This window comes from Nyctibius grandis, chromosome 1 (genome assembly GCF_013368605.1).
Source record: "Nyctibius grandis isolate bNycGra1 chromosome 1, bNycGra1.pri, whole genome shotgun sequence".
In the NCBI taxonomy this organism is placed as follows: domain Eukaryota; kingdom Metazoa; phylum Chordata; class Aves; order Nyctibiiformes; family Nyctibiidae; genus Nyctibius; species Nyctibius grandis.
Window position 1 is genome coordinate 1610206 of NC_090658.1, and position 241564 is coordinate 1851769.

General features: G+C 41.0%; 5 protein-coding genes across 17 annotated transcripts; 3 read left to right on the forward strand and 2 right to left on the reverse strand.

The window, feature by feature from the left end:
* The first annotated feature begins 7952 nt into the window (after positions 1-7952).
* Positions 7953-120819, forward strand: EML6 (EMAP like 6). Of its 6 annotated transcripts, none has more exons than XM_068402347.1 (44): positions 7953-8149; positions 39573-39732; positions 45672-45770; positions 47793-47861; positions 50573-50758; positions 52653-52788; positions 56622-56823; positions 61357-61494; positions 63559-63815; positions 64186-64398; positions 65317-65484; positions 66121-66227; positions 69286-69404; positions 70063-70249; positions 70917-71022; positions 74176-74269; positions 77610-77710; positions 79562-79764; positions 81191-81302; positions 82036-82163; positions 83540-83681; positions 84874-85026; positions 85298-85429; positions 87176-87264; positions 87860-88036; positions 88147-88348; positions 88578-88704; positions 96572-96586; positions 97818-97826; positions 99421-99499; positions 100296-100425; positions 101611-101713; positions 102041-102057; positions 103389-103562; positions 104270-104478; positions 106021-106178; positions 106867-106981; positions 108212-108400; positions 109086-109258; positions 109795-109957; positions 110647-110750; positions 111663-111816; positions 112132-112232; positions 120795-120819. In XM_068402347.1, exons 1-44 carry the CDS (start codon positions 7953-7955, stop codon positions 120817-120819), a joined length of 5922 nt encoding a protein of 1973 aa, XP_068258448.1. The 6 variants fall into 6 exon arrangements, with proteins under 6 accessions (XP_068258448.1, XP_068258456.1, XP_068258439.1 ...); XM_068402355.1 differs by lacking the exon at positions 102041-102057 and adding an exon at positions 102974-102994 and having other exon boundaries at positions 101611-101709; XM_068402338.1 differs by lacking the exon at positions 97818-97826.
* A 2336-nt stretch (positions 120820-123155) lies between these two features.
* On the reverse strand, positions 123156-164654 carry RTN4 (reticulon 4). Of its 4 annotated transcripts, XM_068416109.1 has the most exons (9): positions 164108-164654; positions 150311-150367; positions 147021-149474; positions 133582-133789; positions 131446-131584; positions 126677-126746; positions 125959-126005; positions 124672-124730; positions 123156-124228 (listed from the first exon to the last, which is right to left on the reverse strand). In XM_068416109.1, exons 1-9 carry the CDS (start codon positions 164565-164567, stop codon positions 124186-124188), a joined length of 3537 nt encoding a protein of 1178 aa, XP_068272210.1. In that variant the 5' UTR covers positions 164568-164654; the 3' UTR covers positions 123156-124185. The 4 variants fall into 4 exon arrangements, with proteins under 4 accessions (XP_068272210.1, XP_068272186.1, XP_068272194.1 ...); XM_068416085.1 differs by lacking the exons at positions 147021-149474; positions 150311-150367 and having other exon boundaries at positions 164108-164642; XM_068416093.1 differs by lacking the exons at positions 147021-149474; positions 150311-150367; positions 164108-164654 and adding an exon at positions 140975-141142.
* Positions 164655-218065: 53411 nt separating this feature from the next.
* On the forward strand, positions 218066-220138 carry RPS27A (ribosomal protein S27a). The gene is made up of 6 exons (XM_068400841.1): positions 218066-218163; positions 218238-218299; positions 218651-218705; positions 218850-218935; positions 219523-219654; positions 219954-220138. The coding sequence occupies exons 2-6, from the start codon at positions 218252-218254 to the stop codon at positions 220101-220103; spliced, it is 471 nt and encodes a 156-aa protein (XP_068256942.1). The 5' UTR covers positions 218066-218163; positions 218238-218251; the 3' UTR covers positions 220104-220138.
* MTIF2 (mitochondrial translational initiation factor 2) lies at positions 220125-234613 on the reverse strand. 5 transcript variants are annotated; one of them, XM_068400791.1, is made up of 15 exons: positions 234410-234613; positions 233634-233727; positions 230411-230639; positions 229810-229915; positions 228955-229126; positions 228705-228865; positions 227416-227592; positions 226744-226883; positions 225558-225682; positions 224583-224787; positions 223463-223715; positions 222624-222764; positions 221732-221896; positions 221389-221529; positions 220125-220987 (listed from the first exon to the last, which is right to left on the reverse strand). In XM_068400791.1, the coding sequence occupies exons 3-15, from the start codon at positions 230630-230632 to the stop codon at positions 220818-220820; spliced, it is 2178 nt and encodes a 725-aa protein (XP_068256892.1). In that variant the 5' UTR covers positions 230633-230639; positions 233634-233727; positions 234410-234613; the 3' UTR covers positions 220125-220817. The 5 variants fall into 5 exon arrangements, with proteins under 5 accessions (XP_068256892.1, XP_068256901.1, XP_068256910.1 ...); XM_068400800.1 differs by lacking the exons at positions 233634-233727; positions 234410-234613 and adding an exon at positions 232067-232124; XM_068400809.1 differs by lacking the exons at positions 233634-233727; positions 234410-234613 and adding an exon at positions 231983-232005.
* An 83-nt stretch (positions 234614-234696) lies between these two features.
* On the forward strand, positions 234697-236319 carry LOC137663512 (prolyl-tRNA synthetase associated domain-containing protein 1-like). The gene is made up of 2 exons (XM_068400829.1): positions 234697-234803; positions 235794-236319. The coding sequence occupies exons 1-2, from the start codon at positions 234717-234719 to the stop codon at positions 236229-236231; spliced, it is 525 nt and encodes a 174-aa protein (XP_068256930.1). The 5' UTR covers positions 234697-234716; the 3' UTR covers positions 236232-236319.
* The last annotated feature ends 5245 nt before the right edge of the window (positions 236320-241564 follow it).

Sequence of the window (241564 nt, forward strand, 5' to 3'; positions counted from 1 at the left end):
CATGTGACCAATAGAGTGTCTTAATTCTTTTCATGGAGTATACTGTGTTTTCTGGGTTTTTCTTGTTGCTGAAGTTTTGGGTTATTAAACAACTGAATATTCATGCACATGAGTTTTTACTCCTGTAATATTACATTGTTCCTGTCAAATTATTAGTAAAATGTAGGATAACACTAGTCTTGAAAATGTAAAATTTAATACAACATAAAAAGCGGAGGTTTAACATTAGAAGAGAATATGAAACAGTTGTTTTAGTTGATTAAAGTACATAAAAATGTTGATGCCTGACCATTTTTGTCACTTCAATTAAGCTATTACGATTAGTAGTTTAACAGATTGATCTTGACTGCCTGTTGTGTGTAATCCTGTAGGATTGAACATGCCTTCAGAATTGTTTTGCTTGTTTTGTCCTTGCCTCTTACTGCAAGTTGTTCTTGAATAAGAATCCTTTCTGCTTAGGAACCGATTTCGAGTTGCTGAGGAACAAGAGTGAATTCTAGTAAGCCTTGCCTGTGGACCATAAGGGTGCAGTGTCCGTGCAGAGAGAATTTGGTGGGTCAGGAAGAGCCTCCTCGGACAAAGCCAGGTCAGAAAAGTCAGGTTAGTGTGCTGGTTTCAGAAAGGAGGAGGAATGGGGGAAATCTCTCTTGGTTGTGTGAAGGGACTGCTGGAAAGTGTCGGAAGAAGACAGACCCAAGTATGTAGGGTGGAAATGGGACTGGAATTGGAGCAGTGATATTCCTTCGGTTACCCCGCTGAAGAATGAGGATTTCTAGTACAGTTTAACACCATATTGCACTTCCCTTTGTTAGTGGGTTTTGTAAGCTAACCTATATTTAAGTTGTTTGTTTCCTCTAGAGATACATTGCAAAAGTAATATAGAAGTTGAACCTTAAAATTTTCAAAGAAAATTAATTAAAGCCAACCACTTTTCAGCTACGTTGCTATCATGGTATGAAGAAGAGAAATCATCTGTAGTCAGGTCGGTCTGCCTGCCTTTTTTCCTCTTGGTGGAGCCTCGTGTTGCATTTTGAGCTGAGGAGGAAGCAGAGAGCTGCCCCTGAAGGGCCCCTGCCGTATCCTGACAAACTGAGTTAAGTGTGATGAGAGAAAAAGCACAGAGCTCATTAGCCAGAGGAATTAAGCATGTGTTGGGTGGGAGAGTTTTCTTTTAGATCGGTGCAAATAATCTGTTAATCCATCTGCTCTGCCTAAAGAATATGTTCTATTGGAGGGTTGTACTCTCCATGGGGAAGATGAATGGTGAAGTAAGAGAAATGTATGGATTAACCTCTGTTCCTGTGAAACACCGTTTGAGATGCTTTTTCACTTCACCATGCGCTTTTTTTTTTTATGATTGAGTTCATAGAGAATGGACTTTAAATGTGGAGGGTCTTTAATAATATACTTTTGTAATAAATACCTTGCAGGTATGATAGTTTTGCTTTTTTTTTTTTGGTGGATATTTTGGTTTTTTCTACCTTGACTAATCACAGGTGACCGAATAAATGCAGAAACTTAAATCACAGTGAGTTGGAACAAACATTAGTCCTTTTCATTAAAAAAAAAAAGCCTCAGAAAATCAGGCTTTGCTAAATGACTGACAATGTTAAGAATTAAATTACTGGAAAAAGCAGAATTCAGCTCTCTGACACTACAGCTCTACCTGTGGGCTAAACAGTCAAGGCCACATCCTGACAACAGGAGGAACGGAGGAACAGGAGCTGTCACCCAGCAGAAGTGGAAGAAGAATATGGCTTGCTTTTCTGTGTCCTGCTTTCAAGAAGATGTGCTTTGAGGCCAAGCAGAACAAGACTTGGGTAAGAAAGCGCTGTGTTCTCACAGCATCAGGAGCCAGTATTCAGCACCTGAGACTCTGTTTTATTCCTTTCTGCTGAAGGTAATTTATCCCATTGTCAAGCAGTTTTCTCTAGCTTTGTGACAGCAATTCAAGGAGTACTCTGGTTCTGGTGCATTATTGGGTTTTGTTTCAAAGGATTTTAAACAAGATTGAAGTGGAAATAAGGCGAGGCATAAAACAAACCCACAATGCAGTACTGTAAACGCTGCAGTACACGGGGCGAATGGTGAGAATAAAAAGAAATATATCACAACATACAGCAATTAAATGCAAAAAGCGTGAGAGTTAAGAGACGTTGCTTCTAATTCAGCGCGTATCCTTTGTTGCTCTGCATTCTGACAGCAGCCTGGCGGGGCGGGGATGCCTTATGACACGTGCTGATGCTGTCGAAGCAGATGTAGATGAGTTGCGTGTGCCGTCACCTGCCACGTGAGTCACTCCGTGTGGCCGAGGCAGCCGAGTGGCTTCGGTAGGGCCACGTGGGCACAGCTGCAGTGTGTCATAATGCAGCATATGCAGCGCGAGCACGGAGCGGCCGAGCCTGTGCTTCCCAGGCATCACACCCGCAGAGTCCCAGAACAGAGCATCAGGAGACCTAAAATGGTCTACTTTGCAATAAAATACTGATTTATGTAAAGTATGAAAGGAAGGATTTTGTGCATCACTGTATATTTCATAATGAATCCTCCCTTGCTTCTTAAGCTCAGCATCCTGGTTAGCCTGGTGAACATCAGATCTACAATGCAGTTTAATTACTCATAATCGTTCTGTGTTTGAAGTATCATTTACTTTTAATTTTAATTAATTTCACATAATAATCATTAATCAAAACACGAGATGTTGGGGTGGTTCATTATGTTATAGCAGTATAAATTACCTGGGCCTGCCATGAATTTTGTTACTAGTTTCTCATTAATGCTCTTAGACACGCAGCAAAACAAATGTATTATGGCTGGTCAGAAGGACTTTCTCTCCAGGCTAGGATTTGAAAGAATGTGGTATGTCTGATCTTTCAGAAAGGGGCTTGCTTTGCATTTGAGGATGGAAAAGGCTCAGTTTTTTCTTTTCTTTTTTTTTCCCCTGACATTATTTCTGGCCAGATCCTAGCATTTCATCAATGCAAATCAGTATTTCTGCCCACAAGGAATAAGAGCTTAGAGCCAATTCCCCTGTTATTATTTTGTAGTTAAATTGTGAAATCACTGAGAGGCATCAGTGGGGTTGGATTAATGTAATGCCAGGCAACAAACAAACAGAACTAGATCACAGTTCCAGCTTCTGATCCTTCCCCCCAAGTTCTTACAGATTTTATATAATTTAAAAAATTATTTACAGCTCAAATAAGAGGTACCAGTTTTGAAATACAAATTAATATGCCATCTGTGTGCACTTGCTGTACATTCATCCATAAATATATGAGTTATAAATGGTATTTTGTGTAGCAAAGATCTAGGACATAACACAGATGTTTCTGGGAGGGAAAATCTCAGTGTTCATTGTTAATCACAGCTCTTAGATATGTACAGAGTGGGCAGGATGTATCACAGAGGACTGGAGTTCATTTGAGATGTGGTGCTTTTTGGCATACTCTATACAAGGCATGCTTTAAAACAAACAAGCAAACAAAACAACAAACCACAAAAAAAAAAAAAAAATCCCTCAAAAACCCCAGCAGCAGTAAATGGTCCCTTTGGCAGAGAAGGTGTGTGATAACTGTCATTCAGGTACTGCTCATACAAGAGGCTGTAGTAGTTTGGCTGTAGTAGTTCTAAACCAAAAGCAGTAGTAAATGTCATGGGGTATATGTTCTAGGTTAGGCTAACGGGCTCCTTGCCACAATGAGGAAGAAAAATAGTGGTGGTGCTGTTGGAAAGTTTTATGGATCTTTTCATTATGTTCCTAAATATGTTTCAAAGTATTTATTTTTACAAGAGTTATGTTAAATTGGATATACGTTCAGACTACTCTTTGAACATAAATGCCCTTTTACTGAGGTTCACACTCTATCGCTCCCTCCTATTTGTAATACTGAGGACTCCAGAAATCCCTGTGTGTTTTTCACAGCTGCCAATCCTAAAATAAAGCTTATGTTATTAGGCCTCTATCTCAAGAATTACATTCAGTTAGATTTATAGCCAGGATTAACACTGAAAAGAAAACATGAGAGCAGCAGTGATATTTATGTTGTACTGACGATGAACAGTAGGTTGCAGTATTGAGGAGCCTTTGTAGCAACATGACAGCTCCTAATAGGAAAGTAATAATGCCTTTTTTTTTTTTAATAGAAAAAAAAAAAAGACACAAAAAACTTACTATGAAAGGTAATTCAATCACTAAAAAAAAATTTCAAAAAATCCTTGAGAGTACAGATTGTGGGAAAATAAGTGAAATTGGACTTGTAGTTCCACATGTTTAAGGTTTTTCTTTAAGGTTTTTTGGGGTGCTGGTTCATGTCTAGTGTACTTCATTGCTACAATAACGAGAATGATTAATAACAAATCATTTTTTCTAAAACTTCACGCAGGTTTCCAGCACAAGTGAATTTGTGCACCAGTGAGTAGTGCAACACAGAGCTGCTTTAAAGCTATTCTTGCATCTGCCCTTTTGAGGCCACATAAAGCTTATGAATACACAAGAATGTGAGAGGTTCTATCAAGTTTTTCTTCTAGGAGAAAAAGCTCCTGCCTACATGTAGATCACTGTGGCAGCATCATTAGCCGGGACCACCTAAGTCCGTTATGTGACCTGACAGAGAGAGGTGAGCAGATCAAAAGTCAATAAAATGCTAGGTGAATAGGGTGAATAATTACCCACATGCTGGGTAACTAAAACACTACCGTAGCATACCTGATGGACAATGCCATGGTGACAAAATACTGCATTTATGTCAAGACTCTGTTATCTTGAATGAATGCCTGAAGTGCAAATATTATTTCCTAATTACAATGTAGCTTAGAGATAATGTATCACCTTATTATTAATGGTGTTGATCCTAGAAATCTTTCAGGACAAGCTTTATTGGACAGAAACTTGTGCTCAATATTAAACATTTTGCTCATAAATATTAACTTGTTTATTCAGCGGCATCACATGGTTCTTCCAAGGATAAATTTTGTAACAAGAAAATATAAGAAAATGAAGTATCTTAAACCCTTAAGAGTTTCTTCATGGTAAAAGTTAAATACATTTTCATTATTTTAAACACATTTTCTAAACAGCTGCCTAAAACGAGATGGGAGAGAGAGCTGATTTAGCAATTACATATTACTGAAATTTTCAAAGTCCCTAAGTTTGTTTATCTAAATGAGTGGGAGATAGTCACAAAGGCAAAAAATACTTGAAATATTTTAAATAGCTTTTAAAAGCATTCAAAGTACATGCAGAACTGACTTTTAATGCTGTTATTTACTCATGTTAAAGTCTTTGCAGCTGCGTTCCTCAAGGACCTCTGGAAGAGAAGACATTTTTTTACAGGTGTATCATATGTTCTGTCCTGAACACCTGGCGTGTTACCAAAGGGAAATTAATTCAAGATAAAGGGCTTGTCCTGACAGGTTTTAAACCGCAGAGATCAGGGCACAGGTGTAAATATATTTGCTGTTTTGTATGTTAAGTCATCATTCCTTTTGAACAGAGCGTTTGTAGTAATGGATTGCGTGCTTGGCAACAGCAAACCATCACTTTTATGGCTGTATATGTTCGGATAAAAGATGTGTCTTTTGGTGCGTGACTGGTAATAAGATTTGCCAGGCGATCTGCTGGATAAACAGTCGGACGCGGTCCGGGACTGACTGTGAAGAAAGGATGGGCTGATGTTGTTGTATCTTGATTTTTCTAAATTACTGAGACTTTTTGGATGCAACTGTGAGCAGGAAAAGCAGAAAGACGGTTTTTATTGTGTGAATGTGCATAGGGCTTGTGCGGGAAGGCCTGGGGCGAGCTTGGGGGGGGTTTCAGCTCGCTGAGGGAAGCGCGCGCACGGGGGGGAGACATCCGAGGGGGCAAAAGGGCGGGAAGAGCCGCGGGCGGCCCGGGGGCGGTGCGCGCCAGCCCGGCTCGCGCCGCCGTCACCGCAGCAACCGCGCGCCGCCGGCGGGGCACCCTGGGAGCTGTAGTCGCGCGCCGCCCGCCGCCTCCCGAGCGCGCGGCGGGCGCGGCCCGCCAGAACCCGCATCCCCGTCAGGCGCCGCGGCCACCGCCCACAGCCGCTCTCCACAGGCGCTGAGGGGGCTCCCGCCTCGCCCCCGCGCTGCGCTGAGGGCAGCGCCGTCCCGCCGCGTCGCCGCCCGCCTCCGCCGCTCGCCGCCGGTGCGCACGGGGAAGGGGCGGCTGTCGCCGGGTGGCGGGGGAACCGCTGCTTCAGCCGAGCCTCCGCTGCCCCCTCAGACCCTCCCCTCGCTGAGGGCGGGGACGTGCCTCCGCCCCTCGCTGAGGGGGGGGGACGTGCCTCCGCCCCTCGCACACGCCCAGGGTGCCGTCCGCCGGCGGCGCCGGGCGGGGGCAGCGGGCAGTGCCCGGCCCTGAGGTGCCGGGGGCAGGGCCGCCCTCTGCGGGGCCCGCCCGGCTCGCCCGCCCCGCCGGGGAGGTGGCTCCGGCGGCTGTCGAGCCCGGCTGCGGGGCAGCGCCAGGCTGATCGCGATAGGGACTGCCGGCCTGGGGGCCGTGAGCGGTGATACTCCCTCTGGAGACTGTTGCTCCGGGTGCGATGCCAGGTTTTACTCTAAGGTTGGCTTCAAGCGTGGAGCGTAATTCATTAAGGGCGGGTTGTATCGTTTGCGGGTTGTGTTGCCTGTGTCCCGGGGACGCCGGGGAGTATTGCCGGCGCCGTAAGCGTTTATATAAGCCGGTATCAATGCGCTGCACTTCAGTTTGGGCAGACAGTGAGTGTGAGGCGTGTTGTGTGGAGAGAGGAAAAGGGGTTAGCCTTGTAGTGGGCAGTTTATCCTTCCCTTCCATCTGACACTGTCCTCTATGAATGAGTCTTTGGTTTTGCTCCTCTGATTTTAGCTTTCTCTTCCCTGCGGTTGTGGCCGACTTTCTGGAGGGCTGGGTTTGGTCTCTTGTTGAGTGATACTATAAAGTGGTGGACGTCTTATCACAAACAACATGCAGCAACCACGCTCAGCTGATGATGACAATATAAATCTTGCCTTAGAAAAAGCAGAAGACAAGCAAAGAAATGTGTTCCTTGGGAATATCATTCCAAAGGATGACAGTAGATAAAAACACAACCCCCCCACACACACACTTCATGGCAAACTGGAATGTTTAGCGACTGAAAAATGGGAACATAAAATTGTTTTAATTAAATACTTGCTGTAGACTCCAAAAGGAGGGAGCTTTGGGTTGCTGGCGGGGATAAGGAAAGATGGGGTAATATTGCCATATTTATGCTGGATGTTGTATGCGAATCCTCTCTTTTGGTGGTATCTCATAGGAAGACTCAGGGCATTGGATCCTGCTGAAAAGGTTTAAAAGACCCAAGACCACTCAGAACTGCCACAGCACAGACCCAGTGCTCCCCCCCCCACCAAAGTAGTGCCTTTGCATTTTAAATACACGTGCATTCTGCAATTGAAAAATAGGGGTTTTGTTTTTTCTGCCTTTCAGTTTTGACCCAAAGACAGAGCTCTTACGAAGAAGAGCACCCAGGAAGCTTTTTGCAGGAAGCCAAGACGGTGCAATACGGGAGATGCAGCAGGGAGCCTTTGGCAGGTGGTGGTGACGCACAGAAGTTACTTTGCCTTCGGAAAAAAAAAAAAAAGCCCCTTCTGCTGCTGATGTAGGTGTGTTTTTGTGATCTCCCTTCTCCCCCAAGAAGTTGCCTGGGTCGCGCAGCGGCGGGGAAGCGGCAGCTGCTCGTCCTGGGTAGCGGCAGCAGCAGATTATGGTGGCAGCGCAGCGGTAAGAGCGGCGGCAGCAGACCTGAGCCGCGAATGCGTTTTGCGTTTAAGATCGTCGCTCGAAAGTGCCACCTGAAGCTTCGGCAGCTGGGCAGGGACCGCTAACGTTTTAAAGGGGGAAGGAGTTAAGGGAAGGAGGGGCAGCGCTCGGTTCTGTGTGTGCTTGTGGGGAGAGGGGATTGGTTATCATGGCGGATCGGACAGCTCCTAGATGCCAGCTCCGTCTGGAGTGGGTTTACGGGTACAGGGGTCACCAGTGCCGCAACAACCTGTACTACACGGCGGGCAAAGAGGTGGTTTACTTCGTGGCTGGAGTCGGCGTGGTCTATAACACCAGAGAGCACAGCCAGAAATTCTTCCTCGGGCACAACGATGATATTATCAGGTAAGGGGGCTGACTTTTCTGGTGGGGGGGTGGGGTGGGGTTTAAAGGGAAGGGAGGAGAATATAGGGCTGGTGGAATACCCCCTCCTCGCTTCTCACAGCTCAGCATGTACCTGTCGTTCTAAAGCAGCTTAGATTTGTTACCAGCAGTCTAGGGGAAAGCTGGGTTTCTAGATGCTGTTGATTATTATTATTTTTGTAGCAAAGCTTCAGAATGTTGCTATAATAAGAGAGAAGGTAAGTTTTTCTATTGCGCTGCAGCAAAAGCAAAGCACTTCTTTTCAGTACAGAAATGCACTAGGAAGATCTTAGTGTTGCAAAATCATGGATCCAGCACCTTAATCTTTCCAGTGCTGGGACCCCAGCTCACCGATTCGGATGTCTTAGAGAAGGCAGGTGTAGCTTTCAGCGAATCCCTGTACAAGAGTGCCATAAATCTGGCACGTAGGTTAAACTAATCTTTTCTTTTGTATCATCTGTAAAATTTCACTCAAAATCAAGTTTAGCTTTTGTACTCCAGCCAAAAAATGCCAAGTGGGCTGGTGCAAGATGGCTACAGAAGCACAGGTCTTGCTCCTGGTCTGACCAATATTTTTGTCTCGTTCTTTAAAATACTATCGAAGAAGTGGGCTTAGTCTTACAGAAATATTAATTTTACTGCATCTCACAAAATAACACAATAAAAATGTGGTTACTGACTTCAAGGTAGCCTTTTAAAAAAATCTGTCCAAAATACAGAAATTTACATCAGTAAAACAGAAAATTGATGTTGTCTCTACTACTTTATGATAGAAATCTGAACCTAGAATATCCTTATGAAGGCTGTTGCATGGTAATGACACTCCTTTGAGCAGAGCTAACTGCTGCCCTCCCTCTTCACCTAATTCAGCATGAATGAAGCATTTTCTTGATGATGTGAAACCAGAATAGCCCCAGGTGACTCATGGTGCAGTAGTACTGTGGAAACATCTGCTGAAGTCAGAGTTTTGACACTCAGTAGCAGAATCACATCATCGTCTCATAATCATTCTGGAGCCGGGTTTACAGAAAACCATCTGCTTTTCCCAGTGAGAGCTTCTGGCTGCTGTGTATCCTGCTGTGTATCTTCTCCTCCCCTTTACAATGTATTAAAGCAGTAGCATTCCATGAAATATGGTGGGTGTGCATAAAAGTTTATTCTAGTTTCAAAGGTATTATCAGTTCCAAAGGGCTGTTGTAGACACTTGGCTGTCAGATCCTGCCGAGAAGAATGAGTATTTTAGATGCATCTGCACTATCATGAAATTAAAATTTTCCTTGTTGTATGGACATAAGTTTTGATACTCTATGGAATATGAAGTGTAATCCATGCAGAGAGCTGTATATTTCTGAGTTTATGTTTGAATTCTCATTAAATGTAAGAAATATAATTTGTCAAGACACAACTACCTATCGAGATTGTGTTTGGGTTTTGGTTGGACAGTCATGCTTTGGTTCTCTTTTTTTTTCTTCTTCTTTTTTTTTTTCCAATATTCCATCAGCTGAAGAAAAAATGCCTCGATTATTATACTTGACAAAACCTCCCTCCCCAAACCAATTGTATTGTACAACTTTCATGCCTTTTATTTTAAGACATCTCATATGAGGAGACTGCTTTTGGCAGTGTGACATTTGGAATGTACAATGGGAACAGAAAGAATGTGAGTGTCTGGTATTTGCACTTTGATGCTGCCTCCGCCTGTTCTGCTCTTTAAAGAAAACGAGCAGCCACCTGTTCAAGCTAGCAGGTGTTTGGAGGGACTTGCTCTATGTCCAACTAATGCTTTAGAAACATGAGTTTTGTTTCTTATCTTCAACAAGATCAGAATTCTGTAGGACGACTATATTTTCAACAAAGGATGAAACATTCGGGTCCAGAAAACATGAGCAGGACCCAAATAACAGTTAATTTCTGCTTTTAGTGGCCAAGAAAAGTTGCTGTCACGTGGGGTTTAAGGCAGTAGAGAATCTCCAAAATGCTGCAGAATATTCTATTGTTTGCACCTGGTGGTGGTTGCTGCCTTTGCTCTTTATGCACTTTGCCATCCTTATTGATGTAATATCTCATCATTGTAAGTACTTTTAAGTAGATGGTTCCTTGTGTGGTTATCACTGATATGGCTAATAAATGCAGGAATTTAATTTCTTACATTTTAGGCTTCACAGCTACCATCCAATTGAGGTGAATGGGATGAAGGTACTTACCCAATTTTTCTGGTTTTATTGGTATTTACTTGCCTGAGACCAGCTTCTAAACAGCAGTGCATACGTTTGCAGTCCAACAGGTTGTAATTTCTACAGAGGTTTGAAAAATGATTTAAAAAAATAAAACTTGCAGATTTTGGAAAATCGTGAAAGTGGATATTTGTCCTTGGTGAAAAGGTCACATGTTGAAAAGTGTATGTTTAATGTGTTTTCACGAGTTTAATAGTCCTGCCTCTTGCTTTGTGTCAAGATAATGCAGCTGGACATAATTTAGTTTGGGCTAAAGTAGACTGGACTCTATTGGATTAATGGAGAAATGCCATTTTTGCCAAGATTCATATTTGCAAATGAAGTTCTGTTTGTATAAGGAACTAAGGTACTGCACTCAGCTAATAAGGTAGATGTTCAGAGCATGAACAAGTGAGCTCTGAAGTGTTGTGTCTTCTGTGCAAAGCCACTGCAAGGTGCTGTGCTTCCTAGCTCTTCCTCTTAAATTCATGATGAGGTGAGGTCCTGAACTACCTGATTTAACTTTGAAGTGAGCCCTGCTTTGTGGAAGGGTTGGACTGGGTGACCTCCTGAGCTCTCCTTCTTACCTAAAGTACTCTGGGATTTTTTTTTATTACTTCCAGTCTTACAACAGAGTTCTTCTTGCGTGTTATTTAATTGTGGAATAGTTAATACTATTGATTAATATGTGCTGTCATTATAAAATTATTGCAACGTTCTAATGTAGAAAGTGTCATGTAGACATATCGTTACACATGTGACTGATTTTCATTGAATTCAGTCATTTGTGTTTTGCAGGATTAGGTTCCAGAAGCTGTACTATTAACATATGGGAATTGTTTTCCTCCTTGAGTAATTTAAAAGTGGCCTTTTGCAGCAGCTCATTGTAGTGGCTGTTAGTTAACGCATTAATGGGAATCTTGCGATTCGCGCAGCGTCACCGCCTTCAATGAAATTCCTACAAGTGTAGGATTTATGTTTAGTGTAACCACTTGCAAGACTGGAGCATTAGTTTTGACAGTAATTGAACACTTTCAAAGGAACAGAAGGGGGTTGTACTTTTGTACTGTGCATTACTTGTATAACAGCAAGCAATTAGATCACTCCTCTTTTTTCTCTTGATGAAATGTTGAATGGAGGCAGTTCTGTCCTATAATTTTTCTGCAATTTGTGCGCGTGAAAGCCAAAAAATCTTGCCACAGAAAACAGTAACAATAAAAGCATAAGCAGTTGAGATACTTCTCATTATAATTTAAAATACAATTGATTTTATTTGTTGTTACATAATTCATTTGTAAACAGAGGTTCTTAACTCTGGGAAATTTTTCTGGTGGTGTAGTAATAAAGTTGTTGTTTCCCTGTTCTTGTATTTCCAAGAATTTCTGCAGTATTGAACAGTTTTCCTGAATGTCAAAACTTCCTGAGCGAACACCTTTGACATCATATTGAAGACTTCACCTGCACTTTTTGTACCCCCCCCGTTTTCTGTGTTATCTGATGTGTTGTAGTATTCTGCATTTACAAAAGCACATTTTGCATTCCAGTTGCCTTCAAGCAAGGCACTTGTGAGGCAGAGTGTCACTAGAGACTGCTCCCTTCCTCAGGTCTCTCTGCAGCGTTTGCTGCCTGGGCACGGTACCTGGAAAGCCAGCCTGTTGTCTATGGATACCACAGCATGTTGTTTACGTAAGGCTGCTTACAATGTACTAGCAATGTCGGATTTATCAGAATATTGCTGTAAGTATGCTGGTGTGTGTGTTCCACTGTGCTGACAGATTGAGATTAAAAATGCGTGTGTGCCAGTGGTGATGAGATTTACTGGGCTGCGAGTGACTGGAGGCCTGGTTTGGTCTTTAGAGTGATAGTTTCAGGAGACAGGGTGTGTACTGGAACATGACTGCACGTTTTCTTTTCTGGGAAAAAAAGAAATGTGATGCTTGAAACAATGTCATATGTTCTTGACTGTAGTAAATATTATTTTGGAGTAAGTAAATTGGTGGCAGAGGTATGCAAATCAAACTCTCAGAGTTCAAATAGCTAACTTGTACTTTAATATTTTTATATAAAATTATGTATTATAATAATATTTCTGTTTATAGGGTGGTGCTTAAGTGAAGGGATCTAAAATACTTTAGATTTATGTTTAGTTGCCACCATTTGGATGGTAAGTGACAGCACACGTTTGCTATAGAATGAGGTTCAAGTTACTGTGGTTGTTTCTTATCACAAGTGCATGGGAGACTTTACTGTCTGTAGCTTGTGCTAAACCTTGACTTTAGTCCCAGAAGGTGCACGTGCAGGACTGCTAAAATGTAGTGACCTAAAAGAGAGCAAAGTAGCAATGAAGCCATCCGATATTTTCAATGACAGAAACTCCAGACCTGTTTCTTGTGTGAACGCTGTGCCAAGTTCCTGTGCAAAGCCGTTAAAACTTGAAAGACACGGCTTTGGAACAGCAAGGGTGAGGCAGAATCTGAGATCCATGTTTACTAATGTACTTTGGGAAATGTTTTGAGACAGTAGGTTGTTAAAGGAGTTTTTTATTAAAGAAATTAATCCCCCATAAAAACTCATTTAATGAGCTTATTGCTTCTTTTGCTCTCAATCTCAAAAAAAAGGGGGAAAATGCCATTTATTTCATGAAGTTGTGGTGGCCACTCTTTTTGCTCAGCTTGATTGCTGTGCTGCATTTAGCTTTTAAGTCTTTACCAGAGCATGAGTTGATATAAACCTTTGTTTCTTAAATATCTATATTAATGCATTAGACATTGGAATACATAGTTAGGGTACCTTTTTGAACGTGATTTTAAAAATACAGAGATCAGTTAAAAATGCAGAGAAACTCAGTAGCCGTTTGTAGCAATACATCTATGAGAACGGCTGTCATTTCACTACAGTATTTAAACAGACCATCCTGCATACAGCCCAGTGGTATGTCAGATATGGTAGTAGAAGAATAAATAAGATTTATTGCTTGTCCAGTCACAGCTCAGTTGCTTGTTTGGACAAGTGAAAAGGTGTTTATTATTAAAAACCATAAGTGGAGTTTTGAGCGTTTAAATCATCAGATTGATTTAACTCATTTTCAAAATGGAAAAGAAATAAACATTTCCAACAAAATAGGAAGCACTTGTATTCCTCTGTAGAAAATGTCTGGATCTTTATTATGGTTTTATCTTTTCACAGCTGAAAAAAAAAGACAAGTGTCTAAGTCTATATCAGCTAGTATATTACATTTTGTATTGGATTTGTGTGAAGCAACTCATTATCACACAGAACTGAGTATCCAGCTTATTAAAAATGAAGGTGTTGGAATGCATTAGTCTTATATTGGAATTTTGCAGTTAGATCTCTCTGTCGCATTGTTTTACCTTTCTTTTCCCCACTGCTTACAGTATCTTAAATTTAAAAAAATTAAACTAAGCTTATTTTTTTTTTTTACATTTTTTCTGCATTAATTCTCTGCAACTCTTTTACTTGTTTTATTTTCTTTCAATTTGATTTAAGATGGCTAGGAATCATCAGGTAGTGGTGTGTAATCGCTGTTTAACAAGACGAAAACTCATGGAAAATGCTTGGATATGAGTAACCCTAATTCAAATTATCTTTTTAATTAAAAGGATGAGACAGTTTTATATTACTCTTTCCTACTATAAAACTTCCTGCTAAAGTATACAAATCCTAATTTTTACAGAAGTTTATAAACTGCGTCTCGTAGGACAGCAGAGAGAACCTCCATGAACTATTGTTCCTGTCCTTCTTACTGACTAAATGGATGTCACATAGATTTATCCAGGCACTTTCCAGATAGTTATTTTCTTTCTTCTAAGTCTTGATTAGGTTTTTGGAGGAAGAATCACATCTTTCTTTTAACACTTAATGGAAAAATAATGTGTATTTCAGCAATTAGTATTAAAAATTCATACTTTTGCCCATGATAACTTGCTGATAGCTGGGTATCTCAAGAAAGAGTTGTGTCTGGTAGGGGCTACAAATGTCCTTCCAACATTTTCACCACACGAACTGGCAGCTGAGACTTTTCAGACAGGAAGGTGTAAGCTGGTGTAGTCCGTGCTTTGGCCTTTTCCCCAAGGACACAAAGCCTGCACTTCCCTTGGTGAAAATGCAAGAGAGAGTGTTTTATTTTGTACTGTATGGCAGAAGAAAGCTCCTTTGCCATAGGATCTATTTAGGAATAGAAACAGGATTTTCAGTGTGAGGAAGACTGATTGTTGTTTTGTTGTTTTTTTTTTCTTAAATAAATTCTTGGCTGAGAAGGAACTGCAGCAATATTTGTAACAATACTTGTGATGTATCTCTGTAGAAGGACAAACTGCTGGAACAGTTTTCAGGTCACTTGCCTGCTGCTCAGTTTTTTAGGAACCTTGGTAAACAGCAAAAATGCCTACTTTTTTCACCAGTTAAAGACTCTTCTTTGGAACAGCAGCTTGTTTTTCATGAGATGCGTTTCTACCCCAGGAACATTTAGCTGTCTGGAGGTTGTGTCTAACAGACGTGTTGAATTTAAATTCTTTAGAGGTGGTATTTATAACGGACTTGGAGTGAGACCTCCAAAGCTTTAGGTAGGCCTGAACTTAAGGCCAAGTGTAGACCGTATGTTTGTGTCTGTCTTGAAGACTGACGTGATGAACCAACTGGAGAGATCTCTAAAGGAAACGTCATTCAACCCTACTGCATCTTCAGCGACGTTGGATGTGTCCAGGGAAGAACATCACAGTGCTTTTGTCTGGGGTCATTGGTATTGCAGGGAAAGGGTTATATGCATTCTGCAAATATCCTGGAAATACAAATTATTGGTTTAGTTTTCACATCATTTCTGCCTTACATTCTAAACAAAATTGTGCAGGTTGTTAAGGACAACTTAATAATGATGCGTTACTCAAACGAAACAAAGAGGTGGTGTTATTTGTGTGACTTTGCATAGTGCTGATGTTCTGGGGTGTACATTTGCTTGTGCAACCTCTTGAGCTTTTTGCACTTGCCAGACACGACTAACAGCCTAGAGAATCGACTCAACAGTCAGAGATGGGTTTGTTGAGTCCAAATTTCGATGTGTGTTGTGTTGCTCTACGCATTTGTATTTCAGAATTATCGCTGAGGTATTTTGCGTGTAGTAATGTGGTTTTAATATAAAATACATCGAGTTTCTTTAAACAGTCTGAACAGTATAATGAACTTCGGTACACTATGTCTTATTGATATAATTTCTGTTGATGCTGGCATTGAAATCTGTTCTTTTGTGACAGATGGATTGGAATACACTGAAACTACAGTAGTAAAAATAGGATATGAAATAAACTATACTCTGAGAGAGATAGCAACCCCTTTACTTTGGTTGCCTAACACTCCTTGTTACAAAAGATTTCACTGAAATTTTATCGGGAATTTTGAATGCCTTCATTATTTTTAGCAGACCTGAATGTTCAAGGGATAATCCTACATGAAAGTTGGGTGGGCATTTACACAAAATTCTGCTTCCTCGTCCTCAGAAATTGTCTTCCATAGGCAGGGATAAAAATTGCAAGTGTCATTTACTCTTATTCTGTCTTTAGTAGTAACTTATTGCTTGCAAATATTAATTACAAAATAAGGGTATTTGTAACAGTACAGGCAAGATGAGCTGAACTTCTGAAGAATTCAGGATACGGTGTGATATTTCCCTATTTTCTTTTTTTATTTTTTACAAATAAATGTTGTTTATTGTAGAAATGATTAAGTTAACTGCAGTAAAAAAAGACAATAAAATACACCTTCGGTTTATTACAGCTCTACTTGCAATTAAGGTTAGAGCATCTTTTCCTTTCACCCTGACTAGTCAGACCATACTTGTTCTTCTGTGTATTTTAAAACATATTTAACAAAAGGTTAGTCACAGATAGCTTCTGTCTGACCAGAAAACATAAGTTAAATGTAGATTTCCCTAATTTTTTCTTTCATATCTCTAGCTTTTGAACATTATTCGTAAGGTACCTAAAGGAACTTTTGGCTTAGTTCTCCAAATGCTGGAATCTCTGATTAGTTAAAAGTTGAGCTGTCTCTTCAGCCTTCTGTCTGGCAGAATATGAGAAGGATGATTACGTATATGTGACAAGTTACGCTGATAGGACCAACTCTTTGGCCCTGTTTACAGTGGTGTTGAATGTGTAACAGTATGGCTGCACTTAAACAAGATTTTAGCAGTAGGTCTGTGGCAGATTCCTGATTCCTCTAGGATTCTGAGTTTACTTTCTCATCTGTTTAGAAATTACTTATTATTTTAAATGCTTATTGAAATGCTGTTCAGTGAAACTGCACTTTCTATTAGCAGCTGTAAGACAAGTTTGTAATATGCAATTATGCTCCTGGTCCAAGGTCTTATGCACACACAATGATTACTGCATATGGCTGGCTCCACTGCTTCTAGAGGTTTGCATTGTTTTTTTAAATATGTGGCAACAGGAGGAGGCCACAAATGTCCAAAAGGGTATTATATTGAGTCATTACGAAAGCTGTCTTTTGCTGAAAGAGCTATTTTAAAATTTTTGCTTGTCAGGCTGCAAAAGTTTGTTTGTTTATACGTGGGAATTAGATGTAACCATCTCAGTTTGACGAGCTGCCTTTGGGATGGGCAGTTCTGTGCTGTGTTCCTTGTAAGACTGTTTATAATGCAATCCCTCCTGCCCAAGAGGTGAATAATGTAAGTGCCTTTTGCCAGAGAGTTCTCTTTGCTGTTTGGTGAATTGGGTAAACAAGTAATAATTCATTAAATATATATTTTTTAAAATGCACAACAAAGAACTTTGTTACCTAGTAATAGGTACACATGCTACTTAAGTGGTATGTTTTCACAACAGATTTTATCAGAACTTGTTCAGGTAATGCTGTTTCAGGGAACCTGCCAGATGCATCTGCTTGAATATAGCCCCCTGGAAGAAACAGAAGTGGGTTGTGAACTAAAGTTTAACATAGACATGACATTTATTGTGGTGGAAAGGTTACTTATCCAAAAGCTTGCTCAGAGCCTTCCTGGATATTTTTAGAAGATTAAGATTATTGGAAATGAGCTCAGGATATGAAAATTTTTGCTCTTTGAGACTTGAGAAGATTTTTGGGTGTTTCATGTTGTTAAATAATGGTGTTAAAGAAATGTCACTATGCTTTTTTTCTTTTATGCATGACACTTTCTCTCTATTAAGTTTCCCGTACTGCTTCATTTAATGAATTGTTTTCTATACCACATGTCATGCTATGCAGAATTTAATTAAAACTGGGAGAGGGAAATATGGCTTTTGGATATGGGTCTCTTTGCATATAGAATTATGTATGTAAATTACATCACAGATCTCAAATGAAAATAAATATTTCAAATTAATTTCAAATGAAAATTTGGCATTCATATTGTGACAGAAAATCTTAAGAAAGAATCATGGTGTATAAGATACATGTATTTATTATTGGTGGTGGTAAATCATTACTTTGAATCCAGCTAAAAGAGTGAAAGCTTTTACATTTCTGCTATAAAATGTATTTTGAGAAATAGATGAAAAAAGGTAGTTTAGTTTAATCCTCGCTATATAACTATAGCCGTTGAATGTAGATGACTAGATTAATCCATGCAATTATCCTTCATAGCCTCTAGTTTGAAGTTATACAATGGATCCGTGAAAGTACTTTATTCCTTGGTAAGGTAGATTTCAGTAGGTCTTTAAAACTTACATACACCTTTCTAAGCTAAGGATAGTAATCCTAAATTCGTTTAGCTAATTAGGTTTTTTTATTACCATACATGCTAATATTTCTGGTTGAGTGAAATTACCAACTCAGAAATAGAAATAAGATGAGAAAACGTTCAGGGATCTCCATCAAAAATCCCTGTAAAGTGAAGGACAAAATTAAGACAGTAATTAAGCATCTGTGAGCACACACATACACAGAGAGTAAATATTGTTTTAAGAAAAACTGAGGTGTTAAAGAGTTTTGATATGATGAACTCCAGATACTGACAGTTTAACGAAATTTGCATTTAATTAAATTCCTCAAATTCTATCTAAAGATAGAATGGGATCAAAACATGATGTTTTCCGTTTTTTTTGCTGAGAGCAAAATGTATTGGGCTGTATCTGGAATTTTACCCAGTCAATTAAAAGGGAGATTTTAATTATTGGAAGGAGTAGTTGCATTCTGTTTAATTAAGCAGCAAATTTATATCCCTGTTGACTTTATATCACAAGTTTATGTCACTACTATACAGTTTTTGGACTATTCTGATATTTCTATAGCTTATAGATTGCAAGCTACTTAGCTGCTCTTGTGCAGTGCTGCTTAAATTATATTTTAGCTGAAGATGAACTGCTAATGAAATCACTGTCACTACTAAAATGTTTCTCTTATGACTAATGTCCTAGTCTGTATAGTGACCTAAAATGACTTACTGCCTTTTAAAAATTCTTCTTTTATCCTTTTAAATTATCCTTATATCCTTTTTAAAATTACATTTCATAAATGTAGGTCCTCCCTGGCAGAACACTAATAGTTTTCTCAAAAAAGGTTAGGTTTATACTGAAGAATTAGGTATGATATGTCCTTTTATAACAGGCATCTAGCATGGATGCGGTTTCATTCTCAAAAGTCCTTCATGGAGAGAGGATATTTTGCTCAGGAAACCTGTAAGAGAATAGAAAAGCAAGTAGATATCTGAACTGTATACAAGGACACGTGAGATCTACTTTAAAAGCTTGTGTTTTTTAAAGCTCTGAAACTAATTAATATTTTAAATCAATAAAGCAGAGGCCTGTTTCTTTACGTCCCTGCACACAATTAGGTCCATTGCTATTCCACACTCCTGGCTGTCTGCCCTCATATGGTTAAATCTGGGAGTCTGCTAACCAAACTGAATGCAGTTGATCAGCTCATTTTATTGAAACAGCACTCCCTTGATCTTAAACTGGGTTTATGCTCAAATGTTCTGTGCAGTTTTAGCCTCCAAGTGCCGTATGAGCTATTAGCCAGACCCACTTTCTCTGTGTAAGGGGAGAGGGCAATGCTTTGTCTAGTGAGGCAGCAGTAAATGGAAAAGACGGTATGAAGAGGAAGATATATGTTATTCTTCGGATGAACCTGGCAGTTGTGGTATGAAGCCTGCTTTCTCTCCTACTCTGATGTAGAAGGAAAAAACCCCTGTAACATCCATGATACCGTAAGCTAGAGAAAAACCAGAGTATTAGAAAAAGACAAGCAGTAAACCAGATTATAACTGCCTGGAACGACATGCTGCCAGGCAGTTACATAATTGCGTGAAACTCTTCAGTCTCCACTGCAGCACTGAACCGAAAACACGGCACAAAGGTCTCCGGTGAGACCTGCTCTCTGGGGTTTCACAGAAAGCACAACTCCAGGTTCAGAATCTCTGCTTTGACTAGTTTGCTAAGAAGTCAAGAGAAAAAGAGAAATAATAATAGGCCAGAGAATGAGTCATAGTGCTTACATAAAAACATTAAAAGTCATAATTCCATGTTTGTTTATATAACTGCTGGTATTAGTCTCACCAAAAAAAAGTTTAAAAGGCATTCTTTGGATAACTGTAATCTCTCTCAAATACAGCATTTCATGGATTTTGGTAGTGTAATAACTTTACACCACCTGCTCTTTCGTATTTGTGTCTGTGGCTGGCTGCACATCCAATAAAACACAGGTAAAATTAATAACTATATGGATAATTAATAACTGTATACTGCATGAGAAGATACATGTGTTATGAATAATCAAAGGGTGCTACATTATGACAGTGCTTAGTGCAGCCGGTTCTACTGAAGAAAAAATAAGCTGAAGAGGTTTCTGAGTATCTCTTCAAAATGTGTGAGCAGTCATTCACCAGAACATGAAGATTAATGAACACTTCCAATGACACTCGCGTTCCTCAGCAATTTAATAGTGAAACTTTTATCTGCTGTTGCTCATGTAAAATATCAATTTAACTGCATGGCATTACTTCTTATTTGAAACTTACTGTATTTACATTTTATAACAATTCATTTTTAAGCAACTATAAAGCAATCTTGTCAACATTGCTTAACTCAAGGTAAGTTAATATCGAGTCAGGTTGTGCACTTAGCCTGTGGGCTTTGAACAGCATGGCAAGGGTTTACATGGTTTCTTTCAGTTATCTGGTGTAGGTGCTGCTTGAGAAACTACAGTCAGGAGCTTAAGTTAATTCAGTTGCCTGCCTAGAAACAGTTCTCCTTTGACAATTCAAACCTCTTCTAAGCTGGTTGCCTGAAATAACCTTAAGTAGAGCTACTGGAAGATTTCACTTCATGCGTTTTTTCCTATCCATTTTGTAGCCAGCACAGAAGAGAAGATATCTGATTCAAAGCACATGCTAAATTTCCAAACTCCATCTTCATTCTTTGCTATTTCTCTTATCTTTCTGCAGTTACCACAGACATAATTTGCTTTTCAGCTATCACGATGGCTCTGTGGGCACTACCTTATGTGCTAACATATGAATTGCTCTGTTAACACAGATGCATCATTTAAAAAGTTTGGAAGTAAATTAATCTTCAACATCTAAAATTTCTAGAAAATAATTGGACTTCCAGGGCTTATTTGTATGCTGTGATTAATCATGGCATGATGTTAAGGGAACTAAGATGTACAACTTCAAGTGTAAATTACTAACACGAGAAATCTAAAAATCTTTACACTTTTCCGAAATCTTTACAATTTACTAACGTAACTGTGCTGAAACTTTTAATCACAAATTTCTGTGATTCAGTGGACGTTGAACCTAGCTCTGAATTGCGTGATTTTGATACTGATGATGAAGCTCATCTCTTTAAACCATCAGCATGAGATGTCATTCAAATTAGACACTGTCAGTGAGGAACGTAACAATTGGAAGAGACGCCCAGAGTCCTGGTGTATGTCAGGACTCCTGGTTTAACTGTCTACGTGCTACTTTGCTCTTCATGTGTTTGCTAGCAGTGACAGCACTGACTCTATCTGCATGTGGCCTCCGCTGTTCTGGAAGTAGACTGGTTAGACCGAGTTCAAAACAAGTCTTCAAGCTGTATAAATGGGAGTACTAGGTTTGGGGTGAGAATATATTAAATCTGAATACATAGTATTTTTCTCTGAGAGTTGGCATCATGTGAGATATAATAGGATTTTTCTGTAAGAGAGCTGAGAGCAGTGTAAATTCAAATATAATTTTACAGTTATATTTCAGTAACGGTTAGACCTGGTGATGGGTCATAAGATAATTTAAATTAGGAATAAACATGGTGTTGTGTTTTTCAACAGAGGCAGATTAAATCAAGCATGAATACACTGCTGTTGAATGCGACAGCTCTTTAGAATGCACTGTTTCTTGCTGTATTAAATAGTTCTTTGATGGAATTATTCTGAATGTGCTCTGTACACCGTGGATTGCATTTCACATTTTCCCTGCGGTATCCGTTATTTTTCATTTTCAATCTATGGGACTCCCTCCTGCCTAGAGCTAAATGTTCTTCTACCTTGTCGTTTAGTTTGGTATGAATTACTTTATACATGATGACAGTTAAGTGCACTGCACAAATTTTTCTCTGCCTTCATCCTCCCTGTCGGATATAACTATTTAATCAGCCTAACCCTCTCGAAACTGAGCATTTTTGGCAGCTGTCACAGGTTGCTACCAGTTGAGCTATAGTTTCTGTGTGCTGATCCACCTCAGCCTTTTGTCAGAATTGTGTTCTGGTTTTTATATGATTTCTTAATATATATGCACACGCATAAAAATATATATTTTTTATATATATATAATTGTGTAGAATTATATAATGCATAAGTATATAAAATATAATATATATATTTGGCTTTCAAATGAATTGTTGACTAAATGTTTTACATAAATGTTCAGTACTAAAAAAAGCCCCACACCTCTATTCCATGTTACAGCATCTTGTGTACTTTGGATTTATGGATCATTGAGCTGATCACAGCCACAGTCTGTGCAATTGTGAGTTATCTCTAGGTAAACAGGAATATGTCTCCCCCAGTAAGACGTATGTTCATACAGCAACAAATTTGGGAACGAGCCTCCCTTCAGCTTTCCAAAAAGTCTGTTTCACCATAATTTCAGATCAATAGTATTAGAACTCTTGACAATGAAATGTTATTGATTGTAACCACCCCTGGATTGCTCCTTTAACTTCTGGACACTTTCTCTTCTGCCCTGGTGGTAGTAGTAATGAGTGATGCTGTCCTTCATTCAGCTTATGAATGTACTGGACTTAAACCTGAAATTGCTAAGCAGTTGAAACTAGAGGTGCTTGATATTGGCAAATCTGAGGTTTTCCTGAGTTGTGACAGAATTTTAGGCTCCTGGGAAATGTTACCAGTAAAAAAACCCAAGCTCTTGGATTGTGACAGGATGGGCCTTTTTGGCATTGGTGTGTGGTATAAATTTTTTTTTGAGAAAAAGCAATAGTCACCAAAAAAATGTGATAGTCACAACCATGATTTGTTCTTTGTGGTTTGGTCTACTGCCTTTATAACAACATGTCCTAATCTAGTTCATCGGTAATAGCATACTACCAATAAATCACAAACAGAAGAGCCTTCACTGTATTTCAACATAAATTTGAGGCATGAGCTTAAGCCCTTACATTCTGCTCAGAAGATCATGGGGATTTCTAGCTCCCGTTTCTCTCTGAAGACAGATCATGGCATTTCACATGTCTTCTGTGCTGATTATTCCTTTGGGAATGTTAGCACTCTTTCTAACATGTCTTATTTCCGTTGTTCCTCTGGCTTCCTCCAGTCAGCTACAACTAGTTTCTCGTTACCTTTGGCATCCACCAGCCCAAATGGAACAGCTTCGATGGAACTAAAAGTGCGTTTGTCGCTCTCCTATTTTGTTCTTGGGTTGCTCACTGGTGTGGGACTTCCCAGAAGACTTGATTGTTCATACAACGTGCCAACATATTTTACCTATCTTATGTTGAAAATTTTAGCATATGTCTTTGATCAGCTGTTTCAGAAACCAGTAAAAAAACCCTGAGGTATTTAGTTCATAGAAAAAGTTGGCAGCATATCGTAAGTTTTGAACATCATTTTGTTGTTAGACATTTAATCTTTATTTTTCTTAATTAGAATCTTCATTATATTTTGAAGTATACTTCTCTTGATTTACTAATTTTTCATTTTTTCTCATATTTATTATACTACTTACTTTGTTGTAAAAAGAAAGCTCAGCTGACACAGAGAATAAAAACGAGTGCTCCTGGCTAGCCTTTAGGGCAATGACTTCATAGTTCTCAATCAAACTCCCACGCAGCTGCAACAATCTGCTTTGACTGGTGACCCCATAGTTGCCTCCCTGCAGGCTGGCTGAAGGTCTCTCTACACTAACACAGAGACATTCTTTGACTAATATGTGGAAAGTTTCCTTGCTGTCTTATATTCTCTTAATTCTCTTCAGCTTGCATCTTTTTTTTTTGTTGTTCTCTTTTCACTCTTCTGCATTAATCTAAATATTTGTGTTATAGTTCCTTCCAGTCAACATAAGATGATACCCCTTGGGTAAAACAACAATTTGGTATGAATCTGCAGTGTTTCACCAAATCAGTGAGAGTTGGATGCTGATTTACACAGCTAAGAGTATTTATTTCTCTAAAATGAGGTTCAGCTGATTGTAACTTTTCAACATGAGGAGTACTGTGGGGCCAAGGGACAACTGACTTTGTTACTTCTAAATAAAACAGTGAAGGCATTTGGTTCTCCAGCCTTGAGAACAAATAGCATGGTACAACTTGCATCCACACACTTGCCTGGTTTTCTTCCTCAAAAGAGAGTGACAGCATCCAGATCACAGGAAACGTCCGTGCCATGTTTTGTCTTCCAGACCTTGTCCAGGCCGTTGCATGGGAAAGAACTAAATACCATGGGCCAAAGCTGCTGCTCTTTCAGTAGCGTAGGTGATAGTGGGTCAGTGGTGAGTCCGTGTTGGAGTGGTTTATTTGCTGGTATAGACATATCTGTTAACAGCTGAGGGCTTGGCAATTAAATATCCAACTCTAAATAACAAAAGTCAATCAGGAAATTGCTAACAAATGTATCTGAGAATTGGAAGACCCTCTCTTGTTGGAATGCCAGGGTGATAGCAGATTCATATCAGGCCACAGTACTAGAGATCCTGGAGGTACGATGAGCCGTGGTGGATACAGGGCTGACAATCAGCCACTCCAAAACTCGGTCACTCGTAGAAGCTCTCAGGATCATGCTATGCGTCTCAATATTTTCACATTGTAGGAGTGGGTAAAATAAAGCCTATCAGAGTGTAATAATTTCCCTTTCTCTTCTACTCTGCTCTCATATGAACTTAATACAAATATGAGTATCTCTGAAAATAATTTCCTGTGCAAGTTGTTTGCGTGCAGTACTGTTATGCAGATTTCCAGGAAAGCTGGCTTTCCCAGAAGAGTGTGGCAGAAGCTATTGGCATTAATCTCTCCCACACTTCGGTGGCTGAACTGTTTTGTCCAAACTATCTAGACTAGTATAAAACAGAAAGAAATAATGGAACATCTTCCCTATTTGTTAATATTTTAATTTTCTATACGTGTCCATAGTCTCTTGCAGTTTCAGTATATGTTGCTTATATTTAGTTGTGCATCAGAAACTAGTGAAATGTTTACCTTGTTCATCAGTAGAAGCGTTTCTCCTGAAGAAGGGACTTTGTTTCTTTGGAGGATTGTTTCCAAAATACTCAATTGCAACATATGAAACAAGTTATTTCCACCTGGCTGGGAGGAACTGTGACTCAAATGTGTGTATTATCTGTAAAGTGATTAAATAAAAACATAAAAAGGATCCTCTTCCTAAACCTACTATATAGATATGAAGGTGGTTTTAAAATGAGGAATCATTGGAAGAATGTATGGCAATCTTCAGGTTTTTTTTTGTTTGTTTAACATTGTTGAACTGCACCTGAAGGGATATTTAGCTTTATTCTTAATGCCTATAAAATTACTGAATATATAGGTATATTCTGTTGTGGTCGTATGTAGTTTAAAAAAATGTAAAAAAACAGGTCCAGTGAGCCACATTTTCAGCCAAGTAAGATAACATGAATATTATTAAACTTAAATGCAATCATTTCAGTCATCTTCCAACTAAATATATAAAGACATGATTACCTAATGCGATGTAAAAAAACCCACTTTTTTTTAAGGTGTGTTCCAGTCAGGTTATGGAGCTCATTTCCAAAGTAAAAATGCAAACAATTCTAAATATATTTATGACTTCATAATCAGAGCATAAAAGCTGAAGTATATAATTTTACTATTTTAATATTTAAATCATGAATACGGAGTAAAGCTTTGGCTTTCAATTTCTTTTAATTCTGAGATGATTTCAGATCTTTTTTTACTTATTCCAGCTGCCTGCATAATACAAAAATAAAAGCAAATTTATGCAAAATACATTGCACAAATTAACATATATTAAAATTCTAGTTGTTTCTCAACTAGTCTGTTATTTTTGCAAGAGAGAGAAGAAGAATGTGGATAATGTGTCACACATCAGTCAGATGTATTAATCTTTTGCTTTCAGAAATACAAACGTAATCAGAAAATACTGATGGCTGTATTTTTGGCTGAGCTGCGAGTGTATTAGTACTGCAGACTATAATGTTCCTGGAGATATTTTAAACTAGCTAGCTGAGGTACCACTGGCACAGAACTCAAAAAGGGCAAAATTATCCTCAGTTTTATTATTCCTTTTATGGCAAATCTGGGAATTCCTCCAATGCACCGTTACTTAAAATACGTCTGCTTCCCATTTGATCTGTTTGCCTATGCTGAGAGCACCACACAAGATACGAATACCCACATCAGCTCAGAAGCTGTTCCGTAACACAAAATTTTAAAAGCTGTACCCTGAGTGTGCTGTGTATATGGTATATCCCACAGACCCTGTAGGTGCAGTAATTTGAATTAGGTGGATTTATATTCAAATCTTAAATTACATTTTAATATGCACTTAAAACATGATGTTTGTGTAAACAACTATTGGGAAAACAGCATTTTGATTTATTTCACTTCTAGCAGTTGTATTTGCTGTCATATTCTTCTGTTCTGAAGCTAATGAATGAAATCTGTATCTAGTTCTTCTGGGGTTGCAGCCAAAGCTTGGATCATACTAAATAAGACAACTTTGTGGTATATCCTTCTCTTTTATGGAATTTCACATTTCTGACTGCAGTGCCCAACCATACATTGGCTTGCTTCTTGAGCAGGTGCACTGGGCACTCTCATCCTGTTCTTTGGCTTGTTCGGGTGAAGTATATGAGTGTCTACGTGACGTAGGAGTTGACAGAATTTTAGCTGTCATTAAGGTAGACAGCTTGAACCTCCTTGAACTTTCTTATCTATCGTTCCTATGTTAGCCGTACTAATTTATGATGCCTCCCTTTGTAGGACAGAGACATTTGGGAGAGGTAGGTCCTGCTGTCATCTGCAGCAGAGGAGCGGGTGAATCTCAGTGGCAGAGCAGAGACAAGTCTGATGCACCTACATGTTCTCTTTTATACAGTACCCAGGGTACATCATGGGCTTTCTTAGCTGTAGACCCTATACCAGCTTGCATGTGCATACTCTTTATGTTGCATATACATTATTATACATATATATAGTCTTCATGTGCTTTCAGTGGTTATCACAAAGATTAAAGGAAGTCCATGTATTCTTCCTAAATATCATTAAAATACTATGTTGGTATTAACTCCTGATTTATGGAGTTATAATCTCAAGAATAAGATTTTGTATCGTAGAAGTCTAAGAAGTAATTTGATTTTCTAGTCCTGATGAACTAGTTTCTCACCTGAAAGCACTACTCATGCCCACATTAGCCAGAAAAAAATACATTTTTAGAGCTTATACAGTCTTCTGTGAGATTCCAAAAGGCAAAAGCAAAGGAAGATTTTACTTTGGCTTGTGTAGTTAGTATTAACATTTACATTTGAAGCTGCTTCTTTCTTTTACTTGGTTAGACAGTGGGTTGATGGAATAATATAATTGACTTTCTAATGGACTTTCTAACTCTTCAGGCAGTCTGCTTTTGTACGGACCACCGCACTAGGGTGAACTTGATGTACTGAGTAACTAAAAAAGCCATTTACTTTTTTTCCTCCTTGGTTTCTTTCTTATTTTTTCTTTTTTTTTTTCAAGAAAGCAGAAGAATTACTTACATAACATGGCAGTAAATGACTTAGAGGAAATATTCAATATCGCAGGAAAATAGTAAGGGTTAAAAAGAAATTAAAAGTGGAACAATTAAAACATTTTTTGAGTCGCTATACAAAGTTTATTTTAATATTAAGCATCATAGAATTATTCTAACACATAAAAATGATCAGTGAACCAGGAAAGACATTAAAAAAAAAAACCTTTTCATGATTAGAATTTCTATATGCAGTTAAGTTCTAAAAATGACCACAGTGAATTTCTGTCTTTCACCAAACGTAGGTGAGAGAAACTTGTTTAATTCACATAGTTTTGGGGTTTTACGCCTCTATGATAAAGGATAATGTTTTAATATTCTTTTAGTGATTTCAGTAAAGAAAAACTCAGCAATATTGGTATGTGTTGAATGAAGGAAGACTTTTAAGAGCTTTCAGTGTGTTTATCTAGTTCTTACAGTATTTTTAGTAGTTTTAATAGGAAATGTAGGTGTCTGATGTTAGCCAGTATCCTAAAATATAACTGGCAGAAAAACTTGGCAGAGGTTTACTCTTAAATAAATCTGGGAAAATGACAGTTTATTGAAATACTTTGAGTTATGGTTCTCAACTGGACAAAGGCCACAGATTATATGGCCTAGATGTGGCCACCATTTGCCTACAGTTTGTGAAGAAATAACTTTAGATTTCCTCTCACAGATATGGTTGGTATCTGCCCTTGTTTGTAGTGGGTATATTTATGTGTACTGCCCTCAGGAGGAAAGGGTGCTTCCTTTGTTACTGTGGTGAAGAGGGAAACACTAAGCTAGCTGTACATATGTTTTGTTACGTTTTACATAGGCTTTTGCAGTCCTTTAACCTTCACAGTGCCTCTGTGTGAATAACAGCTAGAAGGAGGTGAGAGAAATCCTTAGCTAGCAAACTTCCATCTAGCAGTAATGTGGAGCTGGAGAAATTCTGAGTTCACTTTCAAGTCAGCCAGCGACGGAGCAGTCGTAGCTGAAGCCCTGGTGCCTGCCTGGGGGTCTTCAAAGGATTCCCCTAGCAAATAGATATGTCTGGATGGTGGTTTTCTCAGACACGCGAGAGGGCCATATTTAGGCATATTTTCACAAGTGGAGCAAAATACATACTATCCTTCAGCTTGAGCAACTGAGGTTTGGAAACATTTTAAATAACTACAGGCAGTGCCATGAGCCGGACTTCCATTATTGTGTCCTTTGATTACTTTTGATTAATAAGGATTTTATTTCAGTATAAGGCTTCAAAATTAGCTTCCTTTTCCTAGACATCTGAAAACCTCCACTTGGCAAAGCGAACACCTTAACTACACAAGATGTTAGTGTGCTGCCTGTGTCTTAGACACTAGAGATTCCACTGGGAAAAAGCCCTTGACTGTAGAATGAATTCTGTGATATCAAATTGATGTGGACCTGAATTTTAGCTTTTCCTGAGAAAAAACAGCTCTGTCCTGTGAGGATTTTCTGTTGTCCAGTACCTGTTAAGCACACATTTTTCTCATGTGAGTCTTTCACCTCTTTAACCTGCTGAACTTAGAAAAAACAGAAGTCACAAATAGCGCTGGACAATTAAAATACCTGCACCTGGACTTGCCAGCATTGTCTGTTTGTAACAGACGTGGATCAGCTGGCAGAGGGAGGGGAAAACAGTTGTGTGTTAGATGCAGAATTTGGTTTCTTTGGTGTTTTACTGATCACCTTTCTGGATTTTGTGGAGAGTATTATATGTTATTGGTGAACCAGTTTGTTGGTTTTATCATGATGCTGTATAACATCCTCAGAAGTATAGCAGAAAATGGTGAAATCAAGGCACTTTTTAAAATCCATAATTATTTTCTGGTTTGGGTTTAAAAAATAATGATACTTAGCTGCTTTTTGTTTAATAATAGGCTATAGCTGGGTGACATGCATTTTGTATATGGCAGCTAGAATAGGCTCTGGGAAACTAGGTAAATTGTGTAATGTAAGAAGTTCAGCATTTAAGTACTGCTAGATGTGCTCTAGCAGCGTCTTGTCACAGGAATTGGGAACTGAGGTACAGAATCTTTGTATAATCTATCCCATACAAAAGAGACGCTTGGTACTTGTAATCTCCAGGTTATGTCAGACAATACAAAGCAACTTAACATCTGACATATTTATTTTTGTAAGAGCACTTCTCAAAAAATAAAATTGTTTCACGGATTATTGTATAGAAACTTCTGGGTTTTTAATTGCTAGAAAAAGGGCAAATGGATTTATAATATGTATTTGTTAAAAGCAATCTTTGAACTTTTAGGATTAGTGTTTGTATTTGTGCTCTACACAATCAGTTGGTGAAACAGAAATTCAGAAACCTGGCAAGAGTGCTCATAAAACTGATATTTGTGACCTTACCACTGATGCACTGTAACTAGAAATTTAGAATATAGACACATTTTAGTGTTACATATGGTTTCTATGTACTCTAGAGTGTTTTCTGCTCCAATGTAATCTTTGTTATTATTCACTTCAGCATCCCAAACAAGGATTTCTATACAATCATACAAGAATTGTTTTTCTGATTCTGCTATTTTTTGACCTCTAAAATACAGGGATAGATAGTTTCTCTGAGAACCAAAGAGAACATGAGCTTTCCACTGACTACTACAAAATGGCATTAACAATTCTGTCCTCTTTGCAGAGCAAGGTGTCTCAGTTCAGGCAAAGCAGAAATACAACTCAGAATTACAAGAGCGTAGCTGATCTCAGACACTTAATCGTGCTGACTTAGAAGTTTGACAAAATTTTATTGCTGCCTGGCAGAAGTCCTAAAAGTAGACTATATCCGTGTAAGTAGCCAGTGCTTCACTGTCTTGCATGTCTTCTGCTACAGCATGGTCAACAAGAATAACTGCTTTTTGCAGCAGTTGGCTGATGTAGGTACTTCCAGTTCAGATGTACTGTGCAAGATTCTGCCCTTCATCATACCCAGAGGTCTGTTACCTTATGGAGGTGTAACTGGCCACAGAACATGGACTGTTGTCATTCAGAAAGTAAAAAGTAAACTTACATCTAATCCCTTCTGCACCACAGGAAAATTCTTTTATCTCCCTCAGTGTGATCTGGTGATTATCCAATGTACAATACTGTGCTCTTGAAAAGGAACAAGATTGCTGCTCTTGGCCTCGCATTTCTGTGAGATAACGAGAAATGTCAGCTGGCAGCGTTCAAAGGAGGAAAAAGCATCCTTCGTAGCACTGAAAACTCCCCATAGTCTAGGGCATATAAAAATTAATGTTTTTCTTCAGCCACATTTAGCATTGCCACATTTATCATTTCTGTAGACTTTCTGTGTTAAAAAAAGAGAGCCATCATCTGCTTCTGACCGACCAAATGCAGCTCGGCATGCATTTGTTTGATATATTACTGAATCGAGCTCTTACTCTTCCCTACTTGTTTCCATTAAAGTGCTTACACCAAAATGTTGCGTGACAGGATTATCATGAGAAGAATGCGTGAGTAGGATGCAGCTCTAACGCTATGCATTGATCGCACTTGAAGTAAGAACAGTTTCCCTAGGCTTAAAGTCCTTGTTTCTGCTAATCAGTTGAAGGCAAACCTCTGCAAACAATATTATTATGCTACTGTGAAATTTTTGACAAGAGCCTATGAGTTTTGTTAGATCATACAGCTTGTCATAGATGTGAATATACCCAGGGATTAGATGAAATCTCTTAAACTACAAATTAAAGTGGGAGAAAAGTGATCCAGAAAAGTTATGACAGTGGCTGTTTTTTTTTTCCTTATTCTCTACAATATTTCCTATTTCTCCTTGACTGTTCTTCTCTGGGCTTTTTGGTTATTTTTATCACACCTTCTATATTTTATTAATTTTGTAGCTCCCTCTTGATTCCTCTTTTTGTTAGTTACATCTACTGTCCTATCTCCAAGATTTTCTTCCCGTTTCCTCTCTCCTTTTTCTCAGGTGTTTCTGCAAATGTTTTGACTTGAATTGTGTCTTGAGTGATCTGCATAGTTATATTCACTGATGACTGTTAGCTGTATGAAGAGTAGAGTAAATCCAGGAAATCCCAAAGCAGTTAATTACTGAATCAGCCTTGGGAAAGAATACCTTCAGCTGTGCTGTCAGCCATAGGACCCATCTGCAGCAACAGTAGTACAACTTGATTGACATCATCATGCTGTGGGCAATTAATTAATGCACAGATATTTGCTGTTCATTGTGCCCACAAGTTTTAGAGCTGTTGCCTTGATCTTTGCTTGACTTACGATCACATCTCTGCATTTGGGAGAAAAGGCACAGCTACATTCAGTCCATTTTTAGTTGTTTCAGCCCTGGAGTGTGATGAAATCAGAAAAATAAGCAGTTTGATTACCAGCAGTGATGCGCAGCTGGTGTCATCTGTTTTGACTGCACTTTGAATGTGGTATTTCCACAGAGTCAGACTGAAATAGGGTGAACAGAGGAGATAAAGGAGGCTACAACATGTGACGGTGGCTGCAATTTCTTAACTTACAGATTTTTATCTGGTGTGTAAATTGTATTTTCAATCAGAGTGCTCAGACTGGCCTTAAAATTCTTTATACCAGATGAAGATGAAAGTTTTGCTAGTTTCTATTGAGCAGTACTAGACTTACAGCAGTGTAGAATTAGTTTTCCATGTATTGAAAAATCATTGAGTTGAATATGCTCCATGGCACAACCACAAATTCCATGTTCTGCGAGGCTGCTTATGCAGCCTTATGGGCCTGATCTGTCAAGACTTCTAATAAGCACTGAGCATCCCAACAAACTTTGTTGAAATGTGGTGGAATAACTCCATAGGCTTGAATAACGAACACTGGCACAGAGAGCAGGTCAGCAGTGATTTCCCAAGCACAAAAAGGAGTCATTTTAGAGTGACAGGAATGGTTATAACTTTGCATGCTTCTGCCACCGTGTCTGCCTTAAAATCTGTGTCAAAATGCCCCTTGCATTCCCAGGACACTTCAAGTATACTTTAGCATAACAACAGCTATTAATGTGTGTGCTTCAAAGACCTGTATTAAGCCCAGCTGAGCTGCGCGTTCACTTCATAAATGATTAAACTTAGACTCAGTTTGTGGCCAAGCCTAACACAGTGCCAAGCTTAACACAGTGATTTTCGATCACAGTCTGCATTGACTTCATTCAGAACTGTAGGTGTTTACTTCCTCTGCCAACCAGATGGTAGCTCTCTGAGGCAGGCCACCAAATTCAGAAATTGCTGCTGAGAAAGTTAGCCTGCAATGACTTGTTCTAGGTAGGAAGCCAGTGAAGAACGATGAATAAGTGCTAGAACTTCTAACTGTATCACTCTTCTTCCTACACAGGGAATATGGAAGGGGAAAGTAAGCAGTAGGAGAGTTAGTAAGAACTTAGACCTAAAAAATGCCTTGTTTGCCAGATAATCTTAAAAACGTATTTCTATACACATGTGCTATGAATAAGCAAGATATTACTGTATAAAAATCAAGCCAGTAAATTAAAATTTTGTCATTGCCCTTACCCAGTGGTGTTTCACTCAACATTCATATTTTTACTTTCTCAGGCCAAGTATGTTGTGTACTTGAGTTGTTTGCAATAAGCGGGTGGCAATATTTTGTACATTTAAAAGTATTATTACATCTCTATGTTCACGTGTGTAGAAAGTAATTCAGTTGTATGTGTGTGCATTAATTGTATTATACATGCATACACATGCACACACATGGAGTCTGCGTGTATCACAGCTACTAGATCTCTGTTGCCTCTGTTCTCCCAGCGAGACTCGTTTCATATGCCTGCAGTGCACTCCCACTGCCTCCGTCACCTGCGCTGTGGTCCGTGCCAAATAAAATTGGTTATCGTGGGGTGTGATCTGCCTGCCAGCTCTTTACTGCATGTGGGGGGGTCACAGGCTTGCACTGGGAGAGCAAAAGGTTGGGAGCTGTGAGCAGCAATCTCCTTGATTATTAAGAGTCTGATTTTCCTTATTTTGCTGATAATATTGGTCTGTCTGTACAGTGAGTTATAGTCTTCCCTTTTGACCCTACAACTGAGGAAAGAAACTCATTTTGTTGTGTGAAATGAGGAATTCCTGAAAGGGCGTTTGTGTTCTTCGCTGACATGTGAAGACAGCTTTGTCCTTAGCGCTGTGTGAGCAGTAAAATACAGCTGAAAAGATCCCTGGTCTTCAGACATGCCTGCTGGCCTCTCAGGGTTTTGAAAGTGTCACTTCTTTCCGCACCGAGAACTAACAGTGTGGAGCAGAAGGAGGCAACCAAGAAGAAAATACCTACTGGCACGTAATGGCCTATTTCAGGGCGGGCTTGGAGCTTCTTGGGAATATTTTTTCTTCAGAGAGATTTTTGCTACAGAGAAAAAGTCTTAAGAAAAAACGTAGTGGTGTTATTTATCTGTCCGTCATTCAAGCATAGCACAGTCAGTGCCCTGAGTACTTCACAGCAAGTTTGACCTAAATTCTGAGGAAAGACCCGCTATGTTCTCTGTTCTGCTAAGCTGTAGGGTTTGTAGCAGATTTTGAGCAAGAAAGCACTAATTCTTTCACTTATTTCTGAAGAGAATTAATCATAGACAGTATCTGCATTGCTGTGGAATCTGGTTTCAAATTTACCTCACGTTTCTCCCCAAATCTTCATTATCATTTTATAGCATTGTGTTACATAAAACTGCATAGTTCTGTAAAGGTATGTCTAAGCATGAAAGTTATTCCAAATTTAAAACAGGATGGATTTGAAGTAGAGAATAATTTATCAGTGTCTCTCTAGAGCTATTTTAGAATAGCATCAGATTTGCACACTGCTTTAAGGTGCACAACAGCCCTAGCACTGAGAATGATTGCATTGTCAAGAGATGGATGACACGTCTAACCATCTTTCAAAAAGCAATTCTTGTTTGTCAGGTGGGGCGTTCTGGAAACTAGTTTTAGTTTGTATGAAAAGTGTATCTACTTGATTCATTTTAATCAAAGAATAGTTAATAGGATGGTTATAAAAAGATTCAATTTAATATGGCATTCATAAATAGAAAATATATCTTGAAAAATTATACACTCAAAACGATAACAGCAAATGTTCAGCCTTTGGCTGCTGCAGTGCAAAAGTGTTTTGACTACCTGATAAATAGGATAGTGCAGTGAAGTGCTTAAAAGACCCAGAACAGAGAGTTTTAAACTTCTGTGTCTTATCTGATACACTCATTTCAAGATCTCCATGAACCTGTCAATTCCTTGTGTATGTATGAAAGATAACAGGAGTTGCTTGCTTTATGCAGCATCAAGGAGCAATTATCTAATGCAAGTAAACTGCTGTGAGCCAAAACGCATTTTTACGTTGATTACTTTAGACTTTCTTGATGTATTTCAGTATTTGGAATCATAGAAAAGTCTGGTTTGGAAGGGGCCTCTGGAGATCATCCAGTCCAACTTTCTCGTGAGAGCACAGCCTTAGATTAGGTTATCTGGGGTCCTGTCAAGCCAAGTAAGTGGTGATCATTTCCAACGCGGGGGATTCTACCACTTCTCTAAGCAACCTATCCCAGTGTTTTATTCTTCTCATGGTGAAGAATGTTTTTCTTGTATCCAGACAGAATTTCCCATGAAGCAACTTGTGCCTCCTGCCTTTTGTCCTCTCACCATGTATCCTTGTGAAAAGAGTACCTGCACCTTCTCTATAGCTGCCTTTGACGTTCTGGAAGACTCTCATTAAACCCACCCTGAGCCTTCTGTTCCCTCCTTGAAACTGCTCTTCCTTACCTTGAACAATTTAATACTCAATTCAACTACTTGAAGTAGTTTGCATTCCATATCTAAACTTTTTTACTTATTTCCATCTCGGTTTTAAACTTGAGATCTATATTATATACGTATAAGTGTATGGAACCCGTGACGGAAAACCCAAAAAATATGTCTACAGTGTCTACAAGAAACAAATGCTTTCAGTCCCTTGAAATTCTAACGTGGTTATAAAAGAAAAAGAAAATCTTGGAGCGGGATATTATTGCAACAGAAATTGTGGAGGTGGTAAGAGTTTACCATCTGGCAAGGCCCCCAGACCAGATGGATCCACTAATGACTTTTATAAAGCGTTTCATCAGACCCTGCCGGAACACATGCCTGGCATCTTTAATTATCCTAAATTAACAGGGTTCCAGCCTTGGATGCTGGATTCCGAATTGTTGATCTTGGAAGGGAAGGAAAAGGAAATGTTCCCTGAAATCTCCTCTTCCTAACAGACCTTTTTATTAATAAGGTGTAATGTTAAAATATTACCTAAAGTTTATCAGTTTATCTTAAATAGATTGTTTGCTTAAAAGAAGTGCCTATCGGGGCACTTTTAATAAAGACATTTTTTGCAAGCACATCAGAGTGCTTTTGGAATTCACAGTTAGTTTTATGCATACACAAAAGCATTCAGCTGCTCAGAGGAGCAGGCTGCCAGGAATCCCCTTGCTTGCTTTGCCTTCCCTGGAAGGAAGGGAGCGTGCACTTCCAGAGCAGTTGATCTCTGCCTCTTACCCTACATGTGCATCTGCTCCTGTTACTGTTCCCCCAGGGAGAAGGTTGAGACGTGTGGGGAAGGGACTGCCACTACCAGCAACAGTACCAGCAGCGATTGACACTACTTTTACCCTTTCTGTTTCCACCCCAACTCTTTAGCAAGAGAGCATCCACTTCCTTTGCCCACAAACCTGGAAAGCAGGGAGAAATTTTCTTGTGAAATTTCTTCTGCCAGCACACTTAGATCTTGTGGGACTACACCCTGGTCAGGGAGGGCACTGCGTGTGCCGTGGCTGCCCTTGGTTTCCTGCTCATCTTTCCTCATGGAGCAACCCTGCTCTCACTGCTCACTGGTAGTAATGCCTTTGCTAGTGTAATTTGTGTAGTGTGCTTATGGGAAAAGCATGGGAACTATGTGAGTTACATTTGAGAGAAATGCTCATGATTTTAAGTCTTGGTTTTATTTTTCCCACTTTATTTATTTTTCTTATTGTTACTAAGCACTGGAACAGTTACGTATTGTCAGTACTGAGAACAGGTCTGCAAACGGACATACGCTGATAAGAGTGTGCAGACTCTGGTGGCTGAGCAGAGCAGGGGAGTAGGGGCTTGGGGAGGTACAGTTGTGTGGCAGGGGTGCGGGAGTGAAGAAATTAATGACGTGCTCAGAGACGTTCAGTCTTCAGTGGTCCAGCCACTCGCTTTAGTCGAACAGCTCTGACATACACGAATGGATCTCAAACAGGTATCTGCCCACCTGGTGCCTGGGACTAGCAGAAAATTGTCTGGTTGCATAATAAAGGCTTTTTTGTTTCTAGACGCTCTTCCTGGTGGAAAGAATAGGAAATAATTCCCTAATAATATTTTTCTATACCATAAATTGCTGTTGTTTGCCTAATCTATTCTAATCATATTTTCATATTGCACTGATTATCACAATATTTCAGTATTTTCCAGTGGCGCAAATAGTGATGTGGTATCTTTATAAATGCTTTACCTATAGGATAAGATCTTTGCTTAGAAAGGTTGAAGAAATGCACCTAACAGTTCAGAACACAAGCAATGAAGTTTATACTTGTTTTAACAGGCAGGGAAGGGCCCAGAACCTGTGCCAGCAGCAAATCTTACAGTCTCAAGAAGTGACCCGTACAGCAGATATATTGTATAGGTGCACATACATTTTTTATATTTTAATACACAACAAACATGTAAATCACACAGGTATAAGTCACCAAGATTTGTTCTTGAAATTGGACTCCATCCCCTTACTCCATAACCCACTGTTCTGTCTGCCAAAAATAAACACTTGGTTATCTAACAGCCAGACTGAGCGTAGGCAGTCACGGAGCGTTGTAAAGGCTGGTAGCGGGAGATGGATGTCCTTAGCGGGTCTGAAAAATCAGACTGCTTATTTAGGTGCCAAAAATTGATATTAGTTCCTAATTTTAGTTCCCCCACTAGTTGACTTCATGCGTCAAAAAGGGTAAAACAAATAACAGACACGTTCAGTACAGACGTATTTGTGTTGTAGGAAATGTGTTCTTGTTCTTAACCTTGTATCCAGGAATGGAAATACAAAATGTGAAATAGGAAGTTCTAGTATGTGAAAACTGAACTGTACAAAACAGTGGTAGATGTAATTAAGCTGCAGTTCTGTTCTAGCAGTGAGATAGGTGAGCCCAATTAATCTTTTCCATCTGGTTCTTATCATTGAAGAAAAGTATTCTGACTTAATTGTAGGTATCACAGCTTAAGTCTGGTGGAGTCATCCTTTATTCCCCCGTAGGATTAGAACTGAGGTGAACTCGTTGACACCCAGTATAATGTAGGATCCAAGCCTGTGCAGGAAAGGAGGAATGAGCAAGTGCAGGAGCAGATAAGACAGTTTTCCTGGGTATTGTGCTAAAATGGTTCTTTTTGCATGAATTGTTCTTTAAGATGAAAAAATTGAATACACATGTTTGTGAAACTTCCTTAAGGTTTTTGATGAATTCTTCTTAATAATTATTATTATCTACTCCTGGGATAAAAGTAGTATTCAGCTTCCCTAAGCCATCTGTTGAAAATCAATTTATTAATAGAAGATTTTTCCTTATTCATCTGTAGCTCACGTACTCAGACAGCGCTCAAATTTGTTTCCTGGATAACAGTGTAAAACTGTCTTTATATTCATATCACCTTAGGGAGGGTTTTTTATTATTAACATTCCCAAGCTAGATTTGCAAAGCAGATCCTCTGGGTTTTGTCAAAGAGAATACCTCAAGAGTTGAAGAGAGGCTTGACAATAGTGCAGAATAATTGCAACGAGCAGCTTCTGGTGCTGTGTCATGCTGACAGCCTGCATCCCTCTTGTTAATGTCAGGTGGACTTTGCTAAATGGCAGCCTTTTGTCTTCTGTGTCACAATGAAAATCTGTTATGTGTGAGGAGGAAAATATATATTGTTTTTTTTAAATTATGCTACTGCTTGGTTCCAGAAAATGTTTGACATTTAAGAGGAATGCTCCCAACACAACCAAATGGAAGTAAATATTAGTGTTCACACTTGGGCAGGGGTGAGAGAGCAGGACACTGCGGGCTGCCTGGTGGAGATTTTCATATCTGAAGGATTGTGAACAGAAATATAGTTTGGTTCTGCTAATAGAGCCTGCGTTACAATGCACCTCACAGTAATGTATCTCTGTACAAATACTACAGAGAATAAAGAAGTTGAGCATTTAATATGTTTAATAAATGTATAAGAGTTGGTCAAAGCAAGTCTTGTAAATGCTAGGGGAGTTAATCACTGAAAACGAGGAAACAGTTCTTGTGCAAAGTACTGTTTCTAACTGGCTGTTAGAGAAAATGAGGTAAACTAATAAAGGTACAGGAAATTTTACCTCTCCTTAGGCAGCAGTAACTAAAAGTAGATCTTAAAATATATATGTTATTGTTCTTCAAACAAATTACTTCTCTGTCCCTTTTGAGGTTACTATCTTTAAATATGTAAAGATGAGAGGATTTCTTGAATGTATTTTTCGTAGTGAGAAATAACCATTATTCAGCCACTGGTCCATATTTCAGAATATTTGAGCTGATACGTAAAAGAGGAATAAATTGTAGAAAGTCATCCACTGACTTTATAAAGCTATGAAAGATTAAGATAAAAGCCTGGGTGTTCATTCAGCTGATCAATGGGAAGTATTCAAAAATTCACTGATTATGTTTTCCTTAAATTTTCTAGTTGAAATATTATTACATAATAATTTGTATTCTGTCTCAGTGAAACATATTATTTTAAGTAAATAATGGGATAGGCTGAGTTTTGGTATGATCATTCCAATAAATCAAAAAGAGCTGAAGTTTTTGAGAACTAGAAAAACTAAGTAATTTTTAAATTTAATTTTTTACATTTTATCCTATTTTACTGATTCAGAAAGTGTGTTATAACTTCAACTGTGTTCTGTTTCAGCCTTGCGGTTCACCCGGATAAAACTTTAGTAGCTACAGGGCAGGTGGGGAAGGACCCTTACATTTGCATCTGGGATTCCTACCGTGTACAGACTGTGTCTGTTCTTAAGGATGCACATACACATGGAGTTGCCTGCTTAGCTTTTGATTCAGATGGCCAGGTTTGTATATCTTCTTTCTCTCTGTTTTGAATTCAGTTTGATTTGTGATTCTAGAAGGTATGCACATTGAAGTATTTTATGTTTAGGTAGCTATATGGCTGTAGTACTGAAACTCCTCTTACAATTAAATTTTTAATGCAAGGACTGCAAATACCGCTCTTTGAAAGAAGGTGTTTTTGAGATGAAAATCACAACCTAGCATTCAAGTCAAGTAGAGTCTCTGGATGTTGGACAAATATCCATAGAAGAAATGGCCCTCTGTGGCTCAAATGTAATAGCTTCACCACGTACTTGTCACCTCATGTTCAAAGAGATCAGTTCCTGGCAAAGTGCTCACAATCCTGCAGCTTTTTTGGCAGTGGAACTCCTGTAATCTCACTGCTAGGAGAGTCTCATTGGCTGGGGTGCACAGTCGATTTAATTGAATAATGGGGTTAGGACACAGAGTGTGTGGCTTTGTACAATGTGATTAGATTATATGATTATGCGATATTTTGAGACAAAATTTAAAATGTAAGTAAATGGTGGGCTATTCACAGCTAAACACATCGGTGGGGTTTTTTTTTTCCCCTGGAGGTGGACTATTAAAAGCATTCAGTTGTGAATGAAGTAGTAGGAAAATAGATCTACAATTCACATAAACCTGAGAAATATTTCACATTCATAGTTTTATAAATATCTATCTGTGCAATTTTGTGATTATTGATGTCCAAATGAGTTTTCTGGTGTAACACTGTGGTCGTACTTTATAGCTGGTTGCTAAAATATTTTTAGGAATGCTTGGGTTAGCTGATACCTGGATTCTTGCACAGATCCTTACTGGGTTTTGTATTAGCTTGTGTACCTCAGAATTGCATCCCAAGAGGGCAGAACTGTCTTTAGATGTTTTTCTTAAAATCATGTACTCGATGGTTGGCTGTCTGTTGAGAAGTGCTTTATTATCATATGCCTAGCTGCTCTTCCACTGACTACACAGTACTTTTATTACTCTTTCTGAGGTCAGAACTAGCCATACAATGCATAAAATGCATTCTCACATGAAACAAAAGTACTTTTATTGTGCATTATCTTGTGTATATTCAGTTTAAAGATTAGTCTGAAATGAAGGAGACCAATATGAGCAATTGCCTTTAGCATGTTTAAAGAGCATCAGGTAACCTGAATTACTAATCAGCACTATGGATTATATTTCCCCATTAGAAACTGGAACTAGCTTTCTATTTTAAGCCTAATTTTCAACCACGTTCCTCCAGTTTTCTTAAAGTAAAGCCATTTCCGCTGAAATCTCCTGTGCCAATGCTAATTAAAGAAAAAGGTGTTCCTGGGAATTGTGGAATAAAAAAATCAGATGAGAAAAGCCTCAAATCAACAGAACAAAATTTCTAATGCTATAATATTTTTAGGCTATTGTTCATTCAGAAATACTTGTTCTTAATTTTTTTTCTCATTTTAAACTTCATAACACTGGTGGATAAACTTCTTTTCAAAACGTATTTAAGCACCTGATGAGAATAAAGACTCACTAAAGAAAGAGCCCAGTCAGTACGAGTAAAAGGTGGAGGCTCTTCTGAAAATCCTGCTGGGTGCCTTGCTGTAATTAAAAACTGAACTTACTGCTGTGTTGACCTTGCAGAACAGTAATGTTCTGTTTCTAGAGGTGCTGGAGAAGTTGCAGTTTATTCTGGAAATAAAAATTTGCACAGAACGCTGTTATATCTGGAGAAAGACCAATGCTGGAAAACATAAATATGGATAATGTATTGGTTTTTTGCTGTTCTTTCTGACTTTGCAGAAGAAGCTGCTGTGCTGAGCCAAAACTAAAGGGCATGGTAGAAAGACTGAGTATTTGGAATTCAGAGCTGCTGGCAGTTCCAGTTTATTTAGTCAGCACACCCAAGGGAGCTGGCATCTTGCGACAGGACAAAACAGACTTCGCATACATTGCTTGCACCTTTCATTCTTTTATATTGAGTGTCCGTTAATATCCAAGAAAGATTTTTAATTTAGCCCCAAATCACAAATAAATTCAATAATCATGTGAGGAATAGATACCATAAGAAATGTATTCTTTTCTCTGCTAACTCTGCCAGCTGTCCACTTTGAGTCAAGGTAGACTGAGGAAAAGCCCAGATAATTCTGCTTCTCTACCTGAGCTGGATCCCCCTAAAGTCAGCCTGGCTTCCTCCCGCTCCGCTGTGCTGGCTCCAAGGGTAGGTGCCGTGTTGAGTGCTGCACAGCTCCAGGATGTGGCTTTAGCTTGGGTCTCAGCATAGTGACACTGTGCATCTGCATTTTAGCCAAGTTAATTAGCTCTTCTTGTACCAGAAACTCTGGGGTGTCTGTTTCAGGCATTCAGATGAATTAGTTCTGAAATACTACTCGCTGCTGGACTTGAGCTGGCACTGCAGAGAGGCAGCTTAGTTGTCCCTGCAGTGCTTCCCTGGCATAATTTCCCACAAACAATGGGAAATGGAGAGTAAACAGGATTTGTTGTCTTTTATAATATATGGAGAAGATCAACATGCAGCCTAAATCAGGGGATAGCTTATATGCTTCCTTTATTTTATGTACCTTTGATACGGCTTTAAACTTGGAGACAAATATATTTTGAGTAAACTTCCTAGTTTTTACATTATCTGTCATTAATACTGTATTTTAGAAGTACTGATGGGAGCTGAATGTCTTGCAGAGCTGTTGCTATTTAAAAATACATACTTTAGTTTGTGCTTTTTCTATATGACCAAGAGATGACATTTGGTGTGAGGAAAGCTGCACTTTGTTCAAATGTTTAATGAAGAGATGTCAGTTTACCTATAATTAAAAAGGTCTTTTGTTGAATCAGGAATTACCTGCAGTTTCTCCTTAAAAGTTCTAACATCTGCCCTTTACAGAATTACCTACAAAGCTAAAGTCTTTTATATTGAAGTATTTCACCAATACTATACAGTTCAATTTCTGTTCTGAGTTAGTTTAGATGGGACCCTTTTTGTGTGCTTTCTAAAAATAAATTTTTTTTAAAAAAGGAGTGAGGAGGGCACTGCCATAATACATACATACATTTCTAAATTTAGCATTAGGTAGCAGTAGGCTTCTTTAGCCAGATCTACTAAATCTGTGTAGATTTAAAAATAACTGTTTAATTATGTGCATAAACTACTTGGCAGATATTTTCTTCTGGTAGTTCTGTGAATCCTCTGAACAGAATTCTGTGGAATTCTCTTCCAGTGGGAGGGCTAAAAGTGTACGTGTTTCAACCAAAAAGGAAATTCAGCATTTGTCACTTTTCTGCCAGCAGGAAACCTTCCTCAGCAGACCTATGTTAGAAGAAAATATAAAATATTTCTTAATTCCCCCATGTACTTTCACTGTCTATCTACCCCACTAACGGTAATTCCCTGACTGCTAGTTACAGTTCAGGTCTGATGTTGTTCACATCATGAATCTAAAAGATACTGTCAGTACTGCCGTGGTTTCCATGGTGAAGAGAACAGTATAAAAGAGGTAAGAAAAGGTTGGAATCAGTGAAGGTTCCATGAAAAATATCTTGTGCTTTGATCAGTACCTCCAAATCCCTGGGTAGATGTAGATTGCTCAAGGGCAAATAAAACTACTAGTCCTTTCTCAAAAGAAATATCTTTAAGTTGGTAACTGGCAGGAGCATGTTTGTTCTTTCCCATATTTGATTTTCCTTCATTACCATGCGTCTAGTAATCAAGTATGTGGTCCGAGGTTAAATGCAGATACTCAGTACACATCTGAGATAAAGCCCATATTTCTTTTGTCACATCAGGCTATAGAACCCCAAATTTTGAACCTACCTTTATCTACCGTTTCAAAGACTCACATATGGAGAGTCTTCAAACAGATTTTGATGTTATGTATCCAGTCGTCTGACTACTTGATGCCTTGCAAGGTCCTGCAGTAGATTCTCACACAGGTTGGTTTAACAAGATCTCAGGTATTTTTATTTTAGCGAAAGACAATTATAAAAGTAGACTGGACTCAGAGGAACTTGTGGTATTAGTCTGTAAGTAGGTTTTATGGGTTTTTGGTTTGTTTGGGTTTGTTTTTTTTCATTAATACCATATTGCGTAGTACCTTTGCTGGCAGGATACTGTTTGGGTTATGCATTATTCGGTAGGCAGAGTTCAGGTATTGCATTAGGCATAATGTATGTTGTCAGCTCCCATGAAACCAAAGTTTAAGAAGAGAGATAAAATAAAGGAACTGTAACTATTAAGAAGACAGTGAAGGGTGCACATGTACCTACTGCTTTTAAACCAGAGGCTTTTGATAGTGGCTCGCTTAAGAAGGAAGATGTACGCTATGTTTTTATGCTGATAAATGGCATGAAAAGGCCATTTATCCAGAGTACCTTGTCTCTGAATGATTTTGCTGCAGAATGAAAACTGGAGCCTTCTGTTTCTTTATGAATAATGATTTCTTCTCTCAGTTGTACAGTAGTTGATAGCCTTACTGCAATTAATATTTTTTCTCATATAGCATTTTAGAGGAATCTCTGGTAATTACGCTTGTTTTCTTTCCTGACTCAGACCTTTTGTATTATCATAGACGTCTCCAGACTTTAAACAATTTGCCTGTTGAAAATTTGAGCCAAAAAATAGTGGGCATTTGGTTGAAAGAAATTCAATTGAAGAGATTAAGTTTGCAAGTCATCTTCTTGAAGCAAATCTTCAAGGAAAAGATCTGGTCAATGTAATCTCTGAAACATCTGTCCATTTGGATGGTTCATCTGCTGATCTTTGAGGCCAAAAGAAAGGTTTTATTTATTGCATGTTCTTGAAGTGCAGCTTTGCTATAAGGGAGCAAAATGTTTAGCAGCTTCAACTGGACTGTTAATTCCTTACAATAGGAAGTTGTTAGGATGATGAGAAGAGCAAGGGTCAGGCAGTATGGACACAACAGATGACGTCTGTTTTTAAGAAGTCAGGTTACTGAGCTACAAGATTGTTTCCCATTAAAATAGTCTCTCATCTTCCCATGGTGCAAGTTACTTGGGCATATTCCTTTTCCTAATAGCTGTTGGACACATCCATTATATATCCCTACCCAACACATGCTGGTGTCACGTCCATTATAAATGGTTGCAGTGCATTTGGCACGTGCTTGGTCTTTGCACTGGTACAGATCACGACACCCAGTTCTACCATCTCTGATCTGCACTCAAAGATCTCTCACCTAGCAGGAAGCTCTGATGGAGATCATGTAAAGTGGACGTAATTAGCACAGTCATTGGAAGGGAAAAACCTCCACAGTAACTGTTGATTGTCTGGTTATGTTGCAGATATATGCAGTCTACCTTCTCCCGTCCAGGTTTTCTTTCCATTTTATTTCATTCTTTTTCTCTCTTGCATTGTTGAGATTTAAAAGTATTTAAATTATTAGATATTTTGTGATTAATCAATCATTTTAATTAATAATTTTAGTTAATTTGGAGTTAATAATTTTAGTTATTTTAATTGGTGATTTTATATACTAAGCTATGTAAAAGGCAATTATTAAAAGTATATCCAATTCTGATTCCAAAGCTCAACAAAATCAGCCGAATGAACAAAATTGTATTTGGAAATAGGGAAAGCTTTTATTTCCTATTCACTTTTCTTATCAGGTTAGTAAATCAAAATGCTAGTATGGTGTGCACCTGAAACAAGGACCTCAAATATTTCATGATAAGAATTGTACCTGAGACTTTGGTAACCTGAAATTAATAACCTGGCTTTTTAGGAAAGATTAGACATTTCACTGCTTTCTGCAGTGAGTAGATGATAAGTGTGAGTATCTTGATGGTGCCTTTGCAATGTAGTTAAAACACAAGTCACACGTGGGAAAATCCATTTGTACACAGAATAATCTGAACTACAGTAAAGTGATTTTTGGGTTGATTTTCTATTAACTGGATTACTATTGTTTTTCCGTAGCGTTTAGCTTCAGTGGGACTGGATGCCAAAAATACAGTGTGTATTTGGGACTGGAAGAGAGGAAAACTACTGGCAACAGCTACAGGCCATTCAGACAGGGTAATTGTATGAAGGGTTTACTGAATTTTGTCTGGGAGTTGTAAAAGTGTTTTAAAAATAACTTCTGTTTATATTAGGTTAATGCAAAAATAATTTTGATCATTCTACCTGGCATTTAAAATACTGAACAAGGTATTTATTTCTTCTCCTTATGGCAGACACAGCACAAAGCACTGTGTTAGTAAATGAGGCACATGATGAATTCTTGAGCTGACTGTCTAGCAAGCCTAGGGAGGAAATACTTCGTAGCTGCACACTGATTAGGATGATTTATAGCTCTTTATGTGAGATGTGAAATGCTAGCTCAGTGGACAAAGGTAACATTCTTTCTGAATGTGTCAAAAAGACAGTTTATCCTGAGGGAAAGTTTAATTATCTCCCTTTCATTTTTGCTTAAGACAGTTACCTGTAGAAGAAACATAATTAGGATAAATGTTCCTTTCATATCTATTAACTTCAGGTAAAGGATCATAACTTCAGTAAACATGAGAACTGAACAAGTTTGAGTTTAGAATATTATTCAAGATTAGGAAATTTTTAAACAGGTTTAGCATGAGCAAAATACCTCACCAACATATATAAGCACAAGGATGCACATTAAAATAAATTATAGACACATTCTGACAACTTTTCTCTTATCCATACTATGATATTATAACATGTTAGAATGTTATAATATTGAGGTATTATAATGTTTTACTACACGTGATGGAGTATTTGTCTATGCAAAGCAGCAGACTAAACCCTTCCTTACACCTTGTGTGTACATACAATCTACCTGCATCTTGTCTGTCATCTGAATACATCTGGTACTTCATTTTTACTTACAATGCTCCCAACACAACAGAATCTTAGTCCTTATTCGAATTTCTCTTTCAGAACTGATTCACTACCCAGTTATGTCAGTGGAAGTTTTGCTACTGACCTCAGTAGGTACAAGATCAGGTTCTGAATTAGCAGAAGACTCCAGGACAGGCAAGAAGTACTAAAATCTTAGTCTCAGTATACTTTCCCAACCAGAAAAAGGAGATTTTGCACTGAAAAGGGAGTGGGAAAGAATGCATATCTAATTAGGCTACAAATTCTGATGCCTGAATGTGCAGGAGTCATGAAGCATTTCTGAAGGTGAAATATGTTGTGTGTTCTAACAACATTTAAATAAAATAGTACTTGAACTACTGTAAACCCTGATGTTTATAAAGAAGATAAATATTTTGTAGGAGGGCAGTGCTTCCTCATGTATAAAGTGAGTGATGGGTAAGCTTAGGATAATATAGTCCTGTAATTGAAATTCTCTTGTGATTTATACTTAACAACTGAAGAGCTAACAGCAGCAACAAGTCCCGTTGTCTTTCTCTACAGACATACATTTCCTGAAGTAACTAATGAATATGAACTTTTTATTTCCAAACTTTATACAACATTTTTCATTTGGTATACTACCCCATAGTATAGAATGCACTGTAAGTTTGTGCTGGTAAGCTATATAGGATCTGATACTTCATTTTTTGATGCATGCTGTTATAAATGCAAATGTAACATTAATCAAAATTAAGAATTCAATTTTAACTCTGTAGATTAGGTCAGATGAATGATATTCACCCGTTTTGTCACTGGAGTCTTTTGGTAATCAGGTTAAATTAGATTGTACCTTTTACATAAAATAATTAATGAAGGTAAATGTACCAATCTTTCATCCCTAAACCTGGGGAACATTAGCTTACACCATAATTCCCATTTTATATGAGACAGTAAATATTTTTTATTCAAAATATCTTGGAGCTGAAATAGGTTGGTAGTACGAAGGCAGGAATGAGGTGTGTTGACAGAACTACGTGAGGAAGCCTGCCTATTTGCCTTAATCTCTGTTTACAGAGAGTTCCAAATTTACCTAAATAGTATTCTTTCGTTTTTAGTAATATGTTACAACAGAAATGACGCCTAAAAATTGGTAAAAGCAAACTGAGCCTAGATGCAATTACCATATAATTTAAAATATCAGCTTACTGTATTTCTTAACAGATATTCGATATTTCCTGGGATCAATATCAACCAAATAGAATCGTCAGCTGTGGAGTAAAACACATAAAGGTAAATAGCTTTTATTGTTTACTTGTTAAAATGTAAATAAATGTCATGAAAGAAATTTGTCATCTTATATGATGAGGGCTTTAAATATAGGAGATTTTATATTTTTCTTTCTTTAACCTGTGAACATTTTATCAAAACTTTGTGTTTGAAGCCAGTTTAGAGATTCAGCCATGACTGAGGTACAGATCCACTTAACAAGCAAAGCAGGAAGATCATTTGGTGTAATTTTCATCATTATATGCTTGTAATTTTGGGGTTCTCTGCCCTCTCCATTCCACCTAAATTGTCTCAAATTTGTCTTAGCCCTTAGTGATTTCTCTCATCAAGCATCACAAAGGGTCACTGAACAGGTATAGAGGAACGAAGTTAAAAGTATGAGTTGAATGAACTGCTATTTGGCATATCATGCTGCCAGCATTTGTAGGAATACCACAGAGAAGGTATGCAAGACCTGCAGAGATGAACAGATGAAAACTCTAGTGCCCCGCTATTTGCTCCCTCTAAGTCACCTTTTCTGGAGGTGATTTAAATATGAACCTAGATATATACTATAAGTTTAGGATAAAACATTCTCGTGCCTGTGAAAAGCTTAGAAAGAAATTCTTCTCTTTGCCAATATTCCCTGCAGGTTTCTATTTTTCTCCTGTCTCATCAAAAGCATTCCTGACAGATGGCAATTATTTCACATGACTGGGGTGAGAAGAGCTTTAACTAGTAGTTTAGGAAACCAGTTAATATCTCCAGTTCTGGTTACTGAGAAGCTTGTGCCCTTAAAACCACCACTGCTTTCAAACCGTGGGTGGTTTTGGCAGCAGTGATACCATCTGCTGTATTCTGCAAGCTGTTTTCCGAAACCTGTCTTTGTTTGGCACCTGTATTCTGTTTAAAATGGCCATAATTACCCTGAACATGCACAATACCAGGCAAAGGAAATACATATAGATAGAGGCATGCCAAAAAAAAAAAAAAGAGGAAAAAAAAGTGTAGAGGGGGAATGATTAGATGTTCTCCTCCAGTGATGCTCAAACAGCAGTCTGTGTACTTGCCGTTCATTATAAGGCTGTGGGAATGTGATAATTACTTTAACTTGCAATGAAGGAAAAGAACAGCTCTGAAGTAATCGTATCACTGTGAGAATTGGGACTAATACTTGGGAATAGTGCCACTTATTCCTCAGCATTTCAGTTCTGTTGGCTCGTTTGGCTGAGCGATATTAGAAGCTGTGGTAAAGCCTAGGAGCCAAGGAATCTCGGACTGAGCTCAGGATTCTCCTGCCACCCATTTCCTGACACTGCTACTTGCTCTCTTGCTCTTCTACAGCCAACCAGAAGTGAGGAGAAGATATGTTTTACTCACAGAATGAAAGCCCTAGGGCAAGTATTTCCACTGCCTTCTCATAAATTGGCTTATGTTAAGAGGAAAAGGGAAAATTTAATTGGATTAGAAACAGAGAAGGATCTGAAATAAAAATCCTTGATCCAAGGATTTTCTGGAATTCAGCTTTTTAGGAATTTTTTAGGAGTAAGTACAAAGAGAAAGACCCAAAAATTCAGCTTACAGCCATGAAAAGATGTAGGCATATCAAGTCGGAATGAGAGAGATGTTATGCATCTATGTCAGACACTTCAATATTCCTGTCCAGTCTCTGGAAGTCTCTTTCCAGTGTGCAATGGACTGCAGAGCATAGATGCCTCAACTAATAAAGGCCTGAGCTGGCAAGTCCATTCAGGACTGTGCTACACCACACAGATTTACTGTTCTGTTTCTGCATGTGTCCAGAACACCCTAGTGCTGGCAGGCCTGGATATTTCAGCACTTCTCTTACACATCTAGTTGAAATTCTCTTTACTCTGCCTTCCCTAGAAGGTCTGATCGTTGAGGGGGAGCTGAGAGCACTTAACTATCCTCTCTACTTGATAAAATTATGTTTATTATTAAAAAAAAAGCACTCTTAACTGATTCAAAAAGAAATAGTGTGATATTTCTAACCACCACTAAAGACACCCTTTTAAGACAAACTTTGCATTCTCTTCACCCTTTTCCCCAGTCAGTCCTACATTCTTTTTTTGCAGAATGTTACTGTGTCTATGTAAAAGCCAAGCAAGTCACCATTCCACACTCAGAGAACCTATTACTCTCGTAGTCAGAGTGTTGTTTCACATACAAGCATTTGCAGTCTCCATCCAACAGATGGTTTCTCAGTAAATATGACTATATTTGAGGGACATATCTCTTTCAGTGCACTGGAAAAAGGCAGAAATGTCTACTCCAGGCACATAAGTTTTTTAAGATCAAGAATTTTATTACTTCAGAACTGTAGGTGTGTTTTAAGTTTTGCAGACAAGAAAAATGGGATGTTCCTGTCTTTAAAAATGTGCATTCACATTGACAGATATCACCCAGCAAAACATGGTGAAAGATAGTAAGATAATGACAAGGGGTAGTGTAGCAATAGTGGATCAGAATTGTGCCTCACTTTCTCCAACATTTTGATCATTTTGTTTCGGTTTTGGACTTACTGCATTTGCCTGGGGGTTTCCCTGGTAAGTGGGCAGTTTTTGGAGTAGTGGCATTCTGATAGGACTACAGGAGTCATTTAAGTGTCTGTCCAGACATTGTTCTGTGAGGAAGCACATCTGTGAGATCTGCACATAATATGAAACAACAAACTCTGCAGAAATTTTTCCTAATATACCATTTACATTTCACAGTTTTGGACGTTGTGTGGAAATGCCCTGACAGCAAAGAGAGGAATATTTGGTAAAACAGGAGATCTCCAAACTATCCTTTGTTTGGCATGTGCAAAAGAAGATATCACGTACTCTGGTGCTTTAAACGGAGACATCTATGTCTGGAAAGGGCTAAACTTAGTCCGCACAATTCAAGGAGCACATAGTGTAAGTTGTGGTTTTGATGTCAATTTCTGAAATGAACTGTTCACTGACTTGAAAAACTTCTTGAAGGCTTATCCACAGAGATTTTCTTCTGTTTCGGGTCAGAAGAGTGTCTAAGACTGTTCATCAATTAAGAACTTATATGTTATCTTATACTTTGTTTACATGTTAGCTGCTGAACGGGTATTGACAGAACTGCTGATAATTATAGCATTGATTTAACCAAGCAAACTAAAGCTACAGTGAAGTTTCTAAATCTAAAGTTTCACAGATTGAGTAGCTTCAGTTATGATCAGTTTACTTAAAAATAGTTGGTTACCAAATGATCTTATTTTAAATAGAATTTTACAGCTAAAATTCCCAACACTGAGGACTGACTTCTGGTGAAAGCTCCAACGTGGAGTAAACCTGTTTAATCTGTGGATTGCATTCCAACCATATTCCAAAGGCAGTTTACTCCAATTGGCTTCATAACAACAATGCCTAATTTGGAGCACTTATAATTACAGAGAGAAAGGGGAACGTATAGGAGTGTGTTAGACTTCTGGCCACTCTAATATAATAAATTTACATCTCTGTTGTCGCTGCAGTAAAGGCACAGTGGGATTTTCATGTCTTGTTTCAAATGTATTTGAGAACTACTCCTGTTTTGAATATGATTGTGGCTAATGGCATTCTAGCATGGTTTTTTTGGACAAAAGGAAACAAGAATATTTTCCTTAGAAGAGTGATATGAAATCTAACAGTTGTCACTATAGTTCTCTTCTAGAACCTTTCTAGAAGGATGACTGCAAACCTAACAGTTTTTTTTGACCTCCCCAAATTAGTTATGTTGGCAGTGCATCAAGATTCACAGTAGCTCTTCAAATGAGATCTAAGTGTTCAGGAGGGTAGTTGTTATTTATAGAAGTAATCCCGAATTTATGAAAGCAGTCAGACTGAAGTCGGTGGGACATCCTACCTGCAGAACTGCTGCGTAATTGCCAGGTCGTGGTTATGTGCAACTGCAATGACATGGCAATATAATAAACCCTTGTAGTGTATTTGCAGAATTTTGTTTGCAGAATTTTATTTAGATTCATTAGGATGGTTAAATACAATCTCTTTCTATATAATGTGTTCTGTTTCATCCTTATAAATTATGGGGCTTGCCATAATTATGCATTCTTTTGCCCAATTTCTAATCTCTATGTAATTAATTATTAGAAATATTCATTTATTAAGACATTGAACAAGACCACTTTGAAAACAGAGGTCTTTTCTTCATTCTGTTAATTTCCATGCAGTTCAGTTTGTCTCTTAACTGAGAGGTTTTCCTAATAAAATACTGAATCAGCAGGCATTCCATGAGCTATTCCAATGCAGTACAGCACAGCCATCAATAATGAGGCATTTTTGAAAATGAAGAAGAAATTCAAACTGTAATAAAAACTTGTCTTACAACAAAGAGAATGAATTGACACTCTTTCAGTTCCTGTCAGATTCCAAATGATGTCTGAACTGAATTCATGAAAGAATGTCTCAATCATCTCCACACCTGTAAGAATATCTGTATTGCTTGTTTGCTTGTTTTTGTTTCTTCTGGGTAACTATTTATTTTAAGTGTTCCATTATTTATTTAATAGTCCTTATAATAATATTAACTAAACCAAATCTAAAGTTCTGCAAATAAACTATATCACTGCTGTTTGTACCAAAATTTCTACATAAATCACTGAAGTGGGAGCACTTGAAATAAAAGAATCCCCCTGTGTTTGCTGGTTTGCTTTCTGGATGGACAACATTTTGCTACCTAGCAGTTTCTAGCCTTGAACAAGAGTCTGTTCAAAAATATTTGCTTTGTGTGTTTAAATCGATTGTAAAGAACTTTAAAACTTGTTGTACTGTTGGTTAACAGGCTGGAATTTTTAGTATGTATGCTTGTGAGGAAGGTTTTGCCACTGGAGGGAGAGATGGTTGCATTCGGTTATGGGACACTGATTTCAAACCAATTACTAAAATTGATCTCAGGGAGACTGAACAAGGATACAAAGGTAATGAGCTATTACTTTAATGGTTTTTCACACATCTAGATAATGGATTATGGCACAATTTAATTTGAAGCATAAATGTCTCTGCATACTACTGTTGTTTTTACTTAATGACTGTATTTACTTTTGAGAGCTGTATTCCCGTTGTTCTCTGACAATGGTGTAGCCTGAAGAGTTTTCCATGTTTTACAGAGGGATACTTAGAGCTGCTGCTCCCCACCATGCAAATACAAGAAGTAAAAACTAATGAAACACAAAAGGATAGGAGAATGAAGTTAGCCAATCTTTAACTTAATTAATTGCAATTCATTTCATTAATTGAGATTCTGGAACCCGACATTCAAAGATGCTGAGCCTCTGAGCACTCCATTAGGTTCATTTGGAATGGTGGCACTTGGCATATTTAATAGAATGTTATTAAATTCTTGACCATCATATTTGTTGAATCTAATCATGCCTCCTATGAGCTTAGTCATCACTTTATTTTATGATTAGACTCTCAGAGCACTTATAATCTCCATAGATCATAATGCACGCTTTATCAAGATCTTAGTCTTCTGGGAATTTTACACCTACATTTGGATTGAGAGTATAGCGGTCTGTTTGCTGGTTTGAAGCAGGCTTTATACACTTCTGGCAGCCAACTTTGTAATGGTTAGTGTTAATTTCCTCTGCTTCTTAGCTTATGTTTTTAGACCTAGTTTTCATATTAAAATTACCATTGGAATAGTCAAGAGGCCACTAAGAAGGATAACATTTTCTTTCTCAATATTTATGAAATGTGTTGGTTTGCAATATCTAGGCTCATCCAACAAGCAAACTGCCAACAGCCTTAGGTGAATGCTGCTCCACCACTTTGCCTCACTGTAGTGTAAACTCATGGAATTTAGCCCTCAAAAAGTTGTCAAATGCACCCAACCAGTAGTCCCTTTGCTCTGTAGTTCTGGCTTTGTGTAGTTTTTTTGCAGCCAGAATCATAATGTGTAACATTCATTTCTAGAAAACAAGAGCAGTACCTTATGACCATTTACAGCAGTTTTGATCAATTTAGCAACACTTTCCAAAAACTGTGGAGAAATAAGCCTGTACGTGTGGGTGAGACAGTTCACTCTGGCTAACACTAGTCTTGCAGACAGTCTCTTCCTAATAAAAGTCAGAATAACATCTATGAAGGGCGACACAGAGAAAGCAGTGCTCACACATGAAACGTGCATCTTCAGCCTCCTTGGTTCTTTGTGAAGTGATTCTGGGAGGGAGCTTTATCCCACACGTTTGTGAGACCAGAGCAGAAACAATTTTTTTGCTTACTGCTGCCTGGGATGTGTCCACAGTCAATCCAAAATAGGCTCCATCTGACTTCAGTTACATTTTTTGACTGTCGTTATCTTCTGTGGAAAATTATTACTTCAAAGTTATAACTTACATTACAGAGCTGTAATGTATTAATAAATTCTAGCTATCCTTCTACAGGTTGCCTAAAAAGAGATGTTGATCTTGATGGAAGTAAAATCAAGGAAGGGTTTATTGAAGGTGAATTCTCATTAGACATGCTATGGGGTGATTCTAACTTGGTGCCATTATTTCTGCCATCTCTTAAATGCTACGGGAGACAGAATATATAGATGAGAGCAGCTGAGTAGAACCAGGCACCATAATGGCAGCTATATGGCTGAGAGACAGCCAATGCAGGTTTTTGCTATCTTCTTACTTGGCAAAAGTAGTAAAAAATTTCATTTGCAGAAAGTAAATTGAGTTGCCATTTAGACTTGTATGTAAATAATAACAATTTTTTTAAAATGGATAAATTACCTGATTTCTAAAAACTAAAACTAGAACACTGTCCAAATCTTGTCTTCAAAACATTTAAATCCATCAGGTTTATATTTGCTTGTCAAAATAAAAACATTGCCTGCTTTAATGGCAAGAAACTGACTTAAGCAAGTCTGCAAAATTTTATCAAAGCTTAGTCAAAGGTGGCATGCCCATGAGCATAATCATTAAGACTAAATAAAAAGACATCATGGTGCATCTGTGAAAAGTGCAGTGGGACTGCTGGCTATAAAAAATTAGGACCTTGGGGATGACTGCGGGTTGTAAAATCCAAGCACACACTTATACCCTGGCACCATCATTTAAAAAAAAAATTCTCTTTTCCCTGTTTCAGGGTTTCTTTTCTCTCTGTGTTCTTTCAATGTGATACAACTGTTGCCTGTGATGTTCCTGTTATGCCTCTGTCCTTTTCTGCTGTTTCTGTCTGATGTGTCACCCACTGATGATCGCTTCCATTTAGTGCTTGCTGCTAACAGCCCGTGGGAATTTTGTTTCATTTTCAGTTATGCCAATGGCACTGATTAGGCTAAGCACATGTGTAACTTCAGGCAATGGTGGTAGCCTTAACTGCTTACCTGTGACCTTCTGTCCCTCCTTCCCAATTACTTTTTTTCCAAAGCAGTTTGCAAAGGCATCACCCTTCAAACTTAAAACTTCTTCCTAGGGTTCCACGAAGACTTCCCCCTGACCCCGTATGTACTCATTCATCAGTCATCCTGTACTTGAAGTGTACTAAACACTTTTTAAATAAGGTGCATCACCAGTAACAATCTGAACATAGGCTTGGCTTTTATATTTGAATATAAAAAAATATTAGTAAAAAAAATCTGGTAATACATAGTCTTTCTTTACACACAGTACATCACAGAAAACATTACCTTTCCTACATCAAAAGATGTACCTTGTATTCTAAAACTTAACAGGAGTCATTTTTGTGCTTAACATCTAAACTTCATTCCTTGCGTGGCCTTTGGTGTATATCAAGAAGATGTAAGTCGTAACTTCAGTATAAATTTAGCTAAGTCACAAAATGACATTATCAAAATTAAAAGGTACTGGAAATGGACAAGACAATAAACGAAGATTAATTTGCCCTTCTCAAGAGAGGGCACAAAATGCCTACAATATGTTTTACTTATGTGACCACTAGTTAATTGCATTGTGTATTTGGTTCCAAAAGATGTTAAAATGATGACGTGCTTGACCTTGGCTACATGACAAATGGATTTTTTATTCATTCACATCTCACAGCATCTAGACCATTATCCAAACTTTAATTTTCATATACTGGAACAGAAAAAACAAATGCTGCAGGCAGTCAAACAGAGAATGCTATCAAGTTGCCCAGCCTGCTAAGAGGGTATTTTTAAGCTTGTGGTTAGTAAAATTCCAGCTGCAAAGTTAGGATCAGATTTGTGGACTAAGATCAAGATCTCTAAAAGTTATGCAAAGCAAGATTCTGTTGGTTTGGGGTTTTTTGGAGAGTTCTTTTTTTTTTTTTTTTCTTTAATAATCAGTTGAGACTAAAGTGGAGAAGTGTGATAACATGAGCACAAACCATTTAAATTCACCATTAAAATTTTATTCAACAATTTATTTAAATGTGCAAAACAGTAAAGTACTGAAAAAAGGAATAAAACCAGCTTCAGTCAAGGAACCTCACCTCATCTAAAACTGAGGTCTTTAAATCACGTGAAATTGAGTTGGTTTTTAAAGTAAATTACCACAGTGTACACAAAGCATAAGAACTTGATCCCTTGAGAAACTGGCAGCAGAACTCAGACACTCAGCATTTTCCCGGGACTGAGCCTTCTCTTTTTCCATCAAATGGAGACAATTTAACAGAACTGGTTTGAGGTTTTAATCAGCTGTGATGTATTATAAGACTTCAGTGTCAAAACATAACAGTTGTTATAAATTAACTCTTGAAGTCTTAATGATGTTCAGTGTACTATCACTTTGTCTCGTCATTGCCATTAATCTCAGATTATTCTGTCCCCTGTCAGGTTTGTCCATCCGAAGTGTCTGTTGGAAAGCGGACAGACTTTTAGCAGGGACACAGGACAGTGAAATATTTGAGGTGCTAGTAAGAGAGAGAGATAAACCCATGCTGATTATGCAGGGTCATTGTGAAGGGGAGCTCTGGGCCCTGGCGGTCCATCCAAAGAAGCCTTTAGCAGTCACAGGCAGTGACGATCGATCTGTACGGTAAGGCTAGATCTTATTTATCTATTCATTCATGTACACATTAATTTGTAATTTATTTATTTTCTGGCCTTGTGTTAAGACTGCATTGAGACAACATTTTTTTCCCCATGTTTTTCTTAGCAGCTTGACTTTTTCTCTTCAGCCCTCGTGTTTGGGGTCTACACATCATGTAAAAGTAATCAGAACTTGTGTTCAAAACATGCTGGATTTATGTGGATTTATGTGGATTTATGTACTCTGCTTCAAGTACTAATTCATTACTGTTCTGAACAGCAGGTGTAGATATCTAAATGGAGAAAGGTCACCTCATACTTCTCTTTCTGTTAATAATATGCACCAAACCTCAAACCTAAATACCTTTGACCAGTGTTTTACACAGCAGGTGTTTGTCTCAGCCTTGAGTGTTTAGAAAAATCTGCTCTAAACTCAATTCAGTTAAAATGCCAGAAAATGAGACTAATGAAAATGCACTGGTGTACCCCAACGAAGAAGATCTTTCAGATGTTTAATTGTAGCGCTTGTGCCTCAAGCCTTTGTAGCAGAGATTTGAAGTTTTGTACATGTATTTGTGGAAGTTGTCACAAAGTCAAGGATGTTTCTTTTCCTGTCCCTGCTAAAATTTGGCAAATTGATAAGCTTCTGAAAAAACCTAAGCATTTTTGATATGCTTAGTAAGACTTTACTATAAAGTTTGGAGGCTAAGCTAAGATTCTCGCTGTAGTGGATGTACTCCCATGCCTACACAGCTGTTGTGTGTCATCTCAACTGGGCATAGACACTGCCCATTACAAGTAGTTATTTACCTGTGATTAAAGAGATGGAGATTTTCCTGACTGCCCAAGCTGCCCATGGGGACCAGAAAGATTTTTGGGAGACCTGGCAGTCTCCTGAGTCTTTCCTCAATTTGTGGTTCTGCCCTTGCGCCCTGCCCCTTGCCCAACAGCGCATACAATGGGTTCACGACAGCTTGGTTTCCCAAGCTCTGATTCCCCTAATGTCCTCCTTAGCAGTTTCTTCTGACCCTGCTATCCTAATTTCTAACCCCTGCATCAGGTTTTTCTCCAACCCTATGCCACGTGGATGATGACTGCTTTTCATCTTATATAGGTAATTTGATTGCATATATTCAAATCAACCCCGGGTGGTTACCAAACAGTTTTTCAGTTTTTATAGACTACTAGTCAACATATTTCAGAAACATACATGTGGATTTTACCATTTGGCCATATTTCAATGGGAAAAATCAATCTCCTACCATACATACAGCTGCTAATTTATGCTCCTTCAGATTCCTCATTATGATTCACCTCTGCCTTGAAGCTTGCTGGCAGTTGGAATTTCTTTTTTCCCTTTCCTTTTTATCTTTTCCCTCGTACTGGTTTCCTATTCCTGCCATCACTCCTCTCTTTCTAACAATAATTAAAATCCAAAGTGTGAAACTAAGAAAACTGCCAGTTGTTCACTACAGTCATGTTCTCTCTCTGTTTCCTACACGTTAGTATTATTTCTTTGGTTTATAAAACGCATGGGTAGTCTCTTCTGCTTGGGTTTCTCTGCACAGTTTTGTAGACAGGCACAAATTCACACTGCCTGCATTCTGGTAGGATGGAAACCAGTTCTGAAACAAGAGCTGCAAAGCTGGGATTAGCTAATAGGCCGTGCTAAGACTTTGGATGTATTATCTTGGACCCATCTCTTGGTTAGTGTGGGGATTCAGCTCCGGCGTGGGGCTGGATAACGTACTGCTGACTCGGCGTGCTTGGAACAAGCTGGTGCCCCTCTATGAAAGACTGTGCAAGCATGCCCTTTGTGCACATAAACCCTTAATTGGTGCTGCTCTCATGATTATTGTTACATTACTGATGCCTTTGAACATTGCCATTCTCTAAAATGTGTGTTTGTTAGCATTACAGGTATGTTACTGCACTACGTCACACGTGCGTTTAGCTGTTTAGGCACTAGAGAATGTGGGATTTGAATTCTACTTCAGATAGTGCTATTTTTTTATATACTAATGCTTCATGTGAAGGAATTCCAGTGAAATATATAAATATTTTCATTAAGATAAAAAAGTACACAAAAGGATTTTCTTATCATTTTTTTCAATAATAAAATTACATAGACAGGAATGTTTCTATATTGCTGTTCATTGTGTGATTTTTCTTAGTATTTGGTTATCACATTATTTTGAAAAGAGCGGCTATATAATATAAATCTAAATTGCTTCACAAATAAAAGTATTTAGTGGGCCAGATTATATTCTCATGTCTAAGTGAGCTGTCAGTTGTGTATACAAATGTATTGCAATACAGGTGCGCAAAATGCCTTTTTTTTCCTGTTATAAAATTAAAAAGCTCATCTTTGGAATTCCCTTTCCATTAAATGGAAAAGTTTTTCTTTTTTTTTTTAAGAAAATTGAATTATTCTGCTTTCACTGCCATGTGTTGCAATTACGCTTCTAGTGTATTGGACAAAGCGATTCGTGTGGAAGCAATGTTTTGGAGGCAAATCTTATCCTGGCATTTCCTTTGAAATCTTTCCAGATCCTTTCTGGTTCTTTTCTAATTGTACTGAGCTTGTAGCTTCTCCCTAGCAGGGCTGCTAAGACTCTTGCATCTGATCCTACTTCAGTTTTGTCTTTGAAAACAGTTTTAACATCCCACGTCCTTTTTTTTTCACCAGGAAACCATACTTGCCATTTTTTTACAGAGAAGCTTTTTCAAGTTCTTTCCCATCCTTGAATTCTCAGCCTGAGGGGAAACCAGCATCCTTCAGGGTTGTTGATTCTAGACTGACCCTGATCACATTAACCTGACAAGGCCCAAAAGGTTTCCGATTGAAAAGAAATGCTCAGGTCATAGGTTACCATCCTTCCTCAATGCAGGCAGTTAAATTCTATAATCCTTTTACTACATTTCTCAGACTCTATCTTTTATTTTTTCTCCTGTTACTCTTACTTCAGGGCTGTATCTAAATGTTGTTGCTTGGGGTGCTCAGAAACTTCCTTCTTTTCAGGCTATATTCATGTCCTGTTTATGCTGTTTCTTCTAGTGCCAACATGGTCCTTCAACATAACTTTTTCTTCTTTTTTGATGTTTATCCTACTGATTTATTTTTGGAAGCAATACCTTCCCAGCCCTTGTTTCACTCAGGTATAAAAGTTAAACACTTTTGGTCTTCTTTAACGTGATACAGTCTTCATTCCCTTAATCATCCTAATAATCCCTCACTGCATCTGTTCCTGTTTTTATTCCAGTTTCTTGAGATAATTTGTAAAGATCGTGCCAGATGAGGTCACTATGTGTTGTGTGCTGTTGTTTTTGTGTACCTCCTGGAACAGCACCCAGGATATATTTTAGGCTCAAATTTCTTTTTTCCTGTCTGCAGCTCACCCACGGATCATAGTCATTCTATTATTGAAAAATAGTGTGAGCTCTTACCCCATTTTGCTGGTTCCACACGTGTTTCAAGCGTACAGCATAGTGCTAGACATGAGGCTCTGCAAGTATGGGCTTTGGTTAAATTACATTCCATGTCTATTTGTTTCATCATCAAGAAACCTCTGTTTCTTCCAATATGATACATCCACCTCTGGGGTCACAGTGCCTCCCAGCTTGCTGTCCATAGCAGGTCCCATTAGCATTCTCATCTGTTGTGCCAACATTTTTAGTGAAAATATTAAATGTTACTATTCCAAAGCTTGTACCTAGAAATCTTAGTAGTATCTTCCATCCAGCCAAATTGTTTCTTTCTGTAAAGCTTGCTATAAAACTTCATCCAGTATCACGTTACAGTTCTGGTACAAATTGTCATTTTCTGGAGTTTAGCAAATAATCACATATGCTACTATTCAAATATTTTACTGAATATTTTCTAAATCTTTTACAAATGCATTAGATCTATGACACTGTCCTTAAAATATAGATAGTTGGGTGTTGCTGACTGAATTTTTCTACCCCAAGAGGTCTTTTATGCATGTTCTTCTATACTTATTCTTTATCTTTTTTTTCTAAGTCTTGCATACTACTGAGATCTGATTAACCAGCTTGTAGTGATTTGGGAAACTCCCTCCGTTCCTTCTTGAAAACATAGGTACATTATTTGCTTTTCTTCATCTCATGGCATAATTTATTAATTGATTCTTTTATATAAGATGATGTAAATGAACGGATCAGCATGCAGTTTTGTCTACTAATTCATTCAGGGTTATGACAAGAAAATTTTCCCCATGGTTGGAATGTTTATGCTTCTGAATATTGCTTTCACTTCAGTGAAAATTTCAGTCTGATCTGCATTGACCCCCTCTGTCTTCAGAAACTGCTTTTTCTTAATTATTCATCTAGGGAAATTCTGTTTTATCAGTTAAGTGAAGTCCAGAGATAACACTAAATGATGATGTAATTTAGCTTCACCCTGTTTTCTCTTCTGCTATCACAGACACGTGAAGGTGTCTGAAAGCTTCATTTGATATTATTTGCTAAGACATTTCAGTCAAGAAAAATCTCCTCCTGCTTTCAATTCCCTTTGATGCAGGTTATGGAGCCTTGCTGACCACGCCTTGATAGCACGCTGTAATATGGAAGAAGCAGTGCGGAGCGTGTCTTTCAGTCCTGATGGATCACAGTTAGCCCTTGGCATGAAGGATGGCTCCTTCATTGTCCTTCGAGTACGGTGAGAAAATCTTACAGTAGTTTCTCACATTATTAGTTTTTTTTTCCCCGAGCAACTCAAGACCATACTGTAAAGTCTTTTATTCCTATAAAAATAAAAAATCATTGCGTATTTTGTCAGAAACAAAGAGTAAAAACTGAGCATATGCTTCCATAATATTACTTGGTGTTTTAAAAGGTGGTAGTTTGGCAATTATGCTTTATTTAATTCAAAGTATTAGCTCCTAGTAATAATGTTGATAAAATTTAAGATTTTCAAGTTCGGCTTTTTTCCTTTCTTTATTCTGAAATTATACAGATATTTTGTGAATGTGCATAGCAGAGATAACATAGTTTTGAGAGAGGCTCCTTGATCATATGCTTCACTTCCTGCCGTATGCAAGAATGGATACTATACAAAATAATCAGTGATTGAAAGATGTTTTTAAGCATTTGCAAGATACATGTGAATTCTACTTTTCGTATTAGATGACAAGCCTTTTTTTTAATGAATGCGTCAACAGATCTTCTGAGAGGGTAACAAATCTGCAGCCCGTGACCCAGGAAAAGTGGACGATGGCAATGTGTTTTATTGTCATTTTTTTGAATCATGTACTCGGTGACATGAATCTTTGTTCTCCTTTTTCTTGGCCATGAAGGATCTGGATCTATGGAATAATCCAGAGAATTAGCTGCTCTTCTCAGTAGCTATATTTACCACTATGGAATAGTTGTAGTACCAGTTTTCAGTAAAAAGGCAGAGCTAAGAATATTTTTTTCAAAACACTTTTTGAAGGAAAAAATTACTATGAATTTTCCCAACAAAATTTCTACTGTTACTGACATTTTGGAGTTTCACCATTTTAAGAGAAATTTCTAACAAAATTATTCTGTTAGGTTTTTTAAGATCCTGATCATCTGTAATATTAACCTTTCCCTTCATATAGGTACCTTGCAGAAACGTCTGCCTTCAGTTACAGATGATTCTCCTTTCAGGACTCTGCTTTCAACAGTACTATGTATCAACATTTTAAAGATATATTAACAAAATGTGTTGGTTTTTAAATAAATTTGAGTATTTTCATAAATTTGATGCTACTAGCGGTAATTAATTAAAATAGGAATCAGGAAAAATATTTTAAAAGCTTAAAATGGAGTAACAGAAGCATGACACCTGCAGAAGCCTCTTCCTCACAAAATTTCCTTACAGCCCAAATGTATAATCTGGTATGGATTGTCTTTGTAAATACAAAATTAATGGCACTGAGACTTGGCTCATTGTTCAGTCAACTCAGGGGAAGATTTCTTTTTAATTTAGTTTTGATTCTTTCCTCATAGCCAAAGAATTTGGCGAAACCTACTTGCAAAAATTTTCTCTGCATTAACTGGCATTGCAATTTTTGGTTCCTGACTGGGTAGGAAAGGGGTTTATATCAAATGTAATTTGCATAGGGAAGAATTCAGTATTTTTTTGAAAACTAGACTGTATAGCTGTCTTGATTTTTTTCCAAAGGCACATGCAAGGTATTGTCACTTCTGTTTTTTCCACTGGTGGGTGATGGTGGTGGTGGTACTGGAACCCCCAAAGCTGTAGCTAACAGGTCATGGTATATGGGATTAACCATCTCTAGCTTCACCAGTCTAATTGTTAGCCTTTAGTCTAAGCTGTTTGCCTGTCTCCCCAAGAGTCAACGTGGAGAAATGGGTATCTCCCAAAGGCCATTTCAACATGGGCTTGTGAGAGCCAGGGTGGGCGCTCTTTAGATTGAACACTTTTTCCATTGTCTGTGTGAAAAAAAGAAGTCTGGTCTAGTTTAGACTAGACAGCTAAATATTTTACAGCTAAAATTAGGTGAATAGAATCAAGAGTATCATTGACAGGTAAAGTTGTTTCTAATTCTTGCTTTAAAAGTATACTTACAACCAATGAAAGCAATAGGAACTTCTCCAAAAAAGGATTTTTTTGTGAAATGTGCTTTTTGTTGTACAAATTATTCACTACACCTATCTTCATATTTGTCTTAAATATTTGTGGGTTGCATGTTCACAAGTTTACAGCTCACATTTTCACCATTGGTTCTTGCAGAGACATGACAGAGATAGTTCACATTAAAGACCGGAAAGAAGTAATCCATGAAATGAAATTCTCACCAGACGGCTCTTACCTTGCTGTGGGTTCTAACGATGGCCCAGTGGATGTCTACGCGGTTGCTCAGCGGTACAAAAAAATAGGAGAATGCAACAAATCTTCTAGTTTTATAACTCATATCGACTGGTCTGTGGATAGTAAATTCTTGCAAACCAATGATGGTGCGGGAGAGAGACTGTTCTACAAGATGCCGTGTAAGTCTGCAAGTCGCTCGTGTTATGAACAAGTAAACTACAGTGTTGATCTGAAGAGAACGACAAAAATATGATATAAATAGTACATCTGCAAGCTGAGTTTCTTGACTGGATCTTAGATATTTAAGATCTCCACTTTTGTGTGTTTTTAGCATGTTTATGTGCAGCTGCATTAGAACTTGTAAGATGAGTGATGTCAAATACCACAAACATGAGATTATACTAATTTAAAGTAAAATTGTGAATCTTTATAATTTATTGAGGCTAAAAGACTAATCCCAAGAAGAATACATAGATAAATGTGATGAAAAGAAATGGAGTTTACTGAAAAACAAATGATTAAACAGATTATTCACTTACATATTTTCAGCTGGGAAGCATCTAACTAGCAAAGATGAGATCAAAGGGATTCACTGGGCCTCATGGACCTGCGTGGTAGGATCTGAAGTGAGTGGAATTTGGCCAAAATATACAAATGTTACAGACGTCAACTCCGTGGATGGAAATTACAACAGCTCAGTGCTAGTGACTGGAGATGATTTTGGGCTGGTTAAATTATTCAGATTTCCATGCCTAAAGAAAGGTAAGAGTATGTTGTATTTCTGAAGAATGCAATATTTACTTTGATGCCATATCAGTATATTTTCTAGTGGTGGCTTTTGATTCGTGTATAATACAGATTAGTGTGTGCACAATTCATATAAGTATTAATGGACATAAAGATGAGACTTTAACCCTCTATGTGTCCAGTGATTTTCTGCCAATGTATCTGTACTTGCTTTTAGAACTGTTGAGAATATATAGTTTAATATGCTTATTCTGCTATTACATTTTCGGAAACTAATTCAGCAAGACTTTGCATCACATCAAAATTATATCAACACCAGCTGCACTACTATAATTCGTTCAAATTTATGCCAGTAACATAAATTTTGGAATTTCCAGCAGAGTTTCGCTGTCTGTGAGCGTGTGTGAGCGTAGCTCTGTGTGAGCTATTTCCTTCATACCTGTAGTAGGCTTTTAACCCAGCTTGTTTCCTCAGTATTTGCACTGTACCATGCATAAAGCCAACAAAACTAAATAAAACATTTTGACTTTCCACAAACTTCAGTGTTTTAATTTGATATTGTATCAATATATTTTCTGATAGTGAAGTTGAACTTGTGTGTACAGTGCAATACACAATACATGTGTGTAATTCACATGAGCAGTAATGGCCATAAATGTGAAAATTAAACCCTGTGTGTATCTGGTACTTCCTGCCAAGATTTAAGTGCTTTCAGAAAATGGAAGTGAACTGATTGTTCATATTATTTTATGTGATTTATTTTTATTTTATAATTGCTATTAGTATCAGAATATCAAGAGGCATGTAAGTATTTTTTTGTTTTCAGTTTTCATAAGTGTTTAAACTGTGTTTCTATTAAAAGCCTAACTTTATTAATTACAATGTTAATTTTTTTCTTCTTACATACTAACAGTTCTACTTTTGTTTTTTTAGGAGCTAAATTTAGAAAATACATTGGCCACTCAGCACATGTAACCAATGTCCGTTGGTCCCATGATTTTCAGTGGGTTTTAAGTACAGGAGGTGCTGATCACTCTGTTTTTCAGTGGCGATTTATTCCAGAAGGGATAACAAATGGCATCCTTGAAACATCTCCACAAGGTAAAAATGATCTCTTCTTAACTATTTATTAAATAAAATCAACAGAGAATGCAGCGCTGTTGGAAAAGCTTTTATTGAATTATCAGAAAATATTTTAATTATAATTCCCTGGAATATACATTACTGTATATACATTAACATGTATATACATATATATGTTTGGGATATTTTACTTGTCATAGGCAACCATTTGTTTCAGGCAAGGTACATTAAAAACTCTTCTGCAGTCTGCTGTATTGTATGTTTAGGAATACATGAGTAGTATTTGTCAAAGCATGTGAAAAAAGACTTTTAGTGGGAGTCTACTAGATCAAATTAAATTTTCAAAATTAGCCATCTAACTTGCATTCAGAAGTCTGACTACACACGTTGAATTGTTTAATTTTCTTTCCAATGCAAATTCACGTGTACTAGTAACTATTCCCCATCCCTCCGCCACCCTCTTGCCCCAGGCATTGAAACAGGAGGAAAAGAAACGAAGCCTGCCACGTTCAGTCATCCCACATGATTTTTACAAGCTGCTTAAGCTTCCAAAGTTGTTGAATACTGCTTTGCCTGTGGTCTAAATTATATAAAACCATCACATACTATTTTCTTGTGATTAGATGTATTATATATTGATTTTTTTTTATGCAGAGGGTGGTGTTGATTCCTACAGTGAAGAATCAGATTCAGATTTATCTGATGTGCCAGAGTTAGATTCTGACATTGAGCAGGAAGCTCAGATCAACTATGATCGCCAGGTGAGTAAAAATTAACACACCTGCCAATTACCTGACAATGTATTGTGACTATTTAGTAAAGATAAGCAAAAGAAGTTTGCAGCTAATTCATCAGACTACTCTAGGAAGATTCTTTTGACAGTATTCAGCTGATTATGCAACGAATATACATAAAAACAGAGTTTACTTTAGCTGGAGGTGAGAATTTAAAAGGGTTTGGAGAAAAAGCGTTGGTGTATCTACCATTGTATGTTAGAATAAAGAATATATCTTTAAAAGCATGAATTTAAACAGGAGAGCTCATTGCCATTACCGTTCTCATGATAGCTGTTAGAGAAGACTTTTCAGTCCTGTCAAATTTAGGATCAGAATTTGTAGAATACAGCTCATGGAACTTTTGTACGACTTCTGCATATTCAAAGCAGAATACTCTTAATGAGTGTGAAGCCTGTATAATACATTTATTTGTGACAGATTATTTTTTATTGCTGAGGACAACAATGTCTAAGAATTAAGTTTGTCCTAGTTTATGTGAACCAAGTAAAATTGATCTCTAATAATCACTTAATATACCTATTTTTTTTCTGTTTTCAGTACAACTATGTTCTGAGATAAATTAAGATAGGTTGCCTCCATGCAAGAACAAAAAAATCAAATAAGTATTGTTTACTGCATTGATTTTTTTCCAGGAATGGCAGTATGCCATTCCCCTCTCTAACCTGATCTTTCAGTGTTGATTTATGCTTTGTCACAGTGGGCTTGCCTGGTGATCAGGACTGCTGCCTGAACTTGGTTACAGTCACCCAATCTGCTGTGCTCATGTCACTCGGGCATTGTGGGCCTGCACCCCTCTCTGCGAGGGCACTCTCTTGGCTGGCCTTGTTATCATGCTCAGCTCTTAGCTCCTCTTTGTTTACAAAGCAGTTTTACCTTGTTGCTCCCTGACGTGAGGTTTCACCCAACCTGCATCACGACGATTTGCACCCACACTACTATATTAGAAAACATTATTCAAGTCACAAAGTTACATGAAGTTTAGAAAATGCCATAATAAAACATAGTTTTGCCCTTTTTAGGTGCATAGATTATGATTATGCATTTCTGCAGGACTTCTGCTTCATTTGGTGTGGGGGATATTTAGTTCTTACCTAACAAGAAACTATTCAATCCTTTGTCATTCATCAGGCCATTCCATGGCCACCTTTATTGCACATTGCTCGAACATGTCTCTGAAGACAGAATTATTTTCCTTGTGGTTCTTTCCATTCCACTCACGATACTGAGTGCTTTGCAAACACTGATCTTTATAACAGTCTGATGTGGAAAGGTGCTGTTATCCTTGTTTTGAAGGAAAGGAAACATTAACATCAAATTCTGCTGTCTTTCTCTTCTATTGAAAAACACGTGGGACGTGGTTTTTAGGAGCTGTTGTCATTGTGAATAGAATATTACTTGTCATCCTGTCCTGTTACCTTATCAGTTGCAATGGTGAAAGATCAGAACTTCCTCAGACCAGAACCGGGGTCTTGTACTAAGCATGGAAAATACACAATAAGCTTGGTTCAGGTTGGTTTGGGTGATTTAATGGCTGCTGTGGACCTGCTTTCTAGAGTGTGGAAGGATTACCTCTAATGTTCCATGCTGTAGCCAAGGGCTATCCTTTGCCATTTCACCTCACTTCCTACATTCTGCAATAAATTACGTGGGTCCTTGTGACAACAGCTTATTTTACCTCTTTATTACAGAGCTGGATAGTGTTTGCCAAATGAAACAGAGGTTTTGTCACATTTTCTCCCTCCTCTCTCTTTTACTCCAAGTCTTACTGGAGTGACTGTCCCATCCTCTTCTCCTCCCTCCCCTGATTTTCCATCTGTATTCAAATCAGACAGCATCCTCCTCCACACTGTATATGTGTCAAAAAGGACGTCTGCATTTAAAAACTAAAAGGGAAAAACCAGTAGTAGACAGTTGAACAGCAATATTCCAGGCAGGTTAATGCATGAAACAGCTAGAAGCAACTTCCCCAGGAAGTGTGAGACAACCCCAAGCATAAGCTGCACTTTACATTTTGTGAAAGGAAATAATTTACAAAAGCACATGGAAACAAAATCATTAATATTATTTTGGGAATTGGGTTTGGTTTTTTTTTAACATTATGGAGGAAGCAGTATAGAGGATTCTAGGTTTTGAGATGCATTAGAAAATGATGATCCTGTATTCTGTTTCCTTGGTAGCATTCACTGAGGAGCAAGAGTAAATGCATGAGAACACTCAGGATAAAGTACAATCCGTATGAGTGACAGCCACAATATGTTAAGAGTCTGTTTGCCTGCCATTTCAAAAGCTCAGCTCGTTACGTGAACACCTTTCTTGTAAAAATCCAGTATTCCATCTTCGCAGTCAGGTAGATTTCTGTGGGAATGGCAATTGCATTGTCCTTTTGCAAAATCCAAGAAATATAGGCACAGAAAACAAACAATAAAGCTGTATTTCAGCATTCCAATGGGTTTTGTTTGGTGCCCCAGCTTTGAAAATGCTTCAAACATCTTTAGCAGCTCCACAGAGTTTCAGCATTTCTGAAAGAGTTAAATGTATAGTATTTTGTGTCTTTAATGTATTTATAGAGCTGTCATTCTACTTTGGGATTCTGGATACATTGGCAAATCACTTAAGTGCTGTTGCTTAGTGTGTATTTCACCATAAGCCCTAGGTAGATTTAATTCATCATGTGCAGCTTTGAGTATGTACACTGAAGCACACAGGAAGTTAAAAGACACTTAAAGAGTTCCAGTCAATATTTAAATTCCTTTTTGCCAAGTGACACTGGAATCTTCTAGAAAAAATACCCTCTGCTGCTACTCCACACTAATGCTCTGAGCCACTCACGTGTCAGGAGACTTCATTGTCTGGAGAACGTTATTATCTGAAGTTCTGCAGGGGGCAATAGTGACTTACTCTGTGTTGTAACTACTGAACATCACATTAACGTATATTAAATTTAATACTTAAAGTCACTTTCATATATACAAATATTTAGAAAACAGGAGATGTACGATTAACTTGAACGATTATTCCTCAGGTTTACAAAGAAGACCTACCTCAGCTGAAACAGCAAAGTAAAGAGAAAAACCATTCTGTGCCCTTCCTTAAAAGAGAGCGAGCGCCTGAGGACAGCTTAAAGTTGCAGTTTATACATGGGTAGAGTAATATTAGATAACACTTGTTTTTTCTAGTTGTTAAAACGTCCTAGCAATGTTAATCGTTTCATGTCAGAGCACTTAGCAAAGAATTTTTCGGTGCTTACCCACAATTAATTTGTTTGTCATTATTGCTGGAATATCAGACATAGATTTTCTTTTCTTTCAGTTGTGTTTGTAAGGAACAAGAGAAGGTTATAATGCTGTAGCCATGTAATAAATAATACATCAGCATTGCATTTTATAAAATTACATTTTAAACTAGCTGTTCACTACACCTTATGTTTCCTGGAGCAAAGGTTCTCTGTTAAGTTGATCGTGATAACCATGACTTGTAAAAATGCCTGATAGATTTCTGCTTGAATCCAATGCCCTGTAAAACTTATGTGGACACAATTCTGTGTGAATTATATATTCTTTTTGTGAAATCAGTACTAATTTAGGAGTTAGGTGCAAAGTAAACCATGAGAAGATTCGTGAATGCCTGCTCTTGGTGGGACTATTCTCTCTCTGCCTGTGTGCTGTGATGTGTTTGAGCTAACGTTCATGCCGCAGCTGTACTCTTTTCAAGTTAATGCACAAATTATTTGCATAATTTGTTACACAAATTACCAGAGTGGTTTTGAAACAGAAGGTAACTTGGTTTGTATTTACTTCAGTTACAGAGGCTATGACTGTCGAAATAACTTGTTCTACACACAAACCGGAGAAGTGGTGTATCACATTGCTGCTGTAGCCGTTGTGTATAACAGGCAACAACACACTCAGAGGCTGTATCTTGGGCACGATGATGACATCCTCAGCCTAAGCATTCACCCAGTGAAAGACTATGTTGCTACTGGGCAGGTGGGTACTTAGAAGTGATGATCTTGGCAAAACATGGAAATAAATTCCCTTTATAATATGTAATTAGGAAAAACATGGTTCTCTTTGTCCTTCAGTAGCGCTTCCTCCTGAATATGGATAAGCTGTATATTTTTTCCTATATCCCTGCCAAACTGCTTGGGAGTTCTGGACTGGTAACTATTGGAGTTGATTATTAAATCATTCCTATATAACAGAAAAGCTGCCAATCTTACGCTGTGGCCTTGCAAAAATCTTATATTCACTTTGAACCTCTGCTTTCATCTGTAAAATGCAGGAGCTGTATTTTATCTACATCCTAGGAGGCTTTGGGGTTTCATTAGTCAGTCTCAATATTGTAGTACTTTACTCAGATAAAGGGTGTTTTGTGTTGGGCACTCTACTGGTATCTGGTACTGAACATGATAGATTCAGTACATTCATATATCATGATAAATTATATCATTAAAATGATACTGAATACTGATGTTTTAGAGACTATCTACTGATATTTCTCTAAAAGAGAAAATAGGTCTTGAAAAAGATAAAATATGGCAAGTGGAAAAGTAGTTACCTCTGGAGTGTTTTGAAGATATGATAGTGCTAGTTACTGATATTGACGTGCTTTGAACTTCTGTGAGCAGATATTCTGATTAACCCTCTGATTTAGGTTGGAAGAGATGCTGCTATCCATGTTTGGGACACACAGACACTGAAATGTTTATCATTGCTCAAAGGCCAGCATCAAAGAGGAGTGTGTGCACTGGATTTTTCAGGTAAGCCACAACCTACATTTATCTAAATGATTAATTAAAAAGCAATCCTTATGATGAAATCTTAATTTGAATAGCTAGCCAATACAAATTTTACATAAAAGTCTGCTCACAGTTTTGATAAAAATAGTGTGTGTAGTAAGGTCAGTCATGGGCCTTTGTCAATTGATCAATAATTGATTTTTGTGATGTCTAATACATAATACCAAGCGTACAGCTAGGACTCTGGAGGCTGTCTACACGGTGGTCTAACAATTTAAAAGCAGGCAGAATGGTGACTTGAAGGGTATAAATGATATAGAAATGTGATCTGTAGGCTCATACAATTCCTCAAATTTGCTAACAATTCCCCCATTTTTCAGTGAGTTTACAGAAGTAAATATGACACACAGTTGTCTGCTGTTTCTCCTACTTGTCTTTCTCAGATGGATGACCCTAGTTGTCTCAGTTCTCAAAGGGTAATCCTTGTATTCAGCATTAAAAACATCATCCATATGGTGGTGACTTAAATACTTTTGCATCTTTATAAAAGTGCTTACAAATTCATTCTCCCTTTTTCTGTTTTTAAAAAAAGGAGATTACTTTAGCTAAACTATTTCTTGAACTGATTTTTTTCAATTAAACATAATTTATTTCATATTCTTCTCTCTAGAAATGTGGTAAGAATTCACTAGGACATAGATCACATTTATGAGACAGAACTATATGAAAGAAGTTTTACTGCCACAAAAATAAGTCTGTGGAACTGAGTCCTATTCCATTACCAGAAGAGGAGCCTTGGTGCTCATCCAAGAGCTAGAATTCAAATGTGAAGTTGCTGATCCGCTGTGGCGTGTAACCTAGCTCTGAGAGTAGATAAGGTACCAGAAGAAGGGAAGATGGATAAGGATGGTCTAACTGACATAGTGTGCATAGATGGTGAAAACCAACTCATTAAGATCCCTAGTTGAACAAATGTTCATGTATTTAGAAAAATACTTATTTTGTGGTTTACATTTTAAAGAAAAATTAGATTCCTGTACAGATGGTAGTACTCTGTGTATTAGAACCCAGGTCCCTCTCTAAAAGCCTAAAGAATAAGCTGTCCACATATTCTGGGGACATAAATCTGTACAAATATATTAAAGCTCTTTTTAAAAGTAGCGACCACTGCATCATTACAGCATTGCTTTAGGACCTGATCCCGAGAATGCACAGATTGCATTCCTGGCTGGCTTTAGTTAAGATTCTTGGCACAGAGAAGAGCAGAGAGTTGTGCAAATATGCACCTCACTACGGGATGAGAGTTCTACTTGGGTCTTATGTAGGGAGTTTTCACTGTGTTAATAACGGATATTTCTAAATTAGGTTCAGGTCACACTACTTGAAGCGTAAAGAAAGAAACCCAGAACTCCCAACCTTTTTTGGCTGTACTTGGTCTGGCGGCTGACTCTGTACTATCAATTCTCTCTGCCCTTACTCCCTTTCTAAAACATCTGCTGTTGGCCATCACTGAAAACAGTGTAGACGACTGGGTCACTTTTGTAGGACTGTTCTGATGGTGTTATGATTCTGTGATTATAATTTCATTCATGCAATGTTTGGTTCTGCCCTCTGGTGGCTAATTTGGCATCTATAATTTTGGATATTAATTGGAGTGTATAGCCCATATTAGTGCATAAAACCTCCTGTTTTAAGTGAATAAAGTTTAAATTGTATTCTTACCAACAAAATTTTGTGAACCATGTTCCATTTACATAATTGAGTTACCCCTAAAAATAATTATTGTCATCAAAATATACAAATGTACCTCTTTCTTAAATAATACGTATTACATAATGCATATTTACCTTTCCTGTCAGCTATCTTCATAGCCTTTTATCTCACTAAAACTATTATAGAATGGTTCTTACTGTCTCCTTTGCTTTTTTTCCTTTCTCAAATCATTGCTTTTGTTCACTCTTTTGGCCATCTCCCCAGTTCTTTACTTCCTCCAGCTTTAACTTTTTTTCAGTTAAAAAAAAATAAATCAGGTAATCAGCTCCTGCTACAACCTATAAAGTTCAGTTGTCTTATACTTCAACAATTATGGGTTGGGTTTTTAGATTTTTCAAAATTTCATCACAGTAGTTTGTCTCTAAAAATTTGTTACCAATAGTCTTGTTTATTGGTTTTTCATACCTGTAGCAAGGATGCCTCGGTACTGTTGAATTATGTGTGATATTCTGTTCTTGCTTTTCTTCCTCTTGGCATCCAGTAGTGCTGTGTCTTTCCTGCAGTAGAAGAGGTGATAGCCAGCAGTTAATTTTAGCCTTATAATTTTCTATCATAATTATAGTTTCATTACATTGCCTACACTAATAATTCTTGTCACCATTTCAAGCAAAAGAAAAGAATCATCTGATCAGAAATATTTCAAATAAAATGTAGGAGATTTTGGAGTCCTTGGACTTTATGAAATTGACTTTCGTTGCTTGTTTGATCCTACCTACCTTCCTTGTACTTACACACAGGAATGTTTTTTGTTTGCCTTTGGGAAAGATCAGTGGTTTGATAAGGAATACAAATTTTAAAAAAAACAAATTAGGTCAGACATACAAACATAATAGAAGATAATAAAGTCAAAAGAATGCCTTTGCTAGAAAAGAATAGCCTGTTCTGCAATCATCTGGTTAACAACTAAGCAGAAAAATCTGTGCTGACCTATAACACAAGCTGTTCTGTCTCTGACAAGAGTGATGTCATATTTAAAGTCTCCTTAGTTAGGAAGAGGAAGGCTAGCTCATGGATTAGTAGAGCGCTCCGTGAAATCTGTGGATCCCAGTTTGATGTGTCATCGCCCAACAGGAGTTCATGTTGGTGTTAAGTGTTGCAGTATGAATCCTCCTTGTGGATAGAACTTTCAGCAGATATAGACTTCAGTCATCTTAAGAGGTTGGGCAGGTTGACTGTCTTCTTTCTCGGTTCATTCGTCTCACTCTGTATGCAGTCTCCTTTAGGAACTGAAGGCCATCAGTGAATCAAACCCTAATCTCTCAAAGTATTAGTGCCTTTTTTTAATTCATTTATGATACATCATTTGAAATTCAGTTTACAATGTATTTGTTGTGTTCATTGCCTGTGGTATTTTCAGCTAAAGCCTTAGCACCTCTAACATTAAGTATTGCTTCTGTACAGCTGATGGAAAATGTTTGGCATCTGTTGGGCTAGACGATAATCACGCCATTGTGTTTTGGGATTGGAAAAAAGGAGAAAAGCTAGCGACAACCAGGTAAGAATACAGCTCTATAAATGTGCCCTGTAGTTACGGTTTTCTGCATAATATCATCCACATGTGTTACTTTATAGGAAAAAACAGAACACCTCTCTGAGCACAGAACAGTGTTTCAGAGCAATATATAGAGATTTAAATACTTGCGATCTACAGCTTAGTGTCTGGAAATCCTGTGAACTATTCCTGTCAAGAGTTCCTTAGCCTTTCTGTAGGATAGCTACATTGATATTATAGCTCATTTAGTGATTTTCAAGTTAAGTTAATATTTTCTCCCCATTTTATTTCCTGATTCATGGCAGAAGTCATCAGAGACGTCATGTTTTCCTTTATGCGTTAGATGATATGCTGGGTTCCATCAGTGTATATATGCAGATCATCTTTCTAAAAAGTGTTCCCTCTAATATAAACAGATTTTTCAAGGTCTACTGATCTTGCCTTCCTTCTGAGTCAGCTTTTTCTGAGATATTTGCTCTTTGCAATTACTAACAGAAAGCTTAACTAATAACCCTGTAGTGAAGAGGCTTTTGCAATTGCTTGAAGGGACCAACATTGGGAAGAGGACTGGATTACAGTTTACATGTTTGCTTTTTTCCTTCTAAAATATTAAATTGCAACATTTTCTTTATACTAAATTAGTTGTACATGTTAGAAGAACCAAACTGTTTGAGAACCTGGTTTCTGTCCAGCAAATCAAACGTACCTCTGAGGTGAAGACACTAGAATTGTCTACAATCCATGTAAGCATGGACTTACATACTGGAAGGGCAAGGAGTTAATTTTATATTCTGTCTGCAACCGTGTAACATCTAACACTGGTCAGTAGAAATTATCAGTATAACTGCAAAAAGTGCCTGCAAAGGATAATTTATGTAAGTGTTACACTATTATCACTATTATATGGTGACATGTTCCAGAAGAAATAATAAGGTTTTCTCCTGGCAGCACTACCTATTAGTATACCATTACTGAATAAATAAACATTTTGATTCAAGCGTGTGTGTACTATAATCTATATTAGCTATATAATTTTGTCTCATACATCCCGTTTATTAGGCAGCAAGATTTTAAATCCTGTTTAAAATTTGTGGTGTAGAGCTTGCTTGATTGTGCTTCAGACTCGTGAGTGAAGAAATACCTTCCCTATTCCCGCAGAGACCTTCTAAGCTTTTAAGAACAAGATAATGATGGGCTCTGTGGCTACCTGTCTCTTGTTGCTCACAGGAGAGAGATACGATTAAGTACATGGGTTCTTCTCAGTGTGCAATACTATATGTACCCAATGTATCTATTATTATTGCTAATCTATTATTTTGAAAATATGCAGAATCCTCACAGACAGCATAACAAATAGTTTATGTTCTAGAAAGTTCTACTTTAAATTATTGTCTGTATTTTAGCAGTGCCTAAAGGCAAGTCCCCCATTCTGGTAAGCACAGTAGGACATATAAAGAGAGAGACAAAAACCAAGACAGGAGAGTTTGCATCCAGGCTTTAGACATGACCCTCACGTGCCCTTAGCAGACAAGGAGAATAGAAGGACATTTCCTTACAAGAGATGTCACAAGAAGAATTCATCTAAAGGACTAAACTTGAAAAATGAAGTGTACATTCACTATATACAAACATTCGTTATGTTTATTCTATAGTTATTTTATATTTTTTTTTATGAATGTTCTTTTTGCTTAATCTTCTTGGGATGATTTATTTCAACATGACTTCTCAGTTTTGTTTTCTTGTCACAATGTTCAGAATATACCCTTATTTATTTGTTTTAGTTGCTCACTAGATAAATTATACAGCTTGTTTTTCTATCTTGGCTCTACAATCTTCTGTCTAGTTTCATTAAAATCCTTATTGAATAAGCATATGCTGGTAGAATCAAAGTGTATCTGAGCTTCTTTCACTGGCTTCTCATGCCTTACATGCTGGTCCTATTTGACCCTACTGTTTTGTACTAGCGGACTGCAATCCCTAAGGGGCCTGAGGGGGTCATTGTCAAATTTATTTACAATCTAAATCCATGAACATCACAATCTTCTCCTTTCTTCACTCTGAAAGAGCAAATGTCCTGTGCCAGTCCCTTGGAAGGCAGGAACACAAAAACTACGCAGGCCTGTATCCGTGTTTTGGTCTAACGTTGTAGGAGGCTGGGGTGGAAATGCAGGCCATACAGTCCCGATCTCATGTGTCAGCACTATTCATCCTGTCACACAGGCAGACATCTCTTGTTATTTTACAGGGGACACCCGCACTGGGATGCAATTAGCTTGATTTTGGACTCAGGGCAGTACATTGTGCCTGTGTGATAGATGCTTCCAGAAGCAGCAGCATAACCAGCCTGAAATGAAAGGCTGAGCGTCGTTGTAGCAAAGTAGAGGAACAGGAGAAGGAGGAATTGCAAGAAGATGTACTTCAAATGTCCAAGGTGTAAAGGGACCGTTTTTTTCTAGACTGATCCACCAAAAGAAAATCCTGGAACCAAGTGGGTTATCAGAACCATGTGATTTTTCCAGGTCTACTAAACCTGTCAGACGAAAGTGACATTGTCGTAGTACAAAACCTGAAAATTCATACTGAAAAGCTAGTGGGTTTTGGTGTTGGTGTTTTGTAAAACACTGAAATGGAAATAATTACTACTTTGTGTCTGGGAATATTTTTTGCAATGGTGAAACTTAAACTTACAAATTCACATAAATACATACTCCAACAAGAATAACTTTAATTACCTGAGAACAAAATTTGAAGGTGTATATGCTGCTGAATGAACTGTTTTCTAAATTATAATTTTTTAATTTGTTATTTTATTTTTCCTCTTGAAGCACAGTAGGTTAAAAACTTCCTCGTTTTTCTTGACAGAGGATTTTAAATATTTATTGAGTTCTTATCCATTTAAATATTTATGTTGACCTTTATACCTCCTCTTAATTGCATTGACCTTTTTTGCCTGCCTCTTCATTATGACTTAACTGAACTAAAATTCAGTGGGAGACAACTGTTCTTCATCTCATTTCTGTAGTCTTAATTCCTGTACAGTGTATGCTCAAATACATTCTGTAACTCTGTGGGTCAGACTTCCAAGGCAGATGAGAAATATGGCTCTCCACTTTTTTATTAGCTGGGGTAATGATGGTAGAGATAATGCAGCCTCTGTGACTGGTCTGCCAGTCCTCATAGTGTTACAGACCCACACTCATGTATTTGCACCACGAGTATGACAGTCATGGTGACTGGATTCTCATTGTTGAAGACTATGGTTACTCCAATACAATGAATGCCATTTAGTTCGGAATGTTAAGTCATCCCTTACTGTGTTTTTTAATTTTTGTTTTTATTGCAGGGGTCACAAAGAGAAAATATTTGTAGTGAAGTGTAATCCGCATCACGTAGACAAACTAGTCACAGTTGGGATGAAGCATATCAAATTTTGGCAGCAAACAGGTACTGTATTGAATACTTTAATTTATTTGAGAATGTATGTATTTTTAACTCAGGAACATCATGTTCTCAGTTTAAGAATTTGTTATATTTGTAAAGCAATTTTCTAGTTACCAAAATACTGAAAGGGTGAAAACCTACCTCTGACTCAGTAAATGTCACAATACTCCTTTCTCTTTGGAAGCCATTTCCAGCTGATTGTTTTTTAACTCAAGTCATACTATTAGGGGTTTCTCCTGAACAGGCATCCTTGGCTCTCAGAAAACATGCAGTCCTGTAATTTCCTTAGGCGGATTATGGCCCTTGTTGTGAAAATGCCAGCTGGTAGCTAAGAGTCTTCGGCACCTCTGGCACACTGCTGAAAATGGTCGTGTTTGCACGTCAGGTCCTGAGGGAACACTGCAGCAATCCTTCAGTTTCAAGACAGAGCTGTTTTTCAGTCAGCAGACGTGACTTGCAGAGATGGAAGCACATGGTTCAAGGTGCCAGGCTGGAAATGTAGGTTTGAGGATGGACCTTAAAATATGTTTCTGGGCAAAACAGAAAAGAAATAAAGAACCAGGTATTCTGCAGAAGTTCAGTTATAGTAATTTCTGGTTTACCCATTAGGCTAAAAATCATGATGTGGTATCACCAGAATCAAGGGAATATATTTTTTTTTGTATGACATGGGAATTTTTTTTCCTTTTCTAAATAATAAAGAATGAAAATGAGTTTTCCATTATTTAAAACCAGGATAAGATTCTGCAAACTAACAAGAAAAATATTCCGAATGGGAAGTAGCTATCAATCTAGACTGTCCTGTCAAACTGAGAAGGACAGCAAAGCTGATTCTGATTGAGGCTATTTTTTATTCAGGACTGGATTTTTTGTTCTTCATAACTTTTAATCATATACATACTACACGAGTACTTGGTAAGAAGATCTCAGAGAGTACCCTCTGTGTGTAAGATTCAGCAAAGGTAGGTGGCACGAGGGCAGCTAAAAATAGAACTCAAGACAACTCAAAATTAGATAGTTTTAAGACATTCCTATACTTACACTATACTTTACAGCATTGAGGTTGTTCAGGTGCTCTCAGGTTAAAAATTACATTTTTTTTTCTGCATTTTTATGTTTGGGTTATTTTTGTAGTAATTGAAGAGACTTCCATTGCTGTTTGGCAATTTCTGTTACAGGAATTTGCATTAAGCAGTATCTTACTCCAAGAATAGTCTCTTTGCAAAAAAAATTCGTACACTTTGAATACAGGTTTGCTCAGTGGAACTGGGATTATCGGTCTGGTGTTAACTGGGCAGGACACCACTGTCTATATTATTTTGTTATTGTCTGTGTATTTTTGTCTATAAGCACTCAATTCGTGGGTGCATATGGCTACTTCTGCTTTCTCAACCAGAGTAAGGCTGTGCCACTTTGGTTCTCTGACAGTCAGAAGAGGAGCAAATCCTGCCTTTTATTCTGCAGAACTGCTGTCAACTTGTCAGGTGGCCAGTGGACAACTAAAACAAACCTCTTGTATCTCATGTGGTCACCTCTAAAGAGAAAAAGCTTGGCAGGAGCTTGGCAGGCTGTTCTGCGCAAAAAATATTCTGCCAGCCATTGTATTAATTCTTCAACAATTCCTCACTTGGAAATATCAATCTGAAAAATAGAGCCTGTACTGCTTCAAAACTGTTGCTACTAGATTGGGTTTCTTTTATTATATTTTTCCCCTGTGCACTGTGTTTTCAGTATTTCTATTATCTACCATGTTTTAGGCAATCACAGGAGATGATGAGGTCAAGACACTTGTCCTTTACAGCACTATGGCTATGAGCCAAACTGTAAAAAGCCTTCCTTTGGTTTGTATTGCAGGTGGAGGCTTTACATCAAAACGAGGAACCTTTGGAACTACTGGAAAACTGGAAACTATGATGAGCGTTTCATATGGGCGCATAGAAGATCTAGTTTTCTCTGGTGCTGCTACTGGAGACATTTATATCTGGAAGGATACCCTGTTGCTTAAGACAATGAAAGCCCACGATGGACCTGTATTTGCCATGCATGCACTGGATAAGGTATTTATCGTCTTATGTGATCTATTAATCTGTATTATTTTTTTGCAATACTGGATTTCAGAAGTGTATAACTAACATACCTTCCAACGAAGTCACTCAGGTTTTGTACATGTGTATGTAAGCAGTACATTGTTCTACAGCACATAAGTTCTACGTTGCACTAACATTGAAGGTGCTTTAATAAACAAAACCATAGCAGAAAACAAGTTGCACTGGACCAATCTGAATGTGATTAAAATCCCAAAACCGATATTAATGAGTTCTGTTATTTAATAGGTGTGTATTTTTAAGCACTAGATAATACGTGCTTGTTACCTGACCAATAGCTTTTGACATCTAAACATGCAGGATTTATTTCTCACTGTGCTCCTGCATGTCATTTTCATATTTGTAAACCACAGAAAAGTAACAGGTGATATTCATGATCTCTTCAACCTGATCCAAAAAATATTTTTGCATTAGCAGTTTCCAAAATATGAAATATGAGTTTTTTTAATAATGCTATCACTGCATCTTAAGCAAGCAAGACTTCAAATATTCAAAGGTTTTGTTTTTCTGAGTTAATTGTTCTAGATGTCAAAAGTATTTTCCTTCAGTTGCGTCAGTAAAACTTTAAAAGAAACTATGGCAAAATATATAAATGAGGTTGGGGCAAAGTTTTGCCACTTGAAATCCACTGGCAATTTGAAGATGTTGATAATTGAATATCCATTTTGAGATTACAGTTTCAACTTTAAAAGTATAGCACGAAAAGAAGAATATTAACTATTAACATTTTTATATATCAAAGTCAGTTAAGATCCCTGTGGCTCAATCCTTTCTGGCCTTAATTGATTGTTCCTAGCTTTTCTGTCAATTTTTCTATTTGATCTGGGCACTCTATCTTCTGAACATCCCCTTCACTTAGCCTTTTGTTGGTTAGTTATTTATGCTGTGTTTTGCACTCACTTGGCACAGATAAAGAGAATCTACCAAGGGAATTAATCAAAGAATTGGTCCCTGTGCATTCTTAGAACTCAGTTTGAAGCTTCTCTGAAGTCCATTGAATTTGGAATAACTTGAGAAGCTCTTAGTGCCAACTGCTGCCTCTTCATAGGATGAAGCACGTATCTTCCCGTAGCTTATTTCCACATGCAGAGAAATGTTGTGGTTCAGCATTACTATTTACAATAGTATGCACTCTGCATGGTTGTAAGTCTTTATAACCCTAGAAAAGCAACTCTCTAAATCTTCTCCCCTTATATTTTGTTCCTCATGGGTATAGGCTCCAATATTTTTAATTGGAGACATGAATAAAATGCAGGGGAGAATTATACTGCCTTTGGACATGTTTTCTTAAATATTAACATGAGTTAATAAAAAAAACCTCTTATTTATTAACATGAGTGCTGACATTTGTGTCTGTTTTCGTACTGTGATCATGCAGGGCTTTGTAACTGGTGGGAAAGATGGGATTGTGGCCCTTTGGGACGATATGTTTGAAAGATGCCTGAAGACGTACGCTATTAAAAGAGCAGTGCTATCTGCTAGTTCTAAAGGTAATGTTTTTCGGTGTGTTTTAATAAGGGCTATATGCGTGAAGGCTGGTAAAATGTCAGTAATAGGTGTCAAATCTTACCAGAACACAAAGGGAACAGCAATATACTACGTACTACTCTGCTGCAATTTTCTGTTTTGATTGATTGAAATTGTATTTCACGCAATCTTTGCCATTTACAGTTGGGTCTGCTATTTCTTCTTCTATTCTGTGACATTTGGCTTTGTTTTCACTGCAGAAATGATTTTAAAAAGAAATGTCACAAGCCTGTGAGTCTGGCTGTTCCAAACTCTGTTCTGTTTAGCAGCCAGCTTCCTCAGCTGGCCAAATTTCACGTAGTGAGACCAGGGTCCCTGTGAGTTTGAAAGACCTGTTAAGTTCTACTTCTGCAGGCATCAGAATGGAAGTCTGTAACGTGATATTCACAGATAATCACAGAATTAATGTCCATGTTGCTGGAGCATCTGAACCCCTTATACACTGTCACTGTTAAAGCAGTCACATGTCGATCTTGGTATTGCCACAGCACAGACTAGCAGAAGCTTTCCCTCTTTTGAACTATTAATTAAATCTGTGGATTATCTAGTAGTTTGATCAGGCAAGTGTATCTCAAGTTTCATGACTTTAAACGGCTTTTAATTATAGATTATATAAGTGGTATAAATTATAGGTTGTATGAAGCTCTTTTTGATTTCACAATAAAACCCTAAAATTAATATCTTTGTATTCTTCAGGTTTACTTTTAGAAGACAATCCCTCTATTCGAGCCATCAGTCTAGGACATGGGCATATACTAGTGGGAACTAAAAATGGAGAGATACTTGAAATTGATAAAAGTGGTCCTATGACTCTACTTGTCCAGGTATTGTATGGATCTTCCATATCAAAATATTCCCTGTAGAAATACAAGACATTATAAGATTTTCCTAGTCATTTTCATTCAGTTTTCATTAATCCTGTTGGCCACCCTTCGTTCCCTTGCTCAGGCAGAAGCTGATGCTTTCTTATGTAAATGACTTTGAGATTCACTGTGGATTACAGATTCTGAAGGTAAAACAAACACTCAGTTAAGTTCAAAGGCTGATGAGACTTTTTATGAATTTTTTAGACATTTTAGTTTATGACCCAACATAAACATGAAAAATGAAGAGTAGAGCTAACACAATTTATTTTATTTTGACAGCGTGGTTCCATTTATTTGCTTTTACTGAAATAATATAGTCTATTCTGAAGGATCCTATACTTTAATTTGTGAAAAATTTGTTTGAGAGTTATGACAGCTTTCTACAGTGGCACGCAGTTGTCATTGCATGTGTTGCAAAACATAAAGATCTCTCTTTTTGAAATACACAAAGAACTTTGCTTATTTGTATTGCCTGCATGACAGCCTTACTAACCTAGATGTGCAAAGTTGTATTTTATAAATTATTTCATGCATTCACTAATATGGAATTGGAATCTCATTCTAATATAGTTCCCTTCACATGAATAGTAAGTTTGCAAGATAGTAAAATTACCTTAAAATTACCTGATTGCTGTGAGTTTTCTGATAAAGTGTTATAATTGTGATCCAGCTTAAATTACATGCGTGCATGCATCAACTTGAGCCAAAAGAGAAAATACATAAGGTGTAAGCAAGATGTCATACAGTTCCTCCCCTTTTTCTTTTAGTGGTATTTTTCCATCTCAACAAAAATGCCAGGTACCAAACTGAAATCCGGATTGTGAATAGTAAGAAATTATTTACCTTTGAAATGCAGTGCCAGCAAGCTGTGTGCAAGTTGAGGGAAATGTAGAAGAGTGATTAAAAAGTCTGAAAACTGAGTTCTGAGGAAAGATTAAAAGAACTAAGTATGTGTATGTTGGGCAAACAAGTTGTCCAGGATCTAAAAAATCACATAAACCTTGCAGAGAGATTAGCCCATATTAGGATTTCAGGATGAAGTCCTGTTTGGGGCATAACTATTCCCTGTTCATTTCAAGGCTGGAAGAGGGAGCATTGAAAGAACAGGAATTGCAGCTAGTATTAGTGAAGGAGACTACTGAAGAGTGTATCTTAGATGTTTATCAGAGGAAACAGACCAGACATTCAGGTCTCTTTGAATGTAGAAAATTTTTGAGAGGACATAGTGAAAGCCTTATTGCCTGAGACTTGTAAAAGGAGGCAGGGCAAGTGCTAGAACATACAACATAGACCCAAATGCATTATTTTCTCTTATATTAAATGCTCTCCTTTAGGGACATATGGAAGGAGAAGTCTGGGGCTTGGCAGCTCATCCTCTCTTGCCTGTCTGTGCAACAGTGAGTGATGATAAAACACTACGGATCTGGGAACTTTCATCCCAGCACCGCATGCTGGCAGTGAGGAAACTCAAGAAAGGTAATTCTCATTTGGCCATACCCTGTGACAGTAATGACACTGCTCTATTTCTGTAACAGTTCCATCTTTGCTTTCAGTGCGTATCACAGGCACTAATTAGGTAGGAAGAGGACACAGTCATTAAGAAATTGGAAGCATAGGAAGTAAATTGTCTTTGGCATGTGTCAAGTCCATGAAAAGGGTAGAAAGAAAAAGGATTATAATCTATTGTAATGAATACAAAATGAACTTTAATCTATTTTCCTCTGATTCCAAGGGGAATGAGTTGACCTCAGAATCATTTTCCTTCCTAAGAATACCTAAGGCCAGCATATTTGTTGCTGCCATTAAAAAGTTTCCTTATAAATAGAAATGTAAAATTTTCTGCATGTTGGCACAATCAGCCTTCAGTGGCAATATGAACTTCACATGTTACACCAGCTTCTCCGAAAATGAACAGTTTTCCTGCCCTCTCCTCTGTGTAGAAGTAGATGAGCTATGTTGAAATGCTGCCTTCTCAAAGTTACTCTTAGTTTACTCATTCATATCCTTCAGGAAGTTTTATGGTATAAATTCAACATGCTTCCTTTTCAGTGACAGATCCAGAGCACAGGAACTCTAACTGGCTGAGGGAAAACAGAGTCAAATGTTTTGGAGAGGTGAACTCAGGGATGGATGAGGATAGCTGTATGAGAGAGTGAGGTCAGAAATAATGTTGAGGCAAAAAGTAAGTGGAGGAAGTGTAGTACATCTCTGTTTTAAATGTGCTCCACCTGAAAGGAACCATTATTCAGTCATAATGAAGAAGCTTTCAAGTGTAATATCCCTGAAAGTCATGTAATTATGCCACCCGTAATGAGTCTTTCAATTTTTCATCTGGATTTCCTTTCTGCATGGTTTGGGGTTTTTTCTCCCCACCCCCCCCCAGTCATTGGTGTGTTTAGAACGTAGTTGGAAGGTGGTATTTGCACCTAAACCCATTTCAAGACTGATCAACTCACCATTGTCAACTCAAGAACAGCCTGTAGAGGGTACATTCCCATTCAGTAAAACACTAATCATAGCCTCATGTCACATATTTGTTTTAATAAATAACAAATCTATTTTAAAAGTATATACTTGCTGTAAAAACCTTTCAGTTGCAGTTTACTGATGGTTTTCTCAGTCCTGAGTTTGTAAGCCTTAAGATAGTCCTTTCCATTGTCTTTTGCAGGTGGACGGTGCTGTGCCTTTTCTCCTGATGGGAAAGCCTTGGCTGTAGGGTTGAACGATGGGAGTTTTCTGGTGGTAAATGCTGACACTGTTGAAGATATGGTCTCTTTTCACCACAGAAAGGAAATGATCTCAGATATAAAGTTTTCACGAGGTATAACCAGGTGATGAAGTGAAAGGGCAGTGTTTATCTTGGAGTTTGTTTTTCTCCTCTAGACGTAAGATTGAATGTTCAGAAGGCAGACTGGCTTTATATGTGCTCCATGCATTTAAATACTTTGGAATTCTGTAGGTTCTCTGCAGCCTAGAATAATGGGGCCCAGCCCTTACGTAGTGCCTTTGGATGTGCTACAGCAGTAAAAATGCATAACAATAATAATTATAACATGTGCACCTTTAATAACCTCCGTGTCTCTTCTTTGCAGAATCAGGAAAGTACCTGGCTGTGGCTTCCCATGATAATTTTGTAGATATTTACAACGTCCTTACCAGCAAAAGAGTTGGCATTTGTAAAGGTGCCTCTAGCTATATCACGCATATCGACTGGGACTCGAGAGGTAAAATATTTGACCAGAGAAACAGATTTAAAATGCCTGTAAAACAGAATATCAGAAAACTGTTCTCGTACCTGTTAAGATAGACTACTAATGCAAGTGATTTTTCAACATCCAAGCACCACATGGGTTCAGTGCAGTTACGTTGGCTGGTGGAATTCATCCTCACCAGAGACATGGTACTTCACTGCTGGCAACACATGACTCAAATGTCACTTATGAGCCTAATATTGCTTTGCTTTGCCCTGTTCTTTTTATAGTTTCGTAACGTGTGGCACATTTTTCTTTCCCACCTTTCACGTCCAATTTCCTTTCTTCTTTGCTGAGCATTACGTGGCAATCATGGCAATGAAGTTAGAGCGCGTTATTGTCACAACTAATTAAGTCTAGCAGGATTGATAATGAGCTTGTGCAGATAAGCCTTCCTGGACCTAATATGATCCTATGTGGAACCACCTGTGTGTCTGAGCCCTGCTTCCCCTGTTGTGCTAGTCCCAAGTGTGGTGCCAGCAGGAGCCAAGCTCCTTTCAGAACGCGGTCAGGTCTGGGTGCCATCCTTGAGCTAGTAAGCCGTGCCGCAGCAGAGCTGGCACCGTGTGCCTGCTGACAGCCCTCATCGTCTGACTGCTGATGGTTGTACACATAATAATGCCAATTTGGCTGATACTACCTGTATATCTGTAGTAGCCAGTTCTTGGCTGTGTTACATGTGCAGACATCAAGTAAAAGAAAACTGAAAATTCTTTGTGTCCTTAATGGTATTTATTGGAAACCCTAACTGAACTTCTAGCTGTAAAGGATTAATGTACTAAATTGTATACCCTGTCTTACACAGGTCAGATAGGAAGGGCATGGTACTACTATAGTCCCATATTGCCCTTCTTGTTGCCAGTGATTCCAACAGACTGTATATAGCTCATGTCACACAGGGCAAGATGCCCAGTCAAAACACAGCATTGGAACTGCACTAGTTCATATCCATTGATAATGTAATCCAGTGGTTCTCACTAAGAGTGCTTTCCCTGGCAGTTATGCAGTGTAGATACTGTAGAACTGCTTTTAATAAAGCAGTATTTATTTTAATAAATCCCCACAGGATTTCTTACACTGGTATAGTTGTTATAAGCCAAAAAATTCAGAAAATGCCTTAATTTTCTTATATCAGAAATATTCTAAAACTTAATTTGAAAGCATTTTTTGCTTCTTCATGCACAAGTACTTGCTAATGTACTATCAATCACATACAGGATTATCTTCATAATATCACAGCATTTGTGTGGGTATGGTAAACTTCATATTCATGGGCAGTTTGGTGTGTAGCTGGACTATATGCCAGTTAGGCAGTGCAGAAGAGACAGGACCTTACAAAGTTTTTAACTTTTGGCAAAGCTGCCTTGCAAAATTGTTATGAAAATTAATAGCATACACATTTATTTTTTTTTACTTTCCATTGTAATGATGATGAAAACACAAGCAAAATACTTCTTACCAGAAGAAAGTGATTTGCTGCAAGACTGTAATTTGTTAAGGATGTTGGATGGTATTTAAAATATTACTTCTGCAGTGAATCAGGAGTACAGGAGTCTTACGAGAGTGATTCTAAGCATCTGTTTTACTTGTGCTATGAATAACTCTCTGGAGGATAATTTCAGAGCTTACCCCCAGAAATCTCTTCACTCTATCCAAAGAAAGTTCATAATATTCATAATAATGAATAAGATTCATAATATACTCTTATTTTGTATCCAGGAAAGTTATTGCAAGTCAATTCTGGTGCCAAAGAACAACTATTTTTTGAAGCACCAAGGGGGAAAAGGCATATTATAAGAATTGCTGAGGTATGTATTATGCTTCCTGGATTTTTTTACTGTGAAAGTAATTTTTCTGGATTGTTGAAAATTAGCATATTTTGTCTTCAAATGTTGTATTTTTTCCTTTTAAAAATTAGAATTATTTAATCATTCTGTATAGTGTCTTTCCTAGCACTTGTAAACGGTAGAATTCGCAAGTTTCTGTTTGTATCTCTAAATTTATTGTTGTTTAATAGCAGTCATTTCCCATCGTCCCCTTTCCTGACCAGTCCCCTGGTTTCTGTGCAATCAGTGTGCATACATGTTATAAACCACCTTTGAACAGCATGACCTGGCTTTTACTTACGTTGGTTATTTGTGACACACAATTCTTCTACAAAACTGCCAATGTTTAGCTCCTCAGAAAATCTTTTAGGAGATTTGTATCCAAGCAGGAATGTTTAAAGTTTTAAGCCTTTTGATGAAGATATGCACTTTTTATTAACAAGCTGGAAACAGTGACCAGTTTCTATATACACTAAAAAAAAAAAGTTAATATCAAACATAGAAAAATATAGGCATGAAACCAGTGTGTATTTGGTATGTATAAAGGTGACTTCTTCTGGGGAAATTTTGATTGCAGATAGAGAAGATTGAGTGGGACACCTGGACGTGTGTTCTTGGTCCTACTTGTGAAGGAATTTGGCCCATGCACAGCGATGTCACCGTTGTAAATGCAGCCAGTCTTACAAAAGACAGAACACTACTAGCTACGGGAGATGATTTTGGTTTTGTGAAGCTATTTTCATATCCAGTGAAGGTAATGAGTGTGTTTATTTCTGTGACTAGAAAGTGCACAAGCAAAGGAATTAAGGAAGAGACTGTTTGCAGTATGTCAGACTGCTAATATGTGAATTCTTTGTGCTACAGGGCCAGCATGCAAAATTCAAGAAGTATGTGGGTCACAGCGCCCAGGTGACCAACGTGCGGTGGTTGCACAATGATTCTGTGCTGCTGACTGTAGGTGGTGCTGATACAGCTCTGATGATCTGGACCAGAGAATTTTTGGGCATTCAGGAGAGTAAGCTGGTTGATAGTGAAGAATCAGACACGGATGCAGAAGAAGATGGAGGTAAGAAGGATTGTATAAAACACGTCTTTAATTTAGTCTTTGTTCCACAGAGATTCACACAGGCATTTAAATTGAAGTGGGCAAGAAACTTTCACGTGCTGAAGTTCAGTGTAGGCAGAGCTTGGTAGGATTTGTCTCCTTCCTTTTATTGGTGGAGATCTTATTGTTTTCTACTCTTCCACTGTGAAACAAGGGTAGTTTGGTTTATTTTATGTTTTATTTTCCTAAGGTTATGATAGTGATGTTGCACGAGAAAAAGCAATTGACTATACCACTAAGATCTATGCAGTAAGCATCCGAGAAATGGAAGGGACAAAACCACATCAACAGCTGAAGGAAGTTTCAGTAGAAGAGAGGTATGTCACACAGAGGCATTCGGTTCCAAACGTACATTGCATTCTTCTGAATCTCTCTTCATTCAACTAAAATTAGTCCTTAGAAATAAGACAGGAATTTTAAAATTCACAAGATAACATTTAAAATGGTATTCACAGGGTACAGCGTGTTATGTGATGGAGAAAAATATGTATATGTAAGTAAAACACCTGTGAGTGTTGTGTTCTCTTCTGCTGTTCACATAAGGAGTTATATTCTTTCCTAATTAGCATGTGTAGCTGTACATATGTCTGCAGCGGGGTGTCTGTGATAGGGTGAGCTTGTAAATACTTTGCAGTTAAGGCTTTTGGTGATGTTTTCATTGAAAGATTTTCAGTTGCTTATAATTGTGTCAGGTTGTTACTGTTAAAGCTGAAATTTCCTATGCCACACGTTGGCCTTAGGCTGAATTATTCTGAAAAAAAATAAACTGGAAGAAGAACAATGTTGGAGAGGACAGTAAAGAAAAGAGGTAAGAGCTAAGCATAGAGGGTGAGGTCCAGTGAAACACAGACCCGGGGGAGTGGGTGAGTAAAAACCTGACTGGGACAGGACTGCTGGCACAGAACAGGGATATCTGTAACCAGTAAAGTACCTTCCCCTTTGTAGCCTGGAACAGTAAATTACACCTGTGAATCCAGGTGAGGACTCAGCTGGGAGTCCATGCGGTCTCTTCATAGAATTCCTTTTTATAAGTGGTCATTCTTTTATCATGAGAGTTCTTGCTTTTGCCCAATGTTGGGCACTGACAAAAAGGACGGCTGTGGGTTAAGCCACAGAAAGAATTTAAGCTTAGTTGTTTCCCTTCAGTTTACCCAGAACAGGACTAGTAACAGAGATTTTTGGCTTTCAGTCTCCTTGGTGTCCTGATTTGCAAGATCCAAAATGGAGTTGTAATACTTCCTAATCTCATGCAGACCTTTGAAAAATAAATTAGTGTATGTTTTTAAAGCTCTCAAAGAATGCAGCGCTGAACATCATGGACAGAAAGTAATAATTAATAATTTTGCACTTGGTATTTGATTAGGAGAACGAATGGGTGTGAAAGGTGAGAAGAAAAACGTTGCACCCCTTTTATTTTTTCACCACAACATTTTAACAAAAACATGTAGCAGGAGGATTAGTGATTTTTTTTTTTCAGTAAAATGATGGACCATAACCGTTTCTTTTCCCTTTCTTTTAAGGATATATCTTTCCCTTTTCTCATTCACTCATATAAAGTCTTTGTTCCTCCATTTTTCTATAAAAAGACATAGTGAATTATCTAGTAAACATGAATGTTCTGAGATGGAGTTTAAAAAGGAAACAACTTATTCTATTTTGGGCGAATACTGCTAAATTGTTGTTACACATGAAATAACAAGTGCCAATGGTACAATGGCCAGGTGTTTGACACCAGAAACCCTTGCACCTTCCAGCTGCTTTATTCTGCTTTGATGATGCAAAAGCAACTGTGGAGTGAGTTTAATTGACCGATTAAGCTGGGATTACAAGTGTTTTGTACCAGTGAGTTACCAACAATATGAGCATAAGCATGAGTCTCTTCTGCAGCTTTTCAGCACTATTTTCACTCCAGGAGGGGAAGTCACCCTGGGGTGATTTCCCTTTGGGTCCCTGGGAAGCTTTCCTTCTCTGAGACGTGGCCATGGGTCTGCTGTCTGATGGGAGCAAGCACCCTGCTTCTCAGAGGAGTATCTCAGTCCGCCACGTACACTTCAGGTTCCTGACTTTTGAGTCTGTCCACATTCTCAGTCACTAGCACTGGCAATCCGTAATGCAGGGAAAAGGTGCTTTGTGCTGTCCAACACTACAAGGCACCACTGAAGCTGGAAGCTCCTCTAGTTACACCCAAGTGTTTCCACACCACCCACTCTGTTTGTAGCTGGTGGGCTGAATTAAATGGGTAGGCACCTCCTCCACAGTGAGGTTGCCTCAGATTTCCATAATAGTCTCTTCATGATAACTGTACATGAAAATAGCATACTGTAGCCTGTCTGAAGGAATAATCTATCCCGTAACAAGTTCTAGGCCGAAGAGAGCAAAAAAGGAAGGTTTTAACATTCTCCATATCTTGTTTTCTTCTTACTGGCTCTATGTAATCAACAGTTCTGTTCTTCATTTTACAATAGCCTAAAAATAAACCCTTGCAGCTCTCCTTTCCATCTTTTCTGCTAGAGTCACAGGTATTCTACACATTTTTTATATGTCCTCTTTCAATTACAGCTACTTCAATATAATTGCAGCTTTGGTATTTGGAATTTGTGTTCTGTTAAACTTCTCAACAGATCTCATACTTTTCATATCTAGCTTGTTAGGCAAAGATATATTCACTTCCCTTGCTTCATCGGATTAATATAAATTACCAGAATTTATAGTCAAACAATAAGAAGCAGAAATGTTATGGTGAAATGTAGGCAAACCTGCAGGTTTTGAGGCTGTTGTGCTGGGATAGGGCCTTAAGCTGGGAAAGGTACTGGGTTTTGGGTGCAGTAAAATCACAGAATCACAGAATCAAACAGGTTGGAAGAGACCTCAGGGATCATCGAGTCCAACCGTAAATGAGATTAATAGGTTGGCTACTGCAATTGTCAGACTTCACTTTTTGGCCGCAGTTGTACCAATATGCGCACAATTTATGCAGAATCTCGACACTCCCGATTATGAGTGCTTCAGAGTGAAGGTGACTTCTCTCACAAGACATAAGAACTATGAGGCAGGTTCACAGCTGTGCCAGATGTCACCGTTTCTGAGAATACAAACGAATGCGGCAGCTAATGAAGGGTTTGTCTGACCGTATTCTAGAAGCTTCCTGAAAGCACTGGGCTGACTTTTCTTTGCACCTGCAAGGGTCAAAAGTGACAGCCGATCAAGCCAGATGAAATTAAAAGCCTACGAGTACTCAACCGTCAGTGTTCAGGCAAAGCTAAGTTCTAAATCAGCGGGTCGTCAGGACGTGGAGTCTTGAAATCTCTGTGCACAGGGATGAGTGAGAGGGCCACAAGTGATATTGAAATGCCCCGCTTGCTGTATCTTCATTATGTGTCTGAGGAAGGAAAAATTGTGACTTATTCATAGGTAGAGTGAGTAGAAACCCATAATTAAACAAAGTTTAAATTAAGAAAAGAAAAAAAAGAGATAAAAACAAGCTTCCAGCTCAATCAAGAAAGAGGAATGGCTGGGGCTGTTGCTCTGAGCTGCTTCTTGGGGGCAAGGACTTTAAGCTCACCATGTTTCTTTCTTTAAATAGTAATATTAGAAGGTGAATTGGTGCTGAACAAGTTATTTTCCTGCTTATATAATAAAAATATGCTTCAAAAGTACTATGTGACACCTAGGAGACAGTTTTGGATCAGGAAGACGTCTGGTTTATTTTCCTCTTTATTATAGCTCCAGTTCCATCCTTTTAAGCTCTGTGTTTGCTAGGATAAGCTTGCAGAACTCTCTGCTTCTGTAATATTCAGATCTGAAAAACTCAAAGTACGTCATCTCTAGAAATAAATAATTGCACAATTCGGAAGGAGTTTGATCTCAGGAACCATCACGTGTCTCCTGAAACGGTTGCAAGTCCATGGTTGAGAGCTGATCCAGGCAGTGCCGGGTTACGAGGGGAAAGCTTTGCACCAAACACTGCCCTTCTGGAAAGGACTCGACAGGTCACAAATGACTCCTCCAAATGAACACAAAGACTCTACTGTCTTTTTGTCAAAAGAGAGGAGCCAGCAATTCTTGTCCCAGCAAGACAGAAAGGAAATCTAGATTATACTGTCCTTCCCCAGATCTCCAGAGTATTGGGGCCCTAAGCAAACTGGCCAGAGAAATTTAATGGTTATAAAGGGAAAAAAACCTTATATATAACAAAATTGGGGATATTATTAAGGTTTTTCCTTAGAAAAGAAGATGAAGGCCCTTTATCAGATGTAATTTTCCTGTCTCATTTATTTACATAGTGAAAATAATGATGATCCTGCAGATATCTTGGGGGAACATACAAGCTACATGATTTTACTTGCAGGATTTAAATAACTCATGGCCTGGTATTTTTGTGGGGGACCCAAGATTTACTGTCTCTGCCTGCAGTTACAGCTTTAGGATGGAAAAGTAACAGGAGAGATGAGGCTGAGGAACAGTTTTTAAACGTCTTGCGGTTGTATTAGTCGGTGCATTTGGTTAAGATAATTAATTGATTGTTGTTTCTCTCTCCTCTCCCCAACCTTCTTGTTTTTCTCCTTCTCCCTTTCCCTGTCTGTCCTCCTGTCCTCCTCACCCACCCTTATTTTTCTCTTCCTTTTCTGCTCCTCTGATTGGCACCCTCTTCTTTGCTCTGCCTGTCTGGCACAGAAGCGGGGTGCCCGTGAGAGGGGCCGCAGGCGCAGTCTCGCGGTGTGGGAGCTCCAAGAGCAGTGCTCTCACACCACGGGACCACTTGGTCACTGGTGGGACTGTCCCAGACAATCCAGGACAATTGTAAGCTCTACCGTGTGTCACGTAGGGATTGTGCTGCATTACAGAAAAGGGCTGACTTTTGAACTGGGACCATTTTCACTGGCAAAGAATTAATATTTTGTATTTATAAGAAGTAAAACAAGCTTGTGTGAAGACTGTATTTATGTTACTAATACAAAAGGCAAAGATATATTTGCATTTTGCATTCTACTAACCGCTAACATATATCCTATGTTTGCAGCTTTCATTTAGTCTGGTTTGCATGACTCTACATAAACTGACAACTCTTGTAATATACCTGGTGATGGAAAACCCTTTAAAGCAGGTTGAACGTGTACAAAACCAAAAGCAGCATTAGCATGTTTGTCTGGTTTTCTGTTTTCCTAACACACTGGCTTGTCTCACTCTCCTGAGTTGTGTGTCTCGGAGCCTGTTCCTGTGTTATTATGCATCATTTGTGATCATATGTTCTGATAAACATGGGAAGTTAAAGAAGGTTAAGACGTTGAATCTTTTTCTCTTCAAATATTATTCTTCTGATTATTTCTTTAAAACAACACGAGCTGAATTATGTAAGCTTTTAAATTAGCCCCCACAAGTGGTGAGGACAAGCCTTTGTACCATAAACGGAATTATTAGACATATGGTTACAACATTTGTTTGTGCACTTTTACACGCACACTTCTGTGGGTGCAGTGTAAAAGCTTTGAATGTGAATCTGTGTTGTATTTCTGTGGGGGTGGGAACTATTCAAAATGTATCTGGGAAAACACATCTCTGGGATGGAGAAAAGAACTTTGGGCTTATTTCAGCAGAAAGCTACTGTTTGAGAACGAGTAGCGTCCTTTGGAATATTCACTTTGACTTTCTCAACAGCGTTATGTCAAGTTAACGCATCCTAAATGTATTTGGCAGCGTGCTGGTTTCATCACAGTTGGCCCCAAGGCTCGAACACTTTGTGACTGGTATTTTTACAGTCCCTGCCAACCTACTGAACCCAGAGTCAATCTCACTTCTCCCACAGGTCAGCACAAAGCTGGCCCAAAGGTCTTTTTCACTTGTGTGCCACTCAGTGGGTGTGGAGTTGAGGGGTGCCAACGGTCACAACGCACAGCGTGTTACCAACGGTTCTCTCTGAACTTGAGCTCTCTGCACTGAGGGTGACACAAAACACTCAGGTTTTTTTGAGGGTTGTGTAGGCTGTAGTCCAGGATGTGTTGAAAAGGCGTTGTTCCTGATAGGTTTTGTTATGCAGGGAAGGACCTGCCTATTCTATTTTATCTCCAGCCCAAAAGTTCTCCATATACTATCTGTTGACTATTTTTGCTTATACAATGAGCACAACTTCAAAACACACCAGAGTTCATGTAAGGAATGACAAAACAAATTGTAAAGGCTCTTCCTCTCAAACATGATCACAAACCCCGAGAGAAGCCTAAGGAGAGAGAGACCTTCCAGAATGTACTAAAGTTGGGTTGGTTCTGATGCCTTGGCAGTATATGGAGAGAGTTCTCCTGAAGTCTCATTACCTGAGGGGTTCAAAACTTTTCAGCTCAAAGACAGAAATGTAGGTTTTGCCCAAACCATGTGCCAACGTGTTCCCTGAAGCTGGCTTTGGCCAAGGGGGCTGAGGGATCTCCCAGGCAGCCCTGGCTGGCCAGTGGATTCCCTGTGGCAGCTCTCGGTGCAGTAGGGCCAGCCTGTTTACAATAGTTGTTGAGTTTAACAGCTTTACAAGATGTTTAGAACAATAAACTTGTTAAAAAATAAAGGCCTTCAGATTTCATTCAGAACTGATTATCCTTCTTATTAATCTGCTTTTCTGCTCGTTTCACATTTGGAGACTGAACTAGAATGACATGTGAATGCGATGACTAGCTTCCCTTACCAAATACAAACATGGCTATCAGCATACCTTCTGCAATGCCTTTTTTTTTTTAAAGAGTGCATCAGCATACATGTGAAATCATAAATGTTGTAACCAGGGTAAGGCTTTTTCAGTGCTATGCTTTGAAAAAATAAGATTACAGTTGATGTTTCCCTCTAGTTTTGTTTCAGTTTTGCTTAGAGTAGGTTATTTCATAGTGAATACTATTCTTTTGTGTTGTCTTGTGTTATCCACGAAATGTAAAGGAAAAGTAACAGCAGGAAAAGTTGTATGTAAAACTTCTATGTGTGTTGGGATGGGTTTAGTATTCACAATACCTTTTAATCACTTCTTAAAGCTCGAGGAGTTTTGCAGCAGTTTAGGCCCTTGGGAGTCCCCTCCCGTCGGCTGGTGGAAGCAGACTTTAAAAGCTACTTTTGCATTTCTCTGAAATGCACAGTACATTTTTTTAAATCTTGGATTTTTAATTCTCTCATCCAAACAAACCTACCAGCAGTCCTTCCTCTCTGTGAACCTTGCTTTCTCTTCTTGGGAGCAGTCCTGCTCATGTTTAGTTTTGTGTCACGTCCAAGTATGTGTCCTCTCCAGTTAGTGGCCATCTAAATGCACACATTAGTCCCCCATTTGGACTCTCTTCAGCTTCTTCTCTCCCCATTTCTGCTGGGCCCAGCCCCTCACCTTCTCGGTGTCAGGACATTTTTGTCCACCTGTCCCTGCTCCGAACCTCATTGTTTGTCGCTTTTATGCAACGTTGTTTCTGAAGATCCAATTCTGTTCCCGTTGGCCTCAGAACAGAGTATTTGTGTTCTTGCCAATTTATTACTGATGCAGACAGCGTTTCTCATCACACAGCAATTATGCCACGTGCTCTAAAAACAAGAGTTGGTTATCCCTGCCCCATAGGATTTATCAGAACAATTTTTGGTCTGCTTTTTCTCCCTTTATTTTCCATCTAAAGGGGTCTAACTTTTCCCCCCCCTCATGCTGGCCTCATTAGCTGAGATCACATCTCTTTTCTCCCTCAAGGTGCTCCACTCTTCCCAAACCCCCTTCCCTTTCCCCCCCAGCTCTCGGTATGTCTGTCTGTTGTTCTCTGTCCTAGTCTGCCTGTTCACCCCACTGTGATTTAGGCTCCTCTCCCTACTCATCGCTCTTGGCCCTTTCAGGTAGCATTCTCGGGTAGGCGAGAGGGAATGAATTGTCACTTGTACCTTTTTACATTTCTGCACCAAGACCCATAAAGCCAGTGGGTGAGATTTTGTCAGTTTAAATGTGGAGTTAGCTCACTGCTTTATAACCGTGCATACTTGTGTATCACCAAGATAACCATTAGTAACAGAAATTTTATTTGCTGTATTCGCAGTATCTAAAGAACTGAAAGCCCTCTAATGTCTGACTGTGTCTTATCTTTCCTGGACCTCATTCATCCCGTAATGTAACATAAGCACATTTATTTTAAATTACTGGAAAGAAACCGTTAATGCTTGTATTATGTTTTAACTTGCTTTCCTTTGGAGGCAGGGAATTGTCAAGTAAGTACGAACACCACGCAGCCCAGAAAAAGCACAGGTCGCTGTGAATGCACAATGCAGATTGCATAGCTCAAAAAGGGTCAGTGCAAACCTCTTGTCTTGCCACTGCCACCTTATGTACCAAAATAAATCAGGTGTAGTCACAGACTTGTTAAAAATGGAAGTGAATTTGATGCTGCTTTACATTTGTTTTATTAAGATAAGGCAATGAATGCATACGTGTGTGTATATATACATGTACATGTATATATGAACGCACACAACATTTGTGTTTGTGTGTACTGTGACTAGATATATATAAAAGTGTATGTGTGTGTTTCCAAATTAAATCTCATGCTTACAATCTAGTGATTATCCATCATGTCATAGTGGTAGTGTTCCCTTGCTTTCATCAACAATTTTGGCTTGCTCTTGTCATCAACTTTAACTGATGTTCCTAGGTAAAGAAATGTAAAAATGATCCATTTAAAAATTCCACTAAAACAGAAAGAAGAGCAGGAGGCATACAAGAAAATGATTTATTATTTTCGTAAGTGCTGATTCAAAGGCCTTAGTAAATCTGGGCTGAAATGGCCTTTGCTGTTGTAGCATCACATTCTGATTTTGTTTTGTAAGAGAATTAAGTTTTGTAATGATTTCCTCCACCCCCTCCCCGCTGGTGGTTGCGCTGGTGTTCAGCCCAGTTACCCTGAGGGTTGTGTAACGTGACTCGGTGGAGGCTCCCACAGAACACAAAGGGACAAAAGAGAACGAGCTGTCCCGGTGAGGAAGCTGGCCTACCCCTGAACAATGAGGAGGCTAAATTGCAGGCTGAACTAGGGGAGAAAACAAGCCTTCATTGTGTGAAATTCTCAGCAGTGCTCATGAGACTGTGAAGTTCCTACCAGTTTCCATCCCCGTCAGGCACGTGAAAATAACCACACGGAATCGTGTTCTCCTTCAGTACAAAGCGTGCAGGAAGCATGGAGGGAGCTGCCTTTTTTCCCTCCGCCCTGTAGGATCTTTAGTTCAGAGGATACCCAGTGATGCCAGGGTATGATGTTTCTGCGTTTGTAGACTGGTGCACTCTTTAATTTCTGTTTTAGTTCTTGCTGGCATGCTCGAATAGCATGTTGTGTGCCACAAAGGAATGACTGATCAACTCTAAAAATGCTTGTGCATGAGTAAAGTGCTCAGAAGTACACCTGAACTGTATTAAGTTTCTTACTTGGCTTTGTTTGCTGCTTACAAGGGGATCAAGGTAACTCTTTCACTCTTCTAATGTCACAAGATCACCTGCTAATGTCCTTTGCTAGTACATAGTGAGTTTGCGTGTTTGCTTGAGAAGTGGGTTAGTCTGTTTACCTCCAGCTTTGCTCTGTCTTGTTTAGAGCTCAGATTTTCAGGCTACTTACTCCTGCAATAAGTGTTCTGGCTGTGTAGCAATGAGTGCTCTAGCTGTGCATTTTGTCAGTTGTTGCCTTTAATACCTTCCGTAAAATACAACTCCAGAACAAGCAGCTCCCTCTGAGCAAAAGGGATTTCATTCTTCTGCAAAATGAGAATTAATGGTAGTTACACTATAAGGACAAGAACAATCTAATTTTCAGAGCATGTATAATGTATATCAAGTTCACACCTTTTTGAAATCTTAAACTGGGGAAACACTTTCCAAATTAGAGTGTTTATTAAATAAATGGAGGCGAGGCATTTTGGTTTTTTACCTACAGAACCCCACTGTCGTTTAACCCCGTCTCCAGAATCTGCAACTGGAGTTTAAAGGCACGCAGTGGGGTGGGTTTTGTAGTGCTAACAGCAGCCATCAAGTGATGTTTTGGAACAAGCCTTTAACCATAATACCTCTGTTTATTCTTCTTCCATCACCACTTCTACCCCAACCCTCTAGCAAGACCTGTTTCCTCAGTAAGAGATGTTCAGACACAATAAAGAATCTCGGCCAGGTTTCCATGGGCTAATTTCTCCAGTAACCCAGGGCAGTTGTCATGGCTCTGTTCTGCTGTTGGCAGGGTTAGAATTAACCCTCGTGAATTTCTGTGAGCAGAAAGGGAGGATCATTGTGCTTAGATTAACACAATGGCCACCCAAAGTGGAGCCTGTGCGGCAGCATTTGATTATTTTGCAAGGTCAGGAATGTCCAGAGGCTGAGCTCCCTCTGCTCCTCTCTGGTTTGTGCCTCTTCTTTTCTTGGAAGGACCAACTCAGATAGTGGCAGGAAAGGTTATCTGTCTTCAAAGACCATTTGCTCGAGTTTTGTTTCAGTCTGTGTTCTACATTTGTCTTTTTAGCTACTTTCAGCAACTGTAATTATATAAAAATGCTTTGCTGGCCTTAGTCTCTGTTAAATTCGCAGGGATGAATGACTTGTACATTTTAAAATGTAATCATTTTATCTCTAATACGGTTTGGAGAAGATTTTAATAAAGTCTTGTCAAGGTTTTGTGATGGAGTTTCTCAGAAGAAGCGAGGCTGGGGAAAGGTCAACTGCCAGCTGTAGAAAAACTTCTAGATCCTTTCAGAAAGCAACAATTTACCAGCATTTACTAGTCAAGGGTTTTCCCATGGATTTAAATCATAATGATTTAAAAAAATAAAATTGCTGTACAGTGGTCTGTTCTACCACTCATCCACAAAATCTACATCCATGTTATTTCTGCTCTTCCCATCAGAATGCATGTGATTTTAGTCAGTTTATTGTACAACTCCCAAAAAAGCTACGCATTGAGCTCATGTAGTTGCACTTGGCCATTCCCTGTTCACACACAAAACATCTGCTGTGGTTTTGGAGGTTTTATTTTGCTTTCAAGTGTATTGACTCTCTTAAATGTTTGTTCCAGGCCGCCAGTGAGCAGAGCTGCTCCTCAACCTGAAAAACTGCAAAAGAACAACATCAATAAAAAAAAGAAACTGGTTGAGGTCAGGCTTAATAGTTTTTCATTTGCTTTAGAAGTCTTATGTGCTGGGTGAAATTCATCCCTGTTTTGAGGGCAGCTAAAGTCATGTTAATGACTTTAGAAGAGAAAGAAATTTCTAGAAAATGCTTTTCAAAATTTGTCTCTTAATTTGAAGGGCAGGTAGAGTGGGCTATAAAAGCAACACGAACAACAATCCCTTAACCGTTACTGGTTGTCTGGAGGACATTTCCTTGGCAATTGCTTATTGTAAGCTGAAATTACACCTCTAATTGATGTGTTAATTGTAGAGTTACTTTCAGCCTGCCTTTGCTTCTTATAAGGGCTTAAAGGTCAGAATTTGGTCTGTTGAAATGTGGTGGTTTACAAGAATGATTTTTGAAGACTCTTAAAGTAGAAGATGATCACAAATGCCTGATACCCTACAGAGCTATTAAACTGTGATGGGAAGAGAATAAAATGGGCCCTTTTTTTGTAAGTTGTCTATATTTTGAATGGAAATTTACAGAAACAAAACGTTTTCAGCTGGCTGAATTATTAAAGAAATAGTAATATAAATGCGGTGCCTTAGTTGACCAATTACAGTGTTGTGGATAGTCTGAGAATGTCGTGCCTCAATAAATTAGGAGAACAACAGGAATAACTGATTAATTATTGTTTAATTATTCTGTTGCCTCTACAAGGTACTTGTAGCTCGTGTGATTGCTTTAGAACTGTGCTTATGTGATCCAAGCTCTGTCATCTCCTTGTTTCTTCTTTCACTTGACTCTTATTCTTTCTTTTTTGTTTTACTTGACTAGGAGCTGGCTCTAGACCATGTTTTTGGATACAGAGGATTTGATTGCCGCAACAACCTTCATTACCTAAATGATGGTGCTGATATTATTTTCCACACTGCTGCAGCAGGCATAGTTCAAAATCTTTCTACTGGTAATTCAACTTGAAGCGATACTTTGAGATAAAAAATGCTGCACAAGTACAATATTCCTGATTGAATGTCTTACTTTCCTGTAACTTTCTCACATTTAGCATCTGGATAAATAACACAAAAAAAATTTTAGATGGCTGTTGTATCAGATTGACAATTTCTTGTGTTCAGGTCACCCTGTAGAGCCACCCTGTTCCTTTTGGCAGGTCTGAGATTCTTCTAGGGAGTGTAATAAAAACCTGGTCCATTTCTGCAGCTATGCCTTGCTAAAATCCCCACTGAAGACACAGGAAGGGCTTTCTCACAGGAGAGAGCCTGGGTTATGAAATGTCTAGTACCTCCAGAAATACTGGGAGCAGTAACGTCCATTGTTCCATTTTGAGTTGCTTTAGCAAAGTTGTGCTCCAGGGAAGGGTACGTTTTGATGCAATACAGTGTGAGCAAGCTGCTGTTTGGACGGGGTAGAAATATTCTGTGCCTTTTGGGTAATGAAAAGGAGGAAAAACACAAAAAATGTATCTGCCCCAAGTTGTAGCACCAACACGTCCATATTCTTCATATATCTTAAGAAACAAGGACAGGAATTAAAGGAATTTGGGCTTTATTTTATTCCCTCTTGGTGCCACAGCGGTGCGCTCAGCAGCTCTGCTGCCGAGGAGGGGCGGAGGCAGAAATGCTGTCACATCTGGTGACCTTTGGGGACTCCAGTCCTAGCACGGCCTCTGACCCGTGCAGCTGGGAGGCCCAGTCCCATTGCTCTTTTTGGCCTCTTTCCCTTGGGAGGGTATTGCAAAGCGCAGACTTCACAGAGCTTTGCTCTCCACTTTGCTTCCCACCGACTGCTTCGATTTACTGGGCAACCCGGGCCCTGCGTTTGCCAGTTTTGCTTTTCCGTGCAGTTACAGGAGGCTACAGGGTGACTCTTGGGCCCATTCCTGGTTCCCTGGACATAGCTAGTTTACCAAATATCACTTTTATATATATCTGTGTTTATGGTTACATTCATAGTGCGTTTGGGGCATGGGAATAGAGCAGAGCAGCTGTCGATGTAGCTACTGCCCCACGCCCATCCATCCCCAGGAGAGCACAGCGTGAGTGTCACAACAAGCTGCCTGAATATTCTTTGTTTCAGCGGTGGTGCTTTCTTTGATGCTGTTGTGAATAAAAACATGTTTGGATTTTATTAGGTAGTCAGAGTTTCTACCTGGAGCATACTGATGACATTCTCTGCCTAACTGTGAATCAGCACCCAAAGTATAAAAATATTGTGGCTACCAGCCAGATCGGTAGGTGACTCTCCATATAACAAAGCTTTACTCAAAAATTATCAGGGGCACTGATTTATTTTGGGCTTTTCTGTGTAGGAACTTTACCAGGACGTGCCAGTGTTACTGTCCTCAAACTTTTTCTTTGATTTTAAAAAGGTGATCAAGCTTCAGGATCTCATGATTTCAGTTTCACCTCTGATTGTGAGTCACTGGATTTTAGAGTTAATTGCAGTGTAATCATATTTCAGAAAGCAAGCTTTGATAAACTGCACTAAATTATCTCATCAGTCTGTAATCGTAAGATTTATAGAATTCCCTCTTTTCTTCCTGTGTCCAAGGCACTGTTTAGCAGTAAAATGCTTAGCAGTGAAAATACAATGATGAGAATTTCCTGTGCAGAAGTACAAAAGCGGTATGGAAAAGGAAAGAAATAGAGTGAAACCTCAACAGCAATTACGACACATAAGGGGTCCGTTGAGAAACCATGTGTATTTATGTGTTTGTTCTCCACATGGAGAGTCCTGTTAGGTCCCCTAGGACCTGTTGCAGGAGTAAACCTTGTGTGGGAATTGCAGGATCCTTTGTCCCAAGCCTTGAGAAGGACCTGTTGTGCCTTTCACTGAAACCAACTTAACCCTGGAATGATTAACTTCATGACAAGGAATGGTGTCATTCTGGAAGGAGCCTCAAGTCCGTAACTCCTGTAACAAGGAACTTAACAGGGGGCAGAAGATCGGTGGTAGATGGACACCTTAGCGAGCCACCCTTGCCACCTGTACTGAGTGCTCTCTCTGCAATCTGGATACTGTGTAAACACAAAAATCCATACGTATTGTCAGAGCTCCAGTTCAAAATGCTGATTTCTATGACACGGGAAGGGTGACTGTTAAAGGCCCTTTTTCTAGTCTGTCAATAAGAGCCCATGAAATCAGTGTTTCTGATTTTGGTTGATATTCTGTACAACTACAGATTCCTTTCGCTTTTAAATGTAATGATTTTAAAAAACTGCATGTCTCTAGCGTTTCTTTTAAATACCATTTTTAAAACTCAAAAGTACTAAATATTGTTGCGATATTTGTGTATAAAAAGCAATATACCCAAAAAAGTTCAACAATATTCCTGCTTATTTGCTTTGTTGATTTAATCCATATCCATTTTCAAATTTTTAATTTTTTTTTTCCTTCTGGTGCCGATGCTGGCACTTCAGCATTAGAAACATGACTTATTTCACCTATTGTTTTCCCTTGGTGCTTCCTCATTTGCCATTGCTCTCACAATGCAGGTGATATGACAGAATTTCCAGGTAAGGCTGATTCGTTTGTGGATTTTAGTCAGCAGAGTTATGTAAAAGTTTCATGTTACCTCGTTGTATCTGTGTGATCGCGGATACAAGTGACACATCTACAGACAATTTATTTTGCATGAGGTTCTTCATAAACGTTATGTTGTTCGTTTAGAATTTGTCTTACTTCATGAAATACAATGATTTCCTCCGGTGTTTTGCAAGCAATTATGATTTTTTTTTTTTTTGAGTAATGTTAATCTTAAAACAAAGGAAAACCCCACAACTTATAAGTGTCTGTTTAGGTTAAATGTTCTTGAAAAATGCCTGTTTTGCATTGAAGCTTTCCAGATGCTGAACTCTGGAAATGCTAAAACTCTAAAAATGCTCTTTTAATCCATCTTTTTGCACGTAGGTACAACCCCCACAATTCATGTATGGGATGCTATGAGTAAGCAAACGATTTCAATGCTGCGCTGCTTCCACACCAAAGGGGTCAACTACGTGAACTTCAGTGCAACTGGCAAACTTCTGGTTTCAGTGGGAGTTGATCCAGAACACACTATCACAGTGTGGAGGTGGCAAGAAGGTAACTCTGGAAAAATCGTGTTGCTTCATCCTAACAGAACTATGTGCAATTGTTTGCTTTGCCTTTCAAGTCTTTGGAAGAGATTTCTGTTCTTGCTCTGTGTATCATGGCTCCCTAAAGTCACAAAGTCAGTTAAAGGAGATAGCAAAATGCTTGAAATTATGAATAAAAAAATGTTTTACACTTCTATTGTAAATAGAAGTTAAGGAAAAATGTTGTTTAGTATAAAATTCCATGAGATTAAGGAAAGTATTTTCTTTTTCCTCCTAAAACACTTGAACTTTAAATTCTACGCCATAGATAGACCTTTGGGAAGTCATTTCCAGAAAAGAGTTATCATCTTCAGAAATGGTGGAGGGGAGAGGAGAAGTGTCTCAGCTCCTTAGATGTTTCACCAGATGGTAGCTCATTGATGACATACAAAATGTCTGTGGTGTTATGTCCCTGACCAAGGAGACAAATCACGCTATGAAGATGTACATGTTCATTTCCTAAAGCTGTCAGATGCAATGGAATAACCAGTGACCTCGCAGGCTGCATGAATTCACATGCTCCATACACTGAATAATGCTGGGATTTGCTTAGCTTTCAGCATCTGGGGGACAGTTCTCTAATCCAATACCAGCTCAATTTATTTTATAAAATCATATCAGAGCTTAATTTTTCAGGTGAATTTAACTTTATTTTTATCCTTCTGATTAAAACAGGGGCTAAAGTTGCTAGCAGGGGAGGACACCTGGAGAGGATATTCGTTGTCGAGTTCCGCCCAGACTCAGACACGCAGTTTGTGTCTGTCGGGGTCAAACACATGAAGTTCTGGACGTTGGCTGGCAGTGCCTTGCTGTGTAAGAAAGGAGTCATTGGGTCCATGGAAGATGCCAAAATGCAAACCATGCTTTCTGTTGCCTTCGGAGCAGTGAGTTCACATTACTTGCTACAGAATTTTATAATACTTTTTTATTAAACCTCAAGTGTCCATTTCCTTTGTTGAAATCTGGGTCAGTGTGGACAGAGCTCTTGCTTATTAGTCAAACTTTTAATGTGAAACTTGTGCACCTTTAGATCCTCGTGCAGGCTTTCTAAACTGGGTTGGCTTTCTCTGTCAGTGAATATTTTTTATTAGTGTCTGTGCATGCCTGCAGCATCAGCTGCCATGGCTTTTGTTTTTTTACTTTGCTAGTTATCTAGCACTTCAGTGGTTAACTTGGAAAAATGGAATATTGCTATTTTGTGTATAGGCTCTGCAACCTTTTTTTCCACTGACAGTGTTATGACATATGCTAGTGATCCAACAAATGGTGACTGTATAATACTCCCCTCTATGATCATTAAGGAACCACAGCACTGTGCTTTATACTTAATAGTTAAGGAAAAAAATGCATATTAACAGTGAAAAGGCAGTGGTACCATGATACTGGTAACAGCCTGAAATAGCTTCTGCTTCATCCAGAAACCCCGTAGAAATTACCTGGGCAAAGGTTAAGCATAAATTATACAAACCTGGTGATTTGTTTCAAAGAAAACCCTTGCTCCTAATTATCCACCCTCGACAATAGTACTAATGTGTGAAACATGAGTGTATAAAATTAGGCTCCCAAATCCACATCCTTGTGCCCAAACAAGTGACTTTATTATCAAAAATTGCTTAATACTAAACATCTCTTTCTATTCCAAGGGCATTATCCAGTATAAAATGTAATGGACACTAAAGACCACAAAAATTGTTTTAAAAAAAGCAGCAGAATGTAATATTGGACCAAACAAATGGCTTGTCCATACTTTCCAAGGAGAAACAGACATTTTCTTTTCTAAAATAATAAAACTAACGTCCTCTAAGGGACACCTTCAAAACCAGCAGATGAACTCCACTCTAGCAGCATATGTCATTCATGCAGGATGGTTTTTTCTTCCTCAAGTATGTGTCATTGAATCCCACTGGAAGTATGAGGCCCTGTCCCAGGAGCACGAGTAAATTGCTCTTCCCAGAGAAGGGGCTGTGCACATACCCTCTGCTTCTTCATACATCCATGGACCTCACTCATTCTCATCCCGGTCCATCTAATGCCAATGCCAAAGCCAACAGGTGGTGCTGGGATACAGCCACACTAAGGTTTTGTCTCAAAGGGTAGAGAGTCATTCTGGGGCTTCTTTCCCCCAGTTCCTTCAACAGACACTGGTGCTGTTTGTTGCAGAACATGAGACCCATTTGAACCCCTGCCCGAAAGGGTTCACCCACCATGAACGTGCCCTATGCTGGGACCCCTGTGATTTATAACACCTCAAAGAAACACCAGTGCAGTCATTAAACTCATTCTCCTGATGCAGATGGTTTTAATTCCTACATTCATTGCATAGTTGACTTTTCTCAGGAAACAGAGTAGCTAAAAGAATTTTAACTCAAGCTGAACAAAAATGCTCAGGTATTTGTTATATCAGTGATCATTGCTATCTGTTGCAGAATAACCTTACGTTTACTGGTGCCATAAATGGAGATGTCTACGTCTGGAAGGATCATTTTCTGATTAGACTTGTGGCAAAAGCTCACACGGGGCCAGTGTTCACCATGTACACAACGCTTCGAGATGGACTCATCGTTACAGGAGGGAAGGAGAGACCGTAAGACACACCATCTCCCTGAAGTGCACGACTTGTGTCGCTCTCACGTGATATGTTTTATTTATGCAGTACCCTAGACATGCACAGTGCTTCCCAGAGAGAAACGGTATCTCTGCTGTGGCAGCTTCAATCTAAATTTTACATGATGTGCCCGGGTGTCTTAGTAAGTGAAGGACTAGTAAGTAGGACACTCGAGTGTCACAGTAATGCACGTTACGTGCAAAGGACATAGGGAACCTCAAATTAGCAATTGATATGAACACCAGCATAAGCTCCTTGTCGCCTGAGCTCCTGCCAGCCTGGCGTAAGTGGTTTTTTTCCTAATTTTTTAATTCTGTCAGACTACAGACAACCTCTCCCAGTGCAGACTCTGTTCTTCTGTTTACTATAAGTAACATATTTGCCGAGCTTATCTTGGTGACACAGATTTGCGATTAAGTGACAAGAGAATAATTTGGGTTTTACAAATTAGCCATGATACTGTTTAAAACATGAAGTACGATAGCATTGAATTTTGTATTATTTACTTTCCGTTGCACAATAGTGAGGTGTCTTTAAATACAGAAGAAGGTGATTCAATGTGTGTTTTATTATTTAATGAGAAAAATACTGATGGGATTTACATATGGGATTTGTTGTAGCCTATGCAGAAGGAGACATCTGGCTAACACAACACACTTCTTTTCAGCACTAAAGAAGGGGGAGCTGTGAAGCTGTGGGATCAAGAGATGAAACGGTGCCGAGCATTTCAGCTTGAGACAGGCCAGCTCATCGAGTGCGTGCGCTCCGTCTGCAGAGGGAAGGTGAGTGAGCTGGCGTGGCAGAGCGCTCGGTTTGGCACCGTCACTGCGTGCTGTTCTTGGGGAGGTTGGGTGGGAGGCGTATGGGAGAAGACTTCTGTGAAGTTACGGAGGAGGCTTCCTCTGCCTGCCTAGAGACATGCCCTCACTTGTCTTCCCGAGCTCAGCGATGGCCTTTAAACTGCACGAGGCTCACGTTGCTGCTGAGTGCCTGCCTTTCCTCTAGTCAGCAAGGAGAGGGAAAGGCCTTTGAAGGCCTCTAAAGAACAGTGCAGTGTAGGAACATAGTTCACCAGGGTAGGACCTTGCCTCCCACCTTTCTTTTCGAATGACAAAAGGAACTTAGGTACCTGCTTTACCAGGTTTGCTTCCCGTGAAGTGGAGGCCCAGCTCAGGTGCTTCAGTTCAGCAGAATGGATCCTAGTTTTTTTTTTTATTATTATTTTAAAGTCACAAATAAAACAAGTTGCCACTGAGAATTGCTGCTTGATTTTAAGTTTTGGTAAAGTGGGAGACAATAGAAGTAACTGAGTAACCTGAGATGCTAAAATCACTATTGTACTTGTGAATGTTGTGAAAGGAGCATGTGATGATGCAGGAGTGTTACTGCATCAGTGGGTATCTGTCCAGCCTAACGCTTTATGAAATGGTCTCTACTTACCTTCGTGTGTCAAGGCTCAGGAATGTGCCGTGCTCTTTGATAACACCACTCAGGAATGTTGGTTTATATTTCTAATCAAGTAGCCATTAACCAATTCCAAACTGTATCTATTTATGCTTTTTCCAAGTATTTGCCGAGAAAGCTCTTGCAATCGAGATGATGACAGTATGGCTGGAGGAGGTGCAGGGTGCTCTTAGACAGTTGAACTGAGCCTAAACCCTGTTTTTGTTTTGGTTTTTTTTAATTATTGCCCAAATATTACGTTTAGTCACCTCAAAGGTACAAGAATCATGCTTTGCCAACTCGTACGTAAACTGAATTAAAATCCTTAATGGCAAGGTGGGAATCCAGCATGGTCACTCACCAGTAACACCAGAACGTGGTATCAGATCTCAAGATGTGAAAGTGCCAGTGTTTTACTCTCCTGTTTTTAAGGTGCTGCATGAGCGAGCAGTGTAAATCAGGAGGAGTTATCACAGATGCTTCTGCAACACATCGGCACTTCCCTGCTAGTGATATATTCTGTTACACTGACAACCCATCTCTCATCCTTTTTTTTTGGCTACAAACAGGGGAAAATTTTAGTGGGAACAAAAGATGGAGAAATCCTTGAAGTAGGAGAAAAAAACGCTGCTTCAAACTTGTTGATTGACTGTCACATGGAAGGGGAAATCTGGGGCTTAGCAACTCACCCCTCAAAAGACATAGTTATCTCTGCAAGTAATGATGGAACAGCGAGGATCTGGGACCTGGCTGACAAAGTGAGTATCACTAAATTGAGAAGTATAGCATGAAAAATGATCATTTTATCTTTTTTCAACACACCTTTGAGCAGCCACGTAATGGCAGCAGAGTTCCTCTTGTTTGGGTATGGTTGCTTTTTTCCTGCTCTGTGGCCATGTGGAAAGGTAAGTCCTTGGTTTCTGCTTATGCTAGCCTACCTAAACCTTTTCACAAGGTAGTTCCCTGAGCTAACAGGGATCATTTTTAATATGGAATATGAATATAGTATAAATACAGTCAGATCAGTGAAAATGCAAGAGCATTCTGGTATGTTTTCACATAGCAAATCAAATGGAGAAAACCTACCCCAATCCACAGCTGGAGAAGCTATCAAAGTCCCCTTTCAAACACAACAGAAAATTGATTTTCAGCCTTTTCTCCTAAATAGTATTCCTTCTCATGTAGAACTTGAAGTCACCCTGCAACAAGATAGATGCAAACATGTAATTCCCATCTGAATTACATCTATATTTTGAAGGCTGTTTTGTGACATATGCCTGGTGGGACGTGATTTTTGATGTGAGATTTCAGATTTATATTTAGAGGAAACTATAGACAATTTGCTTTCAATAAGTGTCTTTTAGACTTTGTGTGTGGAAACTTTCCATGTGCTTGGTGGTGTTCTCCAGGGGAGGTGTGAGCCTGTCGCTTTTGTTAATGCAGAAACTGCTGAACAAAGTGAATCTGGGTCACCCAGCGAGGTGTGCCGCGTACAGTCCCGACGGGGAGATGGTTGCAATTGGCATGAGGAATGGAGAATTCGTTATTTTACTGGTAAACAGCTTGAAGGTTTGGGGCAAAAAACGTGACAGGAAGTCTGCAATTCAGGACATCAGGTATGGCAGCAATTTCAGCTGAAGATCTCGAAATACACAGCCCTTATTCAAGAAAAAGTCCCTCAAGTTCCAAGTTGATTTCCAGATTTTTTTTGTAACTATTTGTTGATACCTGCATGAAATAAGGAAATACATTTGCTGGCTGACTTATGGCCTTACTCACACCTAATGCTTATATTTACGTATACCTAAAGCTTGTATATCTGGTATATAACACTATATATCTGGTATATACACACTTTTTTTTTCCTGTGATTAATTCAGTTCTATCCACTTGAATATAGCTAGTAATTTGTACACTGTGGAGCTGTGATTATGGGAATTAATATTCACATCAGTCAGCTACATACGATATCCTCAGTCTTCCTCATCTATCACACGTCGAGGCTCGGTTTGGATTCAGTCTTGCTATTGATAGAAGGTTTTTCTTGTTGTCCAGTAAAAGAGATTTATTCTCTTGTGTTAACATGAGAAGCAAAAGGCAATCTGGCACAGAAACAGTAAATTATATCCCCGTTCCGTGTTTTATTGTCTAGGATCAGCCCAGATAACAGGTTTTTGGCAGTGGGTTCACAAGAACATACTGTAGATTTTTATGATCTCACTCAAGGTACAACCCTAAACCGAATCGGCTACTGCAAAGACATCGCGAGCTTTGTCGTACAGATGGATTTCTCTGCCGACAGCAGGTACATCCAGGTATGTCTCAGGCAGACCCGTGTTTGTTTGTATTTATTGTGACCTGCCTGTTATCGGACGTGATAACGAGGGGGAGGTACGGAAGGGTGGGGGAGGCTTTCCAAAGATGTTCTGAAGGTCAAGGTGCCCCTAAAGCCTCTGGGGTAGGCGGATAACTCGGATTGCCTTTAGCATGTTCACAGAGCTCTGTCTGAAGTCCTCTCTTCCCTTCTACATACTGGGGTCTTCCCCTGGCTTCTGCATCTCCCACTGCAGCAACATGGCTCAGTTCCCTCCTGGGATTAATAGTGTGCTAAAGGCAAAGTATTCTCTCAATTTGAGGGAAAGGTACAACACTGAGAAAGAAATTGTGGATGCTAACAATATAGAAACAGTTCTGTGTATGATGCATATGATAGCTGAATTAATATGTGAGCTTTTCTTCTGAAATTCTTCTGATTTAGTAAAGTTGGATTGAAATAAAGCAGAGTATATAACTGAAGGGAAATCTGCAAGCTGTGCAGTATGCATAGGCACACCTCATTCAATTAACATCCTCTAATATAACTTCATATTGCATATAATGAATTCTAGCTAATTAGGGAAAAAGAGCAGCTTTATCCTGGATGTTTATTTCCTGATAAAACCTGTTGAGACTATTTGTGGTGTATTTGTGGCAAAGTTATCGCTTTTCCCTTCCTCACTTTCAGGTATCAACGGGTGCCTACAAGCGTCAAGTTCACGAGGTACCACTGGGAAAGCAAATAACGGATCTGGCATTGATAGAAAAGATCACGTGGGCCACGTGGACAAGGTAAAAAACTAACGAACACTGTCCTGCCTGCCTGGGACAGGCGTGACACAGAGCTAAGCTCAGGTCACAAGCTCAGGTGGTGGAAACCAAGTGCTTGAGATGTCCTCAGGGTCTGGCAAACCCGCGAGAGGAAGCGCACACACTCCCCTTCCCCAAAGCGCTAGCTTACACGCGTAGTGTTTTACACACATTTGTAGCTGGGTGGTGTCTGTAGTAATTATTACTGTAGGAACACCAAGGGCTGCCATAGATCCACAGTGGTTGTTGCTGTTCGTCCCAGGCTCCCCAGCAGCGAGGCACATGGCCCCCCACATCAGCAACCACAAGCAGCACAGGGGGCGTGGAAACATGAGTTGATTGTATTATGGAAGGAGGTGTGGGTGTCATTAAAATATGTGCACTGACATGGATTTATAAAGGACCCTCCCAACACGATGGCAAAGCTATGGCTGTGCTCTTACTGTAGAAAGTGGAACATCCCAAAAGCAGATCTGACAGGAGACAGTGGGGGTAATACAGGCAGGTTTGCAGGAGAAGTGAGAATCCTCCCACTCTTCCAAATCTGCCCCAAATTACTCATTTCTAAGGACTCCTGAAGGATTGTGGGAGTGGGACATTGTAAAAATAATTGTATAATCATTGTGAAATCATTGTATAAAATGATGGGAGGGGTCTCACAGGAGATAAACCTCAGGATTTATGGGCAGAGAAGGTTTGAGTCCCACCAAAAAGATGCGTTCTTGTGTTCTCCACGACGAGCTTGCATTCAGTGCAATGATTTAGAGGGAAGGGCCTTTATTTTAAAGGTGGCAAATGTTATTCCTGGGGTGTGTTGCCTCCCCGTGCTGTGGAAGAGCAGCAGCGAGTGAGCCTTATGGCCTAATGCTCTTTTTGACCTTGTTTTTGGAACAGCATTCTTGGAGACGAAGTCATCGGCATTTGGCCGCGGAACGCAGATAAAGCAGATGTCAATTGTGCCTGTGTGACCCACGCTGGCCTCAATATAGTCACAGGCGATGACTTCGGCCTGGTGAAACTGTTTGATTTCCCGTGCACAGAGAAATTTGTAAGTGGCTGCTTTATTTTAATCTAAACAGCGTGCTTTGCCCCGGGCCCAAACTCCTGAGCGTACGAGTTTAAGGCGTCCAAGGGGTGCAGGCCCGCGCCAGGCCGCGCCCGGCCCGCGGGGGAGTTCACTGTGCTGCCCCCAGGAGAGCAGCTCACGGGTGACAGGGCAGCCGCTGTCCCACCACCGGGATTTCTCTGGGCTGGAAGACACCGCACTGCTGGGGGGGGGGGATTTTGTCTGCCCTCACAAGGCAGCGTAGGCCCTCAGTAACGCCACTGTGCTCACCCCGACCCGCTCCTCTCTGTCCTCCAGGCCAAACACAAGCGGTACTTCGGGCACTCGGCGCACGTCACCAACATCCGCTTTTCTCACGACGACAAGTACGTGATAAGTACAGGAGGGGACGACTGCAGGTAACTGCTCCGGTAGAGTGTCGGTGTTTGAGTGTGTGTGTTTGTGTGTGTCTCTGAGTGTGTTTGTGTTTCAGTGTCACCATGTGTGTGTCCGTGTCTGTCACCGTGTGTGTGTGTGTGTCTGTCACCATGTGTGTGTGTGGCTGTGTCTGTCACCGTGTGTGTGTGTGGCTGTGTCTGTCACCGTGTGTGTGCGTCTGTGTGGCCTTGTCTGTCACCGTGTGTGTGTGTGTGTGGCCGTGTCTGTCACCGTGTGTGTGTGTGTCGCCTTGTCTGTCACCATGTGTGTTTGTGTGTGTGTGGCCGTGTCTGTCACCGTGTGTGTGTGTACATGTGGCCGTGTCTGTCACCGTGTGTGTGCGTCTGTGTGGCCGTGTCTGTCACCGTGTGTACGTGTGCGTGTGTGTGGCCGTGTCTGTCACCATGTGTGTGTGTGCGTGTGTGTGGCCGTGTCTGTCACCGTGTGTGTGCGTGTGCGTGGCCGTGTCAGTCACCATGTGTGTGCGTGTGTGTGTGGCCGTGTCTGTCACCGTGTGTGTTTGTGTGTGTGTCTGTCACCATGTGTGTGTCCGTGTCTGTCACCGTGTGTGTGTGTGCATGTCTGTCACCATGTGTGTGTGGCCGTGTCTGTCACCGTGTGTGTGTGGCTGTGTCTGTCACCGTGTGTGTGCGTCTGTGTGGCCTTGTCTGTCACCATGTGTGTGTGTGTGTGTGTGGCCGTGTCTGTCACCGTGTGTGTGTGTACGTGTGGCCGTGTCTGTCACCGTGTGTGTGTGTGCGTCTGTCACCATATGTGTGTGTGTGTGTGTGTCCCTGTGTCTGTCACCGTGTGTGTGTGCGTGTGTGTGGCCGTGTCTGTCACCATGTGTGTGTGTGCGTGTGTGTGGCCGTGTCAGTCACCGTGTGTGTGTGGCCTTGTCTGTCACCGTGTGTGTACGTGTGTGTGTGGCCGTGTCAGTCACCATGTGTGTGTGTGTATGTGTGACCGTGTCTGTCACCGTGTGTGTGTGCGTGTGCGTGGCCGTGTCAGTCACCGTGTGTGTGTGCGTGTGTGGCCGTGTCAGTCACCGTGCGTGTACGTGTGTGTGTGGCCGTGTCTGTCACCGTGTGTGTGTGGGGGGGGGGGGGGCCGTGTCAGTCACCATGTGTGTGTGCGTGGCCGTGTCAGTCACCATGTGTGTGTGTGTGTGTGCGCGTCTGTCACCATGTGTGTGTGCGTGTGCGTGGCCGTGTCAGTCACCATATGTGTGTGTGTGTGTGGCCGTGTCAGTCACCGTGTGTGTGTGTGGCCGTGTCTGTCACCGTGTGTGTGTGTGTGTGTGGCCGTGTCTGTCACTGTGTGTGTGTGCGTCTGTCACCATATGTGTGTGTGTGTGTGTGTCCCTGTGTCTGTCACCGTGTGTGTGTGTGTGTGTGTGTCCGTGTCTGTCACCATGTGTGTGTGTGCGTGTGTGTGGCCGTGTCAGTCACCATGTGTGTGTGTGTGTACGTGTGGCCGTGTCTGTCACCGTGTGTGTTTGTGTGTGTGTGTGTGTGGCCGTGTCTGTCACCGTGTGTGTTCGTGTGTGTGTGGCCGTCTGTCACCATGTGTGTGTGTGTGTGGCCGTGTCAGTCACCATGTGTGTGTGTGTGTGTGGCCGTGTCTGTCACCGTGTGTGTGTGTGTGGCCGTGTCAGTCACCGTGTGTGTGTGTGTGTGTGTGTCCCTGTGTCTGTCACCATATGTGTGTGTGTGTGTGTGTCCCTGTGTCTGTCACCGTGTGTGTGTGCGTGTGTGTGTGGCCGTGTCAGTCACCGTGTGTGTGTGGCCGTGTCTGTCACCGTGTGTGTGTGTGCTTGTGTGTGGCCGTGTCAGTCACCATGTGTGTGTGTGTGTGTGTGGCCGTGTCTGTCACCATGTGTGTGTGTGTGCGTGTGACCGTGTCTGTCACCATGTGTGTGTGTGTGTGTGGCCGTGTCTGTCACCATGTGTGTGTGTGTGCGTCTGTCACCATATGTGTGTGTGTGTGTGTGTCCCTGTGTCTGTCACTGTGTGTGTGTGTGTATGTGTGGCCGTGTCTGTCACCGTGTGTGTACGTGTGTGTGTGGCCGTGTCTGTCACCATGTGTGTGTGTGTGCGTCTGTCACCATATCTGTGTGTGTGTGTTTGTCCCTGTGTCAGTCACCATGTGTGTGTGTGTGTGCGTCTGTCACCATATGTGTGTGTGTGTGTGTCCCTGTGTCAGTCACCGTGTGTGTACGTGTGTGTGGCCGTGTCTGTCACCGTGTGTGTGTGTGTGTGTGTGTTTGTGTCCCTGTGTCTGTCACCGTGTGTGTGTGTGTGTGTGTGTGGCCGTGTCTGTCACCGTGTGTGTACGTGTGTGTGGCCATGTCTGTCACCGTGTGTGTGTGTGTGCGTGGCCGTGTCTGTCACCATGTGTGGCCGTGTCAGTCACCGTGTGTGTGTGTGTGTGTGTGGCCGTGTCTGTCACCATGTGTGTGTGCGTGTGTGTGGCCGTGTCTGTCACCGTGTGTGTACGTGTGTGTGTGGCCGTGTCAGTCACCATATGTGTGTGTGTGTCCTTGTGTCTGTCACCATATGTGTGTGTGTGTGTGTGTGTCCCTGTGTCTGTCACCGTGTGTGTACGTGTGTGTGTGTGCGTCTGTCACCATATGTGTGTGTGTGTGTGTGTCTGTCACCGTGTGTGTGTGTGGCCGTGTCAGTCACCGTGTGTGTGTGTGGCCGTGTCAGTCACCGTGTGTGTGTGGCCGTGTGTGTCACCGTGTGTGTACGTGTGTGTGTGGCCGTGTCTGTCACCATGTGTGTGTGTGTGCGCGTCTGTCACCATGTGTGTTTGTGTGTGCGTGTGCGTGGCCGTGTCAGTCACCGTGTGTGTGTTTGTGACCGTGTCTGTCACCGTGTGTGTACGTGTGTGTGGCCGTGTCTGTCACCGTGTGTGTGTGTGTGTGTGTCCCTGTGTCTGTCACCGTGTGTGTGTGTGTGTGGCCGTGTTTGTCATCGTGTGTGTGTGGCCGTGTCTGTCACCATGTGTGTACGTGTGTGTATGTGTGGCCGTGTCTGTCACCATGTGTGTGTGTGTGCGTGGCCATGTCTGTCACCATGTGTGTGTGTGCGTGGCCGTGTCAGTCACCGTGTGTGTATGTGTGGCCGTGTCTGTCACCGTGTGTGTACGTGTGTGTGTGTGACCGTGTCTGTCACCACGTGTGTGTGTGTGTGTGTGTGGCCGTGTCTGTCACCATGTGTGTGTGTGCGTCTGTCACCATATGTGTGTGTGTGTGTGTGTGTCCCTGTGTCAGTCACCGTGTGTGTGTGCGTGTGTGTGGCCTTGTCTGTCACCATGTGTGTGTGTGTGTGCGTGTGACCGTGTCTATCACCATGTGTGTGTGGCCGTGTCAGTCACCATGTGTGTGTGTGTGTGCGTCTGTCACCATGTGTGTGTGTGTGTGTCTGTCACCATATGTGTGTGTGTGTGTCCCTGTGTCTGTCACCGTGTGTGTGTGCGTGTGTGTGGCCGTGTCTGTCACCATGTGTGTGTGTGTGTGTGTGTGTGTGGCCGTGTCTGTCACCGTGTGTGTGTGGCCGTGTCTGTCACCGTGTGTGTGGCCGTGTCAGTCACCATGTGTGTGTGTGTGTACGTGTGGCCGTGTCTGTCACCGTGTGTGTTTGTGTGTGCGTGTGCGTGGCCGTGTCTGTCACCATGTGTGTGTGTGTGCGTCTGTCACCATATGTGTGTGTGTGTGTCCCTGTGTCTGTCACCGTGTGTGTGTGCGTGTGTGTGGCCGTGTCTGTCACCATGTGTGTGTGTGTGTGTGTGTGTGTGGCCGTGTCTGTCACCGTGTGTGTGTGGCCGTGTCTGTCACCGTGTGTGTGGCCGTGTCAGTCACCATGTGTGTGTGTGTGTACGTGTGGCCGTGTCTGTCACCGTGTGTGTGTGCGTGTGTGTGGCCGTGTCTGTCACCATGTGTGTGTGTGTGTGTGTGTGTGGCCGTGTCTGTCACCGTGTGTGTGGCCGTGTCTGTCACCATGTGTGTGTGTGTGCGTCTGTCACCATGTGTGTGTGTGCGTGTGCGTGGCCGTGTCAGTCACCGTGTGTGTGTGTCCCTGTGTCTGTCACCATGTGTGTGTGTGCGTGTGCGTGGCCGTGTCAGTCACCATGTGTGTGTGTGTGTGCGTCTGTCACCATATGTGTGTGTGTGTGTGTCCCTGTGTCAGTCACCGTGTGTGTACGTGTGTGTGGCCGTGTCTGTCACCGTGTGTGTGTGTGTGTGTGTGTTTGTGTCCCTGTGTCTGTCACCGTGTGTGTGTGTGTGTGTGTGTGGCCGTGTCTGTCACCGTGTGTGTACGTGTGTGTGTGGCCGTGTCTGTCACCATGTGTGTGTGTGTGCGTGTGACCGTGTCTGTCACCATGTGTGTGTGTGTGCGCGTCTGTCACCATATGTGTGTGTGTGTGTTTGTCCCTGTGTCAGTCACCGTGTGTGTGTGTGCGTGTGTGTGGCCTTGTCTGTCACCATGTGTGTGTGTGCGTGTGTGTCCCTGTGTCTGTCACCGTGTGTGTGTGCGTGTGTGTGTGGCCGTGTCAGTCACCGTGTGTGTGTGGCCGTGTCTGTCACCATGTGTGTGTGTGTGCATGTGACCGTGTCTGTCACCATGTGTGTGTGTGTGCGCGTCTGTCACCATATGTGTGTGTGTGTGTGTCCCTGTGTCTGTCACCGTGTGTGTGTGTGCGTGTGTGTGGCCGTGTCTGTCACCATGTGTGTGTGTGTCTGTGGCCGTGTCAGTCACCGTGTGTGTGTGTGTGGCCGTGTCTGTCACCGTGTGTGTGTGTCCCTGTGTCTGTCACCGTGTGTGTGTGTGTGTGTGGCCGTGTCAGTCACCATGTGTGTGTGTGTACGTGTGGCCGTGTCTGTCACCGTGTGTGTTTGTGTGTGTGTGTGTGTGTGGCCGTGTCTGTCACCATGTGTGTGTGTGTGTGTGTGGCCGTGTCTGTCACCATGTGTGTGTGTGTACGTGTGGCCGTGTCTGTCACCGTGTGTGTGTGTGGCCGTGTCAGTCACCATGTGTGTGTGTGTGTGTGTGTGGCCGTGTCTGTCACCGTGTGTGTGTGTGTGTGTCCCTGTGTCTGTCAACGTGTGTGTGTGCGTGTGTGGCCGTGTCTGTCACCGTGTGTGTGTGTGTGTGTCCCTGTGTCTGTCACCGTGTGTGTGTGCGTGTGTGTGGCCGTGTCTGTCACCATATGTGTGTGTGTGTGTGTGTGTGTGTCCCTGTGTCTGTCACCGTGTGTGTACGTGTGTGTGTGTCCCTGTGTCTGTCACCGTGTGTGTGTGCGTGTGTGTGTGGCCGTGTCAGTCACCGTGTGTGTGTGGCCGTGTCTGTCACCGTGTGTGTGTGTGCTTGTGTGTGGCCGTGTCAGTCACCATGTGTGTGTGCGTGTGGCCGTGTCTGTCACCATGTGTGTGTGTGTGCGTGTGACCGTGTCTGTCACCATGTGTGTGTGCGTGTGTGTGGCCGTGTCTGTCACCATGTGTGTGTGTGTGTGTGGCCGTGTCTGTCACCATGTGTGTGTGTGTGCGTCTGTCACCATATGTGTGTGTGTGTGTGTGTCCCTGTGTCTGTCACTGTGTGTGTGTGTGTATGTGTGGCCGTGTCTGTCACCGTGTGTGTACGTGTGTGTGTGGCCGTGTCTGTCACCATGTGTGTGTGTGTGCGTCTGTCACCATATCTGTGTGTGTGTGTTTGTCCCTGTGTCAGTCACCGTGTGTGTGTGTGCGTGTGTGTGGCCTTGTCTGTCACCATGTGTGTGTGTGCGTGTGTGTCCCTGTGTCTGTCACCGTGTGTGTGTGCGTGTGTGTGTGGCCGTGTCAGTCACCGTGTGTGTGTGGCCGTGTCTGTCACCATGTGTGTGTGCGTGTGGCCGTGTCTGTCACCATGTGTGTGTGTGTGCGTGTGACCGTGTCTGTCACCATGTGTGTGTGTGTGTGCGCGTCTGTCACCATATGTGTGTGTGTGTGTGTGTGTCCCTGTGTCTGTCACCGTGTGTGTGTGTGCGTGTGTGTGGCCGTGTCTGTCACCATGTGTGTGTGTGTGTGTCTGTGGCCGTGTCAGTCACCGTGTGTGTGTGTGTGGCCGTGTCTGTCACCGTGTGTGTGTGTCCCTGTGTCTGTCACCGTGTGTGTGTGTGTGTGTGGCCGTGTCAGTCACCATGTGTGTGTGTGTACGTGTGGCCGTGTCTGTCACCGTGTGTGTTTGTGTGTGTGTGTGTGTGGCCGTGTCTGTCACCATGTCTGTGTGTGTGTGTGGCCGTGTCTGTCACCATGTGTGTGTGTGTACGTGTGGCCGTGTCAGTCACCGTGTGTGTTCGTGTGTGTGTGGCCGTCTGTCACCATGTGTGTGTGTGTGTGTGTGGCCGTGTCTGTCACCGTGTGTGTGTGTGTGGCCGTGTCAGTCACCATGTGTGTGTGTGTGTGTGTGTGGCCGTGTCTGTCACCGTGTGTGTGTGTGTGTGTCCCTGTGTCTGTCAACGTGTGTGTGTGCGTGTGTGGCCGTGTCTGTCACCGTGTGTGTGTGTGTGTGTCCCTGTGTCTGTCACCGTGTGTGTGTGCGTGTGTGTGGCCGTGTCTGTCACCATATGTGTGTGTGTGTGTGTGTCCCTGTGTCTGTCACCGTGTGTGTACGTGTGTGTGTGTGCGTCTGTCACCATATGTGTGTGTGTGTGTGTGTCTGTCACCGTGTGTGTGTGTGGCCGTGTCAGTCACCGTGTGTGTGTGTGGCCGTGTCAGTCACCGTGTGTGTGTGGCCGTGTGTGTCACCGTGTGTGTACGTGTGTGTGTGGCCGTGTCTGTCACCATGTGTGTGTGTGTGCGCGTCTGTCACCATGTGTGTTTGTGTGTGCGTGTGCGTGGCCGTGTCAGTCACCGTGTGTGTGTTTGTGACCGTGTCTGTCACCGTGTGTGTACGTGTGTGTGGCCGTGTCTGTCACCGTGTGTGTGTGTGTGTGTGTGTGTGTCCCTGTGTCTGTCACCGTGTGTGTGTGTGTGTGGCCGTGTTTGTCATCGTGTGTGTGTGGCCGTGTCTGTCACCATGTGTGTACGTGTGTGTATGTGTGGCCGTGTCTGTCACCATGTGTGTGTGTGTGCGTGGCCATGTCTGTCACCATGTGTGTGTGTGCGTGGCCGTGTCAGTCACCGTGTGTGTATGTGTGGCCGTGTCTGTCACCGTGTGTGTACGTGTGTGTGTGTGACCGTGTCTGTCACCACGTGTGTGTGTGTGTGTGTGTGGCCGTGTCTGTCACCATGTGTGTGTGTGCGTCTGTCACCATATGTGTGTGTGTGTGTGTGTGTCCCTGTGTCAGTCACCGTGTGTGTGTGCGTGTGTGTGGCCTTGTCTGTCACCATGTGTGTGTGTGTGTGCGTGTGACCGTGTCTATCACCATGTGTGTGTGGCCGTGTCAGTCACCATGTGTGTGTGTGTGTGCGTCTGTCACCATGTGTGTGTGTGTGTGTCTGTCACCATATGTGTGTGTGTGTCCCTGTGTCTGTCACCGTGTGTGTGTGCGTGTGTGTGGCCGTGTCTGTCACCATGTGTGTGTGTGTGTGTGTGTGTGGCCGTGTCTGTCACCGTGTGTGTGTGGCCGTGTCTGTCACCGTGTGTGTGGCCGTGTCAGTCACCATGTGTGTGTGTGTGTACGTGTGGCCGTGTCTGTCACCGTGTGTGTTTGTGTGTGCGTGTGCGTGGCCGTGTCTGTCACCATGTGTGTGTGTGTGCGTCTGTCACCATGTGTGTGTGTGCGTGTGCGTGGCCGTGTCAGTCACCGTGTGTGTGTGTCCCTGTGTCTGTCACCATGTGTGTGTGTGCGTGTGCGTGGCCGTGTCAGTCACCATGTGTGTGTGTGTGTGTGTGCGTCTGTCACCATATGTGTGTGTGTGTGTGTCCCTGTGTCAGTCACCGTGTGTGTACGTGTGTGTGGCCGTGTCTGTCACCGTGTGTGTGTGTGTGTGTGTTTGTGTCCCTGTGTCTGTCACCGTGTGTGTGTGTGTGTGTGTGTGGCCGTGTCTGTCACCGTGTGTGTACGTGTGTGTGGCCATGTCTGTCACCGTGTGTGTGTGTGTGCGTGGCCGTGTCTGTCACCATGTGTGTGTGTGTGTGGCCGTGTCAGTCACCGTGTGTGTGTGTGTGTGTGTGGCCGTGTCTGTCACCATGTGTGTGTGCGTGTGTGTGGCCGTGTCTGTCACCGTGTGTGTACGTGTGTGTGTGGCCGTGTCAGTCACCATATGTGTGTGTGTGTGTGTGTGTGTGTCCTTGTGTCTGTCACCATGTGTGTGTGTGTGTGTGTGTGGCCGTGTCTGTCACCATGTGTGTGTGTGTGTGTCTCTCTCTCTCTCTCTCCCCGTGTCTGTCACCGTGTGTGTGTCCCCGTGTCTGTCACCATATGTGTGTGGCCGTGTGTGTTTGTGTCTCAGTGTGTTTTACTGTGTTTGAGGGTTTCTCAGTGTGTTTGTGTTTGTTTCAGTGTGTTTGTGTGTGTCTCGGTGTGAGGACACTCACTGCTCTCTCCTCCCTCCGCAGTGTGTTTGTGTGGCGCTGCCTGTGACAGGAGCCTCCTCTCGCCGCCGTTCCTGCCCCCACCAGTGACTCTCGGGCCTGCCCCGCCAGCGCTGCCTCTGCCCCCCCCCGCTGCTGCAGGGGCTGCACGTTCCCAGGTCACTCACAGGACTCTCCTGCCGGTGACGGGATCTGAAAGCCCCAGACCCCGGCGCAGGAGGCCGACGCTTGCCAGGGAACCGTCTGTACCCTGGGGAGGCTGAAGGGATGAACAGGCCCCTCACGAAGCTGCTGTTGCCTAATACTGTGTTAGTCCGAGACAATGCTGGGCCCTTTAATTTGAATAATTTTAAAAGTTACAGCTTGAACATTTGTTCAAGAAAGCTGCTGGGTTTTAACCACACCTGTTTCAAAGTTGGTGCACCGAGTAATGTGGAAGCTTTTAACGAGCACGCTGGGGCTTACACGTCAGCTGTCAGTAATCAAAGGAGCAAACTATCATTTTTTTAAGTCCATTTTATTTTTAATTATATATATTTGGCAAAATTTTCTATCCATTAAGTGCCTTTGAATAATTTTCCAGTAGTTATGGGCTACAGTCTTGCCTCCCTCCACTTGCTTCCAACACACGGTGCTATAACTCACTCAGAGGAGGGCTAACCACTGACACCTTCTCCAGCTCTGTGCTTACATCATCCCTCTTTTCTGCTTTGGGTTTAATACCTGCACAAGTAATTCCAAAACGTTTCCTACACGCTGTTGTAAGGACATTACACCTCCAAGAATCCCTGTTTCCCCTTGGGGAGGGGCCGTCCAAAGTGCTCTCTGGGAAGGCCTGGCACCGGGACCACGCTTACCTCCTGGCGGGCAGCTGGTCCCGTGCTGCTTATGAGCAGGAAATAAATTGTTCTGATACCAGAAAATTTACCTGTCCTCCAGAAAAGCATCATCTTTCTTTGCTAAAGTTGGGCTCCTCTCCCCCTCGCTGCTTCTCGTGCACCCCGTGCTGCCCCCGGGGCTGTGGGGCAGGGGGGCAGCGGGCAGCTGAGAGGAGAGCTGCCTCCACGTGGAAGTGGAGACCACGAGCAGCTGGTCCCACAAGGCAGGTAAAGCTGGTCAACTTTTTCCAAGGAAACTGTTTAGAAAGGAACAGAAAATGTGGGCAATGTCAGAACAAGTCATTTCTGAGATCTAGACTTACAGTTATCTTTGAAAAGAACCGTTAAACAGTAAAAAACCAGGAAAATATAATTCTGAACTGTGGAAACCTCCTGCCAATCCACTTCTGACGCCCACTGCGCAACAGGGGAGCTGTTGGATGCAGCCAATATCCAGTTAGAGTGGCTCAATGTACATGTAACACACAGAAGTGCTTCAGCAACCTCAAAGAATCACCTTTTTTTTTAAAATTGAATTTATTAATGCCTTATATTACTATACAGCAGATCAGTTTGTCAGATACACAGTACGAGTCCCTATGCAGTCTTTTTTTTAAGGAAACCTTGATCAAATCATGTAATCCCGTGAGGTGGTGATGTCAGTAAGCACCGTCTTTGCCTCTGTTGTAAGAACGTTTGCCTGCCTTCCACACTGATTGTATCCCAAATAAAACCAGTTGCGTGGCAGAATGAATCAATAAATGGTGATGTGAAAAATATCTTAAAGCAATAGCGTCTGTCAGGAAAACACTTAAACTTTCTATTTTAAGTTGTTGTCTATTTTTAGTTGTTTCCATTTAAGGGTTGGCATTATGTATAAAATGTGCAGAAGTGATGCTGTATTATACTGTAAAGTATTAGTGCATGGATTTATTTTTCAATGGCCGTGATGCCATTAATTTAAAATCTGTGTCTCAAATAAATTTGGATACAAGTTTTCAATGTCCAGCTCTTAAACCAGACTCAAGTTAAGATTCCTGGGACTTGCTTTACAGTTTCCTTCAGACTAGACCATGGCATTATTGTCTCAAAAATAAAAGAAACCAAGGATCCTCACTTCTTTTAGCAGAATGTAAAGTTTCCTCTGCCGTAATTTGCAATAACCAACTCACAACACTTACGTGGCACCTGCCACTGTCACCCCCACGTCACCGAGCTGTCGGCGCGGCGGGCAGGTAACAAGGGGGGCCGCCAGCATCGAGGCCTCCTCTGAGCATCACCGGCCGACACAGCTACGGGGACATCAAACCTGTACCTGGGACTGAACAAACTGCTTCACACTGCACACACGGAAAGAAAAGGCAGCACGGAAAATCCACCTACTCACATCGCTATCGTCTGACAAACTATTGCCACCACCGTGTACAATGGATATTTAATCACGATGAACTTAAACAAAATAAACACAAATATATTAAACTTGCCTCAAGAAAGCAAAATACCGATATTATTTTATGTCTATAAGCTTTATTGATACTTGGGGTTGTTGTTGGTGGGGTTTTTTTTTTGCTTTTTTGGGTTTTTTTTGTTACATTTCACAATGCATTCCACAGACTTAGCTCAATACAGCTTAAACTGCGAGTGTATAAATTTTCATTGATCATTTCTTGCATAACACGGTTTTAGTTTCCAAACAACATTTGCTGCGTAAGATCTTCAGTCCACAGATCATCACAGTTTGAGAGAATTATTTACTCAAAATCAACTACTGTACGTTTGTGCCACAAAGTGTATGCTGTCATTTTCTTTTCATAGATGTGGAGATTCCTTTGTTCGTTTCTCTTTTTGTTTGTGTTTTTTTTTTTAAACAGATGCTAGTGTTTACAGAGACATTTTAGTTTTTTCAAGCCTGTGTGCTATGGAGCTAGTCCAGAAATCAGTCAATTCTCCGAAGTACGAAGCACTGTGGAGCAGCTGAAAGATCTAAGCTTTGTGAAACACTTATATATATATATATATTGGCAATTGATAAAACGATAAAATCACAATACAGCTATACTCATACCAAAAAGGCAAGATTTTTTCCAAAACTTGCTAAAATGGTATATTCTTCTAAAACATCTCATTTTAGAAAATCTGCATCAATCTACACAGACCAGACACAGTGCACCACCTGGGAAGTGTGGCCTCCACCCCCCGCAGCAGGGACTACCGCTGACGAAGCAAATGTACAGCTGTCTCAAAGGGTGTGTATTAGCCAGCGCTGCACACAGGATAAAGAAAGATGATTAGTTGTAGATCCATACATAGCAGCTTACAATACTTACTTAAGATGATGAAACACATGGCAGTCAAAACAGTTATTTTTTTTTCCTCAAACACTGCGTTGCTAAAAAATAAAGATCTGTGAAATTGCACTGCAATGTCAAGGGCTTTGCTATTCCCTGACCCTCCCCATGGAAATCCAAATGAGTATTTTTTTTTTTTTCCCCCTTAAAAGATGAACTTCCACCAATTAATAAGTTGCTTCAGGCTTTTTATTCAGTTTTGCGCTTCAACCCAGGGATCTTTGCTTGGATCCTACAAGAGGAACAGGAGAGGAAAAGAACAGCGGTTGAGTAACAAACAAGTAAACATACACAGTCTTACCAACAGCAACGTGCAGATAATTATCATGGCAACACAAAACTACTACATCCATAAATGGCTAAATTCCCCTTCATGCACTGGGCTGAGGGCCTCAGGTTTCACTAATGGTTTCAAATGTACACATTTCTATTCGAAATAATATAGTTTTATATATAATATAACTTAACAGCATCAGCAAGGAAAAACAAAAACACAACACCAAAAAAAACCTGATTTCATAACCATTCCAAACTTAAAGGACTGACTTCTCCCTCCCAGACTAGTGCACGTAATGCATTTATTATACACACGTAGCACATACCACAGACTGCAAAAATTAGTTAGAAAGTGAAACAACAACAACAATAATAATAAAAAAAAAACCCTCCACTCACTTCGCCATCGCGTCTGTGACATTCTTGTTCACAAGTCCCACGTAATGGTCAATCTGGGCCTGGAATGGAAGGTGACACACGTTACAGCTCTTACCAACGGTCTCTGTGCTGCCCGGAAGGCAGCGTCACACCGCACCAGGACGTGCTTTACACCAAAGGCCGCTGATGGGAGGAAGGGGCTCAGTCGTGGTGTGTTTCCTCCACCCCCAGGTTGGTGTTAGAGCTCCTGCGGCTTCACCTACAGCACATGCTAGTGTTTGTTTGCCTCCAGGACCGCACACGCTGGCAGGGAAGAGCAGGTCAAAGTACCCCAAGACACTCATCCCCGGCTTCTGCATGTCCCATCAAACCCATCTCTTCTCAAGGCCGCCCCGACACCAGGGGCACAACCACCAAAGCAGCAGGAAAGCTGCTTAGGTGGGCTGGGCCTGGTAAGCAGCTTACGCCTTCAGAGAGCAGCCTGCAGCTCGGCTGGAGGGTTGAGGAGCGGGTTAAGCCTCACAAACTGCCCATCACCTTTCCTCGAGGCCACAGGCTTCCCTTCCACCGCAGAGTACTTTGCTCTTGCCTAGGGGCTCGGAGAGGAGCCCGAGAGGCTCCGCCATCTGCTCAGCGCCTTTCCTCCTCCCTTCCTAAGTCAGTCCCAGGCTGGCCCCCATGAGCAGCCTTGTTTTTGAAAGAGGAGAAGGAACTGCTAAGCCAGAGCTGGCTTGCCCCCTCCTGTGCTATGACCTGCTGAAGACAGTCCCTGCTCAAGCGCTGCTAGAATTTATTCGTACATGTTGTTATTTTGGCTCCTTCTTACCTCTTTCTTTTGCACTAGCCTCTCCACAGACTGTGCCAAGCTTCTCCCACCTCCTGTTTTTGCCAGGGCTACAAATTCTACAGGGCTTCAGGACATGAATCCTGAATATCAGCTCCAAGTAAGTTCTTTCAGAAATAGTTTTAAAGTACTTACATCAGCACCATGCCTACTGCTGCTTTAGTCCTGACCAAATCTGGTCAGAGGACAGAAGGTCTCCAGGGTCAATCAGGCTTTTTTCCTGTTTGGTGGGGAAGCTGCCTTCGACTGCCACCAAAAAGGAGGAGAGGAAAGCACACGTGGTCTGGACTTCAAAGTAAAATTGCTTCTCTTGGCCCTGGCACTGCCTGCTGGTTAAAGGCCTGTCTTCTAAAGGCTTTAAAGATTTCAGCAGCTTGAAATGAATTTTGGCCTTATTCACTTGTGGCTTTGCTTCAGCAGAGTTCATTTTATGAAGCATTTAATAAATCATATTAAACACTCACCTGATGTCTCTCATAAATAACAGGAACGCTGAAGAGTGAAATCAAAGCTGGAAAAGAGCACATCAAAGGTATAAATATTGTCAGAAGGGGGGGGTGGTCAGGTAAAACAAAGACTGGTTTCCACACCTTGACATTTCTTTCAAAAAGGTAGAAGAAAAAGAACTAACTAAGCCACAAACAAAAATTGTTGGCCAGTAATTTAACCAATCCCTATTAAGGAGAAGCTGGGCTGTTCTCCAGGGCTCATTAACAGCACATCAAGTCACAGTTCACTTTTTTCACTGTGGGTTATGCAAATTCTTCCAAGAGGATGCTTAGGCTTCTGCCACCTGACACTAGCCTGCTCTGGGATACAAGAAACAAAACTCTCTGCAGTGGGACATGGCCAGAGCCAATTCTGCACCTCCTCCAAAGTCACAATACAGCACTGACACTCGAGGAAGGCTAACCCTGACAGGGGCAGGCACGACAGAACACGCTTTTAAATGACACACTGTCTGGGAAATGGGCAATCTCAAGGCATTCAGCAATGTGATCCAAAATGATCTGTTCTGCAGAGGTATCGACGTCCCACAGAAAGGACACAGAGCTCTAACGTCCTGCTGTACTCTCAAGAACACAGAGAGAGTTCTTTCTGCTCACAGTATCGAGCAGGCTGCAGTGCTTCTCCAGGGTTCTGTTGTATGCCAGGTTTTTAACACAATGTGAAAACACTTACCCAGAATCAGTAATGTCAGACCATTAAACAAGGCACCAACATAAGTGAATACCCACATCAACACAGCAAACTGAAAAGGAAAAAGAAGAGCGTGTCAGCCCACAGCCCGTACTATTAGAGCAGTGAGAGAACTTCTCTAAACACACACATGAAAATAAACCACCCCAAACTCCACTTCACCCTTGTACGTCTCATGTAATTATAGGTGCGTGACAAGATGGCTGAAGGGTTTAGTAATAGGATCTGTGGCCTCTTGTGTCTAGGTCAGCGGGCTGAACGTGGCCCAAGTCAGCGGTGACAGAACACTTGGTGGCCGCTCGATGGCAGCTGGCTCTGAGGCAGAGACAAATTCAGAAGCCAAGACGTCCTGCAGTTAACAGACACCTAAACCCTCGCGCTGCCGTGATTTCTGGCTCCTCATCCCAGCCCCTAACTCGGACCCAGCCCCCGCTCCTGCCCCGCTGCCTGCCCTCCTCCCGCTCCCCTGCCGCGCACGGGCTCCGCTTCGCTGGCCCCACACAAAGATCTGCCCACGTCCAGGCCCTCCGCTTTCTGCCAGGTGGAGAGTGTCCCAGGCACACCTCTGACCTATGCCGGGGCGGGAGAGGGCCGAAGGCTGCCAGCTCTATTTCTGTGCAGGATTCCTCCCCAAGGAAAATCAGCCGGGTTCTTCTAGTGTTGCACAGCCAGGATCTGGCTGTCAGACCCAGTGGATTTACCAATATTTCATGCTAACACCGAATGACGCTTTGCCTTGTGCAGAGCACACGGATGAGACCCCCGGCCCTTCCACCAACTAAGCACAGCTGGTTATTTTTTGGGGCAAACACTGCAGAACACCGGAGAGACACGGTGGGGAGGCTGCTGCTGGCATTGGCAAGAGAAGGTCTGGGCACAGCTAACAAGCAAAGGTGAAGCACTGCGATAAGCACGAGGAGAAGACGGGTATAAAGCCCTGGCAAAAAAAAAAACCCATATGTCGAAGGGCTGTGGGTGTGGGCAAGGATCTAGCCTGCAGCTGAGTTACTCAGGAGTTACGTATCCAAACATCCATTTTCAGCTTATCAGAAGCTGTAAAATATCCAAAGCAAACCAAATCAACAGCCAACAGTAAGATAAGGGCAGGACAATCCATACAAGCTTAACTGCATGACCCCTGTACCGAAACGGAGTCTACTGCAAGAGCCTGTCCCATTAACTGCAACCGATGCAGCTCTTGGACCTGTCAGTTCTTTCTAGGTGTGACGCAAGCACGACGTTAACCCTCAGACAAGGCTGCAACGTTACCACCCACCGCATTCCCACTGCAGGATTTTGGCAGGTCTATCAAGAAAAATAAAGCCGATTTCTCTAAACTCCCTCATGATTCATTCAAACCTTGGCCCAGTTCTGCTCTCCGCAATGCCAGGGTGAGAGCTGGCTGCCAGCCTCTTTGCACAACACATTTTAACGGAGCAAACACTTCCCTTTCAGAGCAAGGCTGTACACGCAGCACGTCCCCCTCCCCAGCAAAGGGAGCAAAGTCAACAACTTCTACAGCAAAAAGCCCCCCAGTCTGTGGTGGTTCAGATCGCCTCTCTTGCAGGCTGTGCCTTCAGCAAACCAAACACCAGCTTCCAGCACACCCAGCAGAGCACCTTGACAGCCGTCCAAGATCTCTGCATGAACACAATCACCAAAGCGAAGCCCCACCCTGCTCAGGTGAACATTTAAATATTGCTGAAGACTACGACCAAGTCAGGAAATGGGAGTTTATGGAAGCAGAGGGATAACAGATATGAATCAATCCCAAAGTCCAACAATTATCAGAACTACCCAATCCCATTGAGTGAGCATTGAATTTATGGCCCACGAAAGATCAAAATCCAGGAGTCAACACTTGACTGACACAGGCTTTGCTCCTCCTCAAGTCTGGCCAGGGCAGCACCAGGCTCTAACGACAAATTGTGCTGCATGTGCAATTTTTAATGCACTTCACTTATTCATACTGGGCACGGACCCCAGCGAGGCCACCCCGCTCTCTGCTGCACCAGTAAGGGACAGCTATTTTGAAAGCTGGGGCTACCAAAGCAAATGGAGTTCAGCAAAAAAACCCCTCAGAACCCCCCTCCCACAACTCCTCCTCTCCTCACACACTTCTGACAGTTAAAACAACACTCCAGGATTAAGTGGAGTTGATCTCAGGCCCACATTTACATACTGGTCTCTATTTTGTATTAGTCTCTATTTTTTTCCCTTAGAAATTAGACAAACTCACGAACCTTACAACTGCAAAAGGCTTACCGTAAACACGTCTAAACACTTAAAGCTCCGAGACAAAAAAAAAGCAGAAGGCAGCCCAGGAGTGACCTACAAAGATAATATCGCTCCTCCCAGGCACTGAGGACAGGACAGAAGGGAAGCACAGGGCCCAAGCTCAGCCTGAACGCTACAACAATACGTAAACCAGTGAAAAACCCAGGAGATCTGATGGACTGAATCAAATTCTCAGTACCCAAAGCATACTGCAATTTAACAGCAAACCCAGAAGTGTCCACAGATCAGTTTCTTTACTACAAAATAGTCTGAATCCAGCCCAGCAGCTGAGGAATGACAAACTAAAGGCAACTGTGCCCCAGTGCCATAGTGGCCACCATCACACAGCTGGGGTGGAGCACTGGGTCGCTGCGTAGCGGGACAAAGTGCAGCTTCCCCCGGGACTCCCTGCCAAGGGCTCCTCTGGAATCGCTCCTGAAGAGCTCTGAGGAAATTCTCGTGGTGCTGCATAAATATTTAGAGAGTCCATTTTAAGACTTCCATGACTGAAGCATTGTTTAATAAAAAAGAAAAAATCTTAACAAGAGGGATTTTACAGCCAGAGCTATTACACACGATGAACGGACCTGCAGACATTCTCCATTAAAGCTCTCTGACTTTAATTACACACAAGAATGCTCTTTCCTACAGTGAAGATGTTTAAACTACACGAGCTGAGATATTTTTATTTTTTTTAAACCAGGGCCGCTGTATTCCATGAGACCCCAGTCTCTTAATGTTCTCCTCAAGCACAAACTCTTCAAAATCAGTGACTTGTGTTGTGACATTCGCTGGTTTCATACAAGGATTGCTCCCAACTACCATAAATCAGACTAATTAACCTACATAAGATGTTTTAGATGTCAGAAGAAGAGAGGGGAAATGAATTAGTTCAGCTGAATAAACATGTCTTTCCTACATACCTTAGTATTTTAAAAGTGATTAGAGTGCCTTGAAGACATTCTGGCTAGAATTAATTCTGCTTCTAACATAATTCCTCTCAAAGGCCTAACTTTTACAACAGCGTTACCTGGAACAGCAGTTGGCTGTTTGCTGCCTTCTCCTCCTTTACTGCAAGGGACTGTGATCTCTAAACTGGTGTGGAAATTCTCATAACTCAGGTGAAGGAACATACCACAAAGGGCTTAATTATTAAAGAAATACAAGTGACCTTGTGACTGCAAGTTTTACTGCGATGTTGTTTAATCAGATTCAAACACAACTTAAGCAAAGTAACTTTTCTTTAGACACTGAAACTCAATGCCCTCAAAAAACACAATAAACAAAGTCTGTCCCTTTCCTCCCTCACACACCAAGTTTAAGTTATCAAAATGCAATTCTAGTCATGTAACAGTAATTCTTTTAGTCAAGGCTGTGGCCTTGAGGTGCTGCAGAGATGAATCCTAAATACAACAAAGACTTTTACAGCCTTCCTATTTTTCTCCAAGTTTCACTAGAAACCCCTTCCCCCAGCCCCACAACAACCCAAAGGCCTTTACAAAGCCCTAAGGGATTTACTGGAGGACAAAGGCAACTTTATTTCAAGAAGATTAAGCAAACTGAAAAAGAAAAATGGACACCACGTTGTAAAGGAAACAATTGTTTGAAAAACGAAGAAAGGCAATTAGGTTGAAAGGAGAGAATATAATTCTCACAGAACAAAACTAAAAGGTTTTCAGCCAATTTTTTATTATTCTTCATTGTCAGTTTTGCTCTGCCACCTTCAATAAATCCCATTAAATACTACTCGGACATATTCGAGGTATCTGTTAGTCAGTATTGCAGCTTTAGGTAATGTGCACAGCCCATTTCAGTAATTTGCATCACTAAAGGAAGAGCTATTCACACCGAAATCTGAAACAGGCATCCACCTTCCCAGTAAAACAAGGGCATCACTCAGTCCCCACTCTTCCAGCATGAGTGGACATGAGAACTCCTGTTCAAGGCAAGCAACTGTGCACTAACCACTTGCTACTCTCAGTACAGAAACAAACAGAAAAACAAAACCAAACCAGCCTGGGCCACTCTAGCCCAAACCCCAGATTTTTCAAGAGCGAGAGAGAGATGTTTGTGACAAATTCTGAATGCCCAATGTCTTGTTTCCTTAAAAGATCTCCGCTGTTAAGCACCAGCGAGGAGGTGTAACAGCTGAACTGCATGCAGCCACAGCTTATTTCAGTTTTCCATTCATTTTTATTATACTGTCAAAACGAAGCACAGATAAAGTCATCCACTCTATTACTGCACGCAGCACTTTGTGTTCAGCTTAGCGTGGCTCACAGAAAGCTGTGCTTCTTGAAAATCAAGAGGCTTATTACTTCCAACACGCAAACCAGAACTCATTATTTACTCACGGGGAGCCAAAGATGCCCTCGTTCACTCATGTTTATAAGGACTAGTGGGCTTTGCTAAGCTAGGTCAGCGAGGAAGCCATTTACACGAGGCTGCTGTATCTACAGCTGAAGTAAACTTACCTTCAGAGAATCAACTAAGTCATCGACTAGGAAGAGGCGTCTCAGCTCCTTGACTGTGCCGTTAATGTGACCGAGCACGACGTTGCTGTGTTTCTCAATAAGCTCTTCAGACACACCGACATCAGACTCCAAGTAAGCCCTGCAAGAAAGAAGAGCTTATGAAACTTCACTGCCAAACAGTATCAACACATTAGATGTTATATATGCTATATCAACACACATTCTTTTTATGTTATAAAGAGAAAAACCTCACCGTATGAGGGGTGCTAAAATGACAGAACTAACCTAAGTTATTCTTAGAAGGTAAAACTGAACCTTAAAAAAAGCTCCACAACCTCTTAAAGAATAAAAAAGTTTCTTTCTTACTGCTATGATGTGCCAGTGTATGAGGCGGCCCAATATTCTACGAGATTCCTACATTTCTCAGACAGAAAAAAAACCTACAAAAGCAACATATCCTTTCATACCGCGGGAAGGCACGTCTGGAATTACCATCACGCTGTACCAAACACTCTGAGGCACAGTAAAGTGAACAAGTTTTTCATCATTTGCTTAAAAAAATTCTTACAGTTAGTGGCAGCAGTTCTAACAAAAAGATATAACATCCTATCTTTAAGTGTTCCTTCCACTACACTGCGACCTTTATCTGTAGTTGCAGTGGCTATGGCAGTTTACTCTTTAAACAGAGAATAATTTATCTAATTTGCATGCTGGAGGGAGAATGAGCAATGCAGCACATCTGTAACGGGGCACTTATTTTAGAGTTACTACAGTTGTTAAACTTTTATTTTCACGGGAGGGGATTCTGCTTTGGGGTGGTTTTGTTTGGTTTTTAAAGTCTGCACACCCTTCTCAACTCATCGGCAAGATACTCAGTACCTGAATCAAAAATTAAACTCATCTCATGGATGTGCTCTTCACCTGCCAAACTAAATTCAACTAAAAATATCCTTCCTGTAGTTGAAGCTATGTACATAAAAAGCCAGCAACCAGGTACATTGGACAAGAATGTCTGGAAACTTCTATGAATATCAGTATTTTTAGAAATCAACTGCAGAAAAGAGCAGAGGTAGAACGAGTTTTGCCTGTTCTTGCTAAGAAAGGACTTAACTGGTAAACTTGGAAATGCTGTTTGGATCCTGAAGAGCACTACTGGGAGACAGAGCAAACAGGATTTCAGCTGGGAATTATTTACCCTAATGAGGGTGAATAAGGAGGGCCTTACAAGGTCTTGATGGTTAAAAAAACCCCAAAAAACTAAGTTTACAGAAGAGATATATTTCATACTGCTATCCTGAACATTGTTGCCAATTCAGATGTATTTTTTTAATATTAGATCTAAGCTTGAAAGCAAATATCCTTTTTTTCCACAGTTTTGCCCCACAGCTGGTTTAGGCACAGATTGGCTCCCACTGGGTAAATGAGGCACTACACATAGTCAGGGAGGAAATGAGGTAAACCCCTAAAACATTTTTCTTTGCCTTACTGAAGATGAGAGGAAGAGAACAAGAATAATTGGAAACACCACAAAACTGGTGAGAGAGCTGGAAATAGGAGGGCAAGCAGGAGTCTCTGAAAGGTGCAAGAGAAATTGAGGTTGAACCACTTCATTGATTAAAATGCAATGAACCTGGACTCTGATGACAAGGCAGCCTTGCATGTGGAGAACACAGCTACACACCAAAACTTCAGTTTTAGGGGTATTCTTGGGAAAAAAGTTCCAAAAAGATAGTAGTATCCCCTGATTTTTGCTAAATATCTTGCATTGAAAGTGCTGCATCTCCTGGGTTTTCTTTAAATTTTGTACATCATCTGCCACTGGTTCACATTCTGAAGACTATACCATTCTAAAATGCACATATTACTCCATTAGATTGAAATATATATTTATTTTAATGTAACTTAAGATACTCTGGCAAGGAAACCCCCTGTACCAAGCACTCAATTAATTTTCTTTAGAGCTGTGAGAAAAACTGAAAGAGCAATCATAGGCTGGGTATCAGATTTTTTCAGTAGAGAGACTATTTACATTATTATGCAATATATTATGGCATACATCATCTACTGCTTCTAACAGCACCAATACTGCTGTTCCCCAAACACCACACTTTTTCTTAATTAAAAGAAAAATCTCACCTGAATGGGTGGCCTTCATCGGACTTTTGGATTGCCTGGATAACTCCCTTGTATATCCTAAAGCTGATGGTCACCGAAAGCAGGGCCAAGGCAATGTAAGCTGTCACACTCACGATGCTGAACACTGTTAATGAAAGCAGCAGGAACAAGCTGGCACCAAACACCACTCCTGTCTTCTTAATGTCACGCCAGTAAAGGAGGTCAACAACTAAAATTTAAAAAAGGGAAGAAGTTAGAATGAGATACCTTTTGCATCCATATGAAAACAGTAACACGTGATTCACTTGACTGCTGAGAGTCATCAAGGATGGAACTCGCGATCTCACTGTCAAACCAGAGCTGAAATTACAACTAGAAATAGGTTATTTTGGCACTGATTTTGCACTGAATTTCAGATTATTGGGATTATTGTTATTAGGATTACCTCAAATGTAATTGCTAAAATTTAACAACAGTTCTGCCCTTAAGCAACGTCAGAATTAATCTCTTCCACTACCGTGCTGTGTTCTGCACCAGAACCACAGCAGTTTGTGCTACACTTTATTTTTGTGGATTTTGTGGTGGTTGCTCACTGAAGAGACTGATTCCCATTCCCAGCGAGGACAATGACAAGCCACTAAGAGATCTCTAAACCATTATATCTTTGCAAGTCTGGTAGAGGCAAAGGCACTGCTCAGGACTCATTAACAGCTCGTTTTGTTTCCTTTTGACTGAAGACATTCCCATGGGAGTTTATCATGTTGATTATGGGTGACAGACTGAGCCATCAAGAGGGAATAATCACACTGAAATTTCAAGCCAGGCTAAATCTGCTGTGCTACAATGCAAAATACCTCATTTGTTAATTTTTTCCTTAAGTGACCCTCAGGAGAGAACACAGTATTACGCTTCTGCATCAAAACCGCTTGTTAATAGCGATAATGTAAGAGTTATTAGATACAGAACCCAAGATAAATTACACAAAAGTTATTGCAACACAAGCTTAGCAATCCTATCTCATCCTAAACGTCATTAAGGTTAATTGCAAAATCGCATATCGCATTTCAGAAGAGATTCTTACTCTGAATGATTGTAAGAGAAAACGAAAAAATAAAATTTGATATTATTTCTTACAGGATGGAAACGTGGTAACGCATTTATTAATACTTAGTAGCCTCTGTAGGGTGAAGTCTGCAAAATCCCTTTGTAGCTACAACATGAAAATGCCACTGGGTCTATGGTGCAATTTCAGTGTTTCAGAAGCTGAAGTCCTTTCCTAATTATTTCCGTGGGGAAATACTGAGCAGCAGGCACTGGAAAGATGAGAACCTGGTCAGAAACTTAAAGTGCCATTTGCAAAATGCAAAATATTTTATCGAAATATTTAATTCACGTTTCAGTAGAAATTTCCTGAAGTTCTCCAGGCAGAACCAGGTTATAGTTGCACGAACACCTTGAATTTGTCATAAACCAAAACTGCTGGGAAATAAACAGCCTCAGCGCTCCACCACCACTCGCTCCCTCTCCCTTGCTCTGCACGGCCACACTCAGAACCAGCTCGGTTTGACGCCGACAACTATGGCACCAAAAAAAATAAACTAAACCCGAAGCAGCCAGCCAGATCAGCTGCTGGATGTGGTCCACCATGTGACTCCACAAACATATGGGGTGAGAGATAGAGCAGCCAACCCAAGGAGGTGACGCTCCTGCTCCCATCTCAAGTCCTCGTCGGACTGCAGCCCAGCCTGCCCGCGCACCCTGGCGACCTCTTATTCCGCTGGGTCTCTTCATGGCACAAAGCTGCACTTCTGTCTTCCCTGTCGAACAAATGAAGCTCTAAGCAAGACAACTTTTAATATTTCTAAAAATCATACAAACAAAAAATAATCAAGTCATCATAGAATTCCTTTTGTATCAGCTATAACCCCGAAATTTAACATTTTCTTTGGTTTCTTTGGCTCTGCTCCTAAGCACAAAAGCATCTATTCGTGCTGCTGTACATGTTAACTTGCTAATGTAAGGTGTAAAAGGAATTGTGAGCTTGACCTAAAAATCGTTGCAAACTGGAAACCTAAATTGAGCTGCCAGTATCCATTCACACCTGGGTGAGATTTCGAAACACAGGCTTGCCAAAAAAAAGGTGGTGGATTTTGTGCTCCTAAATCATGCGAGAAATCTTTGAAAAAACTCATTTCTTTCTGAGTATTTGCTTCAAACACTATATTTATTTTTAAATGCTGCAATTTGAGCATCCCTCCATTCAAATTTGGGTGCTGCTCCCGTATCATGTGACACACTAAGCATGAGCCCATCTCCTCTCCTTTCACATTCGCTCTGCACACCAGATACTCCCTCCTCTGCCACACAGGTTTAAAGAGCCTCCGCTGACAGCGGGTTTGCTGCTCCCTAGGAAATCCCTGATTACAAGCAGTAACACCTTATATCTGAACCCAGTTACAGGGAACAGAAGGACAGTAATTCATCTGGGTGACAGTTCTCAAAATACAAGAAAGAAAGGTAAATTGCTGCAATTATTAAAGCACACCACAAACGGCCTCTAGCAACCCACCCTCAAGTCTTTTGTTCCCAGCAATCAATAAGAAAATCCCCAAGCCAGGACCTCCCAGAGCAGAGTTAGGCTGCACACGAAGCAGTTTTCCTCACTGTCTCCGTTTGGAGAACTACCAAAGGAGCCTCAGCTTAACGCCACATGTATCTGGTTTCATTGTAAATTCCTCAAAGGAAAATTCAGCCTTGGAAGTCACTGAAAAACTCGTTTGTAATTTTCAGTCCGAGAGAATACATGATGAAATTGATTTCTAGCCTCCAACTGATCAGAAACAGGCATTTGCATTTCCTTCTAAAGCAAAAGATTAAAAGCATTACTAGAGGCAGCTTTCTGGCTCTAAATTACACACAAGATACTCACAGCAGATTAAAAAAAAACAAACAGAAAACCAAAAAACCCCAACCAATTCTCAGGAACAGCCCTGCCAAGCAGTACCTTTCCTCCTGGAAACCGTTTTAAGCTTTATTTTGTACAATATGAACTACAATCTCACGCATTTAACGCGAGTATTCCCGGCCTATTCCGAAGCACGAACAGCTGCCTACATTTGGTAAGCACGAACTGTCACTTGGCACGTCTAAAAATAGTCCTGCTAGCATCCGTGCCTTACATGCAGAACTCATCCAATTACATTTTGCTTTTAAAGCAAGTGCCGTGAGAGGTTTAGCACTGGATATTTTTTATTTTGGAAGTCTTTTTTTCTTTCATGCACGTTTAACTGAAAACTGAACAATTCATATTGTTTTTTTGATGACATAAACAAGTGGTTTAATATATTTAACGTGATAATCCTCTTTTAAAAAACAACCCTGAACCAAGTAACCCTCTGGGGTTTAAGAGAGAGAAATTAAAAGCCTGGAGGATCTACAAGCGAGTTTAATTCACGTCTATCAAAGAAAACCAAGAGAAAAAGGGACTAACCCATTTTGGCATCCATCTTGAGTGTGCCTGCATGCAGCCAGCCCTCGCACAGCTGACTGCGCCGAGCCCTTCCTCTTCCTGCCCGCCGTCGGGAGCTCGGCACGTCCCGACGTAACCGCCCGCCGCCGCCGCGCAGCTGCGGAGCGGGGGGCGCCCGGCACAACGGACAACTGCTCGCTGGCCAAGCCAACAGAAACGGGGAGTCAGCGCCGAAGAAAGGCTGGTTGTGTGAGGGGAGGGAGGGCAAAAATAACGCAAACAGGGTACGATTTACAGGCGCTGTGTGAACAACAGCTGCTACGCTGGAACCTCGCTGTGGCCTGAAAGGTAAACTCAGATTCTTTATATCCAATACCAGTTCAGAAGCACAAGCGAGAGCCTTTTCTGGATCAATTTAAGAACAGCCAGTGTTGTACCGACACAGAAACGTAACACAAGTATTCAGAATGGGCAGCTTTCACGTGCCTCTGAAGACACGGTGACAACTGTCACCACAGCACCGCACCAGCTGCGATGAAGAAAACTAACTCTAGACCAGCACAAACCAGTACACGACCACAAATTGCTGTTAATCCCTGTTTAGAGAGGCGTTTTCCAGTGACACTAAATAAACTTGATGTTTACACATGATTTCCACCGATCCTTCCTGCAGAGTATTGAGGAGGCAAGATCTGACCCTGCGGTTTGCCTCCAAAGCCCACTCAAGCCCAGTGTGGGGCAGCCCCAGCTGGGGACAGCCCAAGGCCAAGGAGAAGCCACCAACCCCCCAAGTGATCAAAGCCTGCCAAGCACAACCACCACCAGCAGACTGGGGCTGGACATCTGCAAGATTTCCTACATCAGAATGACCATTTAAAAATCACAGTTGACAACCTAAGCAGGAGCAGCTGCAGACAGGGCCCCAAAATTCAAGCCTCCATTTACCCTGATGAGATGTGTTGGAAGTCAGCGTGCTCCTTGACTGCCTTGTTCCAAGTCAGTAACAACAGAGCGATCCCAGGCTGGTAAAACTGGGTGGTTATTGCGTGACTGCACGTGGTGCCAAGCACGTGGAGCCGACTCCAGCCAACAGAGCTCTCCCTGTCCTCGGGACAGACGTTGCACAGGAGCAGCACGTCCAGTGGGACTCACAGGCTTGTCCCACTGGGTCCCAAAGGGCAGAAAACAAGGCTGCATCACACACGCTGTAGGCTTTGCACATCTGCCCCAGCATCCCTAGCCAGAAGAAGTGATACAGATTTCACAGAGGACATGCTAGAATGAAAACCAAGTCTGACACTACCAGATTGTCCCCCAGAAATGCAAATACCGTCTAAAAATTATTAATGAGCCAAAGCAGTATTTTTCTTTCATTTCTACTCAAATCATATACCCGTGCATGTCTGCACAATGTACGAACTGGGAAAACCATCCCAAAGCCCTGATGGCTCACGACGAAAATTTTAAAAGCTCAAGGGCTGCACGTGCCTATGCAACCTTTTCCACTGTTTTAACTAATCTGAGTGAGAATTTAGATCGATTTTCAGCACATTAATTATAACAAAAAACCTTGCATAGCCTGGGAGTATAGCTGTAGTGTTCATCCTACCATTCGCATTACCCAGCCATTAAAACTTGACAATTCATTGGGATAATTCAAAAGTAACTAAATAAATGTTACATTTTAGCACCAATTCCTCCATGGAGGCCTGTCTTTAAAAGTGCTAAAAATAGAAGTCATGCCATGCCCAGGGTGAACCTGTTTCATCCTGCCTCCCTAGGTGATCAATACCACAGGTCCTAAGCAATACCACAGGTTGTACCACTTTCACTGTGCTGGTTCCTCAACTCCTAGGGCTTTAGCACAAGAAACACGCATGCCAAAACAAAGTTTAGGATTATATTAATGAGAAAGTAGTGCTTTAGCTGTGAAGTCTAACTATGAACCATATTTTTGGCTCGTCCTCTGGTTTTAGATTTGATCATTTTTTTTTAAGGTTATTTTTTAGCATGGAAAGCAGCATGTTGCAATATTTGCTTCTATATTTATTTTGGGGCAAGATGAATAGTGTAATCAGTCCCTGAACTTTACCCATCGTTTTCCCTGCCACCAGAGCTTGACCTAACGAAGGAAGAACACATGAAACAAGGCATCTTCGTCTCGTTATAAACAAATTCTATCAGAAACCACACTAAACCAGCTGCAAAAGGAGAGGAACCAGACTCTTCTGCTTCCCCAGAAAAACTTCTTGCTCTGCTTCCAGTTGCTATTAGGCTCTATCTCTACTAGTTAAATTATAATTAAACCTCAAGGCAGTAGGGACTTCCTTGGAGGGAGAAACAGGCACTGAACCAGCTTCCTCCACCTCAGGGGGTGCCACTATGTAAGAACAAAGCGGGGGGGGGGAAGAGGAATTTAAAACTGCTTGAAGCAGTTATACCAGCACAAAATCTGCACGTAGGACGGGTTCAGGTTTGCTTTGCTCCTTTGAGGCCAGTTCCATTCCACACTCATCAGGGTTACAAGCTGCAAAGCAGCCACGTGCCCAGACCCCGCATTCCTGGCCTCCCGCAGCTGTAAGAGCAGGGCTTGCACTGGTTAATTCCCCCCAAGCACCCTCCTGTGCCACAGTTGGCAATTCATTACTTTTAAGCCAAGAAAGACTCCATTATTCTCAAGGCCTCAAATTCTAGGCTGGGAAATGTCCGCTCTCAGTTGCGGTGAGGGACAGACAGACCATCACCAACCCTGCTCACAGCACTGTAAAAGGAAACCTGAGAACTGGGCCTCAACACCCAAAGGCAACTCGCCTTTCAATTTTTACCAAAATCTTTTTATCCCCCTTCTGACCCCCCCCCTTTTTTTTTTTTAACCCCAAAAATTTCAGGCCTGACATACGGAGTGCTGAACATTTAAACTAGTTACACGTCAAGAACATATTACTAAACACTGCAGAGTATTTTTTCCTTATATTTTACAGCCCTTTAATGAAAGATTAGAATTTTTAGAAAATTTTTTTGCTACATATTTAGGTTCTGATAGAGCATTCTGTGGATTCTAGAGAGCGGGTAATTTTGTCCAAGTGGAAAAAACCATAGATTTTGAACAACATTTACAAAAAAAGAAGAAAACTTCACAAGTACCAAGCATGACAGGGCCCTTTAAATTTAAGTATTCAGAGATGATTAAAATTTTTTAAAGCTTGTCTTGTTGATAAAGTTTGAAGATTACATATTCAAATAAGGCTTAAACTCTTACACACTGAGAAATAATATAATGATCCACAGAGATTTACACTGGTGATCTCCCATTGGTGGTTACAGGAACAAAGGTCAGAACCACACTAATTTAAGGTTAGCTACTTATTTACCTAAAACAATCTGATATTATGGCTGTAAATTCTGAAAAATCAGACACAGTTTCACCCTAGAATCCAACAGAATTATGAAAAATCCAAAGCAAACGTTATTCAGGGTAGGCTCCAAACACGCTATGCCAAACAGACAAAAACCCCACCACCCTGCTGTAGTCTGCAGGCGATTTCTCCTCATAAAATTACCAAACTACATTCTTTTGAGTTAATGGGTAGTATTGTTAAATTAATAATCTAGGAATTGCAAAGGAACATCAACTAAATTCAGCCTGTGCTGGCAGTTGTGCAGTGCATACCAAAGCAAGCTGTTCTTTAACGTGCTCCGTAGGACTGAGATCTGCAGTGTCACACAAGCTGTTTCACCTACATAAATAATTCATTCTTCTGCATTGCTCATATTTACCCGTTTTAACCTACAGCTTTTACAATTTTGCATACAGTACGAATAGATCTTACATCTTCAGATACATCTCACAATCAAAGACACGCTACAAACAGCATTTGCTAAAAACAACCCGCAGCATCGTTAGCTTTAAAAATAAAAAAGGAAAGAAGGTGAAAGAACAAATACCCTTATCCTTCCAACTGCTCGGCTGACTGTCCATCTCTCCACACACGATCTACCCTCCAGCTGTGAGTATCAATTATGCATACCAAGAGGACAGCTGCAAGAGAAGGGATCTACAGGCGAGGACGGGAACCATGGGCTTCCCCGCGGCGTCTGCAGTCTGCTGCTGCACTGGTGCTGCAGGAGGCCGGTCAGCTGACGGCGGGGTGTGGAGCAGGGCTGACGCAGTGCGAGCCCTAGCGCTCCGCCGCCCAGGCGAACACGCAATCCCCCACTGCCGCGGCCATTTGCTTCCGACCGCTCGCCAACAGAACCGGCGGAAGAGATGCGAGGAGGAGAAAGAAATCGGTGCCACCAAGGGAGCCGGCTTCGCCCCGCAGAGCAGCACCAGCGCGGCGAGGCTCGGCGCAGGCTGGCAAAGGCTGAGCCGCCCTAAGCGGCTTTGCACCGAGGGCTGGAGCTAAAAGCAGTCACCAGCCAAGCCCTGACCAGCTTGCTTTGCAAACAATGGTCACAACGCGTTTATAAACCGCCTCGATACACGCCTTCCCCTTTTTTTTTTAAAGTCTCTCTAGAAGACTAACAGACATCTTTTCTCCCTTGAAAATAAAAGCTTGAAGGCAAACAGAGAGGACCCTTTCTGTCCCTGTAACAAAAGCAGGAGGCTCATGAGAACACAGATCCTTTTGCTAGGATCTTTAGTCCTCGTGAACTGCTCAGCCATATTTATTCGTCTTAACGGCGCTTTGAGAACCGTTCTCTCGCCCTCTACCTAATTCCTACCGCCGAACAGCTTCCCTTTTTTATTCCACATCAGCGCCCTACGTGGGCAGCTGCAGACCTGACAATTAAATGCTCCCTTCATTTAAATAAAAACAAGAACCTGAAAGTTTACACTACTAACGTATAGAAGGTAACATACAGGAAGTATTGTACAAACATGAGACCAGCATAAACCAGTAACCCAAAACCTGAAAGAGCAGAGCTGGGAGAACGATGCTGTCACTCTGCGCTCCATCCCTGCCAAAAAAAATACGACTACTCTTCTAGTCTGGAGTCTCAATATCTGGGGCTGACAATAAAATGCTAAAAACTCCCCTGGCATTGCTCCAAAACCTCTTAAAAATTTGATACACCGCTTTCTAAAGAACTACTGTAGGAGGGAAATGGGAAGTGCATGTTCAAACATCATAGTGCAAGACAATTTGAAAAGTTGCAGCATACAATAAAAGTACAAAATGCTTCTGAAAATCTGCTTGTCTTTGAGCTGAAATTCTTAAGATCAACTGGAAGCCACCAAAATCTGTGTTTTTTCCCCCACATTTGTGTGGATGACTGCACTGCCTCTAAATTAGTTACAATCCTGATGCTTTCGAAAAGCACTCGCTACAGACATTAAATCACCCTGAGCACGTAGACTGACATTTTTGCACTGAGGAGTGTTCCTGACTTCCCACAGGAGAGCATTTTGGTTGACTATCCAATTCTGCTCTCGCCCAAAGAAGCCTCATTCAGTGCTGGCCGCCCATCTCTGCTTCTGGGAAAGCTGATAAACTCACCACAAACGTTTTCTCCATAATTCTGCCACTCTGCAAGTAACTGCCCAAAGGCCTCGCTCTGTTAGTGGCCTCAGCTAGAGCAGCCTTTGCCTCTCAACAAGGGTGACATGAGAGCTCTAATGAAACACAGCAGGTCTAGGTCTTTCCTTCAGAAAAATGTCACTCAAGGTTTTGGTTTCTTTTTCCTAATTCCTCCTACTCCTCCCTGGAAGAGAACTCTCCGTTTATTATTATTTACCTGGTAGCATAAAAGACGACCTGAACAACCAAAGAATCTAAGAATACAATCAGATAAAATTAAAATGAGATTTTACATTGAATTACGTTTTACAAATGATCTGCTCCTGAAAGCAACTCCAGAGGCATTCCAAGGTATTTTTCCCACACTGAAAAACAACAAACCAAACCCAACCTTCCCCTCTGCTGAATGGCTCTATTTAACTAACAACAAACACGGAAACTAACAGAAACGACCCAAATGGGCACAGTGCTGGTGTATGGCAGCATTTCTGACTTCTTTTAAGCTTCATGTCACTGTAATGACCTGGTTTGCTGTTACAGATTCACAGGAAGTATTTCTGCCCCCCGTGATTTGGGAGTAAAAAGAAAAGCTTTATCATTACTACCCCTCAGCCACCCTCTCAAAGCACATTACCCACTTGGCCTTCGCCTTTGAATGTGCCCCCTCAAGAAAATCTGGGAAATGTAAGATATTAGTAATGGGCTGCATTTCTGTAATTCAATTACAAATTACCCTGGAGCATATATAAAAACTGTAAAGAGATCTGTAAACCCATAAGATTTAATCTGAAATTATCTACAGAGCCTCATGTTCAACACCACCATGAAACAAGGATGTCCTGGGAAACTGACTGCCTTGATAGGAAAGATCTCAACGCCATTCTCAAGTATTATTGTAATGCTCAACATGAATATACTGAGAGCTTTGAACTGCCCCTGTGGTTACATTTTGGTACACAACTTTCTGGCATAGTCAGATGCTTAGATTTCAGGGTGTTTAGATAGTCAGATGTTTAGATTTCTACGATATACTTTGATTTTGTAATTCAGTAATATAAAACCCTGCATGCTCCACAGATCAAAAAAAGGTTTATGGAAAGCATGGTTTTCTGGCCTATTTGGGAGAATTAAGAATCTCCAGGTAAAAGTAAATAAGGGGTTATCAGTGAAGGAAGTTGGTACAACAGAAGAGCCAAGATATGTAATATGTATATTTAGCTTTCAACTCTACGGATACCAAGAGTTCAGCTTCTCCAAACCGGGGATGCAATCCTCTCCTAGGCACAGTGTACTGGAGCTACGGTTACACTAGATGGCATCAAAGCCCTCTGTTATGAGCACACCTTACACCACGACTCCCCCATCATGCTGCAGCACCCTGCTGTGCAGCACCCCACCAGCACCGACTGCAGCATCTGAACAAGCAGGGAACACTCACTCCGAAGTCACATCTTAATATGCAGGATTTTTATGGAGATCAGAAATATTTATTTTGAAGTCTGGTGAGTGTGAAGCAGCAGGACTATCTGCTAGGACGTCAAATACAGCATGTACTGAGAAATGGAAGAGGGGAAAAAAAAGATTACTGTATCCAAGACAGTAGGAAGGAATTGCTGGTGTTGCAGGGGGGTATTTGCTGTTGGAACTGAAGTAAATAGGAGCACCTTAGAAGGAGAAGGGCTTCTCTACAGTTAACTACAGTTCTGAATTTGTTTTGTTTGGTGGGGTTTTTTGTTTTCATTTGTCTGTTTTTTAAACCTGTGCAGCTATGAAGTACAAGGTCCCTGGGGTCTCATACCATTACAAAATAAAACAGGTTACCCAAGGGTCTGCCAGGCAGCATTAAACAAACCCCGTTCTACCCACAGGGCTCTTAAAAGCTTTAAATTTGCTTTATTGGAGGAGTAGAGTTCTAAAAAAAAAAAAAATCTGCAACCCTTTTAGTTTCTGTTAGCTCCCTGCAGTCCACAGGGACTGTTGGAAGTTACACTTTTAGGTACCCATAGGTATGTTGGCATTTAGGTTAGTTTTCAAAAAATAGCACTGTTAAATTAAGGTTCTTGAGCACTTAATGCAAGATTAAGGCAGTTCAGATAAATGTTTTAAGTATCATCAATCATACAATCATGCCAACTGATTTCCAGAAGTCTTGAGGCACAGTAAAATCTATTTCAGTTTCACTGATGGGAAGACAAAAAAAAAAAAAAACACAAAATAAGGGTAGACTCAGAAGGCCAAACACATGCACAGATCCACTACTTGGCCTTGTGATGAATTATGCCTCCTTTCTGAGAGTGTGGAAGACAAGTGTGTGTTAGTTCCTTGATGCTACTTTGAAACTGTGCTTAAGTAGTGTGGTATTAAAAGCAGACAAGCAGACAACTGATTTTATTCATGGCTTGTCATTAGATTCTTTGGGCAGGTCTCAGAGGTCCAGTTCTGTATTCTAGAATACAGCAGAAGCGAGCAAAAAAGTAAACAGCACAGATTGTGGGGAAAAAAACAAACTAGAAAAAAATGGACCATGTTTTTGAGTTAGTATTCTGATCTATTTAGCTTTAAGAAAGTGTTCTTCCAGAGTAAAGCAAAAAAATGTATTTTTCTTCCCAAACAACACAGCAGGTCAAAAAATAAAACTGCACCTGCTTTACAGAGTGAGCACAACACTGACGAAAAGACTGTGGACAGTTCCCCAGTGTCCCACACCCCCAGCCCAGCCTGTGCCTGGCCCCTCTCCTACCCTCAACTAACACCAACGCTGGACAGAGGCGTGCCCGGGCCCAGTGCTGTGCCATGAGATGGGAGAATGAAGAGACCATTCAACTCTCTCCTCTCCTGCTATGGCAAATGGTTTTACGTGCAGCTTCTCCAGCAGTTTCCCATAGACAGAAGAGCAGCAGCTGTGTTCTTGTCAGACCTGAAGCAAGAGTCTTTCTTCCCAAGGCAGTGATTTGTCAACCCCAGACTGCTCATCCATGCAATGATTAAAGACACCTCTGCAAAGGCGTCCTGTTAAAAGGACTAACAAAAAAGCTAGTATACAAAGTGGAATGTTTGGGGTTTTTTTAAAGTAGTCTGATCTCTAAACAATTAACCCCTTGACATGAAGTATAAGATACACAGCAGCTGCTCTCTAGACAATACTATACACTGGAAGCCTAAACACAAGGAGAAAAGTCTTCACAGAACACAGTGTTGTAACAGTGCAGGTATCACTGAAATTTCATTGCAAGGGAAATGGGAAGCGCTCTCCTTTCTGCCTACCTGTACGTGTAGAAGAGGTGGGACAGGAGGAATGGCAACTACCATGCAGAGTTAAACATAAAAACTACATCTTCTACCTTATTTTCCAAACCCTATTTCAACTGCACCAACACCCTGACATTCCCCTTAACGTACACCTGTTATTCCCTCCCAAACTACATTTGATGCAGAAAACATACACATTAGGAATGTAGTACCTTACGAACCGTAGATTGCAGCTACTGCACAAGGATACTACTGCTGAGTCAAACTAACATTTGGTTTTCTATTTAGAACAGTCATTGTGCTTTCTGCAGTAGCTGTTTTTAGCGGGAATGCTTCTGGTATTAAGACTTCAGTAGCAGCAGAGTGTTGCAGTATCAAAAAGCAAAGTACTCCTCTAGCCTAGAAGAGCTGGAAACTCCAGAGGCATTTAGTTTAGAGAACAGAATGCAACATGAGAATGGTCTTATCCTTCCTTTAACTTTCTGCTACTTCAACTACATATAACCAAAGTTAACTACACTGAAGTGCAAGCCCCACTGAAAAGAAAAAGGGAAATTAGTATCTACGCTGTGTATAAACCAATTTTAATGTTTGCAGGATATTCAACTTCTTAATGGCCACTTTCCTAGCAACCCAAACACTAAGCTCCCTCATGTGCACTATTTATTTTAAACCACTGGCCTTGATCTAATGCAAGCTGCACGTCCCATGAGCGGAGATGCGCAGGGTCTTTCCCGGATTCCAGACACAAGTTGTACACACTGCAGCAGCAAGGGCATTTTCCTAAGTTTCAAAGTCTGATGTCTGAACTGTGTGTGAAAAGAAAGAAATGCCTCTTCACATTATGTATGCACAGCAGACAAACACCATTGTTGGCTTGCTATCACGTATTAAGAGCAAGTTTAGAAGGCCACCTAATGCCCAGCCTGGAGACAACCACAGAAGAGCTTGCAGTGAGTAGTGACTTATTGATCACCAGCAGCAGAACTGAAGGAGAAAACTGGAGACAGTGAGTCCATCCCTGATAAACAGAAAAAAAAGTACTAAAACAAACAGAATATGAAAAAGGTCAAAGTGCAAGCACTAACATTTTCTGTTACCCTCAGCCTACACAGAGAAGTTTACAGAAAGTGACTTAAAAGGAATAAGTCACGACATGCTTAAGTTTAGCTAAAGAATTATGCAGATTAGCGAACTGCAAGACAGCATACACAGATTACCTGAAGATTTATTCAGCTTTGCTGAAAACATAGCAGTAGTTTTTCCCTTTTCTTTAAGAGAAGCAGCTTCTCGCTCAGCCTCTTTCGCAAAAGCTTCTGGTTTTACTACACTGACTATCTCTTTTTCAGCAGATAAAGGTGGGGTATCTGCGGCCAGTAAGGGCATCGTGGATACTTCAGGCACTTCTCTGTCCACAGCCTCCAAGGACTTTTTCAAGGCATTAGTATCTTCCTCAGCTTTTCCTTCTACGTTCTTTACGGACAGATCACAGGGTAGCTCTGGGCCAGGCAACTGCCTCTTCTCACCTTTGATCACCTTACTGATCTCTTCACTTCCATCTTTGTGCATTCCCTCTCTGTCAGTGGCTTCTGCCACAAACTCAGGAGCAGTTTTAGGATGAGCTAACATCACAAAGTCTTCTTCCAGTGGGATCGGGGAAGAATCCATGGGTGAGAGCGCTTTGTTGTCTCCCGGTTTTGGTTCCATAGCAACAGATACATCAGCTGAATAAGCCACAGCATTCAGCTCCTCCATTTGAAGAGGAATCTTCTCTGCCTTGGCTATTTTTGTAGGTGTTGGCTCAGACGGCAGAGCGGCAACAATTTTGGAAGAGTCCAGTTCAGGTTGGAAAGACTCCAGGTAAGGCTTGCCCGTGGCAGATACTGAATCCACCAGTCGTTCCTCACGTTCAGCATCAGTTACAATATTCTCAGTTGATTTACTTTTTAAGATGAGAGATGGATCTTCGCTCACTTTCTCAGTAAAGTCAGGGATCACCTGGCTATTATACAAGTCGGATTTTCCGAGCTGCAGAGACAGTTTTTCAACAAGTTCCTTGTGTTCGGGCACATCCCGAGAAATGCGTTCTGTTATCGGTGTCTTTGAATAATCTGTAAAGGATGGAGAAGCAGATTCACCAGAGACCTTTGTTCCCTTAATTAAGTCACATGCAATAGATATATATGGAGTCTCTAGGTCTTCAGGACTGGCGCTACCCTCACGATCAGGTTTTTTAAATGCTAATGCCTCTTTAGCTTCTTGGGCCTGTGTCAGTGGTACACTCACTGCCTCTTGGTATAAGGGAGGTTTTTCAGTCTCTTCTTTTTTTACATTTTCGTAATTAGTCGTAGGAATAAATGTTTTTAATGGGGAACCTTCGAGCTGCACTGCAGATGTTTCTGCACCAGCAGTCCCAGTGCTCAGTGGGGCTTCCATAACAATATCTGGCAGTATTGGTGATGGAGCAGCTTCCGACCCTTCAAACGAGGGGCAGAGCTGTGTCACAGGTTTCAGAGCCTCTTGTACCGACTCGGAGGTTTGAACTAAATCAATCTTTGTTTCATAAGCAAGTTTTGTACATGCCGCATCATGCATTTCACTTTCGTATGCTTCTTGCACTAGATCAGGAGTAAGACCTTCAGGCATGTTTGCTGCAGTGTCAGATGGCACTGTTGATACACTCTCTGGTTTAGCAGAGTCAGCTTCCCGGCCTTCCTGCTTGCCAGCTGCTCCAGTGCCAAAATCACCTTGTTCTGTGCTTGTCTGAGCTTTCATTTCTGCAATTTTTTTCTCATCATCGGTTCTATTTTCTGAAGTGCCTTCCTCTAGTGGAGAAAGAGACTTGACTTTGTTACCATCAGGACTTACGGAGGATTCCAACTTAGTACAAGTGATGTAAGTCTGCGAAGGTTCTTTTACAGCTTCTGGGGTACTCGGGAAAGAGCGATCTTCAGTGCTGCCTTCGCTCTCTCTTTCGTAATCCTTCTGCACATTCAGCTCATCTACACCATGTTTCTCATATAAACCACCTTCTAGTTTGGCATCTATCTTACTTCCAACATCCTCTCTCATGCTGCCCAGTCTGTGACTAGCACCTTTCAGTTCCCAGATTGGCTCGAATGGTTTGAAGTCTGCATATTCTTCCCTCCTAAGAGGGTCTTCTTTCAGTGCCCCTTTTTCACCATGATCACCACCTCCGTACTTGTCTTTGTTATAAAAGAGATCTTCCTCGGTTTTATCAAACAAATCTTCAGGAGTTTCTGGAGACATTTTCAGCTGCTGTGCAGGCATTTTCTCCAGATTAGGTAATTCTTTAGGGCCCTCTAGCTGTGTTTCTTCTTTAGGTTGAGATAAAATGGCTGCTTCTGCTTTAGCAAATGGGGGTTCAGAGTATTTCGTCTCGGAAATGTCTTTTTCATTTCCCTCTGCAAGAAATGGATTTCTTGCTTTTTCCATAGATTCTTTATCAACTTCACTTGCGCTTTCTTTGTAAATGCCTCTTGCAGGTAATCCATCTGAGAGCGTATCAAAGGCTGAGTGCTCTTTAAAGGGATCAGCTGAGATAGGAGAGGAGGAGGGAAGAGAAGGAGCAGTATCAAGCAGGACTGCAGTAAGATCCTCTTGACCAAGCGCCTTAGTGCTACCTGGCTGCTCCTGCAAGTCCATAACTTTTTCTGTGACCGTGGACAGAAAGGAAAGTTAGAGAATGCAAGTGCTCTTAAAGTCAATGCAAACTTTCATGACAGGTTCACATGATGTTAGTTATTAAGAGGTTCTTCCAAGTTCTATCAGAAATACTATTAGCCATGAAAACAAAGGATCAGTTAAAGGATGCTATTCTACTTCACCTCTTCTAGCAGAGAACTACGCAAAAGGCTAGAGAAGCAGCAACTCTACGCAGCACAAGGATCACAGTAAAGCTGAAGATGGCAGACAAGTACAGAGCATCCAAGTACAGCAGGCAATATTTACAAAGTGAGAGAGGGAGGGGGGGTGGCAAGGGGAGACACAGAGGGTACGTGTGTATGCTCGTGCATAAACATACGCACAAACGTGCATGCCAGTAAGATGGCTTTTTTTGACTCTTTTTAATGGGAATTTGGTGGACAGTGTAGGTAAAACACACTAAATAAATACTACAGGTGCAAATTTTTACTTACATAAAATACTGCAGAAAGTTACTATGGATTAAATCTTTCTGCTAAATCAGTAAAGCAACTATGCTTTGATGTGTTAACCTGTTAATAGTATCAGCTTCTCTCCTACACCAAGGGTCCAAGAATTCACAGATGGCTGTAGCTTGTTTACAGAACAGTTTACCATGTAAAGAAATGAATGCACATTAAAATCTTGAACAGGTCAACTGAAAAGTCAAAACTGAAAAATGTGATAGAGGCTATTCTTGGACCCATGTTGGCTTTCAGTAAAGGCAGACTAATTGGAAAGAGTTAATGAGATCAGATGAGAAATGCAGGATGTATTCAGACAAAGGTGAGCAGAAAGAACTTGCCTGCAGAGGAGTGCATCAGAGGCGCAGATGTAGCAGGAAGAGCAAAAAGGGTCTCATCTGAAAAACAAACAAATAACCTCAGCAGAAATAAAGGCTAGGTTGAAGAGGGGAGAAAGCACCCAAGTAGTCAGTTCCCAGCAAATCAAACAGATCCACAGCCAACATCTACACCCACAGAGAACCACAGAACTAGATACTAGCGGGTAATTTGGGTGATGCAATGCTCAGATTCTCCATTTACAACAGGATCTTTACTGAGGCCAACTGAGGGATCTCCTCCACCCTCCAAGCCAGGGACCAATCGTCGGATAAGATACACCACAGTAGCTACACCCTTTATTTCCATTCTCCAAACTCCCACACTACTGAGCAGCTACAGCATCTCTAGCACCAGAAAAAATGCCTGCCACTGTCACCAACACACCGTCCTTAATCAACTCACTTCGTCAGAGGGTCTCCTAACGCTGACTAACTTGTGTGGGCACAGCAGTGATAAGGAGACTCCCCCCAAAACTGTGAGAAGTTAAAATGACTAAAGTAAGCTTTGACTCTCCCCACAAACAGAGCACTGATCAGGCACACTGACAGTGATCAAACTGGTAACAGTCACTTCTGTATGACTGTACTATTTGCTTTGTGTTTATGTCTTTACTATTTTTGCTGTCTTATAATGGAGACAAGCTTCTAAATGAAGGCATTATTTTCAAAGCTGCCTTTGGCATGATCCAAGGAGCACATTTTGCTTTGCTGAATTTGTTTTAACTCTAGTATTTCACAAGACAAACCCAGCTCTCCAATTTCCATTCAAAGAACTAAGCAAATACAAGGAAGGACACGCTTCTCCTCAACTAAGTCATCCTCCTTCACAAACACACGATGGTGAGAAGCCAGCCAATCCCAGAGTTTCATATTGCACGTTATCTGAAATAAAAGCATACAACTATGACATTTTACTAAGCTGCATGAAGCATTTAATGAAAAACCAGTCTAGAAGCAGCAATACCAGCCATCACTAGGAACCAGGCAAACCAAAACCAGTCCTCCTCTGGATTTCTGTCTCAGCAGCAGTATTTTTCCAGGTCCATCGTGGCCTGTTGGCATTATGTTAATGTAAAAATAGTAACATTTAGGTAAATGTATTTCATTCTGAAAAGTGCATAAAGTTTTCAAATTAAGGCTGTTAAGAGTATTTGCAATTTACATCAATTGTATTAGCAGAGTGCAAAATTATATTAAGGCATTTCAATTAGATTTTGAATTTCCAGTACAGACATCAACAATCTTTAGTTTTGCTATTTGCCTGGACAAAAATCGAGTAGTGAAAAAGAACTTTTTTTTTTTTAATTAAAAGCAAATAAAAATCGAAGCAATTGATTTTAAAAGATGAAAGGCAAAAAAGTGAGAAACACTGGGTAGACACAGCAGCACATGCATAATAATCCAGTAAAGCAAGGCATTAAGGTCATTTTTGTTTTGGCACTGAACCACGACTTTCAGAAAAAGCAATGCCCCTTCAGGATACTCCTGACCTGACTTACTCAAGTTAATCCCACCAGCAGTTTCCCAAAAATCAAGTCTCCTCACAACCTACATTTCCTGTCACAATATACAGTCGGTTGGTTTTGTTTCACAGAACATTGTTATCTTCAAGTGATGTTTATAATCCACAAAATATGGCAAGATATAAGGAAACAGAGTAATAAAGTTGGAGTGTAGGACTCTGTATTTAGAAGCTTCCTCAACGCCCGCTGGGCCAAAGGGATTTCTGTTCAGTTTTCTAGAAATTACGTTTTCCTATTAAGGACCACACAGAGAGAAACCTCAATTCCAAATTTAGACCACATTAAAACAGTGTTACAGTTCAGTGGTGGCAAAAGCTTTTAAGGACAGAAACCACACTGGAGGACAACGGATCAATATGTGACACTAAGTCACAGAACCGCAGCAACATCAGAGGTTCTTCAGTTTCCAGGGTGCCTGCTATGTCAAGGGCTACTGCCGAGCTTCAGATTTTAGCCCAGCAAGCGTTAAGGTTTGCACCAAGGTGCAGTACATTTAGCGTCCAAAGACCAGCTGCAATCTCTACCAAAAATTCTAGACTTAAAATCTTTTTAATACTTCCCAACTCCAGATAGAGAGGCTTTAGTTTCTGGTGAGGAACACTGGTCTGAGGAGCGTGAACAACGCAGAAACTCCTTCTCAGGTTTGGCCTCCATTTACTCAACACAGAAATACACAATAGCTGTGCCAGTCACTGAATTCCCAGGTTCTCTTAATGGAAGGATATTATGCCCACACCCAAACTTTATTTTCCACACATAGCTGGAGTGTGAAAAGTGGTTATATAAAAGCAGTATTTCCTAACCAGCCAAGGAGAACCACCCACTTTCCCTCCACCCACATCAGAATAGCATTTTTCCTGCTGAAAGGAAGAAGATAGAAGGGCTTTTTCCTGGTCTGGGCCCTGTATAACACCTCCAGGAGAACAGAGTAGGACCTCTACAACTCCCACTTCAGCATGGTTGCTAACTGAGCCAACCATTCTCTACAGATTGTAACTCGAATGACAAGCCACTTCAGGCAACACTTGCAGAGCACTCTGGAGAACCAGCTGCCTCTTCCCACCCATTGCTCAAGAGGTAACACTGCTAACAGCTGACAACAAATGGAGTAAGTTTTTGTAACTATGTTTAGTGGAGTAACTTCGTTTGTAAAAGCGTGAGCAGGCCAGATCACTGAGGGGGGCTTTTCCCGTTTGTAGATCAATGGCAGAAACGAGGTGATTGAAACAAAGTAGTAGTACACTGCTACTAAATCAAGTAAAAAGATTTCAGAATGTATCAAGCTCTAAGTAAGGTTATTTGCAAGTAAAGGTGCATACTCAATACTCCTATCTTGACCTACAAAGTGGGCCTTCACTACAGCGAAGCTCCACCCAAAGATACAAAGACAATCTAAGTAGTCTTCAGCTTTTACAAATCATAACAAAAAACCTAATTCAGTAAGATGAACTGCTCGATTACTGTTTCCATGAGAAGGCAGAGTTTGTTTCATGAAATATAGAAGAATGAGACCTTGAAATGAACACTAAATCTCCAGGAGAAAACAGTCTTTACTCCAAATTTTATCTGCCAAAAAATCCATAATAGTGCAGGTTAGTAACCCACCTTCAGCATCACAGTTCAGAGAAAGACAGATCTCCTATTTGTGAATGGCATTAACTTTGTATCAGTTAGCTTCTCCTTTTGTTAGCATGAACTGTCTTACTTTAAAACTTTGTATTATGGTTTCAGCTAAAACATAAGCTCTGCCAACAAGAAACAGATTTCAGTTTTGTTTACAAATAAAAAACCTGACACCAACATGACAAAGAGGTGTCATTTTAAACTCTCATTTTAATTTTTGCTGATTGCCCACTAACTGGTGTTGTTACAAGATACTGGTATTACCAACATAAAACTTGAAATTTAGTATCAAAGTTTTGGATAAAAAGCAGAGAAATAATGGAGAGATTTCCCAAACAACTGAGAAAGTAAAGTTAGCTGCAAAGACTTCCAGAGAAAAAGAGAAGAATGTTTAAAATGAAAAAGTAGTAAACTGACAATTCCAATAAAAGCAATTTATGAAAGAACTGCCTTTTTGTTTCCCCCCCCAGAACATACTTGCCAACAGAAAGCAGAGGACTTAAGTCTAGTCACAGAAAATAAGAACTCAGCAAGAGCGTCTTCTATCCCTCATCACTGGATTTTGGTAACTGATGCACCCTTCCATCTGCTCACACATGTGACTCCTTTCCAGCAGCAGGGCTGTGGTAAGGCAGGTTTATTGTTCTGATGCTCTCCTTATTTTTATGTATGAGCTCAGCATTAGAAAAAAAAAACACCTAAATATTTTATTTTCTACATATAAACACTGAGTAAACTTCACCTTGATGCACAGTTCAGCTTTGGTAGGAGACTGTATGAGGCTGCTAGATGGCAGTTTCAGTCTTCAGAAAATCAAAATCATTTCCTGGATTAGTTTGCTGGAGAATGTATGCTATTCTTAAAACAAAACTAAAAAAATCAGTTGGCAAAAATAAAGTTTTTAAGAATCCACTTCACCTTTGCATGTTTAGAAAATGAGCAAAACGCCTAACAAACAAGATGGGGACTGCTTTTATCTTACAGACCTACCACAATGGGACATTGATTTTGAAGGGCCTCTCTTGTGAATACAAATATTTAACAATAAAAGAAAACAGGGTGAAATTAATACTCAAAGGAATGGCATCTGTGACATGACTTGGGTGGAGTGTAAAAGTTACATGTGCAGCAATCTCTCCATGAAAGAGAAATCGTCTGCTGCTTCAATGCACCGAGCTGTTAACTTGTCCCCAGTGAAGGCTGCCCCAAGCAGCATTTCTGATCTCAAACCATTATCTAAGCAAAACACGTGTATGTGGTACCACGAAGTTTTACTCTCTTACAGATTCAAGAGCTACAAAAACCTCAAGGCTTTCGCAGAGCAATGCAGCACCCTCATGCTTCATAACCACAGTGAAAACTGCCATGTTTTTTTTTCTCCTGCGTGTGTTGATGTCAAATTATTATGAGTTAATTGTTACCTCTTGGCATAAAGTGTCAAAGACAACATACCTGGCCATTTAAAAGTCAAATTAAATTATTTCAAGGAGAGTCAAGTTCTTGGATGCCTAATTTCCTACTGCAGAGTAAACAAGGGCATACAACTTCACAAGAATTTCCTGAGAAAAGCAGCTGCCTACACAAACTCCATTTAAATCATCTCCTGTTATGATGCAGTTGTTCTAAATATGGTATTTCACCAAATATTTAAGCCATTCGAGATAAAGAACATTAACTATTAATAGCATCTTTTTCACATCATTAGATCAGGCTGCAGAGCCACAGTAAGTAATTAGGTTTTCTCATTTGGCTCTTTAGTTATACATGTAGGTTTATAAAGAGAAGTTTCCAGTTTAGCAAACTCAGACTGGAAGCTACTTGGAAACCTTTGAGGAAAGTATACAAGCTGCTACAGAAGATGGAGACTGATGAAGATTTAAGTGAAAACAGGAGCTCCATTTTTAACATCTTGAGCTAGGATCACAAAAGGATCCAAGAGTTTTGGTTACTAACAAGGGCAGCTGTAGGTCGTCTCAGGTCTTCATGGCAATTACTGCAAAGTGGAAAAAAAGCTCAAAACAAGCATTTTGAACAATGCTTGCTGCTTTAAATAGTCTGTTTATGGAAACACAAGTCTCTAGCAAGAAACAAGTGTTTTCTTATTGTCTAAGCAGGAATCTATAACCAAAGTGGTTTAAGCAGGTTTTTTTCAATATCATATTTACATGGTCCAACTTGCAGCAACTTTTCCTCTTTTGGAAAAATTACATTTGAGGCGAGTTGCTCAGCAATGCAGATACTGTAAAGCCTGCAATGACTGAGGTAAGGTATATGCCATTTCATCTCCTTTTGATCAGCTACAGAGTGAAGAAAAAGGGAAACTGTACCACTCCCCTGCAATACTCAACTGCCAGCCAAGGCAAGAACAGATGGACAAGGAAGATACATTAATTCTGCCTCTATTACAATTCCCAGATTGCCAAAATAAGTACCCACTCAAGGGTGGTTTTAAAGGCCGTTAAATACTTCAGACAAAGAACTGCCAGCCTCACCTCACTCTTGCAACCAAACATTTTGATCAATAACACTATGGACAGGATCCAAGCAGCATTTCAGAGGATGGTTCTATAATGCCACTTCCTAATAAAAGTCCCTCATCCATATGAGTGTCACTGTATGTCCTCAGAGCAGGGACAGAATTTTATCTGGCATATTTTGTTATTAAAGGTAAATAAAAAAAGTCACATAGGTTAGCCCCAAAGAAACTCCTCATTATTCTTATAACAAGAGAACAAGGAATTCTCAGAAACAGGATGCACATACCTATCACAGACGAGCAGCTCACAGTGGGCCACCATGAAGAAAGTTAAATCCTCTGAAGAACGAAGATAAACTACTTGGCTTCTGAGCATCAGCTAAGCTCACAGACAAATAAGTGGCAGACAACAAAGTGCCACACAGATTAACTGGGCCTTCTCCCCCAAGTGTATCAACTGATCCAATCACATAAACTCTGCCTTCTTACAGAGTTAGCATCAGGTGGTGGGTAAACACCTCCCTTTATTAACATCAGGTGGCCACACTAATCAACTTCAACTGTTCACAGCCCCTCTCTGATGGCTTGAAATGCCCACTTCACAATCACAACTAGATTTAATATATAAATCACAAATATATTTAACAGCAAAGCTTAAAATGAATGTAGAATGATTTCAGATAGGAAAATTCACAGATCCTGTATTAATATTCACCAATTTAAATTATTTTAATATATTTAATTGAAAAGAAAGAAGCAGAAAGAAACAATCTAGCCAACTGCAAACACATGTGTCCAGCTACACATGGCTTCAAAGGTAAGTATTCAGTCTCTGGCAATATTTGTAACCAAAAAAATACTACATAATTCTGCTAAAACTAAATAACTCTTCCTTAAGACCCAGACTCTTCAACCATATGTTGAAGTAACAAACAGAAATTTGGGTTCTGGCAGTGCCACAAAGCAGAAAAACATAATAATTACACCAGGACTTATTCAAAGGCAGGAGGTCTATAGAGCCATGCAAATCCTATCATTATGCAGACATTATCCAATTCAATTTTGGAGATCATACCAATCATAAGATTGCCTTTCACCAATTTGTACAGATGGAAATTTTCCCTGCTTTCCCCACAATTAAATAAATTAAGCAGGATTTGATTAGCAACTTTATCCTTGCAGAAGAATGTATTTATTAGCTAAATTAATCTTCAAAGAATGGAGATGCTACTGATTGAGCATCCACTGCCAACACATTACCTTGCGTGACAAGCCTCTGACATAAGAGCTTATAGTCTGTAAAACAAAAAAATTGATGCATAAGATATCTTCATCTCAAAAGAGGGAAAAAGAATATGGACATTCGTTAGAGGATTCATGACAGCCATCAGCATTTGTATAAGAGTATCTTTCAATGAAATGAATAAAGCAGCATGAAGATTACACAACTGTCCTGATGTCCTCCTCATCAACAAAGATGAGCAGGTATCAAGTAGCACTGCACTTCCTGGGTTGCACCAGATTTTGGTCAATGCAGGTTTCAGCTCTCCACTTCTGTTTTCTGTCACTTAGACACAATTCATACACACAGGAAAACTGATTTTCGTATCTAATGATGTGATCATTTAAAGAAAACTTAGGTTTAAACCACTGGAAATTCATCCTTTGCACAGCATCTAATAGACTGAGAACATTTTTAATTGGCAACAGGAAAGTTCGTATTTTATCTCAGTCTTGTGTCTTATTTAAAGACATCTTAATTAACATATTCTTCCTAGCCAATTAAGTTGATGACATGATTGCCCCATTCATTAAAAAGTTGCAAGTAAAAGGTCACAGTACATTCCTAAGACACAAAGCAAGCCTTCCAGTAAAACCAGGGAGGGTCAAACTGGTATTCCTAACACTTCTACACCAAGGTGGAAAAAATAAAATTAAAAGTATTCTTTCTTTACACATCAGAAAGCAATAAGTGGAGACAAACCCATTAAAAACCATGGGGAAGAGTAGTAATTTAAAAACATCCCTAACTTAAAATCTTCATATTTTGACAGCTACCATTAGCAGCAGATTGATTATTTCCACTTGAAAGATAAAAACATTCTACTGAGCTAATCTGATTTTCTCAGACGTTGTGAATATTAATAAGCCCATTATTTTATTGCTATTGTAATAGTTCCTATTGATGGAAATACCAATTAAAGAAGCTATCCACCAAACGTATGTCACACGGCTGTAGTCCAGTGATCTCAGTGCTAGCTCTACTGTGCTGCCCTAAAAAGTCTTAAAAAGTAGAAAACATTATGCTTTACAAACACTGCATAACAGGAGTAATTTCTATGTTAGATCATAAAACAAGAAATAAAAAGCCCACATGAAAATGCACTCGACTGTTCTACTTAGGTCTCACAGTTCACTGTTTTTTATTTGGTAATCATAGCCTTTTTTATTTCATTTCTAATGCAGCTTCATAGTTACACAGTTTTCCTCCTACTCCATGCATAAGCGTTTCTGAGTATCTCAGGACAACTTATCTGTAAGCTACACATTGCTTTACATTTTCTAGTCAGCAAAAAACCAAGAACTATTTCCTTGCTTACAAAGAAGGACATTTTCAGATTGAACTATGCATTGCTGATTTTTGTATCCAAGTTTCATAGCTACTATAGTAACACGCCAGCTCAAAAAAAAGAGGCTTATTTCATTCAAAATATTAACAGAAAACAAAGAAACACAACTCCAGCACACCAGGACATGCCTCAAGTTGCTGGTGAACTGCCCTTTGTTATTTTAATACCTTCCCAGCACACAAAGGCCAGACTGATCTGATGACAGCCACCAAGCAGCTGGGTGGGGCAAAATGGACATTGAAAGAGGCCACGCCACTAACCTCCCTCAAAATGGGGTGGCAAGCAGCAAAGCCCCCTCAGAATGCTAAAAGCATGGAAAAGTGGTCTCCAGGGTTAGGCGAGTGACACCTGTGCCCCTGCTGCGAAGTAGCCAGGCTCCCAGAGCGAGTGGTCTCCAAAATTCTCATGCTCCCCATCCTGGACACTGGAGGGGGAGGAAGGAAAAGTGAAAACATCCTCACAACACACCCATCAGAAAGTTATACTAGAAAAATGCATCACAAATTACTGAAATAACACCAGGTGCATCTGCAAGCCACTCAAAAATATTTTTCCAATCACAGGTCTGCTTTAAGATTGCCTTTTCACCATGCCAGTTGCCAACAACCACAGCTTTTTTCTCTCCTCATGAGCTGCAAAGTTTGAGTCTCTTGCCCTTAGGCCTTGATATTCCAATAATCACTCATTTCTAACCCATCTGTAGATGAGCTGTTGCAAAAGGACTTGACACTTTCATAGTAAATTTGGATCAGCCAGCAGGAGAAAACCACTGCCCTTGGCTTAAATGTTGTCCTCGACTTATAGGAGTGCTGTTAGTGGTTATCTACGAGATAAGGAAGAGGTTCAGTGCTCACCAGTGGTGATACAAAAGGCTGGACAAGACAGTTGTCACTACGTAGACATGCTGCAACTTCCTTAAGTACAGACAGGGAGGAAGGGGAAAAAAAAGGGCCAACAAACAGTAGTTCTTCTCTGTCTCCTAACTTGTGGTTAGTAGGATTTCATCTCCAAGGGGAAAACTCCCAATGCAATTCCAAACTTCCCCGAGGGCTACGTCATTATATGGTAGGTGGAAGCTGTGTGGTTTTATCCTGGAAAGTAAGTCAAAGGATACACACACAAAATAAATACACTATCAAACTTGGCAGGACCATCCTTGCACGTACTTCTGGTTAACAGAAGAAATAGCTGTTTGGCTGTAGAAACTCTTACACCAGCTGAATTACAGAAGCAGGCTGCACTGTGCTAGACATTGCAAACCAAATAAATAAATAAAACCAAATAAATAAATAAAACCAAATAAATAAATAAAACCAAATAAATAAATAAAACCAAATAAATAAATAAAACCAAATAAAATGATCCCTTGTTCAACTCAACCTAGATGGGAACACAAAATATGAAAATTAGGATACTAGCTTTACTACACCATTCAAACTCCTAGTTACTCTCTCTCCCCATATGTCACTATAATAGAAACTTTGTAGTAGAAAACCCCATTCACATTCTACCTTTGATACACCTAGGTTTTGACCCTTAGAGCTTTACTGACTACATTTAGGAGGGTGGGAGGAGAAAGGGTCTTGCACCTCAAAAAGACACTGAAGATCAGCAGAAACATATTTTAATAAATGAAGGTGCAAATGAAAGTCACCAGTGGCAGTATTCAAGGACAGCCAGGTTTTTTCCAAGTCATGCTGCATTCTGTCCTTAAAATCCACACTCCTCCTCTGTATGAGTCTATGCAGAGCAGCACATCAGAAAACTCAGCAACACAGAAAAAAAGAATCTGAGAAGCATAAATGCTGCTTCAGAATTTGTATAAAATGCAAATTACAGGATCTGCACATCCCCACCACAGGGAAAAAAGTACCCTCTCTAGAGTGAGCAGAAGCAGGTGTAGCTCACTCCATTTAACCACCACCTCCTGCAGCTGGGGTCAGCTTGGGGAGGGTGAACTCGAACACACAACAGTCTGTGTGCTCAGGGCACAGCATGGGGCATCCCTGCTGACCTCTGCCTGACACTGCCCAGCCCATAAACAAACTGTTCGTAAAACCTCTCCTGAGCATTGATGAATTAAAAACAAGTCCTATAAAACTCAATGGAAAGACTAATTAATAAATTGGCCCTTCGGAACATTTGCATATGTGTTGAACCGTAGCAGAGTCACAGGCAACTGACACACGAGGAGACATTTTTATTCACTTTGGGTGCTGGTCTGTGGCCAGTGCGGTGGGTTTACTACACGGGTGTCCTGTGAGTGCATGGTTTAACTTCAAATCACAACAGTCTCTTCCAGGAAAGTGACATACAACCTGCCTTTACTAGCAGTAGTACGTGCTGCTAGGATCTAGGGCTTCAAAGATGGAAAGTGGTATCTTCTTATCACAGTTTACTGGTTAGTCTTACTTTGGACAGCTAGTAAGAAAAGGAAAAAACTACATCACTTTTACCATGTACAACTACCTCAAATTTACTGTTCTTTGCACTGTACTAAATTTAGGTAATCAAAAGATTTAAGTAGTAATCTCTCAAGAAGAATTGTAATTTTGGCTACTTATGTAACAGTGAGTAGCAAAAAAAGCGTCCAGGAGAGCACAAGTTTTACTGCAGTCCTCTTGCTTGTTTTCTTCTCCAGCAAATATTTATATTAGCTCTTAAGAAGGTCAGCTGCTGATACACAGCCAGAGACTTGCATTACATATTATCACGTCAGTTTCTCGTAACAATGATACTGAATACTCCTAAGCATGTAACTAATCGTAATTACAAAGATTTACTTTTTAAACACTGCCAGGAACATAAATAATACATGTGAATGGGCCATCAAGTAGTCCATACATTTTCTCTGCTGTTATACTAACACAAAGCAGCACCATGGCCTACTGGGGCAGATAAAAGAATCCCTACGATCCTTCCCATACTTTCTCCTTCTCTTGAAAATAGAATTGCAAAGTTATTTGCCTCAAATCTGCATTAAATCAAAGCCTTAGATTTTAAATATGAAGAGAATAGAATGTTTTCAAAATACCTAGATTGTGAACTGGAATTCTTCACTTATACCTTAAACTCATACAACATAGCTGAAAGTAAATGAAACCATAACCCTCCAGAAGAGAGGGAACCAGCCCAGACACGTGGCTGTCCGTGCCACAGTCACCCTGTCACAAGCTGCAGGCATCGATTTGGTTCTGCCAATTTCACAGCAAGACTGAAAGTGAACTATTTTGCACCCAAGTTAAATGTTTTGACTGAGACAGTTTTAACACTAACTGCTAAATGCAAAACTAAAAAATACTTGATGTTTAAATGGATACTTAAGCTGGAAACTTGTTACTCCTGCACCTGAGAGGACCCAAGTATTCATGACGTAACTAGACAATGCTTCCATCAAAACAATTTGTTCTCACCTAGTAGGTTCAAGTACTTAAAACGCAGCCTATAATATTCCACCCCATCATTAGATGAGCATTATGTTTTACACTACCTTGTCTTTGAAAAACAGGCCTCCCAAAGATGCCAGTCTTTACTTTGGAGCTCTAAATTAATCATCATTGATAAATTCTGGCCCCTCCAACCAGATCTTATAAAATAACTCTTTGAGGCCGCTGCTCTACCCAATTCCCACAGTTACCCCTCCTCTGCTCTAACAGAGAAGATGTATTTCACTAATTACTGTGCTCTTTGCCTTACCCTTCAGGGGTCAGGCAGCAGCAAAACAAATCAGCTCTAGAAAACACACTTTTATCCCTACTTTTCAAAGCAACAGCGAGATGTGGTTGATCCTACTCCTTCTGTTCTGTTCAAACCTTCCACAGCTCCACTCATACAACTTGCCTAGAAAAATATCTGTTCACCCATCATACAGGATCCCTCCTGGTAAATCTGTTGCAAGCTTTTGTCATCATCTGTCCTCCAAATGGTGGAAATAAAAGAAACCTCCTCAGCATACTGCTACACAGAGAACTACCAGAAGAACAAAAAAAGGGGGCTTCAGAAAAGACAACAGCATAACTAACCATAAAGTCCTGTCACATATGCAAATAAAATGTGTTGTAAACCCCCTCAAAAATTAAGTTCAGGTTGAACAACAGGCCTTTTTTATCATTGTTTCAGATGCTTTTTTTTTGGTAATTAAATCTTGAGTATCATGGTCACTCTTACCATGACATCAAGTTATTATTGAAATCCTGCATCTTTATAACATATCCAACATACCAATAGCACTGAAGGTAAGAATGCACCATCATGACAATAAAGCACCTTGATTTGTTCATTTTCTCTGCTTTAGTGACCTCAAGGTAGCTCTTGTATTTTGAGCTAAGCAGAAGCAGAGCCAAGGCACAATCACAATCCGCATGCAACACATTAGTCATGCCGGGTCAGCTCCTGGATCAGGCCTTGCAAGAAGGGTTTGGGCACTGGGCCGCACTGGCAATTGCTCAGGGGTGGCACGCCCTCCGCTACAGCAGCCTGAGCTCGGGGTACCCCACCGTGAAGGGGTGATCCCTTAGACAAGCCCCAGGTGACAGCTATGGCCAGCTGCCACCCAGGAGGCACACGCAGGACGTGAGGCTGAGGTTTTTCTCCCAGTACTGACACACCTACGGCACCGAGCAGGCTCTACGCCTCCACACGTACTTCACTAGTTTACATTCGCTCTGGGGGTTTCACATTCATTGTCTGAAGCCGGAGCGCGGCGTTTCCCACCAGGGGCTGCTGGCTTGGCCAGGCCCGCAGAGACGCCCATCCCCTCACCTCTCCCCCGCCTCCCTGGGGCAGGTTTAGGAAAGGAGGTACCGCTGCTCCTTAATTCCTCTCCCTCGCCCCTCCCAGCCAGGTGATTTGTTTCAAATGAGTAACATTAAAAGCATCTGTGTCTCCCTCCTCCCCCGCGCTCCCGGGGCCGCAGCGGGTGCCCGCCGGAGGGCTGCCCCGCGCCCCCCCCCCGCCCAGCCCCGCAGGCCGCGGTGTCGGGCCGCCCCGCCTTGAACCGTGCCCGGGACGAGGGGGCGGGAAAGCAGCAGCTGCGCCGCAGGGTGGGGGGAAGAACCGGCCGGACCTGCGGGGCCCCGGACGGGCGTTACCTCAGGCTCTGCCCCACCGCGACGCGGCCGTTGCTAGGCGGCGGCGGCCGCCTCGCCCCCGGGCGGCCCATGTGCGAGGCGGCGGCCGGGGCGGCGCTTCCCCCCTCCCGCCATCAGCATAACACGGAGGGGAGGAGGAGGGAAAGAGGAGAAATTAAAAAATAAATAAATAAAGAAGGGGGAGGGGGAGCCCTTTTTCCCGCAAGAGCTGCGGCGGGGCCACGGGGAGCGGGGCCGCGCCCCGGCTGAGGGGAGGGAGCGATGCCGCAGGAGGCGGCCGAGGGCCGGCAGACAAAGGGAGCCTCCCGGCGGGGCAGCGGGGGGGGGGGCGAGAACCGGAGCGATTGGGGCGGATGCGCCCGGCTGCGAGGACCGCTGCCCCCCGCCCTCCCCGGCCCCGGGGCGGAGGCACTCACCAGCCGAGCCGGAGGAGGACCCTCTTGTCCATGGGGCGGCGGCAGGCTCGGGCTTGGGCGGCTGGGGCTGAGCGGGGGCCGAGGGCTGCTCCTGCGCGGGGGATGGCGTGGCGGCGGAGGAGGAGGAGGACGAGACGGCTCCCGGGGGGCTCCAGTCGGGCTGCTGTGGCTCCGGAGCGGCGGGGCGGGGCGGCTCGGTGGGGCCGCCGAGGTCCAGCAGCTGCGGCGGCCCCTCCTGCAGGGCTGCGGCGGGGGCGGGCGCCGCGACGGGCTTCCTCTCCATCACCTCCAGCTGCTCGTCGAAGTCTTCGTCCTCCTCTTCCTCCTCTTCTTCCTCCTCCTCCTTCTCGTCGTCGAGCACGAACTGGTAGTTGAACTGGGGCTGCTGCGGGCGCGCCGGCTCGGAGGAGGAAGAGGCGGAGGAGGAGGAGACCAGGGGCAACTGGTCCGGCTCGTCCATGGTGCCTGAAGCGGGTGGAACAATGAGCGCGCGGCGCCGGGGCTGTGCCTCCGCCGGCTGCTGGGGAGGGCGCGGCCGCGCTGCCGCCGCCGCCGCCGCTGCGGGGCACAGACTCCACGCCCTGTTGCGTCACGCGGGGGGAGGCGGTGGAGCGCTGAGCGACGGCGGCCAGTAGGAACGGGGAGGGGGGCGCGGGCCCGCCAATGAGGCGCGGCCCTGGGTGCGGCCGCTCATGAATATGCAGCAGGGGGGCGGGGCGCGCGGGATGGCGAAGCGGGGATGGAGAAGTCGGGTAAAGTTCAGCGCGGAGAATGCGGGGTGGGGCGGGGGCGGCGGGGGGGGGGCCGGGGCTGGGACCGGGAGGGCCCCACCTGCGCACCGCCCGGGGGCCCCGCGGCGGGGGCGGTGCCGGGGGCGGCGCTGGGGGCCGCGGCGCCCCCTGCAGGACGGGCCTGTGGGGACGTGGCGGGGTGCGGGGCGCGGCGCGGGGCCCCTCGGCTCGCCGAGAAAAGGAGGGGGTGTCGCGGGGCACCGACCAACCACACCCCGGTTTCTCTCACCCTGGACGTGACGGAGGGTGCCGAGGCACGGCGGGGCCGGGAGGGCGTGAGGCTCCGTCCCCGTCCCGCTCCCTCTCCTCGGGCACGGCGCAGGTCGGCGCGGGCAGGAGCATCACCCCGGCGCGGGCAGCGCCTTCCTCCGAGGGGAAGGGAAGTTTTCACCAAAACATGATGCAAAAAAACTTACTGCGTCTGAAAAAAAAACAGAGGAGACATTTTCAGAAGGGCCAAACTTGTTTAACCGCTCGCGTTAGTTTAAGTCAGCCATCTGAACAGAGCTAGCCAGCCCTTTAAAATTTTAATTTGAATTATGCAACTTGTGCAGGAAAAAAAATGGCAGCTTGTTCACCAAGCAAAAACCGGCGCGTTTCTGTGCGTTAGGCTCCGGTGTGATCTGCTTCCTGCTCAGAGATGGAGCATTGGCCAAAGCCCTTGGGGTAGCACTTAATTTAACTAAAATGGCGTGTATTTGGATTCAGTTTCCACCCACACAGCTCCCACAATAAGACCGAAAGGGCTTATAATTCTATATTTAATATTTCTCCAGCATCGTTGTGGATTTTTAACCCACAGATGATTTGTACTCCCACATGTGCCTGTATACAGATTAGTTCATGGAAAAATTCGGAGCAAGCAAACTGCAAGTTCAGTGAGGCACAAGAACTTGAGAAGGAGGAAGAACAACTCTCCTGCTCCGTTTGCTTGTGTTCTCTGTATCTTGTTTTTTAAATAACTAGAGACCTCCTCCTAATTTCCAGTCTTAATTTGCTCAAGGCCAATGTACATCCTTTTCCCTTTAATTTAAATTGTTCTTTTATCTGAATTTTAATTTCTAACCTGCTTAGAAAAATACACTGTGTCCCCCCCTTGCTTTCTTAAGCTAAAGCCAGAGCAGCTCCGCTGTCACCCTTGCCCTTGCTCCTCCGAGCAGCCTTTCCCTGCACCCCATCCAGTCCCAGTTCGGGCACAGATGAGATTTTTTCCAAGAATGTACAAAGACATCGATATTCCCTCTCTCTAGCAGAAATTACTAGAAGGACTGTGCAAAGTATTTTTATGAATACGGTGAAGGTAACACTGTTACCCTGATGGAGAGAAAAAATTTCACAGCAGGTGAAGAAGCACTTAACAACCTGTGAGGTCTTTAGACTTTGTTTAGATTTTGTATCTTCTATTGACAAATTATCCGTGTATATTTTCAAGTCAGCCCTTTTTACAGTGATATAAGAGATGTTACAGTGGCAGCAGGATGGATGAATTCCATTCCATGTATTATTAAATATCAAACATGGAAGTTCTGGCTAAATTCCATTCCTAGATTTATTGTTACACCTCTGTTACAGCCAGTGGACTACACACACACAAATAAAGACAGAACAGGCTCAGTGGCTTCCACATCCTCACTGAAATTTGTATTACACTACTTAGGGCAGAGTGTAACCCAACGTTCGGCTCAGTCAGCTTAGGTATCAGCCTTGAGCTTCACCTAAATGTCAGTTACCCCTAACTAATGTTTAGTTACACTAAATTGCGTTAAGAAATGAGTAACAATCTGGTGACAGCTTTTGTCTGAGAAAAAAAAAACCAGTCCAGATTGAATGACCTTATCGATGACTAGAGGTCTGTAATCTCCACTGGCATTTTACCCCATTGACAGCAGATGACTGGGCCTGAAATATTTTACTAAAAGGAAAATTCAGGTTTTCTGTGTACTCATTTCTTACATACCAGGAAAGTAAATAGACTTTTATTTTTGTACTGTAAATCCACACTTTCTGTATAGCAAATAAAAATACTTCAATTGAATAAAGTCTTTATAATTTCACCAGCCAATCTATTTCTTGCATCTCTTGGTTAAACAAGCAAATGGAATTTTAACATTCCATTAAAATACACCTTAAGGCAACAAGGTACTTCTAAAAATTTGTACAAGTCTGAGTACAGACACAGCACTGAAACTAATTCTAACATATCTAACTGCAGAGATTTTTGGTCATCTACCAGTAGGAAAAATCTATATATAATTTGGCTGATTTTATCAGAATGCTTGTAAGAGAATCCATTATCAGTTAAAGACAAATGAAAGGGTTTTTTATTTAGAGAAAGGAAGTGACTAAAGGTCTTGGAGGGAAACAGGAAGGGAGTTCCAGATAGCCTGAGCAAGTCAAATTAACAAGCAAAAGGAAAATACAGCTCTCCAGTACTGCAACTATACTGCAAAACACCCTTTCTTTTAGCTCTTTAGAAAACTATTCTACAATTCTTATATGAAGATTGTCGACAGGTACGAGTCCTTTGCAGCTATTCAGCAAGTTAATTTACAAACTTGGATTGCCTTAGGTGCTTTCATACAGCGAATTGAGGAAGAAAAGCATTCAGCCCATGAAAGAGAAACACCAGTTGGTGTGTTTCTGAATTTCCACAGCAGTGCTGACAATGGCTAGGTACTGGTTGGATTTTTTCCTGTCCACTGTGACCTTCTGCTTGATCTTACACAGAAGTAACATGACACCACAGCATATCATGGACTAGGAAAATAATTGTGATGGGACAAATGCCATTTATCACCTAACAGCGGGATCAAACAGAAAAAAACATTTGGTCTCAGATAGCAATTTAAAAAGATGGAGTTATAATCGCAGGGATGGTTGGATTTCTGTCCCTCCTTTTAAGCTCAAACTACAATCCTCCAGGTTTCAGGCATCATGTCTTTATCTCTGGAAGGATAAAACTTTTGATTTCAGATTATGCCTGTGCTGCAGGGCCTTGAGCGTCAAGCGTATTTACAGAGCAGGTTTGTCTTCATTTGAATACCTGCTGTACTGCTTTTCAAGATCAGTAGTGAGATATTGTGACAAAATCACTGCTTAATTTAATGATACAAATGCAGCATATGGAGGGAAAAGTGTTAAAGTAACAGTACAGAAGGATTACCATCTCTTGATGGTAACTGAGTCAGGTCCAGCTCTATCAGAATCTTCTGTGGGGCCTGCCTTTCAGCCTGGCCCTCTGCAATAATTAACATTTTCTTGACAGTAGCTTTTCAAATCTTTTATGTTCTTTAGTGTTCTGGGCACTTCCTATTCTGGAATTGTTTCTAACATGCCATCGGCCAACTTAGATGGAGCCAATTTTTCCACTTTTTTTTATCCCCCCAAAATCAAAACAGTCCATTTGTACAGTAAATGGCCTAATAACCACGCCAATATACAGTATTCTGTTTCAGATCTGTCACAAAACATTCTTTAAAACTTCCTTCTTCCAGCCAGCCAGGTGCTGAGCTGGTCCATCTGCATAAATGAGAGTGCTTTAAGGACAGCTCTAAGTGACACCAACTGCCACGAGTACAAAGTTGCCATTAGCCATAGCTTTAAATTCCTACATCCAGGTAATTTCTTCCTAGGCCACAACTTGCTCTGTTTAAGCTTTCATTCAAAGGAACCAAAGCTGATGCATAACATTAAAAATGATGTTACAACAGTGAACGAGAATATATTTGCTCACCATTAAAATACACCAGCATTTGAAGTGAATCAAAGCAATGACGGATAATAAACAATGCTCTCCAGCAAATGACACTATGGTGTGAGGAATTCACACCACTAAAACTGCACAGGAATCCAGTTAATTGGGTTTTGGTGTGACTACTCTTTCCCTTGCAAAGAACCATTAGGTCTTAAAAGACAATGCATGGTTAAGATACCAATTTTCTGTCTTACTGAGGTAGAGGACCCTAAGCAGTTGGATCCTTCCACACCTAAAGAAGATGTTGTTTACACTGAAGAGAGATGAGACTTCTGTGCAAAACCCTCAAATGTTTCCTGTAGCACTTCCATGTTCCTGGATAATCTCCTGTCTAAATACTGACCCCACCGAAGGCTGCTTAACTCGTAGGACTAACAAATTCCCAACAATCAGACAGCGTGGATTTAAAATAAATATTTTCCTTGAAGTCCTTTCCTCTCTGCCCAGGCAGGGGAGGGAGGGTTGGACACTCGGAGGGAGCATGCAGTCAGTCAGAAAAGGCCTTAAGTGAAAATAAAGGGTAAAGACTTACCTTTCATTGTTACAATGATGCAATATATAAATAACCAAATTGAATCAAATGTGTCCATTCACATGTTAATAACAGTGTATTAGGAAAACAAAGCCATGGGGATGTGGCAGAATGATGTACACCAAGTGATTTTTAATACCACTTCATACAATCATCAGGTCACTGTAGAAAATTTAAACATACAAGAATGTGAAGTCTTCTGAGACTCTCTGTGAGCATTCCCAAAATTTTCTAAGGAATCAGAATGAATGGTGAAAATTTTTCAAATTACCCAGAATACAGGTAACTCCTCACTTTAGGTTTAACATTCCTACTCTTCAGCCCCTCACACTTTTAAGAAATACAATTAAATTATTCACTTACCAGTTTGGCCATAACATTTTACACTCCTGAGGAACGTAAGGGCCACTAGCTTCGTTGGACCTACACACAAAAAGCCATTCTCTGTTAATACCTCTGGCAAACACATCAAGGTAGTATCATAACTACTTTTTCTAATTCATGTTCTCCCCTCCTACTTTTCATTTAAACATGAATGCTTAAAATCAATATCAAATTTAGATCTCTGCATCCCTAAATCTATACCCATGCACATGTCTATAAATTCAAACTTTTCAGCATTAATACTTATCTTTTTTTTTAATGGTTTTATTATAGTTCTGCTCTGTTTTATGTGAACATCCCACACACTGTAATTAAAAGTAATGAACAAGCAATGTTTGTTCTCTGTGTGCCTGGGGGTTCAACAGAGGGAAGAAAGTCCATTGATGCCCAGTACCTTTCGGGTCATTTGGACTGATATATTGGTGCCATTCAGTTCCCTGGGAGTGAAGACTGGAGGATCTACTCATTACATCACAAATTAGAGCATGGACAGAACAGTTTTACAAGTTCAGGGGAAGATGCAGGTGGCAAGAGCTGATCTGGCAGCTCCACCGTTCTGATTCCAGATGCTGAGCTAGTGATGCTACTAGCTCAGAGACTAGAATTTACAACTCCAACAGCAGGAATGAAGTATCTGAAATCATGGTATTTTATCTACATTATTTTAAGAGGTTTTTGAAAATTTAGGAATTCATAAAAGTTGTAATAATTTGGAATTTAAATTGGTTTGCTTTTTAAAAGGAAAAGTGCATATAATTTAGATTAGAAATCAATTTTTGCTCTTTTTCAGCATTGATATTTACCCACTTAGGAAAGAAACTGCCTGGTAACCAACATTCAGGGTTATTCCCTTGGCTGCCAAATACGCCTGAGGAGTAAACAGATTGACAGTAGCAACATTGTCACCATTACTGAGGGAAGGTTGATGCCATTGCTACTGGGACTATGAAGCTCACATACACAGGCAAAGTTTGCATTGGAAGCAACAGTACTGATTTTAAACAGCTCACATTTGAAAGGCACCAGCCCACCATCCTCTAGCACTTTGCTCACCGTTTAATGACTTGTCCCTTGTAACTGCTTTTATCAGACTACAGCAGCTGGAGGCTTCACCTGAGTTATGGTGGTGTTTTGGGGTTGCAGTGCATTTTTGACTTCCAAAGACAGAAGGTATGGCAGGTTTGGAAGGCACCACCAAGACTGTGACTGCTGCTTCTTTCTTATGAGTGTTTAGGGAGCTCTTCCTTTTATCTGGGTCAGACAAAGATAGGGCAGCTAAAAAAATTTCAATGTGACTCCCCTGCTTTCTCAGCATCACATCAAGCTGATCATACACTGAAGCCCCTTATTTCATTCTCACCCTTCCCCACATAAAACACTTCAGCTTTTGAACACTTTGGACAATTTCAGTTAACTATGGCAGTGGCAGAAGATTCAAGGATATTAAATTCCTGATAGTTTCGTAAAAATCAGCAGCTGGCGAAATTACAGAGAGCTGATGAACTCTCCTGTGGAGAGGGAGCTAGGAGAGCTTGGTTGTTACCCATCAGTATGTAGTTTCTACAAGCATGTCTGTCTTTCATCCAGATGGCAAAGCCAAAAAAAGGAGGATGAGAGAGATGCGAGAATGACTGAAGATATTCCAGGGTAGAGATGCAAACAATGTAAGACCTGAAGCTATAGGAAACCTGAATTTGCTGGTTTTACTGGTTTTGGTACTAGTTTCTGACTGTTGTAGATAGGGATGTATTTTAGGTGAGTCATGCCAGTGGAACTGTGGTGCAGACTACCTAGGTGCAGCCACAGTTTTGGCAAGGACGGGAAAAAAAGGGATTTAAATCTTGTAGGCTGAATTCCCTCTGATATATCCTGTGAAAAGGAGCAGAAACAAAATGAAAAGATCTTGAAAAAACAGCATGTGAAAAAGTAGTTACATAGGGCTACTTTATTCCCCAAAGAAAACTGAGGTTCTTCCAACTTTCTAGAGCATGATGGTTGGCAGGTATCATTTATTCTAAGCTGTTTTTCAGATGCATTTTTTTCAGTGTGTTTTATTCCATCAGTTAGAATCAGGTTGCTAAACAGTGCAAATTTTAATGTATGAGCCTGGAAATAACTATAACTTGACCATATCCTGGGCAGAAATGCCTGAGTAAATTGAAAAAAACCAAATCAGTTTGGCTTTAGAGGTAGCCAGCTATATGTTGTTTGTTTCTCATCCGAATCTTACCCACTTTAAGCTTTAGAAAATAAAATCAGAATTTAGAACTAGCAGTCTTTAAGATTTATCCAACTAAACTGGTTCAACATAGTTCTTCTAAATTTTGCGTTGTGCCATTGTAATGTTGAACAGATGTCTCTGATGGAGCACATTACAACCTTCCTGAAGCTAATATAGATGAACTAAGATGACAGACAGTGTCTACCCTCAGAAACTTATTTCATTCTCCATTTCTCTTTGCTTGAAATTTGTATTTTTACCTAATCCATTTGCATACTTACAGGCTGCCACTGAATTCACATAAATTTTATTTATTCTTTCAACACATTGTATTCTTTACAGTGTAAAACTGTTTTGTCAGTATCCTAGTAAAAAAGAATGAAAGTAAAGCAACAGCCCTATTGATTGTAATTTCAAATAAATTCTTTCGATGGTAAGAAGACAACCTCCTTGTTCCTATTAGTTAAATCTAAGAATTCCTCTATTTTGCCCAATAGTTGTGTGATCACAGACCACATACAGGCAGTTTCTTCATACTTTGGCATGCTCATGTCACTGCTGCGATGGTAACATGTACCTCTGATCACTCATGTGGTCTCTTTTCAGCACCTATGCACGTGTCATGCTTACCTTCTACTCTCGTCTCAGAGGAATCCTCAAATTCAGTCCACTTTTAGAGAAAGCCCCTCACCAGATCATCACTGTCATCGTGTTGCTGCTCATCTGACCTGGTTTAGCCCTTCTTAGAGCTTGAAGCTCGTACAGATGTACAATAGTTGTACTGAACTCTTTCTTTGAAGCAAAGTATCCTTTATTTTTCTTCTAGAATATAACACAAAGAAAGATTGTAAGACACCAAGATGTATGTGCATTTTATATTAACTAAATGTAATACTTCATCAAAACTTCTGGCTTTTCCATGAAGTGGGTGATGGCTACTACCTGTGTAGATTCAGCCTCTCTGCCCTTATCTTAGACACCTTTTTTTTAAACAAAATCCAGTTCTATGGCTGCCCCAGGACGCTGAACTTGTAATTTATGTATCCCTCTGTGGGATAAGAGGAAAGACAGCTGGAAGAACACAAAAAGAGATGCTAAAATGGACTAGACCTCCAGCTGCTCACCCACCAAATAGAAAGATCAGCACTGGCAACTGGCACAATCTAGAACGATTAACTTTAGTTCCCTCAGACTAAAACAGCCCAGGACTGGTGAATTCTTACTTCTTCATATAGCATCCATCTAACTGCAACCAAATAAAGATAAACATATTATTCCTAAAAACAGTACAGGATATAACCTCCCGTATTTTTCAGAAATGGCAAGTGCTATTTGAAATGCTTTAACAATAAAATCAGTTGCCCCCATATAAATACATAGCATATGGTACATCGGTTTAATTTTAGATCCTTTTGTGGAAACTGAATGACATTTAAATTTTTATTGCATTCCTACCAATATGTAACTTTTAAATATACTGTCTTAAGGATTTTGTCTTCCTCTCTGCTTGGAAATTTCAGTTCAGATTATGAATATTCCTTCAGCCTAAGTATTTATGTATTTATAGTTGTGTTGCATGTATATGTATGTATGTATGTATGTATGTATAAATGCATATGCAAAATGTGAACCAAAAAAGCAAAATATACTGTCTGTGGCCTGACTGGCTGTTTGGCTTTAATTAGGCTCATGTTTACCCTACGGAGTGCTTAGGCTTCCCAGTCTAGGACCTAGGCTCGCTGCGTTATGCAATGTACTGGCACGTTAAGAAGTCGATTCCTCCTACACACAGTTCACAAGACACAATACAACAGGTGGATGAAAGACGTGTTGTGTGGGGGTGTTTTGGAAAAATGAGGTAACAACAAACCAAAGAGGCCAGTGGAAAAAGAGCAGTCACTTTGCTACCTACCATTATTGGTGAGTTGATTTCTCTTGCCGATGTTTTGGACTTGCTTGGATTTGAGAGACAGATCTAGAAGCAAGCAAGGAAATACACACACATTCATTGAGAAAAAAAAAAGGGGGTAAAAAAAAGATCTCCAGTGAGCTAAGAATAGCATCCCATAATACTAAATTTAGATACATAAGCAGATGAGAATATAAATGGCATGAAGTTCAACAAGGCCAAGTCCAAGGTCCTGCATGTGGGTCGGGGCAATCCCAAGCACGAATACAGGCTGGGCGCAGAATGGATCGAGAGCAGCCCTGAGGAGAAGGACTTGGGGGTGATGGGTGACGAGAAGCTCACCATGAGCCGGCAACATGCACTGGCAGCCCAGAAAGCCACCCGTGTGCTGGGCTGCATCCCCAGCAGCGTGGCCAGCAGGGCGAGGGAGGGGATTCTGCCCCTCTGCTCCGCTCTCGGGAGACCCCCCTGCAGTGCTGCGTCCAGCTCTGGGGCCCCAACAGAAGGAGGACACGGAGCTGTTGGAGCGAGTCCAGAGGAGGCCACGGAGATGCTCAGAGGGCTGGAGCCCCTCTGCTATGGAGACAGGCTGAGAGAGCTGGGGCTGTTCAGCCTGGAGAAGAGAAGGCTCCGGGGAGACCTTCTAGAACCTTCCAGTACCTGAAGGGGCTACAGGAAAGTGGGAGAGGGACTTTTTACAAGGGCATGGAGTGACAGGATGAGGGGTAAAGGTTTTAAACTGAAAGAGGGGAGATTTAGGTGAGATATTAGGAAGAAATTCTTTCCTGTGAGGGTGGTGAGACCCTGGCCCAGGTTGCCCAGAGCAGCTGTGGCTGCCCCCTCCCTGGCAGTGTTCAAGGCCAGGTTGGATGGGGCTGGGAGCAACCTGGTCTAGTGGAAGGTGTCCCTGCCCGTGGCAGGGGGTTGGAACTAGATGATCTTTAAGGTCCCTTCCAACCCAAACCATTCTATGATGTTTCTGTAACAGATAGCATTTACAGGCACTATATATTATATTATCGCTAATTGCATGCACTTCTGTGAGTTCTCCTCAGGTGTAAGCTTCCAGGGCTAAGACTACATAATCTCGTATCTACAGAGCATGACACAACGAACCCACAATCCTGATCAAGCCCCTGTATGATACATAGATATTATAAATACCTCCTGCCAGAATGGGCTTTTTTTTTACTTTTTCAATCAGATTTCTCCCAGCTCCGCAGACAGGACAAACACACCAGCTGGAAGCACTGCTGAACCAGGTGCTGGTAACCCACACTGATTTTGAAAGAGTGGCCTGTGGCCAGACATGAGAGGGTTGGAAGAAAAAGAGTGAAATGAATCACGAGCCCAAAATACAGAAATTGTAGAAGACAAAGACAAAAAGGAAGGGGCAAGAAATCCCCTCTTCCTGCACAAAAATGGATGAGGCAGAGGAACAGTGAAAAATGTAATTTCAGGCTACCTTGCTGCACGGAATGTAATAATAGTAGTTTGATTCAGTTCTGTTATTTGAAATGAAGACAGAAGAAAGGAAAGGGCATAAAATCCTCCTTACAAGCAAAAAAAGAGATGAGGCAGAAAACCAACAAAAAATCTAATTTCAAGTTACCTTGCTGCACTGAATGTATTTATAGTTCGACTCAGTTCTGTTATTTTAGATATACATTTAAGCCTGTATTATTCTCTACTCTCCCTTTTCATTCAAAACTTATTTCTAAGGACCAGTTTTTCTCTGAGGCATGTGCATGTAAGCATTACTACAGTAAAATGCAGTTTTTTACGGGTGTCTGAAGGCCAGAGGACTAAAATCTAGTGCAAGATAAATCGAGAGGCAGTTGTTACGCTGGTTTTAGTATGATGAGGACTGACTTTACAGCCTGACCTTCCATTCTGCTTGTTCTAATTGTATAAGGATATTAAAATAGGAAGGTGTTACCCTAAGTTAGACAATATTCTGAAACAATCACGCATTCATTTAATGAATAACAACAAATGAGTCTCTGCATTTATGAATACCAGTCGGATTAAACTTCTTGTAGACTAAGAATTCATCCTCAAATGACTATTAAGCAAAAAATACCACCCACAAATAAAAGCTGAAAAGACGTTTGAATGTATAATAATAATAAGCAAAACCATTATTATGATTAATCCTTTAATGTGATTAAAGCATTTTAGAAGGATTCCACCTAAAACCTAGAAAGCACACTAGAGCTGGGTAAAAAAAATCAAAAGGTATTCAAACTTGGAAACAAACAGTTCAAGAGAAGCAGTTGTTTAACTCATCACTTCTCCAGCTGAAGCAAGTATGACTCTGTATAGAGTACAGCCACTTCAAAGCCAGAGACTGGTGTGATGAAGTGGGAAGCACAAGTGAGCTGAACTGACAAGAGTTTGGGAAAGCAACATGAACCACAGCTAGCAGGGGGGAAAACGACACTTAAAAAGAAGTTGCAGTTGTCCTAGCATAAAGTTACCAATATTAATGTAATCCTCCGTGCTCATGAGGGTTTGAAGTACCACAAGAACAGAGCTGAAACTGCTGCATCAGTTTGAGAACTGTGGATTGTGGACCACTTTCTGGGCACGCAGCAGCCCTGCAGAAACCGTCTCCCCCTTGTTTCTCCAGAGGGAGCTTTTCTTCTACGCAGCTCTGCAGTGTAAGGAGCACAGCCTCATTCTAAGAGTACCACAGCACTTTGTCGCAGCTTTACATGTTAATGACATTGGCAGACTGTATTATTTGCAAAAGATAACCCCAGAAATGTGTGAAATCATGCAAATGTGTACTTGCTTCTGGGAAAAGTGAAGTGATCCTTAATTTTTACCAACCTGGGTAAAGATTAGCTCTAGAAAGTTCATATTATGTATTTAAGAGAATTGTCACTAAAATCAGATCCAACCTTCTTATGCAAAGAGTTATTGGATTAGATCCTCAGCTTCTACAGATTCAGGGTGCTTCACTGAAATCAACACGCTGTTGGGAGTTAGCTGAGAATCTGGCTTGCTACAGTTAGGCTTAAGAGGTTCAAAATTAACTAAATGAAACGTGGGCCACAGGAAAAGCATAGTATCAGAAGGTATCTCTGTGCAGAATAACACTCCAAGCTAAAGTCTGATACCAAATTCACCACACATCATAGAAACATGGAAGTGGATGGGGCCATCTGACCCCCAAAGTCCGCCTTCCTGATGTTTAGTCCAGAGATGTCAAAAGATCATCCACTCTTCATCCTATACACCACAAGCTAAGAAATACTTCCCAATACCCTACTACAAGCTTTCAGCCCATAGCAAAGACCAAAAGCTGGAATTTTTTCTTGTATTTTTTTTTTTAAATGAACAACAGTAGATCTCTTCACAGATAAACTTTAGAAACACTACCTTCAAAATTAGGTACATTCTGTTTCTTGTTACTGTCTCTAATGCCCTACAGCAATCTGCCTCTGTATATTGGAAAAAAGCAAAACCAAACTGGGAATACTGTTATTGTTCAAACTTGAGCCCATATTCCCACTACTTCAGTAATACAGTTTCTGTTTGGGATGGCATGCAACATTGACACCAAAGAAATCAAGAGATGGATTTAGCAGGAGCATGCTGTGATCTCAGGCTGACAAAGAACAAGCCATAAAAGGGCTCTGCAAAGTCTAAAAAATCAAGAAAAGAAATCTTTAAAGCAACTGTTGTTCATAATCTTCCTTTTAGCACTGTATACTAGTTTTTGTGCAACATGCATTTTAATGATATCTGGCTTAACTATAAGCTAGTAACTGTGTCTTTGAAAATAACTGAATGTTGCCACTCCCTATATTTTTCAGAAATTAGTGGAATGGGATGTACCCATAAAACGATCTTTAACTGCATCCCTTTTCTTGTATCTGCAGATTTCATCTCATCTTTGTACTCGATTCTAAGCTGAAGACTCTCCTGAATAAAGTCCATATATTTCTAAGAACAAGCAGTGCAGATATTTCTATTCTAGTTACCACCATACCACAAGAACTGAAATAGCATCAATTAAAACTGTCATTGACCTCTTACAGAGCACTGATATAAGTGCCATTCTCCCCGTGTCCCAGCTGCTTTTTATACAACGGGGTATTTGATTTCCTCTGAACATTTGATAGAAAGATTAAACTGTCCAATGTTTCCAATTAAAAACAGTTTGTGTTCTACAGTGGATTTAACTACTTCATTAAACCACTCATTATGGATCTCCTCACAGCACTATTTTCAGTTCTTTCCTTCAATCTGTAATCTTTCACTTATGGATCTAATAAAATCATCAGGAAGCTTAAATTTCATTCATATGCCAAGTATCACAAAGATGTAATTAAAAATCACTACCACTATTCCATCTGCCACTTCTGTGCATTGTCAGTGCACCTGACTCCTCTGGCTGCAGAGTGTTAAGAAGTCTGCAAATTAATGCAAGATGAACAGAGAAAATGGTGATGTTATCTACATACAATTTAAACTCCACATTTCTTTTACAACATCTCATACTGCTCTTTCCCAACCCTAGGAATCTCTGGTCCAGCCAGGGTGCCTTCATGGGAGTGAAGTGTTTCTCCTTTCTTTTTGGGAAGACTGCCAATACACTTCCTTGCCTCGTTCGGATGCGACCGTCCTTCTTCACGTCTATGTATTGTTCCATTTAGCTCAGCGTAATGTTAGACCCTTTCCACTGATGTGTATGCATGCAGAATTAATAGACTTCATCTACTACAAAAAGATGTTGGCAGGAGTTTTGTTGGCAGCAGACAGAGTAAGCACATAACTCCCTTAGTGGCTTAGTTACCCTGGTTGCCAGCCACATTCAATATTGGCCTCAAGGTGCTTCCTCTTGACCTTTAAAGCCTTGCGGAATCTCGACTGGAGCACTTTTTCCAAGGCAGCAATTCCCTCACCTTCCTGAGTGCCAAACAGGCTCGCCTGCATCCCCCCTGTCTCACCAGCAGGTACACAAATGTGCCCAGCTAACTAGCAACTTGACTGCAGCTACCATCTTTCTCCTGCAGAAATGTCCAACCTACTGTGATCACCAAAATTACAGAGATTGTATTCAAGATTTTTGCCCTTTTTTTTCCCCAAAATGCAGGTTTGGCATCCAAAGTTACACTGAAGTCTTTTATTTTTATGTAAATGCTATATCAGGTTGTTATAAATTAAAATACAAATTAACATTGTCACTCTTGGTCACACTCCTCCCTTAATAAAATAATACTGAGCTTTAAGAAATAGGTGACAAGCATGCACTGATCCTGATGGCAATTCATATTACTGGATGAAAAGATCAAAAATAGTGAGCGCTCTTTAGTATAAACCAATCCACGTAAGCTACTTTTATTTCAGTCCAGTAAAACTTTCAGTACGTAAATCATGGTTGTATGCAATACGTAATTCAAGGACAACACCAATTTCTAGTTCTTTTGACCCTCACATCCATGAATAAAACCATGAGCACTTTAATTTGTGTATGCCAATTAACCGGTCTTGATTCTGCAGTGCTTGTATACGCGTGTTCCTCTTTGTCCTCACAACCTGCCCTATCTAGTACCCAAAACTATGCTTAGTAGCAAAGTATTTGCTGGACTGGACCTAAGAGCAGGATTTATATTAAAAAAGTTTTTACTTTAAGAAAATTAGGTTATATTCTGAAAATAAAACACAATTTAAAATAATTTATAGCCAGCTTTTGCAGGGAGAGATCTAGATTATGTAAAAGGTGTGGTAGTTACCTGAATATCCTTTCTGCCTGGTGACCCCTTTGGCCTTTATGGCACTTGCCTCAATCCTGCCAATAGTAACAAAACTGAACAAGTAACAGAGTTTGCATCTATAGCCATAAATGCATCTGCAAAACAACTGTATGCAAATATGTAGCCACAATTGCATTTTAAAATACTATTTTAAGTACCAAACTCAAACTAACTGAAAAGACTGCTTAAACATAATAAATATGGTCACTAAAATATTTTTTTTTCTTTTTTATTTACTTTGCAGGGAATTTGCACATCAGTCCTCTCACAAAAATGGTTTTCACAGATAAAAATTTTAAGCTGCTTTTTAACCAGTCCATGCTGCAGCTTCCCAGTAGAAGTTCAGCTTTCCCAAATACCACCTCTTGGGAAAAAAACTTACAAACGTCGTTTCCAGAGAAACACATAGTTGTGTTTGAATGGAGGGCATAGCTTGTGTTTTCAAAATCCTTGTTATACTTAACAAGGCACTGACACAGGCCTGCATTGCACAAGGCTTACTTCTGAGCACAAAAAGACAGCGTGAAATGAGAAAGCTGATACTGGCCTCCTTTTATCTTACTGGGAAGTTTGGCTCAACTCCAGTCTTCCCTCAGATTAGGGGGTAGTTAACGAACTACTTGTTAGTATAAGAAAACAAAACTATTCATCCACTTTACCTTTCCGAGATCATTTTCCTTGAGGTCTATTTCCTAGTCTTACTCCGTGTGCCACAGCTTTCTGTGACAGTGACAGGTTAACATAAAGTGAATGTGATAAAAAACCGCAGCACTTTCGCTGTCAGTGCTGCTCCAGGTACACTAATTGCTACAAATAAGCAATCATTTTTATCATAGTAAAAGAAGGTGTGGTTTAGTTTGCGCTTGTCAGAGGGTCTGGAGGAGTTTTCACAAGAGAGGATCAACACTGCTTTTATTTTAGCAACAAGAGCTGTTCAAGTGACGGTATTTAAGGAATGAGGTCACATATTCAAGCTGTTCAGATACAACAGTGTTCAAAGATGTCAGTCAGGCTCCCAGCAGATAAAAAGTGCATCAGCTGATCAGCCAGGCATTTCTAGTGCTGGTGTGCTGCTCACATTTAATAAAGCAAGGCCTGCAAGTGAACTCCATCCAGGCACAGAAATATGCTTCTGAAGCCCTTAGTTAGAAAATACGAATTACAAGACTTGATGCATGTCCCTGAATGCTTACACTTCAGTAGTTCAAGAGAAAAAAAATCAGTGTTCTTACCTGAATCAGCAGTTTTTCTCTGTATTATTAGGAGAGATTTCAGTAAGATGTTGAAGCAGGAAATCCTAGGCAACAAAACACATTTCAATTATTATATTGGTGAAACTTACTCAGCAATGTAAAGTACTAATCTGACTTTATAACTTTATCCAGATACATTTAACGAACATGGAAGATTTGGCCCAAGATTTTTGCCAATGGCAGAATATATTTGACTTTTCCCATGCATCCATAGAAAGACCAAAATCTACTTGTTTAAATATCCTCTTATGTAAAAAATTGGGTCCATGGCTGACACGGTCTGAAATTAGTTGGTGTGGCTGTAACCTCTGTAGAAATCTGCTTGATCACAACTAGACTTAAATGTGATCTTTTGTAAAAAAGATCAGCAAATTGTTGATAGTCAAGTGGTCCAAACCTGATTTACCATATGCAATCCAACTGAAATCAACAGGATTATAAACACTGATATCAGATTTTATTTGGCCCACAACTTGGACAATAAATTTCTTTTCAAGTGTAGTCAGTTAAAAAAAAAATCTCCCTTTTCCTAAATACATGTAAAATGCTTACACAGACATGTTTATCTGAAAAATTTAAATTTTGCCTCCCAACATACATAACTCCAATGTTTTTACACCCCTGTATATTTCTTCTTAATGGTTAGTAAGTGATATGTCCTTTCTCAAAACACATTTTAGAAAAAGTATTTGTGACTGAAGTTTTTATAAATATATTTCCGATATGTGTTTAAATTGTAATTTCTGTTACAATAGAGCCAAAAATTAGGCATTATAATCACTTCTCTGAAGGATTTACACTGACCAAGACTCCACGCTGAAAATATCTACATGCATGAGTTCAATAAAAGTATTCACTTAGATAAAATAATTAATATGTACAAATGTTGCAGACTTCAGCCAAGAAGATGATAGCACTCAGTACAAAAACACTGGAATCGTCGTTAATACACGCAGGATAAACCAGGCTGTCAGGCAGTGATCTGTATTAAATTTTCATGAAACAGTTTATGCCAAATATATTTCCTCTCACTTCATAAATGCAAAACAATTTATTTCCAGGCCTTACGCATCTAGCAGATACTTACATTAGGCTTTAGTAATTTACATCATTGCAAAGATCTCAAGATTGGGCCTTTGCACTGGTAAATATTTCCATTAATCTTATTATTAAGTTTCGAGCATCCCCTAAATTGTATTTTACTGTTTGTGTATTGAAGCAACAAGATTGCAACAGTGATGGAAAATATTTACAGCCTAGTTTGATTTACGTTGCTTCATGTTTGCACAGAAGCCAAACGTATTCAACAAGCCCCACCTGTACATGTGAATTTTACTCAAGGAAGTAAGCCTGCGGTGCTCCACAGCAGTACTTGGGGGCATAAAGAATGAGCTGCAAAGAGAGGACCTGAATTTCAGGAATTAACCCTGAGAACTTGCTGAAACGCCTGCTCCCATTATCTTTGTACAGCCCCAAGGGACTGTAGAATTAGCCCTCGTACAATACCAGAAATCCAAGAATACTTGAGTATAATGGAAAGATATCACAGCTTTAGACTTTTCCAGATGTGATCTTATTTAATATTTGTTATGTTAAAGAGGAACAGAAGGTGGATGAGTAAAAGCCTTTAATAGGGAATTGATTCACAGCAGTCATGCACACTGCATGATAGAATCCTGCAATTAGAAATATTTTTCAAGCATAAGATATATCAAGCAGCGAGTTAAGCAGAGAATTATTTCACTAAATTCTGACCAAAGAAAATGAACAATGCAGTAACTATTGCTTTCCCACTTTTAACCTGGACAGCAACCATCTGAACTGTAAGATATTCGGTATTTATCTCTAGACAGACAGAAGAAATGTGGAATGTCCAGCTGTAGAAATGATCAGTGAAAGTACTGCCATAGAAAATGCAAGTACTGAAGGGAGTAGCCAGTGGGTAAACTGAGACAGTTAAAACTGAATATTTCCTGTTTGGAAAAAAGTATTTTCACTGACATGACTAAGATTATTGGTGTCCATTTCTGCACTGTATCAATCATTCTTTTCTTTCTCCCGCCCCACCAACAGTGGACATAGATAATTTTTATCCTTTCCTTGTTCCAAAATGAGATTAAAGCCTGTCTCAAAAAGACTGATTTTTCTTTCAGGAGCTTTCGCCTTGCTCTTTTGGCACTATTTGTTGCCTCCTCTGTTTAGCCTGTGTATGTGGTCTATGTACCTGAACCTGCCCCAAAACAGAGTTATGGCTTAGGCTAAAAATAGAAAGCAAGTTGTATCTGGTCTGCTGTTGGAAGTAGAAATTGTTTATATTAATTGAAAAAGAGAATAACCTGTTGCTAGCTACTGGAAATAACTTTCCAGTAGACAAACCTGACTGAAAGATAGTCTCCCTAGACAGTAAGTCCCTGGACAGTCTCCCTGCTCTCCAAAGGCTCCCGGTGGGTATTCTCCTTCCTTTTGAACTCTCCCCATGGTGGCAGCTGAGGCAGAGAGGCACAGAGCTCTTATTCAGGAGCATTTACATTAACATTGGTTGTACACCCAAATTTTGCTCAGGAAGGCTGACAATAGTGAGTTAGTCCTTCAGTTAATGTAAGCTGCCATGGCAGCTTTTTTGGTTTGGGGTTTTTTTGATTTGGTTTTTAGTTAGGTGGATTTTTTTTTAAACAGGCATTGTGGCGTTCCACTGAACATCCATGTTGAGTTATGACAGGTTAGAGGTGGCCATTGCTTAGTTTCTTAGAGTCTCCAAGCTGCAGAATTGTATTAGTGCTGGAAATGTGGCTTTCAAGTTCAAACTGGACTAACTTATTACACAGCATCAAGGCTACATTAATAAGGATTCTGATGAGCTTTTTTTTTTTCCCCAAAGTTTTTGACCAGAACTCTCCTGTCTGCACAATACAATAAACATCTCAATAACCTCCCAAATGAAACCCATCTTAAGTTGTCCATTAAGCAATTTTCAACCAAGGTAATTTACCTCCATTATAACCAATTTGTAGGGTACTAAGAGCATTTTACCACTTCATTATTTCACCTTATCAAAATGCTGGGTGATCTACTGTGTTTAAATGTCTCATTTCATGGCTGAACAAAAGCTATCACAGTCATTTTACATATCTGATTCAGAAAATCTGCCATTGCTTCTTACAGACGGAGTTCAAATAGAAATGAATGATTGAGTCTATCTCAGTTATTTACCAGATGTACTAGCAATTACAAGTGTTTCTATTTTTCTGTGAATTGAAGGTACATAACAATTGTGCTACACGCTGTCCTTACTTTGCCCAGATCCTCAGCTACAATAAAGGAGCAAACCTCAATTATGTTAATTAACCTGTGTAATTTAGGCCAACTGAACGTAACTGCCTTCAGGATTTGTCTATATTTTTATGCTTGCCTGTTAATATGCTTGTTTCTTGTGGAGAAGCAGAATGACTAACTGTAAATGCAAGCAGAGCAAAGTCCAGAGAAGCGAGCCTGGAACAGCCTCTTCATTTCTCTGCTATTATTGGGTAGACATCACACACCAGCTTTGAAAAGAAATACCCCAAACTGGAATGCTTTGTCATCTTTCAGTCAGCTGTAGTATTTATTACCTCACAAACCGTTCTTCCCTTTGGCAGCCGCAGCAGAGCCTTCTCCAGTTTGAGCCTTCACCAGCAGATCTCTGAAAATGGTGTCAGGAATTGATTTAGCCCAGTCAGGCAGTAATGCTGAGTAACTCGGATCCTCACGGGGAGTCATTTCTGCTGCAGTCACTTCTGAGTCATTGCTTCTCCTGAGGAAGCAGCTTTCTCTGCTAGCTCTAACTTTCTTTGCTACATCACTGCGGAGTTCAAAGTGTGCCGGGCAACTTCCCACAGTAAAACAAAAGGTTCAAATAAGTTCCTTTGGGGAAGGAACGATAGCCGATCCCTAGCCACAACTTACGAAATACTTCTGCCTTCTTTTTGTTTCTTTTCTTTACACAGAAGGAGTCAAACTCTTTTTTTAAGATCATACATTCAGGTCCTCAAAATGAAAACTTTTTAAAAGCAGCTTCTGACCTCACGCCAGCACTCTCTGCCTTCATTCCCTTTGGTCCACATCATCTTCCTTCTTCTCCTCTATAGCTATTTCCACCTTTCTGTGCTTGTTTCCTTCAAACACTTTCTAACCTTTTTTATGGTTTTTAAACAAAAACATATGCTCTTTTAATTTTTTATTTTGGAAAATAGTGATAAAATTAATTGCTGGATAGTAAAGAGGGGACACAGCTTTGAGGTGACAGCAAATCTTTTTCCCCAGCCTTAGACTCCAGACTACCCCAACTCCTCAGAGGATCTTTCCACTGAGTTCAACAGACATTAAATCTTCACAGCTTGACTTTGCCATCGTAGAGACACACATAAGGCACTATTCTACACTATGACATGCTTTACTCTTCTTTGTGGCTTACTTCTAGAGTAGTACACAGCAGAATTCATTTTCTCTCTACTACTTACCTTCCTTTGTAAACATAAAATTTATCTCCATATGCTACCTAGTTAAACCAAGTCAATTTATTGTTTAAAACTGTGGATTTCTTAGTGCCAAGAGAGACGACACTGAAAAATCATACTGCTCTGTGTGTACAGATACAGCTTGGTGGCAAAGGGAAGGAAGGCAGGGAAAAATGACAGCTCAAAGCTGTTTGATGCTTTCTGGCCTACCTATTGAGAGTGAGTGCTCTGGGAGCGCCACTTCAAGTTTTGGTCAGGGGAAACTCTCTCTCACTTGCAGTTTACTCAAGAGTTAATCACCTCCTTGCAAAACAAAACATTTCTTTGGATTGAGCTTCAAACCAACGATAAGCTTATCACAGACTATTAACAAATGTAATGTGTTGTGTTAAAAAAAATTCACACACACCAGGATATCACTGAGCTCTACGAAACAGGCCACGTAAAGTTCTCGCAAATATTTCAGACATACTAAGCCACAAACTGTAGCTTAAATTGTCTATACATTCACCCTTCTGTGAAAGTAGGTTTCTTTTTTCCTTCCCCATTGTCCTTTCCACATTTTCACCTGCCAAAGCAGATTTTTAAAACCAGCACTGGGGCAATTTCTTCCCATAGACACCCCCGTAGGAATCCCCAATTAAATAATCTCTGCGTTCTGTCTTTCACCACAGCATAACCATACTGGGCTTTTGGAAGAAGCAGATGGCTGCATCTGTTTGGGTACTGCATATACTCCAAAAAAAGCCCAAGTCTTCTCAGGTTCTTCAGCTTTGAAAAAAGCTTGCCTGTATTTGAAGGGTTTTGCTTTCCTGCCATATAGCAGGCCTTATAGCCTCACTGGATAAGGACATACTGTTGATACAGACAGCATTTTTTTCTAATTGCATTATAAGGGTTTCTTTTTTTCGCTATATAGACAGCAGTGTTCTCAGCTCATGAATCTCCCTCGTTCTTTTTTTCAAGACTTCAAAAGTGAAATATTGACCCAACGCTTCCCACAAACACTGTGACATCACGTGTGCCAAGCTCTCTGCAAACAGAGTGCAAACGTGGGACATCAGGGTACTTACTCCACAGAGTTTTCCTTGGATTTGGAATTACTTGCTAAGCCTGAAGGATAAACTAAAATTTTACATTTCTTAACCTTAGCAACAAAAAAGCTGTTTGTTTTACATATTCTAGATCAAGAATATCAGGAAATCTGAAGCCTTCTAAAAATGCAGATGGTGGGCTAAAACAATGTAGAAAATGTGAGGGTTTGCAGTCTCTTCTCTCTCCATGATGTTTACCCAGCATGTTTGATTAAAGAGGAGCCAGGTAGTCACGATGGTTGCAGAAACTAAGCGTCCAGAGCTTGGCAGGTCACAAGCAATGAGGCTAGCCATGTCTTGGTACTGCCTTGGCGATGAACAGCATCGGGGCAATTTTTTCCCACCGCCGCCCCAGTAGGAATTCTTACTGGGTAACTGAGAGGTCTCCTTGTTAACTCTCGGTCTCACGTGGTTACAGTGCAAGAGCTGAGCACAAACCCTACAGATAGTGACTAATCATCTAAAAACATACCGTGCTGATTTTCCCAGTGAAATGTAGCAGCTACAGAAAATCCATTTACAGCCTGTCAGGGATGGGTGAAAGAAAGAAAGGAAAATCACAAAGGAGCTAATTCTTCATCTTTTTTCCTTTTTAGTCATTAGTCAGAGCCCATTAAGCCCAGCTACGAGTCCCCTATTAAGGACAGAAGGCCCCTGCAGATGTGAGGAGACCCCTGGCAGCAGTCTGTGCACTGCCATCTGCCTACCACCAGCTTACTGTTGACAATGCTTCATTACCATGAACATCTTCGATTAGGGATCTTGAGCCAGCTGTGCCCTCTTGGTGTGAGTCTTGCAATGTGTCACTGCAGCAATACAAATATAGTCAGTCCGTTACTCTCAGGTTGTCTGACTAAGCAGCTTTTGGCTGAGAAAATGTTCTGTTATTTCACCACTGGGAACAAATTTTTATTTCTGATATAATCCTGCAGTCTCAGCATTTTCTAGTTAGGGCTACACTTCTGAAAATCCAAGGACAGACTTGGCCCTTACTGGGTAACAGCTCAGAAAGGAATCCACAACTAAGCATCTTTTTTTTTTTTTTTCCATCGTGAGAGTTAATAAAGGGATGACAGGGCATAAAAAGTGGACAGAAAACAAAATGTTAAAGATACTACAGGATCAAATTCTATTCTCGGTAAAACATTCATTAACTAGAGAAATTATGCAAAAATTCACTAAATCTAGTACTAAAGCTACTTGCCTTTTCAAGGGAAGGGATTCAGCAACCCTGATTCAGGTGCTCCTGACTATACAATATAATAGCAATCCTATGTGCTGTAATTTTAATACAATATTGACTGATGCTTTGGAACATAATTCATAACTTAACACTAGCTTTTTATTTACTACTTAAGAATATGGGAGTCAAGTCTTCAGAAAAACTTCCTGACATAAAATACATTAACTGCAGAAAGGTTGCCTCTCGGGGTGGTAAATCTGGTGCCAAAAAGTAAGTAACTTTTTGTGTGCATGGAAATCATGTGGCAAGCTCTTGTAGGCTGACTACAGATACCTCCCTCTTTACATTCTGCACACACTCAGCTCTATACTGCATGAGCTGGTTTTGTTTGCAGATGACAGGGTTTCTCAGCAATGTAAGAATGTAAGTAGAAACCACATGTGTCAATAAGAACAAAGCAGAAAGTCAGTCTTGGTTCCCTTTCACAATCTGGTAGTTTTCCTTTCATGCATTTCCCCTACTGTGCTTTTTGCCTGCAGATTACCCAACAATTTTCAGAGCTCATCTCACTCCTGCAGCATACACAAAAATGCCCAAAGAGGGGAAATAAAGGGCATAAATATAAATACATAGACCAAATGGTTCTGCTCCACATAACACACCCAAACAGATATAGGTCCTGTTCTATATTATTGGGCAAATCTCAGACCTGGTGCAGTTCTTGGTCTACTGATAAGCAGAATTGCAGCTTCTTAGCCTAGCTCTAATATTTATCGCACATGGATATTATGAGAGCTGAAATCATACTGGTTTCATCTGACCCAAGAGTGGATAAGTTAAAAAGGGCTCTAATGATCAGTTTTAAAGTTCTGGGAATATGTATACTAGAAAGCCATTTAAACCTTTTTTTTTTTTAATTGCTTATGTCTTGGAGTAGAACCATTGGTGTCTTTGGCCACATCTGACTGCATATAACATTCCTCAGTACTGATGTCACCACATTAATTAGCTTTTAAATGCAGCCCCCTAACTGTCACTGAGAGCTGCTTCTTCACCATCACTGAAATTAATTATCTTTTGCATCAAGCCTCAAACTGATAGGCAATGAGGCGAACTACAAAAAAAAATGGCCCAATATAGCCAACACCAAGGCGTGCTCTGTCATTTATGCAGCTCCTCTTCAGCTTAGAAGCAAGAGCCGCCTCGAGCCTCAGCACTTTTGGGAGGGTGCAGCAAGCTGTCTCAACCATATTCACTTACCAGCTCTAGCTTTGTTTGCAGAAGTTGAAACCAAGTGGAAAACAATACCAAGAAAAACTCCTCGCTGCTCAGTTCGATTTGTCCTCTAGCAGTTTATCTTGGGGAAGGAAAGAAACTTGTTGCTGGACACCCTTCACGCGAGTACAAAAGAAGGAAAGAAGTCACGTCTCAATTTCACTATTCCCAGCAGGCTTATGTCCTGCATACTGTCAATCAGTCCTGAATATTTATATCACTACCAGTCAACAGACTGTGTTCTTTCACAAACTGTCAGCCAAAGTGATTTCTCACAGCCAGGCAGTTGCTATTCTTCTCTGTCCTTTCCAAGGGCTCAACTTCACAGACACTAGATAGAGAAAGATCAGGCTAAACAAGGGGAAAATTCACATGTTGTTCTTAAGTCTGAAAACAAGAGAGCAAATTCATCCACAGTCCCAAGGATCAAGGGCACAAGAAGCAATCGGTTTTTTTAGATCCCAGATCTTTTGGAAGCAGAGCTGTATTAGGAGACTCTACAGAAATATTAACATTTTGGTAGCTAAGTCTGTGAAGAGAGTGGTTGGAGTGTCACAACAGGGATGGCATTTAGCTGGCCGCGTGCCTGCCAGCTTGGAGAGATCAAACACTCTGCCCGATAGAGGAGGTGATGGATTTCAGAGCAGTACAGGAACTATAGCTCAGCGCTTCCAACACACTGGATGTCACCCCGATTGTTTATCTAACATGTTTGCCACATGACTAAAGAAACTGGGATAGAAATTCTTTCTGTCAGTGTCATTCCTCTATTTTGTCATTTCTTAAAATTACCATATGACCACATGGGATAAGTGTCAAAGAGTTAAACTTGCAGCATCTGTCTCACCCTTTCTTAGCAGGATGTGGGGAATAAAACATCTCACTAGTAATACTTGAAGAAGTTGTTTTGTAAAGTCACAGAATAGGTCTGTGACTCATTCATCAGACAAGGGCTAATTCAGCCTGCTTACAGTATAGAGCCAGAATCAACTTCTCAGAATGCTTTGTTCTGAGGGTCTTCCTCCAAACTTCCCTCTAATTGAGGCAACTTACTTATCCAGGATAGTTCAATTTTATTTTAATAAACTGTCTTCTGAAATTGTTATGGAATTTCCTCACGCTCTGCAGAAGGAGGGTTCTCCTTAGTAATACCAAATACAAATCTTGGGATGTTAATTTTCATTCCTCTCCTAGGCTGTCCACTGTTTTTGACAGTGGACCAGACTCAAGGACATTATCACTCAAAGAAAATAAATTTTCAGATAGGCACATATTCATTTTCCTATTCTCTGGCATGGTCCACTGACTCATGACAGTGGCATTTTCACAGGAGCATGACTCCAAGGTGAGGACAGGATCATTTTTGAAATATGATCTTTGAACAAATAGAGATTATTATATATACTCTTCATTGTTCCCTGGATATTGAAAAACATCATTTTGCTAAAACTGAATGACTAATATGAAGGCCTTGAAATGCTTGTACCATACAATTCAGAGAAGACTTCCTGTAGTTCCATTGAAAATAAAAAAGAATGAAAAATACAACTCCTAGTATTTTTGTCTCTACCAATCAAGCCTGGCTCCCGCTGGGCACACTGATTTACCCCTGCAAGCCAGTGTTTCCTTCTGCCACAACCACATAGATCCCCTCTTCCAAGACACAACAGAGGACTTCCTAGAAGAGGGAAGACTCATAGTCCCTTGGGCACTATGTGTCCCAGGACTCAGAGACCATCTGTGGGGCATTCAAAGTATTTCCATGTCTGCTAGAGGCAGCTGCAATGCAGGTGCTGACAGGTAACACCCCTGCTATGTTCTGTTAGGACTGGAGCTTTGTTCCTGTGCTAACTTTTTGGCTATCATCTTCTGTTATGAGGCCCAATATTTGCTAAACTTCATCCCCAGTCCAGGCCTATGATGGACTACTTTGACAGTACATGTATGGACTGCCTATGAGCCATACCACTGCATGTGTATCTCAGCTCTCTATTTCTCTAGAACAATAAACAGAAAAAAATGTTGAGGAAAAGATAAAAGTATTCCCCCCGCTTTTTTTAAAAGCCAATATTAAGTGAGCTGTCTTGGAATAGGCCCTAGGATCATGTTTAGATGAGACAGTTGTAATAAAAATTAGAAAAAGATAATAGCTACCAGTCATAGAGCAAACTGAGCCCTGTTCAAAGCTGGTAAAAAGAAGAGTCTAGAAGATAAACCTTACTTTGTTCCTGCTTCTGAAGCAAGAGGCAGAATGGGAATCAGTTCAGCCTACTCCAGTCACTGCTAGATGATGGATGACTTCATTCATTCAAGTTGTAGCATTCCCTGAGGTTGCCAAGACTCAGAGGAGACAAAAACTGCTTCTGCAAATTCCAGCCCAGGGCCACAGGCTTTGCAGCAGAACAAGACCTCTGCAGCCCCTGGTGTTTGCTTACTTGGGAAACACTCTGGTACATGGGGGATAGATATTATAGAAACTCTTTGCATGGCCAGGTGGACCTTAACAGAATTGGAAACTGTTTGTTTGAAAAAGTATCGAAGCTGTAAAGATGCTATACCAAATTTGGCCAAGTTAACTTCAGACTTGGTCATTAAAACCTCAAACAAACAGATTCCAACAATACCATTCTTCCCAGCTCCCAGAGTCTTCTAGCATAAGCAGCAGTGCAGTTTTAGGCTTCTGGTTCTTTTATGCAAGGGAAACTTCTGTTATTCTGGTGCTACCAAAATGGAGAAGTTTCTGCAAGCAAAAGAGGAAGAAAGCTGCAGTCACATGCAGTGTCACACTGATGAAGTCATACGCTGGCATAACAGCAAGTGTTGTCAGTTGTCAAAGGCCATCTGTAGCCAGCAGACTTAAACTGTCATCCTGGAAAAAGATGCAAACAAGCCTAATGGGAGATTGCATTATCCTCTCCCTGGCATTCAATCAAATGAAGCTTGTTCCCTGAACACATACAGAAAACAAAGGGCCACATTCTTTCATTTTCTTTTTTTTCTTTTTTAAAAAGAAAATAATTATTTTTTGGCAGTTGATATATTTTCAAAATGACAGGAAAAACAGGAAGAACCAAAGAACTCCAGAACTGAAGAGTCGCTTGTCAATTGTGGGTTGTGTATACTCATTTGCTGCTGGGGGGAGAGGGATTGCTCCACTGTTTGCTCTGCAGAACAGACTCGCAGACTTTTTATTTGAATCATTTAGGGGTTTGCCTTGTAAGCAATTTGATGCTCTGTTCGTGCGCTTTCTCTGGTTTTGGAGGTGGGGGGAGTTATTTTTACAGGGCCAAACACAGTGTGGGAACTGCTGGAAAGGGATACTAAATAATCGATCCATTCCTTGGAGCAGGAAACGGATACACACTCAGAGTTGATCCATTAAGGGTTCCTGAGGGAAGGTATAGTGATGGTTCCCAGCACACTTTGTGTATCCTCCAGCTGGTGTCAGATTTCCAAATCGACCTGCAACTGAAGACAGGAGATGTACTTGGGGAGAGTTACACGTGTAGGCCCCAAAGATGCAAGAAGGGGATGCTACTATTGTGTATTCTAGGAGGCAAAGATAAATGTGCTTGCTTGGTTGTTTCTAGTGCAGGCAGGGGCCAAAGAAGAGGAGCACTGAAAACTGAAAAATGAGTCTTGGGATCTGTGCCTGGTACTGATGCAAATGAAGGTGAAACTATACAAACAGCAACACAATCAGACCATTCATCATTCCTTCATTAGCAGCTTTTCTTTGCAACACCACCACCAAAGAAAAAACCTTCCCTCTTTTTATGAACAACCAAGAGGATTGAAAAGAAAGCCTAATTGGTGAGTGTACAGTACGCACACTGTTTGTAAGACCGTTTGTTATGCAAATAAGATGGCCCTGAATCCATAGGTGGTGTTAGTGTAATTCAATTTAACCTACCTTTGTAATACAGAAACTTACTGCGTATGTGATAGGGCATCTCAGCTCATGGCAGAAGAGTTGCCTGCTCCAAACAGAAAAGCTTCCAGCCACGGTGCTAAGCAGATACAAACTCCACACTCCAGATGAAATCAAAGACCTGTTATCTTGCTCAGATTTACAGGAAAGGTCAGCTTTCCATAACAGATGCAAAGCTAATATGCGAGCCTTGCTTACCCACGTGAACACAATTACTGTTAGTGAAAAATGATTAAATTGCTTTAAAATATTTTACGTTCTTTTAACAGAATAAAAGTCCTTCATGCTCTATTCTCTTGGATGATCTAACATTAAGGTTGTGTTTTCATATATGTGTATTATACCCTGGGCTCACACAATTCCATACTGTACAGCTGCCTGCCACTCCCCATGAAAACAACTTGACTTCAGCTTCTCATAAACCTTTGCATCAAAATTTTCCACGCCACTGGCTGAAAATTCTGGAGAGCTTTTCAGCAAGAAATGACTCAGCTGTTTCCAACAAATAAGCCAGAGAGAAAAATACACTGTCATGGCAATATTAAAAAAGAAATCTTAAGAGGGCTGGTTTTTGGGTTTGTTTTTTTTTTATCTTGAAGAGCATGTAACTGGTAAGGTGTGCATCTTGTTTCCCCTGAAATAAATTTACATATAATCCTTAGAAAAATTCTAACTCATATGTACTTTGTAGAGTTTCCTGAATTTGAAGCTACTACATTTCTAGAGATCCCAGTGTCTTTGTTATCAGCCTGTGCAAGCACTACCCACTTGCAGAGCGTGAGCTCCAGGGACTCACAAGGACTTTCATCTGTAATTGCTGAACCCAGATGCTGGAGGGCTGGGCACTGAAAATGAGGTCAGGAACTCCCCTGTCCTGCTCCCCGTAACCTCTTCCTCAGCGCAGTCAGCCTGGAGAAGGTAGCTGTTTTCTTGAGAGTGCACATGGGACAGACAGACACATTGACACAAGGACGTTATGAAGGAAATGAGCACAATGGGATAAGACATCTTGCCTGCACAACAACAGACAGCTGATTCCACCCATTAGACATTCTACCTATTAAAATAAAACAAAGCATTGCCAGGCTACCTACAAAGATGACAGATGGGTACTCTGGGCAGCACAGCTTGTTTCTTAATTTCCCCTTTTTGTTCCAATTGTAATATTTTTAACACTTATTAATGCATCACACTCACTAAACTGTTGACCTGTGGCGTGATGGTGCTAGGAAGATTTCTGTGCTCAGTTTCCAATTTTTAACCACAGGGAGACAAGGAGAAATGTGGAGGCTGTGCGTTCAGCCCAGACGCTTTGGAGGAGTGCCTCGTATCACGTTGGGATACTGCCTCTGGCTGACAGAGGAGCACTGGTGCAGTTCAAAGTATGCTTGCATGTCAGCTGAAACAGGGTGCTGCAGAAGTAGGATTAAGTGAAATTAATACTTCAAAAAGAAAGTTCAAAAATACCAATAATCCTTTACGTGATGTGAAAGACTGCTTCAGGAAAAATAAAACAGCAGCAGAAATATCACTGAATTCTGTGGAGGCACAAGGAGCAACAAAAGAAACTCAAGACAAAAAGGGATTAAGCCTTTGGAAACTGATCAACAGTCAAGGATTCTTTGGATTTAAGGTCAGCCTTAGCCACTGGCTGCATTGCAGAAATCGTATCTGAACAGATTAGAGTAAGTGCAGATTTCAGCATTGTGGTGCCTGAGCCTGAATACTTGCCAGCCCTGTCCTTGATTTGACTTATGCTTAACTCTAGGCCAAGTCTGAACAGCACTTCTGCAAATCCTGGCTGATCAATAAGGATCTTTAATGCATGAGCTGCCCTATTATATAAAATATACAATACAGATAACTGACAGCAGCAGACAGACGAATTCACAGAAGAAAGCTGAATTTGAACATATGATGCACCATTAACTTATGCAGTACGTGCTTGTGTGCCTGCATCTTCCACATAGCTGGTAATATGGACATGCATGTGTTTCCCAGAATTAAGTATCAGTAAAATAAAACGTTCCTAAAACATACACAGGTTCAAATGGAAAGTTTTAATTCTAGCTAAAATTAACACAGATGATATTTGTCCACCTGGATTTATTTCAGCCTCTGTTTTTACATCTACCTTTACATGAAAATATCACGCCTTTAGCACAATTTAAAATGCTCAGCTGCTGACTGTTTAAGCATGACTCAGAATGAAACGAACTGCACAGCAAGCAAATGCAGTCCTTGCACTGGGATTTTACAGTCTCAGATCTTGCTTTTCCATTATTCACACAGCTCTCATCTGACTTCAAGAAGACTATGCTTAGGCAATGGCCAACATGCAAGTGGCCATATCAGGGCCTAAAAGGACACAAACCAGGATGAGGAACAGAGCAGGGTGCTGAACTCCAGGACAGTTTAGTTCACTTCCTCTACAATTTAAGTCCTTAAAAACTGGAATTACATGCAAGGTGCAACATCTCTTCTGTAAAGAGAGGAGACAGGAGAGACGATGAAGCCCTTGACCACCCTCAGGGGCAGTTCTGAGAAAGAGGAACAGTGAGGAAGAAGAACCAGCTGAGACAAGGTTTCAGATGGCCTGGATGGGTGAAGGCCTGGGGAAAAAATGAGTCAGTTTGGCTGTCTTTATTCTGAATGCTTGTTCATCTTAAAAAACACAAGCCCTAAGCAAAGGAAATAATGCCTTGTACATTTTCTCTGGAGGATCTGCTCACCACCTTGCAGAGTGTGGCACACACGCACAGTGACCAAAGGTCACCAAAAGCATATCTTTGTAATTCTGTGTTGTTTCTATATGTAAACTATTCTCAACCTCAAAAGTTGTGAGATTTATTTATTTCAGGTTTGTTTGTTTTTCCTTTTTTAAGTGAAGCTTACCCACATTTGGTAGATTATTAACAAACAAATTTTCAGGAATAAAATAAAAAAGGTCACAGAGAAAACTAATGAATATTTCTGACAGGCATTTCAACCTTACAGACCATTAACAGAGAAGTCTGTGAGAGAATAACATGGTCACATTTGCTCTTTGAATTAAGAGGCAGTGCTAAAGCCACATGCCAACATAACCGGATTTAAAACTGGATACCTAATTAAAATCCACAGATTAGATCAAAAGAATTAAAACCATTTTTTTCTCATTCATCATTCTCAGGAATTTAGTTTAGTAGTACCAAAAGAAAGTTATTGCTATTTCGATGCAGTTCCAACATCTCTTTTAGAAGGAGAATGGATACAAGACATGATCCCCTTCTGCTTGGCATGCCTTCTTGCCTAGTTGCTGATGCTAGTGCAGCCTTTAAAAAATTAAAGGCATTCTACAAAAATTACTGGCCCCGCCTAACATTTGTTATTCACAGCTGTTAAAGCTTTTCCTATAGCACACATAACATTTTCCCTAGATTGAAGAGGAAAAACCAGAACTAGATAGATCCTTAGGGAAGCCTGTGATACAATGTACAGAAAACAGGTTTTAGAGGAGCCCAGCTTGTTTGACTGAGGCGTGGAAGCTCTCTAGCTACAGCAATCCTGAAGAGAGTCTGCCATGGGCTAATTTTCCTTGTTTCTGGACACTCTAGTTCAGGGTCAGGTTGGATACCTCTAAGCTACACTGCAGTCTCCAGCGCAGACACGTCCTGAGGGAGAAAAACAGTAACCTGCTAAAGCTGGTACACGCAGTCTACAGTCATCAGGACTATACCATCGGGATTACATCACTCCTCGAGTTACTTTTCCTTTTTAAAAACAGTCTTTTCAGATGCCACAGCTCAGAAATAAAGCAACAGAACAGCAACAGAAGTACACTGGTTTCTGTAGTTCAGGGACACTAACTCTGGTGAGACATCAACAGTTCTTATCAACAGCTCTTATTTCTGTATTTTCGTAAAGAAAAAGAAACTTGGTTATTCTTCAAAAGCCCTTGTGGAGGAACTAATGAGTACTGATGGATAACTTTTGTCACTAGTATATGCTTGAGGAGCTCCTACACAGTAGCCAAGATGATCTATCTGTAAGAGAGATGTCCTTTTGGCTGGATGTTAGTCTTCAAGAAGGAACCAATTTTAAAGCAAAGGCACAAAATGATCACAGTCATACTGATGCACTGAAAAGGAAGGGAAAAAGAGAGTATTATCTCAGGTGCCTAAGAGCTTACCATATGTTTGAGTTACCCAGCACTGCAACAGGAAAGCCTAATATCTCAGGTGCAGCATGAGATATTTCTGGAAACCAAAACATTTCCATATACTCCAGTCCCCCATTTCCCTGGATACAGAATAATTTATTATATACAATTCAGGAACAAAAATATGAGGCATAGTATTTCTATATTCATGACAAAAGTTTTTATCTCACAGGGTAAATGGAAATTCCCTTAACGGGCAAGATGAAAGGTTTTCTATTTTGTCAAGAAGTCTGCCAACAGTGACGTCAAAGACAGAATATATACTGGATATCCAGATTGGAAAAAAATTCTCCTTATTTCTAGCCTAGGGAAAATTCAGAACTAGAACTGAACTTCAGAAATGAAGCTTGTAATGGGATTCATGTAGAGCTCAAACAGCCCCTAGATGTGAGGAAAGTTAAAATCCAGATTAAAGCTGCTCTTCTAGGTCCACCTCTACTCCTGAAGGTATCTGCTATGCACATATATAGAATTATCCTCTCCTGAAGTGTGGTAGTTCACGAAGAAGCATGAACATCTCCCAGGAGCACACTCAAAGCAATTGAGAGTGGGTCTTCTGTTTTTGGGAAGTGAATTCAATGCCTGCCAACCCCAATCTCACACACAGGTAGAACTGCAGCAGCCACTATCGAAGCTATCACGCCTGTGTTCCTTATATTCAACTTTTACATTAAAAACTACGAATAGCTGGTTATATTACTTGTGACCAAAAATGAGAGTAAGCCAAATGAGTAAAAAGCAGTAAAATCTCAAACAAATTTCTAAGTATAGGTAAACTCTTTCAGAAATTTCAGGTTAAATGAACCACAGATGCAACTTGTTTATGGCCATATTGTAAATTATGGGAAGACTGGAAGAGCCCAGTATCTACCTGTTTATTTTGAGTGAACACAGTTTGCCAAAAGAAGAGGATGCCTTTGCAGTGTATGTCAAGGACAGCAGTGCTTGACACCTTAGCTAGGGACTCCTATCATAAGATTAAGATGTATTTCTATTGGATCAACACTGTTTCAGCGCTAGGAAAAGATTTATTCTTCCAGTTTCTTCTAAGATAGGTGCAATTATTATTCTGATTTTACACAGGGGAGAATGGCAACAGAGACAAATCAGGTCACTTAATTAGCATCCACAGAAAACTTGACAGTGTAGTTCCAGGTTAAAACTTTGTTCTGTAAGCAAATATATTTATTCAGTGTTTATCTCTGTCTTTATCTCAGGGGACATGAGCAGCTCAACAGGTATGTTTGGAAATTGCTTCTTCTCTGTATTTGAGGCTTCAGCAACTGCAAACTGATGCACCCAACCAGGCAACGCAGAGCTATGGCAGTCAGAGCTTCTAAATTGTGGATGTTTTAGACAAGGACGTTTTCAGTCACAAGTAATATTATCAAGTGCGCTGGGGTACAGCTTTTTACAGACAGTCCAAGCAACATTTATATCCACTGACTTCAGGGGGAGACACACTTAGCACCTCAGGGTGTCATGCCTGAAAACTAAGTTTCATTTTCTCTAGCTGCAAATCAAGATAGGTATTTACTGCAGAGAGCTATTACAAGAGTTGCATAATGCTAGCAGAGTGCTGTGGGCACGAAATATGCCTCGTATCGTTAAATATGTGACAGATGTACCTGCAGAGAACTCATTAATTCCAATTTCTATTCCTGTTAGTCTAGAAATATTAGCATATAATTGTTAGTTTCTAAAATATTCTGGCAAACTTTTTTTAACTGAAAAACTGTGTCAGCTTTTATCTTGGAATATCAGATGAAGATGATCTCTTGTATGCCCCTCAAGTAATGTGTTACAATAACCTCAGTTACCTAACAGGAAACGTTAGAGCCTCAGCAAGAAGGCTTTCTGCAAGCCTTTAAGCAGGACTTGTGAAATTTCTTCTCAGTAAACCTAAATGAAGCAGCCTTCAGTGTGGCAAGAAAATTCAGAATGGAGTATTCTGAAAATGAAAACCAAAAGCAATGCATGTGTGATACACAAGCAGACTGTAGGGCAACACTGTATGTATTTTGAGATTGTATTGCAGTGCCCATCATGGAGCAAAAGGCTGAGTGAAGGAGCAGCCAGCAGCAGCATGTGTAAGTGCATTGTTAGCTTTAACTGCAGTCTGAGATAAAGAAATCCAAAGGAATTTGCCTGTCTTCTTTCCTTAAAGAGTACGTTTTGAAGAAACACTGAATTTCTCTCTTCTGATGTTCCCCCCCACACACATCAGTTCATTCTACACAAAATCAAAGCCTGGAGGTAATATCAGACTGACAGCTGTGTACAAAAGCCCTGCAAAAATGAATATATCCATCTTATTGACGGAAACAGCTCGCATCCACAAACACTGCTTCCCTAGTAAGAATGGCAGAAGACCACATCTTGTTCTGTACAACAGCATATCGGGACCAGGAATTTATCGTACGTTTCCTCAAACTGCAGCTTCGGCCACAAAATCATCTATCAGCTTAGACCTCTGAGCCTGCCTCTCTAGCATCTGGTGGCTTGAAAGCCTGACAAAGGAAAACTTCATTTAGCTAGAAAGATAGCAAAAGATGGGTGTGCAAACAAAGCACAGCAGTACCTTTGCAAACACTGCAGGAGAATACCAACTGTGTATGAGAAACTAGACTATGAAAAAGAAACATAGCTTCAGCTCTTTCATAATGCTTAAAACACAGAGATTTCCAGCAATTATAACCCCAGACAACAGCAAAGTTGGAAGTAAACATACTGGCAACAGGCCTTTGCAGGAAATAAGCTGTTTAATTATTTAACTATTTTGAGAGGAAGCTAAAGAGAAGAGAAATGCATAAAATAAGTGTGTGGGAATGTAAACACTTGCATAGCATGGCATTGCAAGTGTGGACAGGAGAAATCACGATGTGCTTTTGCTGGGCTGTTTCCCACACTGGGCGATTACCTGATTAAAGGCTATAGTATAACCCATGTACACAGGAGGGGTGAACTAGATTTACATAGGCAAATCGGGGCAAATTTCCCTCTCTGCTTATTCACGCACACCTCGTTTCTGATGATTTATTTTTTTATTTCGTTGTTCTGTTAGTCTAGAATGCAGGTCTGTCTTACTGAAGCTGGGGGTTGTCTCTATGGAATAACACACTAAAACACTATGCAGCAGAATGCCTCCTCTAGCTACTCCAAAAGCATCTGCTGCTCAAAGTGTCTTGCAAGGTTTTTCTTCCCAGTATGCACAGTGAGTTGCAACACTGCATGGCACCTGAGATGTTTTACTGCTTCAGCTTTTCTATTAATTCCTACTAAATATTCACAGGCTACACATCTACCTCTGACTTCTTTTTGTTTGATTGTTTTTTTGAATCAGCACAGCGTGACACCTTACCATGAGTAAGAGTTGACTGCGTAAGCTTTTCAGGCAGATTCCTACAGTATCTTGTACTCTGCAATTTTATAGGAACTCAAGAGTCCCAACTGAGTAGGATAAAAGTCTTTGAGATCTGTTTCTAAGCAATACTGTAACTCTTAAGCCTCTAATAATATTTGCACTTTGAGAAAACAAACTAAATTTGGTTTCCTGACTAGCGTCTGTGGAAAAAAAAATGCATTTTCTGTGAAACAAATCATGGCACATAAGCAAATAGCATACTGCATTTCTGAACAACTGCGAAGTAAGGAAGCAAGCCTTAGAAAAGGATAACATTTCATTGCATTAAAATGTTTTTGACAAGGCTGCGTGATGAACTTCTGCTCAGTTTGGCACAATTTCTTTGTGCCATCCTGAACTATACTGAGAATTGCAAGGAGCGCTTTTAAAAGAGTTCACATGGAAGCAAAGAGACAAAGGGGCTAGTGAAGAGTCAAGTAGTTTGACAGATGCCATGGAATAAATGGAAATCACATACACCAGTTTTGTGCTTTCAAACTAACATGGAACTTCAGTAGAACAGTGATAGTCAATTTATGCTACATATTAAACATACATAGATAATTAACACATTACATGCTACAACATATTGAGAACAACATGTTTTAAGCAACTTATGTTCCATGTACTATGCGGGATTTTATCTGCAGGACTAATGAAGGGTATTCATGCTACTCTCTCACAGGAAAGCTATTAGTATAAATGGGAGCAACTCCTAGTGTCACAGACAGCATAATGCTAGAAGGTTTAATAGGCTATTTGGCAGGAGACAGAGAGAATAGATTCAGCTGCTGAAATTGTGACACTAACACTTTGCCCTTCATTACCAGTGTTCTTATCTTTCCCCATAGAAACGTAAGTGTTGGATGGTGCAAGCTGTCAGTCTGGGGGTTTCTAGTCAGGCTGCACTACAACAGCCCTACTTCACAAAGAAAATTTATTTCCCACTAATATTTGTAATCTGTTGCTCTTAAAGGTTTAATTAAATAAAGCTTTAGGGTGCTAATTAACACATAATAATTACATGCTCTGACTATCCTCCACACCCATCATCCAGAAGACATAGAAGAATAAATAAAAATGGATGTGCAAAGTATATACATGTCATGGCCTCGCTTCCTTCCTATTGCATTCAACAATACAGTTCTGAAATAACCAGGCAGAGGGCACTGCCCTAGAGAATAAATTGCCTAAAAGTAAAATTTTATATCTTGACGAGTTGGAATTACACAAGAGTTTTAGTACTAATTTATGGGTCACAGTTTGATTTCCAGTCCTACTGACATTTTAAGGCACATGGGACACAGCAGGGAAAGGACGTCTGAATAGAATTGTGAAGGCACACTGGATACCCTGAAACAGTTAAAAAGAAAGAGGGAGGGGGGGGGCAGGGAGAACAAGAAGCAAGCTGTAAATCAGATAAAAGCCAATGTAAATACTGTGCTTTTCCAATCCAGAAAAGGGCCAGGCAGTTTTTTGCATCCTTCACAATTAATAGGCCAGAGCACTGTTCCCAGGGTTCTCTACTCCCTCAAGAACGCGCTTATCTAATCAATTTTTAATCCCTCTGTGTGTTTCACCTGAGTGCTGAGCGCAAAAGAAGAAAGCTCCCACATCTAGGTGTCCCTTCTTATTCTCTCCAATATTTATGAGAGTAAAGAAATGCTTGAACGTATGTTGCAAAGAATGACTAAGCAAAAAACATCATTCCTGACATACCATCACCATTACACCCACCCAAGCAATTATTTATTTGCAATTAACTGGCTTTCTGCAAGGCTTTATAAGGGTTTTATTTACCATATGCATTTGCTTCAGACAAGTCACTACTTTTGAAGTGAAGCCACATCTGGAATAAGGGATTTTTTTCCTCCTGCCACGGGCATCACCCTCTGGAATCCTGCAGTGCTTGTCTTCCCCTGTCACTACCACTGCAGAGGCACTTCTTGCCGCAGCCAACCTCCAGACGAGTTTCGGTTCTTACGCATAGCAATGGGTGGCTGTCGATTCGATGCATTACTTGTTGTCGTACGAACTGATTTAGGCAGACATACTATGTGGGGCTTCTTGGGAGCGGCACGTAAAAAAATGCTGAGGGCGTACCCCAAAGCAAACGCTACCGGCTCCCAGGGACTCCGCTCTCAATATTCTCGGGCGCCATCTGCCGGCATTTTATTAATTACTGACACCTCTAATCACATTAAAAGCCCAGGGCAATGGTCAATGTTTTCTTCCTAAAGGCATTTTCCAGAGGTGGAAGTATGTTCACCCACAACTTCCAGCAAAGGTGTGGAACACAGATCTTTCTGGTCTTCCTCCCCTCCAGCTCATGGTAGCTAAAGATGGGCCAGGAAAGCCCACCCAACCCAGGACACAACTCCTCCCGCGGGTGGAGAAACTCCAGCTAGCACCTTGGCCTTCCATGACAAGCCTGTGATCTGCAGCCAGCCACCCTGTCTCCTCCCTAGAGGACAAAATTCAGCAATGCCAATCTCCATGCTCAGAAGTTTCCTGCCACCAACAGCAAATCATCCCAGCAGCTGAATGTGACTTTTTGCCCCAGTTACTAAAACCTGCCATATATTCTATTTATACTGCTGGTTTTAACTCACTGTATGTCTCACACACTTAGACAACAGCTGATCCTAAGGCACAAGATGCTGGTCTTGACTATGAATATGGCTCTAAGTCTGAGGGCATTCTGACCAGCAGTGAAGACTGTGATTCACCTTCTTAGTAAGAGCTAAGAGTGTGTATTGTACCAGAGATCTGGCCTCAAACCCATGAATTCCCATTTCCCTGCAACTCAGAAACACATGGATGTGAGATTCCAGTTCATGCCTATTCCTAATCTAGACGTATTCTCTCTCTGCAGACAATGGCACCACACACTGTTCTAGAAAGAACTGTTGTTTATACTGGTCTCTGTCATTCAAAATCCAACAGAATAAATACCTTTAAGAGTCAGATATTCCCATTAGGCTCAAGAGAATTAGGCATTATTCATGTGTGACAAACAGAATCTAAATTTACAAGTGTATGAGTCAAGAAGGGAATTTCCAGAAGCATTTTAGAATGAGAAGACCATTTAGCTGGCCCTCTTCAAACAAAACTCATGCCACATGTAGGCTCTGGAATGAGGAAGAAATTCATCTCTGAAATTCTCTGCCAATGACACAAAACGCAATTTGAAAACATCAGCTAATGAAAAATACAAACAGGTTCCCACAACCACAGCTATGAAGACAAATTGAGTATACTCACTGGAGGGAAATTAGAAGTACTTTTAATAGCTGGGCTTAGCAGAAGCACGTGTACAACTATTAAACCCTGTCACACATTTTTGCCGAAGGATCAACCCTAAGAATAACTAAAACCACCACTGTAAGTACCTCAATGTAAAGAGGATTTAGGCACGTGCAACTAACGAGGGATGTATAAATGCTTATGCGTAAGAATATTTATGCCCACACTTCATGCTGAAGGAAAACTCTGAATACAACCTCCCTATTCAAATATTCCATGAGCAGCTGCCAGTTCCTGATGGCACTTCAAATCCCAGCCTGGAATACAACTGTTGGGATTCAAATTCATGCAGCATTACTTGTCTGTGAGTCTAATTAAAGATACAGACCTGCTGCAAATGCAGGGAAAGCAACGCTGGTTCAGCTGTGCATGACACAGCACGCCGATTCTGCATCACTCATGTTCACAAACAGAACACTTACTAAATCACCAGTCACCTTTCTGGTCTTCTGTCCAAGCCAGTTCCAAATATCCCAAAGGACAAAACTATAATCTGCCTTGAACAACATTTCCATAATGTTCACGCTGTTAAGAAATATCTCCTCATAATCAGAATAATTTAACTTTTCTGAAATTTCAGATAATTTCAATGCTGATATGACTGTAAACAATTTCTTTCATTCTTTGGGCTTCTATGTCTTCTACTGAAAAGCTCAGTGAAAAGGAAGTATAGGAAAAAAAAAAAAAAGACAGACTCCCCTCCAGGAATTAAAAATTAAAGGCATAAAAGCTACACCTCCATCAGCTGAAAGGCCACTGGATGACAGTCTTTTCTACCTCAAACATAAAGATATCCCTGTTTCCTGACATTCCTTCAATCTTTTTTTATGAATTCGTGGTTGCTTTCTTGAGCAGTCCCTGCTGTTTACCCAGAAACATCTGCATTACTTGTTTTTCCCAGCTCAAAGATTGCTTGTGCTTCCTCAAATTTCTGTGTCTTCTATCCTCTCTTAGGGTTCTCTCCTGTTTTGTTTTTCTCCCATCTGAAAGTTCAGAAACAATATTAAACTTTCCCCTTATCTTTCCTCCTTCCTCACTTCCATATGGGTCTCCTCTTTCAGCTTTCCTTTCTGTGTTTTTCTTTCTGTGCAGCTTTTTCCTCCCTATATGCAATATATTCTCCCTCTCCACTCTTCCTGTCCTTTCTTTCCATCCATTCTTTCACTGGTGAAAAGGTAACAAAACAAAAGCAACTATTTATGTACCTGATGACGTGAAACTTCAGTTTTCATGGAATAATATCGCAGATTCATGGTACAAAGTCGCAATTAAGAATAAAAATCTAGTTGTCAATAGAAACTTTGACTGCAATGCAACTTTTAAAGATTAAAATGCTTCTTTTTCATATAGACTGTCAGACATAATGTAAAGCTTTTTTGCACAAAAGAGACAGCAGAGAACAGCAACAAAATGTATGTGAAGGAAAACCTGGAACCTTCATAAGATGTGATAAAAATAAACTTAGTTCGGCCAATCAGTATTAATTCATTGGAAATCAGAATTGCAAAGACTGCATGCAGTAAAGCCTACAGAGTATTCATGATCTGTTAACGATGAAATAAAAAGAAACAGCTATTAAAACAAATGATATTGAAGAGTTAATGTTTAGAACTAAGAAACATTTCTTTTTTATCAGTGTTATGGTTAAAGAAATTTCAGCAACAAGTCCTCACCTTTAACAGCTTTGCTAATGGTATCAATACTGCAAATGCATTTGCAGAAACACTAATGGAAAGTGGGGGGGGAAGTTGTGGGGTTTTTTTTTCTATTTTCTCTGCTCCTAAAGGAGGATGATCATAGACACCATCTTCCTCTACTCGGTGAGCCAGTTACCAAAAACCTTTATATGGCAAGAGCCCTAAGATACATACCATGATCTCCTGAGAGCCAAGGGGAGAAGATGCCCTGAATGCTGACAATGGCTCTTAGAGGTCCTATCACTCCCCTGAAGGATGCACGTACAGCTTTGCTGTTGGCCCAACACAAACCTCAGCTTGCATTTGACTAGATCAGATGCCTCACACCAAGTTTACCAGGTAAAGGCACCTAAATGACTCCTTAAGAACGCTGTTCCAGTATACAGGAGGATATTAGCACTACCCAACACCAGGCACCTCATTCTATCTGCTCACCTCTTCAAAAGCGAAGAGAGGGAAAGCAGCTACTTCAAATGGGAAATTTAGAACGCAGCTTAATTGAGGTGCTTTGAGGCAGCCTCTGGCACCCTCTCTCCACTGTCTATGCAACAACAAGGGCAAGTATCTTCTCTGAGACATGTACCAATATTCTCTCTCCTGTTACCTCCACCCTTTCCATAGCCCCTGGGAAATCTCTCTCCTCCCACTCCTTACAGTTTCCTTCTGTGCCTTTCTGCTGCTGAACGATCTTGTTGCCTGAGCAACTGCAAGTGAGGAGAGGAGCAGGGAGAGGGCTCTGGCCCAGTTGTGTGCTATCGGCAACAGCACTGCGTTCTGACCCTGCAATGCACGATAGCCACAGCAGCAGCCTCAGGAAATTAACAGTTCAGCTGAGTTAGGTGCCTTGAGTTGGGTGTAACCTCCTTACTAGGTGCTGGGGATTTTGCAGCCACCTTATATTTTTGTTCAAGTACGAATAAAATAACCTAACACTCAAGACTGTCAAACAAGTAGTTGTTTAGCTTATCCACACACCCAGATTATATTCACAAAGCAGCCACATTTGTTACACTTTAATTCTGGTCCTAACAGAACTCAGAAGTACAAATTAACTGGTAATTAGAATCAGAATAATCCACTCTAGAAATTTCACATTATGATGATGTGTCTCTCTCTCCCTTTGCTCTTTTCATTGTGTATTTTAGAATTCAGAAAAGTAACCAGAAGAGCATCTATCATCAATGACCTTTCCAGATCCACGTCAGTATCTGTACTTTGCTTTATTTTCATCTTTGCTGTCTGCCTCTTGGTATTTGAACAGTATCTGGTAAAATGAGAATGTAGTCTCAGTGCTATCGCTGTACAAGAAATAATAATCTCTGCAAGATATCCAGCAGAGATTTCTTTTCTAATATTGTTTTATTGAAAAAAATCCTTTTGTTTTTTAAAAAAATAGCATTCTGCTTATAAGGTTTTGTGTTCCTACAGTATATGAAACACTACAGGTGCCTCCCCCCCGGTTTATGATCAAAGTGATTATAATGGACTACTTGTCTTGTTAAACCAGAACAAAAACATCAGGGATTGCAGACCTAAAGGAGTGTTGCTACTATGGCATTTCACTCTCATTTTTACTAATATTTAGTTTTTACTTATGAAGTAGAAACATAGTTAGAGGTTCCAGTTACATCAGGGGTTAGTGGTGAGTTACTGGAAAATGATTTTTACCTTTTAAATTTCATATCAATGTAAGCTTCATTCAAAATTAATTTACTCCAGCTTATCAAATCTGCCTTCAGCAGCTGCACACTTGCTAATTCTGTCCCCTGCACTGTATTTATAGCACTTTTTAATTTCATTTTTGGACTATGTTTATTTTTGTTGAGCATAAAATAGAGAACAACTGGAGTTTAAGCTTGACAGAACCCAACCACAAAAGCTCAGAAACTAATACTTCATTTTATGCTCTGTTATCTTCAGAGATAACCTACTTCCACTTCCAGCAGAATAGTCAGAGTGAGTATCACTGGAGCAAAACACAGTCCAGAGTTTATGGTTTACTAAATTCAGTGAGAAGCTTTAATTAATGAAGTCTGTATCGTTGTGACTAGACAGCAGATTCCATCAATTCATTTGGAATAAAACTATCAGGATTTCTCAGTGTATCTGGAAGTTTCAAAACTATCTGTCAAAACAATGTTAATACATCTAGGACATAAGTAATTGTGCTTGGGAGAGCTTAGATAATTGGTCAGGTACATCCAGTGCTGCCCCTTCAGTAGCTCTTTCTGACTAATGGCTTCAGCAATGATGCAAATCAGGTGACTGTATATATAGCTTTCAAAAACAGAAGGGAGGCTCACAAAGTCATAAGATTTAGTGAAGAAAAAGGCATAAGGCCAAACATCCTCGGTGTGACTCATGGATTTCAATGGGATTACAGAAGGATGGAAATAGACCACATTTACCGTATTAGGTCACCATGCTATTACCATTAATCTTCCACCAGTGAAAGATTGCTCCCTACCATTCTGTGATTTAAACTATCAGGATAATTGGCCCACTGGGATACAAGAAAGCTAAAAGAAAAAAAGTGAAATAATGGGGAAAGCCTGAAGAAACAACAGTAAAAAATTTTTAAATTTATTTTCTTAATTTTCCTTAAAAGGTATTAATGAATATCACAGATGGACTCTTACCAATGTAAACCTTTATCAATATCTTTATCTGTTTATCAACACAAACTCTTTTATACTGATAATCCCTTACCTGTGATTTGCATTTGATGAAAGCTGTATCACAAAATTCTATTTTGCTTTTGATAACTTCACAAAACCTAACTCTCACATCACACAAGAGCTTTGTGATTAAAGCATGCAAAAAGCTAAGTTACAGCCACCTTCTTCTCTCCATAAAACTTGCTGGAGTAACATAAAAAAACCCCATCTCACAAAGACAAAAATGCAATAAAAATAGTATTATCACTTCTTTAAGCTCTAATGAAATTTCTTAGGGGGGTGGAGCAAAGCCATCTTATGTGTGGTAAGGGCACTCACCTGGGAAACGGATCTTGGATGGGCTTTGTACTGTTTGCAGTGAATAATGAATTAACTAAGACAGAAGATGAATAATTAATTTTAAGACAGAAGAATTCCATGAATCAGGAAGCACAGTTTATGATTTCCTCCTTCAGGTAAGTGTCCAGGGCACTAGGCTACGTAACTAACCTCACATTTCCTCTCATTCCGGTATCCTTCATGTCCCGTTCAGCACCTATCTCATAAGGGCCTAATTTCTTCATTAAATCAAGGTATAAATCTGTGGCTGACCTTTGTGAAGTTTGCATTTGAAGGAGGTGAGTGCAGCACACCAGCCAAGTAGAGACAGGAATTAAGTCAGGTAGTCAGAGCTTGGCAACAAGAAATTGCATAGGACCATGATGCTGTGTACCTGTAAATTTTGCTCATTCTTGAAGTATTTTTAAAACTCACAACCACTTTATTATATTTTGACCAGACCGCTTTATCCAAGTCTGCCAAATACTGGGAAAATTATAAATTCTGAGTTTGATTAATAATTAAGAGAAAAAAGAAATGTGAGTACTGCCAGTATTCAAAATGTTTCAGAATCTCTCTTACCAGTGAGGTGACAAGACAGCTCTCCTACTTCTTCATCTACGCAACTGCATAACTCTTCTTCAAAATAATTTCTGAGACTGGGGACATAAAGTTTTGTAAGGATTGGATTTTTTAACTTGCTTAGGCATTTACAGATGTCTCTAGCTTTTTTAAATCCCACCTCTTCTTTATATGTAACTTTGCATGTTTGAATACTACTAAAATACTACTTGGCTTTTACGGACACTTTGGGTAAAGGTATATTGTCACCTTGCTAAATAGAATTTTAAAGACAGTTTTTATTTTTTTCAAGATGAAGCGACTGAAAATTCTTGAGGTTGCTGAATACACGCACAGGTCTAAATCGCTTTAAATCCCAACAGATGCTTAGCAACCGATTCTTGGATTGAGAGACACCAAGTTCTTCTGAAGGAAAATAAGGCACAGAAGGCAACACCAGTCCAGTCCTCCCCAGTAACAGTTGTGTCTGCTCTAGAGAGTATACATTTGATACTGCACTTGCATTTTTTCTGACATAGCATGATTTCTAAAACTTCCCAAGAATGCTTAATACAGAACAGCTAGCAAGTAAACAGGCCAACTAAAGACACATGTACCTCAGGCCTGCCATTCGATCATGTATCCCTGCTAGAAATCACTTCTGCACAGTAAAAATGGCTATAAAGAAAAAGAATAAAACTTTGTGGTTTAGCCCATCATATCTTGTTCGATTTAACAAGCACTTTGATTTTTTTCAACTGCTGCAAACACTAAACAAGAACTATGAAATCACTCTGGGGAGTATCACAGTTACATCTGCACTGCTTTCTTGTATAATGTCAGCTTCTGTGCAGTGAGAATGTCAGTTATCTTTCCACTCATTGTTTTCATCCTTTTGGTCAAAATCTGATGTATGTTACACTGTAAATCGAGTTACAATTTATACAGTGTATCTGAGGTCAAACACCCCATCTTATCTTATAATCAGTGTGACAACTAATCAGATAATGATCTTTTGTCACTCAGTACGTATATAAGAAATAGCACCATTAAAATTAATACACATCCAGCAGCATAAAATGAAATGAGGAAATTGAACCTGAAGTTTCAGTAGGCACAGCAATGTGTAACAATAGATCAATTTTCATCTAGCATGGACTGTCCATTTTTTCCGTGAAGGTGTATTGCTGCTTCTGAGAATTTACACCTGCTTTCTTTTCCCAGCACACAAAATATATTTGGCCATTCTTTCTGATCCCTTGCTTATGCCTGGTATTTAATTATACTTCAGGTTTGAACTTTACAATGTAAGTTGGTCACAAGTTAACTTCATAACTAAATAAAATTATATAAGTGGGAAGAGAAATGGCTACTGACCTCTGCATTCATCACGCATGACGATACCAGACTCTGGAAAAAGCTCTCCTACGGAACTCAACTACTTTCATAATGGCAGGATTACATTAGTGTCAATAACATGAATAGCAAAAAGCACTAAAAGGGAAAAACTACATTCTTAATTTGTAGTTCACCCTCCGTAATTCTGGGAAAATGTACTTGAACATTAGTCAAAATTCAGCTACAATGATATGTACAGCAGACATCACCTAAGTCATTTATTCCTGAATATGTTCTGTAAACTGAGGCTTTAATAAATGTTTTAAATCTCTGTTCTCACAATCTTTTGACACTATCACCTCTTTCTCTCCCCTCTCCTGCAAATAGGATTATATCAACTGCCCTTTGACTTTTTGAAAATGCTAGAAATCCCTTCTCAGCATAGCAGATGGAGTACAGAAAATGCTACAACAGATTAAAAAAATCCAAGCTAGGAAAAGATGCGATCAGCTAAGACAACTACAAAAGCATCCTGGCAAGGCCCTGCTTTGCAGGGTCACAGAACTTACCTTTTTCTACAGCACTGAATACACTTCAAGTGCCACTAAACTGGCCAGTCTTTGATAGATTTGAACCACTCTTAAGGTAGAAGTTCTAATGCTCATTACAAAGAGTGTATCCCTAATAAAACTGGAATAAATTGCAAGCTCTTCAGAGCAGTAATAATTCACAAGCATTTGGAAACACACTAAGTGGCAGGCATTACTAGAAAAAATATTTAATACTAATTTATTTCAGAAAATATCTCTACATTTATATATTTAACTTAAGGGTTATATTTCAGGACATATCATTCTACATGTTGAAAACTCAACTTGCATACCTTTCCCTGTTCCTCATCCACACAATCCTTAAAATATCTGTAGACTTGTAATTCTTCTCTTTTAAAGACAGTTCTCTTGAGAATCCTAAGTCTACAGATCTATCTGCATAATAAATATAGCCCAGCAGCTTTTAAAAAGTGCCAAAACATATTAAAACTGGAACAAAACAGCAGTAGTTCTATCTAGCTTAATTAAAGAGATATCTGTTATTTGGGAACATGTAGCACAGCGGCAACAGCAAATGACATTCACTGTTCTTCCTGTTTATACTGGTTGTGGGCCCAGAGCTAAGAAGAGGCTCTGCCAACATGCACCCAGTGAATCTGCTGGCGTAGGACTGCAGCTGGACATCTTCCTTTCCCTAAGACTGAATTACCCATCGCTTAATAATCAGTCTAAGCTAAGTTCCCATACTGGCTCTTACAGAGTAATATGCTCCTCAAATCACACAATTCCCACAGCAACTCAAGAAGCAGGTGGATGCACGGAACCGATGCCTAAATCTGTTCTAAGCAGACATTTCTTGTATTTTGGCAGGATTTGTTAGATTATCTTGATACTCGAACGTGTACCATGACTCTAGTGATGGTAAGCCTTGGCCTATCAGGAAAAAAAAACCCACAAATCCAAGGCATCAAGGTATGTCTACACTGCACCATGCCCTTTGTCCAGCTTCCCCTGATCGATGATCCACTCGGAGCAGTTTCCCTTAGCCACGCCAGTTCTAAACCCTGTGCAGTATCTCCCTCCAAAACTATACTACAGGACAGGCACGATGGACTGAAGCTGAGAGCAGGATGGAAAGTATATGCATACTATCACCGTACCATTCCAGAGTACAATACACCAACTTCTACATTTTCAGTTAAACAAAATACAACCACGCACACATGCACACACAGACATATTAAAAGGGACAAATAACTGATATTTGATGCTAAAGTAATCCTCAGCACTGTTTCTGCATGCTTAGTGTTCACTGTGGTTCATACAAAGAGCTAAAAGGCTTCGTCACTTGGCTGCTGTAAGAGCTCCCTCTGTTGTTACACAAACTACCAGAAAACATGTTCCACTATCCTTGCATCTTTTTCATCTTCAAGTGGTGAATTTTCAAACACTCCATCCTGTGAGGTGAGAATCGACATGATTTTCTGATATAACTTTTCATGCTTATTTTCTGCACAAGCAACTGCTATCTTATTCCAGTCTTCCAAAGTGCAGACAGTATCATTTAGAATAATCTGTTCCAATGCATCTCAGAAAAAAACAACATGACAAAAAAAGTGAGTTTTAGAAGCCTAGTCAGATTTCCAGGGATTATTAGAAGAACAGAAAATGGCAACACCCTGAGCCATTTAGCTTGCTATCCAACTTCACATTTCTCCAAAGTAGGAAAAATATTCAAAGAAAGAGTGGAGGAAATTTTGTCATATTAACAAAACCAAGCTATTTTGTGGTACGACTCTCAGAAGTAGCTCAGCTGGCTTTAACACTTTCCTAAGAAATTCTACCTAAGGACACAGGAACAGATACCATTTTGCCACACTTGCAGTGGCACAATAGTGTGGCAATTATTATATAATACAGTGCAGCAAAACAGCGCAGCAATTACAGGGATTCCTGCCTGTCTGCTACAGGTGTTGCTACCACTTTTGCCTACAATCTAAGTGGTTTAGGATTTATTTATTTATTTTTAGTATTTGCAAAAGACACTTTTAAAATCAGTACAGCACTTTATAGTTTTAGAACAGGAGGTAAAGTTCCTATTTAGCTATACAAACAAGGCATCGTTATGTTTCAGTAACAGTACTTTTCAATAGGCTTCTCCAGCAAACAATTAAAAGCAATTTGCAGATCCCTGACTACTGTAAACATCTGTAATACTTGAAACTAGAAACTAAGGCTGCTTTTCACTCTTGCACCCTAGAGGAACTAAAGGAACTAAGCTGTTGTCCACTCACATTGCATTTAGTAATATTTTATGATTCCCAAAGTGGTCATAAAGCACGGCTTGAGAAACACTGTTTCAGTGTGATGATGTAACTACCTAGGTCTTACTACTATAAGAACAATGATGATTTCAGCATGCCAAAAGAGCAGGCTGTAAGTTTTTTTGCACTAGTAGGTGTGTGAGTCAGCACAGGCAGGGCGCAGGAACAACCACAAAACCACGGCTGAAATGCAATGAGACATTTATTTTCATTACCTCACCAAGTGGGGGATCCCTGAAGCAGCACCCGGGCAGAGGCACACAAGTGGGGACGCAGGCACCATGGAGCTCCTTGCTAGGGGATCACCAAACCTGCTGTTCACGCCTGTGTTTCAAGGATTCACGCAGGCGTAGTTTACCACTCTGCTTCGATCTTTCCCACAGCAGGGCAGGAACCTCAACCACCTTCGACAGGGTGCCTCTGAGTCTATCACAGGCCTATGTTATGGAAACACTGATGTTCTCCTTGTCCAACACACAAGGCTAAACAACAATTAGTATGATAGAGGTGTCTTTCCACACCTCAGCTGCAAGTCACTTGAGTGTTTACAATCCTCCTCACCAATCTTCCCTTGTTTTCCCACAGTAGGATACATTATGGGTTAGGACTGAAACAAAGAAGAGGTATTTTGATCCTGACACAAGGTGGTTTAGAATCCCAATTCAAAGCTAAAATATGGGCTAGCGTTAAAGAACACTGCTGCTCTTCACAGGAGTCTCCCAGCAGAGGGGCACCCATTATAGTTAATTTAATACCAGACTCTTCTAGTAGGATTTTCACCACTTCAACCAAATCTACACTGGATTAGGAAAATGTGTCTCTGACAGCTTAATGTTTTCTCCAAAACAAAAATGCAGAAACAGACACATTTCTAGAAATTCAAATATGATTGTATCCTCTCCCCATAAATGGAAAAAGAGAGGTCAAGTGCAGCTATAGGGTTTACAGTTTAAGCATATTTTTAGTGTAATTGTGTTTGAAACTGTGGATCTGGTACCGACATCAACAATAAAATGAAAGAAATTAATATCGTAGTAATTACGTTTTTTTAATCCACAGAAGTCTGTGAAAATCTTGTATCTCTATAGTTTTTAAGTACAGTGTAAGACAAAAGAGTCTGAAACAAAACTGGAGTCTACAGTGTTGTAAGAAAGGCTGACAGCAACCAAAACAAAACGCATCCTTCAGAAGGAGCTGTTGATATTGCTTGTTTGGTCTATGCTCATATTGAATTTAGGATTTAATAAAAGAATAAAAAAAAAGACATCCATTAATGTATTTTTGGTTGTGCTTTGTTTGAAAGGATTTACTTTGAAGAAAAGGCAAACCCTCCTGACTTGGGAAGTAACAGAGGATGGCACAGCCCTCTGTGCGTCTCAGTGCGGAAGAACCATGTACCTCTGCTGTTTAACCCAACGTGTTACTAGATTTAATTGCTTTTCAGACAATGCACATTTGATTGCTTCCAGAGATATGGCTGAATTTGGAAGGTGTCCAGCTGCAGTACTTGAGTTTATCAGAGTGTCAAAACACTTCAGCAAAGGGAGATTTCTTCCTTTAAGGCAGCTAAGAGCTAAGGGGATGAAAACAAAGTCATTGGCTGAGCATCTGAAAAGTAACTTTCCTAATACTTAAAAGAGCTTCTTAAGTTTTAGACTTTGTTCACTGATACCCACCAAATGCCTCTGACAAAATTCCTACTAATCTTTTGTGAGGCTGAGTCATATCAGATGCTTTGTTAATTAACCCAAATGAAGGTTGCTCAAAGCTGAAGGCAGAGGGTTCATGACAGTATTCTACTATTGACAGGTAATGGGTAAATCTCGGGTGGGTTGTGGGGTGGTGGGGTCTTTAAAACATACTGGTCTTCAGGTGAGAACGCAGTAAATATAACATCTGCTACTACTAATTCTGTAACTTTGTAATTCAGATCCTGAATATTAGCTTATCATAGTTTTTCTCTCAGTTATTGCCTTTAAAACTTGAACAAAAGCCAATAAAATATGAAGAGAAAAAAACTCACACTGATCTCGATCTTCCAAAGGAAGGACAAAATACCCCACTGCTTCAGTCTCTGACATCATCAGTATCACTGAATTTTGTGTTTCCAAATGCAACCAAAACCATTGAGAGGAAGATGAAACTATAAAGACTATTTTGCATTTATCTGGGATATTTAAAATCATCAATAGTTTTTCTATACTTCAGATTTCAGAAACCAATTTTAATTAAGATAACTAGAATGTTGCTTTATGACTCAAAAGACAAAGCTTGAGTAATTAACACCCCTAACAGTAAGGACTGGACTTTCAAACTAGCGGGTAGACTTTCACTCTTGTCTGTTGCACATAATCTATCAGTAGAAATAAAACAGTTTCAGCACTGTGTTAGGAACAGCTTTACACCAGACCTTAAGATTACCGCTTACCCCAACACCTCACCAACAGAAAGAAGAGCAATGGTTGTGAGTTAGCTGTCTCCCTTTCTGCCTCTTAGGGCATGTCCTTAACATACAACAAAGGAGGGAAAAAAAAGCGCCTTACAGCTTTTCTTATCTTCAGTTTGGTGGAATATTAAACACAAGCTTCAAACCCACACAAACAATTCTCGTTTGATAAATCCCAAACTCCTAAGCACTGAAATCACTACACTGACACCAACTAAAACCCTGTAAGAACGAACCCAACGATCAAATTCTTACATTTAAGACACTTCAGAGCTTCTTCGTTAGAAAATTACCCTAGGAGAGTTTACTGTGTAGGTTGCTGCAGCATCATACTAACCACCTGAAAGTAATTCACTGAAACTAGGAAAGAGGAAGGAAAAAACCAACAGAATGTGATATGTTATAGAAGCACTAAAGAAATACACATATACATACATAAAATGGTTGGCTGGTGGTACAGCAGTCTAGTCAAGAAACCCAAACACTGAGAACACACAGCTTTAAAATAGACATATTTAAACCTAGTACATCTTCAGCACACCATTTTCCAGTATGAACCAGCAATTTTATTTCTGCACATCCAGTTACATCTCTTCTGCCTCATACCTACTTGTATGCAGTAACGTACTCTATTATCTGTGAATGTATTTTTGGACACAATATTTATATGGAGAGAATGAACAGAAAATCCACTTTCTGGAACTTTCTGATAAGCATGATAGGTCTAAAATAAAATGAATAGACAAAATACTACTCTTTAGAGCAAGCTCCATAGCGCTGCTCTAATATAATAAACAACAGCCCCAAAAGCAAGTTAACTGTTCAAGATGACGAAAATACAGTTTACATTGTGAAAGACAGCCCCTAAACTTACCTCAGATTCAGCAATCACAATGTTACTACAACTAAGGCAATCAGCACTTATTTGGACAGCTGCAGCAACCACTTCCATGTAACAGAAGATACTTTCTCTAGATGGGCACTTAATGCCCTTAGCACTTACAGGTGTGGAAAACCAAAGGAGCAGGGGCTGCGCATTTTAATGTCTTAAAATACCAGTCCAACTCAAGATTTAAAAGCAGATCCAGGAACCCTTATTCCTATTGATTCGGAAAACTAACAATTTTTTATGTATTCTTAGCATCTCCCATCTCAGTCAGTGTCTGAAAAAGGCAGACACAATCAGGCAGGCTGGAGTCCTCCAGGGACTTCAGTAATAACCTTTCAGCCCAACTGAAGGGCTGTTAACGCTAACACAGGGCATATGGGATACATGCCATGGGTCTTTTTAGTTATGTAGATTTTCTCCTGGTTTAGGACAGCTTTAATATGCTTTATAATTTCAAAACTGCCATGAAGAAAAGTGGTTATCAGGCATGAACCCTACTGTAACCTCTGGTTGTATAAATTCATCACAGTGGCTTTTATTTGACTGCAGTGTACTAAGGAGCTTAAAAAACAGCTAAAATATACCAATCCTTGATTTCTCTACCACCACCAACAGGTCGCAATCGGGCTGCTTATTCCCCCTTTTCCCCAGAAGACAAAGAAGCAGCAAACCACTTTTTACTTATTAATTATTGTTCATTTCATTTACCTGAAAAATGTTTGTTACCTTGTCAAATGCGTTACTGTATATAATGGAACACTCCTCAGATGGTCCTTGCTCAGCACAACCCACTTTCCCAGTTTCTGTCAATATATATGTTTGTACACTCTCCAGAAATCTCTGGTCCTTCTCAAAAAGGACAGGAGGGATGCCAGAATGTTCCTCTGCTCCCGTGTGATGGTTTGGCATAGTGACCTAGTATCTTTCTCAGTCTAAACCCCTTTCCTCCCTTATTCAACAACTGCCTCACATCAAAACCTAGAAGTTGAAATTTGTTAAAATAGCATCACTGACACTCATGTATTCAAGCAAATCTTCATTTTGCTTTAACCCTTCCCATATTCCATTTGTAAGCAGAAAACCACCTTAACAAGTAATTTCCAAACTAACGTGACTCTCAGTGCTCCTCCATTCCTCACTTACCTATGGCTTTTCTAATTCTATTTGCCCCACAAACCCAGATAAACCTGGCATTGATCTTGGGGAACCTGCAGGTGGCAAGGCGGCTGTACGATGTTTGCAAACTGCCTCCACAAGGCTGGACTGAGGCAAAAGCACCGATTTCTGGGATTTCATGCTGCAGACAGATTTCACCTGTGGAAACACTGCTACCTAAAACAAAACAACGCAGTCCCGAGGCCCACAGCCGCCACAAACGCCTCTCGGCAGAGACCCCGGCGCGCAGGCAGCCGCCGCCCTCAGCCGCGAGGCGGGCTCGACGCCCCGGCGCGCGGGAAGCCGCCCTCAGCCGCGAGGCGGGCTCATGCGCGCGCACCTCCCCTCACGGCCGCCGCAGTGCACTGTGGGAGCTGACGTTGCCCCTCCCCAGCGCGCCCGCTTCCGCCTCCGCCTGCCGCGGCGCCCCTCGTGCCGGACTACAGCTCCCAGCAGCCCCCAGCGCGGCGGGCGGCGGCGGGGCACGCCGGGAGCCGCAGTCCCGCCGCGCCGCCCGCCCCTCCTCCGGCGCGGGGGGAAACCCCGTGCGGGCCGGCGCCGCGCTCTTTCGGGGAGCCGCCATTCCGCGAGCAGGTCGCGGGTGAGTGCTCGCTCCGCGGCCGCGTCCCCTCACCCCTGCCCTGCCCCGCCGTCCCTCACCGCCTCTCCCCGCAGGTGCCGGCCTCGCCATGCAGATCTTCGTGAAGACCCTCACGGGGAAAACCATCACCCTCGAGGTGAGCCGCCGCGGCCCTCTCATCATCGGCCCCGGCGGGCCAGGGCAGGGGGGAGCGCTGCCCGGGGAGCGTTTGCGCTGCCGAGGCGCGACCCCCGGGCCGGGGCGGCGCAGGCCGGCAAAGCCCCGCCGCATCCCGGCCCCGTGTGGCGGCAGGGCCGGCCGGTGCCTTCTGGTGCCCCGAAATGTCGGGATCCGCGGAGAAACGCGGCCCTGCCCGGGCCTACCGGGGGGGCCGAAATGGCCGTGACAGCAGAGGCGGTGTGCCTGAACCTCCTCATGGTTCTCCAGCTTTTCTGGGCAAATTAAAAGGCAAAGCGTGTTTTGATTCCATTGTTCTGTTTCATAATAGGTTGAGCCTTCTGATACTATAGAAAATGTAAAAGCTAAGATCCAGGATAAAGAAGGTAAGCTCAAAATGCACTTACTCTTTTCTCTGTTGGACTGATGTATACCTTACGCAGACACGATTGTCTGCAGCAACCTCTGATTTTATTGTAGGATGTCATAGCTCACGTTCCTCACTTCATCTTGATTTATGTCACCATTAGGCATTCCTCCTGATCAGCAGCGACTGATTTTTGCTGGTAAGCAGCTAGAAGATGGACGCACCCTGTCAGACTACAATATTCAAAAAGTGAGTAGGAAAGGCTGAATGGAGCGTTGTAGTACCAACGAGCTGGTGCTACAGGAGCAGACTGACCTTTGCTGTTAGGCCTAAGAAGCGATGCTAGGTCTAGAACTGACAGTTGTTGCAGCCCAGTCTGTAGTTTCAGGTCAAAAGAAAACATTTCTAACAGTTTCCCTTTCCAGTGCTTCCCTTCTGTCAGCCCTGGGGGCTAACGTGAAAAATCCTGCTCACTTCTGCTAGATTAACCTGACAGTGAGGCCAGTGAGTGCCATGAGAAAGAAGGAGCAACAAAGAGCTGTCACTTTGGCTTGGTTACATCATGAAACTATTCTGCAACTGCAGTTGGAACTGAGGAATATAGTCACAACAGATTTTACAGTACTTGAACCTTCTGGGGTTTGGGATGCAGCAGCCCACTGTTGTCTGGAGCCTGTTTATTTGCTGACTTAATAGCAAGAAATCCTTTTAGAGCTTTCCTAGTTGCCTGGAGCTTAAGATCTACTTTCTGCAAATAAAAGAAAAAGCCTGCCTAAGTGCTGCTCTTGTCTTGAGAAAACATTTTGAATCTATAATTTCATGTGTTTTACAAATAGGAATCAACTCTTCACCTTGTGCTGAGACTTCGTGGTGGTGCCAAGAAAAGGAAGAAGAAGTCTTACACTACGCCCAAGAAGAACAAGCATAAGAGAAAGAAGGTTAAGCTTGCAGTGCTTAAGTACTACAAGGTATGTAGAACTAACTTGAGGAGGAACTTGGATGAAAACAGAGCTCTCACCAGGAAGGAGATGAAGCCTGTAGCTAATCTGCATGTAGCCTGGCGTATTGAAAGTCCTTCTGTTTGCAAATATCCCACCTCTTAAATAGCAGAGAAACTGCCTTGATGTTGGGCACTTCTGAACTTTGCTTCAAGTTTCATGTAGTAACTATCACGAAAACTAATTTGCCAAAGAAAAATACTCAAAATTACCATTGGTGCTAAAAGGTGGCGAGTATGTATGAGATGTTGCCTCTTTGCCCTTCCCAGGTGGATGAGAACGGCAAGATCAGTCGTCTGCGCCGGGAGTGTCCCTCCGAGGAGTGTGGAGCTGGAGTCTTCATGGCTAGTCACTTTGACAGACACTACTGTGGCAAGTGCTGTCTGACATACTGCTTCAATAAACCAGAAGACAAGTAAATGTACTAGACAATAAAAATCTTAAGTTCTGTACAGTTTCAGGATTTATTTCTGCTTCCTTTGGCACCATATTTCCTTCGCTTACAAGCAAGAAAAATCTGTGAAGCTTTGGATGTTGACTGCCAATTGACTGTAGAACTGAAACAGCAACTTCTTTTAAAGAGTGGCTTTGGTTAAGTCTCCTTCAAAGGAGATAATGGGTAACAATGGCAGAGGAAAAAAAAACCCTAACACTCCAGCTAACCTTAGAAGTGGTCTCTTTAAACAAGAGACAAGTAGACAATACAGTAGTTCTACTCTGGAAAAACAGGAGATCAGGAGGTCCAAGGTCATGTCTGCAACGGGGTCAAGGCTAGAGAAAAGGGTAGTAGAGTCCTGCTAACAAAATGCAGACTATATACTGAAAAATTGTACAGCAGCACTGAGGGGGATAAAGAAGATGGCTCAGCTATTTTGGAACCAGTAGACGGTCATCGGAAATATTTACACCGTGATGGTTTTACACACTTGAAGTGCTTGCAATTAATTGTTGTAGGTTATCCCCTGTTCCAGTGAGGTAAGCTGGTTGCTTGACAAGATTTAAAAGCAGAACATTGTTATATAAAGATGAGAGATCAAAAAGCTCGTGTGCATCTCTGAAAGTTCATTTAATGTTAACAGTTGGCCAGACAGGAATAATACATGTCCTTCAGTGTTAATGTAGTCAAAGGTATTTTAAAATCCTGGATCCCAGGAAGTTGTCTGTTCAACTTCTTTTTCTTCGTAACAGATAATTTCATCTCCAATATTGAATTCTATATACTTGTCCAAACTCAATCCACAATCCATACCCGTTTTTATTACCTGGACATCATCTTTATGATGCTTCAGTGATGATAAAGATCCTACAAAGAGAAAGTGTGTCAAAGAAAGAGAGCCCACTAACATCAGGGCAGAGAAGTGTGTTGGTTTGCCTTTCTTACAGAATTAATGTTTCACCTTGTAGCTACAAAAGGAAAGCAAGATAACGTCAGGATTGTGAGCACTTGCAGCTAACACAAGTCAGACATCAGTCCTTTTCAGCAGGTAAATCCTGGGATGCTACTGCTTTCCTACCAGAGTTGGTGGTTACAAAGCTCTGGATAACAGTATGGTGGCATTGTGCAGCTTTTCTCTAGTTGGAGCCATTCCACCCTAACTAGCAGAGGGGATTGCCACACAACCAGATGCGTACATTTGGCACTAACTTCACAGGGAACCAGCAGTATCTGGTACTGAATGCCAGTACAGGTTTTGTGGCACTTACCTTTCCAAATAACATCCCTGTTTCGGATTAACTTAAATTTCATCTTTTTGTCTAGCAGCCCCTTGTGTACTCTGCATCCAGCTACTGGAACTTTGTTTTTTCCTACTGTTACAGAGAAAATGTCGAGAACAGAAGCTTCCCCTAAAAGAAAAAAAAGTTGCATGAAGTACACAAGAATAACAAACTGGCAGTAAGTAGAAGCAAGCTACACTCTTCTGCTTAACTAACCTTTATAACAAAAGAGAAAAGCAGCTACAGAGGAGTAGCATATATTTGATACAGTAAGAACACTTAATTGGAGAATAAACTTTAGGCCACACTGCGAAGGAAAAATGTAACTCACCTATTGTATTCTCCACCACAGATGGGGGTAGTCTGCTATTTAGCTCATCTTTCAAGTCTTCAATAAGTTGGTAGATGATATTGTGAAGCTTAATTTTTATTCCCTTTTTAGCAGCCAGCTGTTTAATGCTTTCATTGGCTTTCACACTGAATCCAAATACAACACCTGATAAGTAAAGCAATTGGTAAGTGTTGACTACAAGAGATCCCTCTTTAAACCATCAGTGAAAGCATTGGCTATGTCTATTCTGTAATGCTGAACTTGCAGCACAGGGTAGAATTAGCGGTCAAGTAATACAAGAAACAACATTTACTACTGTTTCCCTTTTAAGGAGGGACCATTTACTTCTCCCACTATTGCACGTCGACTGCTACTAATGTTAAATCAAAACAAATGGCTCAAAAAAGCCCTCATAGAAAGTTCCCTGGTGACAGAAGTGGAGGTATCCAAGCAGAAACTAATGCTTACACACCAGAGCCCACGTAAAGGACAAGGACTTCCCATTTTTGGGCTGGAAAACCAGCTGGGTTGTCCAAATGAAGCTGGAAGTGAACTCTACACCATTCTCATCCACTTGTGGACTATGGCAGGTCCAATGACCCCACACCTACAGCAGGGGAGAATTATGGGGTACAAACAACAACTGACACAGTCTTTCCAATGAGCTCCCTGAGCAAAAGGAAATCCTTTTCTACGCTACTTTCTTGGCTGTGCCCTGCTTGAGCATTGTAAAACAACCTGAGGGAGGAGTCAAGAGTTTAACCTTCAGAGTTCAACTTCTGGCAACAGCTTGCCAGAGTCCTTCCATTTCCATGAGAAAAACCAGACTGAGACCTACCCATTTCAACAGAGCTTTCACTAATTGTATATTGCTTTTTGAGCACACACTCACCATTAAATGCTTCAGCAAGACTTATATCAGTTTCGCTGATATCTCCCATTCCAAAGTGAATGACATCCAATTTACATTCATCATCAGCATCGTAGCTGTCCAGAATGTTCAGAATGGCTTCGACAGATCCATCCACGTCACCTGTGTGTATAAATGATAGTCCTGCTCACTTTGTATACATCAAAGAAACACCGAAGTAGAACTAGGGGCATGACCACTCCACACTACACAACACAAAGTCTTTTGACATCTGTCATTCTTACTATATATTCAGTAGTACGTTAAAACACATCTAACAAGTCTATTAAATTCCAAAAATGAACTGAACAAATACAACAGGACCAGAGGCTCCACATTTGCTGTCATTTTCAGGTCAAGTTTGCACAGTTTTTCAGTTACTACTGTCGCTGCTTGTATATCACGAAATGTGAGGTTAAACCAAGTTCCTCCTGTCCCACTTTAACTAATACATAATTGTTCTTGTCCTCCATTTTGCTGATGCAGTACTGCTGCTCATATAGCTTATATTTTTTTTAATATATATATTTTTTAAATTTATATATATATATAGGCACTTGTATAGGTTTTACTCAGGAATTCCTGGGTAAAGGGGTTGGGCTCAAATTTTCCTGTTGCTCTGGCCCTGCTGGAAGCGCATCCTTCTGACCACTGATGCCCCACCCCGCCCCGCTTACTGAGAGAAGTTCAATAATCTGTTCAATTTTAAACTGAGCAAACTTCTGGTAGCAGAAATTTTGTGACTAGTTCAGAGCTATGCTTCAGACTGAGCATTTGAGGAGCACAAAAACAAAGGAGCAGTAAACACAATAGCACAGCACCTTTAACAACGAGCAACAGCACATTTTTGTCCATCTCTGTTCTCTCTTTAGGCTTTGAAAACATTAGATGCTTATTGGCCTTGTACAGCACCGCCTTCCTCTGTCTCCAGGTCAGATGGGCTAGCTTCTGTTGCTTCTTCTCATATTCCATCCTGTGCTCCTTTTGCTTTGCTTCAATAACTTCCACATCCTTTTTCATCCTCTCCTGTTGTTCAACATAGGTTCTCCAAGCCACAACTTCATGCGCCCTTTGCTGGGCAGGAAGAGACAGAAAGGTTACCTTTCAAAGCATCGGAAAACTCCACATTAATGCAGTTTCATCCTTCTGCATCTACTCTACAGCCTCACTCATTTTCTTTCACATTTAACAATGGGTTTTGCTGCAAGGAGAGCAGAGAATGAGCACAATAGCTTCCTCTCTGGGCTACAACAACATGACTCAAGGCCTATTTTTATGGTATCTCTGCACTGCAGAAGAGAATCGCTGTTTGTTCTTTCATGTGCTATTTGTCCAGCTCTCACACCACCTATCTTAAGCTGTATTTTATGCATATTCTTTTCTCAGAAACTAGTTCTCATTCTAAAATTAAAACACTGATACCATTAAGTACTGGACTGTTCTCCAGGTAAGGTGATAGGTGTGATCATACAAAAGAGAAAAGTCTTCTGTGCCTTTAGAAAGGGAACATGTTAGAACATAGCCCCGATTACCCCAGCAGAAGCCACTGAGGACTGCACTCATTGCAAACAAAGCGTAGAGGAAGGCAGGATGACCACGAGGAGCAACAGCATGAACCAAAGGTAACTCATCTTTAATTCCAGAGGCAGCCTGCTTTCTTCATGTGATTGTAAAGCAGGCTAATCCGGATGCAGGGAGATGAGGGGAGGACAGTCTAGCAGGGGAGAGGTGGGGGCAGTGGAAAAGAAAGAGGCAATATGCAAATCCTCATTCCTTTTACAGAGCACCTATCTCAGGTCTCTTAATAGCCATGCTCGGCCTTCATCTTTCATCAGGTTATCTGGGTTACTTAGAACAAAAGCTACCACTTATTTTTTACTCAACTCCTTCCCATCCACCGTACTGCAGCGTAAGTTTTCTGTTGAACGGTTCTTTCTGTACCTCAGATTCTACTTCAAGGATCTCATCTCCTGCCGAAGGGACTTCCTTCCAGCCCATGATTTCCACTGGGATGCCTGGAGAGGCTGCGTCTACAGCTTTGCCATTCTCATCGAACATGAAACGCACTTTTGCCCAGCTCTTCCCTGCAACCAGAACACAGCCTTTTCTCAGGGTTCCCCTTTGGATGATGGCTGTGGTCACCGGACTAGTGAAGAGCAGAGGGGAACAACAACAGACAAAATTAAAGTGACTCTTCTCCCCGTATTCATGGTTAGCGTGGGTAAGCAAACATAAATCAGAACATACTTGTGATCAATCACAGGCAGAATATTCCCGTGACACATTTTATTAGAGCGCTAATAAAATTTTAAAGTGACTTGCAAAAAGCCCCAAACCTGTACTGTACTTTTCATTTCTGCAGACCAACACAAAACTTGGCATTTGGGAAATCAGCAACAGACTGATTTAACACAGTGATATGTCCCCCCCCTCCCCAAACCCCAACAACTTTCTAGAATTCAGTTCATTTTTAAAAAGGGCAGAACACACCTTGTTTACAGAGAACCTGCAAAAGGATTAAAATATTTTGAAGAGTAAAATGTCACATTGCACACAATTTGCCAAAAATGGTATGTGTATTACATTATGACTATTAACTTCATCATTCCTACTTTTTAATACCATTTTAAAAAATACATCTGTTCTAGCATTTTAAACTAATTCCTGTGCTTACAGGATTTTATTTCAGCAATATGACGAGTTTTGCCCTATCAGTTCATAACTTCTTTTTCTCGCCCTCATGCTGTAGAATATTTCAATGCTTTAGGTACAAACACTGCAAAGAAACTGTTACAGTTTTATCTAACAACAAGAAGTTGTTCAATTTTAAACATAAATATTGAGGCACTGCCTGAGCAGCATCTCTGCACTGTTACAAACTGCTTTATAAAGTTGTGAAGGCAGCAGATTACTTACCCTTTCCCTTTGTCTTTGCGAGACTCAATTACGGTCCCCTCTACCAGACCTGTGGCATCTGCCTTCAGTTCTAACATCTCTGCTAAAGCAACAGTTGCTTCTGCTAAAACCATCAGGTTTTCACCCTGTATAAAACCACACACACACACACAAAAATACAATAAAGGAAGTGTCCAATTAGTAAGATCAGAAGTTGAAATCTTAGTGCCAAATTCCCCCATTTAATTCAGAACTTCTGAACTTGCAGAAAAAGACCTTGCAATAGTCTGCTACAAGTATATTAGGAATTCAAATTAAAAAAACCCCACACAAACAAAACACCTGAACAGCCAAACTGAAACTTGATGACATCTACCACCCAGTCAAGACTCCAGGACATCAAAGAGACAAAAACGTTGCTCTGTTTTTTGTTTTTTTTCCCCCCCTTTGTTCTAATTACATTTTATTTTTCAGAACAGATACAACGAGCTAGCTGTCAGTCAGCAGATCCAGATCTACAGGAATCAGGGCAACAACGTGTGCTAGAGAGTTGAACGGAGAAGCTATTTTTATGTATGCCTACTTTAAAGTGTAAGGGCACGACTTCAAAAGGTCTCAAACTTGTCTGAAATTTTAGAGAATGACTTGGGATGCATTTAGAAAAATAGCAATAAGCCTAAGACACTGCTGCATCAGTTTGGACAAAGCTGCTTTAGCCACCACAAAACTAAAGTTCAGATTTTAGTTCAGTTTTTAGCTATCAGTTGTTGCAAGGATAAGATGGTAAATCTTCTAAGACCACTAAAAAACTACGTTCCTGTAATTAGGCATGTGTTAGGAAAGTATTTATTTACCCTCATTGCAATTTTTCTCTTAATGCACACCATTATCACCAACCTTGATTTTGCACTGATTTCGTGCAATGAGCAAATATATGAGGAAGCAGCAATTAAGATGAACCTGAAAAATATCCACTGAATTTCCAAAAGAAAAATGAGATGTTTTTGCTCACTGAAGGTCTGAGCCTCAAAATACGACAGCAGTATGTTTCAAATAATTCTGGTGAGAGCCAGAAGCACTTAGCTCACGTAAGGTGTCGAATACCAGGAAGATAAGCATCTTATTTTCCAGCTGCCAAATAAAAATGCAGCTGTATGCACACATTAGACGCCCATGAACACCATCATTTTCTCCACCAAAACTTTACCTTGAGCGCAGAAATATTTACAGCTTGAACATCACCTCCAAACTCTTCACAGACCACATCGTGAGCCAGCAATTCCTTCTTTACTCTTTCAGGATCAGCTTCAGGTTTGTCACATTTATTAATGGCGAGGATAAGAGGAACTAAAAAGAGAGAAAACCAAACTCATTACCAACCTGACCAAAACTTGCTGCTTCTAGCACAACTGCAATAAAAGGTTAAAGCAGGTTATGACCACTAACAAATCCTTTTGTTTGGTGCCTATTCCCTGAGCAACCACTGAGATCTGAGCTACCATGAGTAAAGCTGGAGGAGTTACCCTAGTAGGGAAGGGAAAAAAAAAAAATCCCAACAGTAAACCCTCTTCACACACCCTATGAGTGCTTTTCTCACAAACCTGAAAGTCCTGCAAAAATATTAGTATTTTAGTATCTTTATGTACTACTGCAACATTCAGTGTATTTTCAAACACCTGCCCAGGGGAGAAGGAACGGGACTACGACAGTGACCTCCCAAGTTCTGTGGATTCCAATTCAAGGAGTTTGAGAAGTGAATAAACGTTTGCAAAGCACTCATTATTTGAGCTGCGTAGTAACACACATCTTGTATATTGACTTTGTGTACTGGGCTTGCCACTCACTTCAAAACGTAGTATTAACGAGTTAAACACTGTACCTCCTGCCTTTTTAGCATGCTGAATGGATTCTACAGTTTGTTGCATTACTCCATCTTCTGCCGCTACAACCAGTATGACGATGTCAGTAACGTGGGTACCTCTTGCTCGCATGGCTGAAAAAGCTGCATGTCCAGGAGTATCAAGAAAAGTTATCTTCTCCCCAGAAGGCAAATGCACTGTGAATAAACGCATACGGTACATTTTAAAAATCAACATTTCACATAGCTTTATTTGACCTTTTTAATAATAATCACAGAATCAACCAGGTTGGAAGAGCCCTCTGGGATCATCAAGTCCAACCTTTGACCTAACACCACTGTGTCAACTAGACCATGGCACTAAGTGCCACATCCAGTCTTTTCTTAAACCCCTCCAGAGATGGTGACTGCACCACCTCCCTGGGCAGCCCCTTCCAATGCCTAATAACCCCTTCTGTGAATAAATTCTTCCTAATGTCTAACCTGAACCTCCCCTGGTGCAGCTTGAGGCTGTGTCCTCTAGTCCTGTTGCTAGTTGCCTGGGAGAAGAGGCTGACCCCCACCCCGCTACACCCTCCTTTCAGGCAGTTGTAGAGAGCGATAAGGTCTCCCCTCAGCCTCCTTTTCTCCAGGCTAAACAACCCCATCTCCCTCAGCCACTCCTCATAGGATATACCCTCCAGACCCTTCACCAGCTTCGCTGCCCTCCTCTGGACTCGCTCCAGCACCTCAAGGTCTTTCTTGAGGTGCGGGGCCCAGAACTGGACACAGTACTCGAGGTGTAGCCTCACCAGTGCCAAGTACAGGGGGACGATCACTTCCCTAGTCCTGCTGGCCACACTATTCCTGATACACGCCAGGATGCTGTTGGCCTTCTTGGCCACCTGGGCACACTGCTGGCTCATGTTCAGCCGGCTGTCCACCAATACCCCAAGGTTCTTTTCCACCGGGCTGCTTTCTAACCACTCTTCCCCCAGCCTGTAGCGCTGTATAATGATATATTTTAGGCAGACAGGCAACTGTTGGCATGAAGGTCAAAGGTGCTTTTAACTCCTCAGGAAAGAAAAAGTGTCCTGGGGTCTTTCATAATCCAAAATAGTCTAAATATAATTTCAGCTGCACAGACAATCCACTTCAAAGTTCCATCCACATAGTTATGAGTTATCACAAGTTATGATTTCCTTTTTCACTGCTTACATATAAACTGTTTATGTCGCAACATTCTTCCTCAGTAAACTGGCAGCAAGCCAGCCCGTTACATAAGACAGAGCAAACTGTTTAATACACGTGCACGTGCACTTGCATCATACCAAGAAAAGCACCAATGTGTTGCGTAATGCCTCCTGCTTCCATCGCCGCCACTTGGGTTTTTCGTAGACTGTCAAGTAAGGTTGTTTTCCCGTGATCAACGTGGCCCAAGATAGTAACAACCGGAGGCCGCGGGGTCAGCACTGCGGGGTCTGCAGGAGGCCTACAGTTAAAACAAGAAAATACAGTATACGAAAACACTTGCAGAAACAAATAGGATAAAAAGAACCAAAAGAACAGTTCACAGCTTACCTTTTCACAGCATCTGTGTTTTCTCTTTCTTTTTCCTCTTTCAGTTTTGCTGATTTATACTTCATTCCTGACTTCTTAACAACTAGCTTGATATGACCTTCGTGTAAGATGGAATCTCGTTCCAGTGAAGCAACGTCAACGTCTGTGTATAGCAGCGCTTCATAAATATGATCTGAAGAAAAGATAAAGGCACTTAACAGCTGCATCCACAAAAACATGTGGGACCAAAAAAACCCCACTTCATACAGTTTATGACTTGCAAGTATGTAGTGTAACAGGAACTGTTAAATAAATCTATCTAAAGGAAAAATGCTTGGTGAATGAAACTTATTAGCATGATATAAACTACTAATGAAAAAGTCTTAAACTTGATTCAGAAAGGTTTACTGAAAATGACTGCCTCACTAGATGCTACAATCTTATTTTTCACTCAGATTTTCATAGCCTACTTTCCCATTAACCCCTGTGAACAAAACAACTGAAACTCATCTAAACTGAACAGCTAAGAAGCGATTAAAGGAAGAATGAAATTTGATAAATCTGTTCATATGCCACTTTATTTGGCAGTAGAAATACAGAACATACTGCAGTAGTCAAAAATTGCTACACGTTGACCTAAGTGCCATTACAAATCTACCTCAGAAATGTACAGCAAGACATGACAGACTTTTCTGCTTCTCTCCTCATTGCTGAGAGGGAAGTTTGCCAGAAAAACTACCAGCTGGATACAAAAAGACTAGTAACCACTAACGCACACCATCGTAGACATCTTTGCCTTTACCATGCATGACAGTGTCATGACTGAATGAAATACAAGAGTTAAAACAAATCTCAAACAACAGAGCAGGCTCTCACCTATGTCTTTACCCATAGCTTGTGCAAGTTCCTCAACAGTCATCTTCTGCCTTATCTCCACTTCACCTTTTGTCAGTGGTATCTTCTTCCTCTTCTTTTTTGTCTCCTACATGGAATTAGACACGTATATAGGAACACAGAGCTGGCATAAATTAAGAAATAATAAAAACAATATTAAAAAGATAACGGTCTCAGGCCATATGATGTAAACACACATTTTTGACTACAAGACTAATTAATTACAATAAGTGAATGACTTAACACATTATACTGAATATTTAAAACGTATAGCTACTACACAATCTTTTTTCATTTTTAGTTGTTCAAAACAAGGAAAAAAAAAAAATCAACAAAATAATCTTCATTTTTCTTTGTAATAATTTCCTCCTGCCTCTGCAAGATTCATGTTCACTTTAAGTCAACATTTGAGAGGGAGTCACAATACAGTCATACACTAAGTACATTTTGTCTTATAAACTTGCAATAACTTCTCTATATTCATTAATAAAGCTCCTTTTTCTGGTAATCAAAATGCTCAAACTGAGCTCTTGTACTTTGAAATTTCACATAAAACCAGAGATTATTGGATTTTGTTAATTACCTCCTTTGTAGCTAGATGTCTGCGTTGCGATAAGGCAATACTGATTAATTTGTCTTTTTGCCAGAACTGGGGACACAGGACGGACCACACGGGATGAGCAGATGACTGCACAGGCTTCCATTGTGCTCTGTTAACTTTTCTGTAGGACGGAGTGCACAGCTGTCGGCAAGCACCACGTAACTGGACCAGATTTTCAAACTTCAGTATCAACCTTCGATTCATTTCCTCACTGAAAACACAAAGGACACACTGAAATCAGTCTCAAAGCTGAAAGATACTCTTTCCTATGATAATACGGACAGGAACACGAGGCACAAACGTTGTTTCAAAACAGGCTTTTTAATGCTGAAAAAGCTGAACTATTTAGTAACTGCTCCAGTTTTTCAGTTTCCTTAAGTGCTTCACCTTTCCCCACTATCCCACTGCAGACACACATCTACTAATATCACCACAGCTTACAAATCTTTCACCTATCTCCACTGATCTTTAACGTAAACTACTAAAATCCCCATTTCAAGTTCTTTGACACTACCTGGAAAAAAAGGGACATTTGCACTCCCCGTACTATACTGATAAGAGTTATCCAGGTGCAACCTACCTCTCTAAGCCAGTAAAACACATCTGCAAAACTCCGCTTACATGAGCATATACCACCACTAAGAGACTGTATAGCACTGTAGTAATACCAATGTTGTCATATGGACAGAGACGTCCGTTAAGGCTAAGCCCTGGCTCAGCAATTAAGCTTTCCAAGACGCTTCTGTGAGATCATCCCACATCTTGTTTGAACCATCTTTACTTTGGTTTGAGTAATTTTGCTAACTATCCTGTACAACAGCCTCCTATTTGAACTTAGTGCTAGGTGAATGGCTGGACTTGATGACCTTAAATGTCCTTTCTAACCAAAACGATTCTATGATTCTATGATCATCTTGTTCAGAGTTGCCTATTTTGTCCCTCTGCCTAGCGATGCCGTTCTCTATCCCTCCTATGTCTTCTCTCAAAGGTGGCTTTGTACCATCTCCCAGGCAGCTCCAAATGAGTGAAACGCTATCAGTTCCTCTCCGAATGACTGCGGTACCTTTAAAAACTCTTGTACCCGGATACCTGCAGGAAGGGAGCAGATGACAAAACCAACCAACCAAAACCAACTACTTCCCCCCCAGAAAAAAAGAACTTTAAAGGAGCAGAGTCAGTAAAACCGAGGAACTCCCAGGAGCTGCCACAAGACCGAAAACTACCATCAGGTCAAGGCGAGACGGGACAAGCTCACAGAGGAGGAATCCACATGAGGGTGCCAACTGCAGAGAAGCCACTCGGGCGCCCACGGGTCACCAGTGGCCGCGACAGGCGTATCCCTCCAGCTCGTACTGCTCTTAGGCTCATCGTTTCGGCCAGCACTGCAGAGAAGCCACCAGGCTACACAGGCCTTTAGGCTAACAAACCGCGCGGGGAGAGGGGGGCCACGAACACCAACAGCCGCCTCAGAAACGGCCTCACCCCGCTGCGAGGCCGCCAAGCCCCCGACACCTGCCAGCTGCAGCGCTCCCCGCGGCCGCAGCCCCCCCGTACCCTTCAGTCCCCCGCCCCGAGGCAGCGCCGGCCGGGCCCCCCGCCCTGACAGACCCACTGAGGGCGCCCGCGCCCCCTCCCCACCTCGCCCTCCCTGCCTGGCGCCGGGCGAGCCGCTCTGTGCGCAGGCGCGGGGGAGCGCGAGGGCACCGCGCCGGCGCAGTGGCCGCCACCCTCACAGGAGGCGGGAAGTCTCCTCAGAGGGCGGGGGCGGAGCCTCCCCTCACAGGAGGCGGGAAACCTCCTCAGAGGGCGGGGGCGGAGACTCCCCTCACAGGAGGCGGGAAACCTCCTCACGGGAATTTTATATATAAATACATATATATATATATATATATACACACATACACATGCTTAAATTTGGTTTTCTCGTGCCTACCAGGAGATAGTAGCTTTCCTTTGCAATGTCCTCCCACCCACCTCCAATCTAAAGCTTTAACGTGGCTCATTTTTAAAAAATTCTCCCCAATTTGGCATCTCTACAATATTATCACTTAATAAACTACGGAAAAAAAACCTAAGAGGAAGATCTGTAAGTGGTTTTTGAAAACTCCTTGATGTTCCCTCATTAATGCCGTTTGTAAAACCCAGAGATAATCCCAAATTACAGCCTGTGACATCCTTTAGCCTTGGGGTCCGCTCGGGACAGTGCTGCTTCCACAGTGATCTCCATCGGGCGGCTGCAAATTGCGTGTTACGAGTAATAACCATAATTTCCTCTACAGATGTTCGAGCTGTGTATGTGACACGCTTTGCCCGTAACATGGGACTTGTGGTAGTTCACACAGGTGGTTTTCCACACGCTTGCAACAGGCGGTAGCTACGTGTTTTGCTGCTCTCAGTATCTCACTTCAGCAATTATTTGGTCATTTATGCTGAGTATTGACAAAAAAAAAAGTGTTCTGTCTTTCAAAGGCAGCATCTGCTGATGAACGTGCCAGGTACTAACTGGTATCTTAAAATGCACAGGGTCCTTGAGGGTTTCTCCAAAGGTAAAATGGGAAAAAATAATCTCAAAAATAAACCATAGTAAAAAAGCTTAAATATCAAAGGTTGTACGAAGGGCATTAAATGCAGTCTGTGTTCCTGCACAGGGCAACAAATCAGGCAGAAAGACGACACAACCACTCAGACACCACCGAGCTGCCAGCCTGCACGCTGAGGGCAATGCGTCCTTCACACAGTGGGACTCTCTGGTGAGTCTGGGATTGACACGGAAAATGTTTTATTTGAAAGATAAAGTTAGCGTGCAAAACAGCCACCAGAGTTTACTGCAAATCTGCTTTTTGAGTTGATCTTCCGTTGGATGCTGCCTGGAAATCTTTCTATGCGCTGCTGTAAGGCTCTGGGAATTAGCGTGGGATCATATTTTATCCACATGTCTCTTAACCACAGATTCATACTGGTTTAATTTAAAGCTTTATTATAGGTTGCCTGTTTTTCTGAAGGGCAAACTGAAAACAAATAATTTCTGATGTCATACGTCAGGACGATGGTTTGGGTTGCAGAAATATTTTCCACTTAACCATGTGGCTGTTAATGCTCAGCTTTGTCCTTTAGTTGCAATTCTTGACTATTGTTGGTTGCCTTTAAAAGAAACCCATTTGATTATGCAGTTCTCATTTTTAGTGTGCATAATTAAATAGCTTACCTTGTTTTGATTTTTCTAGCTTTGAATTTTTCTTAATTTCCTTATTTAGCAGCAACATTTTCAGCCAAACTGTACACCGGCAACGCACTAGCACCTGAAATTACAGTAAGCACACGTACGAAAAATTTAACAGCTACATATTTGAGACAAATACCTGTTTTGAAACCAATATTTGAACCAAATACAGTTCACATTGGATGTGGAAACCTGGTGTATGTCAAAGCAATGTGTTGTTCTAATCTTGCTATTTAACAAGGAAAGAGACAGATTAAGGAACATGAAATATATTGAACTGTGTGGGAGGGGAGGTGCAGGGGGTTGTATGGAGAAGTGCAATGGAGGATGTGGTTCTCCAGCTAGGTGAGGCCGAAGGAGGATGGCAGGAGGCCCAGGGAGCTGTGGGACAGCCTCATTTTTCAGCCCCTAAGGAGACAGCAAGGGCTGGTCTCTGGTGTCACAGGATCAGAGACCTGTGGAGGTGGGAAGACACCTCTAGAGACCGTCTCAGCATCCAGTGTTTGGTTTTAAGGCAAGGGCCTCAGCAACCAGCTCCGAATTTCCCTGCTTTCAGCTGGACGTCATGGCCAAGACTTCTAATTTTTTTAAGTGCACTCTGTGTTCTTAAGATCTTAAAAAAACAACCCAAAAGGCAACTTCAGAATTAGAAGTGTTACAGCAATAACGCATTCAGCCATTATATCCAGGTCTGAAGCTTAGGGGTTATTTTTTTTTCCTTATCAAAAGTTATTGCAAACATATTCTATTTTACATCTCACCTCGTGCTCAGAAGCTCCTCACGGCCTCGTCCAGCGGCTGGCCCAGCCCTGCGCTCCCCTCCCGGGGCTGACCGAGCTGCCGGAGCCCGGCAGGACCCCGAGAGAGGAGCGGGCCGAGCTCGGCCTGGCTCCCCCGCCGCTCTCCGGCAGCGGGCTCCGGCCCTGCCAAGCACGGCCGCCGGGCCCCCCACGGCCGCCGGGCCCCACGGCCACCGCGCTCGGTGCGAGGGGCGGGCCGGGCGCCATGTGAGGGCGGCGGCAGGCGGAGCCCGCCCCTCCCGCCCGGCCCCGGCGGCGCGGCAGGGCGATGGCGGCGGCGCCGGAGCTGCGGGAGGAGCTGGCGCAGCGGCTGCGGGACTTGGGCATCGCCACGGTCACCGCCGAGCACCCCCAGGTAGGGGCCGGGGCCACCTCACCCCGCGGGCCGCGGCGCTGCCCCGGCGCCTTCCGAGCGCGCTGCGGCCGCTCTCTCCGCATCCTCTGGATCTATTTTAAATCCGGAAATAAAAGTTCCACGTACGAAGAGGGCACAGTGGGCTGCGGGGCAGTTTTAGGCCCTGTACGTGATTTTTTTAGCATAATCAGATATCAGTATGGAAAGTGTCAGACTTTGCGTTTCTTGCTAAATGGACCTAGAGGTGCTGGGCCTGGCAGGCAACTTTGGGGTTTTTTTTTGCTATTTTGAGCACAGACGTGGAGTCGTTCCCCCTCCACGTTTCTGTCCCTCCAGGTCCCCTTTTCTCCTCAAGTCCCCCAGCAGTTTCAGGAGCTACAGCCCATCCACTTAGAATCATAGAATGGTTTGGGTTGGGAGGGACCTTAAAGATCATCTAGTTCCAACCTCCTGCCACGATCAGGGACACCTTCCACCAGACCAGGTTGCTCCCAGCCCCATCCAACCTGGCCTTGAACACTGCCAGGGAGGGGGCAGCCACAGCTTCTCCTGGCAACCTGAGCCAGGGTCTCACCACCCTCACAGCAAAGAATTTCTTCCTAATATCTAATCTAAATCTACTTCTTCATGAAGTCACCAGCATCTAGGATGCTTTCCAAACTTTTTCTCATGCCCAGTTAAAAGTGCACACACCACATCATTGCAGTCCGTCGGTGGTGGAGACGCAAAAAGGAGTGCTGTTGGGGCTGCCTTTTTGAAGTGTAATATTCTTGCTGTATACATGAGACAGAAATGATTCAGAAAGTCTGCAGGAACTTGATGTCACATTTTATTTGTGTTGTTTTAGAATTTCTTCATAAAAGGGTACAGTTTTTAGGCTGAGGATAACAGTCAGTCTTTTCTAAATATTTAACAAAAGATACCTGCCAGTACACAACTACAAGTCTAATGGGATACAGAGTCTCACACTACACTGATGGTATTTTCCAGGTGTTCACTGTTGAAGAAATGATGCCCCATGTCCAACACATGAAAGGCGGTCACAGTAAAAACCTCTTTCTTAAAGACAAAAAGAAGAAAGGGTTCTGGCTGGTGACTGTCCTGCACAACAGGCAAATCAATTTGAACGATCTTGCTAAAAAACTGGGTGTCGGAAGTGGAAACCTGAGGTTTGCCGATGAAAATGCCATGCTGGAAAAACTAAAAGTGGGCCAGGGCTGTGCGACACCACTAGCCCTCTTCTGCGACGAGGGAGATGTGAGGTTTGTGCTGGATGCTGCCTTTCTGGAAGGTGGCCACGACAAGGTGTATTTTCATCCCATGACAAATTCTGCAACCATGGGCCTAAGCCCCGATGACTTTTTGAAGTTTGTGAGATCAACAGGCCACGATCCCATCATCGTACATTTTGATGAAGACATTAAGTAGATGAAGTTCGCTTTTCTAGTACTAGGCATAGATTTTGTAGAGCAAAACTGGTGAATGTCTCATTACAAATAAAATTGGAAAAAAACAAGCTTATGCCTCCTTTATTTTCAGTGGTGTAAGTGTATATTGTATAATCCGGTGAGAAAAAATACTGTCTTTGGGTTATATTAAAAGTTTAACAGAATATTCTTAAAAAGATGTTTGCAATCTACCACTAAGTAGAAAAGGCATTATTGAAATAATGTTATAGTCTTTATTTAAAAAAATGGGTAAAACTGGAACATCCCATGTGTGGTGCTCGCCTTGAAGGTTTAAACTTAACATCATTAACAAATAAACTTAGAAGTTATAAAATATTTGTCAACACCCAGAGGACAGAGATGTCTAGATTGTGTACCTGTACCCATTTAACCCCTACAACACGTTTTTTTTTTTATTGTTTTTCCCTAGAAAAAACCCACTTAGCTACACTGCAGAAACACATTTGATGATTGTCTACGTTTTTAGTTGCATTTGCACTTCACAGTATCCTGCCCTTGGGAAAGGACCAAGGCTTCTGGTAACCGCCGGGTTCAGCCAGGGACGTGCCTCACCCGGTTCTGGAGCCTGTTCCAAACTGGCAGAACCCGAGGGAGCCATGGGGCGGCAGGCGGGGTGGGGTGTGAACCCCGGCACCAGCCGCTCTCCTGGCAAAGAGCTCCCAGAAGTAATGTCACTGCGGGTTCCTGACCAGGCCTAATATGTCCTGGTGACTCCCAGGAGGACAGTTAATACAACCCGCAACTGTATTAACTTCCGTGCGTGATTTCTAGATTCACAACCCCACAGAGGACGTGCGTCTTCTCTGCTCCACTGTGCCTTAACCAGCACCTACAGAAATGGAAAGAATGGTACAACAAGTAGCTGTACTTGAGCTTCTTCCTTCAGGAGAAGGGGACTGCACCTACGGACACCCACATGTTTAAGAGGCTGAGGGGAGGCTGATTTGGCTTTCAATAGATGATATTTACTCTAGAAAAGCATCTACTATCACAAGAACAAGACCAGTACGTTCTCAACATTAAATTTCTAATCTAATTCTTTCTCCTCTCCTGCCCAAATGAATAAACCCCCCTTCAAACAGATGGTATGTTGAAGAGAGCAGCAGCGGGACCTCCACGAAGCCCCATAAGCACACTGTGGCAACGAGCACCCACACAAACCCCAGAGCGGGGAGCAGTGACAGTGAGGGGTCTGAAGATGACGGGGAAAAGGGCTTTTGAACACACCCTAATGAAAATGTCGTGTACAAACTATGCCTAAAGGTGAGCGACGGCGTGAACACAAGCTGAGACAGAGTGGAAATAAAGAAAACAGAAGAGTGAAGAACAAACACGTAAAAGGACTTGTGCTCTAGGGTGACTGTGTGTGACTGCATCACGTGAAAGGATGCAACACTAACAACAAAGGAAACACTTCAAAGAAACAAGAGGCAAAGATTAGCCATTTGACTCAGTTTCAGTCTAGATGACCAATACAGTTCTATGAAAACATCAGCATTTGTGTGTTGGGTTTTTTTTCCTCATGTTAAAAAAGTGAAATCTTTAATTCTACAGAGTTAACAACTACCATTAACCGAGTAAGAAAAAGCATCTTCTAGGGCAAGGCAGGTTACTTCACAAACATCCTTACAGTGGTTTCCTTCACTTCTGAAGGATTTGGCACCTGTTCCAGAGACGTGAGCTCAACGACAGAATGCATCATGATATGGCAGTTTGAATTCTCCCCTCCACCTTAGACAGACACAAACCAGCCCCATCTATCATGGCAGTTGTCTCAAATGGGAGAGAAGTGACTGAAAAATGTTGAAGCTATAGGAAGAGACACTAGAGAGTCGTCCAGCTACATGTGATTTCATATTTGTTGTTCAATAAAGGACCGAAAGGAACATCTGGTATTTGGGAATGTTGGGTTGATCAATGAACTCTGGGTTAACAAATGTGTTACTAAATTAATTAGATATTAAGATACGGTTTTAATGTGTCTTTAAAAGTAAAATTAAAAAATCTTACCCTCTGCCTACCACTCACTCTCCCTCTCCTTTAAGGTTTCTTCTTTGTGGTACCCCAAAATCCTTTATCACTTAAAAAAAAAAAAAAATCACATTTGACTTGTCAAGGTTTTTAAATCCACAAAGCTTTAAATGTGAAAAATTGTTCTGAAGACAGGTGCACAATAGCAGTTTACTATGTTTCATGAATCTCAAAATCTGTACTACCGACAATTTAACTACCTTTGTCCTCAGAAGAGATTCTGAGACGTCTCAGCAAAAATGACGACCAAGCAAAATCAAAGCTTCAAATACATTTGGCACCTCTATAATGTTTCTTGTATTTACTTATGAAATTAGTGTCTTTCTCTTTTTAAATAAGAGCAAAATAGTGTATAGTTAAAAGCTACATGGGTCTACACAAATAAACAACACAAAACAAACTACACACTGTCCAGAAAGGTTCTGCTAGAGAGTTTTATCAGTTTCCTTCCAGAAGAAATACTGAACAAAGCACCAACTGACCACAACGCCATGACTGAACACCAGTACCCTTCCAGTAACACCAGCTTCCAGAAAGAGTGTGTATAAACCTACACACAAAATAAGGATAAAAATTATTTGGTTTGGCATTTTAATAACATCATTAATAAATGTGTACAATGGCAAACATTAAAAAAATCAATATGCAAAGGAAATTACAGTTTTAAATAAGAGCTTTTTAAGTTTCGTTCCACACCTAGGTACATTCCTTTAAGGCAGTTTTATTAATATCAAAGCATTATTTACATATACATTATCATCTAACTCTAAAAAATCACACATGATCTCCTTTGTTGAGGCTGCATCATGTCTTGGAGAAAGTTTAGAAATGATACATGTTGGGAATGTTACTAAATCCTCAGCAGACTATCAGAAAAGCAAATAAAAACTAGACATTATAGAGTGCTACGACCTCTTGTGTAATCTTGAACTAGCAGTGACAGGTTTGGCAACTCTTGGGGTAAAAAGCTGTGTGTACCCTTGGTGTACGCTGTCCAAGAGCTGCCGTGTTCCTCCCCTGGGAGTTCGTGTTTCAGAAAATGTGAAGCAGCTCCCAAATCAAATTTACATTTTTATTTTATTATTTTAAGGGCACGGACTGGGAAGATTAAGAAAATAATTTAAAAATCATCAGAGCATGGAGAACCTTCTGACTGCTCTTCTGCTCTGAAACTTCTTTGCAAGAGAAGGTGCTGGGAGAAGTAGATTCTGATCTCTTACATGTATCCCTGGGGCTGCTTTTGGCTCACACAGCAAATACAGCCCCAAATCCCACCCTGGCCTCTGCACTCCTGCAGATGAACCTGCTCACACGGGCACAGACGGGCACACAAACCTGAGCTACGCTCGACTCCGCCCGAGCAGGATGGATTCTGCCCCCAAACTCCTGCTGATTCTCTCACACACGGAAACTTTGCGGAGGTTTTTGAGTGAGGGGGGCTCATTTCTAACACACCTTATCAGTTAAATACTGTCAAGTTTGTGACTGTACCCTGGCTGTGACTGCACAGATGCTTTAAAAAGGTGTAATAATACGCAAAAAACAAGTGCAGAGGTTGTGACGGGTAATTGTGGACAACTTAATGAACACAGAAAAGAGCTGAGCTCATCAATGAAACGTCAGGAGATGCCCGTGTGATGACAGTGACCCAGCAAGGGCAGGTTCCGAGTGCCCAGCAATGCTCCTCGCAGAGCAGCACGTGCCATGGCAATGTGCCACTCCTGCCCAGTTCCCAGGGTCTCAGAGAATCTACCTCAACACACAGAACTGCTCGGATTCTGTGAGTACAAACAGCATTTGGCATCACAGTTTACATCTGTTCATTCAAGACACGCCTGTTCTTCTAAAAATAATAACACTACTAAATGGTTGGGGTTTAACAGCTTGAAATGCATCAGTCCTCTGTTGTCAAAGAGAGCTAGGAGGATCCAGTCACAATCAGACCCTGAAATGAGCTGGAAAAGATAATTTTCCTAATATTTATGGGATTTCAATTCTCTTTCGTAACAGCTATGCCTTTGGTAAGGGCTCCCAGCATTCCAGATCTCATACCTTTGCCTGTGACGTTCTCTAAAGGCAACTTCAGGCTCTATGGCTCCGCCTGTGTTGCCATACAGGCACGGCACAGAAACCAGGCTCGACACCGCATTCTTACTGCTGGGAGTACTCTTCTCCTAGGGCACGTCAGGGCTCTTTGTAACACCTGGTGTTGGGGCAGAAACTCAGCTCTGCCCTGAGCTTTGACCACGTACAGGAGCACACAAATGACACTCTGCAAAACTCACCGTGCTTCCACTGACACCAGTGAAAGTCCCGACACGGAGAATAAGGGACCAGAAATGGATGCTAGCGTGAGCTGGTAACCAAAATAAACCAATGATCTTAATTAATACCAGAAACGTCTTCAGAGAAGGGCAGAAATTCTGTATGGTGGAAAGCTGCAAAATTGATCCTATTTTCACTTAAGGGGAAAAAACCCCAAAAAAATGTTTAAATTCTGTGTGAAAACAATCCCAGGCTGAACCGGGTATTTATACTGTAAAACCAAAATATTCTGTTGAGACCTAGACCTTTTAGCACATTTTATCATAAAAAGTATTTCAGAAAGAAGCCACTTTAAGGGAAAAAACAAAGAAAATGTCTCCTTTTAGGCTTACTGAACTTTCCTCTTTTTTCCCCTTTTTGCCAAAATTTCAGGAGAACAAAAAACCGACTTGCCAGTATGCTTAACCCTTTCGAACAGGAGTATGAACGTGCCGATTGATTTGTGATCAAATGTAATTACAACAACTCGTTTTGGATCTGCTTACAAGTTCACACACTTCCTCTGAGCTCTCTGCACATGCCTTCAAGACAACGAATGTGTGCAACCACTGAACGTACCAGTAACATTTGTTGACTTTAATATAAATCAATAATGAACACAACGGATCTTACTAATAAAAGAAAACCTTAAGGGGGACTGATTGTAAAATGCATACGATATTATTTACATTTCTTTTTGCCATCAAGAAACCTCCTAAGCCACGAGGAGCTCGTGTCAAAAGACAAACAATAAAAAAATTAGTCAATACACAAACATCATAAGACAGTCTTATCCTGGAAATGCCATTTGTTGAAAACAGCCTTATATTAAAATAAAAGTTATAGAAAAATCATTTCTGACAATTTCCTGTCAGAAACATCTGACCGTGTATATGCAGAATAACTTGGGAATGTGAAAAACACAAATGACAAACAATTTCTATATCATACGATTAG

Excerpts from the sequence above, each read along its gene's own strand:
- EML6 (XM_068402347.1), top strand. The coding sequence starts at position 7,953 with ATGGCGGATCGGACAGCTCCTAGATGCCAGCTCCGTCTGGAGTGGGTT. Across the intron at positions 64,399-65,316 it reads ATTTCCATGCCTAAAGAAAG|GAGCTAAATTTAGAAAATAC; the intron begins GTAAGAGTATGT and ends TTGTTTTTTTAG. Across the intron at positions 71,023-74,175 it reads GTGTGCACTGGATTTTTCAG|CTGATGGAAAATGTTTGGCA; the intron begins GTAAGCCACAAC and ends GCTTCTGTACAG.
- RTN4 (XM_068416109.1), bottom strand. The coding sequence starts at position 164,567 with ATGGACGAGCCGGACCAGTTGCCCCTGGTCTCCTCCTCCTCCGCCTCT. Across the intron at positions 149,475-150,310 it reads TCTGATGCACTCCTCTGCAG|AAAAAGTTATGGACTTGCAG; the intron begins GCAAGTTCTTTC and ends CCACGGTCACAG. Across the intron at positions 126,747-131,445 it reads ACTTAGTTGATTCTCTGAAG|TTTGCTGTGTTGATGTGGGT; the intron begins GTAAGTTTACTT and ends TTTCCTTTTCAG.
- RPS27A (XM_068400841.1), top strand. The coding sequence starts at position 218,252 with ATGCAGATCTTCGTGAAGACCCTCACGGGGAAAACCATCACCCTCGAG. Across the intron at positions 218,300-218,650 it reads GGAAAACCATCACCCTCGAG|GTTGAGCCTTCTGATACTAT; the intron begins GTGAGCCGCCGC and ends GTTTCATAATAG. Across the intron at positions 218,936-219,522 it reads CAGACTACAATATTCAAAAA|GAATCAACTCTTCACCTTGT; the intron begins GTGAGTAGGAAA and ends TTTTACAAATAG.
- MTIF2 (XM_068400782.1), bottom strand. The coding sequence starts at position 231,796 with ATGAGCCTAAGAGCAGTACGAGCTGGAGGGATACGCCTGTCGCGGCCA. Across the intron at positions 224,788-225,557 it reads CGCAAAGACAAAGGGAAAGG|TCCGGTGACCACAGCCATCA; the intron begins GTAAGTAATCTG and ends GCTCTTCACTAG. Across the intron at positions 221,530-221,731 it reads TGTGGTGGAGAATACAATAG|GGGAAGCTTCTGTTCTCGAC; the intron begins GTGAGTTACATT and ends TTTTTCTTTTAG.
- LOC137663512 (XM_068400829.1), top strand. The coding sequence starts at position 234,717 with ATGGCGGCGGCGCCGGAGCTGCGGGAGGAGCTGGCGCAGCGGCTGCGG. Across the intron at positions 234,804-235,793 it reads TCACCGCCGAGCACCCCCAG|GTGTTCACTGTTGAAGAAAT; the intron begins GTAGGGGCCGGG and ends GGTATTTTCCAG.